This window comes from Calypte anna, chromosome 19 (assembly GCF_003957555.1).
Source record: "Calypte anna isolate BGI_N300 chromosome 19, bCalAnn1_v1.p, whole genome shotgun sequence".
Lineage (NCBI taxonomy): Eukaryota > Metazoa > Chordata > Aves > Apodiformes > Trochilidae > Calypte > Calypte anna.
Window position 1 is genome coordinate 307,282 of NC_044264.1, and position 280,185 is coordinate 587,466.

At 45.6% G+C, this 280,185-nt stretch overlaps 8 protein-coding genes across 21 annotated transcripts in view; 6 read left to right on the forward strand and 2 right to left on the reverse strand.

Moving 5' to 3' along the window:
* Positions 1–594: 594 nt before the first annotated feature.
* Positions 595–40,996, reverse strand: LOC103536544 (protein spinster homolog 3). Of its 4 annotated transcripts, XM_008502714.2 has the most exons (12): positions 25,903–26,034; positions 23,110–23,175; positions 22,465–22,601; positions 21,807–21,958; positions 20,856–20,922; positions 19,793–19,983; positions 17,753–17,905; positions 14,553–14,742; positions 9,682–9,747; positions 4,981–5,079; positions 2,192–2,360; positions 595–1,701 (listed from the first exon to the last, which is right to left on the reverse strand). In XM_008502714.2, exons 1-11 carry the CDS (start codon positions 25,979–25,981, stop codon positions 2,193–2,195), a joined length of 1,368 nt encoding a protein of 455 aa, XP_008500936.2. In that variant the 5' UTR covers positions 25,982–26,034; the 3' UTR covers positions 595–1,701; position 2,192. The 4 variants fall into 4 exon arrangements, with proteins under 4 accessions (XP_008500936.2, XP_030318027.1, XP_030318028.1 ...); XM_030462167.1 differs by lacking the exons at positions 595–1,701; positions 2,192–2,360; positions 25,903–26,034 and adding exons at positions 3,611–4,163; positions 40,918–40,996; XM_030462168.1 differs by lacking the exons at positions 595–1,701; positions 2,192–2,360; positions 25,903–26,034 and adding exons at positions 3,611–4,163; positions 39,007–39,102.
* UBE2G1 (ubiquitin conjugating enzyme E2 G1) lies at positions 39,325–65,220 on the forward strand. 2 transcript variants are annotated; one of them, XM_030462169.1, is made up of 6 exons: positions 39,325–39,582; positions 54,165–54,267; positions 56,877–56,974; positions 58,014–58,192; positions 61,764–61,887; positions 63,999–65,220. In XM_030462169.1, exons 1-5 carry the CDS (start codon positions 39,537–39,539, stop codon positions 61,848–61,850), a joined length of 513 nt encoding a protein of 170 aa, XP_030318029.1. In that variant the 5' UTR covers positions 39,325–39,536; the 3' UTR covers positions 61,851–61,887; positions 63,999–65,220. The 2 variants fall into 2 exon arrangements, with proteins under 2 accessions (XP_030318029.1, XP_030318030.1); XM_030462170.1 differs by lacking the exon at positions 39,325–39,582 and having other exon boundaries at positions 54,167–54,267; positions 56,882–56,974.
* Positions 65,221–69,510: 4,290 nt separating this feature from the next.
* On the forward strand, positions 69,511–102,231 carry ANKFY1 (ankyrin repeat and FYVE domain containing 1). Of its 4 annotated transcripts, none has more exons than XM_030462319.1 (26): positions 69,538–69,562; positions 73,198–73,277; positions 74,078–74,270; positions 75,838–75,956; positions 78,229–78,364; positions 79,844–79,967; positions 81,140–81,289; positions 82,193–82,358; positions 84,458–84,662; positions 85,335–85,403; positions 86,142–86,341; positions 86,771–86,868; positions 87,269–87,491; positions 88,756–88,854; positions 89,383–89,536; positions 90,439–90,607; positions 91,750–91,868; positions 92,265–92,421; positions 93,614–93,814; positions 94,825–95,001; positions 95,334–95,481; positions 95,746–95,836; positions 96,158–96,282; positions 96,486–96,632; positions 97,059–97,149; positions 97,846–102,231. In XM_030462319.1, exons 3-26 carry the CDS (start codon positions 74,107–74,109, stop codon positions 97,976–97,978), a joined length of 3,465 nt encoding a protein of 1,154 aa, XP_030318179.1. In that variant the 5' UTR covers positions 69,538–69,562; positions 73,198–73,277; positions 74,078–74,106; the 3' UTR covers positions 97,979–102,231. The 4 variants fall into 4 exon arrangements, 3 of the variants coding, with proteins under 3 accessions (XP_008500155.1, XP_030318179.1, XP_030318180.1); XR_003988343.1 differs by lacking the exon at positions 73,198–73,277 and having other exon boundaries at positions 69,540–69,562; positions 97,846–98,121; positions 100,177–102,231; XM_008501933.2 differs by lacking the exon at positions 73,198–73,277 and having other exon boundaries at positions 69,511–69,562.
* Positions 102,232–102,327: 96 nt separating this feature from the next.
* On the reverse strand, positions 102,328–107,654 carry LOC103535830 (neuferricin). 4 transcript variants are annotated; one of them, XR_003988344.1, is made up of 5 exons: positions 107,257–107,523; positions 106,813–106,953; positions 105,988–106,174; positions 104,233–104,604; positions 103,706–104,166 (listed from the first exon to the last, which is right to left on the reverse strand). XR_003988344.1 is itself a non-coding variant. In XM_030462321.1 (4 exons), exons 1-4 carry the CDS (start codon positions 107,483–107,485, stop codon positions 104,391–104,393), a joined length of 771 nt encoding a protein of 256 aa, XP_030318181.1. In that variant the 5' UTR covers positions 107,486–107,654; the 3' UTR covers positions 102,328–104,390. The 4 variants fall into 4 exon arrangements, 2 of the variants coding, with proteins under 2 accessions (XP_030318181.1, XP_030318182.1); XR_003988345.1 differs by having other exon boundaries at positions 103,711–103,797; positions 104,289–104,604; XM_030462321.1 differs by having other exon boundaries at positions 102,328–104,604; positions 107,257–107,654.
* Positions 107,626–165,537, forward strand: ZZEF1 (zinc finger ZZ-type and EF-hand domain containing 1). 3 transcript variants are annotated; one of them, XM_030462315.1, is made up of 55 exons: positions 107,626–108,233; positions 112,710–112,854; positions 114,433–114,627; positions 115,541–115,712; positions 116,348–116,547; positions 117,576–117,786; positions 119,249–119,365; positions 119,608–119,786; positions 120,783–120,881; positions 121,954–122,045; positions 123,017–123,165; positions 123,996–124,107; positions 125,153–125,368; positions 126,254–126,354; positions 126,679–126,848; positions 127,595–127,728; positions 128,025–128,095; positions 128,548–128,662; positions 129,275–129,434; positions 130,394–130,515; positions 130,602–130,712; positions 131,310–131,476; positions 132,082–132,163; positions 132,801–133,002; positions 134,468–134,616; positions 134,976–135,216; positions 136,170–136,249; positions 137,017–137,110; positions 137,600–138,116; positions 138,751–138,915; positions 139,897–140,016; positions 140,843–141,004; positions 141,650–141,779; positions 142,072–142,210; positions 142,426–142,591; positions 143,115–143,377; positions 144,156–144,331; positions 144,860–145,007; positions 145,491–145,630; positions 146,065–146,342; positions 147,358–147,532; positions 148,028–148,160; positions 148,998–149,194; positions 149,797–149,916; positions 151,017–151,205; positions 151,608–151,708; positions 152,240–152,375; positions 153,452–153,811; positions 155,524–155,667; positions 156,465–156,633; positions 158,241–158,339; positions 159,073–159,238; positions 160,818–160,968; positions 161,445–161,516; positions 162,357–165,537. In XM_030462315.1, the coding sequence occupies exons 1-55, from the start codon at positions 107,871–107,873 to the stop codon at positions 162,429–162,431; spliced, it is 8,940 nt and encodes a 2,979-aa protein (XP_030318175.1). In that variant the 5' UTR covers positions 107,626–107,870; the 3' UTR covers positions 162,432–165,537. The 3 variants fall into 3 exon arrangements, with proteins under 3 accessions (XP_030318175.1, XP_030318176.1, XP_030318178.1); XM_030462316.1 differs by having other exon boundaries at positions 145,494–145,630; XM_030462318.1 differs by lacking the exons at positions 156,465–156,633; positions 158,241–158,339; positions 159,073–159,238; ... (1 more) ...; positions 161,445–161,516; positions 162,357–165,537 and having other exon boundaries at positions 153,452–153,815; positions 155,524–155,643.
* A 24,415-nt stretch (positions 165,538–189,952) lies between these two features.
* On the forward strand, positions 189,953–243,784 carry ATP2A3 (ATPase sarcoplasmic/endoplasmic reticulum Ca2+ transporting 3). Its single transcript, XM_030462182.1, has 22 exons — positions 189,953–190,085; positions 208,670–208,687; positions 209,083–209,165; positions 212,763–212,867; positions 213,578–213,716; positions 216,535–216,615; positions 217,663–217,748; positions 218,257–218,721; positions 224,137–224,225; positions 226,149–226,251; positions 226,472–226,603; positions 227,327–227,452; positions 228,490–228,708; positions 229,133–229,468; positions 229,563–229,783; positions 230,435–230,637; positions 230,752–230,837; positions 231,427–231,560; positions 231,974–232,091; positions 232,863–232,980; positions 234,840–234,912; positions 238,789–243,784. The coding sequence occupies exons 1-22, from the start codon at positions 189,968–189,970 to the stop codon at positions 238,859–238,861; spliced, it is 3,126 nt and encodes a 1,041-aa protein (XP_030318042.1). The 5' UTR covers positions 189,953–189,967; the 3' UTR covers positions 238,862–243,784.
* Positions 243,785–246,874: 3,090 nt separating this feature from the next.
* On the forward strand, positions 246,875–262,147 carry P2RX1 (purinergic receptor P2X 1). Of its 2 annotated transcripts, XM_030462429.1 has the most exons (14): positions 246,875–246,896; positions 249,102–249,328; positions 252,141–252,288; positions 252,773–252,844; positions 253,250–253,319; positions 253,816–253,912; positions 254,552–254,632; positions 256,059–256,200; positions 257,873–258,003; positions 258,742–258,832; positions 259,425–259,490; positions 260,779–260,871; positions 261,417–261,464; positions 261,728–262,147. In XM_030462429.1, exons 2-13 carry the CDS (start codon positions 249,192–249,194, stop codon positions 261,459–261,461), a joined length of 1,173 nt encoding a protein of 390 aa, XP_030318289.1. In that variant the 5' UTR covers positions 246,875–246,896; positions 249,102–249,191; the 3' UTR covers positions 261,462–261,464; positions 261,728–262,147. The 2 variants fall into 2 exon arrangements, with proteins under 2 accessions (XP_030318289.1, XP_008500158.1); XM_008501936.2 differs by lacking the exon at positions 246,875–246,896 and having other exon boundaries at positions 249,067–249,328.
* Positions 262,148–269,030: 6,883 nt separating this feature from the next.
* CAMKK1 (calcium/calmodulin dependent protein kinase kinase 1) overlaps positions 269,031–280,185 on the forward strand; it is a 75,872-nt gene continuing 64,717 nt past the window's right edge. The window contains exon 1 of the mRNA XM_030462424.1: positions 269,031–269,066. The gene's annotated coding sequence lies outside the window, so the exon portion shown is untranslated. The remainder of the gene's footprint in view (positions 269,067–280,185) is intronic.

Here is a 280,185-nt window from a genome sequence, read left to right on the forward strand (position 1 = left end):
AAAGTTAAGTTAACAAACAAATTAACTTAAAATTCTCTTCCCTTAAATAAAAGAGAAGCATTTGAAAAGCTGGAACTGAACAAGTCAGCCTAACCTTGCTAATTTTTAGGTGCTCCTTTCACAAAGGAGATGAGAGTAGGAGTAGCAATGAGTCTGTCATGGACTTCATGTACCATCTACAGAGCAGCATTTGGCATCTCTTGCTCATATGCCAAGTGTGTGGCTCCTTGGCATTCCTGTTTATTTTTGTTAAGAACGTAATGCTGACTTAACAAAAGTTATGAATAGATCATCTGTTTACAGGGCAAAGCAGGAACACACCAGTAGGGAAGTACTTGCAAGCTGCTTAAATCCTCCCAGAACTGAATAACAAGAAAAATGATTCTCAAGGTCTTGGCCTGTCTGAGTTCCAAGGAATCAGCTGTGGTGTTGGGAACATCTGGATTGCAGCTGGCCATGATTGCAGCAATCAAACGTTCTGTCTCCCTTGATGGATGAGGGTTCTCTGGCACCACATGGATTTCCAACAAGTCACTGGTCCAATGGCTTTGGATAGTTTTTACAACCAGAAAAAGTAGCTCTGTCTTTCAGAACACCAACTTTTATTTTAAAGACAATAATTACACTCTTACCAAGTATCACCAAAACAAAGCTTCTCTATTATTTCCCATAATGGCAAACCTCACTAGCTGGGTTTAAGTCAGGTTTCAGAACAGATTTTTTTTTTTTTTTAAATGAGGGAGAGAGAGAAACAGCTTGCATTTACTGAACTGTGGTATTTATAATGTCAGTAGATATTCACAGCCATTGCAGGAATCTTGTGCTTTTTTGATCCTTACAATTTACTGGGAGAATCAGAGAGGATTCAGAGTACTTCACAATTCACCTGCTAATACCTTCCTCAGGCTTTGGCTTTACAGTGCTGCTGGGAATGACACCACCTCAAACACTGGAAGTTGGCCACACAAATCATGTCCTGCTTGGCACCTGGCATTGTGTTGTGACAATAGATACCACATCCAAAGTCTTATTCACTTCAGAGATAAAAACTCAAATGGATAGTTAGATACCAGTGGTTATACAGCTGCTATTGTTCACTCATCAGAGGAGATACTTACCCAAAGCCTGAGGAAACACTGAAGAACCTCAAAGGATCATGAGGAGGCCATTAACTTATTACATATAAAATAATCACAACTTGAATCACTCTTGACTCTGACACTGCCTTTGATAGTTTCTGATTCTCTTGGTCATTTCAGACAACTTTAAACTCTTGTTGTGCTATCTACATTTTCCAAATTCTACAGGCAGATCTTACCCTGCTGAAAATCCATAGGCTTCCCTTCCTAATCTCCCCCAAAATATTCTGCCTTAAATGCCACTGTTGGGTTTCAGGCAGCCTGTGACAGCTCTGGACACTGCTTTCTGCAGCTCCCCAGCCCCACAGACTGCTCATGCCTCTTCTGCAGATGGGGGGGCTGCCATATGCCAAGGCAGAAGCAGTTTCTGACTCACAGCTAAAATCATCCCCAAAAGTCAGTGTGCAGGATTTTCTGCCATATGGAGGAACTGTTATTCAGCCTTTTCTCTAGCTGTATCTCATTAAGCAAAAAGGAAAGAAAAAAGGGAGGGGATTCTCTTCTTTGGAGATCTTGCCCCAGAGTTCATCTTCATTTGAAAGGCAGCATTCACATCTGGTACCTGGTGAAGCAAGCCAGAGCAGAAGGAAGCTGTAAGAGTCTAGGTGATTAAGTACAGTGTTCTGTCCAATTCAACAGATTTTCTTTAGGTCTTCTACACTTTGAATAGGACTTCTTTGAGGGAAGAGGGAGAAGTATTACCAAAAGTTAAGATTCCAGGGCTCAGAAAGGGCAGAGAAGAAAAAACCTGCACCTTCCATGAAGTCTGTAGTGGCACACTACCTACAGTAAAGCTGTCTGATGACCTCCACAGAATGCAGCAGTTTGGGGGTGTCCTTAGTAGCATCTCCCTGATCTTCATGTGCTCTGCTCAATATGGGAGCTTTGTTTCACCTAAGACTTTGCTGGGATTTCACCTTTTTTTTTCTTTTTTAAATGGAAACTAGCATGGTATTAACATACTGCAAACAGTTGTGGGTTAACTCTAGAGAGCCAATATCCCAGGGAAGCAATCAGGTACAGGTTGAAAAGTTACAAAGAGCTATAAAAACCTCAAAGCTGTTCTGCTTCCTTCCGATCTTCCTCGATGTAGAAAGATGTCAGGAGAAAAAAACCTCCTCCCAGGACACCAACAAAAGCACAGAGAATGAAGCTGTACTGCATGCTCCAGAAACTCCACTGGGCTGAGGGAACCTTGTTGGCCTGGATAGCATTGGAAATCTAGGGAATGAAGAAGGCTGTCATCAAGCTGGGATACCATCATCACCCTCTCTTGGTTTAACCAGACCAGCACGGTCCTTGAGAAGAATAAAACTGGACAGAAAGGGACAAAAAGGGACAAAAACTGTTACCAGAGTTTCTCCAAACCAGTCCCCAGTGCCCCTGCTGCCCTTTGGTCAAGGAAACTCCTTTACAGGTTCAGTGCCTCCAGTCACAAGAGTAGAGAATTCTGTGAGCACTGTTTGTAAGGACTGGTAGCACTGCCTCATGTTACCATTTTCTAACTCACCTCCAGACAGACATTTGGCAGTGACCTCTCTCATTTCTTGATGTTATTTGATAAGTTTGTACCTCCCTGATCAGCATCAAATGGGCAGAAAGAGGGGGTCTGCATCAATACAGGCACAAGCAGCAACACTCAGTAAAAAGGGAAGAGGTAGAAATGAATTTGAGAGGCAAGAGTTGAGTTTGCTTTTGAGACAAAAGGTATTTGAGGAGTCATGTTCTGAGGAACTGGGAAGCAGAAGATACCAGGCAGCTGCTTTTTGCACTGGCTGGAAGATGACATTGTAAAAGCTTTAAGTGATACATGATTTTTATTATTTTTTTTTTATAGACAGAAAAAAACCCAGCTCAAGAAACTCAAAAAGATTCAACACTTAGCCCAGCAATTTAAAATTTCTTCCTAGCATAAACACAAAGATGAATGTTGGATTCAGTGATTTTTATTCCTACCTTTGTTCTTGATGGTTACAATACAATATGTGACTTGAAATACACAACTGTGAGACTCTCCAGCCTTTGCTGGGATGAGTATGATTATGTATGACAGCTCAGGCAGATAAGAGCAAGATCAACTCTAAATGGGTACCTAGGGACTAGAGCCAGCAAAACACTGGAAATACAAACCTAATGCATTTAATTTTAAACTGCTTAGTAAAAAAAAAATCTCTGGGGAGCAGCAGGAAGAAAAACAGACTGTGAAAAAGACTATTCCCTGACTCTCCAGCCACTTTTGAAGCTCAAGGGTGAGCTGAAGCAGGTTAGTAAGTAATAGCAAGACATGAATGCAGAAGATTCAATGTTTAATCAGCAGCAGAGATGAGCAGCAGCAGTACCTTGCTTCACAGCAGCATACCAGAGGACAAAGCTGTGCTCATGGCAGAGGAACCCACTCAGACATACAGCAGTTTCATTCCTGGATTTATTGTCTCTGCTCTTTGCAAAGTTGGAAGGTTACCTGAGGTTAATCTCATCTGGATAAGCTTTTTTTTTGTCTTCACACTTTTCAATTAGCTGCTATTTAAGGCAACTGCAGGCAAGGTACTGCATAGGAAGTATTGTGCACAGGATGCAGCAGCACATCCAGCAGGAAGCCTCAGCTCTGGCTGTGCTCAAAGATGGCAAAGAGCAGTGGGTAAGAGATAGAAACATTTTCATCTTCCAGGCAGAAAGCACAAACTAGGAAAGGAGCAGTCAACGGGAAAAGGCACAAGACAAGTTTCCTCCCATTTTTGCATTTTATTTCATTCATGGCACAAGGATCTCAGTTATTATGTTCCCCCAGCAAATCCCTGCAAGGGCAGTAGTTTCCTCACACACACCCCTGAGCAAAGTGGGCTCTTCTTTTGCCAAGCCAAGAGAGCAGGAGGAATCACCCAGTGGCAGGTGACAGCCAGACAGCTTGGACAGTTGTCTCCAGTTCCCATCCAGCTGAGGACCAGGGGGCTCCCTGTCTGGCTGGTCCAGCAGCAGGGATGGGGGATGGCTCACTGGGGCATTTCTGGCCCTGTCCAACCCTGTCTAAGAAAGAACAGCTATTCCTGAGGTGAACCTCTTAAAATAAACTTCTATTTAAACAAAACTTTAAAGCAACAACAACTCATTCTCCTGTGTCCTGAAAAGCAGAAAAATCCAAGAGGTGATTGGTTATCTACTGTGTGCAGAATTACTGTGTTTTAAATCAAAAACAGCAAAGGAAGGAAACACTGACAGATGCCACCCACTGGAATTAAAGCAAATTAACTGCAAGGAGGAAACTGTACCAGGCTGCTCACTGCAGAAGCACCTAAGGTCAAGTAAATGTAGGAAGGGTCTCAAGCAATATGGGAATGGAAGGTTAAGATCATTTCAGACCAGAGCTTTGAATGCCAAGTCCTACCAAAAGGCAACCATTGCATTCACTCTTGTCCTGATTTTCAAGAGACCACTGACTGATTGCAGTCTTAGGTTTTATGGGATTTGATTGATTTCCATGAAACTTCTCAAAAACTTAGCAGAAATGTCTTAGATCCAAGTCTAACCCATGACACTGTCTTTGCAAAATTGCATGTCTTCAAAAGTGTATGGGTTTGCAAACTTAAAATCAATTTTTTCACACTCCCATGGAACACTCCCAACTGCAGATACAGGATTGTGTACCACACACCTGCAGCATCCAACAGCTGCGTGCAAGTAAAAATGTTTAAAAACATATAATTCTCTATTCTAGGATCAGGGTCACCTCGAGTACCTTCTCATTTTGGACCTGGAACTGGCTACAAAAAAATTCTGTGAGTGTCTGTCACTTTCTAAAGGCTGAATCCTAAGAAAAAGCTCAATAAGCAGAGAATTCACTTACAGTCCCAATGAGATATGGGCTGCCTGCATCTCCCAGCAGATGGCTCACCAAGATCTGCAGGGCAAGAGCTGTAGACTGCCGTCTGGGTGTCACAACATACTGAAACAAAACACAGCCCAGGAGAGAAGGAATATTAACCAAGTCAGGGTCATGAATGGCCAACTACTTATATAACATCCTGGAGAGAGGAATCTATTCCTTTTAAGAAGTTTAATATTCAAGCACTGTTTAAAAGTTTGGAGGCAGACAAAATATTGTGAACAAAAGAGTACACTGGATGTTTTGTTGAGAGGGAGAAAAAAAAAACCCAAACCCAAAACATTCATGAAAGTGACACAGGAGGGGGAATGACAATGAAGTAGGAAAATCATGAGCACTCTGCTTCCAGTTGTGGGTTCACAGCAGCCTGTACAGATCCTCCTGGCCTTACCACCAGCACAAAATTCCAGCCTGTAACCCATGCAGCTGTACTGGTTTCCTCACTAATAAAGGAGATTCAGCACTCACAGCCTCTGAAAGAATCCCCTCTGATACTGGGATACTCTGGACTGCTGGGGGGGAACTGGGGAACCTGAAGTTCTTGCCATATAGATCTCTATAAAGGATCTCTCTGACAAGCCCTGGGAAGACAAGAGGCAGGGAACCCAGTCTGGCAGAGCAGAAGATAGCTGATGGTGCTTTGGTGCACTGGGTAGCACCTGGGCTGTAGCTCCTACAGTGAGAATTCCTCCGAATTCTTAACCCTTTTAGTTTAAATAAAAAGTTGCAGAGGATGTGACACACATCCTGAACACAGCAAAGCATCACATAGATGACAACCACTTTCTCAAAGGAAATATAATAGTTTGGGGGTAATAAGAGCTTTGTGTCTGTGCTGCTGAAGAACTACTGTGCCTGAGGAAGTACAGCAGGATTCTATATCATTTGTGTCTATTTCTCTCAGTAAGACATTTGTGCAAAAAAGTGTTCACAGCCAGAATGAGAGAGGCACTATTTTAGGCCCTTTGTTTTGCAACTACTTGCTTATGTCAGAGACTAAATGCTTAATATTCTCCAACTCCTCTAAACCCAGCTTGGTTTTTGGGGGGAGCTGATTTAAACATGACTGAGGGTGTCTCATACACTAATTAATAGGGCGACTGGTGGTCTACTGAGAGGCAAATTCAAGGTATAAAATTGTTGTGGCTCTACAGCTGCCTTCAAAGAAATAATAATATGCATTAAAAAAATGGTTTAGAAAGAAAAAATATCCCTCTTGCAGTTGCCCATCTGCAGGAGCTCGTATGAAGACTGGAGCACATATAGAATCAAGACACCTAAAAATTATTTTTAAAAGCATTATTTTGATTAAAAACCCATTAATAGAATAATGCATTATTTACATCTTGTAGTTTTAGTATCCTGCCAAGGTTTTGCCATTGCTCTGCTTCTCATGCTGCATTTCTCTCTCTCACAAACCTATTTTTGCCATATTCCCTGATGTTTGGTGAGCTGTGTGTGCTGCAGTGTCTCCCCACAATTGCAGCCCTTCTGGCAGGTGCCAGTTTGGATCATTTTTCTCAGCAATCTCACTTTATTTTCACCAGGCTTGCCTGAACCTGAGTCTTCCTGAGGTGCCAAACTCTTTATCAAGCTTGGTTGAAATCCATGATTTGTAGTTAAGGAGAAAGCAGACAGACTGTAGCCTTGCTTCCTTAGGAAGTCAGGCTGTGAATACATCTAACGCAGCATTTGAGCTCAAGTGAGAAAGAAAACAGATTTCTCCCAAGACAATTAACAATAATTACAGCCAGCCTGTAAAAATAAATGCAAATCAAATATTGTTATGCACTTCATATTCTGTGGGCATAGCAGGCATGAGAAAAGATAAAACCACTTGTGTTCTGTCAGTGTCCTGCACCACTTCCTCACCACGTTTATTTCCTGTCTGTCTCCAAGAGACACAAGCAACAAAGCTGGAAACATGGAAGAGAAGGAAAGGAAGCTTCCTGGAGTTCCAAGGCTCATACAAACTCTTCCTGTGCCATTCCTTAGGTTGTTCTGCACATTGGAAACCACATGCAAGAGCTGAAGGCACTGTAGGATTCCCTAGGAAGAGGAGGCCCCAGGGACTGCCCTGTTCCCACACCAGGCCAGCCAGGCAGGTGACATCCTGCACACTGTCACCTCCCAGACAGACAAGCAGGGTGCCCCAGGCAGATACAGCTGTGCTGTCCTTGGAGGTCTGAGAGATCCTCCTGAGTATTATGTGACAGAGCTCTCATAAAGCAGAGGGACCAGAGAGGTTGGTAAATGCTCCTCTACCTCCCAGGGCACCTCAAAGACAGGGACATGTTGGTGGCCTTCCCAAACCCCACCTTAGCTTCTAGTTCTAACGCATCAGCTGCCAAAAATCCTAAAAGGCAGCCCCATTATCTCACAGGTGGTGAACATATTTCATAAGGGACACTCCATGTACTGCCTCCCAGTAAAGTCAGGCTATCATAGAATCATAGAATGGGCTGGGTTGGAAGGGACCTCAGAGATCATCAAGTCCAACCCTTGATCCACTCCCCCCGTGGTTCCCAGCCCATGGCACTCAGTGCCACATCCAGGCTCTTTGGAAAGATCTCCAGACACGGAGAATCCACTACTTCCCTGGGCAGCCCATTCCAATGCCTGATCACCCTCTCCGTAAAGAAATTCTTTCTAATCTCCAACCTAAACCTCCCCTGGCACAACTTGAGACCCTGCCCTCTTGTCTTGCTGAGAGTTGCCTGGGAAAAGAGCCCAACCCCCCCCTGGCTCCAACCTCCTTTCAGGGAGTTGTAGAGAGTGATGAGGTCTCCCCTGAGCCTCCTCTTCTCCAGCCTGAACACCCCCAGAAGCAAAACAGCCCCAGAAGCAAAGCAACCAGAGCTCTCCTCCCCTTGCATATTAGGCCTGTGGTTGTACAGTAGATAACTTCATGTTTACAGCTGAGTAAGAGGCACAGAGGTTGCTACATGCAATGCATCTTGATGCATGAGCCACAAAGGAAAAAAGTCCTTATCATTCAGTCAGCAGCTTCCTTTCTCTTCAGCTCCACAGGTTGCAGGATAAATGAATTCCTAGCTGCATTGTCTGGCCAGCAGTGCCATATGGGAAGAAAGGAAAGTCATTTTTATGGCAAAATAAGAACATGCATTAGCAAATTCAGCCACATTATCAGAAATCCTACCTGTTCACATGGCAGACAATGCAAAAAGATAAATTACTGTCGTTATCTACAATACCTTTCAGTCAATGTAATAGCAGAGTACACTAAACCCAGGGGTTTTCAGCAGGGTAAAACACAACTCCCAAATAAGATTGGAATAAACTGGAAATAAACTGAAATAAAAGGTAATAAAATTAATTTTGAACTGTGATAGTTTTTTAGCACCTGTTCACTGCTTCAAGGCTACAGTTCTTGTCTCACAGGATAACTGTTTCTGACCATTCTTTGAGAGTCAAAGAAGAAACAAAACCCTCTTGCTGCTGGCTGAGGTTTTAAGCAGGCACCCAATTCACTGCCACTGACTGCAGATTTATTTTAATTAGAATTCCAGAGGGCAGAAAACTGACATGTAGAGATCATTGCCATGAAAGAGTAACTTGAGAACAAGGCACTAGTCAGTATCAGCAGTGCTTTGCTGAATGAAATACAAGTTGTTTCAGCCCTTCATCTCCATCAGAATATAAAGAAAGATTCTTCAGGCTCTGAAGTGGGAGGATAAGCAAGCTCACATCACCAAGGCAAAGTCAAGGCAGTGGAAGGCAAGTTCTCCAGTGGCTCACAGCTGGTCCCTTTTGTCACTAGATGGTGCTGAGCATTTGGCTACATTTTCACATCCTTTTACATGGAAAACTGTAATAAAGATACTTTTATCTCTGCTCAGCCTTTCTACCTCTTGTTTTCAGTTAGCTGTTAGCAAGCAAGCTGTTCATCTGAGCAACTAACACCATAGTGACAGCAACCTCAGTTGTAAATATTCCATTCCTGTGGTACCAATGATGAGAGCCTTGCAGGCAGCTGGGTACCACATGAGCCACAGGCTCCAAGTTTTCTTTCCTCCCCCAGAGATGCTGTCAGATGAAACAAGGCACAAATAATCTTTGCACTTGTGGTGTCAGTTCTGGGATCACCAAGATGCCTTTAACCCTTTGGCAGTGTAGTGTGAATTTGACTTGCAAGTGCTGGGATGGATCTGTGTGTTCTGGAAGAATGGAACTTGCTAATAGTTCCCAGACTGATGAACTGTAAAGGATTAACTAATATTGACTTTGTCTCATTTGGGTCATCTTTTCAAACCTTTGGAGCACAAGCAGAAAATCTTTGGCTTCTTTCTGGTGCAGAACATTTGCTGGCAGAGATCCAACACAACAGAAAATCCAAACTAGTGTGGGTGCCAGCAGCACTAGATAGTTCCACCTGCATGAGTACAAATCAATTCACCTTTTTTCTGGGCTTACTATGAGCTCAGACTGCTGCACCACCACCTACATGGCTGCTGGGGTCTCTGCAGAGCAGTAGATTGTGGCACAGGATCACACCCCTAATTTTAGCAGGGTACCAATAAGGGTGTTCTTAGGAAGAGTTCATTTATCTCCTCCCTTTCTGGCCACCAGGATGCAGGCTTAGGATTATGTGGAGAAAAGCTGAAAAACTCAAAGTAAGGAAGTAGTTTCACAAGCACTTACCAGCAATATGTCTGTCACAACAGCCCAGTTTACAGATAAAAACAGTTCTCCAAATGCAACAAAAATCTGCCAAAAAAAGAAGAAAGGAGTGACTATACACACTGCATTGACCTTCACTGTGAAGGTGAAGGCAGGCTCACTGCATACACTTAATTCTGGAAGAGCTGTACATATTCATCTACTTAAAAATTAAACATCTCTGTCTATGCTTACAAACACAAAATTCATCTTAAAAGGGGAGAAAGGAACCAGAGAAGCTATGTGGGTTGCTTTGTGTCACAAATTCTCAGCAGAAGAGAACATACCACCCCCTAAAATAAAGTGCTGAGCCCAAGGAGAAGAGTAGAGCCTGTAAAGAGAAACATTCAGCACAGGTTTAAGAAGTGCTCCAAGATCTCCCTGTGCTTGGGTTTCCAAATGAAAGCACTAGAACACCTCTGTGCCAGTACAAGTGCTCTTAAATGTTCCTTCAGAGAGATAACACCCAAAATTAAATGGACTCCCAGAGACAAGGAGCCTCAGCACCGTGTGGGAATTCCCTGATCCACCACAGATGGAGACTCAGCCATCAGGAAAAGGGGTAGGGCCTCCAACAGTTCCTACAGCTGGGGTCTCGGCTATGATTAACCCTTTCAGCCAGCCCTGCACTTAATCTGAGCAGGCTGGACAGAGCAGTCAGGGCTTGAGGAAATCATTAAAGCCCTGCTGGAAAGCTGGATCTGTCCTAGAGGCAGAATCTGTTCAGTGACACAGGCCAGAGATAACACCTGGGAAACAACACCCATTGTAACAACAGCATCTTGTCTGGTGAGGTCATGGTCAAATGTTGTATGTGGTTGATGAAAACACAGTCCTAAGAAAGGCACAGGCAAACTATCAGCTGTTTTCAGAGGGGTAGTTTACATTTTCTGAAGAAAACTCCAGACCTCTTGGCCATCCCTCTGATTCCCCTCTGATACCTCCTGGGTGTTTCTTGCCTCTACTGTTCATGTGGTTTCCTCTCCAAACCAGGCTGGGGAAGAAGTTCCTCAAGTACAGAGATATTTAGTACAGAACTGTCTCCAGACATCTTTTCCTTCAAAATACTTTATATTTGCAGCTGATTCTATTCCTCCACACAGAATTACTTTTCTTGAAGTTTTATAACAATTACCACTCATTTCACATACTCTTTGACTATGTCTCAGCTTTTGGATTTATCCATCTCACTATCAAAGTCTTTGCAATGATACAAATTGCCCTTGCAAGAGACAGTGCAATCATTCTTCTCCAGCTCCAGACTGTTGCAGTGACAGCCTGCAGACTACAGAAATAATGACAGTGTTAGCTGGAAAGCAGGTGACACACCTTTTGTTAGAGAACTTTGAGCCAAACACCAACTCAAACATCTTTGTGAACACGTGTGGCCATATCATGCACTCCAGCCTTTTGCCCAGCCACCTGGCAAAAAAAGATTAACAACATCCAATCTTGCAGCCCCCAGAAAAGATTGGCCTTTCATTGTCTTATTTCAAGCTAATATTCCCTGAACTCTCTTGTGGAAGATCCAGACCCATCAGGCATCATGTTTGTTCCCCCTGATTCCACACAAATTCACTTTAAATTGCTTAATTTAGAATTGCAGCCTGTGGTCAAAGCCATGCTCACAGGGGAATTAGAGGCAAAGGCAGAAGAAGTGCAGCTGAATCCTGCTGCATGACCTGAATTCTGTCAGTTGTGCAAGAGAGAGGGCAGGTTACAGTGCAACAAGGAGACAAAGAACAAAGAGTTTATTTAAGTCCTGTTCTGATGCTTTGGATCTAACAAGATGCAAGACAACAGTTCGAGCAGAAAGTTCCAAACTGTTCCTAGATACCATCACTAGAGCAGAAGACTCCCTGCCTTCACACATCAAGTGAGAGGCTGGTCTGTCTTACAGGAACCTGGTGATGTTTAACACTTTTAAAGTATTGTTGCCAGTTTTCCTTTCTCTTCATGCTTTTCCCAAGTTATTTAGTGTCTACAAGCCCCTAAGAACACAAGCATGTCATGCCTAGAGCAAGAAAAGAATGTAAAATTTATTTTTAGGAAATAAAGCATGCTCTCAACCTAGAGTTGGAAGGAATATGGATTAATGAAAAATCTTCCATGATAACAAAATGTGATATTCAGTGGTTAAGGCCTCATACTCTGGAGAGCAATTATTTCATACAGAATTGCATTGACATTAAAGACAACTTTGTTAACTTTTCTTCCCTAGGTTCTTGTGGGGGCTGCAGTTGTAGGGTCACAGAAACACTCAACCCAGACAGTTTAAAATTCATTTCCAATGGATACAATCAGAATAAGGTCCCAAATTTTAGGTGGATACTGCATTGTAGGTGACTGATTACATTCACACCTAAAGCTAATCTGCAGAGACTTTGATTAAACCAATATCAGTGCTAAACACCCACCCTGCTTTTAAACATCCAGATGTCTCAGAGACAAAATAGGGAATCAGTGTGGCTGGGCCACAGGTCTTCAGTAATTTTTGTCTTTTTAAAAAGAACCCCCCCAGCAGGTGTGCCAGAGACAAGAGCAGCAGAGCCTCCTCCAAATGCAAGTTGCAGAGCAAGACTGCCTCCTAACACAGCATTACAAAAGAGAGTACTGTGTGGTTAAATGGAGGTGTTCAGGATGCTGAAATTGTCCAGAGTTCCCAGTCTCAGGGTTCAGTCATGGCCTTCCCCAGTGTAGAGAGCACACAACTTCCATCTTGCTTTGGAGACAGGAACAGATTTAGACAGAGCCTCCTCTGAGGTAACAAAGCCAGGTAATTTTTTCTGTCTTTTCAAAGGTTGTCTTCAAAATCAAGAACTCCAAGATTTTGACATTTTGGAGTGTCAAAATCTGGCACTCCAGAAATCAGGAGTGTCTTTCTGGACACTCTTTCTGGGTGTCCAGAAAGAGGAGAGAAATCTCATGGCATCTCCATCCACCTGGCCCAACAGAAACCCTGGAAGTCCTGTTGTATTTGTGTTAACTTGAGAATTCTTGTGCTTTGAAACATTTCTTCCAGCTCTGGCCATACCTGACTGAACCTGTTTCATTCCCTTTCACTATCCACTCAAGCCAGAGGAAGGCACAATCCAGAACCCACTGTAATTGCACACTGAGGCTTTTTTGCTTCAGTATTTTCCACACTGTGAAGGGATGCAGACAGGTTTGCTAACGACAGGGACAGGGAAGCCACTTTCCTGCTCCTGTCCCGCCCAAATGGAAGACTGGGGACCAGATTTCAGTGGGACCTTCACATGAGCTGCACCAGCTGGGATGCCACTCCAATGCTCACCTCACTGTGACTGGTGTCAGATCTGGTTTAGAAAGCAAGGAGAGGCATGGCTGGTGCCAGAGAAAGGCAGAGTTAAGCAGCTGCAGGGGGAGAAGTGTTACAAGAATCAGCTGCTTAGATTGCATGGGATTTTTTTTACATTCCAGGTTGGAACACCTGAATCAAGCACATCAAACCAAAGGCAAAGTGGCCAGTCTGGAGTTAAAAGACTCTGACAAAAGACTCTTAACTCTGGAGTTAAAAGACCAACCGGTCTGCCCTTGGAAAGAAACTGAAGGAACAGAGTTATCCATATCCCAGTTCAGAATTTCCTCCCAGAAAAAAAAAATTGCAGTTTGGAGAGGAAAAAAAAGCTTTTTATCAGTCCTAATAAAACATGTATTTTGGTACTTCAAAGCCAATGTATTGATTCACTCATCTAACACAGACTGGCAAATGGACCTTGTTGTTCTCCATCTGAGTGACAAAAAAACCTCCAAACTGAAGAACAACCTCAGAGTGGGTCTATGTGGGAATCTAAGAAGTAGAAAAAGGAAATGCTTATTCTTTGGCACTCAGATCTCTGCTCTTGCATCAAAAAATCATCTTCAATTTTACATTTTGCTTTTTTGTAGCAAACATGGAAATCCATTTGATTTTTCCTTTGGTGTAAAGGTGTTTTTCCACAGGAATACATTCTTGGGGAGTCAAAAGGAAAACCTCTTTGAAAAAGTGTTATTCTTAGAAGAAAAAAAGCAGACCTACAAAAGTGCCCTTTTGCAGAGAACTGTTGATTACTGTAATTAACTTAAGTAGGATCCTCTTATTTATGTTAACCATGGTAATTGTGGCTATGGAGTCACAAGGAAAAAGCCAGGAGTTTTTCCCTAGCTGTTACCAGATTATTGTTAAAATAAGCTTTACATTCAGTTCTCTCTCACACAGGGAGTTTTTGTAACTATTCATCAAGCCCAGTAAGTTTCTGCTTTTCCCTTTACTGAGAACAGAATTTAAGTGATTTATACTTTAGTTTGCATTGCCAAAAGCTTGACTTTGAAGATCTGCTGGTGGTTTGGGGCTTTGAAGGTGATGACTAAACTATTCTTAGCAAGAACTGTGTGTATTGTACAGTCACAAGCACACTGATCTTTAAGTATTCAGAGAGCAAAAATAAATAAGAATACTAAGTAAGTCACAGAGCATTAAAAATTAACATCAAATTGAGACTTTCCTTTTATATTTTTTTGATAAGGGACACTCTAGTTTCCTGCAGTTAATGACACAGGCTCACTCCTCTCTTTAGTGTGGGCAGGCTCTGCAGGTCCTGAGCCCCAGTTTATGATGTTCTGCCTGCTTTCCCTTTTTACTGGGAAGTGCTGCAGAGTGGGGCTCTCCCAGGACAGATCACAGCAGCTGGGCTGGCAGGGCACCTTGTCACAACTCACTGAAACCTCTTAATGGTCAGGAATATTGCAGAGAAGTCTGCAAAAGCCACCCCTCTCCTCCTCCCTCTCCTCATTCCCTGTTTCCCCAGGATCCCAGAGGACATTTTGCCAGTGACAGAGAGATTGGCACTTACAAAAGTGGAAATGATGTTTGTCTGGGCCATCACCAGAGCTACGTAGAGACAGAGAGCAGAAATGAACATGCTTGTGGCACAGATCAGAGGATCAGCTTTACTGTTTATCTTCCTTAATCTTCTTGCAGCTTCTGCTCCAGCAGTGACACCCAAGATTCCTGTCCCAATTGTGATGCCTCCAAATATTAGGCTGGTGACAAAGCAAAGGAGTTACTTGTGCATTGTAAGACCGTACTTTGGGGAAAAAAAATGGTGTTAGCTTATACATTTCTTTAATGGGGAACTTTGATTTTATTGCACTTGATCTAACCTTCCCAGTCCTTCCAAATGGATTTAATCCCAAGCCTCAATTGAAGCTCTGCCCCTGCAAGTGAGGCTCTGTCCTGGGGAGCAGGTATTTTCCCATTTATAGAGCAGGTGTTACACACCCAGGCTCAAGGAAGACTCTTCTCAGTATGACCTGGCTTGGATCTCTTAGAGGAGGTACAGTCATCTTGGTTACCCTGTGAACCAATCTATTCAGTCATCCCTAAAACACAGATGGAATAACTCTGTACCACAATCTGCTGTCTTGGAAAAGATCCAGTAACATGGAATTACACACATCTAAATGATAACCCTCTAGTTAGCACAGCTGAGATGAGTCACTGCTCTGACTGTGGCAAACATCTTCCATGTTCCAAAAGTTGAAAAGAATACTGAAGAGTTAACTAGTGGGAGGTCCATGCAATATTTTCTGAACACAGAATTTCAAATGCCACTCAGCTTTCTGTGTCTGCAAATGCAAATGTGTTCTCCAGGAATGACAAGTTCATGTTTTAAAAGTAGGTGTTTGAATAGCTTAGAGGACTCAGCTTCCAAAGGGACTGCTTTTCTCTCTCCCAAATGAGATCCTAATGACAAAGCCAGGCTCTTGCAAGAAGACCAGGGGTGCCACTGATTGTTTAATGCATCATAATCCTCCTGAGACAAAATGGGGACAGGAGCATTATGTTCTGTGCTTCTAAATATTTCAGACTGCTACATGGTGAGTTCTGTACATTTTCCTAAGCTTTCTCTGGCTTCAAAGCAAAGTAACCAGCTAGGGTATGATCTATCCCTTTAAAATACAGTGCATCTACCCTTTAATTTATTTCTGGCTGACTAGAAAAAACTCAGTTCTATATGGCAAGAAGGAAAAAAAAAAAAAAGGTATTTCTATACAAGGTAATAATCTTTCAGGTTATTTGTACTATCCCTATAAGTTTTTCAGGATTCTGATCCATCACTCACTGTAACTTGATAGTGAGAGTGTTAGAGATTTTTCTGGGAGAGGCAAGTTCCAAGGGGACATTGGTTGATTGAAGCATTCATGGAATTGTGTTCAGAAGATCCATGTGTTGTGAAGTGCTGTTGAAACACAGCTGAAAGAACAAGGAACAGCCCAAACTAAACCCAAGCACAGCTCAATTGACAAGGAATAGGAAAGCTCAGAAGCCTAGTCCTGAGGAAAGGCTGCTAGGGGATCTTTTAGGGTCTGAGAGAGAGAATTCTCACTTCTCTGGCTCATGTGTTCCAAAGTGTCTGCACGAGGACCTGAATAAAAATTTCAGGATTGAGACCTGAGTCAGTTGTGCCACCAATTGAATTTGTGTTTCCAGGGAGCCTAAGTGACACAGCCTTGATCCTTAACAAAGCCTGCAACTGCTGAACAGCCAGAGGCAAACGTGTCCTTAAAGTATCCCTGGGCAGGTCTGGGAATGTGTAGCTCAGTTCTTCCAGCACCATCAATTACAGGTCAGACATAACTGTTTATATTGTGCTTCTTTACATCCCTCCTGGAATAAGAGTCTAAAAGGAGCCTTATGCTGCTCCTGGCACTAGAAATGCCAAGGTTGTCTTTAAAGCACCTGGTGAGAAAGTCTACATGAGGCTAAACTGTCAGGTGCTTCATTTTGCTTCTGTGAAGACCATCTCTGCACTACCAACACTGCTGTGGAATAATAATTCAGAAGGTGGATTAGAAAACGAAACACGGGCTAACCCCTTCAGATTAACAGAGGAAGTATTTAAACAGCATCTGTTACCAGATGCAGCTGAACAGTTTAAAATGTTTAAATTTTTCAGCTTCCCTTCCCCTCCCACCCTGAGCCAGAATCCTAAATTCACTTCCTTCCTCAGCATTATTTCTATCCATAGTGTGCCTGTGGTGACATCCATGGCAGGACATCTGTGGGTGACAATTCAATCCACCTGGTTACACAACAACTCAGACACCACTTTTGAGTTGACTTGGTTATTCCAGTGCAGAAAAGCAAAAGAACTCAGTTAGCAGAGGACACACAAGGTATGATTACTGCTTTTCCCTTTAATTGTCTTCACCTGGAAAGACAATGTAGTAAGCAGTTAATTCCTGGGAATCTATCATGAAGGCAGAGACTGAAACCAGTTCTGGGATACCTCCAGAAGAAGGGCAGGGACACTTGGATGGAGGCCACTGGTAGTACATAAAAGACAAGTGTCTCACTGAAGGTAGCCAGGAAGACTCCAGGGGAACACTGAATACATTTTTCTATTCTGGATAACAAGCTGTAGGGAGAAAAGAATCTCTTCCTAGCTGGGGAAGAAGAGATCACAAAAAGCTGTATTATGATTACTTCAAAGTTCTCTCCAGTTGCCAATTCCTCCTGCCCACCCAACATTTGATACTTAGTCATGTATCTTCACTGGTCTGAAAAGCCTCTGCAAGCTGAGCTCTGCTAGCACTCACTCCCAAGACCAAATTATCCTGTTCAGCTGTAATGATATGATAGGAGGTCAAAATTATCAAGCTTGCTTTGTGCTGGGGCTCACAATGACCTGGCCAATGTGGCAGGAGTTTTAAAACCAGACTAAGAAGAAAGTAATGGGAAAGTTGGCAAAGCACAGGATCTAACAATACTTTAATGGGTATTTTAAGTAGCTTAGGGTGTATTGTCAACTCTCAACTTAAGTCCCCTTGCTAAAGCTGCTCCTTTCAGTGCAAATATTCCTTTCCACTTAATAGAACTGGCAGCATCTTTCTAGTTCACCGAGTGATGATAAACTAACAAACTAATAGCAGTGTCCCAGCAATTTGCTCTGATATTTACATCCCATTGCCTTCACAACAAGTGTTCACTGTCACATCTGCCTTTGGGAACAACCTGGGACTTTGTTTCACCCAGCTGTGCACACCTCACCTGTTAGATGAGTTGCATGATTCTTGGAGGCAGGGTGGTTCAGTGCCCTGGGCAACCTCAGCCCTGTAAAGAAACAGAGGTACCCAGGTCCCCAGGGCTCCAGTAACAAAGGCCATGGCAGTCAGACCCAGTGATGACCAGACAAAACTCCAGCTGGAAGTTAAAAGAAATGAGAGACAGAAAGAATAGGCTGTGAGAAAAAAGGGAAAACCTACCTGATTTCAAGCAATAACAAAACAATTCACTCAGACATAATAATAATAATAAAATAATATAGTAATAATAAAAATGCAGTCCCTGAAGAGATTAATTTCGATCAAGCTTTATGTATGAACTTCAACAGTAAAATGGATTCAGTAGAGCACAGAGTATGACCTCCTGATTTCATGTTAAATCCCAGTCCTAGTTTCTTAGAGATTTTGTTGCCAACTTTTGCTAAAACAACTGCTGTGCAATTTTTAATAGCAGATCTACAACAATAGTGGGCAAGAATTTAATGCCTTGGTAGCTAAATGAAAATGTTTTATGTGCAAGTCTAAATGCCTCAGGATGGTTTAAGTTGTTTGCATAACCAGTATAAATGAGAAACATCTGGATCTTCCAAACTGTTCAAATGCAGTGGCTGAAGCACTCCTTAACTCTACCTGATAAGCACAAATAGACTCACAGTCTGCAGTGATTTTCAGAAAAAAGGAGAAAGCATTTTAAAAATTGTCCAGATATTGTCTCTTTCCTGCCCTATACTAGGGGAAAATTAACTTTTTACTGGTCTGTTTGTAGTTAATAGTTGAGAAAAAAATCTTGTGTTCAGTAGCAGGGTATGAAATATTAAGACAAAATAAAAAGTGCTGCAAATGACCAGGTGATCACCAGACTAGAGGATTTATTAATACAGGAATCTAATTCTTCATTCTCTAAAGAGAAAGGGCTCTTGGACTTGATTAATAGTAGAACCACTTGTGGTTTTTTGGCTGTATATCCTTATGCTTTAGAAAGCCACTGCTAAAAGGAGAAGAAAATTAAAATCTAATTTTACAACACTGCTGGAAGTTGCAAGGACTGTCTTTGTAGGAAAGCAACCTTGAAGTCAGTCTAAACATTGAAATGTCAGAAAGGTTCATTGTTTGATTTGGGAAAGTTCATTTTTTTATTCACTTCAGACTGTACTGCCTACAAATTGTGATCCAACAAACTGCATCTCTAATGTATTTGCTGTTCCGGATGCAAACAGGATGCAGATTTAATCGACAATTAGAGAAGACTGGACCTTTTAGACGAGGAACACGCCCGAGACAGAAAAGCTCCCAGGAAGGCAGGGGAAAGCCAGCGCGGGGGAGCGGGGAGCAGCCCGCAGGCAGAGCGCGGTGCACAGCGTCACCTGCTGTTCCCAAACCGCATCCGAAAACCCTTCCCGGACACCAGGGATCGGGTCAGACACCTCCTGCAACCCGTGTGTTACTGCGTCCTGCTGACCAGCTGCTGTTAACGTGAGTATTTGTGTGGTTAAAAGGAAGAGGTCATGAACCAGCCACAGGTTAGCTGGGTAAAACACATGTACAAGGACTTAACCATGCTGGGGTCCCACAGACTCAGACCTCTTGTATCAGAGGCAAATACATAAATATACAAATATCACTCACAAACACCACACTAAGACTACCTGAGACATGCTGACCAACCTTCCTCAGGCACTCAGATAAAGATGCACCTAAAAATAGGCATTTTAGCAGTCTAGGTTACCTGACATGTTTAAAGCAAGGGGAAAGGGGCAACTTGATAGAAAGTAGAGTTGAATAGGAGCACACCAACAGTGTAACACTGCCTCCCTCCCTCCCACCCCTGCTCCTCTCAAAATGGGAGGGCAGCAGAAGCAAAGAAATTCCTGTAGAAGAGTGACAGAAAGGTTTTTGTTGCTGGTGTTCCAATCACCTTGTATGCAGCGTGTGACACAGAGGAGCTGGCAGGGACTTGCTGGCTGTATTTCTAATAGTGGAATGGTTGTTCCTAAATGGAGGGAATTTTGCTGCTAACATCACTTACTTCTTGGCAAGTGATGCAACATCTTGACACCAAGTAGTCTTGGCAGTTCTCTGCACACCTGGTTTCTCAGCTTTGACTCGGATTGTCCCGGAGATGCTCAGGGCTCTGTGTGCTGCTGTCCTCCTCTGGGTCCTGTGAGGGACCAGTAGGATCAGGAGAACCAGTGCCAGACCTCCCATGCAAGGAGTTATCTGTAGACACAAGGCTGGTTAGGTCAAGGGTATCTTTTTTTCCTCGAGTGAAAGCCCCACAGCAATTCAAATTTGGTGTTAAAAGTACATGTTGAAGAACTGCAGAATGTTGAGAAATAGGTGGGATTTGCTGTTCATATTTGTAAAGAAAGTGACTTTGGTGATTTTTGGTGACTTTGAAGGATAATGGATCCTTGCTTCCTATCATACACATACCTGATCACTCCCCTCTGATTTTGGAGAAAAACATGAAGACAAAACTGTACCATAGTACTCTGGTCACAAAGACAAGACTCAGTGATACCTGGGTAACACATCTGTAACTCCAGGAAACATTCTGCCCCACTTGTCCTGTACTTGCTAGTTAATTTTATAGGTAAGTTAGGAGGGTCTGACAAAGTACTTCCAAAGCACTTGGTATTCAGGGTTGAGAAGCATCATGATGACATGACCAGAACAGAAGAGGTCTTGAAACCCTCAATTAATAGAAGTTGTTGCTAACAGCATTTTAGAACACAATTTCTTTGTGTTTTCCTGAAGAATTACACGGGTGCTACCAGTCTAATGATCATTTTGCCTTCAGCTTCCTCTGTTTGAGGAGGTCTTGATGCACTGAAAACCATTCCAAGTGTGTCCTCAGGTAAAAGGAACATCAGCACCTGCCCTGGCTGCTGTACAATTAATTTCACCTATGCCTGCTTTCATTCTGCAAGAAGAGTTCTCTTGAACACTCAGTTCATGACCAGTCAGACAGCAGAAGGTTCTCCTGCTCACCTCTTTTAACACACACAACACAAGTAACCCAAACCCCAGTGCTGATTCTGGTTTGACATTGACTGGCTCAGCCCCCTGAGTGAAAGGGAGGAACTCACCCTGAATGCCCAGTGCCAGTCATCTGTGACATCTGCCATGCCAGCTGCTAGGACATAACCAAGACCACTGGAAGCAACAGAAAGGAATAATCAATAAGTCCCAATGGATTCCTGCTGGCTGAAATGAGATGTCTTGCCAGCTGAGGAGAGGAGTATTCTGAATACAGGTGTACAGGAGTATTGAACTCTGAATACAGAAGTATTCTGTCATAGTTTTCAACAGAAAAAGCCCTCGTGGTCTTCTGGAGTCTCCTTGCAAGCCAGTAGTAAAAAGAGAGCCTGACCTCCTCAGAGCAGGCTTGAGAGGGTGGCAACAATGTCCCGTTCTGCAGAATGAGACTGCAAGCCCAGAGCAGACACCCCATAAGGCAGTTTCATGTTTTTCCTGAATTAGCTACATGAATTAAGACTTGCACGAATCCCTTTAGTTTTAATCTGCCTTCTGGGCTCAGCCTTGTCTTACTGCTCTAATAAAATTACTCCAAACCATTTAAAAAGCCCTCTAAACCTCTTTTTCAGTCCCAATATCAATTTAGGTAAAAGAGGAGAGGGAAGTGCCAGTTATTCCTTGGGAGACATTTAATGGAGGGTTCTTGAAATATTTGTCTAGTAAACAAATTTGGCAACTTCTCTCTTTCAAAACCCGGAAATAAATTACCTACCCCATGCACATACTTCTTTTAGAACAATCCAATATTTTACTCAAAGCCTAATGGTTTTCTGAGTTTATATTATCCCTAAACATGTTGGGGGGAAAAAAAGCAAATTTTTATTCAAAGTAAATACATAAATAAGCCTGACCAGCTGTATTTAAACATGCTAAGCAAGCAACAAATTCATTTTCAAAAGCCAATGCATATAAACATCAAAATATGTCTGACCAAAGGCTCAGGTTTTACTGAATTGCAGACAATTTCAAAAGGCAGGTCAGTCACTAGCAAGAAAACCAACCTTCCCACTGGGATGAAGATATAGAAGATAGATAACATTGTGGTCCTTTTTCCTTCCTCAAACAGGTCTGCAATGATGGTTGGTGCTATTGTGGAATAACTGGCTGTGCCAATGCCAACCAGTCCTCGTGAAAGAAAGAATATCCAGTAATACTGCAGGAAAAAGACATATTATGATCCCAAAAAAAAAGCCCATGCAAGAAAGAAAGCTTACTATTAGAGGTGCATTTTAGTGGGTCAAATGCACCAGAGTAAATAAGAATTCAACTGCCTTAGGTCTGTATTCCCCCCACTCCCACCTGCTCCCCTTGTACCCCACTGCTGTGCTTTCTCCTTTCTGCACAGCAGTGACTCCTTAGAGTGACACCCAGAGGGAACTACAGGAGGGGGTGGCAAAGAAGCTGCTACACTCTAAGGTCATAATCAACAAATACTCAGTCCAAAAATCAGATCCCATCAATTGCAGCAGCAATAGGGGCATTCTCCCCTGCCCAGGGGGAGAATCCCACAGAACACATTCCTGCACAAAGCCCATTTAGTCCAGGCTTGGGGAATGAGTGCTCACTGGCAGCTTTTCCAAATGTGATCACGGGACTCTGTTGACTCCTGCAAGATGTATTCAGATTGTTTTCAGAGTACCCTCGAAAAAAGCAACGTACCCATTCACTGATGAATGAACTGCCTAATGTTACAGCAGACCAGAAGAAAACACCAGCTCCAAGGATGATTTTCCTGTTGTACCGATCCCCGAGGTATCCAAAGATGGGTGCTGCCAGCATGTAACACAAGATGAAGACTGGAAATCCAAGAAGGAGTAAAGATAATATTGGCCAAATAAATTTTATAATACATCCTCATCGCCTCTCAGACAAACTCAGGTTTATTTTTTAGGGCAGAGGTTAGGACAAGGTGAATTAGTAGTACCACTGGGTAGATTGATATTTAGGAAAAGAGAAATGCAGATTCTAAAAAACAAACAAACAAAAAACCAAACAAAAAACCTCAAAACAAATAAAAAAACAAAGACCAAACTATACAAAAATAAATTTCCTGAGAAATGTATTTGCTGAGAAACTCCTTCATCTTTTGTGAGTCATATCTTGTGGGGTTTATGAAAGACTCAGCTCCAGTCTTCCCTGAACCAAAGACTTTCAAGGTTTGCATTTTCAGTCAGCCTGCCCACAAGTGAAGTGAGCAATACCACACACAAGCAGCACCTAGAAGAAATATTTAACTGGAATGTGCTTTAGGAACATATAGATGCAAAGCAAAGCAAACTACCTGAACATAAGAGGTTTTATTACCTGTTTGCAGTAGGCCAGTATCCCCATCACTAAGCTTGAAGTATCCCTGTATGTCTAACAGGATTCCTGCAACAGATTAAAACAGATTAAAACACTGAATGACAGCAGAGTGCCCTGCTCGTTCCTTCTCATCCCATTTATCTGCCAAATCAAAGATTAATTTCAAGAAGAGGGCTTGAAAGAACTGCAGCACATTTTGCTTGTGAGTTTACATGTAAACCGTTACTTTACCATAAGCACAGATATACAGAGAATTAAAAATTCTTATCACTATACATAAAATTCATGATTTTCCACTATATAGGTCTTAGAAGAGTCAGTTTCCCCATTTCAATCACAACTGTTCCTTTCATTTGCACCATTAGTACCTCAGCACACAGTTTACAGTTCAAAGTTTTATGGACACCATGTAGAATAAAAAAGTGGCCGAGTTTTGCAGCCAGGAGATTGCTACCTTCATAGAGCTAATGTTAAAATATTCTTAATGACCTTAAAAAATTAAGATTAGTTGAAATTCCTTCTGTTAAGAAGAACTGTTAGTGTATTCAGGAAATGTACCATTCAAATTAGTGCATGTTGGGTTTTTCAAGGTGCAAATGGCTACAAGTCTTCAGCAGCCCATGGTGGTTCAGTCAGCCCAGAGCCAGGGCAACACCAGTGGGATTCAGATCACAATTCTGAATCTCTAATCCTGTTCATATTTCCATTGCAACTTTGCAGAGATCAGATGAGGCAGAGGTAACTGTGGATGTCTGGCTGCCAGTTACCATCACACAGAAATACTGTTACAGGAACTTCAGTTTTGGACTAACAGAGTCCAAAACAACACAAGAATGTGACTGAAATAACCTGATCAGCCCAATTGCAGGCAAATTACAAAGCATTGATCTGCACAGCTTGCAAACAGGACAGCAGATCAGAGGGGGAGAAATCTGCCTGATCACCATTTTTAACAAACTGAAGGCTCAGTTCCAGCAGACAATTAAATGGAAGAGCTTGTTGTCTGTGTGAAGATTGATGCAAACTCTGTCAAAACCTCTGAGCACAACTGCCCGGAAACCACAACTTTGTAACTGCCACCAGTTTACTTTTAAACCAATCCTGAAGCCTCCCTTTCTTCACTGTCTTGTTAACTTATTTTTAAAATATGTTCATACATTTGCAGAGCCAAACTCAAAAGTACTGATGCAAGAATTCTGCAGTGCAGCTGTACCCTAGGAGGTGAACACTAAATTACTGTGGTGTAAGCAGCAACTCCCAGATCTCCTCCATGGCCCAAGGGGTCACAGAGTTAACTAAAGAAGTGTTTTAGTGATATTTTGTAATTAAAATAGATGTCAGATATTTCAAAGACCTGGACACTACCCTCACCTCTGCTCTTGAAGTCTTACATACCCATGAAGGGACATCACTCTCAAGAATCTGAGCATGTTAACAAAGTAGGAAACCTTTATTTCCTGAAAAATTTAAGCTTTTAGTATGTGCAGGTGCCGAAGAACAGTTCTAAGCCTGGAATGAGCCAAATGACTGCTTACACTTCATACTCCCAAGGGAATAAACCCCTAGCACCTTTGTTCTTGTTCAAAAACCTTTTTCCATCCTCTCCTGTCCTCAGCCCTTCTCCAGGGAAATTTACTTGCCAGTAGAACTCACACACTGAAGTTTTTCACCAGCAGTATCATTCAGCATGCACTCCTGCTTGTTTCCTTCCCTCTTATATGTGTGGTTAAGAAGAATGCAAGAGGAAAAGCTTCAACTCCTACACCCACTTGTCACTCCATTTTTAAAGATACAGTCTGAATGTCTGAAATTTCTGAAAGGTCTACAAAGTAAATATAATGAGTTTGTGTGCTGTCACTAGGTATTAACAACAAATTTAACAATCCATCTTTGGGGTTTATTCAAGGTTTTGAAACACTTATTATTTCCAGGCCACTCAAGTAAAATACAGCAAGCTCACAAGTGTTTCATCCTAATTTATAAATTAGATCACTGGAAGCATGGTTGATGTTTAGGAGTGATGTTAAATAGAATTTACACAGACCACAGTTCACATGAGAGGAAAAAAAACAAATTTCCCAACAGTTTACTAGAAGCAATGCTTTGCTGTTCACAGCTAGGTAAATAAATCCATAAATCACAATTTGGAAGAAGGAAATTATTTACGAGAAAACAAGCTATAAATCTGACAGGTGATGGTTAGAGGAGTGGGTCCCCATTCTCTTTACACAATTGTGTTGCACTCTTTATTGCAGAAATCACACTATTTGCAGATTATGAGGAAGTTAAGCCTCCCCTAAACAATCTTGGAAAAAAGATAACATAATTATTGTACTTTTAATGAGGGAAATGGCATCACTATTTTTCACATAAAGGAATACCATATACCTAATATACTAGCACCAGAGAAGGCTGAGTAAACTGCTGTATACAATACAGGGAAGCTGCTTTGTCAAATCTCTGTGGAATCCAGACAGAAAAACAGACTAAAGAATGCTAAAGTCTGTGTATAAGAGCCTGGGATTTAAAAATACAAGTCTTAAGCATTTAACAGATGTGATTTTTATAAGTATTCTACCGATCATTAATAACAAACACATCATTCATTGGCCTCTCAAGATTTATAATTGGAGGTTCCATGATGAGTATGAGCAACAGCTAAAGCAGATAAGAGAAAGACTAAAAGGACATGGAGCATATCCTCACTTTAGGAAACATTTGTCACTACAGAGTAAGTAGAGCTGTTGAGAACTTAAATTTCCTTTTCCTTAGAAAGAGAAAATAGGCTCTCACCTGGTACAATGAACCAATCCATGAAATTTATTAAGTTCACATAGCACAGCACAGCAGCTGTGGCATAATCTCTCTTCATGGAACCATTCCTTGACACTGACACGAGTGGGCCTTGCCTGACCTGTGCTGCAGTCGCTCCATAATTCGTCTCCTCAAGAGGCAGCTGGGACTGCAACCCTGTGTTTTCACATCCACCAGAGCTTTGCATATTTCCCAGTGCAGAAAGGCACCCCAGACTGTGAAGTGTTTCCTTGCTGCACCAAGCTGAAGTCAGTTCTGTGCTCAGGCAAGGAGGAACTTCCATCACTACACTCACTGACGGAAGCAGCCCAGCCACTAAAAACTGAAATTTCATGTTCCTTGCAAAGGGGCAGAATTTTACACAGAGAGAAGCTGTGCTCACGTGGCTCTGCAAAAGTGCTGAAGTGCTATCCCTTGAAGACAAGGAAAAATAAATGTAAACATAAGCAAAACAATCCATTGGGAAATGTAGGAAATAATAGTGCACATTTTTTCAGTGATCTGAGAGAAATTGCATGTGCCAAAGTAATGTTATTTTTGGTAAGGTCTCAGTGAGTTACCAGAGCTAAAAATTGCCTTTTTAGAGAGGAAAAAAAATAAATATATATATATAAAATATATATATATAAAAAAATATATATATACACACACATATATATAAACCAGTTTGCTAGACCAGGTACCTATCTTTGACTAGAGCCCTCCTTCACCACACATTTATTGTGCAACTCTGGATAAGTTATTTGCTTTCTCTGCAACTCACAAACCTCCCTGGCCTTTAAAAACAAAGCTACTTAGCCTTGTCCCTGCCACTTGACTTGTCACCTCTCCCTGTTGCTGCCCATCTGATCTGCACTGGCCAGCCCTACCCCCAGAACAGAAACCTTTCCAATAATATCCTGAACTTTTAGGTCAGATCGACAATTTAAGCATAAGACTCATAGTCCAGACTACTTGGGTTTTTTTGGTTCTTGTTGTTTAGTGTTTGTTTGGGAATACCAAGCCACAACCAGCCAACCAAAACTCATAACACTACAATAAACACTGAAAGGGAGATGTAAACAAAAACATTTTTTTCTGCACCCCTGCTGGAACTGTGCACATTCCACAGTTCTGATTGTGCAATGGGATTTCTTCCCCTTTCTTCCCCAAAGAGGGGCTTGAAAGGGGAAGAAAAGAGGTTCTTTTAGGGTGTGCAAATACCTTTCTTCCCTATCTACTGGCCACACAGATTTCAAAAAGTACTCTTAAATTTTTCCAGCATCTGTTTTCTTATGATACTTATTTTTTTAGAAACATGCCTACCCACATGTCTTTTGAGCCATTTTGTGGATTATCATCTTCAGAAGATTTAGGGGGGGTTTGCATCCTGTTTAGAAAGTTTCAACTATAAGAGTGATGTTGTATCAAGTACTGATCACAGTTTATGACTCATGCATGAAGATAAAGTCTGTGGTAGTTGTTTTTTTAAACTATATTTCACACTTCAGACTAAACTGAGAAGCAATATAACACCTGTTATTTTGGGCTGTTTTGTAAAATCCAGACTCCTTTACTTCTGTGTGCTCCATACGGTAGTATTTCAGTCTATCTTAATTTTGTGAGGATCTAGTATAGCCATATTTAATTTAATAATGGGAAAGTCTACATTAATTTTATTTCAGGAGAGGTGCTTGGTTTTTTCTAGCATCTTAGCTCTCAACTTTACAAGGGAAAATCCTATAGATTATAGGCATCTTTGCGCACTCCTGCTCAAGGGAGCTCCCCTTAAGCCATATTTCAGACACATTCCATCAGGACACATTTTTCTATTTCATACTATCATTAATACCATTGCTATTATCTTTTTCTCTCTATTAGAGACTAGAGAGCCTTCACTCAGCAAATGTCACATCATCTGTGCATCCCTGTGCTCAGTTAAACCAATGCAGTCAGGACTTGACCATACCCAGCAGCAAGAAACAGTCTGTACAATTTTGTAGGGTGTAAAAACTAAATAAAAAATAATAATTAAAAAAATGCAGAAAATACTAAAGTTACTTTGAAGAATTAAAAGCGGGCAAGGTGAAGGTCAGCTCAGCTTTTTTCAGCCCAAAACCGAGGGTGCTGGGGGGGGTCAGGGGCCGTTCCCCTGCGGTTCTGCAGCACCGGACCGGGCCGCTGGGTGGAGACCGAACACCGGCTGCGGGCAGAGCCCCATCCTCCGCGGGCAGCATCGGAACCACCCTCCGAACAGCCCCTCCTGCAAAACACTCAGGTCCTGGGTTTTTTAAAAGCAAACCCAACAGCCACAGGCAGTAGAGCCCTAACAGGACGTTGGATACTCGTACTCAGGTTCCTCAGCAATAGCAAGTGAAATGGGCCAAGTTGGGCTATTTTTTTTTTTCCATCTTTGTTCTCCTCAGCAGTGGATCTGGGCTTTATATACTTTAGCAGGCATATTTTCATTATTTGATGCCCAGCCACATCCCAGCCCTTGTCAAAAAGGCCCCAGAGGGCAGCTGGCTGGGATTTAACTCTCCCTCTGGAGAGCTTAAATGTCTCTTGATCCAAATGTCCTTTGGCTTTCTGGAGCACATGCTGTGTTGCTCCCAACTCCTAACACCTGCAGCTAAACTCGATTTTTATAGACAGCTAAAAGCAGATTTTTAAACTAATGCTGTTAAGGCAAGAACTCAGCCCTGCTCTCCTAAAATGGAATTTCTAAATTCTACATTTTCCAGTCAGCCTAAGCAGAAAGTGTATCTCACAAGCACCAAACCACCTGCTCTGAACTGTTCTTGAACACTTGATTCCCCTTTTGCTCCTCACTAAAGCTTCCAGACATCACTTCCACTTTGCTTTTTGATGCTAGACTACCTGACACCTGGCTGCCTGCAGCCTCACCGTGTGAGCCAGGTTGTCCTGTGGAACCTCAATGTCGCATTACTGCAACTCTGTCACAGCTCCTGGTACCAACCCCCCCCTCTCTCTTGGATCCCATCCTTCAACCCACTCCATTTATCACCCTTAGGTACAAACCTGCAGTTACCCCAAAAAAGCCCTCTGTGACTTAGCCTCACACTGTTTTCCAGCCACCATTCCTTTCTCTGCCTGCTTGTCCTTTTTTTCCAATTCTGATTTTCACATTCACACAGACACCACCAGGCCAAACAATTCCTGCAAAAAACTTTTGCTGTGTGGGCTCCAGAATGCCAGTCTACAAGGCAGCTTTTGTTAGACAAGATTACAGCTTATTTCTGTAGAGCCAAATATTTTTTTTTCCTCATTTGTTCAGGGCTGTCAGTCAGGTTACGGACTGACAATCTCAGTGTTTGTCTCAGTGCAGTGTTTGCCTACAGAGCTTACCCTAGGGGTACCAGGTGCCAAACAATATAAAAACTAGCTTTTTAACCCTATCACAGTCCCTTCTACCAGCTCTTTCCATTTGGTGTTCATTTAAGCATGAGAACTCATAGCTGTGTCATTCAAGATGTCACCAGTAGCTAAATCCTTCTATAGCAGCAGCAAGTCAGAACCTGTTGATTCCAGGCATTTGGCCCAAGTCCACACACACAGCCACAGATTTTCGTGCACTATTCTGAATCTGGCTGTGGTACCTAAAGTTCTTTGGGTGGCTGAACCTGACCAAGGCAGCAGAGCCTCCCCACCTCTACAACTGCACGTGGTGACAGCCACAACTTGGCTGATAGTCAGCAGGACGAGTCATGGGAGGCTTATGTGCTTAAGAAGCTGGCTTGTTTCTACCACAGCATTCAAATAATTCTTCTTGGATATTACTCACCCAGAGTCCTGCCTGTTGAGGCACCCATCTGGGCAGCAGTGCTGTTGGGTGTTCACTCTGTGCTCCACCTGACTGAGGAACAAACTCTCCCCAGCCCTACCCTGTGCTGCCCTTCTGGGGAGCAAGGAGGAAGGCAGCAGTGCAGGTAATGCTGTGGTGCCTGGTGCCTCAGAGGCAGGGTACCACAAATAAGTCACATCTGTGACAGCCCCTGGTGCATTCCTGTCACTTTAACTAAACCCAGATAGACCTGTTTATATAGACAACTGATGTGAGAGCTTCCAGTTTTCACTGCAAGGATTTTCCAAGAATTTCCTACAAAAAGAGTTTGGGTTTATACAAATAGCCTTTAATGGGAGATGCTGCCACTTGGTGGTTTTGCCAGAGGTTTCCCAAGAAGCTACATCAGAAGGGGCTTTAATAGTGAACCAAGATGCAAACTGAAGAATATTTTACTATCCTGAATAACTTCAACCATTTCTGTACAGGTAACAAAAAAACTTCTTAACTCACTAAATTTCAAACAGCAACTCTCCCCAAGTCTAAGAAAAAACTGAAAATGGACAAAAAGTTAATTGTTGACCAATACTGATTTTAGGAAGGAAGGAGAAGAAGGAGAGGCAGGAGAGGCAGGAGAGGCAGGAGAGGCAGGAGAGGCAGGAGAGGCAGGAGAGGCAGGAGAGGCAGGAGAGGCAGGAGAGGCAGGAGAGGCAGGAGAGGCAGGAAGGAAAAGAAAAGAAAGAAAGGAAAGGAAAGAAAGGGAAGAAAGGGAAGAAAGGGAAGAAAGGGAAGAAAGGGAAGAAAGGGAAGAAAGGGAAGAAAGGGAAGAAAGGGAAGAAAGGGAAGAAAGGGAAGAAAGGGAAGAAAGGAAAGAAAGGAAAGAAAGGAAAGAAAGGAAAGAAAGGAAAGAAAGGAAAGAAAGGAAAGAAAGGAAAGAAAGGAAAGAAGGAAAGAAAGGAAAGAAAGGAAAGAAACTGCATTTGCCAATTACTTTCCTCATGTATCACCCAGGCAGAAAACATAAAGTAGCCAAAAGAGAACACCTGGTTGTGTGTATTTACAAGCAGATGTGGCAATGGTCTATATTTTAGGTGTACATATTTTAAACCTATTGTGATGGAAGCAAATTCATAAATCATGAGATTCTGCAAATAACTGAAATATGGGTTTCTACAAGACTTAGTAATTTTAGTGCCTGACAAGATCAGAAAAATGAAATTCAACATAATTCTGGTAGGCAGACAGCTTAATAAATGCATGCCTGGACTTACCTGAAATATTCCACTCCAAGGAGATTCAAAGTCAACTATAATGGTTACAAAAGAGCTGCAGAGTGACAGAGATTTAGGTAGAAGACATGTTGGGTTTTTTTTAAAGTTTGTCACTATGGTGTCTATTTGAACCAAGGCTGCAAAATAAATCACTTTTGGTTTTGAACCCAGTCTGCAATGATAAAATGTAAAGACAAACTTGGAATTAGACATTAGCATCCAGGTTGCAAGTTTGACTTACAAGTTAAACCAGAGAGTGACCAAGGTGACACAAGAGTGAGATACTCAGTGTAATCCTGTATAAAATTCAACATGATTTTCAGTTTCAGATCTATTATAGAATCAGTGGTCTGAGTCTTATAAATTACCATATTGCAAAGCTCCAGGAATGACTCAGCTACTAACATGTATATTCTTCTTGCATTTCAGTCCTCCAGACTGATGAACATTTGCAAAATTGTTATTCCCTTGAAATATACAGCCTGGAGTAGCCAGAAGGGAGTGTGCCCGAGTGCCCTCCTTCAATGGAAGTTGGAGAAATTCTGCATCTGTTGTTTGTAGACTCTGCTCTCCATCTATCACTTGTGGTCACATTTAGTCATTCACATAGCAACTGCTAAATGAGGTAAAATACTGCTACAAAATACTCAGATATTTTAGAATAAAACTGAGTAGTTGAATAATCAAGACAAGACCACCAACAGTTTTTCTTCAGACCTCTGGAGGCAGAACTAACAGTGCTTTCTTTCACATTGCCTGGGCAGTAGCAGAAAATTCAGTGTGGAACAAGCAGAAGGACACTTCAGCTTTCTGATAGCAGCAAGAAAATTTTACATGCTCTACACTGCAAAATCCACTTTTTTCATTATTACTGACAATGCTGGCACTTCCACACTTTACACACAGCACAATACAGAATCTCAGGCTGCTAATAAGAGAATTTTATTCTCATAGCTTCAGTAGCTATTTTTGCTAAGACAAAATCAGCACCAGCAAAAGAACTATTCTCTCTTTGTTCTTAGGAGCCAGCAGCCAGCAAAGTCTTTACTCCAAAGTAACTTTTCAGATGCTTTTCATTAATAGTTGGTATTTAGTTTTGAATAATGTTCCCTTGTTATGTAACAGTGTTGTCTTAAGCTAAAAATAACACATAGCAGAAAGTAATACTCACATAAATGCTGTGACTCTTATCAGTAAGAGCATTAATATCAACTTCAGGTGCTAGATTTACTTGGAAAAAAGTGTTATAAGAATTTGTAATTGTAAATCCCTAAGCTACATGAAGTTAAGAAAAACCTGTACTTCAACTAGAAAAGCTGCAGGAGTTTAACTAGCTTTATGAAAATCAGGGAAGAACTGCAGACAGTATTTTCCAAATGGTTAAAAAAAAAATAAAATTGTTTTACCTCACAACTAGGATGTTTTCTGCCTTAGTTCATTACAAGGCTTCCTTAAGAAAAATATAAAAGAACAGAATAAGGATGGTGTAAATCAGCAAGGTGATTAATCTGCTAAAAAAGCCAAATATAAATCAAGCCACCTGTGTTTTCACTGCCTCTACTCTCCTCCCCCTTTTCTCCTCCTCTGAGAAGTTCATTGGGCAGTCCCAACAGAAAACCAAACCACTGATACATAGCAAGATACTGAGATCAGAAAAATCCAGCACTGTAGCAAGATACCAGTAAGAAGTTACCAGACTCCACTGGTTAGAGACATTCATCCCTTGTTTTACACCCACCTGCTTCCAGTCCTTGTCTCTTTCAAGGCCCAGTTTTATCTTGGGCTTCTGTTACAATTAAATTCAGTGCCAGATTATCTGTGTATATGGTAAGAACTTAAGTAGGAGAATTTTCCACTAAAGCAAATATTGTATGAAACCACTTCAGTATTTCTCAAAAAGCCAGAAGTTAACTGTTCCAGATAATCTTAGAAAAAGAGTTAGCTTTATTGCAGAGTATATACCTCCTACCCAACAATTACCAGCCACAATTTGAGGTAGGTGGTATCAGCTACAATACATTTTGTAAAATAGGAGCAAAATCAAAGAATTGACCAGCTTAAAAGGAGGAACAATTTTTAAAGTGTCATTATTTTAAACCAAGTCTATCTGTCCTTTTAAAAACAGCCCTATTTAAAATAAAATGCAAAATAAGGGCAGCCTACACTACAGTGAAATCTAGACTCACTAAGTGCAAAATACACAAGCAGTCCAGGCTTCCTGCAGAAATTTCAGAGAAAGCCAAAACACCAAACTGGTGTTACTGAGTAAGTGGCTAGAAATAGCATGTTGAGTGCTGAACCAGCTTTTTAAAGCAATGGCTTCATCTGCAGGTGCAGAAAGAGAATTCCTCATTGCAGTTTATTCAACAAGTTCATTTCGATTGCTGGTTCATTCAGAGATGAGATCTAAACTGAGATTTTAAAAAAAAGGAAGCCAGCTTCGTTTTTCCTTTTCCAAAATGAGCAAAATCAAGATGCAGGATGATTAGCTCTAACTTGTGGGAGGATAAGATCTGTTAGTATTAATATCTTAGAAGCTGAGGGAAAAAAGAAATCTTCATCTCTTATGATTCATTTGTGCATTTTAACTGAACCCCATCTAACTGTAACTTAAAGCATCAAAAACATCACAACACCTAATAAGCAAGAGATCTGAGACATTAACTAACAACTTAAAAAAACAGAATCAAAACTTTGAATAGATGTATGTTGACATATCTTAAATCAATGACTACTCCTGTCAAAACAACAAAAAACAACAACAACAAAAAAACCCTAACAAAAACCTAACCAAAAAACCCCCAAAAACATCCTGCCAAGCATAAGGAATCTGCTTTCCTTTAAGAAATACAAATCATAAATGTAAAATTAGATTAAAATAAATCACATAAATCAATTATTTCCTAGTTGATGTTTTAAATCATGAACCAATTTAAATTTCTGGTTTAAGTCAACAACAGAAAGAGGAAGTAATGAAAACAGTGTTTTAACTTCTGGCATCAAACTTACATACAAATAACCACTTGCAAATATATATCCTTGTTCTCTTCAAGTAAGAATACTGATGTTTATTTTCCTCCAGTAATAAACCAGCATTTCAGAAAAGGCAAATCAATTACTACCTGCCTCATATTTCACATCTTTGTATTTGTTCCAAGGACTGAAAACTGACACAGTGGTGAATCTCCTGACTGCTTTCCATCAGCTATAGTGAACTGGTTGACTCTTAGGTCAGGCTCTGCAGGTAGTGAAGCAAAGATTTCTCACACAGTTCTTTAGAAATATGAGCTAGAAAATTACAGTTTTCATTTTAGTTTAACCCTTCCCATAAGTATTTTGGCATTCAAGCCAGTCTTTCAACATGAATTTAATTTCTGCTGCTGTTTTTGAAGTCAGCTGTTTCTCACTTAACAATGAAGGAAGAAATCCAACTTATGCTGAAGAAATTATGTGCACATTGTGTGAAATGAACACCTCTCAAGGGGGCATCTTACACAAATCCTAACATTAATGACTAGGCTAAGTCTCAGTTTCCTAGCTGAGAATGGTATTTGTTTAAGCAGCAGTTCAAACTTTATTTAAGTTTAGAACAAGGTCTTTCTGGTCTACCCAGATCTTAAAAAGCTTCCTGCCAGAAGTCTGAGCAAACAACACCTTAAGAATCCATGAGGATTTCTTGCCATTGCAGAGAGTGTTTTCTATGACTGTTCAACCTGTTAAGGTTGATTCCTACCAGTGATCTCCCAAAGTCACCCCAAAGCACTTTGTTTAGATGCCACTGTTCAATGAACAACATCTACACACCTTCTCCTTGGCTCAAGCAAGCTTTCTCTTTGCTTTAGGCCACAACTGAAACCTTTATCTGTGGTCAGTGAACAAGGCAGAATACTGCTGGATTTATTAAGGAATGACAGACAGACACATGGGGAGGTTTGAACACAAAAGCCATTGTGGTTTCATGTCTCAGGGAATGGAAGTCAGGACCAGCTCCTATTTCTGGCTCCAGCAGAGGCTTCCTCTGGCATCTTGGGCAAGACATTTAGACATGGACTGCCACACACATCCTAACTATTTAGACTTACGGAAGAATGGGGATTCCTACCTCTCCAGGAGGCCATCACTCATTAGTGTTAACCCAGCAGGACCCTGATCTTAGTTGGAGAATCTAAACATTGCTACAACACAAGCAAATATCAACTTTTCCATCAGACTCCGCAATGCTGTATTTTCTGAAGAGATGAGCTGTAGCAGCTGTGGCAAGTCCCATACCAGGTTTCTCTCTGCCATGCTACTCCATTTTTTCCAGGAAACCCCCCTTCCTCACACACTCTCCCACTGGCAAGTGAAACACGAACCCAACAACATTTGAGTAACAGTTAAACTTTTGAACTTACCTAGGAGTAGCCTTGAACTTTGGCAAAATACTTTTGGCCAGACTGATGTGTTCAGCCCAGATTTAGTCCCCTACTTTATTTATAGGTCATAGCAAGTTAGAAATAAAACAGCATTTGGTCCTTGTTAAGCTCTTATTCAAAACTATCCTCAGCAGGGAGCTGTGAATCAAAGACAAAATACAGTGAAATGCTACCTCCTCTTTCCCAAATCCTCCCTTGAAAAGGAATTTTCAAAGCATTTGCCTTAGTGATACACATCCAAGTTTACCTTTGCATACAGTATATGAAGGAGTAATTTGGATTTTACTACTTGCAAGTAAACTCAGTCAAGGACCATTCTAAGAGAGACTCCTTAAAGCAAACCACTTATGTATCAGCATATGCACAGCAAAAATAAGTGTAAGGGGGTAGGCCAGTACTCCACAGCTCAGCAAAGTGATACTTCTTCCTGGTGACAATTTGGATGAAGAATATAAACCCTTAAAAATACTTAATCTTTACTATTAAGAAAGCAACTTATTTGCTAGATATAAACTGCAAGAAACTCAAGCCTGCAAATGTTATAATGGACATGTAAATGGCCCCATCTGCCTAACAGGGACTTTTTTTTAAGCCTAAAAACTGATACCTCACATTGCTGCCATTTAAAATGTCTCTTCAATGAGTCCAGCATGTAAAATTAGATGAACGTTGCAGAACATGTTACAAGGATTTATACCTATCCTACCATGAGCGTTTTGTTTTTGCCAAGAAGCTGAAGTATGGGAGCAGATGTTGCTGACAGTGTGTATCCAGCTGGAAGACTCTCTACTAAACAGAATCTACCTGCCAGGGTAATTTGTGATTTGTGTGGTGAATGAGGAATGGGGGGAGAAAGTCAAATGAAAGGCATCATGTTCAAGCAAAGTAAAATGTTGAATGTGAAAACTTGATCCTCCTTAAGGTGACAGAAAAACTTAGAGGATTTCCTATTCTAACCACAAGATGAATGATTATAATATACCCTTGCCAAGGGAAAAGATTGATGCACTAAGGACCATTCAGCACATTCAGAAAATGGCTGAAAGATCTGAACAGTCATTATACGAGAACAGGTCTCAGGAAAGAGAAAGTAAGCTAAATTCTTGTTGCCCTCTCATTTAATGCAGAGATGGGAGAGATGACTGCAGAGAGCTGCATGCCAGAGGCAGTAAAACAAAGTTAAGAAAATCATCCCTCCTGTCTTGAGATCTTTCCCTAAAATGCACTGCATGTTCCCTCAGCAAACAGCAGGATAAGGTGTTTGAGCCCAGGGAGTACAGCAAGTAGATAGTAAAGGAACAGAGGATCAACTGGCCAGGGAAAGGCTTTTATCTCTTTTCACATAGGCTGTTGTGTTTGAGGACAGGCAACATGAACTATGAGCCAACAGAGTTCTGACTCTGCTCTGGCACCACAGCTGCATTTTCAGGACAGGATTCTGCAGTCTTTAGTGCTGTAAGGAAACACTAAGCTAGTTTTATGTCTTGGTCAGACACTTGCCCTCAGCAGCAATAGCCATGTTCTATGGCAGCCACACATAGGGTGATTTGACAGGGCCAGGTTGGAGTACTTTACATGGCCATTGTCTCTTTAATGAAACACATTACTTTTATAAACGAGGGTGGAATCTGCTGCCAGAATAAAGGAATCCAGGTCATCTGTGCCAGCTTCAACCATATCCCTTCTCTCCCAACCCACAGCCTACTACGTTCCCTACAAGAAAAATCATGGTCAACCCACAAGAGACTGTAGAAAAAACTTCCCTTCTTAAGATGCCTGCCAGTGAGTGACCTAATGGTGAATAATTCAGGATGATTTTGATTAATAAAATGTAATAGAGTTGTTGCATATAAGCTTTCAGCCTTCAGTGCTGCAGTGAGGTCCTCTATTAATAGAGCTGTCATAAATGTGTACTCATGCCTGAGCTGATATCAGGTAAAGAAAGTTGAGTGAGTGCTGCCTTATCTGACATTGTGAACAAAGCCTACCTTTTATTCCTGAAAGAGAAATACCATCCACAATAGTGTCATTTCCCATCAAGATGCCTGAATTCCAATCTGGGTGACTGTCTCTTAGCATAATTAAGTTTACAAAATGCACTTGCACATGATAGCCTTCTGTGTTTAAATGTTTTTAAAGATTGAACAAACCTGACTGAAGCAATATAAAATACAAGTATAAAATGCATTTAGGAATTAGAGTCAACATACAAAGGAGAAAGACTTTCACAAAGACTTTCTCTGGCTAAGAACACCATTTACGAGATGAATTTCAGTAATAGTAGCATACACTGTGGGATGTCTTGTATCATCCTAGTTTAATCATTGGAAGGGAGACAGATTTAATCAGAACTGCAAGAATATCTGGGAATAATACTCTGATTAATTGTACTATCACTGTAATGAAACTCTCAGACTACACTAGGCCTTTCAAATTGCAGCATGGGAAATGACTCGAGCATTGCCAGCTAAAAACATCACTTTTACAGTCCTTTTTCCTTCATAGCTAGCCAAGTTTGGTGTTCACAAACAAAATAAACCCCTTGTAGCAGATAAACTAAAGAGAACTGTTTTTCTAAAGGATTTAAACACTTTGGCAAATAGATACAGGATAAATCCCTTTGCAGTAACTTCTTTCTGCAAGGGAGCAGAGAGTTTCCTACTTTCTGTCACTGGCAATAATGGTTCACTCAGCCAGAACCTGCATTTCCTTGAGAATGAAAACGTGAACTCAGAGAATACAAAAGGACACTCAACAGTTATGGCAGAGAAGATTTAAACCTTCACACTCGTGCTTGCCACAGGATATTCTTCACATGAATGTACAATTTGTACTTTTTTCCAGTCCAGTTTGTATATTTGTCCAGTCATTCCCTGGACTTTTATTTAGCTATTTTGGATAAAGCTATTAGAGTTTGAATTTTCAATTTCTAGACATTTCTCTCACCAGCACCTGTCCTCAAATTTGCAGTCCTTACCGAAAAGCTCCTTTTCTGAAGACTTTTTTCTGGTAATCTCAAATCAACTCCGTGTTCTTCAGGGATAAATTAATGCAGGAAAGACCCTTTACCTCACAAACAACAAAAGTTTGACTTGGCCTATTATACCTTTTTCTCTTTCCTGAGCACATATTAAGCACAGTGGCACACTTCCCCTCACACAACCCTCCTCATCTCACCCCCAGTCAAAAGTCTACAGTCTACATCAATCCTTCAATCCTCTATGAGCAACTTATATCCAGCAGCTGCTACCTTTTTTTAACCTTTTTTTTCTTTTTTTTTTTTTTTTTTTTTTTAGGTCCTCCTCAAAACCTCCTGTAGCTCTCTGGGTCGGGGAGATGGCTGCAGTTTAGGGCAAGCAGAGCTTTGGGGAAGGGCAAAACACCCTGACAGTTTTGTTACTTACTGCCCTGTGTCTGAGAACAGCCTTGAGGTGAGTGAGGAAGGAAAGCGCGGCTCTCACAGGAAGCAGCGAGAAGATTTCCCTCAGGAGAAGATCCCACCTCAGGAGAAGAACCCCCTCAGTGAGGTGCCAGGCAGAAGCAGCCAGCAGCACAACCCCTGTGCTACGAGGAGGCAGCGTGCTACGCTCCTCCTGAAGAAAACCTTCCTTACCAGCAGCTCTCTCATTCCTCCCTGCGGGTTTTGAAAGAGGAGGAGGGGAAGGGAAGCGAGGGGCGGGCAGGGAAAGGACCTTCTCAAGATGGCGGCCGAAAGCTTGGATCGTCTCGCCTCGTCCCGCCTCCTCCACCCCGCCGCGCAGCCCCTCTCAAGATGGCGGCACGGAAGGGCCGGCGGCCGGCGGGAGTGCGCCTGCGCGGCACTATCCGGAATGCAGTGAAATTCCAAGCGGGCGGGGGTAGGAGGAGGTGGCGGCAGTGAGGAGGAGGAGTAGGAGGTGGTGGTGGTGGAAAAGGAGGAGGAGGAGGTGGAGGAGGGCGGCACGGAGCCACGGCCGCGCGCCCCTGCTAGGGACCCTGCGTGCTGTGGCGGCGGCCGGCGCGGAGCCAGAGCCCCGGGGGCGCGCGGTGGGGTGCGGGCGGGCTGAGGGCCACTCGCCGCCGCCTCGAGCGGTCGCAGCACCAGGAACCGCGCCGTCCCCGCCGCCGCCGCTGGGACTCCCTCCCCGGGCAGAGGGGGAGAGAATGACGGAGCTCCAGTCCGCCTTGCTACTGCGGAGACAACTAGCAGGTACCCCGAGCTCGGGGACGGCGGGAGGAGAAGGGAGACGATCCCGCCGCGGCGGGGAGGAGAGGAAGGGAGGCCGGCCGGCCTCTGAGGGGACGGGGCCTGCGGCGGAGGGGGAAGGGGCGCCGGCTCGGGGGAAGGTGTGGGCGGCCGTCGGGGGGTGTGTTGTGAGGGGGCAGGGGAGATTACAGCCCCCCCTCCCCTTCGCAGCTCTCCTGCCCAGCCGGGAGCTGAGGGAACTAGGCCGAGGGGGGGAGGGGGAGCCTGCCTGGCGATCGTTGCCAGGGGAGCCGGGGGGAGGGGTGCTGAGGGCCGTTATAACGGGGGGGAAGCATTTCCTTCGTTGCCCCCGTCCCGTCGGGGAAGTGGGGGTTGGCAGCGTCCCTCCTCGCCTGTCCCCTCCGCCCCGTGCCTGCCTGCCTGCCTCACCGGTCTCTCTTGAGGCCCTGTTTCCCCGGGGCAGGAGGCGGGGTGAAGGGAGCCGGAGCTTTCCTTCCCCGCAGCGTGGAGGATGCGTGCGGGGAAGTCTCGGTGGTGTGAGGGGATGTTTGTCAGGCACTGAAAAGAAGCGGAGGAGGGAGGGTCGGGTTTCCTTCTCCTGGAAACGCTGCTTCAAGGCCCGGGGTGAATCTTGCACACCTTCCTGTGGGGACCGGAGGTGCCTCCGTCCCTCCTCCCGTCCCCGGCTCCCCCCTCACCTCCCGTGCCCTGCGCCGGGGAGGGCGAAGCGGGAGGGGGAAGCCGTTTGCCCCTTTGTTGTCAGAAGTGCCGGGGGCTCTGCAGGCACTGACGGGGGAGGGGGGGGAAAGAGAGAACCGGGCAGCACCGCGATCCGGCGGGGGTGGGGTGGTAGTGGTGACGGGCCCGGCCCTGCGGAGGGCGAGCGGGACTGCCCGCTGTGAGGAGGGGGCTCGGGAGCGCAGGGAGGAGCGAGGAGGGGGGGGGTCTGCCGGGGGCGAGAGGGCGGGACGGGTGCGGGAAAGGAGGAGTTGTGAGGCTGAGCTCAGGGACAGGAAGGGCCGGAGCGCCGGGCCCGGGAAGGCGGCGGAGGGGAACGGGCTGGCAGCTTGGCTCCAGAGTCGCCACTCCTCGTCGTGTACCCCCGCCCCCTCCCTTTGTCCCCGGGCGGGCGGCCGTGAGCGCTGGCGCTGCCTGGGCCGCCGCCGAAGGGACCTGGCCCGGCCCGGCCGCGCATGCGTGGGGCGCACAATGCAGCTCCTCCATGTGTCGATCGCTGCCAGATTTAAAGAGAAACGAACCGGCAGCCGGGCCGTGAGGAGCCCGGGCCGTGAGCAGCCCGCTCCGCGAGCAGCCCGCTCCGCTCCCTCCCCCACTCACACATGGTCACCCGCGCTCTCCGCCTTTTGGGTTTCTGCGGCCGGGATCGAGGCATCCCCTGGAGGAAACGCGCGGGTCTGCTCTGCATCTTGGGCGAAGCTGATTTGCCTTTTTTTTTTTTTTTTTTTTCCTTACGTAAAAAATTGCTTCATAGCCAGATAAGGAAATGTGCGCTAGGTGTACCTAAACTCAAGCAAATACAGCATTGGCTGGAGTTGGCCGAGTTGGCCCGCAAAGGGATGGGGTCACGGAGAGGCACGGGAATTCCTGGAGGACGATTTTAGGCTGAGACTTCAATGGTGCCTTTGAAAGCGTGAGGGTGGAAATCAAGCATTGTTATAGCAGTAAGTAGGTGAAGTTGCATAACCAGGAATAGGAAGCTCGGTGATGTTTGTTGCATCTCTGACACTGTCACCTAGTTTTAGGTAATATCACCTAGTTTTAGGTGCTAAGTTTGAGAAACTTCAACGTAGCTAACTATTAGCACACAATTTTTTCACCTTTTTAAGGTGGCACTTGGAAAAAAAAATCTCGCACATACTGGGCCTGCACTCATCAACATAAACATGCACCTTTTAATGTCTTAGTAATTACTGAAATTGTCACTGGCACTCAGCGAGGTGTCTGCATGTTTGGATATGCTGATAACACTAGGTATGGACTTACTACAGGAGTTCCAGAGCAGATTTGATGCAGAGCTTCTCTTTCCTATAAATGTTACCTCTAGGGAAGCAACAATGTAGAATAGATGCTCTCTAACTTGATAAAAATTAGAGAATTTGGTAACCTAATATAGTGCTTTGGCTGTTTGGAATGTCTCTGTAATTGACTCATTGTGCTCCATGAAAGTTGTTAACATTTAGCTGAAGCCTTTGATAATAATTATTAGCTGTCAGCTTTTGTTGTGATTTTTTTTTTTTTTTATGAGGCCTTAAGACCTTTAGCATGTAAGCACAGGCTGGTTGGATATGTAAGTAGACCTGTAGGCTTAGATTTGGGTGTTAACTTTCATTTACCTTTCTGCTCACTCTTTTCTGAAGGCTCCGTGTGTAGTGTTAAAAACTGGAAAGCTTTTCCAGTTGCCCTATTGCTGCTACTGATTCAACAGTGCAGTCTGAAGCACTGCAACCATTTCCATGTAACCTGCAAGTCTGTTGTGGAGTTTTTGTGTTTTGCCTAATGTCAGTATCATTTCATAGCCTTTTAACCCATCTTAAAATTGAAACAACACTAAGAGTGGTGAGTGTGCATACTTCAGTGTCTGGTGTGGACTTAAGGAAGAGTCTTGAACTCTTCAAAAGTTCTGTCCTGGAGTAAATGACCTAAATGATCACCTGAGCAAAATCTGACCTCAGTTGAAACTATTCTCTGACGCTGTTTTTTCTGATGGCAGGCAACTTGAAGTCACAATGCAGAGACTGAACTTCATGATGTCAGATCTTCCTTCCCTACTGCTGACTGTCTTCTTCCAAGTCTCAGCTGCTCCAATGTGTCCCTTTGTTTACACCCACACTCCTTGTTCTACCTCAAACCAAAAATCAACATTGTGGTATTCTTTTTTCTGGTAGGGCTGATACTTCAGTCCTGCTATGTGCAGCTTTTTTTTTTTTTTATCAAGTGTGGTGAGTCACTGGGTTGTACTTAGTGGCTGGGTTTTGGAGGACAAGGAACAGGCAGTGGACATGAGTTATATGATCTAACCCAGTGTAAGTTGCTCTAAATTGCTCACTTGTTGAATCAGTATTATTCAAGCACAAGAGATCTGAAGCTGTGTGGACTTAGAGCAAGACATCCAGAAGTGGAGGGAGGTTGGCAAGGGGAATCAGAAACCTGGATAATGGTGGAGCTGTTGAGAAATGTAGAAATTCATTAATGGGTGAGACCCTGGATAGCTCTTTGCAATGCCAATAGTAAAAAAACGATGAGAGGAAGGAAGGAAGGAAAGTTAAACTAGTTCTCTAAAGGGCAATCTCTTTTGTCTCCTGTGTGGTTTGGTTCTTCATAAAGGCATTGTGAGGAAAAGAGATGTCTGTGGCATGTAGTACTTCAGGGAGCTGTTTGGGTTCTTGAAGACTGTTAAACTGAAGGTCAGCTGTTAAGTCGTTTTCAGTGAGTCCTAAAACCAAGGGTCTTACTGAAATACAGAATGAAACTTGACAACATAATCCCAGGTTGCTGCAACCAGTCTATGAAGACAAATGTGTATTTTTCCTGGAGCAAGCTGCCTTATATTGTAATTTGAGCAGGTAACTAGTACCAGAGCACTACATATACAGCATGCTTGTCAACTTAAGTGGCATGTTCTGAGTGCTGATAATGCTGTAATAGAAGGGATATTCAATGACAGCCACAAAATACAGCTTCAGCTGTATTCACAAACGTCTGGCTTGACATTTGTGTCCACACCCACCCACCCAAAATACTAAGCAGCTTCATTGCATCTTTGCTAATAAAATATCAAGCTAGATTACCAGGGGATTAGTACAGTAGTTGGTTTTATATTGACGTGTGCTTGCCCCTGCTTAGGCACAAGAACTTTGAGTAGTTTTAATTTGTTTTCACTTTTTTGCTTGAAGTGTTTAAAGGAACTGCTGAATGGGCATCTCTGACTACCAGAGCCAGTTAGAGTGCCAGTCTAACTAGCCTGAGTTGAAGGGAGGTTCTCCCAGGATCTCTGTGAAGCCAAATGACTTTCTTCATAAATCAAGTTAAGTGTAAGTTCTAGCAGCTTCTGAAAGACTCTTAAAATTCAATAAGCATAATCTTACAGATTTTTTTTTGAAGGAGAAAGTCACTTGGTTATGGATTAGTGGTAATGTGAAATAGAAGACATGACCCCTGTCCATTTCCTTGTATGGGTAAGGTGCAGGAAAAACTAAATAAAGTGTTTCTGAACTTTTTTTTTTTTAAAGTCTACAGCAAGCATGTAGACTTGTAGAGCACTAGATTAGCAGAGTTCACCCCAGAGGAAGGTATGGGGAGGATAAACTGTGTTCTCTATACTTGATGCTCTCCCCAAAACTTGGTGCTCTTTTAATTGAGGCAGGAGCCAACTGAGAGTGTAAAGCTACTCTTCCAGTCTCCTGATCTGTCAAGCCTAAGGGTTTTGCAGACTGAGGCATTTCTCTGAATGCTTCTATTTCATCTTTCTGCCAAATCCATGCTGACAAAGAGACTTATTAGAGTAGGCAGACTTGTCTAGTTCATCCAGCAAAATCATGTAGGGAGGATGCAGTTAAATCAGTACCACACAGTGGAACCAGAAGTGCGAGTCCTCTGTAACATAAATATGGATCACTGCTTGTTGGCTGAAGTTGTATTGTGTTGTAAATAGTTTCCAACTTGGAATACAAAAAACCCACACTAGTATGTTTCTTTAACATGAGAAACATGGCATCATTTCAATCTAAAGCATACACAGCTCCTATTTCAAAGTAAAAATGTCTAATTAAAAATGAACTGCGAAACTGCATTAAATACTTAATATGACAGTTCAACAATTTTTATTTTCTTGTGTGGAAAAATCTTGTAGTGTAATGTTGAGAGTGGAATTTCTGGCAGTTATATAGAGTTTACTTGTAAAATATTTAAGTAGTGAATTCTGAGAAAGTTACAAAATTAAGATCACTGAAGAGATCAAAGCTGAGATGACACATTTCTTGGGTGGCTGGTGGTATAAGAAGCCTTTATTTACAGCTTAGTACTGGCTATTTACTGGCTTACAGAAAGCTTATCTACAAAATAATAATTTGAGTGGCACTGATTAGAAGTATTAAGTGGATGCTAGTAGGCCTGTTGTCTTCCTTAGAGGTTTGTGTGACCAGTAGTATTCTGTTTTATCCTGAATAGTTAAAGCTTTAAGGTCCTGCACATGTCAAACTTAACTTCAGAATCACATAAAATGCTATGACCCCCCCTTGCATATATATATATATATTTTTTTTTTTTTAAGGACTCTTATATTTTTAGAAAACCATCAATCTTTGTTGCTCAGGTGTTTTTTAAGGTGTTTAGATACAGCCTGTGTGTAGCACTAACCTTAACACTCTTGCTGTGGAGCAAATAATACTGTTTCTTGAGAGGATGTGTTGACAGAAGCATCAAAGCTTCTTTGTTCATGATGACTTGATGGACAATATCATTGCTAAAACACCTGCCTTTTTCCAGTGACTAGAGTCTGAGTAGTACCAAGCAGCCTCAATTTCTGCTGCACTGCAAATAAGGTAATGGAAATGCCTTGATGCAATCTTCACATGTTAGTTTTTCAAATGCTTCCTTCACAGAAATAAGCTGAATTCTGCCTCTTCAAAGAAAATAGTATTTATGAAAGCAGTCACAAGAGCAAAAATTCAGGCATGTTAGCAGTTCTGGAAAGTGAGGTTTAGCTAAATTACAGAATGAAGGGGCTTAAAGACTTAACCCCTTGTTTGAAGAGGCTGAAGCAGGAACAACCTTCATAAGCTGACCCCTTGATGGGGCACCTCTAGTCACAGCCAGTTGGCTCTGGCTGGGTCAGCTTACAAATCTTCCAGGGAAAGAACCAAATCACCATAAATGATGATTTCTTTCCCTCTCTGCTCCCCTCAAACAAGGTGTTGTAACTTTTATCAGAGTATGAACCTATCTGGATCTGTCAGCAAAGTGAATTTGTTCTGTTAGAGAAAGGTGGAATGAGAGAAAACTGCTGGAGATCTTGTGAAATAAGGAGCGAATAAATTCTTATAATAAAGCAGGAATTCATCTAATGAAAGTATTTTTTTCATAAGATCTTTATTTGGAGATGTTAAGTCACACAAGTCCCACAAAAATGTTTTGCCTTTGGTGACTGATACTGATTTCAACTTCAGTGCTAAGAGAGCTATCTGCTACAGAAATGTAAAATGTAAGAATTTGTTGCTTTGCTGGTTTGTTTTTTTGTTGTGTAGTTTTTTTTTACTTAAGAGAAACTGCTCTGAGATAAATCAAGTAGAGTGAATAGTCCTCAAATAAAACCACACATCATTATAACTGATTCTGCCTTGACTCTTCTGTGTCTTTGATATTTAATCTTTTTTAATGCATGCATTAAAAAGCACATGCATATTCAACTAAGATGTGATTACTCAGTCCCTTTGGTATTGGAACAAGTTGTTTTTCTGAACAGTTTGAAAATAAGTGAATTTTGTTGGTAAAACTCATCTCAAGTAGGCATTCTGGTTAATTGTCTTCTGATGTATTTAATGCAACCTCTGTTTTGATCTAGATGGCTTTGTTTGCCACCTGCAAGGCTGGGGTTGCTGAAAATCTTTAAGATATAGGGGTGCTCTGCAGAAGTAAGCTTCAAGTATTGGTGTAGAATAGGGTAGAAGCATTAAAAAATAGAATAATAAAATAGAGCATTTTGTGCTCAGCATAAAGATTGGGTTCCAGTGGAAGGTGGCTGCTGTTGAGAAAGTGTAAACTAATGAAATACTAAAATGAGTGCAATGTTAGGTGACTGGAGAAAGAGGAGCAGGTGGCTTGTATGAAGGAGGGGGCATCTGACTCTTGAAACTCAGACTGTTTGCTCCTTGTCCCAACATATGGGAAGAGAATCTGGGTAACACTTTACATGCAGGCCTGTGCTATCACAGTGTTGCACCTGCTCCGTGCTTCAGTTTTCAGTGGTGTGAGGATATCTGTCAGGAGATTGGTCTTGGCAAGATCTTTCACTTACCAAATCAGATAGGTCTGAGTTTTAGGCCACCCTGCAAGTGTAAATGTTGGTGTTTGCTTTTCTTTCCTACTCTCGGGTCTGAGGCATATCAGCTGGAACACAGATCAGATATCCATACCTTGTCAGAACACTAAATATAACAATCTAAAGGAAAAGGGGTTCCATAAAGATAACTGCTCTCCTGGGCATGGATGTTAACAGTGCTTGTACAGGTTTAGTAGAATAGTAAAGGCTTCTTGATAGAAACCCTATGTAAAGGCTGTGATAAATGGTGTTTCAGTTCTTAGTTAAGGGAAACCTATTTTTCCTGCAGTCATCACAGTATCTAGCACGTCAAACTGCACTTGGTGCTGAGCTAAAAGATGATGCTGTCAGGAGTGTCTTAGAGAAATCTATTAAAATTCTGAATAACAATGTAGCTCAAACTGGTATGTACAAACTTGTTACTCACATTATAAGCAGGAGAGAAAACAAACTGGAAAAGTGTCCTTGACTTGCACAATGTCTGCATGTGATGAAGAAAGCTTCTCATGATCTCTTCAGATGTTAAGCATCTCCCTGTGGCATAGCCTTGTGATAAAGACTTTCCAGTGGATTTCGTGGAATAGTGTTCTATTCTTAACTACACATCCCAGAGCTCTTGGCTCTATCCAACAGTGCTGTTTCAAGACTGGTTTGTATGTGACTGCTCGAAAGATACTTGAATGGGATTTTTTTTTTTTTTTAGCTTTAGTCTTCTGTTCATTTGCAGACAGCTTTTAAGAAACTAATTAACTATTCATGCTGTCTGTGCTAAACTCAACTACATTAATATGACTTGCACCTTGGATGACACTTGTTCTGCCAAATCTTGCAGTTGTATGCAGTAGACATCTGAAGGTCTGCAGGCACCTTTGTCAGTGAGAGAAATAAGTACATGTAGAGTGGGATTCATGTGACCTGTTCTTGACATCTACTTCAGGACGAGATAATCATGGAATCTCAGGAACTACTTACCCTGATAAGATCTCTATTGAACTGCTGCTGAGGTTGACAGTCTCAAATACAGATGCATGTACTCACCTAATACTTGGCTGACTCTTGAAGAGTGGAAACATGCATTCAACACTGAGGACAAAATGAAGGTGCTGTTTACACTGAGGACAAAATGAAGGTGCTGTTTCTTTTATACCAAGTGTGACAGATGAATGTGGCTTTGTGCTGCAGCTGACTCTTTATGGGCAAACTACTGAATGTTTCCTGCTTAGACACTTGTTTCAGGTGTGACCTTCAGAATGGAGGTTTTCACACTTGTTTTGCTTATCCCTGTTTTTACCTTTGTGATACTATGTCAAAAAGCACTGTTACAACTCAGACCTTATTAGGAAATTTTTTTAACAGACTTGTTTATCCTCCATTTTAATCTGGGTGATCTAACTGTGCTAGATTCTGACATGATGGATACACAGCATGCTTTAAGCAGGGTAGCCAAAGAGAGCCCTTCAGGAAAGAGTTTCTCAATTTCTACTAAAAATTCACAATGAATATTAATTTGAGCATTTACTGTTGAGAATTTTAATTCTGAAAGCATAAATATTTCAAAACTTTGAATTCTACGTTTAAGGATTTTGTATTTCAAGTGTTCTGTGGAAGCTGATCTGGACAGGAAAGTAACTTGAACACAGTTATCTTCAGAATGAAGACTTATGAGCTTAGTAGGTACACAACACATCAGGGGGAGGGTGAAGAGACCTTCCTTTATATAGTAAATGTGGGAGGTTAGAAAAGGACTGGTCTGAGTGTGTGTGTGTACACAGAAGGCTTCTATGTTATGAAGAGTGTTATAGAAAGAAAATATCTCAAAATACACCATCCCTATTCTTGTCTGTCTTTATGACTCTTGGGTAAAATGATGCACTGGAACAGATTATGGGGCTGAGCAAACTGGGTTGCCAGGTCAGGATGGCAGCTGGATGTTTGCAGTCTAATTGAAACTGTATGAGAGAGCTGATCTGGAGACACTGAAGCTGGGATCAATGTCTAGAGGAGCACTGACAGTGTCCATCAGCAGCCACCTCTGTGGGCTACAGGGAACTTCTTAAGAACCAAAGCAGTACCGAAGACCTGGAAGGTTCTACTGAGTGTGTTAAAAGTCAGTTTGTCTTTTTCCAGGCATGCCACAACTCATGAACGTGCAGCTATGCAACATATACAACAGGAAGTTTATTTTTAGCTTATGTCTAGAATAATGTGACACCTTACTAGTAAATGTAAAATTCCAGTCTCTATCTACACAAGTTTCTCTGGTACTGTAATTCCAAGACCCACTGGGAGTTATAATAGTTTCTGCCTCTCCACTTGGGGCTGGTGCTGCTGTCCTCTTGCTTGCAGAGTGGCCCTGTCTAGGAAGTCAATCAGGAGTAAAAACAAAAGCAAGAAACCCCCAACCTTGTCCTCCATCCTTCCAAACACCTGCCTCACAGTGCAAATCTTTGGGAGGCTCCAGAGGTCTGAGTGAGGAGATGGGAAGTGAAGCATTTGTGTGCAGAACTGTTCAGCACTGAGATGACTTCTCTGAGCAGCTCCCCTGTTAATGCTAACTGCATCACCCTCCCCACATTTTCTGAACTGAAGAGAATTAGATTTGTGGAAGTCTAATGCTGCCCTTAGGAACAGGGGGTGACGATGGACAGAGTCCTGGAAATTCATGAGTTGTCAAGCTGAAGTGAAGAGTCCAACCTAGAGCTGCTACTGCTTGGTTGGTAGAGATCTAAGTCAGCTTTGTCTTTATTGCTTCAGTCACACTCCAAAATATTTAGTGTTCTTCTGAGACCAAAATTGTTCTTTCTCAGTTGCTATCTTACTTGTCACTGCCAAAGTGGCTACCAGGAGTGTGTATCTTGTACCATGTTTGGTCTGAACTTTTTGCATGAAGTTGTGGAGCAAGGCAGAGCATGGTGATAGCAGATAATACAGAGACCTGTGGAAATGGGTCTTGCAAGGTCATGTTACTTCATTATTTCAGCCTTTATCTTCTAGAATTGGAGACTTACAGCTGGATATGCAGGCAAAAACGAAAGTGACACCTGTTAAGCAGTAAAAATGTATGGAAGTCGTGGTTTGGGGTATAGAGAAGATTTTAGAATGATGATTTTCAGTCTGTATGGTTGTTAGAAGCTCCTGGACTAGTGCTGAGACTCTCAAAAATCAACCAAGAAAAAATAAGCCTAATGTATTGTAATCTAAGTCTCTGATACCCCCAGCTACTTCTGGGAACTGTGTAAATCAGCCAGATGACTTCTCCAGAAGCCTTTGCTGGGACTTGGGGCTGTCCTGTCTATGGTTTTGTGCTGGGCTCAGTCCACAGGTGGCACAAAACTAAACCACTGGGTAGCTTACTGAAGAGACTGCTAGTCAAAAATGTAGAAGCTTATCTTTTTGAAAACTTTGCTTTGTAAAGCAGCTGAAAATGCTCTGCCCCGTTCATCTGCAGTGGCTGGGGGGGTGAAACATCAGGCTGAACCCTTGAGATGCCCTACATAGTGGCTACATGTAGCCATGGGGCTGTTTCTGCTTAGTCACTTCTGTTGACACCGTTTTGCTTTTGGATTGGTCAAAGTCTCTTGGCTTCCACAGAGCCAGTTCTAAGGGAGTGTGGGAACAGCTTGGTGTCAGCTACACACTGGAACTGGAAGCACAGCTCATGGTACTGTGTTGGCTTGGGTCTAAGGCAGTGGTAACTCAGTTCTGCTTTAGTGAGAGTTAAACTGCTAAAGGAGCAGTGTTTTGTTGGTAGGTGGTGTGGGAGGGGGGGAATGGGGTGGTAAAGTCTATGCTGGATTTAAACAACTCTGGATTATGGGCCTGTAGTCTTCATCACCTCCCAAATCAGGTTTTGGTTCAAGACTGGGATTAAGGGAACTGAATGTCTAATTTATAAGCAGCCACAGGATTCTGTTCCCAGTGTGCTGCTGCTTGGCAGCTGTCCAGGTGTTTGCTACCCTGGCTCAGCTGCTGTGAAGGACTCTACCTGAAACTGCTTCTAGACTGAATGTGAGAAGATTGTATTTTTTTTTCTCTAGCAAGAAAAATTTCTGTTAACATTAAACTATCGAAAATGCAGAAAGTATTGGCAGAAATATAGAGTGTAATATGTAGAGGTAGCAGATAAATTGCACTTAGTTTGGTATGGACATGATGGAAATTTGCTAATGTACTCATTAAAATATACAGCTACCCAAGAAATCTCAAAGGAAAATGTAAGTGAAAAAAATTGTGGAGGGAGACTTTTTTTTTATTGGTGTCTGACTTCTCTGCTTTTCTAGGACCTGTAGCATAGGTCTTCAGCACTGCTTTGGACTTGCACCAAGAGCTTGTTCCCCCTCTCCCTGCCTGGAGGAGGGGATTGAATCATCTGGTTTTTGGAGCATGTTCATTGTCTGTGGGTTTTGTCTGGAGAAGCTCCTGTTCAGGCTGTAAGTAGTTAACTCCTGTAGCTGGTAGGAAATGACAGATGCAGAGAACAGGTGTCTCATTTTCTTGAGTGCAGTGTCAGTGTCAGCAGAGTCTCTGGTTGGTGGGCAGAAGTTGCTCTGCCTAGCAGCAGATTTCTGTGTCTGGGAGCACAGGGGGTGTGTGATCCTTTCTTGCTATGGTGGCATCACAATTTGGGATTTCAGTTGATTTTACTACAATGAGAGTATCAGCTCAGGAAGAGAGAGGGGGTGCTACTAGTTAACTTCTCTGATATACAGCATTGGCTACAGCCAGGGTAAAAAAAACAAAATCAAACAAACCTCAGGCTTCAGTGGTGACAAGTTTTAAGGAGTAGCAGCTCTGAGCTATCTGTGGTAAAGCAGCCAAGGATGCTGTTTTTCATGTCCCAGTGCAAAACTTTCCTGAGATTTCCCTTTTCTGTCTGCCAACCAGCCATTAGTTGATGTTCAGTTTAGCATAAATAATCTGGAAGGAAAAGCTCATTTTAACATGCCTGTGGGAATTTTACATACCTCTAGTGAAGAAGGTGCCTGAGCTTATATCCAGTGTTTTACCTCAAGTTAAAGCATTTGTGCAAGCAGTAGCTACTTCAGTGTTGCTACTGAAAATGAAGGAAAATGAGAACCTTTTACAGGCAGAGCCTGTTGCCACCTCCTGTGAAAACTACCATTGCAACTTGCTGTACAGACAACATCCATTAAGGAAATTTCCATAACTGCTGTAACTGAGGATTTGTTTTTGTCAATGGCTGTCTCTTTCCTACAGCTTTTCTGCATTACAAGAGTTGGTGTCCAGCAATCTTATTCATTCTCACAAGATCTGCAAATATAGTGCTACAAGGCCTTGGCTCTCAGTGGGAAATAAGTATATGAAAAACGTTGCAAAGGAGGATAAAAAGCTATTTGGAGGCTGAGACTGATGCAAAAAAAGACATTTGAAATAGCATGAATCAAGAAACAGAAGAAAAGGTGTATGCTGTACTCAAATTATGTGACACATTTAAATAGAAGCATGGTGAATTTTCCAGATAATTAGGAAACAATAAGGAAGTTAAACGTGAGGAGCTTGAGTGATAGCAGTTTACACTCAACTCTGCATAAACTGCTTTCTCCCTGGGGGATGCAGAAATGGGGGAACTCGTGTTTCTGAGGCTTAAATTCAGGACTGAAACTCTTAAGGTGAGATCCTCAAATCTAATAGTTGCACTCATTCTGTTGACTTCTTTTTATTATGTTTTATTACATAAAACAATTTATTATATTTATTATATATTTATATTATAATTTATTGTTCTTTTTAATATTTTATTACAATGCTAATAAAATATCTGAAAATATGACTATAGTGTCCTGGACAGAGGTGGCTTTTTTGCACAGGCAGTAGACAGGGTTTTTTTTATTATTATTAAATAAAATCCTGCATGAAAAAGCATGTTATAGTAAACTACTGATGTGGTGAAACTTTTAATGTCTGATGCTGGAGAAATCTGTGTAGCAGGGAGGTAGTGAGGGACTGGGGAAGGTCTCACTTCAGGCGAGACATTGCCGTAGTCTCTCTGCACCTTTCACCTAAAATTAAACAGAACTGTTACTCAAGCTCATGCAGCTGTTTCCACAAAGTTTCACAGACGCCAGAGGGTAACAAACTGCTCTGCTTAGTGGAGGTGTGGCCATGCTTCAGCTTTTGGTTTTGGAGCTTGCATCTTGGTTAAATACCCTGTGATACTACCTTTTGTTTCAGGCAATGTCTTAAGAAAACATGATTTGATTCACTACCTAACTCGTTGTCCTGCAACTTGGAGAGTGAAAGCTGATCTCATCAGTTGACTGAAGCCCTGCTGAGTCTTAAGAAAAAAACTTCCAATATATTTCTTGGGATTCTAGCACTGAGTCATCTCTGGGGATAAATTTGACTCTGAATTACCAATAGCCAAACAAAGTCGGTATTCCTGCTGTCTGCCCCTTCAGGATCTTGGTCCTTTGTGTGAGCTGAGCCTTCTTTTCCCTGTATGGATTTAGACCCTTTTGTTTAGGGCTTGAATTGGTTCTTCTTGCACTGTATTGTAAAATAAAATTTAAAAATCCCTAATCTGGAAATTACTGGGTAGTTGAGGGAACAACTTTTTCTCACTGTCCCACAGTCTAAATACCCAAGATCCACCAGGACTCTGTATGGTTAGAAATTGGCTCAGGAATTCAAATTTGGCATCAATATAGCATTTAAATGAGTTTTTGAGTCAAAGCTATTGGTTAAGAGACATTCTCTCTTTTTTTTTTTCCCTGCCACCCTGTGCCCCAAGTTGAATTTCAGGCAGAACTCATTTTGAGGTGTTTATGTTAAAATCTACTTTTTCCTGGAGCAGTCTGAAAACAAACTTGGTGGAGTCTGTGTTTAGGTCTGACTTCTGCATAGCTGTTTCTAGATAAGCCTTCTGTCTGGTAGTAACTATATCAAGTAGCCTATAAACTTAAAAATCCTCTATAGCTTATCTCTAGGTGGGTAAAACTACGAAGCAAAAAAAAAAAAACCTAAACCGAACAACACCCCCCCTCAAGGCTAAACAGCATAACAGCTTATCTTCTGGGCTATCCTCTAGTAGTTCATGATCTCCAAAACCACTGGGCACAAGTCTCAAACCAAAAATTGAGGGGAAAAAAATAATTGAAGGGAACCAGGATATTGGCTTCAAAGAAAAACAGAACATGACTTTGTTCTTCTGTTCACACTTCCTATAGTTAGAGATAGGCTTTAGTTTAATCTGCCTCCTTAGAGTTCTTAAAAAGCAGTTTGTCTTCTTTAATAGTAGAAAATCATCTTTCTGACTTGAACACACACCTGTTGGTAGCCATGTCCCTCAGTTCTGAGTTATTTTGTCCCTTCTGCTCATGATACACTGAGGTAGTTTTGGAGTCAGTCTCTGGATCCGGGCTGCTCTGTGTACTAGGGAGCTCTGATTCCATCAGTAGGTGCCTAATTGCTGAAATTCATGGGGGTTTTTGGTCACATATAGAGGCATAACCAGCAAATGCATATCATAGCCACCCAAAGTCACTCTAAAATTCTTTTTCCTACACAGAGCTCAACAAAAATCCAGTGGAAGGCTTTTCAGCGGGCTTAATAGATGACAATGATCTTTATCGATGGGAAGTCCTTATTATTGGTCCTCCAGATACACTATAGTAAGTACTGATATTTATACAGAAACTTGGATTTGCTAGTTCTAGTTTGGTCTGAGTAGAAGTTAACCTAAATCTTGATACTAAGTTAGGTAATGCTGTTTTGTTGCTAGTAAAATACTTGCAAATAGCTGAATTTTTTATAGAGATGTTCTGAACTGCTTTGCTCCCCTGGGAAATGCAACACTGATCCCTTTGTGTATAAATGAGGGAGAACAGGCTATATATACAGGCTACTTCTGGTTTCTTACACATTTCAGTAAGGTGGGTATAATCCATGATGTGCTGTTACTGCTGTTTAGCTGATAGCACAATTTTAAGCCTTGAAAACCTTCTCATTGGTAATTGTAGGAAAAAATGTTAAAGATGGGGTGCAGTTGGGGAAACTGCAGCAGACTGTAGAATTAGCCTCAAGTCCTGCTGGTCTGAAATGGGAGGACTTCATAGCATGACTTGGAAAAAGGTTTTCTGCCTGGAAGTTTAAAGTGCAGCTCTTGAAGATGAACTCTGTTCTCCTTCACGAAGTGGTAAATTACTGATACAAGAAAGCCTAGTGACACTTAGTTGAGATCAGTTTTGGTTCTAACATGAAGTTGTATACTTCTAAGTACTTAAGCACAGTAATCTAATTGCTTTGCTGCTTCTTAAGCTGACTACATTGTGATTCTCAAGTCTTGCATGAGATGAACTCTCCATCTTCTGTTGACCTCTTTTGAACAGTCTTGTAGTGGCATTATATTATGGCTATTTTATAAATACTGACAATGCAGAAATACTGCTTCTAATTGAACCTCTTCTGTATTAAATTGCAATAGCATTTTTCTCCCACTGCTGAGCTTGTTTTGAGGCTTTTGAAATAAAAAGCTCTCCTCTGTACTCATCCTTAGTTGATGCTTTTCAAGGTAGCATTAGATGGATCCTCCTCTCCTGGTCCATTTTATGATGGCAATAGAACGCAACAGTTTATTTTATGGTGGTTCAGAATTTTCAGACTTTAGTCTGATTCCTGGTTCCACTTTTAGTTTACCTAAGAAGTCTTCTGCAGTGTATGATTTGTGACAGAGACCATTTTGTCAGGAATGTTGCTGAAAATGGCACCAATGTCCTTTAACTGATGGATGTACTTCATTAACTAGTTTCTAATTTGTATCCAGTTAAATTGTTGTGTTTATATGTGTTGATGAGTAGCAGCCAGGTATGTCAGACAGCTACCAGCCTTAGGATCTGCTTCATTAGAAAGGAAAGAACAACTTTTTCACTTTGAAAGAAAGTAGGTAACTGGTTTGGGGCTATCAACAGATCAGCTATTACCTATTATGATTTCTCTTGAGTAGTGTGGATGTTAAAATAACCAGAAACACTGTTCTTACCCTTCTGAGGATCAAAGATTGTTTGGAAGTTGCCTTCTCTGAAACTTGTGGGGAATAAATGCTGTGGGCTCAAATGCTCTCAGCTGCTTTGCTTCAAGAGCCAAGTCATGTAGATCCAGTGTTGTGTTTTTTTGCTTTTTGTTTTTTTTAAAATACTTTCTAGAATTGCACAGCTTTGGTTAGTGGTGGTAAAACATGTTGTTTTCTCAGTAGCCTGTGGGCTTTGGATACTGGCTCCTACTCCTTTACAAAGAGAAGAAAAAAATTGCACTGAACTTTTCTACTCCAGTTCTTTTGTCTGTGGCTACTGAGCTCATCATGCTGCACATCTCATGCCACCTTGTTTGGAGGTTCTGCTCCAGTTTTTGTACTCTCTGCCTTTGCAATTTCCAACTTTGTTACAAAATGCAATTGCAAGAAATGACAGTAATAGGGCATATGTTCCAGTACTTCCACAAGGACAGAATTCCCTCTGTAGGGGATTCCATTTAATATAGACCTTCACATTTTTTTAGAAAGGCATTATTCCTGGGCATTGAAACCTAGTTATTAAAAGAGCAAAACAAAAAACAAACAGCTAACAACACGTTGTTATCTTAGTTAAGTATTGGCCTGTAACTCCACAAAAAATAGGATGTCTCTTGTTTATTACTGTTTCCCAGTTTAGTGGGCAGCTAATGCAGAACATGTCACTATTATGTCAGAGTCCCTTTATCTTTGTGTGGAGAAGTGGAAGTCTTTTCACAAAGTAATGCTGTAGACTTAAATTTAGAGCTTTCTAACTTTTCACTGCTCAAGGCTCACTGCTGCTGCAGGCTGATACCATGAAGTAAGGACTTGGGTGCCTAAAAGAGAATAAAGAGCTATCTGCTTGGCTGTACTTGAGAAAGGGAGTTACTGGCAATAACTTCTTTGCTGTTAATAAATGTACTGGGAGGAAAACTTCAGTTGTAATTCCAGATCATGAATTCCTTGGCCATTTCTTGTTATGGTGTTAGCTTTTTCTCCTCTGGAACATCATCCTTATTCTAAAAAAGACTGTTGGAACTGGCAGTATCTTGTGAAAGGATCTTCTCAATCTAGAAACTCACTGCATTGCATGTGGAAATGATGGTACTGTTAATTACAAACATGATGTTAAGCTGTGTGAGGGGTAAACTTAGAGCTTTTGATACATCAGTAAGTTCCAATCTTCAGCTTAAGCTTACAAGAAACTCTACTAAGATATTTTTGATTCCCCAGTGAAGGTGGTGTTTTCAAGGCTCATCTTACTTTTCCAAAAGACTACCCACTGAGGCCGCCAAAAATGAAATTCATCACAGAAATCTGGCATCCAAATGGTAAGAAATGTCAAAATTTCAGTTTCCTTTTGCAATTAAGAATTAAAATGAAGTGAAGACAAATGGATACATTTCTGTTCCTGTGAAACTCTGATTTACTTTGCCATCTTCACAGAGAAGTAATAATCATGGCAGAGTTCTTAATGGTGTTGCTCTGAGAGACTGTTCCTGAAGTATTTTCAGCAGCTATTGAAAGTAGCTTCTTGAATTCTTGGTAACTGTTCAGGGCTTTATTTTTTTTTCCTTAAGTGCAGAATTCTAGTCTGAGAAAAAACTTGACTTCTGTAGCTGCCTTTTGTTATACTTTCAAATATTCCATTTTAGTATTATTAATTTGGCAGTTCAATATAGAAGGCCCAAGGTTGTCCTCCTCCAGTGAAGCATGAAAGGAAAAAACCAGCATCTTTTAGTCCCCTAAAAAAGCTTCCTCCTGATGTTTTGTTTAGTTCCAGACTGCTGGACAAAGATAGGAAGATTAAAAAAAAAAATGGACAGGGGTTTTTACTGGGAGAAGGAGGGGATGTTCTTTGGTTTCTGAAGTCATTATATTGAAGTTGCAAATGTTGAAAGCTGAGGGGGGGACTAACAGAGTGTTACCATCTGTAGGGACAGGGAGACTGTTCTGGAAATACAGAATACTTGTCAGGCAGTTGCTAATTCCAGCAGCCTAAATCATATTCCAGTATATTGCAGTAATATCGAGCTGATGCTGTGGAAAAAATGTCACTGTCTGGTTTGCTGAACTTAACAGAAAAAGTTTTGGTGGAAGTCTAAGGAAAAGCTGCAACGTGGTGTTGGAATTAAGTTCTGCCTCCCCGTGTGCTCTCTCTGCCACAGGTCCAGGAGTAGTAACAGATTTCTACCCAGCCCTAATCATTACCCACCAATAGTTAATTACTTCTTTTGTGTGTGTGTGTGAAGCATCCTCACCAAAGATCTTTCCAGACTAGCTAGCAAGAAGCCTCCCAGTCCCATACCCATCCTGAGGGAATGCCAGCATGTTGTTCACGCCTGAAATATGCCTTGTTCTATTTTGTAGTTGACAAGAATGGTGATGTCTGCATTTCAATTCTTCATGAGCCTGGAGAAGACAAATATGGCTATGAAAAACCTGAGGAGCGTTGGCTTCCCATTCACACAGTGGAAACTATAATGATTAGTGTTATTTCTATGCTGGCAGATCCCAATGGTGATTCTCCTGCTAATGTTGATGCAGCGGTAAGATTTTTCTTAATCTACCAATTGTCTTCTCTGTGGAAACCTAAATTCAAGTGGAGTTTGGCTTCTGGTTGCACAAACAGGAAAATAACCTCTGGAAGAACCTTGTATGGTCACCTTTTTATGCAGTCATGGTTTGGAAGTGAATTAGTAGTTAGCCCTGGGAAATGTGTTACAGATTGGGAGGGGAAGGTGCTGTCAGTTTTCATAGACAGTGGTTTGATTTCTCCAATGCAATAATCTGTTTATAGTAAATAACTTAATGGTACATTTCAGCTTTTTCAGTCTTAAAAAAATCTGAGGAAGCCAGCTGTATAATCATGTGTGTTGCAGCTACAACTGCCCTTAACTGCAGGAACTGACATATTCTAGAACCTTTTGTTATTAGTATTGTCTTTGAAATCATGTAAACTGTTAATTGCTTTATTTGAATGGAAGGAGAAAATGTGGTGGGGTCCCTCAGTATAATTATGCTGTGACTTTTTACCTCTGCCTCTCCACAGCAGTTTTCCTGGGTGATGGTTTAGGCTTTACAGTGTAGGTCTGTGCTTTAAGAAAGTACTTGAAAGTTTCACAGAGCCCCCAACTCTGGAGGAAGAGCTGTCTCAGATTGGAATGATTGGCTAAGGGGAGAGGAGGGATGGGCTGGTTTTTAGTGGAAGATGAGGGTGAATCTGCAGTAAGGATTCTGTCATCAATGAAATGCAAGTGTTGCATGCAGCAGAGTGTTTCTGGAGCATGACCTGTTCTGTCTGTGTGTATAAACACAGCTATCAGCTCTCTAGAAGAGCTGCATTTATAGCAGAGTAGCAATTAGGCCAATAACTATTTGTGATGGGGAGGAAAACAATTTCTCTGTTCTGGGGAGGCAGCAGGGGAACAAACTTCAGTCCCCATTCACCTGAGATACACCAACATGCTTTCCTTTCAGTAGCTCCAGAATTGCAGCTCAGTGACTAATGCATGCTGTCTTCACACACACACAAAAAAATTAACTGAAGGAGTGAGGAAAAGGGCGAAGGTAATCAGAAGATGCCAACTTTTCTAGAAGCATTCTGACCTGCTCTGTCAGAGTTCAATTTCCTGAAGCTTTTGGTCTGCTGTGCTGTTAGCATTTCCAGAGGTGGTTGAGTTCTGCTGAAAAATCATCATAGGAAGAGTTTTGTATGGAATGAACTTAATGGGCGGAAGCAGAACAATGAAACCAAAAACAAACCCAAAAAGGTGTAGTGAGGAATTCCCTAATTTAACATTATTTTGAGTGCTGGACCTCCCCTTCTTGTGTCATGTTACTGGTGGAAACAAATACCCAGGACATGTGAATGCTTTCTACTGGCAGAACTGAGAGCACTGGAAGGAGCAAGTTATTAATGAAATGCTGGAAGTGCAGTGAGAATTCCTTGGTTTACAAACTCATGTATGTTGAAGGTAGCTGAAGAAAACTTAAGCTTTCAACTACACTAGTCACCTTCCTAGCATCACACCTTTTTAACCTTTCTTTTTTGTGCCACACTCCCTGCCAGCTATTTCTGGACTGTTTTATTCATCTGTTTATTTTGCCTCAGAGAGAGATGTTAGAAAACTATTTTTTTTTAACCTAAACTTCAGGGTAAATATTGAAAATGAGGAAGCACAGGATTTTCATCCCAGCTTGGAAGGACAAAAACTTAAATCCAAATTTGACTGTGAAGACAGTACTGAGGCATCACTTTGGATGCTAGGAACTACTTTTCTGACTGTGCTATTATGTTTTTCAAGTAACTTTTAATGTGCTGCTTGAGCAGCTGAGCATCTCCTGCTGGATTGCAGATTACATCCAGTTCTGGGCTCCCTGGTGCAAGGAGGAGAGGGAACTACTGAAGAGGATACAGCAAAAGGCTATAAAGATGATGAGGGGAATGGAACATCTCTTATGAGGGAAGGCTGAGGGACTTGGGTCTTCTTAGTCTGGAGAAGACTGAGGGGGGTGTCTAATCAGTGCTTATAAATACTTTAGGGGGGTCAGGAGGATGGGGCCAGTGTTCTTTCCAGTTGTACTCAGTGACAGGACAAGAAGATAACAGGCACAAACTTGACCATAGGAAGTTCCATCTAAACATGAGGAGGAATGTTTTCCTTTGAGGGTGGCAAAGCCCTGGAACAGCCTGACCAGAGAGGTGATGGAGTCTTTGTCTCTGGAGACTGAGATGCCATGGATCCTGCCTGGATGCCATCTTGTGCAACCTGCTCTGGCAGGGGGGTTGGACTAGATGATCTCCAGAGGTCCCTTCCAATCCCTAACATTATGTGATCCTCTTCATATTGACCAGAACATACTCATCAGGGTAACAAAAAGCAGCAGCTCTTGTGCCTTATTGTGAGCTGCTATCAAGATGCCTTCTGTTTGATTTAACATATACAAGTTCACTGCAGCAATGGGATTTGTAAGCTACTGAAAGATTCTTTGTCTGCTTTCATTAATTTCTAGTTTGAAGTGAGTCTAGAGGATAATGTGTTGCAGGCAGGTCACAGCATTATAGGAACAGGGAATATACTGGTTTTCTGGAATAATGACCTGTGTGTGTTGGAGTATTGTCACTTGGAGTGGGAGAAAAATAAGGGACAGGAGCCTGAATAGGTCCTGTGAGAAGCAAAAAGAACAGCTCATGACCTAAAATAATGAGGTTTAGAGAGATTGCTGTCGAATTGGAAACTGCTTGCTGTTCAGTTTTCAACATTTTTTTCATAGAAGGGCAAATAGAAAAGGCAGAAAAAAACCCCAAGAATCTGAAACTTGGAGGGCACAAATTCACTGCTTTCTTGGCCTTAAGCCACCTTGTCTAAGCTCTCCTATGTTCCAGTCAAAGGAACCAAATGCTTTCTGTATTAATTGCTGAAAAAGAACAATTAATTAGTAGCTTTATTTGTGCTGTCACTTGAAAGGTAAGACCTGCTGCACTTCCCAGCACACTGACTTGTCTTTTTGTTCAGCACTCTCAAGCTCATTAGGTTGTATCAGTTACCCTGATTTTCTGTCACTCAAATTTGCTACAACCTTCTCTCCAAGTAAGGGGTGAAAAGGTGTTGCCTGCAAGGTTTCTTCAGGTAAAATAATGTTGGTTTGGTTTAACTTCTTTCCCCCACCCCTGCTGTAGGAATATATTTTTTTTATATCGAAACCCCAAGAGCTGTACACCTTATGTCATTCAGTAAGGAATTCTTCATATTTTCCCCCCTTGCCCATACCCAACATGTAAACCTTGGTCACAGCGTGTGATGTTCCTGTGCTTTCAGCTGAGCTTGTCATGAGGCTGCCACACAAAACTTCAAATTGGCTGTGCTTTTTCCTGTGGCTTTTGGTGATCCTGTGCTGGGGACACCCCTGGGTTCAAATTTCCCACTTGCCTGTCTTCCAGAAAGGCTGGGAAGCAGCTTGCATAGAAACCTCAAGCAAGTCTTCAACAATCCTGAAAGTCACACATTTTCAGTGACTAGGTGCTGACTAGATGGCTGTCTGAAAACATCAAGAGTCTTCCTAGAACTTGTACATTGTTATAGGACTGACACCTGAAAGCTGTCTGTTCAATTACAGAAAGAATGGAGAGAAGACAGAAATGGAGAATTTAAAAGAAAAGTTGCCCGCTGTGTAAGAAAAAGCCAAGAAACTGCTTTTGAGTGACACTTATTCAGCAGCTAGTAGCTTCACTTTTTTCAGGGTAAGTATCCTTCTAAAGACAAGATGGTTACCTGAGTTGAGGGTTTCCTAAGTCTTGCTGAAATAATTTTTTTTGTCTGTCAAAAGAACAAACAAGAAAACAACCAACCTTTCTTTTCAGCTGCATGGTCTCAGTGGCACTCTTTGCTTGTGTGTGATACTGAAGACTAAAAATATTTCCAAGTGCAGTAACAGCTCCTTCTATCAAGATTGTGGAACTTCTCTAGTACTCTTGTATTTATGCTGTTCAGAAGTTCATTCTCGTTATTAATAGAGCTGTGGGGTAACTATTTATTAATAGTGCTGTGGGGTTACTAGAGCTGTAGTAGAGGGGAATAATCATTCTTTCATTACTATGAAGAACTCTTGTTTGAATCTTAAAAGCATCCTGCCTTGCTATCTCAGGTTCATTTATGTATATATGGGTTTTATCTTACAGATGTTGTTGGTTTGTTGCACGTAGGTTTTAAAGAAGACTTCACTGAGGTTGTCAGGAACTGTTTGGGAAGGATTGCTTCTGGTATTTGTGGGAATTTTAATAAAGTCTACTTGCATATCAGAAAGGATCAAGTTGAGATATAACCTGTCAAGAATACCAAGAAAGGTGGTATTCTTTTTGGCAGCCTCCCAATTTTTTTTTTTTTACTAGGGAAGGCTTAGGATTAGCTTTGGAAAAACATCTGTATTCTGCTTGGAAACTGAACTGTAGCATGTCTGAGTCTGGACAAGTTTTGACCTGAGAGTGACTGACATTATATTTACACTTAATGCCACCCTGCTAAGAATGAGCTGCTGAATCAAGATACTTAAGTCTAATTTGAACAATCCCATCCTAGTTTTAATGTGACTTTTGTGGGGGTTTTCTTCCACACAATAAGCTCTTGTAGAAAGCACTGTATTAAAATGTAGCCCTTAAATGCCTGGCCTTTGGTCACTTTAGTCTTGCTATGCCAAGAGAAAAACTTCCTCAACTAGCTAATAATTTCCCACTCCTGCTTTTCAAAGCAAACCACAGCTTCGTGTTGAAGCTGCCCTTTCCTAATGGTTGGTTTGGCAAATAAACTACTCTGACCCATTTAGCTGGAGAAGCCCAAAACCATGTGTACAAGTTAGCTTCAGTGCAGGAAACCTTTGGGGGGGAGAGGGGTTGTAGTGTCTGAACAGCTTACTCACTGCTCCTGCTAGTTTTTTCTTCACTAAGGTTGTATAGGAGATTTCTGATTCTTTTGTAAGAATTGTGGGGGTTGGGGGAAGGCTTACCTGTGACAAACTGGTGCTTCAGTCTCTCTTCTCTGCAGAAATGCTTTGATTGAACAGAACTTTCTTCAGTATAAAGCATGAAAATGCTTAATATTGATCAAAAGACTAAGCAAAGGAACAGAATGTCTAACACAAGTGCCTGTAACTAGAGTGTAAGAATTGTTAATGTAGCTGACAGGTTGTTGGTGTTTTTTTCCTGTCTTGGAGAAAGGGAGTAACTGTGAGTAATGCTCCAGCGTGTCCTTACCTAACCTCAGCTCTGTTGCCATGTTAAACTTGGCCATAGTGAAGCAATGCTCATGACAAATATTTAAGTAATTGGCTGTGTTGCTTTTTTGGAAGGCCAAAGCTTTTCTAAGTCCTGGTGACTCCTCCTAAGTAAGTGATGGGCAATGAATTGGATCAGAAGGGGCCACATAGCTGGTTTCAAACAAGCCCAGGCTGACTTGGTAGCTGTGGTGTTACTGCTTTACGAAGCACTGCTGTGCCATTTTGTACTGCTCTTGGCTGCTGAAGCAGCATCCATCATTCACAGTAAGTGATGCACTGGAGTTTCAAGGATACATCTACAAATGTTTAGCCCTGTGTGTGAAAACCCAAACGTTTACACCTGCAACACCAGTAACAGGAGCCTGAAAGTCTGGTAGTTGAGCTTGGATACAGAGTATGCTGAACTAACTCAAGTCTTTGTCAGGTGGTGATTTTGGATTTGTGCATCTTCTGCTTAGAGGTAGGTAAAGTTCTTGAACAAGTAATGATGATTGTTCATGAGCCTGAAACACTATTTAACATCTTTAAAAATAATGGAGGATGATGAGAGGTTTTATTTTAATAACTGTGATTTCTTTGTAGGTCTTCAATTGAAAAACATGGCACTGTTTTTTTCCTGCACTCTACCCACCTATTGCTGGACTTCTGTTGTTACAAGTTGGCAAACACTGGCTGGAACTGGGCTGCAATAAAACATGCCAGTTATCAATGCTGACAAGAGCCTAACAAGTGCCAACATAAGATGATTACGCATTTTGAAATTTAATAAACTGCTTTAACCTTCAGGAAGAATTGTAAAGATGTGTACATAGCACAACATGATCCGGATAATATATATACTGTTCATGTACATCCACAAATACACATTGTACCAAATAATGCTGTCTGTAGTTAGGAATAGAATTCTGTAAATTCTAAAGATTTTAGCAGGTTTTTCTCTCCCTTTCATTGTTTCCTACCAGTTTAAAAAAAACAAAACAAAAACAGCAACTTGTGAGGCATGTCAAACTAAAACCAATTAGCATCAAGTATTTTTTTCTTCCCCCCATTTTAATTTTCCCTTGACCCACTGAGGCTTAATTAAAATCTTGCTTATTAAAGTTTAGTATCTCTTTTTTTCTTTTTTTTTGGTTTTTGGAAATGTGGTCCCTTTTATTTCCCCCATCAGAACTTAAAATTTTCCTAATTAAACCCTGAAAGGATTTGCTATGAATTACTTATCTCTTCTTTTATGATGACCTTTGTAGTCTCAAAGGTGTGGGTTGTGGTTGTTTTTTTTTCCTTTTTGTTTTTTTTTTCCTTCCCACCCCTTTTTTTAAGCCCAATTGCACATACTTCTTGAATTGGGTATAGCAATAAAACTGGCCATAAGCATCCTTGAGCAGCCTGCTGGATTTTTAACTACAAAGGGACCTGAGTGCTTTCATTTGGAAGTTCAGTTGACTAAGTTAGTCCAAGACAGGAATGAGCTGCTTTTTATGGGTGATTTTTCTCTTTGCCTTTTTCATTACCTGTGGGGTGGGGTGTGTGTGGGGAAGGCTTGTATTTTCTCAAGGTTCAGTTCAAGCATGCACATCTGTAGGCTTTCAAATGACTTAACTTCTGGGTTTGGTATCAAAAATAGTTTCCCTCCTTATCCCTTTTCTCTCTCTCTGTGGCCCTTCATATTCTTTGCCTTCTACTTGAGAGTTTTCCTCACCTAATGTACAAAGAAAATTGCGATGTATATTTTCATGTAATTTGATTTTTGGAATTCTGTCACCTTCTGTAGTGAGTTCTTCCAAAATATAATTTTTTCCAATAATAATGTGTCAAACTGGCTGTCTTGAGTATCAAAAGAGGAAGGGTGACTGCAGTTGGAGCACAACATACCTGAACACCTTCAACAACTTAACATCAGCAAACATTTGTTGCATTTGACATACTCTTATTTAAGTCTGAAATAATTAAAAAGCAAAGCACACACCTTTCCTCCTATTGCAACTATCTCTGGCCAGTAAGCAAATACCAACCTTAGAGTACCTGGGAACAAGAATTTTTTCAAGCCTACCTGAAATACCTTTCTACCAAAGAAACTTTATAAAGGAACTTGGAATTACTTGACTGTTTTCTGCTCTGTTACAGGTTTACCACAGCTTTTAACAGGACAGAGTAAGCCACTAATAAATCAAGAGTTCCAATGTTAGAGTCCTCTTATAAGAAGCCTTCAGTCCTCATTTCCTGGCTTTGTTTCAGGTTGCTGTGCACTAGAAGGCAGAGATGGCTGATTTATTGAGTGGTGGGCTGGGGTAGGAGGAGAGGGCAGTTATTAGGGGTAATACAGCCATATGGAACACAAAAGCCATTTAGTAAGTGTAAGGTGACTTAAAAGTGTTCACTTTTGTTTACTTACTCTGACTCTGCAGACATTCAGAATCCACCTGGATGCCCCCCTGAGCAGCCTCCTCTAGGTGACCCTGCTCTGGCAGGGGGCTTGGGCTGGGTGATCTCCAGGGGTCCCTTCCAAGCCCTAACATTCTGTGATTCTCTGTTTTGCTTCCCCCTACTTTTAGCTAAACATATGTGTTTAGTGTTCCTGCTTACATATTTAGTAATTATTTTGATAAATCATTAGTTAAGGCAGCTTTTAATTAGCCTGCTCATTTAATGTGTGCTGAACTATGAGTATCTGGACACAAGAGCAGATTTTAGTTCCTGTTTGAGTGCTTGTCTAAAATTGCTTCGGAGAGTTTCTTGCCCTTGCTGGCTACCTGGCTACCTTCTTGTACTTGGGCAAGGGTTGAGACTGCAGAATTTCACTATCTTGATGCATTCTTTCCACACACAAAACACTGGGAAGAAACTACTCTTCCTAAACATAGCAGTGGACTTCTTCCTCCATGGGCTGCCCTTCCTTTTCCCCTTCCATAGTGTATCTAAGGAGCTGGCAGCAACTGGAGATAACTGGCACTGGTTGTTTTCAGCAAGTACAACAGTGGTTTCTGTTTTGTCTTGCTCAGCAACACATACAGTTCACAACTGACTCATCTGTAAGCTTCACAAAGTAGCTGAAACATTTTTTTTTCTTTCTCATTTGTTCTCCAGAAGAGCTGCTTGCTTCTTTTTTAAGAGGTGGGCCTGGCAATAATAGCCTTGCATCAATGATGTGGAAAAACTGTCAATTCCACAGCAGTCTTGGTTCCCCTGTTTGTAAATTATTCAAATATAAACTTACTTCTCTTTGGCCCACCCAAATGTTCCGAAGGGAGGAGTGCTACTCTAAGATACTATTAAAATGTAGGAGTTGCAGGTATGGCTAGTGCTCAGTTATTTCAAAAAAGAGGCCACACTAAGGCTCTGGTGCTAAATGTCCAGGCTGTGGAAAGCCTCTGACAGGCACGTTGAATTTTTCTGTGATCCCAGTTGGCTTTTGTGTTTGTTCTTGCCCCACAAGTGAAAGGGATTTAGCTATGAGGGTTACTAATACACCAGAAATTTCTCCTGAGCCTCAAGATAAGGACACCACACCACTGAAGAGATGCAATACCTACAAGTACAAATAGAATGCTATTTGAGCAGCCAAGTGTAGCAGCATTCTTACTCAGTTTCACTTCTACCAGGATCTTGTATCTAGTTTGGTTTGTGTAGGTTGCCAGTGATTATTAATTAACACTTTTTCTTCTAATTCTCTGCAGGCTTGTAATTACAGCTGAGGTTTTGTGCTATTTTTTCCCCAAAAAGGTGGTGGCCTCTTTTCCAGATAACAGGATGTCAGTGGGGGAATAGCCAAAGAAAATAATGGAATTCTAGTAAATAACCAAAGTGGTATGGCCCTCCTGTTCCCATTTTAAGTTAGCTTCTGAGGCACAGACAAAAAGACAATTAGGAAGGGAACATTGTTATTTATTACTGACTTGTACAAAGCTGGGTGCTTGGTATCTTCCCACAAATCAAGTACTGAACAAGATTCACCCTGACATTTATACACAGAACTATTAAATTAGTAAACTTCCTAGTCCATCCTCCTTACAATGAGTGGTGAGCAATCCACATGGAGTTATAATATGGTTCCATCACTATTTCTACTATCAGGGCATGCTCAGGGGAGGGGTCTTCCCCTGGGCAGGTTTGTTTTTTTTTTTAACCCAGGTGTGTGATTTTTAGTATTATAACGAGGTAAGTTCACCCAAAGGACAGTACCACAAGTTCTGTAACTCCGACTGCCCAAGCCTGGTTCAGAAGTCAATCTCCTTGATTTTGGTGCTTTGTATCACCTGCTTTCCTTAGGTTCAGTTACCTGCATAGACCTCAAGTCTCCTCTGCCACGTTGGAGATTTATGAGACACCCTTAAAACCTCATCATGAATTGCCTTCTTCAGGGCCTAGTTAATTCCAGGATGTCTTTGCTCAGCACAAGCTGTGGTACTAATTGTGTGCCTTTCTGACTACAATTTTAACTTGTATATATACAGGATACAACCACATCATCCTAAATTTCTGAGTTATTTTCCAACAGACCCAGTTTCCTTTTTTCTATTTCTCCTTGCTGCCCCATGTGCACCAGAGAGTATCTCTGTAAAATACTGTTCATGCTAAAATTCTTTACTGGTGTGATGCATAGAAAATGCTTATTGAAACTAGATGATCAATAAATGGAGAACATTAATTCTGAAGTGATTAGAAGTGTATTTTGTGGTGGTTTTGGTTTTTTGGGATTTTTTGTAGGCTGATGTGGGTGGTGGAGTTTTTATTGCATCTGTACCTTCTGAAGCACTGTTCTTTGTACAGTGCTATCCCAGTCCACACAGAGGAGCACTGTAAGTAATGTAAGGAAGCATTTATGAGTTATTTCCAACCAGGCCAGAAGGTGCTTGGGTTTTAAAGTGAGGCTGGAAGAAGACAGCTTCCTGCCCAGGCAGATCCTGCAGAGAAGATGAGATTGCTGATTCCCCAGATGCAGAAGTTTGAAATCTGATCTCTGTTCTTGTTCAGAAATTCGACCAAGTCCAAAAGTGATAAGGCAGGAATAGCTCTTTCCTTGCAGTCAGTCAGGCTGAGCAGTAACACCCCTAACACCATGGTAGCTGAGTTGTACGTACACCTTTTGTCACTCAGCTGTGAAAAGGAGTCAAGTCACGTTTCATGATACATCCAGAAACTACAGACTATGGCTTTTCTAGGTCTAGACCCAATCCTGGTTTTGTTGCTTTATCCAACTGGCACAGCAAACTGAAGGTATGAGGCAGAACAACTCTTCAGAGATCACTCCATGGTGAAATTGGGTGGAAATTCCACCTGTAAAACAACACCGTGCCTGACGCCTTCAAACATTTGTTTGAAGTTGGCTCTTTAAAGCAAACAAAAAAAAAAACGAATTGCTGGAGAGTATTTTGGTAGATCTGTTGGGATCTGGGCAGGAAAAGATCAGGAGCATCACACCCAGAGGAGGATCAGCTCTGTTACCCACACAGCTTCAGAAACCCATCTGCTTTACCCTTCCTTGACCATTGCCTGACTGGACTCTCAACCACACTTTAACCACCGGGCACTGATCCAGTTGACTCTGAAACTAAAGCCGTGACGTGTGGGAACCCAAGTAATTAATTAATACAATTAGTAATCATCTGCTAAAGACCTCGTCTGACGGAACCCCCCCTGGCAGTGCCGGAGCTGGGTCAGGGGGGCACAGGGCACGACGAGGTTTTTTCCATCCAACCCCGGCTGCGTTTTCCCCTGAGTGTTTTTGTTTTTCGTTTTTTTTTATTCCAGCCTTTCCCAGCCTTCCAGCCCTGTCCACGTTTTGCTGCCAACACGAGGCACCAGCAGGGATCACCCGGGCAGGACGCCTCATGCTGGGGAGAGAGGAGCGAGGGGGGGGGGGGGGGGGGAGAGGCACAGAAACCCCACAGCGCTTCACCCAGGCGAAAGCCTCAGCTTCGGAACTTCCCCTGAGGGGCCGGCCCCGCCGTCGGTTCCCTGGGGCGGGAGGAGCCCGGGTATAAAGCGGGAGGGATGGGGGGGATGCGGGGATCAGTTCCCGCTGTGCCCGGAGCTGCCCCGCACTGCGGGCGGTGGGGAGGGCGGTAGAGATCTCGCGAGAGCTCCGGGCAGTGGGGCGGGCGGCGGATCTCGCGAGAGTTCCGGCCCCGGCCCCAAGATGGCGGAAGGTAAGGGGGGGAGCCCGGGCGGGGCCCCGCGGTCGCTGAGGGAAGGGTGCGGGTCGGGATGGGTTCTGCTCCCTCCGGGACCGGGGACAACCCGTCCGGGGTGGGGTGCTTACTGCTGCCCGACGTGGGACTGGCTCGGCAGGTGGGGCAGGCGGCCCCTGAGGTGAATGTGAAATGGCGGGGGAGGGGCTCTGCCGGGGCCGCGGGTTCACCCCCCGGGGTTCGGGCGGGCCCGGTCCCGCTTTATCTGCTCCTCCGGAATGAGGAGATTTGGGGTTTGTTGGGGCTCCGGTTTGTTGTGAGGAATGGAGAACCCTCTCCGGGATCTCCCCCCGACCTCCTCCCCGCCCTGGGCCGGTGAGGGGGGAGCTCGGTGTGCGCTGCCGCCGGTCCCGGGGCTGCCGGGCTGGGGAGGGTCCGGGCTGGCGGAGGCTTTGCTTGGGGTGAGGAGGGCAGAGGAGGGGCTGCAGCCTCCTGTTCATTTGCTGCTGGGAGTCCTTGTGTCAAACTGGGGCTCTGAGGAGCTCTGCAGAACTCCGAGCCGGCTTTTGTTTTGCCTGGGGGCGGGCAATTTCACCGTATCAAATTTAATTTAACTGAGGTAATGGGATTTTGGGGGAAAAAAAAACTCAACTAAACAAAACCAAACAAAAACCCAAACTAAAACCTTGGATCTTTCATAGTCCTGCTCCCTTCTGCAAGACAGAAGGTTCCTCTTTTCCTCCCTGGAGGAAACCTGAGTCGGCAAACTGAGCTAAAATACTCCAAGTTACAAAGGAAATGAAGGCTCCAACTTCCAGCCTTAAAAGTGCAGCCTTCAGCTCTTGAAGTGGAACTCTCAGTGGTAGTATTTTAAAAACACTTGTGGAAGATTAACTAGGATGTGGCAGATGCTGATGTCCTGGCATGCATCAGCCAAGAGGATGCTGCAGTCAGGCTGGTTTGATAAATCCATAGAGTCGCTCTTAACTTTGTGTGCTGAATTATTTCATATTCAGCTGAGCAGCCTCTTGGACTTTTGAGCCTTGTTGACCCAGTTCTGGTGGGCATGAGATTTCAAAGATGTCTTCAGGTGGTGAAACCTTCCTCAAGGGTCCTGCTCTGCAGAATGAACCTGCAGATGATGCGAGTCCTGTTTCAGACATCTGTGCTTTTAATTTTTCCTTAATTCAAACAGTTACTTGGTGTTTCGTTTTTGTTAGGATTTGGGGGTTTTTTTTGTTTTGTTTTTTTGGCTAAAGAAAGCACATCCCAGTGATCCTGCACAAAGAGGAGTAAGAAGTTGGAGCTCTCCCTACTCAGTCCCCTACGATGCCTGTTCAGAGGAGTTAATTTTCCCCTTCAGACTTACCAGCAACACTCTTCTGCTTAAGAACTGGTGGTACTGGAGAGTCAGCTGAAAAATAAAGGCATGTTAAGGAAGGGAGGTTGCCAGACTCTGGTTATCAGCTCAGATGCTGAGTGCTTTTTCTTTTGGAAGTATTCTGTGTGCAGAATTCCTAAATTAGATTTGTTACAATTCCTAGTTACATATTGAGTGAGTGATGTTTAAAGACAAGAGCTGACTTTGCTTTTTTAATTTCTGTAGGAGTTCTGTACCACCAGCAGCAGAGTTCTAAGTTAGAGTTCTAAGCAGAGTACCAAGTTACATGCTGTCATGGCAGAAAACTGTTGGACTGATGCTTGAGTGGAGCAGTGGGATGTATGGTGTAGAACTTTGGGGTGGTTTTCAGAGTAGACAGGGTGCAAAAATGAGGAACAAGAGAGCTCTAACTTGCACAGCCTTGGGGAGGTGAAGGTCAGAGTGGGGAGCAGTAGAAGAAAGACCTTACTTGAGGAGGCAAATAATATGTTTTTCTGAATTACTTCACTTGTTCCTAAGTAAACAAAAGTTTTCCATATTGCTTTTGTGACTGCTCTTGGGTGGGATGGGCAGTGTAATGGGTTCCCCTGGAGCCTCCCTCTAGTTTTTGGTACATGCTATCTGCCACCACTGCTTGTTGCCTCCCTACTTATCTCTTTGGATTCAGCTGTTTAGTGGCTCTGAGTACTTTGTGCCTTCTCCTAAACCAAAATGACAGTAAGATTTTTCTGAGGTCCTCTTTAAATCTTTGATATGGAACATAAACGTCTGCTGGTTCATGAGGTACTACTCTAGCTGTCAGAAAGCTGTTAACAAACACTGCTTTTATTTTCTCATCTAGCTGTTAACTCTATACCTGCCCTGTGGCTTCAGAAAAGGAGTTGGGGTTTTTTTGATTGGTTTGGTTTGGGTTTTTTTGCCTCTGCTGAACCCAGGCATTCTCCTCACTGATGCAACTAAATTATTGATATTTAGCCAGAGACTTTTCAGTGTCTTCATGCAAGGATTTTCATGAGATGTGTGCACACATCCACATTATCCTAGGGAGACAGATGAGTGCTCAGGGATAACATGGGCTGGCAATAACGTGTGCTTTGGTGAATGGTTGCCAGCTTGAAGAAACAGTGGTCATTTTACATGGATTTTTAAAAAGTGGGGGCACTTTTTCCCCCTTCCAAAGCTGAGGACTGTAAATAGTAAACCTGGAGTTGTAGTGTTACTTGTTTAAAGAGGGAGTGGGGCAGTGCTTCTGCCTGAGGTTGAGCTGGATCCACTTTTGAAGCAGCTCTTACTTTAAGTGACTCTTAGTAACTTTTCGAATGGACAGAATACAGGGCACTCTGGATTCTTTGCTCTTTTTCTTTCAATGTTGGTTTGCAGGACATTGAGGACTGTCTTGTATGTGCATCTGAAAGGTCAGATTTTGATCTGTAAGATCAAATAGTGTCTGCAGGTGTGCAGGAGAAGACACTACACAACTGGAATGCATGATATATGTAGAATAATGTAGAATAATATATGTAGAATCTTGCAATTGTTGCAGCAAGCAAGTATCCATCCATCCGTCTCAGTGAGGTTACAATCTGTCCATCAGACAACAAGGTTGCTCAAAGCTTTACTCCTTGCACTGCTGGGTGTGAGTGATTGTCTTGGACTGCCCTGGCAGCAGCAGTCCTGGGTTGTCAGCTCTGCATAAAGCTTAAGCAAGTGCTGGTTGAGGCTTTAGGTGGTTCTGCATTGACTTTAGAGTCATTTGGATCCAGTGAGCTGGCTTTATTGGAGTGTCTCAGGTGTTACCTTCTGCTACTGATTCCTAACTCTCCCCTTCCACTCTGACTGCTTGGCTGGCAGATGCAGGATTTCCTTCAGGTAACACACCCCATGGGGTTCAGCAGGCAACTTCCTCTTCCTAGGACTTGAATTTGTATGGCAGTGTCCCTGAGTGGTGATGTTCATGCACTGGTTTTTGACACAGCACTCCACAAGCATCTTCCAGGGATCACTTCTAGCTCCTCTCAGACTTCTCCTCCTGTTGCTCACAGTAGAACTTACTTTGTGCCACTCTTGACCCCTTTCTCATGAATCAAGCTTCAAGACTTGTCCTTCTAGTTGTGAGAACACTGAAATTCCATTGGTCTTTAGATTGAGGCCAGACCAGGATTTCCACCCCTCTTTGAGGCCTGGTGTACTTCTGGAAGCACAATTTTGAAGTCATATTTCAGTAGAATAAGGAAAGGATCCCCAAGAAGATGATCTCTGTTTACTTTTAAAGGATGAAGCTAAATAAATGGCTGTTGGAAGAAGCACACTGCCAAACCTGCTCAATTAATATTAACTGAAGAGTAAAATAGGGTAAATAACCTTCTGTATATCCATTACATCAGTTAAGTTAAAAGACATAGGAGGGAGTATTTGCTGCAGCAGTCCATGGAGGAAAGACTAAATGAAGTGTTGTGTCTGCAGCTGAGCTAGGGGAGGATTCTCTGCCCCGGGGACCTCAGTTGGAGCAAGGCCAAGGTCAGCTCTGCTGTTGAACTCTTCTGCAGAAGCAAGAAACAAACACTGGTCAATAGAGCTCAGCTTCTCCTTGTTTGTAGTGGTGACTTCCACTTAGTAAATATTTGAGGGAAGTTGTTGAACAATTGATTCCTGGCTGCTAGGCAGTAATCTTGGAGGTGCTTTCCTGTTTGAAATCTTTGGTTTAGCTTCCAAATTTCTCCTCCCTCCCCCCTCTTATTTTAGTACTGGTTTTAGATTTGAACCTTATTTGGAAAGCCAACTGAATTGGGGGGGGAATCATCAAGAAAGCACAGTGATTGATAGCTGCCTACAGTTTGTGCAAGGAGTGATGATGTCTCAGCTGTAAAGTCAAGCAGTGTCTGAACTAAACCAAATGAATGGTAACAACTTTAGTTAGGAATTAGTCCTCTATCCCACCAACTCCTGTGGTTTTGGAAAGTTTATAGCATTCCTGGCTGGACAGGATTTCTTTTTAAGTTTCTGTCCCTGTGTTCTCCTGATTTTGATGTGTTTATGATGAGTAATGATACAAAAGAAAAGATATCATGGGGGAGAGGAAGGAAGGGGAGTCCTCAAGAAAGAAAGAGATGTGTAAGTTACACCTTGTAGTAACAGTGTGTGTCTCTCTGCAGAGGAGGTGGCCAAGCTGGAAAAGCACCTGATGCTTCTCCGCCAGGAGTATGTGAAGTTGCAGAAGAAACTGGCAGACACAGAAAGGAGATGCAATCTTCTGGCTGCCCAGGCCAACCAAGATAATGCCAGTGACACCTTCATCAGTCGCCTTCTTGCCATTGTAGCTGAACTCTATCAGCAGGAGCAGTACAGGTAAGAGATCCCCCTGTGGAGAAAGGGGCATTACAGGGACCTGTAGGTGACTTAATGGGATAAATCATAGGATTTGTTTGGGTGGAAGAAACCTTTAAGATTATGAAGTCTGACTCTTACCCTAGCACTGCCAAGAACACCTCTAAACCATGGCCTTGTAGTCATTTGCCTCATCTACATGGCTTGGAAATCCCTTCAGGGATGGGGACTCCACCACTGCCCTGGGCCTGACAACCCTTTCTCTTGGTTGTTCCTAATATCCAAACTAAACCTCCCCCAGACAACTTAGGGCCATTTCTTCTTGTTCTATCACTTGTTTCTTGGGAGAAGAGACCAACTACCCCTTGCTCCAACTTCCTTTCAGGTATAGAGAGTGAGAAGGTCTCCCCTCAGCCTCCTTTGTTCCAGGCTGAACACCCCCAGATCCCTCAGCTGCTCCTGGGTAGACTTGTGCTCCAGACCCTTTCCCAGCTCCATTGCCCTTCTCTGGACACACTCCAGCTCCTTCTTTTGGTGAGGAGCCCACAGCAGACCCCAGGATTCAAGGTGCAGACTCACCAGTCCTGAGTTCTAAAAAGTTTAAGGATTTCTGTAGGCACATTAAGGGTCACCTTCAGTGCTCTAGATCACTTAACTGATTTATTTCTGAGACTACAATGACATTTAACCAATATATTTGCTATTACTGAAAGCAGTGCCCATATAGTGAAGGGGTTCAGTCATATATAAGGGCAAAATACATAGTTCTGATTAAAACTTCCTTCCCCTAACATGTCTTCATGAACGTGCCTGAGAAAAAGCTCTGCCTCACCAGAACTTGTTACAGCACACTGGGTAAAAGATTGATCAGGCAGCATAAATCAGAAGAGCAGGATCACTGGAATTCTGTTTAGCTGTTGAATTTTAAAGGCTAAATAGTGCTCTAGTTAGAAAAGGAGAAAGGAAGCAAATCCTAATCCAAGTTTTGCCCAGCAACTTCTCTGTATTTTGCACTTCAGTTGATTGCAGTGCTTTGATTTAAAGATACTTAGGGGCAGGTACTTTCTAACTACAAAGTATAACCAGGTTAAAGGGGTCAGGATGAAATCTAAGTGTTCCTGGCAGCTGGTCTCCTGGGAACTGGGGATTCTTGGAGTCTGCCATGTGCTCAGACTGCTGTCAAACATTGTTTGTTCTCTTGCTGGTCCTGCCTGAAACCATTGGTGCTTGGCTGACAGTATTAGTTTGGATGCTGCAACCTAAGTATTTAACCTCAAGATTGTCGTATGTTCTTCTTTTCTACAGTGGTTTCCTTGCAGTATCTTCTGGAATGGTCAAAAAAAAAAACCCCAACAAAAATCCCAAGGACTTGAAATACTAATGCCTCACTGTATTTCCCTAGAAAAATAAGAATTGTCATTTGGCAACATATTCTACTTATTTAAATATTTTTTCTCAAACAACTTGAACCTAAATGTGGATACCAAGACATAGATGCTATGATACACAGATGCTGAATCCATATATACCTAAGCACAGGGGAAGCCTGCGTTATATATGTATATGATGTGTTTTTTCTTCTTATCAGTGATCTGAAGATAAAGGTTGGGGACAAGTGCATCAGTGCTCACAAATTTGTCTTGGCAGCACGGAGTGATACTTGGAGTCTTGCCAGCCTTGCTTCAACAGAAGAGCTGGATCTGTCAGGTCAGTCATTGCATCCTAGGATGATGTTTAGGTTTTTAGGATGACTGAGGAAAGGGCCCCTTGGGAAAAGGTTGCTTATGTACCTTTCAGACTACTACTGTCCCCAGAAAGTGGCACTTCACCTGTTAATTATGGAACTCTGAAGCATGGCAGCTTGTGAGCTGGGTGTTAGTTCATTAAATCCACAGCCTGCCTTCTTTCTCTTCCGTGAACAGGGGTTGGGAATGGTGGCCTGTTTGCTGTTGCTGGAGTTAATGTAACATAATGAAAAATCTATATGGAGGAGCTTGACTTCTTCCTTTCTAAGTCCAGGGCTTTTTGAGGCAGTGTGTGTAGTTTCTCTGAAGTGTGTCATGGAAATACCTTGCTGCTTGTTAGCATGGTGTGTGTGAGAAATGAATACAAATATTGATGTGTCATTAAGATGTTATTTGCTTTGGCACTTGGATACCTTTGCAGAATAGGTGAGGACACTTTTGTTCTGCTGTAGCTATTTCTTGCATGTACTGACACTGGGCAGGGTTTCTGCAGACTGAAATACTTGAGAGGCTTTTCTTCTCTACTTAAAAGTACAGAAGAGTCTTAGGAAATTAATGAGTGGGCAATAAAAACAGGCATGAAGCTAAGCAGGTTTGCTAGCTGGCATGCTGAATATTAAACTTGGCTTCACTTTCTGCACTTGCTCTTTTCATGAATCCTAAGTGCAGGCAGACTGGAAAGCAACCAGTCACAGCAAGATAGTTTTATATAGGATTTATAAATCTCTCTGCAGCCACAAAGAAACAGATTCCAAGGAGTTTTCTGAGTGCTATGCTAACAGAATATGATTACCAGAAAGCTCATATGTTACTTGCAGTTTTGTTGCAAGTGGCATTCTACAGGATTTCTAGCTCCACATTGAAGCTAGTCTGAGATTCTCAGATGTAACTGCAGTCCTGCATATTTAACAATGCAAACACTGATGCTTAAGTGCTGCTAAAAGATACTTTCAACTGTAAAATTTAATTTTTTATTATATTTGATGAATGATACAAGGATTAGGCTATGAAATTTGTAGCAGGTGGCAAGCTGTTCCCTAAGAACTGTCACAATTATCTTAAAGACCAAACTAAGATTATCTGTAGCCTAGCTTCAGAATAGAGGCAACATTTTAGAAGAAGTGGTTTTAGGGCTCATGTAATCTGCAGAGTTTTCTCCTCTTTAAGAGGAGTAGAAAGAGATGAGCACAGGATCTCTTGTTTGGAGGGATAAAATGTACTCTAATCTCTGCCATGGCAGAGGTGAAGTTGCAGCTCAGGAAGGTCTTCTGCTTACTTCAAGTTCAGCAGCAGATCCTTGCTTTATTAAAACCTCCTGCAGGAGGCAGCCTGCATTCTGTGCCAAGTACTGTCTGGTACTCTTGGAAATAACCTGGGGCAATTCTCTGAGTAAAAGGAGATGTTATAGGAAGGATATTTCAGTGTCTTAAACATATTTTGTGTTTGCCATGAAACCATACAGCTTAAGGGACTAATGTTATTTTTCTGAACAAATGGTATTTCTTGTAATTGTTCTGATCTTACATCAGTATAAGATATCAGTACTGATATACTGTTATATATCTACATTTTTGTCTGGAGGATTGTCACTGTTTTTCTGAACAGATGAAAGGTCCCAGGACATAGGGCTTGTGTATCTCTTGTCCTTTGGAGTAGGTTTCTAGTTTTCTTGCTGTTTAAAAACATCAGGCTTGTGATTGGTATTGTAAACAACTGAAATCCAACCAGCTTCTTAAACTGACTCTTTTGCACCTTTCCTAGAGATGTTTCCCAGCTCTTTTAGGTACTTTGTAGTCATTACCAAGGTGTAAGTGGCTTTTTTTTTTTGAATGCAGCAGTTCATAGCATATGGCTATAATCTAAAGGAAGGAGGATTCTTCAGTCAAAAAGGGGATTTGTGCTTGTCAGGTGGATTTAGCTGTATGTGAGGAACCAAAACGACTGTGCAATATTTGAGTAGCAGGTGGGAGATGATGTCAGGCTCCCTGCATTCTTCCCAGTGTTCAAAGGGAGAAAAGGTTTTCCTGGGTGGTACCAGCATAGTTTACTGCTTTCAGCTTCTGATCACTTTTGCCTCTGTTTTGGCATTTTTATTGCCCTAAAGCAGCAGAGTTTCAACAAGGCCACCTTTTTTTCTTGGTGGCTGTGACTGCAGCAGTTAGAGGAATAAAAACTACTTGAGTAGGGGATTGTTTTTTGGGTATTTTATTAATCCCTATTGCTCCCTGTACCAGATGCTGACCCAGAGGTAACCATGGCAATGCTGCGGTGGATCTACACAGATGAACTTGAGCTAAGAGAAGATGATATCTTCTTGACAGAGCTAATGAAATTAGCTAATACATTTCAGCTCCAGCTGCTTAGGGAAAGGTGAGGCTTGGTAAATCCAGTGAATCTTCCTGAACTCTTCAACCTTGTTTGACTAGAAATAAGATGAAAGCTGCTGGCAGTTGGGTAAAATGTTGCTGCTTTAAAGTCTCAGTAATGCAGGATGACATCTAGATGATCAGAGGAAGTGAAGCCTTGTTGTACAGTTAGGGCAGCAGTTTTACTCATTGCTTGTTTGTTTACTTTGCAGTTCCTCTCCCAGTCAAACTCCTGTTCCTAATTTGGTACTCAGAGGCAGTAGTGATGAGTATATTAGTAATAAGCTTCTGAGAGTTGCAAGAAGAGGACAGTCAGAGGAGAATGCTAGGAAGAGTCAGTGGCAAGTAGCTTATAGTGTTTAAAATACCACAAGTGTAAATTTTTTCACCTAAGTAGCTGTTCTTTTGTGCATCTTGGTGGCAGCTTTTCTTTAAGAAGGTTAATGGAACAGAGGAGATTAGGATTACATCATTCTGGTAGGGGTTAGGTTGTTATCTTGAATGTGTAATAACCATTTAGAGTTAGTGAGGAGCCTGAACATACAAATGGCAACCTGTTCAAGTTTTGTACAGCTCTGAAGCCTTAAATTTAGCTTAAGATAAAGTAGCCTTTGATATAGTTATCTTTTGGCCTTGGGGTGTCTGGGACTGTATTAGTACCTGCCACTCATAATCTGTGATTTAAGTGTGACTCAACGTGAAGCAAACTAAATTGCTGTCAGTTCTTCTGATTGAAGTTGTTTGGCTTCTATAAGGCCAATGCTAAAACTGCCTCCAAGCTTTTTACCAGCCTAAAGCTGTCTTCATGTTGTATTTCCTCATCATTCCTCAGCTGTTGTCTAGTGACAAATCCCCAGGCAGTATTCTGCTGGTAATTCTTAACTGTCTTGCTGTCTTGGTGGGTATCTGCACCTGGAAATACGCATTTCCACATTTTAGTTTTAATATCTGCTTGGAGATCAGTGGTATGTTGAACTTCATTTTGTGGTACTTGGATTTGCTTCCCATAAACTTGAACTAACAGCTTCACACCTCTAAAGATTAGGAGGACCTGTTGTTAAGGTTATCCTTTCTGTTTTTAAAACAAATAGCTTTATTTTGCCTGCTTTTTTTTTTTTCCCTAATCTTTGGCACAAAAGCTGCTTTTGATCACTAGTACTTGTGAAAACAGATACCTTCCTACTTCACAGAGCTGAAGGAACTGGAGTTTGTTCCCTTGGGAGGATATCTGGCTCCACTTGGAGGCTCCTGCAGTGTGTGCTGTTATCAGGGGACCTTTACCTTAGGCCCAGATAGGAGTCTGCTATTCTGGAAACTGCCTTGCAGGGCTTCCCATTAAAGTATTTTTAAGCTGCTTAGCTTCAGGTAAGGCCAAACCATTTCCTACTGACATCTAGGAAAAGGAGTGTGTGGCAGGCTGTTAGAACATGGGAGTGATTTCAGTAACCTTGCTTCCTGATCCCTGGCTTTCCTATTTTGACAGATGTGAAAAAGGAGTTATGTCCCTAGTTAATGTCAGGAACTGCATTCGTTTCTATCAGACTGCTGAGGAGCTGAATGCCAGCACCCTGCTCAACTACTGTGCTGAGATAATTGCTAGTCACTGGGTAAGTACTGTCAGAAGGAAGAGATGAAAAATGTTTGCAGAGTATAGGAACTTAATCAGTAGAATTTTGCTTTACTGTCAGAAAAAGAGATGAAAATTGTTTGCAGAGCATAGGAACTTGGTAGAATTTTGCTTTACTGTCTATCCCCAGGAATATGTTTTTCTTCATTGAAAATATTTCACTGTAGAAATCACTTTGCTTTCCTAAACACTTTGCCAAACCAAAGGCAGTGTATTCTAGGAACTGTTTATCAGATCTGGACTCTGAAATGCTTAGAAGTTCATCCATAGTTGGTCTCTATCTATACAGATCACAGATCCCAGGACTGCTTTTAAAAATAACCCAGAGGGGAGTTTTATCTTCTGCAGTGGAGGGACTCTCAGGGAGTGTTGCAGCCAACTTGGAAATTTTCTTTGCTGTGATCTATTATTTTGAGGAAAGTTTGAACTGTGTCATGGATTAGCCTTTAAAATGAAACTTGTCAACAGCAGACTAGTACAGGAGGATTTAAGTTACTCTGAAGTGCCTCACTGAGATGTGGAGGCTTCTTTGTTTGGCTAATGCCAAAGCTGAGGGGAGTGCCTTTATCTATGAATATATAAAACCAGGTTCTTGTATCTCAAGCTGCCATTTTCACTTTTTCTTGCTTCTGGCTTCTTGTTTTTGACACTTACTCTGGAAGTGCAGTTGTTTCTGTTTTGTCAAATGAGCACTAACTCAAACATAAGGAGTTTTTCTACTTCTTAATTTCTGTTTACTTTTATTCAGATACTTTTATTTTTCAAGTTCTGTGGAATTGTCACTTCAATAGTTGTAGGCCTTTTTGTCAGAAACCTCTTAGCTGTCATTTGAGTCCAGATAACTAGTTTAGAGATTAGGTGTTGATCTACTGTAATGTCTAATACAATTCCATCTTTCCATGTCTATAAACAAAAGGAAAGAAACTCCACTAACTGATCTCGAAACTAAAATGTAGGATTTAAAAGTTTCTGGGTGTGTTCTAGTCTTAAAAGGAGAAGCTTTGGACTGTTCCTGCTTGTTGTAATGTTATCAGAATGGAGCTTTTAACTGAACTTGTTCTGTGAACTTCCTAATTTCAATGTGCACTGCCTCCTTTATAAATAAAACAGAAGTATTGCTTACCCTTTTTTTTTTTTTTTTATTGCTTCTAGGATGATTTACGTAAAGAAGACTTCAGCAGCATGAGTGCTCAGTTATTGTATAAAATGTTCAAATCCAAGACAGAATATCCTTTGCATAAGGCTATTAAAGTTGAGAGAGAAGATGTAGTCTTTTTGTATCTTATTGAAATGGATTCACAGGTAAAGTGAGGCATCTTCTAGACTTTGCTGTTTCAGATCACTCCTTTCTAACTGCTGCTCTGAACTTTGTAATTGATTTGTGGCACTGATTCTTATTTGCATGTTTATCACTGCCACAGCTACTTCTGGGTATGTAATGAAGGTCTAGCAGTAAAGGCTTCATAAAGTCATAGGTAAAAGTGTTATGAATCACTTCTGGAAACATCTTAAATGCAACACCTTGCATCTAATAAAATCTAATACTTGATATTGCTACCCCTGTTTGAAAATGAATGCTCTAATAGCCAACTTTGCTGCTTCATGGTAGTTCAGTAAGCATCATTTCTTTGAACAAATGCTTTTCCTTTTTTATTGAATGTTTAAAGTAACAGGCATTTCTTCCAAAGTAACAGGTATTTGTCTAAAGAGCATTAAATAACAACTAATAAGCTGTTCCTCCATAAGGGGGAAGGAAGAATTATTTAAGTATTAATTAGGAACAGTTATTTAATTAGGCCTCTAAGATGCTTCAGATCTGAATTGGGAGCTGGAACTATAGCAGTACTTAGCACCCTTAGGTGCTAATCCATTTGGGATTTAAAGTGTCTTAAAGGAATAATTGAATAATTCCTCTTACTACTATGTTGAATATACTCATATAGGCAGCATCTTTTAGGAGCTTGCTGTGAGTAAAACAAGGCCTGCAAATAGAACTCCTGTTTGCTCACTGAGCAGCCCTCTGGGAAGGCTTTTGTGTGGTGATGCTGATCTTCTGGTTGTGTAAGAAACCTCTGTGCAACACAAGCATTTTGTGTTAGAGCTGAAGGTCTAGCATTGTGGTGATTGGAATGGGCTGCTAAAATATTGTGTTGGGCTGGTGAGAATACACCCACCTAATGTCAGTTGTCTGAATTTGTCTTGTAGCTTCCTGGGAAACTGAATGAATTGGATCACAATGGAGATCTTGCTTTGGATCTAGCCCTTGCCCAAAGATTGGAGGGTATTGCAACCACACTGGTCAACTACAAGGCTGATGTAGATAGGGCAGACAAGAGAGGCTGGAGTCTATTGCATAAAGCCATCCAAAGAGGTAAGTAAATAGGATATGAAGCCTTCTTAACTTGCAGTTGTTCTCAGTGTGGAATATATATATATATTTCAGAGTCTATTTCTGTGTCATGTCATAGTTAGCACTTCAGTTAGAAAATTGTAGTCAAGGATGAACTTTGTCCTGATTTTTTTGTTTGTTTACTTTTTTAAAAGAACTTTTAAACTCTTATTTGGGACCCAGAAGCTAGCCTGCTGGCTGGTGAACTGAACTTGTACTACATGGCATCCAGAAGATCTGGTATTGTCTGCAAAATAAAGAAACATAGGGAGATACTGAGAATGTTCTAATTTGGCATCACTGTCTTTCAGACAAGCATGACAGCCTTGTCACAAGGATGAAGCCTTTTTCTAGACCTGGGCTGAATGCAGCATATTTTTCTTTTATACCTGTGAGGGTCCTTGTTACTGGACAGGAGGTTTAGGGGAGAAAAAACTGGTGGGAAGATGATGAGCAGATGAGGTGTTTCTCTGCTGGTCTGAAGATGTTCAGAGCTCTGGTTAACAGTAGCATAGTTACCAAAGTGGAGTCTGAGTGGAAAATACATCTTGTGAGACCTGGAGCATGACAGGACCTGGGTACCTAGGCTGCAGTACTCTGAAGGCTTTGGGACAGCAGCGTTTTGACCTATGGCCAAAATCTGGTAAAAAGCTATAGTGAGTGCCTGCAACTCTGTCATCTTCAGCAGCTCTTGTTTCAGAAAGCCAGGCACTGCAGAAACCTTACCTGTGACTGGACCTCATGGGTATTGCAGTGCTACAAAGTAAAAGCATTAATTTAGTTTTAACAACAAGCTCTTTGGGACTCTTGGAAATAGTTTTGTTTTGTGAGCTCAAAATACAGCTCCCAACTTCTTCCTTTAATCTCCTACATATCTAAACAGGGTAATGCTGGTGTCTGTCTGATCCTGTGAATGAAACTTCAGCAGCAGGAGTAGGAGACCTTCTAGGCATAGGTCAGTGTTGTGATGGCTGCAGCCCTATAAAGCACTAGAAAGATTGCAGCAGGCTGCTTTTCATACTTAATACTGGTGTTTGTCCTCTAGTTCTAATGTCTGCTTTCAGTCTAAGCTAGAGCTCTGAGAATGAATGCTTGCTTTTTAGTAACCAAAGCTTCAGTGAATTAATCACTGTTAACAATCACATGTCCTGGAAATGGAGCTAAAGCAAATTGTCTGAAGTTGCCACATGATTCCTACTTCTTCTGATCATTAGAGTGGGACTGTCAGATCTGGAAATCAGAATTTGGATTTTTTGTTTTTGCTGGCAGAGATAATACAGCAGCCTGTATTACTTAGAAAAGGGAAGAGTCTGCTTTGTTCTCCAGGCTTGCATTCAGGGCAGGCAACTTCTGAATATGTCTGCTCTAAGCAGTCTTTGGAGAAAGGGGAATTAATATTATCCTGAAGTCATTAATATTATCCTGAAGTCATTAATATTATCCTGAAGTCATTGTGAGCATCAAGTCCAAGGTGTTGTGTGCTGAAGTGGGCCCAAGTTCTGACTTCTGAGAAGCTCTGAGGGGGGAGTTCATAGGAATGCCATGCATGGTGGGTCCCATCTGCCAGAGCCCTCACCCCATGTGTAATGAGGCTTAAACTTCAAGAGCAAAGGCTGTGGTGTCCTGTGTTTCTGTAGCAATACTGAACAGATGGTGACTAACTTCAACTACACATTTCTGACTGCTCTGGAATAGCACCTTTTGTTCAAATACTACTTGTATGTTTAGTCTCAATTTGTCCAGCTGTGCATTAAAGCAACAGTGGATTTCTGTTGTCAGAGGAACTAGAACACTCTGAATCACCATAACAAATAAACCAGTGTGTGAAGTTGTCACATGTAACCTCTGGCTAAAATGCTTTTTTTTTTTTCTTTCCAAGGGGTAGTTATACAAGGGGTTGAAATACTTTCATCTTGACTTTGCAGTGAAGTGTTCTTGAATTGCTGAAGCATTTTAAGAGCAGGCACTTGTAGATTGGGATAGTTGAACGTTATAGAGGGGAAATCATGTGTATCCATTTTCTGGACTTTTATATAGGATTCCAGTGTATCCATAAATAACCTTATTTTATTTCACAAAAGGAGATAAATTTGCTGCCAACTTTCTCATTAAAAATGGTGCCCGTGTGAATGCTGCTACACTGGGAGACCAGGAGACTCCTCTGCACCTTGTGGCATCTTACAGCCCCAAGAAACATTCACCAGATGTCATGGCAGAGATGGCTCAAATAGCAGAGTCCCTTTTACAGGCTGGAGCCAATCCAAATATGCAAGACAGCAGAGGAAGGTAAATACTGGGTGAAGTCTGCTACCAGTTTAACAGCTCATACTGTAGTGATGAGATGCAGCCCTCTAAGAGCTTGCTCAAGTTGGTCAGCAAAGTGCAGGGGATAATGGAAGCAGGAAAGGTAAATTGATGAATTTAGTTTGAGACCTGTGGGTAGTACTCAAAGCAGAAAGCTGGGAGCAGTTGGTTGTCTTGGTGCACAGGGCACACAATTAATTTGCCTTTATGGAAGCACTGAACAGTAAAGCAAGCAAACTGAGGTGACAAGTAGTGTTCCTGGAAGGTACTTCTCTTCAAAGCTGTCAGTGAAACTGATTATCTGAAAGAGCCAGTGCAGTGTGTTTGCCTGAAGTGTAGGGCTTGGGAACTGCTTTACAAGTTAGATTGGACTGGCAAACAAATAGATAAAAATATATGGAAGACTTGGAGTGTATCAGCTACTTGGTTCTGATAGCTCAAGCTCTTGTGCTTTTGCCTTGAAGGTTACCTCTCATTAATGTAAAGAATTGCTTACTGCTAAATGAATTGGAATCATGTCTGCTAAAAAGATTGTTCTTTGAGATGTACTTGTGCCCTTCTGAAAGCAGAGACAACAGTTAACCCCAGGAATCTGTAGTGGTCATGTTGGTGAAGCAGCTCACTTATCACTAATGTACTTTGCTCCAATTGCAGAACACCCCTACATGTGTCAATTGTGGTCAGGAATGAGCTTGTATTCAGTCAGCTTCTCCAGTGCAAACAGTAAGTCTCACTTGCATGTAAAATACACTAAGGTTACCTTGTAAAGTGAAGATAAAAACAGTGGCTTAACAACTCATCTGTGCCTTTTGGCCCTATCATAAGGATAGCAATAGGCTTGGGATGCAAATGTCTAAAGGCATTGCATCATTTAAGAAACTAGAACAACACTAGGAGCCAAAGAAGTGTTTTTCATACTGTTAAGAGAAAGCAGACTGCATCTTGGTGGCTTCCAAAGAGTGCTTGGTGAAATGATGTAGCAATAACTTAATTTTTAGTGGAGCTAAAAGGAATAGTAAGCATCCCAAAAATGTCTGAATATGTTGGAGTTCAACTTGGGTTCTGCTTAGAGCTAACACAGGTGACCTCTTAAGGTGATGAAGCAGAATGCTTCATTTAATTCACTTTCTTTGTAGTTGAATTTGCAGTTCTTGTACATGGTTTACTGAAACAGAAGAGGATTTGCCTCTTTGTTACATTTGGGAGTCCATTTCTACCAGGGTCAGTCTTCTCCCTGGAGCAATGAGCTTACAGCTAGTAGTCACTAAGAGGTACTTTGTTTATTTCAAAGTATTTGCAAATTCTCTGAAGTAACTGGAGCTACAGTAGGCTTCTTGGCAAGCAAAAGTTGTCAGTGAGTAGCAGACAAACCAGTACAGCTGTTCAGACACTTGAGACTTAAACTGTATTGAGGACCACTTTTAAAGGTATAAACTGGGGAACATTAACTCTTATTTTTAGACTAGACTTGGAACTGAAGGATCATGAAGGAAGCACAGCTCTGTGGCTTGCAGTTCAGTATATCACTGTATCATCTGATCAGTCTGTAAACCCTTTTGAGGATGCCCCTGTTGTGAATGGAACCTCCTTTGATGAGAACAGTTTTGCAGCAAGGTTGATCCAACGAGGCAGCAACACAGATGCTCCAGACACAGTAACAGGTAAAAGAGAGAGGTTTGTATTTCTGTGTAGGTGAAAGACTTGTAGGTTAATTACTTAATGCTAATTGTGCTCTGAGGAGCTGAGTGAGGCTGCAACAGCATTTGCTGCATAATAGATGGTAGGTGGTAGTAGCTTTAACCCAGAGCTGGGACACTGACTGTTCCCAAGCTGAGCTTGACTGGCAGGAATTGACAGGAAATCTGGACTCCTTGCCAGCTTTTAACATCCTCTTTACAGTTTCAAAATGGGTAGTTGTTAAATGGTAGTGCACATGACAGTCCAGTATTTCAATGGGACAATTAGTAGGATGTTCCCTTCTGGCTTCAAATTTTAATGCTGTAAAATAGTGGGAAAGGTGCTAGCACACTTAACTAGTATCAAAGTGTGGTTGGAAAAGCACTCTAACAGTGTTCATGGTTTTCCTTTAGGAAACTGCTTGCTTCAGAGGGCAGCTGGTGCAGGAAATGAGGCAGCTTCTCTCTTCCTAGCAACTCATGGAGCAAAAGTCAACCACCAAAACAGATGGGTAAAAGCAGAAACATACAGTCCAAGTTTCCTTATTTCTCTTCAGAAATAAGATAGCAGAGATCTCATGTTACTAACCATAGCTCAGAGCATGTTGGAGCAGTTGCTGAGCTTTTTGCATGTTTTCAGGTGCTTACTAGTGATCAGACAACAGTTGCATTCTTGTGGAACTGTTCTTGCAGCATCCCCAGTTGCTGACATGTTTTTAACACTTCCCTCAGAGCCTGGTGTAAAAACTGTTGTCCTTTACATAGGCTGACTCCTGTAGCTTGAGGTCCTGAGGATCTTCAGCTGCTCTTCACACCACCTTTTCACCCCAGTTCTTTTGGGCATAGTAGTTTAAAAGCTACTTCTGGGTTTCATGTCTCAATCTGTTCACCTGATACTCTTGTTTATTACAGGGAGAAACACCACTGCATACAGCCTGTAGGCATGGCCTAGCAAACCTGACAGCAGAACTTCTGCAACAAGGAGCCAATCCAAACATCCAAACTGCAGAAGCAGTGGTTGGTCAGAAGGATACATCTTCTCCAGCAGCAGAGAATGTTTATCTGCAAACTCCCCTTCACCTGGCTATTGCTTACAATCACCCAGATGTGGTTTCTGTCATTCTGGAACAAAAAGGTAAGGTATTTTTTTCTTGTTCAGGCTGTATTGATGCTGTCATGAGTTGGTGTGTATCAATATGGCATCTAAAATGTCTTTTAAAGCACTAAAAGCATGTCTGTCTTTAACCATTGTGAGAGGGCTGGAGCACCTCTCCTGTGGAGACAGACTGAGAGTTCTTCAGTCTGGAGAAGGCTGAAACCTTCCAGTACCTGAAGAAGCTGCAGGAAAGCTCGGGAGGGACTTTTTACAAAGGCATGGAGTGATGAGACAAGGGGGAAAAATCTTAAGTTAAAAGATGGGAGACTTAGGTCAGGAATTAGGAAGAAATTCTTCACTGTGGGGTGCTGAGCCCCTGACCCAGGTTGCCCAGAGAAGCTGTGGCTGCTCCATCCCAAGGACAGGTTGGATGGGGCTTGGAGCAACCTGGCTGGTGGGAGGTGTCCCTGACCATGGAAGATGATCTCTAAGACCGTTTTATGATTTGAAGTAGAACAATTAGTTAGATTGGCTAAACTCAGTCTTTAAATTCAGATCATCTGCTTGCTAAGACTAGAAAATTAATTTGCCCATAAATCTTGCTGAATTCTTCACTGCAGATAATTAACACTTAGCCCCAGGTTGTATTCTAGCAGTACAAGTAAGATCTCTTTTTCTCTTCCTGTTAAAGCATTTAGTTAAAGTAAATACTGGAATTGAATATGGATAAAGGCATTTTTCTGCAGCAATATTTCTACCACCCTCTTCCAGTCAGAAGATTTTTTTAGACTAAACCAGTGTTGCAGTAGTTGAGACTTGAGTACTGAAATACAAGTAGATGCCAAATTATGAAATGCTACCAGTTCAGCTTCTTTCTGGCAGCAGGAGGGGAGTTCAACAGCTGAAGCAAAGCCTATTTTGTCTCCTACTTTAAGTAGGATTTAGAAGGAGTAGGTGAATTGAGAAGATCCTCCACTCAAGGGAGCTGAGGAGGAGGGATGCATTTTGCAGTATAGCCTCCACTCTTCATTCTCAGAGCTTTGTTTAAACCACTCTGTTTAAGAAGGGGACAGGTGAAGCTAGAAATTTGAATATTCTTTTAGTGGAAATATTATGATCAGGCAGTAGTGGCAATACTACCCAAATCCAAAGCAGTATCACTTTTGAGAAACAAAAAGGATCTTTTTCAAGTATTTTAAACTGACTGCTAAAGGACCAACCTACTTCAGAATGTGACACTCCCAGGGCTTTCAGTGTGCACCTAAAAGAGATTGCTCTATCTCCTTATGTTTTTTTTTTCTAGCTAATGCTCTTCATGCCACCAACAACTTACAAATTATTCCTGACTTCAGTCTGAAGGACTCAAGAGACCAAACTGTGCTGGGCTTGGCTCTTTGGACAGGTATGTGCCTTCAAAACAAGGTGACAATTTAGAAAGATATGGTAAAACTTTTCAGGACAAAACAGCAGTTGTGTGTTCATGTCCTGGCTTGTACTGCTAGCAAGAAAGGAGAGCTTTAGATGTTTCTTCAGCTTAAGAAACAATGTTCATATCTGGCTTACTGATTTATTTTTTTTTAATTTATTTTTATTTTTTAGCCCTGCAGCTTCCCTTGTTCACTAGCAGGTAGCCTGCAGCCTCTTGCTCCAGAATTCTACTGTAGAGTTGTTCTGCTGTCAACTCCCTGGTAGTTTTCTTATCAGATCACCATATTCAATCAATATTCAGGAAGTCTGTAAAGGAATATTCAAGCTGGGCAGGGTTAGGAGTTAGCTCATGTGTGGAACTTTTATTAGGGCTCTAGCATTGATTCACTGCATCTCTTTAGCAGTCCATTACTGAGAACTAATAAAGCTTCAAGGATTTAACTGTCAGGGTGTCCTTTTTGTAGAACTGAAGGTAAAACACTGATGAGCTTTAACTCTTTAGGCATGCACACAATTGCAGCTCAGCTGCTGGGCTCTGGGGCATCCATCAATGATACAATGTCAGACGGACAGACTCTGCTCCACATGGCAATCCAGAGGCAAGACAGCAAGAGTGCACTCTTCCTGCTGGAACATCAAGCAGATATAAATGTCAGGTAGGATCTGAACTGATACCTGGGGATGTGTTTAGAAGGGAGCAGTGATGAGTGCCTTTATAGAATGGCTTGAGGTTGGTTCCAGATCATGATCTGGGCATAGTTATGTGTTTGGTGCTTTTTATGGCACAGGCTGAGGGATTACATACATGAACTTGGACCTAAATGTAGATCCTTTGGTCCTATTTATAGCTCCATTGGGCAGTACCTCGTGAGGCTGCAGAGGGAGGTGCCATTTAATTCTAGGGAGAACAGAATCACAGTACTGAACTTCTATAGTCTCATCTCTTTGCCAGCTTGTTGGACCTGCAGGATTTCTACCATTTAAACTAATTAGATGTAGCTCTAGCAACAAGTTTCAAGATGGAACTTCCCTCCCAATATCTCCAAGATAAATTGATCTTAGACTGAACATTTGTCTCCTTACATGACTGACAGGCTGTCTTTGAAATTTGGCAAGTTATACTATAGTCAGTGTCATGGGGACAAACTGCCTGATGCTTCTGTTCTAACTTCAGTTTTTTAATACTTTCTGTTGCTTGAAGTGTTACCACAGTGCAGAGAAAACTGTTTACTTTGGGGTGGGGGGGTGTTTCTAAAGGAACACTGTTCAAATAATGTCTGTGCTTGAGGAAATAGCAATGTATCTGAGCTAAGAACAATGTGTCTGTCAAACTTGAGAACAATCAGTCACTTCATGCTAAAGGAGGGAGAGGGAGAAAGGTGAACTACATAGCTTTGAAAAAATTCTGTGATGTGTTGGCTTGGCTGTAGAAATGTTCTAATCACAGCAAAAATACAAAAATGAGGAGCTAATTTTTGACTTTGCAAAGAAACTACTGTGACATGAGGCACAACTTTATAATGTGACAGTAACACACTTCAAACTGTACCTAATACAGGACACAGGATGGAGAGACTGCCTTACAGCTAGCAATAAAAAACCAGCTCCCTCTTGTGGTTGATGCTATCTGTACTAGGGGAGCAGACATGTCAGTGCCAGATGAGAAAGGAAATCCTCCTTTGTGGCTTGCCTTGGAAAATAACCTGGAAGATATTGCATCAACTCTGGTAAGACTGTCAGTTGACTTCATTTAGTGCATCTTTTGTGCATCTTGCTAGCAACAAAGGGCTCATCAGCAAACCCAAACTCAATACATGGCAAGAATACAGTAGTCCAGTACTACTGCCTAACTTCCAGAGGTTTTTCTTCAACAGAAGTAAGTTTGTCTTGAATTCTGTAGTTTACATAGCCAAGTATCTTGCATCTACTGTAATAAAACTACAGAATATGCTCTCTGGATTCCTTAGTCTGGGAAGAGTAAGGTTTAGGCTGATCTACTAAAATCATTGGTCTGCAGCATACCAGACTTGTGTAATCATCTGTTTAAAACTGAACACCCAAATGTGTGCTTGATTTTTAGTGCCTCTTACAGTTCCATCAAGAAGGCTTTTAAAGCCTTATGTTTCCTTTTAAGACTACTCACTTTCAGGCATAGGTGATTCAGCAGGAGAGTTCTTAGGAGGCACAAATGGATTTCCTTATGTCTCCTTCATAAGGAAGTTATTTTGAAAGCTTTGTCTCCAATATCCAGTTATTGCTTGTTAGAAGCAACTATTTAAAAGCTGCTGGTGACCTGAGTAAGAAATACTGTAACTGCACTAAACCATTTGTGCTGGTATTGGATGAGAATCCTTATGGAGACAGCACTGAAACTACTCATGTGTAAACCTTGTTGATTGTTTTTAAAGTGGAGTGTAACAAGTCTTGTTGGAGTGAGTGGTTCAAGTGAGTAATTCTGTAGTGGAACACAAATTTTAGAAATAGAGTTCCTGAAAAACCTCTTTGTTTTTTTAACTGAATGTATGGGAAAACAAGCAAAGGGGCCAGACCTTCAAAGGCAATGTCTGGCCTTTTTTTTTTTCCCCCCGAACTTGCTTAAGACTTGTCTCTTCAGAATACATGGGTGAATATCTGAATTGCTAGTGAACACTACCTGATTAAGTATTACATAGTAGACACATAAAATATTGGTATGGAAGACATGGAAATAGCTGCCTGACTGTCAAGAGACTAGACAAGGCATCTCAAATTCTACCTCTAAGGGATAATGTTTCAGAAGCATTAGTCAAAGACTACACAAAGTAGCAGGAGCCTGCTGAAGACATTAAAAAAAAAGCCCTTGACTGCCTCATTGTGCTTCTCCTTCCAGGTGAGGCATGGCTGTGATTCAACCTGCTGGGGATCAGGACCAAGTGGCTGCTTGCAGTCTCTGCTTCACAGAGCTATTGATGAAAACAGTGAACAAATTGGATGCTTCCTCATCCGCAGGTCAGAACCCCTTCTAAAATAGAAACTTTTTAATGTGCTTGTATATATTTTCTTGGCATAAGTGACTTGGATGCTGTTTTGAGCCAGTAACAGGTGTGTGCTTCATGAGACTTTTGGTGTGTGGATGGCACTTCTCAAAGTCTGCTGATCTTAGACGCCTTCTGCCAGCCCTATTAGCATTATGTTCTTGATGAGAAACTAAAAAACTAAAACCAGCAACTTGTGCATATTTAGAATGTGTCAACACTTGCTGGATCAGCTCTTGTGAACTTCTGACACTTGTTTGGAACTGTTGAAATCTACATTAAATGTAATAGATTGTATTGTGTTTGATGGTTGGACATGGTGATCTTAAAGGGCTTACCCAACTGTGACAATTCTGTGATTCTGCATTAGTGGCTGTGATGTCAATAGCCCCAGAAAGCCAGGCCCAAATGGAGAAGGGGAAGAGGAAGCTCATGATGGACAGACACCCCTACACTTGGCAGCCTGCTGGGGGCTAGAGGAGGTGATCCAGTGCCTTTTGGAGTTTGGTGCCAATGTCAATGCTCAGGTATGTACAGAAACTGCACAGCTTCTTTAAAGTTGATTCTTTGCCTCTGATGTAGTGAAAACAAACTTCCCTTTCTCCCTCTCAGCTGTGTGTTTTGCTTGATAGGTAAAAGAACATCCTTCTGTTGTGGCTGAGCTGGTGTGATGACAGGCTGCAGGTCTACTTTTTCCTGTCCCTTGTTGCCAGATCTAGTACTTACCTGTCTGTATGATGGGTTAATTCAGGCAGCTGCACTGAAGGAAAAGAATGATACAAAAAGCTTCCTGTAGTGTTTGCTTTCTGATGTGATGATTGCAGTTCAGCTCTGCTGCCCTTGGTGTGATTTAAAGGCAGGAGCAGGGTTGTATTCTGCTGCAGTTAATTGCTAGATCAGTTACAGTGTAAACCTCCAGAATACTTCTGTTAGTATGTTTTGGAAGTGCCTTTTGTTACTGAGTGAACTGAGGTGATGTAACTCAGTTACACATCATTTTTGTAGTCCTTAAACAGAAGCTTGACAAGAACAGCAAAAGAAGGAATGCATAACATTTCTAAGCCCTGGTGCTACTGAAAATTACATCAAAATGAATGCTAAAAGAGATTGACAGCTGCAAACAGATGCCCAATACAAATTATTAAGCACCTTACTTAAATTTTAAAAGTTTTAATATACTGTTTGCCTGACAAACATGCCTGATGCTGTTACACTTTCAATGAGGAAACTTTCAAGTGTTCAGTGTTCAGAAAATTTGGCACTTGTGCCCAAGAGTCAAGCTGAGGAAATATCTGTTGTGCTGAATCCATGGAGATGATACCTCACATTTATATACTCTAGTCTGTACATTTTTATTTTGGATACAAACTGAATTCTACAAGTTAATACTGTGAAGTATAAACATCAAATTAATACTAGTTTGAAAACATTCCTTTGGAATGCTTGGTTCTGGTCTTGAATGCTCATTTCTACCCCCAAGATATTTGACTACATGAGAAATTATTTTGAGCTTCTTCAATGACTGTATAACACAGGGTTGAGGTCAACATCTTTGGAGAAAAAAATACACTTGGCATCACATACAGTGTGGATTTGTGCTCCCACTGCAACTGTTTGGTGTCCCAGCTTAACTTAAAAGCTTCCTCTGGTTTTCAGAGTTGGGGAAGGATTTGTCTATTCCTGAATCTTTGTATAACAAACTTCCTGGTTTCCTTCTAGGATGCAGAAGGAAGAACTCCAATCCATGTTGCCATTAGCAACCAGCATAATGTTATCATTCAGCTGATGATTTCCCATCCAGATATCAAGCTAAATGTACGTGACAGGCAAGGAATGACTCCTTTTGCCTGTGCTATGACTTATAAAAATAACAAAGCAGCTGAGGCAATTCTGAAGAGGGAGCCAGGAGCTGCTGAACAGGTAAGCTGGGAGTATTCAGAGCATGCTGGGGGTTCTACCAGCAAATTCTGCTTTCTCCTTTAGTGGCTTTACATGTAACGAGGTTTGCAAGATGCCAGACTTCAGTTGCAGGGTTTATTTAAGGAGACTGTAGGTTTGTGCCTGCTGTTTGTGAGGAGGAAAATCAAGGGTTTAGTGTCTCATCTAACTTCATCTTGTCAGTACTAAATTGAGGAAGAGGCATAGGTGTATATAAGGAGAAAGGTCTCTTGTCGTCAACAAGTAAAATAAAATGTGTTACTTGGCTTTCCTAAAGCTACCAAAATAGAATGCTGACCTAAACCAGCTGAATAATAGATGTTATGCTACACTGCTGAACTCTAGACCCTTCACCTGTATCTTCAGGCTTCTGGTGTGATACTACATGCAGCTGTTCAGAAGTTTCTTCCTAGCCTACTTTAATGATTAGCAAAATCTTCCACTACTTAGTAAGTTCTTGTAACATGTCTAAAATGTGATTACAAATACACTTAGTTCCAGATATACTTCAGCTTTAAGGCAACAACAACATGCACTTGGTATTGAGTCAAAAAATGAATACACTTTGCATCAGTCTGGCACCATTGCATCATGCTTCCTTCTCCACTGTTAGCTGCCAGAATGATTGGAGTTTGTTTCATTTAACTGAGTTTATCATTAACTGCTGCTCAGTACTCACTACAACAGCTGTTAACCTTTTCTCTGTCAAAATGCTCTCCTGTGTGTGGTCAAGAAATGATAAGGTTCTAAAGGAGAGATAAAGAAGTCTGAAGCACACTAGAGTAAGCAGTTACAGCTGATAATTTCTCCAGTTTATTTGGTAGTAACAGCTATCAAATAAGTTTCTAGTGTCAAACAGTGAAAGGAAAAAGACTCTACAGTTCACCTCAAATAGAGAGACCAAGTATTTCGTGATAAAAATACCTTCTGCATGAAAATTCCCTGCTCTACAGGAATAATGGATTTCATTTCCCATCCCTTTTCTGCCACAGGTTGATAACAAAGGTCGGAATTTCCTACATGTAGCTGTTCAGAACTCAGACATTGAGAGTGTCCTGTTCCTGATAAGTGTCCAGGCTAATGTCAACTCTCGGGTCCAGGATGCCTCCAAACTGACCCCTCTCCACCTGGCTGTGCAGGCTGGCTCCGAGATCATCGTGCGTAATCTGGTAGGTGTTGAAGAGTCATTTTTAAATTTTTTCTACCTAAAAACCCACACTGGGCCTTAAGAGGCATTGTCTGTAGGCTGGAGAAGTCAGCTGAAGGTGAAACCACTTTCCTTTCTTTTTTTTCTTTATTTTTTTTTTCTGAAACAGAACTCCCTTACACTTTCTGCAGTTTAGAACATGACCACAAGTTGCAGCAGCCCACTACCGATAGGTTTTTACACTGGAGAATTAGATGTATCTGTACAGTAGAGTCTTGTGTGCTTCATTGACAGAAATAAACTGTTGACCAAGAAAGAACTGAGAACATCTTTGAACATCTTTTTCCTTGACAGCTGCTTGCAGGTGCCCAAGTGAATGAACTGACCAAGCATCGTCAGACAGCTCTGCACTTAGCAGCCCAGCAAGATTTGCCCACAATTTGTTCAGTCCTTCTGGAGAATGGAGTAGACTTTGCAGCTGTAGATGAAAATGGAAACAATGGTAAACTTCTAAAGATTTCCTAGTAGATGTAAACACTTCAGTGGATTTATTAACAATAATATGTCTTAGTGGTGGAGAGAGCCCTCTGAACGGGCTTATCCTTTAAAGATGAAAAGGAGAAGGAAAGTCCAAGAAATCAAAAGTGGAAGGAGTTTTGGAGAGGGAAAGTGGGGAAGTGGAAGGGGAGTGCTTAATGTTATCAGGCTGTAATTTCTGCTGATATTAACTACTTCAGGTTCTTGAAGCTTCTCTTCTGCTTTTCAGCTCTCCATCTGGCAGTGATGCATGGCCGTCTAAACAATATCCGGGTCCTCCTCACAGAGTGCAATGTAGATGCAGAAGCCTTTAATATTAGGTAATTAGTAGAGTTTTAACAGACTAAAAGAACCACCATATATTTTAAAATATGTACTGGTATGACTAAAAAAATCTCCAAAAGATTTGGCTTGGATTATAGTATTCATACACTAATTTTCCAGTGAAGTGTGCAGAGCATGCAATGTCTGAATTGTGTGGAAATGATGTATACCAAGAAAAGGAAGTTAAAGGAGGTAGTTGTGTATGGTGCACTGAGACTTAAGCAATGCTACACCTGCCTGGAAACCCAGCATGGTTAGGTGAGTTTGCTTGCAGTAGCAAGCAAACTTGAATCAGAATGGTGAACTCTTTTCCCCAGGGGCCAGTCACCAATGCATATTTTGGGACAATATGGGAAAGATAATGCAGCAGCCATCTGTGACCTCTTCTTGGAGTGTATGCCAGAATACCCTCTAGACAAACCTGATGCTGAAGGAAACACAGGTAGGTGACATTCAAGCTTCAGTCACTCAAGTCATGTTTAGCAGTGTGTTGCTTTTAAAGGTGGAATAATTGACAGTTGTGTGTTAAATCCAGGAAGGTGCAAACATTACACAGAAACTTGAGTATTAAGATCCTACTCTGGACTGAGTAGGACAAGACCTATGACTTTTTTAGCAGGGAAATATCTGGCTCTTATTTTTCAGTGCTCCTGTTGGCTTACATGAAGGGAAATGCAAACCTGTGTCGTGCAATAGTGAGAGCTGGGGCTCGCCTGGGAGTTAACAATAACCAAGGAGTCAATATCTTCAACTACCAGGTTGCTACAAAACAGCTTCTCTTTAGACTGTTGGGTAAGTACTAGCTGGTACAGTTGGAAAGTGGGTTTTACCTTATGGTTCTGAGATATCTTGGTGGAGGAAAGAACATCTGCCAGTAATTCCAGAGGGATGAGCTTCTGGATATTCTACTACTTTAAGAAGGGGGAAGAAACAGTCATTTTTGTCATTATCAGCTGAAAAGCTTCCCAGTGCAGATCTGTCAGACTTTAATACTACTTCTTCTCTAAGGACAGACATGAAGAATCATGACTGGTTAGTTATAGCCTAATGTAGCTTAGCTTAGGTATTGTTTGTTTCACTTTTGCCATATAGTTGCTGTGAAAAATGTGACGTCAGTGAAAGCAACTCAAGACCATAGCTATGGCAGAAGAGAAAAACCCCTCCTTAGTGTTCTCAATATCTGAGCCCATTTTGCCTTTACATTTTTGCCTCCAACAGATATGCTGACAAAAGAACCTCCCTGGTGTGATGGCTCCAACTGTTATGAATGCACTGCCAAATTTGGAGTCACGACACGAAAGCATCACTGGTAATGTGACACATCTTGCTGTGCTTCCTGGGAAATGGATCCTTCTTCCAAATGTAGCTAGGCTTGTACCTTCTGGTGGTTTAGGAAACCTCCAAGTTGTTAATGTAGGTGTATTTTCAGTAGCCCTGCTGAAACATTCCACTCTGTCCTAGCTGTTAGATCAGCAATTGGTGGTCTGACTGAAGTTGTATCTTAAGCAGTTTGGGCTGTTAATACTCTGATTTGATAGAAATGAGAAATCATATTAGTATTGAAACAGAGAATTTGGATACCTGCTTGCAGTAGTGGGGCTGACTTGTTCTGAAACTCCCAGCTTGTGTCAGGGGTTTGTTTGTAACATAGAAATGGCTGAAAATGCTGATGTGAGTTGCTGCTGTGTAGACTTGAATTGCCTTTTCTTAACTAGTCTGAACTTGTGTAAAATAAGCTGGGTTAGGTGGGTGTTAAGATTTTTCTCTCAGAACAGATGAGGCTGCTCAGTGTTCCAGAGGAACTGCACATCATGAAGCAGTGCTGGGTGACTGGTACAGAAGCAGTGTGTAATATTGAATTGCTAGATACCAGAAGATAGAAGAATAACAAAGCATTTCAATTGCTACTGTACCTTCTTGGTGATGAAGAATATCAGACAGTATGAACCCTGGTGTTTGCTAGGAATGAAATCACCTTTTCCTCCCACCCCTCTTCTGTCCACAGCCGACACTGTGGACGCCTGCTCTGCCATAAGTGCTCAACAAAGGAGATTCCTATCATCAAGTTTGATCTCAACAAGCCAGTCCGAGTTTGCAACATCTGCTTTGATGTCCTGACTCTGGGAGGAGTCTCCTAGTATGCTCTGGAATTAAAGGGATTCCCAGTCAGTGCTCTGGATAGCAGCTCTGCTTACAAGCCCTCTGGATAGGGAAGAGGAGGCCTATACATGTCTTCTGCAATAGACTGAACTAATTAAGGACCCTGTTATGATATATTCTGGTATAAATGACTTTGTATGACTGTAAATGTATTGGGCTGTGATAGACTTCACTAGGAATTCAAGTGGATTGTTGAAACCAAATGACAAAAGAATTTAGACCCTCTTCTAGTTGCAGTGGGGTATGGAAGCTCAAGTTGTTGGTTGGTGTTTGAAATGACACAGAACAGGTCTGTCCTTGACGTGGTGCTTTGCACTGAGCAACTCTATTAAGTCCTGTGGCTTCCAGGCTGCTTAGTAGAGATGGCATTAAGTTTCAGGGTAACCAGGTATCTTTCTTTGCTTTGTCTTAAAGATAAATGTTCCCTTTCTCTAGAGCAGACTCTTTTTGTGAAGCTAGGCTGAGCTGTTGCAACCACTGTTCATTTTGAGAAACTCTTCAGAAAAGGGGGTAGTTCAAAGCATAGCTCAAGAATTGTGGCCTTACAACAGAAAGCTTTATACCATCTGATGCAAAGCAGTCAGAATTGCAGATCCACATCTTGTTACCTCCTCAGTAAGTGTCTCATTAGCTTTAGCATGTTCAAGAGAAGTGCAAGGTTGTTTTAGCCAGTAAATACTCTTGCTCATACCTGCTAGAGCTCTCAAAATCTGTGTTGCACTTTCATATTTACATTGCTAGTCCTTCCAGGTCATGAAACTCATAGAAATGAACCTGTGTTGAAACGCTCAGTGGAGAAACACTAAAACTGGTGAAGTAGGCAAACTCACAGTACAGCAATAAATGCTGAAGTGCATTATGAATCCCAGGAGGGACAGTAGCACTTCCCTTTGGTTTAAATACCCTGGTGAACTGCTGCAGGGGAGTCAGTAACCCTACCAGTGCAGAATGTGCTGCACCTTGAGACATTAAAATTGGGTCCAGTTTCAGTAGGATTTCTTGTGAGTGGGAGTGTGCTGGGAGGCTTCCCATTAACATTAGGTCTCTGGCCTTGAAAGAAGGATTCTGAACTGGCAGTGCAGGGCCAGGCATTTGGATTAAGGTGTGGTGTTTGGATCTAGACTGGTTGTGCTCTCTTAAACATGCTGAATGTGTAACACCACATTTTCTAGGTCAACAGGAAGAAACTTGGCTGATAGGCAAGGTTATGGTTTGGTGGGCAAAGGCTTCAGTCTGAAAAAATGGGTACTTAAGCAAAACTAGATGCCATGTTAAGGCTGTTTTTCTTCCCAAGAGATGAACCTAGTTTAGACTCAACTCAGCATTCCTCATCTCTGCTCCATGAACTGGTGTGCATTTATTTAATGACTGTTATCTCCAGTGTACAATATAGACAGGATGGTGAGATATTGCCCTGTTGGGGATGGGGACTTGTCAGTTTTAAAGCAAAATTAGATGATAAACCAGACTGCTGCTCTGATGGGAGACTTGCTTGAGGCTTTTCTCCAACTTGTACAAGAGAAGGATGGGAGAGTGTAATTGCTGACATTTGCACAATGAATTTCACATCAAGTCTCACTTGATCTGCACTTTGATCTTCCAATATGCATATATTATAACTGGAATCTCACCCTTGTAACACTAGAGAAGAATAATGGATGGTGATACAAACTTGCCTCACTGTTTAATGTCTGTTGCTGTCGTGTTCCAGCAGAGGGAACACAGCTGGCCTCTAACACAGTTATTGATACAAATGGTACATCTCTGGCATGGTATTTGGTGTGTAAGAGCTGGAAAATAATGGTGTCCAAAGCATACAACTGCAAGATAGCTTGTTTGGTTGTTTTTTGAGTGAAATAGGTGGTGGAAAACATTGTACTTCTAGTCCATTGCTTCCTGATGGGCTGGAGTATCACTGGTTGCAGATCTCTAGCAGTGAAGGAGAACACTGGTGGGGAAAAAGTGCATTTGGGGTGAGAAGTCTTGACTGTTGTGTATCCCATGATAACATGCTGCCTTCCTTCTTGGTTTGGGGCTGTGGATTGGTAAGTGTGTGCTCAGAATACTTAAGGATAGTGATAAGAGTGTTCATGCAATGCTGCAGCCCCTGGGCTTCAACTTTGTTGGCAAACTGCACAGTATGAACTTGCTAAAGCATTTAAATGTTTTTTTTCAGTGACTGGTGGAAGAGGGAACAGGGAGCTCAGTTGTAACAGAATAAACAACCTTTTAAATGATGAAAAAATTCAACTTAGCTGAATGGTAAGTCTAAGGCTGGCTAGTTGCTCTTTTAAAAAGTACAATGTTAATTATAACTATCTGGGAAATAGATCATGCTCCTAGCTTGCTGTTTACATCCAACACTGTACCAGCTTTCTTTCTCAATGAAGTCTGTAAGGAAAGTTAAGGTTATTGATAAACTAATGTACAGCCTGAGGCATTCATTAAATTCAAGGCAACTAAATTCAGCAAATTGGATCATTTTGAAGTGCCTTTGAAATAGTTTCCTTCCATCCAACTCGAAACAGCTTTCTGCCAGAGTTACAGGAGGAAAGCTCTCAACTTGAACCAAAACCCAAGTTAGTTCTCTTGTAGTTTTTCAGCTAAAGAGGTTGACCCAACCAAACAAGGTTTGGTGGGGCTCAGTCCTTGATGCACTCTATCAAGTATTGGTCTGAACTCTGAGACCTGAGATTTTTGGGGGAGTTTTGCAGGGAATGCTTCACTCCAGGGTACAAATGGGAATGGAGGCACTTGGTAATGTACTAGTGGTCAACACATTTCTAACTCCATAAACAACCGCTCTTCCTTTTTGTAGCATACTACAGTTGTGACCAAAAACCCGAACCCCTCCTGACCCTGCTGTTTTTTAGTGGTATCCCTTAACTTTAAGACTCCAGTCTGCCAAGCATTGAATAAAAAGGTGTCTAAAAACAAAGGTCTGTCCCTGGAAGTGATGCTGTCAAACCAGGCTCTTCAGTGGAAGCCTGTGGTGGTTCATACTGTAGCTTTTTGTTCCCAGACTGGATTCCTGTTGATTGCAGTCATCCAGCACTCTTACACAAGCACAAAACGTGGTCTGGCTTGTTTTAATTTCAGTATCTGGAAAAGGTGTAGTCACTGTTTCACACCACTAAGTGGAGTGAGAATGTTAAAGGTACTAACAGCAGTAGCAAGTTGCTGGCTAAAAGCTGACAGATGCCTTAATGACTTCCTGTGCTGGAGAGCAATGGCTTGTGTGACTTCTCCTGTAGTCCTTATAAATTAACATCTAACAATGTAGGAGGCCAAGGCTGGGTTGGTTTTGTAGATCAAATGTTAATAGGCAAGTCCTCTTTTTCCTGTAACCAGCAGAGTTGGTACTGCAGCAAACTCATCTCTAGAAAAATCAGAGCTTGTATGAGTGACAAAAATAACAACCTTCTAATACCCTCTGTGAAATAGAAAAGGAAGTCTTAGAACAATGGCATTTTATCTGCAACGTTTGTCTGGGGTAATTGTAAAAATGTATTTTTCCAATATGCATTACTTTTGTTGTGTAATGGTTCTACTTGTAATAAAATGCATAACCAGATCCTGCCTTGTGGGGTGGAGACCTTCTTAGGAGAATATCTCCTGGAGAGACAGCTGCCCCTCTGCAAGCTGTCCTTCCCCAGGCACAGGAGAACCCTGTGTGGCAACTTGGATTTATTTTTTTTTTTTGTGCTGAGATTATTCCAGGCATTCATTTTAACATCCAGGAACCACTACAGCTCTTCCCTTGGCTGACAAGGTGTGCTGGTCTAGTTTATACCATGTGGTCATCTTGGAGGCCTTGTGCTGTACCTATAATCATCTTTCCTGAGACCATGCTCACTGCCTCTGGGCCAGAGCTGGCTCCAGGAATAAATTGGTTTTTGGCTCAGCTGTGGTTTATTGGGCAAGCTCAGAGTAACAAACTGGTAGTGCATTCAGAGCTGTACTGGGGGGCAGCTTTGCCTCCTGGAAGAGTGTAGCTGCTGCAGCTTTACTTCAGGAAAAGGAAAGCTTCAGTGCAACAGCAAAATTGACCAAAACAGCTTGGGGAGATTGTGATGCATTAAGACTTTTATTAATAAAAAAATCTACTGAAGTACAGATGAATGGTGAGCTTTATTAGAGCACTGTCTAGTGGTGACCCCAGAGTAAATATCACTGTTCTTCCCACCCTGTTCTGCTTTAGAAGAATGCAGCAGAGCTTTTACTTTTGTTGCTCCAAAGATACCCTTGGAGTACTTCAGGTCAGCAAGGGCCTCTCCTTGTTTGCTTTCACAGCTGAAAATCCTTCTGCAAGCCAAACCTCCCCCCCTTTTTTTTTTCCAAATTGTTTCCAAACACTAAACTGAGGAGTAAGCTGTGAATTGATTTTCAACCAACCTTAAACAACACCCTCCTGTCTTCTCTCCCTGCAGCAGTTTATTTGATTTTAGTGTAGCTTTTAAGATGGAAATAATCCTGATAGTGTGTCAGCACTATTTGCATTGAGCTCAAGCATCCAGCAGGATGAAACTTGCTTGGAGTTACAAAGCTGATGCACCTTTACTAGAGCTCCAACTTGTGATGCTGACTTGCCTTTACAAGCTCCTTGTTACAGTATTTAATAACCTGGACTTTGCTGTAACTTTTAAAGCTATTTTAAAGATACTTGACAATCATTCTGGGTAATGGTTTGACCTTGAAATCCAAGTTCTTGTTCAAGATGTGTCCAAAAGCAAATGATGTGCTGACACCTTGAGTGTTCCTGAATGGCTGAGGCAATGAAGCACTGCTCTGCAGGTTTTGCACAGCTTTGTTTTTAGGGATGTGAAGTGAGGACCCCAAAGATGGCACAAGCCTGGGGCTGAGTTTTAGTTGTAAAAAGGTGGTTTGGAGACTTGAACACTTTGTGTTCAACCCCTGAGGGCTGAGCAGAGCTGGGACTGCTGCTTCAAAGCAGCCTGGAGGATCTCTCTTGAAGATTATGATGGAAAAGAAACACAACTAGGTAAAAAAAAGAAAAAACTGAAACATGTTTATTACAATAAGCATGAACATGTCTAATTGCTGTATGGCTTCCATCCAGCTTGAAGCTTCCTCTAAACATCATCTGTGATACACACCCTGCTCTGACTGCAGTGGAGGGATTCCTCTTGCTTTGCAGTGGTGCTTCCAGGCCTCCTCTCATCTCCCTGCTTATTAACTAATTACTCAGATCTGTGACTCTCTCTTCAGAGCTGCTAGCCCAAAACTGAGTTTATAAATGCCTCCCAGCTGTTTATAAAGAGGTGGCAGCTGCCTTAAGGAAAAGAACATATCTTAGCAGGGATGAGTGTGTAGTCCAGGTGTGCTCAAGGCTGCAGCTCTACCCCAAGACAGATTCCACCAGCAGAGATGGAACCAACCCCTGCCACCCTGCAGTCTGAATTTACAGCACCTCAACCCTGGGCAGGTCATCCCTTCTGCTTTCCAGCCCTGCACAGAAATGGTCAGGACTTGTCCTGCTCTTTAGGAGTCACTCAGGTTGCTGGGGTTTGCCAGGTGTGCTAAAATGGTGACAGGCTTGTTGGGAGGAGACATCCACCTGGGGTTACAGGTGGGGGAAGGTCAGGTACCAGCATGGGAACAGGCAGATTACAGCAGGATGGTGATGTTGCCACGTAGCTTTTGTTATCATCTATGTAAAACTACCAAATCCTGAGCTGAGGAGCTTGAAAGCAATGAATCAGAGGAGCAGGAGGGTGAGGTTAATGTGAAACAGTGATCCTCATAGGTGGCTTCCAGTAGCTTCTTTGCACAGTATCTAATGCAAACATTAAATGAAGAAATATAGCTGTGACCTTCACCCTCTGTACTCCAGTCGTTTGATAAAGCTTGTGTATAACTACATTGCATGAGTCCCAGGACTTCTGTGCTCCAAATTCAGGCTTTTCCCTGCTACCCTGAAACTCTCTGGAGTAACTGAGGTGAGTGGGAAGGAATACAAGCATGGGGATGCAGCAGGCAGAGCTGATGTTGCTGCAGGACTGTGTCTAAACTGAGCCCAGTGCTGCTGCCACAATTCTTATACTTATCCCTGCTGCACCCACCCCTGTGCACACCAGAATCTCTTTCCTGACTGCGCAAGACATCACTTTTTTCATTAATTCACTCTGTGCATCTTTGTTGCCAGCTGTAAAAATACCAGAGGAGTAAAACACTGAAAAAGTATCACCTTACTGATTTTTTTTTTAGCCACTAATTTGGCTAAAGTGTTTCCCCCTCTCCATCTCCCCTCTAAAGAGTCACAACTACCAGGGAATTGTTATTGTTTCTGCTTCTTCCTCACAAGCAGAAGGGAATGGAACTGCCCGACGTCCAACGTTTCCCTGCAGGATTCCATCCAGCCCTTGGGAATCACAGGGTTAGGATGCACTGCTCGGCCATGGGGTGGCAGCCATCGTACTCCTGCAGGTGAGGGTTGTCCAGATCCCCTCTGTTGCTGTGCTCAGCAGAAGCTGCCTGGTCCCAGGGGGGTCCCAGAGTCCTCACACACACACAGTGGCTCCCTTTGGAACCAGGCTGGAACAGCTTCCTGGGGACTCCGCTCCAGTCTCGGTTTATTCCCCCACTAAGAATGGAAAATTAAAACAAATTGTAATCCAAACCCTTGAAAAAGCTTCCAGGAAATAAAGAATCATTAGGTTAAAAAAAAAAAAAAAAAAAAAGAGAACTAGCAACACGCTGGCTGAGGAAGCCTTAGCTGCCACCATCCAAACCTCCCCCAGCTTTCTGATACCTCCTGACTGGCTCTGCTGCAGCTGCAGAAACCTGGGGCCTGAACCTGGTTGCTGCTACATCCTCTCACCCTTGGGAGCAACCAGAATCTGCTTCCAGCATTGTCAGTGCTGGAAAAGGCATCACAGCATTGTCAGTGCTGGAAAAGGCATCACAGCCTTGTCTAGCACTGGGTGGCTAATAGCAAAATGCCTTTCTAGTGGTACTAACTGCTCACAGATAACCACAAGCTTGTGTGCAATGACTGAATCCCAAAAACGCACCCCAAAAAGTCTCAATTACTTCCACAGCTACTTTGAAGCATCTCTGGATGGACCAATCCTGCCTCTTCCCTGGGCCTGTAAACTCTTACCCAAGAGACAGCCACACAACACCCAGTCCCCAGGCTGTACCCAAGGTGGCTCAGGCAGAGCAGCAGATCCCCCAAGCTGCACCAAAAGGAAGCCCAAGCTATTTGCAGTGTGGGATGGTTTAATCTTAAAACAAAATAGGCCCTGAAATGAGAGAGGAGCACAACTCAACAGGCCAAGTAGGAAATGACTGTTGTTTTATGTGATTTTCAGTGAAAACTGTTGTGGCAGTAGCCTACAAGACAGCCTGTGAAGCTGTCTGAAAAACAGGAGCTAATATTTGCATTCCTGATAATTAAGAAAACCTGCTCAAACTCAGCAGAGTGGGATCCTAGTGGGATTTCTGTCCTGTTTTTCCTGAGACAGATCACGTGCACACGTGGCAGCTTCTGAAACCTGATTTTGATTCCAGTGGGACACAGGAGCTTTTGCCTCAGACATAAAATCCCTAAAAGTATTGGTGGCTGGAATGAAATTTTATTTACCCCTTGCCACTCACTGGGTCAGCAAGCAAACCTCCCCTCTGCTACTTCATGCTGGAGAACATTTTCAGCAGCCCAACCCACACTTCTGTGCAACTCCAAGCTGGCTGGAGGTTTTCAGTGGTTGCTGGACTGGCAGAGAAAATCTGGGGACAATGATTCACACAGCAGCAGCTAAACCTGGCACAGGGAGAACTGCACTGCTGTTCCTTGCAGGTTGGCTCCATCTCTGCCAGAAAGCACAGCCTGAGGAATGCAGCCAAGGAAAGGGACACCTTCCTACCCTACTCCTACGAGGAGAGGCAATGAAAAAGCTCAAAAAAGGGGCAGAAATGCTCTCTGCTCCAAAGGGTCCAAGAATGATGGCAGGAAGGCCAAGCTTACCTCTGTCTGGAGCACCAGAACCGGGTGCCTGCAGCAGAGCTCCATTCAGAGTTGCAGGGTGGAAAATGCTGCTTCATCTGCTCATTTTCTGCTCGCAGCTTCAGAGCTTCCTCAATTGCAGCCTCAGCCTGCCTTAAGGCTGCTGTTGGTGCCCCATTTTCATCATAGAATCTGCCTACCAGCTTCCCTGGGAGAGAAGAAGATGATAAAATGAAGGCCACAGCCTTTACAGAGAAGGAAAATGAATAGTTCAGGGTTGGTTTAGAAATTTTGAAGATTTTGCAATGGCCTAATTTTAAAACTGAGCTTACATGCCTTCCATTCTTGGCTCACACAGCAATTTACCCATATGATAAACCCAGGCAGGACAAGCTCAGGCACAAAACCTCATCACAAAGTCCATGCCCCTCTCAGCTGCAGGACCCAGGAGGTTTTCTCACCCATGCCCTTCATTCCCCAGCAGAGATTCCCTGCACTGCTGCTTCCACAGTCTCCTGAGTCCTCCTCATTTCACTGCTTGCAGTGCTGGCTCTGTGCCTTTAGTTCAGCAGAGCTGAGATGCAGTGACAGCCCAGGGATGGAGAGCTGTGAAGCTTTGCTCTGGAGGGCTGCAGACCTCACACGGGCTCTGGTTTAGCAGCATCTCCAGGTGCTGCTGAGGGAAATCTCAGGGATTTCACTGGGTTGATCTCCAGCAGCCCCTGGGAGAGGGCAAGGGTGGACATATAGAGGTGAAACTTGGCCCTATCCAGGTCTGCACCCCCCCGATGGGCTGCAGGTCTCCCCTCACCCACCCGTGAGGTCACCCCACCCACTGTCACCTACCCACGGGCTCGTAGTTGTCACGGTAGAAGGACAGCCAGCTCTGGATGGCCAGCAGCTCACCCGCTGACAGCACCGACACGTCGTCCACCAGCCCCGACGGGGTGAAGTCACCGGTGGCAAATGCTCTGCTGGCATCTCTCCCTGGGGGGCAACCGGGCCGTGAGCCCCCAGACACACCGAGCCCCCGACGGAACCCTGCCAGCCCCACCGAGCCTCCGACGGGACCCTCCCGGCCCCACCGGGACCCTGATAGGGCCCTCCCAAACCCACCAAGCCCCCGACGGACGCCCCGCAGCACCCCGGAGGGGCTCTCCCAGCCTCCCCGGAGCCCCCGACAAGACCTCCCCATCCCCACCGAGCCCTGAGAGAGCCCTCCCGCCCCCCCCCGGGGTGCCCTCATCCCAGGCTCCTATCAGATGCTCCCTCCCCGCCCTGTGGCGTTACCGGCGAGGCCGCTATAGGCGCCGCCGGGGCCGTAGTGCTTGCGGCCGCGTTCCACGTCGAAGACACGGCCCAGCACAGCCAGGTAGAGGCCGGGTTCCCCCGTCGCCCCGCGGTACCGGGCCAGTTCTGCCGAGCTGAGCAGGCGGCCGCGGGACTCGAACCCGCGTCCCAGGAGCCAGGCAGCCCCCAGGCACAGCAGCGCCACCGCCGCTCCCCCTTCCCGCCACATGGGGCCCGGGGCGGGTCACGTGCCGGGCCTCTTCACGACGCCGTCCTCACCGTACGGCAGCGTGGCCGCCCCGGTACCGGGAGAGCGGTGGGCAGAGCACGGAACCGCCCCGTCCCGTTCTGTCCCGTTCCGTTCCGTCCCGTTCCGTCCCGTTCCCCGCCCCCGCCCCGCTCGCTTTACGGCCCGGGGCGGGGCTGTGCGGCAGCGGGTGTCGCTTGGCGGCAGTGTGGCGCGGCCGCCCCGCCGGGCGCTGACAGGTGCGGCGGGCCGGGAAGTTGCTGACTAAGCCGGGCCGGGCGGTTCCGGGGCGGCGGCGGCGGCGGAGGAGGAGGGGAAAGGAAAGGAGAAGCGGGTTTACCTCAGCGTCGGTACCTCCGAGGAGCTCATGGGGACGGCGGCGAGTCACAGCAGCGAGGAGGAGGAGGAAGGCGCCGAGGAAGGCATGGAAGGGGCGGCCGCCGCCCCTCAGCCCGGCTCTCCCTTCCCGCCCGGCGGGGCCGCCAGCCCGGCGCCTCCGCTGCCTCCGGCCGAGGTGCTGCTGGAGCAGGCCCGGCTCCGGGAGGCCACGGCGCGGCTGCGGGAGGCGGCGCTGCCCGAGTCGCTGGTGTCGAGACATCACGGGACGTTGGTGCGCTGGCTGGAGGAGCGGCTGAGCCGAGGAGACGAGGCCGTCAGCCTGGAGCAGTTCTGTGAGGTGCTGGAGAGCGTTTCCCGCCTGTCAGCCGGGTCCCGAGGGGAGAGCGAGGAGGTGAGGGAAGGGGAAAAGCGGCGGGAGGAGGGAGCGGGGGCGGAGGAGCGGCGGAAAACGGTGCCGAGGGAGAGACCTGAGGGACCGGGAGGGCTGGGAGAGGGAGAGGGAAACGGGGAGGGCTCTGGGGGACTGCCTGAGGTGGGGCTGCCCCGGCCATGGTGCGGGATGGGTGGGGACAAGGCTGGGGGACAGGCTGAGGTGGGGCTGGTGCGGAGTCCGGGGGACGGAGGGTCACAGGCAGACACACACAACACACACACAGACACACACTCACACACCCTGACACACTCACACACCCTGACACACTCACACAAACCCCAACACACACAGACTCACAACAGACAGACAGCAGACACAACAGTCACACACACACATAACACACACACCAGACACAGGCAGACACACACAACACACAGTCACACACACCGACACACTCACACAAACCCCAACACACACAGACTCACAACAGACACAACAGTCACACACACACACACACACACATAACACACACAACAGACACAGGCAGACACACACAACACCCGCCCCCACCCCCCAACACACACCCCCACCCATCTCAGCCCATCCTGGGGACAGGCAGAACCCAGATGGTTCTGCAGCCAGGTTAAAAAAGTGTTTGCTGCTGCTGCAAGGCTGTCAGCTTCTAGAAACTTTTTTTTTTTGCCTCCCCCCTAAATTTGGGATTGTTTTCAGCAATCGGAGCTCGGCGTCCCCTTGTGAATCAAGTGGTGATTTACAACAATCTTTCTGGTGTAACCACAGCTGGTGGTAGCACAGGCAGGAAATTCTGTGCAAGTCGTTCCTCTGAGATACTTTGTAATGGTGTCAGTAAGCTGCTGTTTACCAGGCTCAGTTTTATCTTTCCTTTTCCCAGTCAGCAGTGAAATGCTCAGAGGTGTTACTGGTGTCCCATTGCTTATTGAAAAGTAAGAGGTTTTAGAAAACTTGTAAGAAAGTTGTGTAACAAAGCTCCCCCTCCACAGGCAGAAGGCAAAAGGTGAGGTTTTAATGGTACAGGAGACTACAGTTTCCTCTCTGCTGTGAGAAGGGATATGGGGAGCTTAACATCTGCAGCACTTAGGCTGTAGCTTTACTCTCAGCTGACATTTAGAGTGCAGTGCAATACCCTGCTGGGAATTCTGCACTCAGTTGGGAAAGTGGTTATGTCTGAATTTCTTACTGTGTGCAGTTCCCCAGTGTCACCAGTGACTTCCTTTTGCCTTTGTGTTGCTCCTGAGTAGCAGCATGACTTGGTAAGCTGTTAAATCACACATGGACTCCTTGAAATCAGTGCTGACATATTAACAAGGCTATTGGAAACTGGGAAGAGATTTGATTTTGTTTTACAGAGGGGCATATTTACACCAGACTGTTCTGAGTAGCTTGCTAAACTACTGCTCCAGCTTCTTTACAGGAGCCAATAAAGAACACTTCTTCATTTTGCTTGACAGTGGGAGTGGCATTAGTACATCAGGGTTCTTCCTATCAATACAAACAACTGAGCTTTACAGGCTGCAGAAATAGTTTGAGGGTTCTCAGTGTTGCACATCTTCCTCTACATGAATAATAGGGCTGGTTTTGTTGTTTGGTTGTTTTTTTTTTTTTCCTGCTAGGAGTGGGGAAAAAACTTGCCAAAGGATTTGTCCTGCAGTGGGTATGTGGTCACATCTAGTATGTCCTGCAAAGCTGAGATGCAGGGAGTTGTCTGGAAAGCCTTGTTTACTTCTTTAAGTGAAATAATAGCCATGGGCTGTAGTGTTACAGATTTCCAGGATGTATTTTACACTGATGAGAAGTTAATTTGTGGGTGCTGGGTCAATAAGTTTCACTTTCTAATGTCTACAGAATCCTGTCTGGCATATACAGAGTTTTGATATGCCCATTAAGTTTCTCTGCTCTCAGTCTGGGGCTTGTGAAGCACACACTTTGAATGCCTCCGGAGCAAACCAAACCTCTGCTTGAATGCAAAATCTGTTTTCTGGATGAACTGAACCCCTGACTCCTTTTTTATTCATTAGTGCTTCAGCAGCTGCCATGTGACATATCCAACTTAACTTGAAACATTAATGCTGCAGCTCTACTGAGAAGCAAGGATGAAATAGAGTTTTAAGTCACACTTCAGGTACTCTGTCATCCTGAGCAGCCTGTGAGATGAGGAGCTGTTCTTCCCATGTCCTGTGTTTCATTGCCATTGCCCTGGCTGTCATTTCCCAGGGAAGATGGGGTTTTTTTGTTGTTGTTTTGTCATGTTCAGGGTTGAATTGGGTAGGAAGTGTTTGGACTCCATGCTTTTCTTCAGGAGCAGAATCCAGCTGGGTTGTAAAGCTGCTGCTGCGTTTGTATCACAACTCAAAAGCTCTAAGAACACTTCTGCATAATGAGTTTGCTAATGAGTTATTTGTTTTTGCTGAAACCCCTGTTGCACAGGGCAGCTTCTTTGAGCAGCAGAAATTGTGTATGTTTTGTGTCAAGAAAGTTTAAGTTTTACTGAGCAGTTTTAGAGTTCTAGGGTTGGTGCAGCTTGCTGAAATCACAGTTTAAAAATAAAATAACAAAATACTGCATGAAGGTGCAAAGAGAAGCATATATTTATGATCTCTCCTTACATTAAAGTATAAGAAATTGGCTTAAAGTAGCCAGCAGCAAATCCAGCTTTGTCACCTGATGTGTATTTTCTTTTCACTGGTAACATCACAAAACTTGCCCACTTGTTCAGTTCATGTGTTAAGTAATTGCACAGTTTCACTTCAGATATGAGGAGAAAAAGTCAAATAGTGGCAAGAAGGTGATGATTTGTTTTGGCAACTAACTTATCTTTGATAAAATTAATTTCCTTTGTCTTGTTGACATGAAGCAAAGCTCTTAGGTTTTTGCTTCTGTATTTACCTGATGCCCAGCACCAGCCACGTGCTCTGGCTCTGGTACCAACTGGATGCCCAGAACTGCTCCTCTTTGGTACTAAGAATGATTCTTTTGGAATTGTGATCATGGTCAGCATGGGCTCAGCTCTGTGTTTTAACAAGAATCCTTAAAACTGCTAAGGAAAAATTCAGCTCTGTGCTGCAGAATTGTGCAGCTAAAATCCTGCATTTTGACTCTGTGGTCTTCTGAAAACTTTGCTCTCATTTAAGTTGTGTAATTATGTCATGGTTAATTGGCAGGTTATTTCCATCTAATCATTTTGGATTATTTTTCTCTAGGACACTGCTTTTAATGGTACATCAAGACTGATAACCAGGTAGCAAACTCAGAGGTGGGAGCTTCTTGCACAGCAGGGGTTTTGTCACTCTGTCAGACACTTGTGAGCTGGTTGGTTCTTAGAGGCCAGATCAGCTTGGCTATGTAGCTGAACTTGAAATACCAAGTTCAGGGCTGAAACACCAAAGGCCTGCTTGTAAAGAAATCTCTTTTGTAAGTGCATTGCAAATTTATAAAAAAAAAAAAAACAAAAAAAAAAAAAAAAAAAATAAAAAGAAAAAAAAGAAGAAAAAAAAGAGGGTGTTCCTGAAATACTGCATTTCTTTTTGGCACACCCTCAGGTTTTTTTAGCAATTAAACAGGTTTGTTTCAAAATTAAGTATGGTTGTAAAAATATAGGTAGTTTTTTTTTTTAATGGTAGTGTGGAATGGAATAATGAGTTCTCAGAAGTGGCTAATTAAAAAAAAATGAGCTTGGTTCTGTTTTATAGGCTTAGCTGAACAAAAATATCTTGTGCTTCTGCTAGTACAAAGATGTGAAGTGCATAGCTGTGTGAGTACTTGTGTGCATGCTTAAGACAGCTTTTTTAATATAAAAATTTCTATTAAGGTCAAAGTTGCTAAAGCTGATGATGTCTTCCTTTAATAAGAAAAAAAGTATATTTTCTAACTCCATTGTTTTCACATGTGCTTTGACAAAGTGTTAAAGTGGTATTTTGTGTGGGAGGACAGAATATAGAAGAAAACACATTTAAAACCAATTCTGCTTCTAAGGACACTTGCTTAACTAAAGAAAATATTAAAAACCTGATAGAATTTGAGTGGCTGCAGTGGTAGCTGGATGCAGCAGCAGCAGGTAGTGGGTGGTTTGGTTTGGTTTGGGTTTTTTGGAACTAACTCACCCTTCTGTGATTCAGTGGCAGTGGTTTTCAGTGTTCTGTTTTGAGCACTTTCTTCATGTCCCAGCTGTCAGTGGATGGATACTGCTGATTCACTGGCAGAGATGATGTGCTGCCTCCACCTAAGCATAACTACACTTGATTTTTATAGGAGGGCAATGCAAAGACCTTAAAACTTGCTACAGGCTGCAAATTTCCAGCCAAGCTGTTTGCTGTTGTCATGAATTCAATATTTTTGATATTCTTTTGATTTTTGTTCCATGGTGACTGCTTCGGTTTCTCTGAAATACTTTGAATTTCTGCTTCAAGTAAATATACTGAATTAAATTCTTTTTTTTTTTTTTTTGCTCCTATTCAGGCCTTTGCACAATTTGATGCTGAGGGAGATGGCACTGTAGATGTGGAGAATATGTTGGAGGCTCTCAAGAACTGCAGTGGAGCTAATCTTCAAGGGGAGCTTAGCCATGTAATCAGGCAACTGCAAGCTTGTTCATTAGTTCCAGGTATGAGAACAGAGTGACAGAAAAAATGGTTTCCCATATCCTGCCCTATATAAAAGGGGTGCTGCTTCAATAAATTGCTTTAATAGTGCTGTTTGTCCCAATCCTCTGAAAACCATTGTCCAAGTAGTTCTCAGTTCCCAAGTATCAATTAAGTCATGTTGCTGTGAATTAAAAATTTTAAACAATTAAATGCATTAACTTAAAGAAATAACCAATATTTTCCTTTCTGTGTAACTGGGAGGCTTCTTATCCTCTTTTGGTTTACTCACAGACAGAAAATGATTCCTTGCAAAATTCTGGGGAGTGCCTAACCAGTGCAGCCTTGTACTTGGTGACCGGAGGAATAAATCCTCCATGGAGTCTGTTTCAAGTGATGAGTCACATACTGTATTATTATATTGCTATTTAGCTGTTGAAACCCTGCTCAGACATAATTCACATTTTGTAACTTGTAGTCTGGAAAGTTGCAGTTTCCAGAATTTGATTTCTGTGAGAAGTGTCAGTGACTGAGTTCCCTTCCAAGCTTTTGATGCTAAATACTAAAGGGGATTTGCCTTAGGGGACAGACAAGAAGTGTCAGAACTGGTGAATAGACAAGCCTGAGGGGAATACTTTTGGGGTACCATTCCATGCATCTAAATGCACTGTGGTTCAGGGATCCACTGCTCAGGAGCCAAAATGCCAAAGAGAGATGTTAGTGTAGCTTCAGGTGAGTGATGTGAGTACATCAGACAAGTAACATCTCTTTCCCCTAAGATATTGGTAATTGTTTTGAACCTCTTGGGGCTTTTCAAGTAAGTGACAAAAATATTTGTCTGCACCTCTTGGAATCCTCCTATAGATGCTGCAAACTTGAGCTACTTCACCTGGTGGAACGTAGGTTCAGTATTGGCTCCTGTGCTTAACTAGGATTTACCTGGTAATAAGGTACAGAGGAGGGAATATGATGACTCTTTCAAGTCATGAAATCATAGAATTTTCAGGGCTGCAAGTGGCCCTTAAGATCATCCAGTTCCAACCCCAACCCACAGCTCAGGTTGCTCAGAACCCTCTCCAGCCTGGCCTTAAAAACTTCCAGGGTTGGGGCTTCCACCACCTCTCTGGGCAACCTGTGCCAGGGTCTCACCACCCTCATGGGGAAGAACTTCTTCCTAACATCCAATCTAAATCCTGAATCCATTCCCCCATGTCCTGTCACTCCCTGACATCCTCAGAAGTCTCTCCCCAGCTTTCTTGTAGCCCCTTCAGACACTGGAAGGCCACACTAAGGTCTGCTCAGAGCCTTCTCCTCTCCAGACTGAACAACCCCAACTCTCTCAGTCTGTCTCCATAGGAGAGGTGCTCCAGCCCTCTGAGCATCCCCATGGCCCTTCCCTGGACACTTCCCAGCACATCCCTGGCTTTCTTGTGACAGGGGCTGCAGGACTGGACGCAGTGCCCCAGGTGGGGCCTCAGGAGAGCAGAGCAGAGGGGGAGAATCCCCTCCCTCAGCCTGCTGACCACGCTTCTCTTGATGCAGCCAAGGATCTGGTTCAAGTCAGATGTTGCAACTAAAGCAGAAATGATGTCTCTTTCTAGGTTTTATTGACATCTTTTCTGAATCAAAGGAGAGGCTGGGTGTCCACGCTTCAATGATTCTGAGGTTCTTGCACCGCAACCGCATCTCCAGCACCGCCATCCCCTACCCCGTGCTGGAGTACTTCAACAACATCTGCACCATGCGCTCCTCTGTGCTGAAGGACTCTCTAGATAGACTCCTCCTGAAAGAGAAAGGTATGGGATAGGTTTTTTTCTTTAAGATGGTGGCATAACAGTAACGTGAAGACAAAATAAAAAGCTTCCTTTTCGGTTTAATCTTGAGCAGACTTCAGTTTTTTGCAGTGTTCTGGGTTTTTTGTTTTGGTTTTTTTTTATTATTATTATTTTTCTGAGGCACATGAGTTGACTTCCTAACTGCCTAGCAATCAGAGTAACAGACTTGGATCTTTTTCATATTCCTCCTGCTTCAGAATGATGATTATTATATTTCCTATTCACTCAAATACCTCTACTAGTTACTGCAAACTTAGTGTCCATGTGGAGGTGAATGTTTTCTGAAGCTAATAACAATTAGCTGTTTAACTAATTAACAGTATTACTGTTTCTGGGCAGAGGCAGATGTTCTTGTGTTTCAGATGGGAATGTCCTGGTTGTCTCCCTAGAGGGAGGACTCCTTTTCTTCACTGCTTGACCTGATATTTTCAGATCTCTGCACCTTTATTGAAACAGATCAAGTTACCTGGGGATACAATCTGCTTTGTCCCTTCCCTAGAATAGCTGGGTTGAGGTTCCCTCCACGATATTTTACTTTTTTACTCTTGTCTGTTTGCACTTTGGCATATTAATAATAAAGCATTGATGAGGCCAGTAATGAAAGGAGGAGATAAAGGCTGTTGAACTCCAGGCAGAGGAGGTGTTTTCACACTGCAAGTGGTAGTTTGAGGTTATTGTGATTTCATCATTTCAGATGAAATGAAATTTAGTTTCAGGAATTTGCTGTCTTCCAGGTTCTGTCAGAAACATTAATTCAGGAGCTGACTTCTGTGCCAACAAGTTAATTTATACCAGATAATTGTTACAAAGGTAGAACAATTTTCAAAATCAAGCAAAAATAGAAAAGGTTACGAGCGATTTCTTTTCTTTGCAGAATACCCCAGTGACTTGAATGGTAATCAGGAGCTGGACAAACTGAAGTCTGTCACCAAGTGCTACACTCACATAGAAACCTCATCCAATTCTGCAGATATTGACAAGATGACCAATGGAGAAACAACTTCCTTCTGGCAGTCGGATGGGAGTGCTCGCTCCCACTGGATACGGTGAGGGACTCAGCCACGTGCAGCTGAGCTCTGGTGTACTGGGTCCTGGGTCCAATGACAGCCAGGGGGGTGTATTTAAAAAAAAATGTGGACTGAATGAGTGACAGGTCACAGAATCAAAGACTGTTAAGTGTTAAACAGAGGCACCAAGTTAAAGTCTTCACCTGTAAAATGTGTGTCTTCCATGCTGACACATAGCCTTCTTTTGCAGCTCAGCTTCCCAAACTCTCTTACAGATGCAGTGGTTAGTACTTGAATAGAAGCACTTCACCACTGTCTAAAAAGTTATTCCTCCCTGAAATGTCTGGTGTTTTTTCAGTAGTAGAAATAAGAATATATACATTAAAAAAAATCCCTCATTTTGGTCATTATTGACAGTACATTTTTGTTCCTGAGGAATGAATTCTCAGTGGAAAAGCTGAACAATTCCACAGTCTCACTGCCATCTTTTAAGTCATTTAGAAGTTTACTAACTTGTCCACCATGGCACAGGGTTGCAAATGCCTGATAAGCATTAGATAATGACAGTGGGTTTGTTTATTCTTTGTAAGAGCAGAAACTGATTGAAGCTTTGTCACAAGTGCTTGAGTTACCACCTCGTTGCAATCTCTCGTTTCATTTTCTTTGCTTTGCAGTTTAAAGATGAAGCCAGATGTTGTTTTGAGACATCTGTCCATTGCAGTGGCAGCCAGTGACCAGAGTTACATGCCACAGCAAGTGACAGTGGCAGTGGGAAGGAATGCCAGCAGTCTTCAGGAGGTCCGAGATGTTCACATTCCAAGCAATATCACTGGCTACGTAACACTGTTGGAAAACGCTAACATTAGTCAGATGTGTGAGTCCATACAGATCCCCTTGGTATCTCCTTTTGTTGCTTTTCTGGAGGTGAAAAGTTGGCTAGGTCAGAGAAGGATGTGTTGAAACATCAGTCAATAGAACAGCAACTTTTGACTTGGTCCTTGGGTCAGAGAAATTGTTTTCAATTAGTTTAATTTCTAGCCTACAAGCTAGAAAAGCTGGTTTTTTTTTTTCCTCCTGGCAATTGTCATACTAAGGGTTGAAGAGTTAGAATGACTAAAGATGCAGTTGTAGCCTCTCAGTTTGAAGGCATTGGGTAATTTTAAAATGTCTCTGCTTGCAGAGTGAAAGCATTTGTTGGATAATAGCATCCAGCAAAAAACCTGCTTCTGAGCAACCTTTTTTTTTCTCTAGTCTCTGCTCTTAAGTTGGTCAGATGATTTCAGGCTTTCTGTGAAGGATTTTTAATTAGTGTTATTTTAAGTCTGGTAAATCTGTTGGTGCTATATTGGAATCAGTTGGAGGAAAACTGCTCCTTCCTAAGATGGTTTCAGCAGCTTCAGAAATCTTGTCCCTTTGGTTCAAAGAATGGTTTTCACCAAACTGGACTTCCACAGGAGCAGGCAGCAAGGATGGGTTTCCTCAGAAGTAACTGGGACAATGGTAGCTAAGAACCTTTGGGAAAAAGTTTTTTATTCCCTATCTTTTCCACTGCCACTCTCAAGATACTCCCTATATATGTAGGTAAAAAGGCACTGGTGAAATAATCTGTAATTTTTTCCTAATCTATTTTTTTTTCCTAATTTGTAGCTGTACAAAATGTAATGGAACACATAGGCCACTGAAAGGCTAAATTTTCCACGTTGTAGGGTGCACAGTGAAGAAACATGTGTGTAGTTGCCTAAATGTGGGAGTGCTGTTCCATATCTGCTGCTATTTTTTAGAAGAAGTTTCACAGCAGTTATTGCTTTGTATATCTGCATTGCTCTAGATCTGATCCAGCAATAGAAATGGGGGGAAACAAACAAGCAAAAAAAAAATAAAATCTATTTTCTCTTTTGACAGATGTACAGATAAACATCAAGCGTTGCCTTAGTGATGGATGTGACACAAGAATCCATGGGCTCAAGGCTGTGGGTTATAAAAGAGTTAAAAAAGTGGGGGTCTCTGTCTGTGATGCCTCTGCTATCTGGTACTGGTCCCTGCTGACCTCTCTGGTGACAGCTTCCATGGAAACAAATCCAGCATTTGTTCACACTATTTTACAAAATACTCAGTAAGTACCAAACTTCCAATGTGGGTGATTTGTCTGCTTATTTATTTTTAAAATACTTCCAGCTTTAGTAAACTCACCCACCTTGTGTAACTGGTTTCCACACCCTCCATTAAGACTCTAGAATGTCTTCTTAGCTATCACACTGCTTAAATATTGGTACTTCACTTCTCTCCATGAGCACATACTGGAACAAATATAATTCTTCTATAATTCCAGTTGTATACGATCTGTTTGTTAAGTTGTGATTTAAAACACACTGAAAAATACTTTTTTTTCACCCAAAACTTATTGCTTGACTTGCAATAATTTAGAGAAGCCTAAAATTAATTAATTTTCTAGTGTTATTTTATTGATTATAAGTATTGGCCACCTTCCACTTGTGACTGGAGTTTCATTTAGCTTCATACCCAGCAAGTTTTTGCTTGTGCAGTGCCTTGTCATGCATTGTGTGCTGATCCAGTGAGGCACATGCAGTGTCTCTGGGCAGATGTTTGTGGTGATTGGCTGTTCTCTGGGTAACATTTCCTTCTTTGGCTGCCAAACACTTCTGCTCCGTGACTTGAAGGATTGGAATCCTAATAAAATCTCTCCACACCCATGTCAGCTTTTATAGGGTGTCATTAGCAGGATCCTACCACATAAGAGCTCTGCTGTCGTGAGGTTAATAAGTGCTGCAGGCTAAAGTCCATTAATCCTACCCTTAATTTGTGTTATCTGGGAAACCTTTAAAGTTTAGATAACTTTATGCACACATATGTCTGAGGAAGGTTCATAGTTCCAAGCTCTTGACTTGAACTGAGAGCCTTCAGCCTTGCTATAACTTAGCTATTTGTTAGAGCATGGATCCTGAGCTAATAAAGGCTAAAAAAAAAGTTATGAAGGAGAAGTCTTGACGAAAATATCCATTCAGGAGTTACAAATTCAGTATTAGGAATTATGAAGTGGAAACCCAATCTTTAGTATGGGGTAGAATGGCTTTGATGGACCTGCTTAAGAATTCCTGTTTTCAGAGATTATTACATTGTCTTAGGAAATCAAACAAAAATTCTCAACAAGTTTCTCTCAGTGTCTGTAATTGTTCTGAAAAAATTTAAAAGCCATTTTCCCTTTATTAATGGGCTCTCATGGAATTCTAGAACTGTTTAAAATGAAGCAGAGCTTGGACTTTACACTGTTTCTGGTGCTGCCATAGATTTAACTCAAAATGCCTTGATTAATTTGTCTCATTAGCTCTGAGATCATGAGGCTGAGATTCAAGGTTACATAGAAGTTGTTGGACTTCCCCCACCTAGAATGCAATACTGTCTTTCCCTGATGAGCAGAATCTGTGTAATTTGATTTTTTGGCATTCAGAGTCTATTTGTAGAGACCTACTCATAAAAAGCATCAAGATTCAAATGTCTAATTAATTTTAGAAGGCTGTTTTCTGTCTGGTTTCTGAGGTATTCTGTCCTTTTCCTAGGAAAGCACTGCAACACATGCCCCCTCTCTCCCTAACACCAGGCTCTACTGATTTCTCAAGCTTCTTATCTCCAAACGTTTTGGAAGAAGTTGATAGCTTTCTTATAAGAATAACAAGGTGAGATTTGATGTATTTGGATGTAGTAAAAAATGGTTTAGAAGTATTTGTCTAGCAGATGCATCTCATTTTTACTCACCAGTTCTTTTTGTAGCATCTTGAACAAGTTAACCACATAAAGAAATGGGCACCATAGATTTATTTTTTTTTTCCACGTGAGCATTATTTGTCTTCTTTAAAAACCAAGTGTTGTGAGTTTTCTTTTCATGCTGTTGTGTTGTTGTTTTTTTTTCCCTCCCCAGTTGTTGTACTACTCCAGAAGTTGAACTTACCCTCTTGGCCTTTGCCTTAGCCAGGGGCAGTGTTGCTAAAGTGCTGAGTTCCCTTTGTACAATCACTGATCATCTGGACACTCCATACAAGGCTTCATCGCTTATTGCTTCCATGGCAACAGTTAGGCAGAACCTGCTCTATAAATATGGTAAATGAATAATTGCTGGATCCTTCACTTGTATGTCCTTAAGACCAATAGGCAGCTTTGAGTTGTTTTATTTGTTCTGATGAGGTTTAAAAATGTAAAAGGCTTCTGGGTTAACAGCTCTTACCAAGAAGATACCATCCGAGAAGCTGAAACTGCCCTGGAGGCTGGTGGTTACATCAGCTTCCTCTGCTCTAAGGATTGAACCAGGTAGCACTGGCTAGAGAAAAAACAGGAATGTTGTAGAAAGTGGCTCCTGTATCAAGATGGTGACAGTGTTTGGTTGTGTAACAGGCAAATGCTGTCAGATACTTTTATTCCTTCAGTAACATGTTTTTTTGTATGTTTAGCTTCACTAAGTGGTCTCTGTTGCAGACAGATGCAAGTACACAAGTTTAAGATGTGTTTTAAATGTAATGTCATTAGCATCAATTTGCAGTCTTTAATTTCACTTTTTATAAATTAATCTGAGCATGTCATAAGTGCTGAGGTGTGCATAAGTACAGTGTTAACTGTACTTGTTTGATAAATCTGCATTTTCTCAAGTGTCTGAGATTGTCTCTCATGAAGAATTTTTGTCTCTTACTCTATTTTGTCAGGACTTGGCTTGTGCCAAAGAGTAAATTAATTAATTTTAAATTATTGTATCAGTATTTACTTTCAAAGGTTTTGAAAACTGCTTCATTTTCCCCAGAGCAGCTGCTGGTTGTTTTGCAAGACAAGCAGTATTTAATATACTGTGAATTCCAAAATGTGCAGACAGTTGAGAGAACATGGGCTGTCTTGGTTTGCCTCGTCCTGCCCATATATCTAGAACTTTGGCTATGTTAAATTACCATATTACTTGTAGTCCAGTTTCTTGCTCTTTTTTGTCTGACAGGGGTAAAAAGCTCATAGTATTGTAATGTTATTCATTTGTTTTGTGTGTGAAGAACTTAAAGCTGGAAAGTAGGCTTTCTATTCTATGAATTTGATGCATCTGTTGATTTTCTTACCTAGGAAAACCACTGAGACTAACTTTGCAGGCGTGTGATGTGAAGGGAAAAGAAGATAAATCAGGGCCTGAAAACCTCCTTGTAGAGCCATGGACTGGGGATGGTAAGAGCCCAGACTTAAAATCCAGAATACTTGACCAGACACAAAGGCTTTTATCAAGGCTATGGTGCTGTTGCATATATATATTTATATATAGTTGGTGTTACTTGCTAGTTTTATGATATGGATGATCTAATGAAAAAAAAAAAAGAAACAACAACAAAAAAACCCCAAGAAGAACCCCAGACCACCCCAAAACAAAATATAAGTTCAGTTTTACAGCAAGGTGGATTTCTCAGAAGCCAGTTTGCTGTCTAAACAAAACAAACAAACAAAAAATAGGATTTGGGGGAGTTATTTATATTCTTTGTGACAACTCATTGCTGACTTAGACTAGAGCACATTTTGTGGGTTGAAGACATGAATCACTCAGCTGTTAAGTTTCCCAAATATTGATGGAGAGATATGGTAGAAATCACTGAAATTATCACTGACTGCTTGTAACTATTCTGTCCCCTTTAAAGGTTGTCTTTGTTAATGCAGTGGTTTTATGTACTGAATACAACCCAAAGAGAGATGTTGGTGTTTCTGGACTTTCTTTTTAAGTGAAGTGCCACCTAATTTTTTTTTTTTTTTTAAATCGTGTATGGTCTTGTGCAGTGCTCCTGCTAAATGAGTGCTATTGTGACAGAATGTGCACATTCTAAATGCTTATTTTCCCCTTTGTTTGCTTGTGGGCAGTGTTTGGTTTTATTCTTTAGTTATTTTATGGGTTGTCCTCTGCTGTTTTATGGTTCACAGTTTGGGGAACAGTGGATTATATTGGCAGAGTTATGTTTGGGGTTAGTAACAACATTTGAGAGGCAAACACTCTTGAAACAGCTGCAGAGGCTGCAGCCCCAAGAGGGACATTGGCTGGGGAGAGCAGTGCCTGCTCTGTGGGAATGAATACTAACATCACAGATTCATGTTGTTTGTCTTTGCTCCTTTGTTTGGAAACATTTCCTCCTGAGCCTTTCACTAGAAAAAACATATTTTTATTTACCCCTTTTTAGTCCACAGTCTTAGCCTTCTCTTTCAAACACCTTGCACCAGCAGTCCTGCCAACCTCATTCTGTTCCTTCTGCTGATTTAGGTTTTCTGACTGAAACTGGGAAAACCAGAGCAAGTATTATTCTTTCTACTGGAACTGAATCTTCATTTCAAGTGACACAAATTCGAATAAAGGTGTGTACTTCCTCTGTTCCAAGGCTTGCTTTTTCCCCTAGTGGCAGAATTGAGTTAGAATATTTTTTCTATGAACTGAAATTCATCATCCCTGGGACTTGCACCAAAGTAAAACCCTAAGGGAACTTAAGGAAAGAGGAGATCTTAAATTATTTCATATATTCCAAGCATCTAGTAAAGACATTTATATTGCTTTTGTCTGTATCTTGCAATATGCTCAAGCCAATGACTTTTAGGTTTATGGATTGTCTCTGAGGAGTAGGGATTTATTTCTAAGATCTTATATTTAAAGCAATGTTTTGACTCTCTGCATGGCAGGTTTCAAGATAAATAGCATCATTTGAGTTCAGATTAAATTTAGGGGCTTTCACATTCTTTTGATATCTTTTGATACACTTTTGCTCAGTGTAATTTGAGCACCTGGAGTGATTTTTATCTGGTTTGAAAGCCAGATTTTGTGATTGAATCTCATGGCTGGGACAAAACTTCAGTGAGATTTGTGCAGCTGAATTTACTTATTTAAGGCAAAGCAGTAGTTTAATTCCTGGAATAAGGATATGTATTTCAGTGTCAGTGAGAACTGAACATGGATGGACTTCTGACAAGTAAATTCTAACGAGCTGGTGAGACAGCTAAGCTGTTCTGTGGTGTAATGGTACAGAGATACAGAATCTTAGTTTCGTTTTTAAAATAAAGCAGCAGTGTACAGTGTAAATGAGAATTATTTTTGTGGAACTTTAGCTAAGGTGAGGGTGCTGGCTGGGTGATAAATGTAGCAAATATTAACTGTGTACATGCTGAAGGTTCAGTGGGTTACAAAGGTTTGTATAACCCTTCTCTCAAAGTGTTGAATTTCTCTTTGGGTAAAAAGTGCCATTCCAGAGATATTTACTTCCCATAACTTTTTCATGTGGAAGCAACACCTTCTACTGTCATATTTTTAATACCTTTCTGTGGTTTTCCTTCTCCAGGTCCGAAGAGGTGCCATTGGGGCCCAGTGTGGGCTGGTGTTTGCCTATAACAGTGCTTCAGCAAAGTTCCATGCAGAAGAACATTTCAAAAGATTTGAGAGCTATGACAGGTGGAAGCTGAGGGAATTCAAACAGTTTTTAAAAAACAGGTACAGGTGGGCTTTCTGTAATGAGTGCTTGGAAGACAAATGGCATATTAGATCTTCTTGCAGCACTACTTGAACTAGTGAGGATTGTTTGGAATGACTTAAAAATAATGCATGATTTAGTGGCTACTTGTTTGATTTTACTGAACCTCAGTTTGATGAGTTTAAAGAAATATGTAAAAAGCTGTTGTCTTCAGCCCCTTGATTTGGGTTGTTTTGGATTGTTTGAGTTGGGATTGTTCAGTATGGAGAAGAGAAGACTCTGAGGAGAGCCTTCCAGTACCTTAAGGGGGTTACAAAAAAGCTGGGGAGGGACTATTTAGGATGTCAGGGGGTGATAGGACATGGGGGAATGGATTCAAACGAGAGGAGGGGAGATTCAGATTGGATGTTAGGAAGAAGTTCTTCCCCATGAGGGTGGTGAGACCCTGGCACACGTTGCCCAGAGAGGTGGTGGAAGCCCCAACTCTGGGAGTTTTTAAGGCCAGGCTGGAGAGGGCTCTGAGCAACCTGAGCTGTGGGAGGTGTCCCTGCCCCTGGCAGGGGGGTTGGGACTGGATGATCCTAAAGGTCCCTTCCAACTCTGAAAATTCTGTGATTTAAAGAGCTGTTTCAAAAGGGATAAAACAAACTTTCTACGTGAAGTGCAGATCACTGATGACAGAAAAAATTCTAAGATTGTATATTAATTAGCCTTTCTTAAATAACTTTCTGTTGTCTCTGTCTCATCTTTACAGCCATAACATGTTAAAATATTGTTGTGAGATATCAACAGCTCTGCTGTGTCTTTCAACTATTTCTTTACAAAGTTTGTTATGTTCTTTTGTATATAGAAGCAGTTGCTCATCTGATGATTTGGGAGATGATGATCCCATTGGCTGGTTTGAAGTGGAAGAAGAATGGGATGAAGTTGATGTCAGAATGCAGAAATGCAGAATTTCCCAAGTAAGATACCATGAAAATCCATTGGCCTTATAGGTAAAAGGATGATCTGGTAGCTGTGCTCTGGGTTTATTTCTTTTTCTCTGTATATGCACATGGGTGGCTGTGGCTAAGTGGTGCTTCAGCATTGAATGTAGTGGAAACTTATGTGATAATGCACAGGCTCTGGTTTTATCATGAGGAAATATTTTTTTAAAGTATGACATGATTGTTGCTTTATTCTAATATCTAGGCAAATTATATTCTACATAGTTACAGCATTTATTCTTTCAGAGCAATGTTCTGCAGCCTTTGTCTTAGGGGGCAATTGCTGGGCAATTCTCTCAGGTTGATTTCCTTGAGGGTTGTGGGGTTTTGCTGTTTCAAGAGTGACAGCATATGAGTTTTGTAGTGCTTAAGCAGGAGACTTTTTCACACCCTGGATTTCTCTCTTTTCTGGAGTCAGCTGTTGCATAGTTCCTCAATCCTTTTTCACACTGTGGTGATCAGCAGAAGTGGGGGCACAGTTCTAAGTCAACTGGGACTTTTTCTAAAACTGTCCCTGCTTGTTTAGACCTTTGCTGGTGTCTGGGTGACCCTTAGTCCCTGAGTGTGCAGAGTTACCAAGTACATTTGCCTGGCAGAGCTTGCTGTTCCCTCAGCTTTGCATTCTGTACCTCACTGTGGACAGAGTGCACAAAAGTTTGTTTTCAGTATTGCTCCTCTGCTTGCTTTTAAACACAGGTAATAATTTTTTAACCTGAAAAATGCTGTAACTCTAGAGCCAAGGAACAGAGGATGCAGAATAAATGGAACTGATGATGAATTCATTAACTTTGCAGATGCTTGTAGAGGTCACAGAACCATCACACTGACTTTTTTGGAAATGAGAGAGTTCAAGCTTAGCCCGAATCTCAGCCTCAGCATTTTAAACTCCTGGGGGTGATTGACAGAGAATATACACCCTCCCCCTCCCAGTCTCCTTGATATGTGCAGTCATATTTTTTAAAAATCCAAATTTATAGTAACTTCTCAAACCAAATCTTGTGCTGTGTTTTTATCCTTTTAGTACTTGATGATCAAGTTCCTGTGTACCAGACAAGAGAGCGCCGAGCGCTTGGGGGTCCAAGGCCTGAGTGTTCTTGGCTACCTGCGACCCATGAGGGATGAGCCCAGCAGCAGCATGAACTGCTTGCAGTGCAGAAAAACTGATGATGAGACAGTCTGTGGCACAACTCTGCTCCTGAAGACACTTCATTTCATCCAGCAGCTGGCACAGGACCTGGTATTTTTACTCCTTAGTGGTTTTTTTTTAAAGCGTTTATTTGCCACTCTAAAAGTAATAAGGCTGTGGAATTGGGGCTGGGTAAAGAAAATCTTGCTGCTAGGTACTACTCATTGTTAGGTACTAATAACTGTCAAAACCATGCTGTGAAGGAAAAGAAAAAGTTTCTGAAAAGTAGCATTCTGTGTATGTTTACTGACACTGACTAGGACTATGCTGACTTTGGGTCCAGAAGAGAGTTAAGCACCATTTTCCAGCACCAAGTTCCTATGCTGAATGAAACAGATTGAGCAGAAGGATGCTCTACTGTCTCTTAGATAATGTAACTATTTCTGAAGCAGGGATGGGGAAAAGCACTTAGAGAGAGGTAGCAAGAAAATTGCATAGATTAAACCATGTCCTCCTTTTATCTGAAATAATTCTGTAAACATCTAGTGTGAGGTGTATGAAGCTGATGTGTGCTGGTGAATGCCAGCATGGTGCTCACTGCTTCTGAGGACAGGTGTCAAAACCATGTTTTGTTCATCCAGCCTTTGCATCTGTGCTTTTTCAGCTTCAGTTCTGAGCCACAGGCAGTACCTGTGGCCATTATTTCAGTCAAATTAGATCAAGAGGTAGAGGTGGTGAGGTCTTTTGGTGGTGGAAGACAAACATCTGAAAAGAGGAGGAAGAGTGCTTGTTAGTGGCTCTGTGAAGGGGAAGTTTTCAGCAGGGTCTGTCACATTTAGGCACTGAAATATCCATGAAAGAATTTCCACTGCCATTCATGGTAGCTGCAAACTGATAGGAGACCTGGCTGCTTTCAGCCCAGTGCTCAGGGATGTACTTTGGAGAAATGTGTCCTGTACAGAGTTAATGTTCCAATCCTGCATTTTCTTTTTTAAGGTTCAGCAGAAGGAGAGTGGATTAAAATACAAGTCATTTTTAGATTTCACAGGCCTTGATTTGCAGCTGTTCTGGAATTTTTATAATAAACTTCACCAAAAGTAAGTCACTTCTTTACTGTGTGGTTCAGCACTAATCTGTGTGTGTGTGTATATATATAAATAAAGTATGCTTGCTTTAGCTGGAGCAGTTTCTTCTCCCTAAACGACATCATTTACATAAATAACATTTTCCTACTGCTGCCATATGGGGCTTTAACTATCATAGCATATAGAAACTTTAGATGTAGATTAATTTAGCTGGTAGCTATGGGGGTTTTTTTGTCTTTCATATGTCTGAGGTAGCAACTTTCATAGCATGCTCTTTTGAACCCAGAAGATTCTATTTTCTAGTTTTTGTTCTGTTTGTTTTATGCTTTTTTACAGCCCAAGGGAAGAATGTATCTTTGCTCAAACATTGCTATTGCAGCTTCTCCAGAGCTGCTTCTCAGTACTTACTGGAGACAATAAAACTGCTAAACCTCAAGAAACTTCTCAGAGCAAAACATCTGGTCACACTGAAGCTGCACAAGAGCTTTATAGACATTTGTGTGAAGGTAATTTACATTTACAATTTACATATATTTTTACATTTTTGTCTGCTTTGGTTTATGAGTGTGTTACAATAGTTAAAAGATGTTTATCCCTAGAGGCCAAGTCAGTTCCTTGGTTTCTTCTTCAGGTCAGAGTGAGCTTTTTAGTCTATCACAGTGAAACTTGAGTTCACCCCATGAAATGGTTTTATATCCTTTCTGTGCTCTGGAAACAGCTGCAATAGAAAGCATTTTAAATGTATCAGTTGCTTGAAGCAGCAGGGAAAGTGATTCTCTCACTGCAGTGTTACTGGAGTGCATTTATTTCTAGTATTTCATATCAATAGAAATAATCTTACAAGGAGCCTACAGGGAAGAGTCTGGAGCCAGTGAAGAGAATGGGAATGACACTGTAGATTTAATTGGAAATAGGATGGTGCCCTTTTTATTCAAGTAGATTTTTTTTAATTGCCTGAAAAGCAAGCTAGAGATAAACCAGTTTGTATAGAATCTGTCATATCTTGAAAACTTCACTAGCTTTGATAGCTGTCAAGTCTGAAGCTCCTAGAATTAATTTTCTTGATAAATAAATATAACATTGGAAATTTTTTTGTACTAAGATTAAAAAAGTTTCCCTTCATTTTCTGTATTATAAGGGCCTGAAGTTGTGCAGAAGAACACGCTTACTGCAGTCATGCCTAGCACATTAGATGGAGTATTAATTTATTAATTTGAACTTTAATTTTGCTTTTTTTTTCTTTTATGAGCAGTAGTGGATATGGGGGACAGTAGCTTCATGCCCATGAAAATGCTAAAAGAGGAAGTTAAGAACACCTTACTCAGTGGAGCAGCAATCTTTTTCCCAGACAGACAAACCAGGAGACACCAGCTCTTCACCATGATGGTAAAGCATTAAATGAGAAATTGATTGCTCAGTACCTGCTTTCTTTATGCAGAAAAGGGGAAAAATCTGAGTTCTTGTTGGCAAATAATGTGTACTATGTCCCATTAAAGTAAAAATCCTTTTTTTCTTTGCTTCTTTCTACCCTTCCCCCTCTCTCTCTCTGCAGCTTATCCAAAGAAAGAGGAGCTAACCCTGCCTTTCTTGCCAAAAATGAATAGTAGAATGCAGAAATTACAATTCTTTCTCACAGAGGAGGGAAACAGAACGTGTAAAAATAAATCTTTTTCCTTTTCTAGAAAAACATCACTGAGCAAGAACATAAGCAATCTGTTCATCTTGCCTTCAGATCCTTGTGTACCCACTTCAGGTAAGGGGTCTTGAAATTGAGAAGAATTGTCTGATACCCACATCTGCTAATAAATTCATATTTAATCCATTTTAGAAATGTAATTCCCATGGAAAAAAATCTATAAAAATAATAAACTGACTTAGCTTTATAAAAGATGTTATTACTATTTAAGAAACTTATTAACTGAATAGCTATATAAGATGATGTCCAAGAATTACAGGTGGTGCTGAGTTCATTGTACACTGCTCATAGGCTTCTCCTGGGCTGTTTTCCAATTTTTTAAGTGATTATTTATCCATGGTGATTATTGGTACTGATTTAATCAGTTTAGAGTCATCAGAACCCAAACTCTTGATTTTCATAGTAATGATGCAGTAGGATCTCTACACATTTGTCTCAAGGATAACTAAATTTGTATTTTGGAACTGTAATGCTTGGTGTTGGTCAGTAAGAAGATGTTTGTTTTGCAGTGATCAGGATCCAGGTGGCCTCTTACTATTACCAGAGAAAGGAGTTTCTGCCAATTTTGGTATAAATGAAGTGCTGTCAGTCATGGAAACCCTTCTGCTGGTGGCAGCAAGAGAGGTAACTGCCTTTGCACTGTTCCTAATCTTTCCCATGATTTTTGTATGCACTCAAACATGAGCTGCATGCCTGAGATGGATGATAATTAATCAGCTTTCCTGTCCTGCTGGATAAAAAAATTATGGTTATTCAGGTCTGTAGGATTAGGCTTTGCAACCAAATGAAATGTTTTAAGCATTAATGTTTCAGAGTGGTTGATAAGTCATGTTTAAGACAAGGAATTTTTCCACATTGAATTTTTCCAGCATTGAAAAGACTTCATGGCACCCTGGCAGCACTAGGAAGCAGAAATAGTCATCCCAGATGGAGAGGTTAGAACAGGTCATGCCTCTGAGGGAGGTGTAAGTGCAGGATGGGCATTTACAAATGTAAAAAAACAAATGTTCTGAGAACCCTGAGAGACTCCTATGTAGCTATTCCTACTTAAATTGTGATTTATCCAACCAAAATGGATTAATTGCTTTATGTTGTTATATTCTGCTTGTCAGTTGGATTTAATCTTTTTCTGTGGGATGAGTGGGATGATAATGTCCATCACAGTTTCCTTAGTACTTCTTATGTCATTCTGCAGCAGAGAAGGATGTCCTTTTGTTTATATTCTTTATTTTTCAGTGTGAAATGATGATGCTGGATGTTGCACAGCAAGAGAGTGGCACAGTCTTGTCTTCCTTATTCTGGTCTGTTCAGGGTAGCCTCCTTTCATGGTGCTACCTGCAGCTTAAGGGTAGTGAAAATTCCACCAAGGATCTTGCAGTGGAAATACTCAAAAACTGTAAGTGTTGGGATTGAATGCAGAATTAAGCATGGTGCATTACAGGGCTTAAAAATGTGATTTGGGAAATTGCAGAATAAAAAGGGTTCACCAGTGGTTGTCTGAGGCACATTCATAACTGTCACAGCATTCGTAGTCTCTAGGAAGGAATTTGTAGACATCCTGAGGAAATTTGAATTTTATCTCTAACAATAATTTTCCACTGGGAGAATCTTCAGAAAACATTTCAGTTAGTTTTGGGGTCAAATACTGAAAAAAAAAATCCGTGGAACCCAAACAACAGTTGCAGAGTTTCATTTGAATAATTTGGCTTCTTTAGATGTCCCTTATTTTGATAAGCTCCTGTGTGGTGATATGGATTTTCCTAGATGTTTGTGATCAACAGAAGAAAAAACTTAAGAAGCTGGGCACTTCTAAGGGGTGTTTTGCTACAGTGTTTTGGTCTTATTTATTTTTTCTTAAATGCAGGAGCTCAGTATTGAGTAATTAATAGGGCCAAATACCTAATGCAGGTGTAACTATGTAAATTTCCTTCATGTTTATGACATTTGTGTATAAATAAGCTTGTTGTGTTCCTGTCCTGTATTTAAAAATGAGGAAAGGCTGTACCTAAAAACTCCTAGCCTTGCTTGCCTGCATTTCTCAGCTGTGTAGGGAGGCTACTGGATATCCTGAGACTGTTGAAACAATCTGGGTGTGTTTGATTACATTACCCATCACTCATCTTTTTTTTTTTTAATATCATTGATAAGCATGATTGTTTCCACAATAGAAATACCACAGAGAACTTCTCTGAAGTATTTTCACTCCTGAATGTCACTTGCTTGGGGCAGCAGGTGCCTTTCCTGCTGTCCCTCTGTGTGCACATCACCATGCACTTTAAGTGATTGTGATAGCAAATCCCTAAGGTGGCTATTAAGAGTTTGTTCTTGGTTTGTTTTTTGTTTTTTTCTCTTTAGATGTGGGCCAGTTCCTGTCAAATATCAGAACGATTTTGCAGTCACTTTTATCTCAGTATAGTGGCAAAACAATAGTGGAAAAAATAAGTAACTCTGTCTTTGCTATGGCAACTCGTCAGCTGGTAAGTGACCATGGGGATTTTGTTCTGTTCCTGGGGGACATGCCCACGGGGATGTGGATTTTCATGACACTTGTGTTTCCTCCTAGGTCATCTTCTTGTTGGATTTTTGCACTTTAGACATTCCATACTGTACTCTGCTACAGGAATTCAGCACTTTGATAGAACCACTGAAAAGCCTTTGTAGTGAACCTCATAAGGTAAATAGATACAGACTCAGTTAGGTACAGTGAGGCAAAAGTAAAATTGCAAGACAGACATTAAAAACTCTGATGATTCATTTGAAATGAGCTGCAGAGCTTCTAAAAGCATGGGATGTGTAATGAACTATTGAGTGAAGAGCTAGAAATACATTTGTAATGATATGGAAGGTGAGCATAGTGATCAGAAAGTACAACTGGAATGAGAAACCTAGAAGGGAGATAGGGAAGAGGGATTCTGAGGGTGAAAGAATAAAATAGTGTGTGCTTAATTAACATTTTTAGCTTCCTTGCTTGTGGTGATGCATATAAAGTCTGGATGCCTGTAGTGTAGATGTTTAAATCTGCATTAATTATCCAGACTTACTCAGTGTTACCACTGGGTTGAGATTGTCTTCCCTGGCAGCCAAGATGAATTTTGCTTTACAAGTTCCTCTTTCCCCATGATTATCAAGGAATGTGTATGGTGAAATACTACCTTGTATATACATCTGGCAGCATGAAAGGATAGTCACAAGAATCTAGTGTTGCAATTTTATATTTCTTTTTTTTAAATGCTTTACTTTTTAATCTCAAGACTGCATTTTTGTTCTACAGATGGAAATGGAAAGCTGGCAGCAAGAGCAGCCAGTAGTGTTGAGAACATGGACAATGGAATCCCCTCATAACTATGAAAATAATTGCCATGAAGTCTCAGTCTTCCTGTGTCATGGGGCAACATACTTTGAGGTGGAATTTGATGAAAAATGTGAAACTGAAAGGAGGTAATTTAATCTTGTGCTGTGCTAGATTCCAGTATCTGTGTACAGAGGGGCAACTCGTCTTGGAATATGCAAGGAGTACCTTTTGCAGTCCAAGCATGCTATTTCAGTTTCTCTCTTGTCCTGCATGTTAAACAAATCATTTTGGATGACTTCTCATGCTGAAAGCCACTTTTGGCAGATGTGCAGAAGTGCTGTACATATGAATTTTGCTTCCTTTGGCCTGGATCTGTTTTGTAATATTGCTGTGGCCAGCACAGTCTCTGCTTGTGGTATTTATTCTGCCCTCTTTAGAGAAAACTATTGGCTTGGTTTCTTTTGGTAACATGTCAGGCTCCTGCCTAAAAAAACTGCCAGATTGTTAAAATTAGCACCCATTACCAATTCTGAAGGGTTGGTAAAGTTCTGCAAGAAAGCAGATCTGTATTGCTTTTATTGTATTGAAATAGGAAATAAATTCCTTAGCAGTCATCTGCAGCAATACAGGTGTGGTTCAAAAAGATGTGACTGGGTACTCCGAGATGGAGTGCTTGTGAAATTCCAAAAGCAAGCATTTCCCCCCAAAACTTAAGAAGTAAATTTGGAAGTAATGATTGCAATTTTCACAGGTATGATTATCTGGAGTTTACTGATGCCAGAGGTGCAAAAACTCGTTACGATACAAAGGTTGGCACTGAGAAGTGGCCTAAGGTGAGCACCTTTCAAATTCTCAACCAAGTGATACAACCAATCTGAGGAAATTCTTATGATTCTTTTGGAAAACTTATTGTCTAAAAGGTTGTGTGCTTCCATGGGTGTGTGTTTATTCCCTCTCAAGGGTGGGTGGGGGGCAGGAGGTGAGGAAGAAAGTCTGAAATGATGCAATAGAAGGAGTGAGTGAGTAAAGAATCCTTCTTTGTTGCTGTTCTCAAAGGAGCAGTCACTCAAAAAGGAAATTAATAATAATGTTTAACTGCCGGTAGCTACAAGAGTGAAAAAGAGTAGAAAAAGGGTGGACACTGCCCTCACAGTTTTTTACATCATGAGACAGGCGTAGTGCTCCCTGCAGCAATACCCTTTATTCAGTGACATCTGCTCATATGGGATGCTTGTTTTATGGCTCCAACTTCTAAAGCTTAATTATCTATACATTTCTCATGAAGCTAATGAGTAGAAATGTTACCTGCTTAGAACTGTGGGCTTCTCATTCAGATGGTGGGGGAACTTAGCTCTGTTATGGACAGAACGTAATACTGAAAAAAACACGAGTTGCTGAAGGAAATTCATGACCCTGAAACGTCTTCCTGTCATCTACATTTGGCAAAATGACTGTTTTGTTGCTCTGTAGAAAGTGACCTTTAAGGCTGGCCCACGGCTGCAGTTTCTCTTTCACTCTGACAGCAGTAATAATGAGTGGGGCTACAAGTTCTCAGTCACTGCTTACGGCCTCCCCGACGTCGCCGTTTCTTGGGGTTTGGATTTGCAGCTCCTCGTATCCCGGTTGATGGGGCGCTTGGCTTCCCGAAGCATGGCCCTGAAATCCCTACGAGGTGAGTGCTCTGAGGGGCTCCAAAAGGTGTGGTACCATCAAAAGAGAAGGTGCAAGGAGCTTATGTTTCCAATTCCCTTGTGAGAATTCTGGGCCCCTCAGCTCAGGAAGGAGATTGAGGTCCTGGAGCAGGTCCAAAGGAGTCAACTGGGCTGGTGAAGGGACTCGAGCACAGATCCTATGAGGAGAGGCTGAGGGAGCTGGGGGTGTTCAGTCTGGAGAAGAGGAGGCTCAGGGGAGACCTCATCACTCTCTCCAACTCCCTGAAAGGAGGATGGAGCCAGGGGGGGGTTGGGCTCTTTTCCCAGGCAACTCTCAGCAAGACAAGAGGGCAGGGTCTCAAGTTGTGCCAGGGGAGGTTTAGGTTGGAGATTCAAAAGAATTTCTTTCTGGAGAGGGTGATCAGGCATTGGAATGGGCTGCCCAGGGAAGTAGTGGATTCTCCGTGTCTGGAGATATTTCCAAAGAGCCTGGATGTGGCACTGAGTGCCATGGGCTGGGAACCACGGGGGGAGTGGATCAAGGGTTGGACTTGATGATCTCTGAGGTCCCTTCCAACCCAGCCCATTCTATGATTCTATGAAGTGCCTTCTGCATTCTGAAGATGGGGCGATCGCTGGGTTGCGGCTCAACTGAGTTTGGTCGTTGAGCTGTGTTGAGTTTTTTGTGCAACCTCTGTGCAACAAGCTTGACCACTGTTCTGTGAGAATACTCTGAAAATGTCCCAGGGATCACTGGGATTTTTCTGGTACTCAGAAGCCAATATTAGGAAGAGAGGAAAATAATCATACTAAGCTGGATTACGTTTATGAAGTAATATCATAGTTTGTCCAGTCAAATAAGTTTGCCTAATTCCTGAAATTAAGCACACTTGGGATTTGGGTCACTGGAATTTATTAAAATACAAAAATGTGAGATAAGAAAAACAAGGAGTAATTAATCCTTTAATTTCAAAGCCAGAATGCTTCTGGCTATCTCCTTAAATCTGAATTCATTCACAGTTTTGGAGAAATTAAACAAAGTTCAAGAGATCTTGCTACCATCAGGTAGTCAGTACTTACCTTGGAAAATCAGGCAGGTACTTACCTGGGAATTTAGGGAACTAATTGTAGTGTTCTTATCATAGAGTATTTTCTTGCTTTGTAAAAATCTTTTAAAGTCTTTTGCAAACTGGAGAATTTCTATGGTTATAAATACAGTGGAAATGTTTAATTTAAAGTCCTTTCACAATGTAATATAAAAATGTCACTGAAAGATAAAGTATTGATGCTGCATATTGGTTTTCTGCACTACTTTAGAGGAACAGAAGGTAGAGAATGCTGCTAAATTACTTTTTCAGTCTATTTGCATTACCTTTACTTTATTTTTCCCCCCTACTGGATATTCAACATTTATCATTTTCATTAATCTGTAAGAATGGATGAAAATATTTAGTAAGTGATGTTTCTCTTCTGGATTTCTTGCAGATTTAGGTAGTGAGGCAGATTTGCCTCCTGTGAAAGCAACATCAGTTCTTAATTCTCCTCTGTGGAAACCTGTCTTCAGGCATCAGATGTGTCCTGAGGCACTCCTGGGAGCCATTCAAAGCAGGAGACTCCACAAGGATAAAACAGAGGTACTTACACCACACCTTTGCTTCCACTGGCATGGCATCTCTGTCACACAGTTTCATGCAGCCTTAATTAGTTGAAACCTCCTTAAGCACATGTTCTTGTGCTGTATAACAATACAGTTTTTCTAACTTGCCCTGTTTAACTCAGATATGGAGAAGAGCAGCTGCTCTTCTTGCCCTTTGGTTCGTGTCCATTTTCATAGTCATGGAATGGTTGGGAGGGACCTTCAGGGACCATTTAGTTCAACCCCTCTGCCATGCACAGGGATGTCTTTCACTGGGTCAGCTTCCAGGCTGACTTAGTTGTAGAAATGAGCTGCAATTATTTTTCAGATCATATTAAAGTAGGTGTTTCTTTCCAGGCTAGGAGCTCTCACCAAGATGACTGCCGTAACTTTCTCATCGACTTTGCAAAATCAGATCCTGCCCAGGATTTCAGTGGGCAAAAATCTGAACTTTTCAAAGGACTTATTCAGGCATGTAAAAAACAGACCCCAAAGACAGATATAGTTGCTGGTTCTACTGTTGATCAAGCTGTGAACTCAACATTTGCTGCTTTGGTGTATCTCACTCCAGATTTATATGAGAAGCTTCAAAAATATGGTAACTCTAATATTAGACTATCTTAATAATGAAGACTTAAAAATTGTAAGAGGTTGTCTTAGAGCTGAGTCTATAAGCTTTGAAAAATCAGTTTATTGTGATGATTTTAAAAAGATATTCTCTAAAAAGAGGTCAGCCTTTAGTTAGACCACCTAAGCCTTATCTGTAGAGTGTACAGCCCACCCAAGTGGGTATTGCCTTTGGTCACTGCCTCTGGCTGCCAGTTGATTTCATTTGCTGAGGAAGACTGAAAGCTGTGGGTACCTCAGGAAAATATTGAAGGGTGGAGCAAAAATCTATCCTACTACTTAGTTAAAAGCTTTGTCTATTGGTGTTGTTGGGCAGGCTTATTTCAGGACCTGTGTTGACCTGGGGAGTGTGTACAAGAGGTGCTGAAAGAGGAAAGGGGGGTTGGAAATAAATGGGAGAGGGAGGACCCTAAATAGGAATGTCTTTTTAGTTGTTAGGCCAGTTTTGATAAAAACTGTTTTGTCAGGTCTTTATTTTTTGTAAATTGACCTTGAAGGTCCATTCTGGAAATTCATAGCACAGAACAAAAAGAGGGGAAAAAAAAAGATAACTAAATACATCTGTAGAGCTTCAAGTTAATACTAAGCATTTCTTGATTATTCTGATACCAGTTTGCATTAGTAATATTTGCATGTGTAGGGAGAGGTTTTTATTTCCATGACTGCAGGCATCACTTTTGGGAAGAGAGAAGAAAGATAAGATACTCATAATTTAGCTTTGCAAATAACTCTGTCAAGGTGCAGTTTATGTATTTAATTTTATGTATTATGATAGTTGATAGTTTTTATTCCCTATTTTTCTTACAAGCATAATTCCAAGTATTGTCTAAGAGATGAAGGGGAGGTTCTAGCATGGTTTTAGTTAAGTGGTGAAGTTTTAATGGAGCTGTGAATAAACAGGACTCTCCTTTCTCTCATTTTCAGTCAACAGTGGAGGCAAGGTGCCTTTGAGTGATGAGTTTGCACAAGTGTATTCCCTGGCTGATTCAATTAGAATATGGATGGTAAGATCACTCAGGAGGGTATCTATGTCATTTACCTCAATAATTTACAATGCAATGTTAAGGACTATGGTAGAACCAGGTTTTCTTTCATTGATTCTAGGTCAACTACTTTCACCTAGGAAGAACACGTATTCACTTTTAAACTTTGAACTCAAACATGTAAATGCTCCCTTACACTCCCTTCCCTTAGGCTCATTTGTGTCATTATGTGTATTTTGGACTGAATTTGGCTCAAAATCAGTTGAATTTGTGTTATTAGGAAGATTTTTACATAGCAGTTAGAGGTCTAGCATAGAAAGAAATCTGTCTTAACCATCATTCTCACAGTAATGCAGGGCTGACAGCTTCAGTTCAGAGATATTTGCATCTCTCAGTGCTTGCTGGTTGATCTCATGATGCTTGTGGAGACTTATCTCATGATGCTTGTGGAGACTTATCTCATGACTAAATGTGTATCTTTTCATGGATGGTGGGGATAAAGGGGAAGCCTTCTTTTTCTTTTAGGGCTGATACATATCCAATCATAAGACAGTGAAGGATCTCAGCTTACAAACCTTGAGCATCTTGGTATGAGGCTTGTTATCTGCTCTGATAGTGTAGGTACTGCTCTTGTAGACTACTGGGTCTTTTATTCTGCAGTAGGGAACAGTCAATACTGTCATCTTTTTGACTTTAAGTTCCTTTATTGTGATGTCATCTCTATACTGCCTTGCTGTGTAGATATGCAGGGGGTCTGTATTTTAACTATTTTAACATCCTCTCTGCAGCTGGAAATGAAACAGAAATCCCTGATGGGCAGGGGAAATGATACAGAGGAGAAGCAGAACACAGAAGCAAGTGAAGTCAACCCAGAAACTCTTGGTAAGTGCTGCCTTTCCAACTGTAAAAACATTCCAGGTAGTTTGGTAAAGCATTGCTTTGTCAGTCTTCCAGTTCTTGCTGTAAAAGTTAACTTAGCAACTGGGGTTACTTTTTAAGACCTAAAAAATAAGCAACTGTGCAATACATGAACTGTCTGGGTTTGTGTTCTGCTGTTTTTGCAGAGAATAGTGCATGAGAAGGTTCTGAGCTTACATGAATCTGTTCTTGTTACCCCAATTAACTGATGTTAGAATTGCTGTTGAGTTTTAAATGTTTTCTTGTTGACTACTGTGTGCATTGACTATTATGGTTCATTGTGATTAATCAAATATGGAAATCTAGAATTAAGTTACTGATAGTGTCATGATTAACATAATAAGATAAACAGCAATCTCCAGCTGTTCTGGCTTAGAAGAAACAAGAAGCAGGGGATAGCAAGTTTTGCATCTTACTGTTATTATCCTCACTCTTCCAATTTTTCTGCTGCAGCAAAACTTTGTATGCAGAAGAGCCTTTTGTTACTGAATTTTTTGCCTGTAAGAGCAAAGACGAAAGACTCTGCTTCAGAGAGTTTGGATTCCCAGGATCCTGAGGACATCCAACACTATGTCAGTGATAAAAGCCAAAGAAAAGGTTCTGTTGTGGACACAGACTTCCAGGCAGCACACTCATTGTCTTCCAGTGAAGCAACTCATCCCATTTCAAAAGAGGGGGGCCAAATGGCACAAGCTGATCTGAAGATGAAACAAGTTCCAGACCTCCTCCAAACAGAAGAAACATCTGCATTTCATAGTAAGGTGGCTGAAAACACAGCTTCCCAGCATGAAGAAGTATCCTCACCTCCTTCCACTCCTACACGGAAATCTCAGTTCAGCAGGGGCAGACTGAGGCTGCTGTCCTTCAGATCAATGGAAGAGCCAAAAGCTGTGCCTACTGTGAAGGAGAAATATCCTTTATTGAAAAACGTATTAGACTTTATAAAGGATCAGTCACTTTCACATGAAAGGTAAGCAAACTGGAAATGCTGCCAGTTATACAATACAAAAACTTGTCTTCAGACTTTTTCAGGTGGAGTAAAACGTTCTAGCAGCAAGAAGGCATTGAACATAATTTTGTACGTTGTTGTCAGATTTATGGATCAAATTTAAGTTACTCCCTACCATGCAGGGGCTCAGAGTATTCTTTCCTTTGGTTCACTTCTGCCATGTAGAACTTCAGAATGGGAAAAAAAAAATTGCTGGGCTCTTTCTTCTCTTGCTCCCTAAGGTCTGTTTGCAGTGGCACTTTGCTTCTCTCCTACAAGCAGTGAGGATGTGGTATACTAGAAATCCTTGATGTCAAAAAGAGAATTCTTGCATCTTTCATTAGTTCTGAAAATGTAAAAGAAAAAAAAGATTTTCAGTTCTCAAGTTGTTGATTTTAGCCTCTAAACCTTGGACTGGTGCAGGAAGTGTGGGATTCTGGTTGAAGCTTTAGCACTCACTCCAACTGCTGAAATAAAATTGAGAAGTGTGATACCAAACTCCTACATAACTAGTTAAGCACTTCTTGAATTGTGACTTATTTGCATTATTTTAAGCACAATGTTTTCAAGTCCTCAGAGATATTTTTTTTTTTTTTTTTTTTTTTGCTTTCTTTAGTGTTTTAAAGGTTCTTGCTTTGAGAAAAGCCCAAGGGCAGAGCATCATGGAAGTGCTCAAGACAATCCGCCGGTGCCTGGACTCCCTTGGGCAGCCACACTGTTTTCATCCACCATGTGTGCTTTTTCTCTTAGAACTTCTAGCCTGCCAGAAAGATTTTACCAAGTAAGTCATTATGTAGACAACTCTCAGCCATGTGTCTAGTCCTTGTGCCTTGTGTTCTCCTAGTGGTGTAAACTGAAAAAGTTAGAAGTCACTGCTTTTTATTCCATATAGATAATAAAACTATGACCTGAGGATTAGCTTTTACACTCCCATGCATATCTTGCAGGCTTCGTTTTAAGAAAAATAAATATTTTCAAGTGGGCTTTAGTTGTACAGCTGTTGATGCCAGCAGGTATGGTGTGGTTGAATCACAGTACAAATACCTAAAAATTTCTTTACAATTCCAACCAGATCACATGGACAGAAAGCTCTTAAGTCTGTGTGATAATTGATTTATGATGGTATTATGCAGCTGCAGAAGAAAATGTGTTCACTGTGCATCAACACCTCTCTGTAGATAGAACTGCCAGGTATAAAAATTCTAAAAATCAGAAATGGGTATACTTTGGTTTCTGGGTTTTGTCTTTTTTTGGGTATATGTATCACATATGTATATGTAGAATCCTCAGTTATTGCCTTTATTTCTGTTCCTTTCTAATTCTGGGTTGGTTTTTTCCTTGTCCAACAAAGCTGTAGTGATCTAACCCACTGAACTTTTAAGTACTTAGGGAGCATCAACTCTTCATAATTTTTGTGAACTTAGTCTGTGCATAAAATTAATACCTATCTGGCAGAAGAACTCACTTCCAAGAATGGTGCATGTTACATCTTGGGAGTCAAGCTTTTACTTGACTTGTCTTGCTTATCTTTGTATGTTCAGGAATTTTCCTAACTTGGGATGTGATACCAAGACAAACCAATGTGTATTGTGGGGTGGCATTTGTCTTCAAATGTGCCAAACTCCATTTCAAACAAAACTAATGTCCTTCCCACCTGTAGGGCAGGTGTAAGAGATTGTCTGCTTGTAAAATTTGCACAGGGCCCACTGCAAAGTGTAGCAGTGGATGCCAGGCTGCTAAACTGAGTCTTTTTAATTTCTAGCTACTTTGGAAACCTGGAGGGCTGTGGTGCTGAGCTGCACAAAGAGATTCGAGAGTCCTACTATCAGCTTGTTTTGTTCCTGGTAAATTCTGTGAAGGGATTTAGTACCATTAATGACAGGTACAGCACATTTCTTACATCATTTACATGATATATATTTTTTCCTGTTCTTCCTCACCTTTTATCATTTATTATTTACTGTTTAATGCCTTAATTAAATTTCTCTTTGCATTACTTACAGATCTAAATAAGGAATCTTGACCTTGTGGTCAAAAATGCCAAATTATCTTTTTATTAATGCTATGAAGGGAGTACAATAAATTTATCACTGTTTTGACTTTGGCTTATGGCATTCTGTAGTTATAACTCTGCAGTATATTTCTGAAGCTTAGTAATAAAATACTAGAAGTAGCAAATTTATTGTGGAATATTTTGGCAAGAGTAATGTCACAGTGAAAACCACAATTTTGCAGTAATGTTTTACATGTAAAGCTTATTTTTTGTAACAATTGAGTTGAATTGTTGGGATTTGTAGCTGAGTGTCCTAGACAAATGAGAATTTTGTGACTATAATGTCTGTCCCCCTGCTAATAATTTCCAAGGCCTTTGTTTGGCTTCAACTGAACGTGGCAAAGGTTTCAAAGACAGCAAATTCCTGCAAATATAAAAAAAAATATGTACTGCAGTTAAGAGACAGACTCTTGCTAATGCTCAGGCTGTAACATAAGCTCTGCCTCAACTAAATCCATAAGGATAGCATTTTTATTTCAAATTACACTGGCTATGCTTCCTGCTAAATTCTTCAAGTTTATGCATTAATAAACTGGAGTTTAATGGAGAGGAAAGCCTGGAAATCTGTGTAAAGTGTCTCCCTCTTGATCCCCAAATATTCAATTTCATCTTCAGGGAAGAGCAATCATGTTTTGTTGTCTTGATTTTTATTTAGATCATTGCTTCCTGCCTTATCCTGTGTGCAGACAGCTGTTCTTCACCTTCTGGATATGAGCTGGGAACCAAGTGATCTTTCCTTCTTTGTGGAGATTCAGTTACCACATCTCCTTATGAGTACATCACAAGAAAACATAAGTATTCATGAAAGTGTCATTTGGTGAGTCAGGAGGAATGCAACTTTCATGTGATATAAACTATTGATTCCATTTTTACCCAGAAAGACTCCTGAACTTTGTGCTGGAACAAGCAATAAAGGTGCTCTTAACAAGTATGGCATAATTTTGGCCAGTACTCAAGGGCTTAGATTGAATTATTTGATTTTTTGCAGCCATTTTTTGCATTTTTTTAGTAGAAAAACTAATAAAATTTAGTTTATTAGTTTTAGCAGTGTATCAGGGGGGAGATAATGATGTTTCTTGCCTAGATAAATACCAAATGTTTTTAACACAGTTTGCAGCTTTATAGTAGTTGTGCTTCTTACACATGAGCCATGTGGAAGCCAAAAAACTTTCTAAAAGTCTCATCTGATCTGTCAGCTCTACCAAAAGCAGTTTTGGAAGTGCAGGTTTTCTGATTTTGCATCACGGGCCCCTGTGTGTATTTAAGCACTTGTCACAGAGGCAAAAAGCAGACTCTACATGGCCATTTATTATTAACCAAGCAAACTGGGGTCCTCAATATTTTGGTTATTTATTAGCATGTTACAGCACTTTGTTCTTCAAAAATCCACAAGTCTCCCAAGTCCCACTGAAGGGAAACCCAGCTGCATTACAACTTGATTTTGGTCTTGCTTTTCTTTTAGTCAGTGGAGTGAAGAAGATGAAATTGCAGACTACAAGCAAAACTGTGAGTGGATGGATGAATGTCAGGATGTAATGTTTGAGACCTGGTATGAAAAGATAGCTCAAGCTGACCCAGAGAAGCAGAGAAAGGTGACTGCATAATTCATTTATTTATCTCTAGAATGGGTAAACAGGAAACTTCTAAAAGCATAAAGGAAAGAAGAGAATCTGTCTTAGTGATTTTTCATGGATTGGCTCCATGTAGCCCTTCAAAAATTAAATTCACTTTATTAAATAAAATTAAAATTCATCAAAACATAAAAGGATGAAAGAAATCCCCACCCTTTTTCGGCAGGGGAATTATTCAGCTTTCTGTGTACCAAGAGTGTTCTCAAATTATAGAAAATAATGCTCAACAAGTTGTGTCCATTTGTTGCTCTAGATGCACATGTTTGTTGCTCGTTACTGTGACCTCTTAAACGTGGACATCTCCTGTGATGGCTGTGATGAAATTGCACCCTGGCACCGCTACCGCTGTCTGCAGTGCAATGACATGGATCTGTGTAAAACTTGTTTTCTTGGTAAGAATCACTAAAACCCCCCTCAGACCTTTATAAAAGCAAAACAGTGGCTTCTAAGTTAAACATTAAGTGAAAGACTTTTCTTCTGGATGAAAAATTAGGCTCTTTCTTTTTTTTTTTTTTTTTTTTTTTTTAATCTTCCCTTAAGCACGGAATTAAGAGAGGTCTTTTATCCAAATGGATTTTCAGGGAAATCTTAATATATTTCTTTACAGGTGGAGTTAAACCTGAAGGACATGAGGATGACCATGAAATGGTCAGCATTGAGTATGCCTGTGACCACTGCCAGGGAGTTATCATAGGTCGGAGAATGAACTGCAACGTCTGTGATGATTTTGACCTTTGCTATGGATGCTATTCTGCAAAGAAGTATTCTGACAGGTATTAAATATGTGACTTTGTTTCACCCATTTCACTGGGCAGAAAAATTGTAATTAGCAAGGAGGCACAGTTATTTTCATGGTGCTTCCTACAAGTTTGCACCTGGTTGGTGACCTTTGAGGGAACATCACAGATGTAGGACCAGTTCAGCAAAAATTCCTGCAGCTTGGAAACCTTCCTCAACCTCTCGAGTAATTTAGTAACAACTGGTCCTAGCTCTTGCTGTGAAAGTTGCAAGAATTATCCACCCTGCGTGATACAAGAAATGAACAGTGCTGCAGTGTAGGTCTCAGAGCTTGACACCAAAGATCTCCAGGAAATTTACTCCTGGATCAGAAGCACTCGGGAGCGTTCAGGTTCTGTGCAATGAGCGCTGCCGACGTGGGGCTCTGACAGCTCTGCAGTTTGAAACTATGGAAGGTGTTGTGCTTTTCCTAGTTTCCTATAAAGGTGGTGTGCTGCTGATTGCATGGGTTATTAAGAAAGCAGCTGCATTTCGAACTTCTGTACCTTCTCCTTTCAGTCACCTGCCCACACACAGCATCACGGTGTATCCCATGGTGACCATTCGCATCAGTGACCGGCAGAGGCTCATCCAGCCATATGTCCACAACTATTCCTGGCTGTTGTTTGCAGCCCTGACTCTCTACAGTGCAGATCTGGCAAATGGGGAGGAAGTAGAAGGAGAGAAGTTAGATTCCCAGGTCCTCAATCATGCCAGAGTTCTGCAACATCAGTGCATACAGCTCATTGGAGACTGCTTGATGAAAGCGCAGCACGGAAAAGGTGAGTCAGCTCCTCTTTCACCCAGACAATGGCTTGTAAGTGGCTGAAAAGTCTGTGATTACTCACTTGGAAGTTTCCAAAGGAAAGGGGAAGCCACTGTGTACTTCACTGGGAATAGCTGTTTATGTAGAAAGCAAATGTACAATAAGTGTTCTTCAGGGTCACTGGAAAATGGAAAAAAAGGTGCTTGAGAAAATTAATTTTATCCTTACATAAATACAGAAGGCAACTTGGCAACTCTTTGGTTGTTTTATTTTCCTTCTTCAGTGTTGTAAAGGGATCAATCAACATAGCTTCGTGGTTTTCTACTAACAAGTTACTGGCAACTGAAGAATTGAAGAAAAGCAAGTAACTTGGTAGAAAATGTTTTTGCATCTACCTTGCATCTCTTGGCAAGAGATGTTTTTAACCTTATTTGTGTTATAAATTTTTGGAGATGATGTCCCTTTGTCTAGAAAAAAGGTTTCCCATGAACTAAAACATTCACCTTTCATAATTTACACTTTTGGGAGGTATCTGCAACATTTTCTTTAATGAAAACTTGTACCTTGATGGTGTCTCTGAGGTAGAAAATGTCACCACCTGCTCTTCAAAATATTATTTACTGGAACTATAGAATTATGTGAACATTTTGGGAAGCATCTTTTTGATGGACTAAATACTCAAAAGAAGTGCTTGAGGGGACGTTTGCAGTTGCCTTTCAAAATGCATTGATTCTGCTTCTTGCCTGTCTTGCTACTCAACAACTAAATAGCTTTTTTAACTTTCTTGTTTTCAGGTCTGAAAAACTTGGCTCTCCTTGGCATGCTACCAGAAGGTGAATCCATCTCAGAAAATGACACTGTTCCAGTCAGTCCTCCCACTGATGGTGCTCCAAAAACTGGTGGTCCTGGTGATAAAACTGTGAAGGGAAGAGATGAGAAGGCAAGCACAGGCTCTTTTAAACACTGTAATGTAAGTACCCATTATTTACAGAACCCCCAGTACCAGCTAGATGTGTCACCTTCAGAAGCTTAAACATCCTCCTCTGGATAAGCAACAGAAATAATCAATAGTAATTATTTTATTTGTTGGTGGGTTCAGTTTTGTAGATCCAGCTGTTCATAGCCTCATGTTCTTGCAGGAAACTGAGTCACAAAAGACTTGGAGGGAAGGGGCAAAGATCCTTTCTGAAAGGGTTGTGGTTTCCCCTAGCTGTTAGCACTTGTTTTTAATTGGAGAGTGGGTTTCCTACAGTTGCCTACAGTGTGTAAACCCTTCCAGTAGAACTGTTTTGTGCTTAAGGATACAAGCAAACCAGAAACATTTATTTTCACTGCATGAAAGTTGAAGATGTGCATCATGAAATTCTTAAGCAGCAAAAGGTTTTCATATCAAGGAAACATGTTTGTCAAATGCAGATGACTGACAGCTTCTTTCCATGTTTTTTTCTGCAGGTATTGAGTGTAGGTTAATATTTTGTTGCCTTTATTTTATCTTTAGGGGAAAGGAGAGACTCGCAGTGAAATCCAGGCTCCTGCAGGAGAGAAAGTGGGAAAACAAGGAAGTGAAAGCAAAGCTGTTGTTGCAAAAAAAGATGTTTTGAGTCAAGAGTCAGATTTGTCTGTGGATGATCATGTTTCTCTAACAGGTAAAAGATTATTTCTTGTTTTCCCTGTCACAGAAATATCCATTCATATGCCAAGCTAACAGCTGTATGTTTTTATTGCTAACCCATTTCTGTGTATTTGCAAATCCTTTCAATGCAAGTGAGCTGTCTGCTTTGTGAAAACCTGCCAAGCTTGGAACAATCTCTACCTTGCAATCAGTTTAAACAGTTCTGGCAATCAGAGTAGAATTCCACCCATACATACCCATGCACAGATTATACTTCCTGTTGGTCTAACACAGTCCTTGTGTATTCTTACATATTTGGAACCAGAAATTAAGTGTCTTATTCTGGTCAAGACTATATTGTTAGAATTGTCATAAAATGGATCTGTCCATAGGGCTGTAATTTATGTTTGCTTTTCAGTTGTCAATAACATTTAAAGACCCCTTATAATCATTATTTTTCTTTAATTTTTAATGCAATTTTTAGAATTTTCTTCTTTTGTTTTAACTTCTTACAAAGCAGATGACCAGCTCTTGGAGGATTCAACTCAGAAGCAAGCAGAGAAGATTTTAATACCTAGCCAGGAACAAGTTTTTGCTGAATGCTCTCAGAAGAGGATTCTAGGATTGCTGGCAGCTATGTTACCACCTTTCAAATCAGTTAGTTCTTTTTACTTTCAATCTGTGTTGGTTTGTAGGTGTCACAAATAACATGAATAAGACTAATAGCTAATTAAATGTGGGAGAGGGGCTCCAGTTGGTTACATATTCTAAAATGTGTATCAGGGTATCTTAAGGTATTTCACATGACTAAGGAATGAGGGCTTGTTCCTGGGTGGGAGGAGAGGGAAGGGGATTTTAATTTATTTGTAGAGCAGTCTATGTTAATTCTTCAACAGCTGTGAAGTTTAAACCATCAATTTTGGTTTAAACTTAGGTCAGGTCAGCTTAATGGGTCAACAACAGAAGAAGGGACCTAGTTTCCCATTTCCTTTTGTCCCTTTTGAAAGAACAGGAGCTTTTCTGTGTGCTATGACTTTGACTAAAAGTTTCATTTTCTTTTCTGCCTCACTGAGATTTTTCTTTCTCCACAGGGCTCCACAATGTCTTTGATTAATCTGGAACAAATCCTTCCACTGATGTTTCAGGTTGTAATCTCAAATGCAGGCCACCTGAACGAAACTTATCATTTAACATTGGGACTTCTTGGCCAGTTAATCCTGAGACTTAAGCCTGCAGAAGTGGATGCTGCAGTGACTAAAGTCCTTTCAGCCAAACATAATTTATTTGCTGCTGGAGATGGCTCTACAGTGCCAGAGGGCTGGAAGACAACTCATCTTCTGTTCAGTCTGGGAGCTGTGTGTTTAGACAGGTGCTTTTAAATTTAAGCCTATTAGTTACTCTTTGATGGCTAATACTGATTTTCTTCTGTGTGTGCCTCCTGCAGAGGGGCTTTTCGATAGAAAGTTGCTTAAACCTCTACCCTTATCTTGGAAAGGGCTTCACATCTGCAGCCCTTGTTGCAGTGAGAATCTCTGCCAGAAGAAGGATTCCTGTTGAACAGTGGCTTAATTTCCTGTGCTTACCTTTGTAGCATGTTATGGTGGAAGAAGTGAGGTTTTGAAACGTTGAGGAAAACCAAAATCCTGTCCTATATTTTTTGTATGGTGTTAATTCTCTCCCACTGAGTTGTGTGTCTCTCCAGGAAAGGAGAGGAATGTGGCATGTGATAACTATTGCCAGTGCTGGGCTCTGGATCTGTCCTTTTTACATTTTATAGAGATTTTATATAGTAAAATTGCACTGGAAACAGCAAGGAGGGGCAGGGCAGATGTTCCAGTTTGAAGATCTTGAGAAAGCTCCCAAGCATTCTAAGATTAATTTTGTTATTGTTTGCTAATGCCAGTATTATTTTTCATTGTAGCAATGTTTTACAGGGAAGATATGTAGAAAAACACAGGAAATTTAAAGGCAGGCTACCCAGAGATTCAGCTGAAGTTAAGGAATTTCTCAAAGACTTTAAAGCAAGGAGACCAGTGTCTCTAGACTGTGTGGTCCAGAAGGAGAGAGCACATTGTCATGTACATGGGCAACAAGCTACTTGCTGTTGTGTAAAGAAAGGTTCTGAGCTCTAAACTAAAATTAGGAAATCAAGGTGACCACATCTGGGCAAACTTTGATTTGGGACTGTAAACCTTTTAAGCAAATAAAATGCTGGAATGATTAAAACAGAATTTATGTCAGCTGACAAAAAAGCTTCAAATATTGAAAAAATAGTGATGTGAAAGCTATAGCTATGGCAGATTAACAGTGATGTGCTGTTTTGAAGGAAAAATGTGTCAAGTAAGTCTGGAGTCACCTTTCTAATTCCTGCTCTTGCTTTCCAGCCGTGTAGGTCTGGACTGGGCAAGCTCCATGGCAGATATCCTGAGATCTTTGAACTCTTCTGCTCAGTGGCACAATGTGATTGCTGCTTTCACTGACCACTGCATCAAGCAACTGCCCATCCAGCTAAAGCACACCAATATCTTCACTTTATTGGTGCTGGTTGGGTTTCCTGAGGTAAGTGGTTAATCAGTACTAACAGAAACAAAATTGGTGAGAGCTTTTAGGTTTCTGTGTCTGAATACTATGGATTTTATAATTTGGAGCATCCCTTATAAAGAAACACAGTGAATGTCAGAGTTCACATCTTCCCACTCCTGCACAACTGTTTATCAAGTCAAGAATAATGCAGCTGCTTTTGTCTTGCATTTCTCTGAGTGCTACTTAAGGAGAAAACCAGCTTAGAATGCTTCAGCTTTTTGTAGATGTGGAGCAATCTAGTCTCTTGATAGTCATAGCTCTGATATATTGCCTGTGTTGGTTGTTGTAGGTGTTTTGTTTTTTATAGAAATAAACTAGCACTTTCCAACAGTCAGCAAAGAGCTGGCAGCAAGCACACTGCTCAGCTAAAGAATACAATCCCAAGTGTAAGCAAATGTCACCGAGGCTAGAGATGATTTTGTGTTTACAAATAACCATTCCAAATCATAACTGAAACTTCTGCAATTTCAGGTGCTGTGCATGGGGACTCGTTCTGTGTACATGGATAATGCTAATGAGCCTCATAATGTGATCATCCTGAAGCATTTCACTGAGAAGAACAGGGCAGTTGTGGTAGACATCAAAACCCGAAAGAGAAAAACAGGTTCTGTGACATTTTTGTTGTATCAAAGAATCACAGAGTATCTTCTTACAGTTTCTTATGGCTATCCACAAGCATAATTCACTAGACCACTTTGTGCAGGTCTGCAGCGTTTGAATTCCACTATTAATGAGTCACCTGATTCCCTGCTCATAGGTTAAGACAAATTGTGAAGCTTCTACAGTAAAGCTTGTGGAGCTTTCTTTTTGAAACTCTGAAGTTTATTTTTATTCAGAAAATTATTTAGGGAACTGTTGACCATTTTCAGAAGTCTTAAAAATGGGCCTTTGCTTAAGCAATTGTTTCTGTTTCAAGGTTTGATTACTGCTTGTGTCTTAGCCTTTGCAGACACATGCTTAATATTTGGAAGACTTGTAAATTTAGAAAAAATGCAGATGCTGCTGCTTTGTAGTTGGGTGCTGGTGTATAAAGGAATGGTGCTCAGAGCCTGAACAGTTTTGGGATAGTCCTTGTTGTTGCTCAAAAAACAGGCTGCAATTTTATGAAGTGACTTTTCACTGTGGGCAAGATGTGCTACCCACTAGCAAATCAAGATGAAGAACAAACACAAACATACCTATTATCAACCTGCACTGAAAAATGAAATATTTTCCTGACCTGGCTCAATGAACCTGAGATAATTTCAGTTCCAGAGCTTAATTTTGCCACAGCAAAGCAGACAGGTGGTTCTTCTGCAGCCTCTTTACTGTGACTGTGGTTATTAGAATGTACTTCAGGTGGGGACTGTCTTCATGTCTCAGCCTCCTCATACCTACTGGTAAGAGATGGTTTCACAACACTTCAGACAAACTTAGTGAGCTGTGTTTTTTCTCTCTGCAGTGAAGGATTATCAGCTGATTCAGAAATGTGGACAAGAAGGCAGTGATTCCCAGACCCAGCTGAGACAATACCTCCAGCACTTTGTCCTGATCTCCACTCACCTGCTGCAAACCAGCATGGACAGTAGCTATGCTGAGGCAGTGGAAGCAACTTGGGTCTTGTCACTGGCTCTAAAAGGGCTTTACAGAACCCTTAAGGTATCTTTTGCCTGACACACAGCATGTAATAGACAAAGAGAAGTTTCTATTCTGCCTTGCACAGCAAAGCAGGACCTTGGGTATTGACTGAGTACACTGGGGAACAAACAGAAGTTTGGTTCTCTCAGACCTGGCTCCTTTTCTCCTCTGTCTGTGGGGGCTGAAAATGTTGCTGTGCCTTAAATGGCATCTGTGAGCCTGAGCTGGAAGGTGGATTGCTTTTCCTTTTTGGGGGCTGACCATTCAGCTGAAGAAACTTACAGGGATAACACTTTTAAGAGTAAAGTTCACTTACCCCTTTTTCTGATGTAGTTGAAGATATTTTCTGTATTTTTAAAATAATTTTGGACTTTCAGAGCAAAACAGACATCCAGTTATTGCTCTGTGTGTGTCATAAATGGTACTGTTGAGGTATTTAAAGTGGTGATCTATATTTTGGGATTTTATTTTTTTATAGAAATGAAAGAAAAAATAATTCCTACAATTGTTTGGGCAGGAATTTTGTGTGAGGCCATGTGATAAAGCCTTGCAAGCATTGTGATCCATTGTTGCCTTTGTATTTATTTCTTTATTTGCATCTGTCTGTCTGCTTGTGTGTGTAGATCCATGGTTTTAAGGAGATCCAATCTGCCTTTCTTCAGTCTGGTTTACTCAAGCTTCTAGTGAAGAAATGTAGTAAAGGAACTGGCTTCAGTAAGACCTGGCTTCTCAGAGACTTGGAGGTAAGAAAATAAATGACATTTTGTAAAGTGTCAGGCTTCACACAGTGGGATGAAAAGGTTATGGCAATGCCCTGCCCTTGTGTGAATAATTACTCTTCATAAAAATGTTCACTTCACTGTTTCCCTCGATCTGCCTTTCTCTGGCCCTCAATTGTGTAGATAGCAGACTTAACTTCTTCAAAGCAGGAGCTGATTTTAATGAGTCTCATTGTATTTGAAAGAAATTTGCAAGATGAGGCATTAATCACCTACTCAGTTTCTTTTATCAGTTCCATTTAGACTGTTCTTGGAAATTCCATTCTTCAATTTAAAAAATAATAATTAGTCTTGAGGAAAAACATGACTTGCATTACTGACTGACAAGTACAGGGTGTTGCCACAGTGCACCATGGGGAGATCAGTGTGCACCTGGGCACATTATTTCTGAATGTTGAAGAATCCCTGGAAGATGCCTGTGGCTCAGCTGTTAATTATGTTTTATCTCAGGCAAGAATTGTGTTAATTCATGCTCACAGCATAAAGCAGCTCAAGCACCAGCCCTGGCTCAGAGATTTCTCCCCCTATGCTCCCCTTGGGGCAGCACCCTCCCAGATGGATGCTCTGCCCCAAGCACTGTAATGTCTCCCTGTAGTTCTGCCCACCTCAGAACTGAGGCTGACACAAATCAGAATAAGAGTGTCACTGCTTTCTTCCTGTGGTGTTGGCTCTGCTGAAGCCAACAGGTCTGGTTTCAGATGAAAAGGTGTATGGGCATTGCTGGCTTTTTGGCCACTGTCACTTCTTCCCTGTCTTTGTCTCAGCATCTTCAAACCTTTGAAGTGATTAAATAATTATTTTCTCAATTTTTTACTCTTTTGGCTAGTCACCTAAGTTGTCTTCATAGCAGCATGGAAGGTGTAACTCATTTGTGAGGTGGGAAATGGCTTGGGTTTGGGTTTGCTGTTTGTTTGGGGGTTTTTTCTTTTTTTTTTAGCTGTAACTTTTTAGAATAACATGTTAGGGACTGTCCAAGTCTTAGAATGTTCTTATAAAACACTGATTGCAGATACACTAATAATATCTGCAGCTGTTACACCAGATGCTTCCTTTTTGCTTTGCAGATTTTGTCAATAATGCTGTATTCCTCAAAGAAAGAAATCAGTTCCCTGGCAAAACGTGAGGATACTGAACTGGAAGAAAGGGAACAAGATCAAGATGTGGAGCAAACTGTTGTTGGTCCTGTTGATTCAGAGCAGAACAAACTTGATCCTCTAGAGGGTTTGGATGAAGCCACCAAAATATGTTTCTTGGTACCCCAGTTAATTTTATCTCCCATCAAGTTACTGTGAATTTGCTCATTGTTTTAAAAATGTGATAGCTGATCTAGGATTTTTTCTTCTAAATTTAGAGAATATTGGCTTATAAATTCAGTGGTTTGTTATCTAAAGGAAATAAAACTTCATACTAGGACTACAGTAGTGAACACTACAAAATTATTATAAATCTTTTGCCAATTTCTTTTAAATTTTTACTTATGCAGATCTTAGCATGCTCATTAATTCTCTACCTGTATGAAAAGTGTGAAAGTAATACTTAGGTTATCCTTAGGAAACCTACCTGTCTTTTTCTCCTGTAATGTCATTTATCTTCTTTTAACTCTCATCAATCTTTTTTTAACTCTCATCTATCTTTTTTTAACTCTCCTTGCTCAGATGACACATGATGCACTTAATGCACCTCTCCATATTCTTCGAGCCATGTATGAGTTGCAAATGAAAAGGACAGATTCTTTTTTCCTGGAAGTTCAAAAGAGGTATGTGAAAGACTGGGTCCAGCAGAAAACCAGGGTTTCTAGGTGTGGGTGGTAAGCTAAAATGCAATAGGTGCCAAACAGGAGTTGTTCTGAGGATACAATTTGGTTTTCATGTGTGAAAAAGTAAGGAAATAAACTCCTGCTGGGCTGTATTTATGGAAACAAGTCACCATTTTCTGAAATACATTGGATGTTCCTCTCAATCTGGTAACTCTCATGTGAAGATCTACTATGTCTCTAAATTATCCTAACTGAGGAAGAATGGAGAGCTCACAAGTGGCTCCTAGTAATCAGAGCATGTCGTGGAGCCACCACATTGTCACAGGGATGAGGAATTTTATTACCTGGGGAAGCTCTGACGTGTGGGAAAGGGAAGCCAGCTAGCATCAGATGATAAAAATAGGCAGAGTTTAAATACTCTTTTTCAAACAGGAGGTTGGAAGATCAATTTGCATTTAATTGCACTAATTCAGTTTGCATTCCTTTCAAAACACATCTGTGGTTTTTTTTTTTCCTTCTACCTCTTCCAAGGTTTGATGGGGATGTGATCACAACAGATGAGAGGATCCGAACTCTGGCTCAGAAGTGGCAGCCCAGCAAACGCCTGAGGCTGGAGGAGCAGAGCTCAAAAGCAGTGGATACAGATATGATCATCTTGCCCTGTTTGGTATGTACAAAAAGGAGCAGCTGTGAAAATAATTAATTGAAGCATTGGATAACTTCAGTTTTGCTTAGTAACTTCAAACCTGAGGTTTTTCTTGGTTTTATTTAACATCGAAAATAAGCTGCTAATGTCTTAGGTCAAAAGGAATGAGCAGGTAGAGCAAGAAGCAAGTGCTCCTTGGAATTTGTTCCTTAAGGAAGCAAGAGAACTTGATTCTCAGATCAGGAGAACAAATTGTTATTGCAGGCTGTAATTTCCTCTCCTTCTACAAGAGAGATTGTATCTAATTACTGCAAGCTTATGACATGTTAGTGTTTCACCATACTATTGTTATCTTACTGTAACTTCAGCAGAACAAGGAAGCAATGGATTTGTCTTGTAAAGCAGATGCTACACATGCAAACTTGAGGTTTTCCATTTAACAGCATGGTCCCACAGCTCTTTGATTTGTTGTGGGTGCTCATTTCTGGCTGTGTGGTATCACCAGCAGAGTTGTCCATCAGTTGTGTAGCAAACTGGTTTAAGTTCAAGGGCTTCCTGTGTAAGTGTCACTTAGAACAACTTACACAGAGACTGTGTGTCCACCCCTGGAAATTCTCCTAAACTATGTAAAGCATTAGTTTTGAAATTAAGTTGGGTTTGAACCAAGTGGTCTCCAAAGATCCAACCCAACTCACTGTCACAAATAACGTGGCACTCTGTTGCTTTACCTCAGCTTAAACTGACCCTTCAGGTTAGAATTCTGACTTCTGTTTCTGCTCAGTCATGAGTGCATCAGTGAAGTCTGTTGACATAAAGAGTCTTTTTGAGGAATTCTGTCCCAGTAGGTGTGTGAGAGATCACAACTTTGTGTTCTTTGATGCATCTGATTTTCAGTATGTAAAAAGACAAACTCATTTTGGAAGGGTTGCACTGGATAACCTTTAAAGCTCCCTTCCAACCCAGACCATCCTGTGACTGTCTGATGTGTACATTCAGCTTGCAATTTGAGGGCCTGCTCAGAGAGCCAGACAGAAGGAATTAAATGGTGAAGTTTTCAAACTTCCATTTCTTTTTTTTTTTTTTTTTTTTCTTTGCAGTCAAAGCCTGCACTCTGTGACAAAGCAACAGAAGAAACCAACCCAGTGGCCCAGAAGCTGATAACCAACACAGAGAGTGATCTCCAGCTCAGCTATGCCAAGCAACGTCGCACCAAGAGCTCAATCCTCTTGCACAAGGAGCTGGACTCCAGAAGTAAAAAGGCTGTCAGGGACTACCTGTATCGTGTCAATGAGGCCACAGCTGTTCTGTATGCCAGGCATGTCCTGACATCCTTGTTAGCTGAGTGGCCAGATGATGTGGCAATAAATGAGGAAATCCTGGATCTTAGTGGTCCAGCCCATATGACATACATACTGGACATGCTCATGCAGCTGGAGGAAAAACAATTATGGGAAAAAGTAAGTGGATTTTACTTCTGCATGTGAGCAAGGCTTGTGCCTACACCCCGGGAGACTCTGACTAGCAAAAATAACTTGCTGTTCCTTTTTTAAATGAAGTTGAAACTCCAAAATTTAGTTCTGAAGAAGCAGTTGGAAGCTGATGGTGTCTTAATGTACTGCTTCTGTTAACAGAAAATGGGAAAACTAGCTCCATGGAGACAGCTCTTTCAGTTGTGGGAAAATGAATCTCAGAGAGAAAGTGGTAAAATAGGCAGTCTGTTGTGAAAGCTGCTTTTGTTGGGTGTCAATGTGTGTATTGTAATACCTGCTCCATTGATGAGCTGGTGCTGTGGTGGAAGTGATCTTGGAATGATAATGGAATGTTGTAATCAAAATGTCAGCTCAGTGCTTCACAGCAAGAGAAGCCAATCAAGGGGTGGGAAGCTTCAGTGGAGAAATTAAAAATAAATCAGAAGGGACTGGTGTGACACTGGACCAGTGATGGACTGCAGAATGTCCCCTGGCTCCCTCATCTCATTTAAAAAAAAAAAATGATGCAGTGCAACAGGAAGAAATCTGGAATGGGAATATGGCCATGAAATAATTTTAGTATGAGGAACCCATAGTTTGCTTTATCTTGGATCTTTGCCTTCTTGGGGCATGTGGGGAGAAGGAGTAATGAGAAAGTCCATGGCTCCTTTTCCATAGTTTTAAAGGAGTAAGAAGTTAAACAGCAAGTAGTATTCTCTGGCCCTCCCAGTAACAAAACAAAGGAGTGTCAGATTAAAGTAGTGAAGTGGCAGGGCCAAAACAAACCAAAAGAACTGGTTCTTGACAGAGCATGTCGTTGAAGTTGTTGCCACAGGGTGTTTATAAAGGTTCAGAAAATGTCAGGATGAGCTGAAGTAATAAAAATCTGCTGAGGCATATCAAATACAAAGACATAGCCTTTGTCTTAGGCTCTTCTGCAAGTGTGTGGAGGCAAGGAATGCATTCAGGGAACAATACTCCAAACTGCCTTTGTTTTTCAGCTCCTTTCCCCCAAGAAATCCATTTCTAGCTGGTGTGGAGATGAGCTGTTTGTTCTGGGTTTTCCAGGAGAGGCAGAGAGTGGCAGATGAAGAGATGTAATAGGTTGCCATAATGACCTGTAAAGGGCTTTTGATTAGCAGGATTGCTCATCAAGAGCATTTGTGCATTTTTGAAAAACAAGAAGTGGAGACTAAGGATGTTTTGAATTGTCATTTAGTGTGTCCTGATTGATTAAATGGCATTTATTTGTATTTTTCAAGACACAGCTCTTCACCTAGTGCTTTCAAACACAGCAGCTACTTAACTGTTCATTTTTATACATGGAGTTGTACATTTTGAAGGCTAAAACACTCTCTTCAAGTCAAAACCTGTAGAGATAGAAGGTAAAGGTGTCTGTTTAGTCTGATGATAACAGCTTTAGTGTACTGTTAATTACTTTGTTATTAATTACTTAGCTTCATTCTAGCATTTGTGGAAAGAGATAGTTCTCACTGATTTTATCAGATAAAGACTGAAAGATCTGAAGCAGAGGACAGAGTAAAATCTTGTAGAATCTTCATGAATTTGCCTAGTTTCTCAATTCTCTCCTCCTAAATGCGTGGCTAGAAATAGCTCTTCCACCAGTCACCAGCCTGTAAGTTTGTAAATGCTGTTTTTCTAGCAAATTGTGTTTACATGATGCTTTTGCTTCTCTCCAGATTCTGCAGAAAGTTCTGCAGAGGTGTGATGAGAGTATGCTGGGGACAATGGCACTGACAGCTTGCCAGTTCATGGAGGAACCTGGGATGGCCGTCCAGATGCGTGAATCCAAGCATCCCTACAACAACAACACAAATTTTGAGGTGAGTTACACATGTACTGCAGGGCAGTGGAATTGCAGCACTTGGAGCTGAAGGGTCACCATGTTCCTGTGGGACTTCTGTGCCTGAAGCACCTGGGAAATGTCTGGTCAGTCTGGATTTTGATGAGAGGCCAAGGGACTGAGGCCTCATGCTGAAAGAAATATGTTCAAGAAGGCACTTTAAAGTGGCCCAAATTCAGTCGTGTGAAAAGTGCAAAACTTTAATGGGTTTGCTACCTGTGTGTTTGAAGCAGATCATAAATGGTTTCAGGGCCTTCATGAGCAAATACTTCTGCCCTTTCATCCAAAGATCTGTTTCACTTGGCCTGTTACTTCCTTGTGCTGTTAGACACGAGGAGAGGAGTCTTCTCATCTTCCTCATTTTAGACTATCTTGGGACACAACCAGCTTCTGGTTTTCTTTACTTGGTATTGTGGGAAAGCATTTTTCTAACGTGTTTTGGTAAGTACTTATTGCAGTCTTGGGATTATTTGTTTTTCCTGCAGCTCTCAGCTCCTCTGATTTTTATTTTTAAAAGTGTATAAACCCTTAGGATATGTTAGTGAGATCAGTATCAACAATTACCTCTGAAAAAAAGCAAAGCAATTAATTTTTACACTCTTAACAGCTAATGGAAGTAGGCCAGCCTTTACATTTGTTAAATTAATTCCTAGTAAAGATACTGAGGAGAGTTTTGTTGGTTTTTTTTTCTATGGAAATACCTTACTATTTGTTATATCTCCTTTGTACCTTATGGGTAGTGTGCTGTGACAGAGTGTACAAACATTCCTTTCTCAGGATAAAGTTCACATTCCTGGTGCTATCTACCTCTCAATCAAGTTTGACTCTCAGTGTAATACAGAAGAAGGCTGTGATGAGTTGCTCATGTCCAGCAGCAGTGATTTCCAGCAGGACCGACACAGCTTCAGTGGCTCTCCACAGAAATGGAATGATTTTGAGCTTCCAGGTGAATATGCACAGTGCAAGCAGAGGGATTGCTGCTCTCCAGGGCTCTTGAGAGAAAAATAACAGTTAAATGTGAATGTTTCTGAGATATGTGGGGAGAAAAGCTCATTTTCCTGCTCCAGAGTGTTTGCTCTGATGTGCTGCTTTTAAATTTGTTCCTTAAAAGCAGGCTTATCTGGTGTTCTGCTACTTAACCTTTTTTTTCCACACCTCAATCAAAGCATGCACTTAGCTACTGGAAACAAGTTTTAATCTTGATTCTGTTCCAACACAGTCCTTGTTCTGCATGATATTCACTTGCATTGTTTCTGCCTTGTTTTACTTTCCACAGGAAGCTTTTTTTCTAAAAAAAAAAAACAAAACCACAAAACAAAACAGAAGCAAACCACCACAACCAGCCAGGCTTATCTCCTGTTTCTGTGCTCTACAAGTGCTCAGAGCAAACACCATGTGCCAGTGCCTTGTCTCTGGTTGTTGCCACAGACCATAGCTGAAAAAAAAACCAGTTATTTGATGGACAACTTCAGTCTGTGTTCTTTAATCACATTTTTGACACCAGGGCTGCAAATTCCAGTGAGCTGCAGCACTGCATCAGCCTGTGCTGCTTCTGTTCAGTTGTTTTAACCCACTGAGCACAGAGGCATTGCAGGAAGATTTAGATTTGGATTTAGATTTGGATTACAAGGTGCTAGTTAGAAACAAATGTATGCTCTATAGAAACATTCTGAGGGTTTTATGAACTTCTTTCTGTCCTCCTTTTCCTCCCAAATAGTTGTAGAGCTTTGCCAAGAAACTGAACTTTGAGGCTCATTGTTTTGGAGCAGCCTTGGCTGTGAAACTTGAGTTTCACCTTGTGAAGTTTCATTTCCAGCCAAGGCTTCCAGATTAAGGCTCCTGATTTCACCCAGCAGGCTTTAGCTGAAACCAGGCATTTAAAGGCTGTTGGGCTTTTCATCTGGTGGCAGGGCTTCCTCAAGACTCCTTGGAGTTGGGAGACAGCCATGACTCCATTTCATGATGAAATGTATTTTAGAATGGTTCTTTTTTTTTTTTTTTTTTTTTTAAATCCTAGCAAATATTTTTGAAGTTATTTTGAAGAACTTCTTGAATGTTCCAGTGCCTTATTGTAAAATTATTAAACATTTTGATAGTTCTTCCACTTCTAAGTGATTAAGTTCAACAGTTCTGTTCATAGCAGCAGAACTCCACAATTTAATTTTCTGAGAGCAGTGCAACTTCAGCTTCACATTTATTTTTTTTTACCTAATGGACTGTGAATGTGGCTGCCTATGGAGAAGTTCTTTTCTCATGAGTTGTGATTGATCCCTGACCATGCACATTAGAGTTCCTTTTACTCTCTCTTATGCTGTGGAGTTGACAAAAATGTTGGAGATGTTATCCTTGCAGCTACCTCATTGGAAACCACAAGTTTATCACACAGTTTGGTGCATTTCCTAATTACCACAGAATAAAAGATCACCTCTCCTGAATGATGATATTTAGGATTACTTTATTGTAGTGGCAAACTTTTAATTTTAGTTGTATTTTTGATAGCACAGCTAACTCAGAAGGGAGTAACACAGGTTATCTTCCTGCCCTTGCACACAGGGGACACACTCTACTACAGATTTACTTCTGACATGAGCAACACTGAGTGGGGTTATAAGTTTACAGTGACAGCAGGACATCTTGGAAGGTTCCAGACAGGTAAGCACTGCCTCTGAAAGGACTTTTGGGGGTTATTTTGCCAAACTTTGACCATGGTTATCCCTTTTTCTGACTTAGAATTTGCTTTCTCCATTGTTTTGGAAATAATGTGATTAGTTTTGTTCAAATTGGTATCTTTTGCTGTGATCTCTTTATGCTAGAAATACCAAATCTACACAGAGGCTTGGGGATAACAACTGTAATAATACTGCTTGCATTTGAAGTCTCATTGTATGGCAGTAATTACAGGATTTAGTAAACACTTCAAGGTGCTGTAACTGGAACCAGGATTGTGTTTTTAAAAAGAAGAAGTTATCCATTAGGATGGGTTGCTTCCAGATCTAGTTTCTAATTATAGCACTGAAACTTTTGCTGGTTTCTTTCAGAGTTTAAATCTTTTTAATGAAATTGAAGCTGATGGATAGCTTGCAATCAGCAAAACTCTCCTGCATGTCACGTAATAGCAAGCATCTTTGTTTTCTATCCCATACTGAGGCCAAACTTTTATTTCAGGCAAGATTCTTTCTAATTTTCTTCTAAGAAAAGGCTTGTGATGTCAGGATGTAGTCTAGAATCATCTCAGAACATTTTTTTTGGTAGTTTTCTCTGCACCAATACTCAGCATATGGAGAAAACCGAGTGCATGAACAGAATCAGGCCCTACAAAAGTAACAGTTAGTTGATTTTTTTAATTATTATTATTATTTTTATTATTATTATTTTTTCCCCCCAGGGTTTGAAATTCTAAAGCAGATGCTGTCTGAGGAAAGGGTGGTTCCTCACCTCCCTCTGGCCAAAATCTGGGAATGGCAGGTGGGGGTGGCGTGTCGCCAGACGGGTCACCAGCGATTGAAGGCCATCCACCTGCTCTTGAAAATAGTGCAGTGCAGCCATCAGAGGTAAGGTGCTGTCCTGCACTGTCCACTGACATGCAAAGGGCATCTTTGAAGTGTTTGGAAGCCAAAAAACCCTGGTTTGGAGTAGGTATTCTTAACTTGCCTTTTGGATGCAATTCGTAGTGCCTTGATAGTGGAAACTTACTGTAAGAGGTTTTTTTTTTAACATTTTCTCTTCTTTCTTGGCTTTTTAAAAAAGGTCCATTGAATTGAGATGATGTTGTAAGAGAAAAAATGTCCCCACACAGAACAAAAAGTTGATTTAAAATAATTTTTGAGAAATGTATTCTCTTTGTTGTAATCCAGAATTAGGTGAGGATGGAAAAATAAACTGGTGAAATGACAGTCTGGTTCTCTATAAATAACTTTACAATTACTGTAACACTAAGCCTGTACTTGAGTTTCAGGGGAATAGGTGTGCTAATACTTAAATATGTATGTCATTGAGTATTTCTTATGAAAATAGACATTTAAAAAAATGTTGAGCTTTTATAGTGTCCTGCAGATGTTTGTGGTTACATTAACTCAGTGGAAATGCTGGAAACAAAGACACCAGTGCTGGAATGGCCACCCTCAGCTTCACTGTGTCCTTTCAGTTCAGAACAAGGCAAATAATGAGAATAACAACATCCTACTGGCTTACTTTGGTAAATCATAGAATGTTAGGTTGGAAGGGACCTCAAGGATCATCTGGTTCAACCCAAAAGAAATCAAAAAGTGTATTTGCACATAATAATAAAAAATGGGCAATTACATAGAAGCATTGCTTGACTCACTGTAAATTTTAGATACACTGATATGCATCCAAGGCTAAAAAAATTATTTGGGTATTGCTTATAATCACTGATTTATAATCATTTGTAGTTCTCCTAGGTTGTGGTTCTTTTTCATCAGGAAATGTTTGCATTGTCATGTGAACAACAAATTCCATTGCTGAAATATCAAGTCTCTGTGCTTATAATATTTAATATTTTTCTACTGTTAATTTGATGATAGATTCTGAAATTTAATTTCCTCTCTTTTCTCCCCCTCTTGAATGATATTTGTCATCCTATCTGTATGATAAATGACATTTAGATCAGCCAGTTTTAACTCAGAAGGTCGGGTTAGAATTGTTTGTAAAAACTATGTATCAGGTTTTTGCCTGAGGTAAACAAGGGCATTGCCTGCCCAGTGCTGTGAGTGGGAGTTCCATGATTTCAAGCAGTGGAGCTACAACATTGAGCAAAGTGATGTATATAGGGGTTTTTGGGCTTTTTTTTTTTAAAGCTGTCATTTCAGGAGGCCACTCAGTTTTAACGAAGTCATTTAGACATGTTCATGGTTATGAGGTTTTCTCTGCTTCACTGGTTTAGAATTAAATTCATTGTGCTGAAACACCTGACTGAATTTAATTTGAAAATGCATCTTGTGTTTCTTCCTGTATTGATACATCAGGCTGTCAAAACTGTCTGGTTTTACTCTCTTAGATTTGTTTGGCTTTGGGAGGTTTGGTGGTTTTTTGTTGTTTTTTTTTTCCCTCCAGAAACAGGCATAAGTTCATGGTTAGTCACTATTGCATACAAATTACCTTTTTTTGCAGGGACTGTGACCTCACCTTGTTGAAGCCACTTTGGCAGCTTTTCACCCACATGGAGAACAACTTGTGTCATGATGTGGCCAAGCCTGGGATTCTCCTTCCTCTTCATCGTGCACTTGCAGAACTCTTCTTTGTTACAGAAAACAGAGTTACTGTAAGCAGCTCTTGTGTTTCTATCCCTCCTCTCCCCAGGGGTGGGAACCAAGTGCAGATTTCCTTTCTCTTGGCAAAGTTCATCAGAGCTTCAGAAACATGAAATTGTTTCAGAAATACCAACAATGTTCTCTTGTGGAGACAGCAGACATCCTGGGAGCTTAAGTAATAATCATGACTCCTCTTGGGTAGTTATGGCAGTGTGATTTAGGGTCTGTAACCACTGCTTATTCTGAGGAGAATGCTGATTTAATAATTAATTTAAAGGTACTGGAATGTGGTTCTCCTTGAGTTGGTTTTGAGCATTTCACATGAGCAGTTTGTAATCTGATTTCTGTGGCCACCACCTGTGTCTGGGAGCATTTTGTGGGTAGTTCTGGTACCTTTGTTCCTTGGGGGCTGCATCTCAATGTTAATTTAGTAGGATGATATCTTTGGTGGAAAGGTTGGTGTTCATTGAATGCTTTTTGGCTGCAGGAGCTTGGATCTCTCCAGGAGTATTTGCTTGCCTTAAATACTGAAGATCATCTTCATCGCTGCACAGCACAGGTAATGAAACTGCACAGCCCCAGAGGGGATGAGTTTGTGATTTTTTAAATTTTTTTTTTCTGGCAGGCAGCCATCATGAATGATTTCTGATCCAGGTGTTGTAAAACAGAGATGAATATTCTTGTTATAAAATAGAGATGAATAATCTTGTTATAAAATAGAGATGAACGTTCTCGTTATAGAGATGAATATTCTCATTACAAAATAAGATATGAATATTCTATATCAAATAGATATGAATATTCAGTACCATGGCCTCCCTCTGAGATGTGTGAATGGAACAACACCCAGATGTTGTTCCCTTTTAACAGGCAGCTGATGTGCCCCACACTGGCTGTTGGGTGTAGTCTGGGGGGTCTGTTTTGGTCTCTCCTCTGCCAAGACATGGAAAGGAGGGAGAGGGCTGGTCTTTCAGCTGCTGGATTTACCTTGCTGAAACTGCCTGGTTCCATGACAATTCCTGCACTACCAGCTAGAAATAGGGTGATTGTTTATTTGTTTCTCTTTAATTTCACACAAGGATTTCTTTACAGTTTTGGACAGGGGAGAGTCTAGAGAACCAGAGGAAATGGCTGTAAGCTGCACCAGGCTGATGTTAGGGAATGTTTTTTCACTGAGAGGGTTGTCAGGCATTGGAGTGGCCCAGGACAGTGGTGGAGTCACCATCCCTGGAGGCATTTAAAAGGCATTTGGAGCTGGTCCTTAAGGACATGGTTTAGTAGTTAGGTTATGGTGTTGGTCAAAGGTTGGACTGGATGAGCTTGGAGGTCTCTTCCAACCTAAACATTCTGTCATTCTGTGAGTCTTTGACGTGACTTTGTTTTTCCTTCTCTCTTCTAGGCCCTGAAAAACATTGCTGCTATCAGCCTTGCCATTAACTACCCAAACAAATCAACAAGTCTCTGGAATGTTTAATACTGGCTCAGACCGGAGTGCATGGGATAGAGTAGTTTGTCCATAGGAACCTTTGGAACAGACATCTTTAACTCCGTTCAGGAAAAGCTCCTTCAGCTTCAGTGTATGAGCACTCTGCAGCCTTCCATCCTTCCTTCCTTCCTTCCTTTCACCTTGATGTAGAATTTGTAAAAGTAAAAAGCTCACTTCAATGAAAAAGCACATCCTGAAGTAACTCACGCGTCGCCTACAGTTATGTATGCACATATTGTAGCATGTTAGAGTAAACAGAACAAGATTTATTTTTTTTTTTCCTTTTTATTCCAAGGAAGTAAATGAAAGAAGGTAGCTGAAGTAGGAGAATGGAAGGCCCCCACCTTGGTATCACCTGCTCCCAAGGAAACTGGATTGATGGAATGGGACAGCTTTGGAAATAGTGCTGAACTTGGAGTGATGCCAGCAGCAGCATCTTTTGTGTATCACTGAAGTGAAATAGGCAACCCAGAATTTGGTGGGCTGATGCAGAAATGGTCCACACTTGAATCTTGTCATGATTGCTTTTGCTTTGAAAGCTGCTACCCAAGGAAAAGAACTTAAATTCTTGCTAAACTACAGGCAGTAAAACAAATTCTGAGTGATTCCCATAGTAGTTAAAGGATTCCAGTTGCAGAGCATCCTCGTGCAAGAGGTTAATGTTTCTCCTGTTCTTTGGTTTGATCAGCTGGATCATCTGTTCTTACCTTAATTTATCTCTGAAATATTCTAAATACTACATTATTCTAGTGCAGAGAGCAAAGGCTGGCCACCATTCACAGAGCAGTGGTGATATGAAGAACTGAGCAACTTAGGTGTGTCTTGAGGATCACATCTTTACAAGAAATTCTTCATGAGGCTTTTTTTCTTTTAATTATTTTGATACTAGTGGCTTAGAAGGTCCTTCTTGGCAATGTTGGGAACCCAGACTCCCAGCACTCAGGGTGGGGGTTAATGATCAATCCAAGTCTTATCTTACAGAGCAATAACTGCATTATTCATAGTGAACATGGAATGAATTGCAGACCTTCTATGCTGAAATAAATTGGCTTTCTTCCTGCTCAACTACACTGGTTGTTCCCTTTCCAAAGAGTTAAAAAGAACAAAGAAGGATTTTGGGGGTGTATTTTGTATTCTATTCTATAGTCTATATAGAGCTGGTCTGGACAAGAATTCTGACAACTTTTTATGCCAATTATTTTCTTCTTCACCTCGGTATCAGAATAGGAAAAAAAAAAGGCAACCAGGAGCTTCAGTAGTAACTGAATGCAAATTGTGTAAAGGCAGTGGCTCTTTCAGAGGAGAACAGGATTATTGACCTTGCTTGTTCAAAGGGTGAGTGGTGCCTCAACAGCAGTGTGCAGGAGCACCACTTTGGGGGATGGCCTCTGAACTGATGGTCTTATCAGCTGGGCCTGGGTTGTTAAGGGTGGTCCAGTCTCCCTCTGAGAGGGAAATTTGCAGTATACAACCCTTTTGTATCTTCTTTTTTTTTTTCGGGTGGCCTCTAGTACTGGAGTTAAAGATGTTTTGGCTTCTTTCTGTTCAGCCGGGGGAGTGTAAAGGGAGTACTTCTTCAGGGAATGAGGCTGAATCAGAATGTGATTATTCTGCCTGAGAGACTTAATTCTTAAGAGCAAGAGGCACTATGGTGGAGCTGTTGTGTTCAGCAATGGACTGGCCCTCTTAGCAAATGAGAATGCCAGAATTCAGGAAAAACATTCTATTCCTCTGAGAGGAGGCAGATACTGCTCTGAAATGCCTCCTCAGGTAGCTGAAGGTTAAAACCCCCCCATCCTCCCAGAATGAGATCCTGATGGGAAGGGCTGTCTCAAAGCTTGGTCTGTCTTTAAGGCATGGATCCTTTTGTTCCCACATGGAGATGTTTGAGTTGGCAGGCTGACTGCAGGGGTGGCTGAGAGCTCCCTGAGGAACCAACTGCTTCACACTTCCCAGTAGCACCACCAGGTTCTGGGAACCAGGAGCTGCTCCACCAAAAGGAGAGAGTCTGAAGGCTGCTTTAGAGAGTCCCATTGCTGGGACAGGTGAGCTTTTTGCAATTAATTGCTCTTCTGGAGCAGCAGGACTTTCCACTCACTGCCTCTGCATCAGGCCCTGGACCAGCACTCCTGGATCTGCACATCCTGAGCTCTGCCTGGGTTAGTCAAAGAAGGCTTTCTATTTCTTTTTTTTTTTTTTCTTTTTTTCTTTTTTTTTTTTCTTTTTTTTCTTTCACATCAGGGATGAAGAATGTAAATAAGCCATTTGTAGATCTGATCCATGGCTCTACCACACTCACGTTGTTTTGCCACCAGACTTTTTTGCTTTCTGTATGAAGACATGAGGCTGCAAGGATGACACAGGAGTGGCCAGTGTGTTCCTTCCTGGGCAGATCAACTCAACTTTTACTCTACCAGCAGTAACTGGCCATGTGTCAGGCACCTTGCCCTGAAGGCACCATCTAGGAGCAGTGTCCACTAAATGTAATTTCTACCCACTAGATGGAACTGAAGGACTGTGACCTGAGCTGACACTGAATCTGTTGCTGCCTTACAACTCAATTGCTCATTATGGATCTTTTAAGAGACAAGAAACACTGATTTTTTTTCTTTTTTTTTTTTTTTTTTTATTCTGATAGTTTTAAAGAAAGAGGAAGAGAATACCAATAATAAATATTCCTAATCAATCACACTTTAGAAATCCTGCAGCATTTCCAAGTGTATGTGGATGATACTATTGAATAGTATAAAACTGTCTGGAAAACAGGTATGCTGAAAAAATGTGCCTAACTACAACAACAACAAAAAGTTGTCCTGCCTGAATCACCTATGATGTGTTTAAAACAAATCATATTGTTCCTAATGATACATTTGACTTGCTTTCATTAAACACTTAAAAAAGAGAGTTTTATAATTTCTTTTCTTACGGGTTTACTACTTTGCAATTTTTATCAGTTGTTTAAAATATATCAGACCTTTAGATTTATTCCCGTTCAGTTCAACATGTAAAAAGAAAGCTACAGATGTGGGTAAAATATGCAAATGAAGAGAAATATATTGTAAAAATTCTATAAAAGCAAAAAAGTACAACACAGTGTCTGTTTTTTGTTTGCTTTTTTTTTCCTCACTGAATGTTAAGTGCTTGGATTTGCAGTGAGATCAGAGATTTTCTTCTAAATCTTCATTTTCAGTGCCTGTAAGCAAACCTGCTTTTTGTCATGCTGTCAGTGGATGTCTGATACTGTACTGAACCATGCAGGATACTTACTGCTGGAGTCATCTCTTGAATTCCAGCCCTGCTGTTTACATTCCAGTGGCCTTATCCTAAAAAATGAAGTTTTCCCCTGGAGACCCATCAGTTCCAGTACCTGTGTTTATTTACCTGCAGCCCTGAAATGCACGTTTGGGATCCCAGATGTTGTCTCATGTAGAGCTGAGCTTTGCCTTGGTACCTCTGGATTTTAGCAGTGGTGTTTAGCAGTGAAGGTGCTTGTACCTCCCTAGTTTAAAAGTTAATTTCCCCTGGTTTTCACTCAAGGAAAGGGTTGTTCAGGGAAGTGTAAGGAGCTCAACATCTTTCTGTACTTACCCAGACCTGCAGGTTGTTCCCACGTGCACAGAGAATGGTCCTGGTGGGTGATTTTATGAAATACAGATAAACACCATGAATTGTGAAGCTGGGGGAGGATGAGGACCATTCCCTGAGACAACCAGGTTTGAGGTTTCTAACAAATACAGTTTAATCTGCTATTAAATTTAGTGTGGTCCTAAACGTGGGAATACAGAAGAGGTCACAACCATAACGTTTGGGTGAAGCTGTTCTTCAGATTAAGTGAATCAAAACCATTTTTTTCTTCCAAAAGATGAAAACTAGGCTGGAGGCTGACTTGCCAGTAGGTGTTTAAAGCAGAGCTGGCCCCAGTGCCTTGAGTTTTTACAGCCTGGCTCAGCCAGAAGGTTTCCAGTAGGTCTTGTGAATTTTCTACAATTGATCTTTGCAAACATCAGGGCAAGACCTTTCACAACCATTTTATGTCTGGACTGAGCCTCTGCAAACCCAGCTTGGTTCCCTGCTATTAAAATCTGGGTATGTTGGAGCAGAACAAGGCCAAATAACCTGATTCTGTATTTTTTTTTCCCTTTCTAGTGATGCTGTTTCTTTCAGCCCTGTTTGCTCAGGAGGGAGCAGTGCTGGGTATCTGCTGGGGGGAAACACCAGCACAAGCCTTGTCCCCTCTTTTCAGGGCAAAAACACCAACCACAAGCTATGAAAAGCAAGACCTGCAGGACCTGAAGCTACTAAAGTGTGGGAACCCAGATGAATTTATATAAAAAGGATGTTGGGAAACACTTTGCCAGTCAGGCTGGAGGAGGCAAGGTAGGATAATAACTGGAACAGGGAAATGCACATTGGTAAAATGTCTTGGAAAAACAGGAACTGTGCTGGGCTTTGCTGGGGGAAAGAGAAGCCTGGCCCACCTCTGAATGTAAAGCAGAGTCAATTCCAATTCAAGTGAATAAGAGAAATCCACTGTGAATAGGGAAGGAATTAAGTAAGAGGTGAAGGAAGTAAGATTAAAGCTCATTCTTTCCATGACGGTCAGGTCTGATTTAATCAGGTCTGGTCTGCAGTAATCTCTCCTGAGTTTTATTTTAAAAAAGCACAAATAACAAAAAGCTGGTCCCCAGCTCAAGCCCAGGCTGCAGCTTTGCTTTGGGGCTCCTAAGTGGGCATGCAATCTAAGGAAGAATAAACATTTTTAAAACCAAAAAAGAGCCCCCTCCTTTCCTCCAATTGGAAACCTCAACAAGCTTTCCTGATAAATAGATGGAAATCTCAGGCAGGTTTTTAGCATTTAGGGATTTGTTCTTTTTCTATTCAAGGACTGAGAAGCATGTTTGGATTTAGAGAGCTCTGGAAAAAATGTGGAGAAAGGATAACTGGAGTGTCTTAGAGACCGGGTCCTTCCACTGAGGTGTTAGGGGAGCTTCCTCTAATGCTTTTCTGCTGACTTCAATGATTTTTTTTTAAAGCTGTTTTCTTGCTTCCATTCCCCACTTTACTGTTTGACTCCATAAATCTTCTTGCATTTAAAAAAAAAATTTGCAGTGCAAATAAGAAATACTTACACCTGCATGGAAAAAGCCAACTTTATGAAAACTGAAGAAATATAAAATGGAAGCATCTGGAAATACTTGTCAGTGCTACCTTCTCTCCCAGGCTTATTTCCAAATAATCTTTGTTAGCATCTCCTAGAGCCTGGATGGTCAAAGGTGCTTGCTTTGAAAGGGTTTAATTGTAGTGAGCTTCACTCCAGGCAGTGACTCTGGAAGTAGATTTTCAGTTGACTCTTATTTTCTGGGACCTGTTCAGGGCATCTCTGTGCCTGGCTGCAAGTTCCCCCAAATCCTGGGTTTGTGGCTCCTTCCCTAGGCAGAGATGAGACATGTGGAGTTTCCTTGAGGGCACAAAGGGAACTGGCACTCAGGTTTCTGAAGGTCTTTCCTGCTCTCAGGTGGGGTCTGCTCTCCTCTAGGTTGTTGAGGTCCATGCTAAACATCCCATCTTTTTGTGCCTAATATGCAAAATCCTCTGCATTAGGAGTCCTCAGCTTTATCTTTAACTCATCTCAAGTGGGCTGGGAGCTCAGCTTTCCCCTGCTGCCTTTCAGGCACCCAAAGTTTTTAGCTTCCTCAATCATCTAAAACTTTTAGGAAGCAGGAAAACACCTGGTTGGCCTCCCCAGGAGCTGCTCTGCTGGGACAGGGTGGAGACACGTGTGAAGTGTGAAATATCCCAGGATGTTTTCATGCTGGGGATAATGCCACGTTGCATTTTTTCTATGTATTATTTCTATGTATTTCTGCATTATTTCTATGTATTCCTTTGGTAATTGTATTATTTCTATGTATTCCTCATGCCAGCTTCCTCAGTTTATGAGATACAAGTTATTTCTGTGCTTTTGGGGTGCTGCTGTGCCAGGAGGGCTCTGGGTTTCAGGGCAGTTGTGGCCCTTAGGTTATGGAAGCTCTGTTTTAAATTTTGAGGGGAAAGATTCCACTTTAATACATAAGGAGTCAAAAGAAATGCTGCTTCTCCTGACTTCATGCTTTCTAACTGATAAAAACACCCTGTAGAGATTTCTCCCTCTCCAACAAGTTGTCTCCTGTGCTACGACTGCCCTGCTAGGAGCATATGGATATGTAGATATTTATATTAGGGCTTGATTTCATCACTGTGCTTAAATTCAATTAAATATGGAATTAAGGTGTAGTCTTAACTGCAGCTGGTTCAGGGTGTAAAGCAAGGCTTGAAATTGGTTTTGTTGCCTTGGAGCCTAAACAGACCCCACAGCTGATAGGAAGTTCCCAAACTGTGCAGCTTTCTCTTGCATCCAGCAAAACCTCCAAAGGCAGAAAAGAAGAAGATGAATTGTTGAGTCAGGAGACCTTTAGTCTCATCAGCTTCCTTGTGAATAAGTCATGTCTCCTTTACATAAGCCACCCACAGAAAGCTCATTAATCAAAAATGTCAATGGTTTCACAGAAATCCCTCCTTCACACCTTGGGTTTTATGTTCCTCAGAGCAGCAGGTTGGGCTTTTTTTCTCCTCACCAATTGGTTTTTTTCTATTTTTTTTAAGCATTTTTGTTCCTTCATACAGTGAGTGTTAATATTTAGAGAGAAAAGAGCTCTTCAGCCTGGATGTGCTGCTGGATCTTAACATCACTTTGACACCACAAATTGTCCTCCTTGCCTTCTGCTGAAAAAAAAAATAAAAATCACCTTTTCCTCTATCCATTCCCCAGCCTCAAAATGCAGCATGATCTTGGTGCATTTTGATCCATGGATCCATGATCTTGGATCTTTTGGCACCTTTTTTTTCTGCAGCTGTCTCAGGCTCTTCAAAGCTGAGGGCATCTCAGAGGGTGAGCCCTTTGCTTCCTGGGTGGAGGGAGGGAAACCTCCCATGGACACAGGACCCAGGGAGCTGGAATCACTTTATTTACTACAAACTCTTCAAGAGTAAAGCAAATCCCTCCTGAGTTTTGCACTAATAATAATGCTCTGCCCTTGATCCTTCTCTTCTGCTGGCACAGCCAAACTCCAGGCTCAGGATGCCCTGGGAGCTGGAGATGCTCAGGATGCTGAGAGCCAGAACCCCCTTTTCATCAGGGGACCCCAGGAGGAGGAGACAAGAGAGGGCCCTGTGGCTGCTGAGGGATGCTCAGCTCCAGTTCCATGGCTCCCTCCACAGCTGGGAGCTTTGGGAGTGGGTGCTGGGAGCTTTGGGGGTTCCTCCAGTCCCACCCAAGCTTTGGAGACCCCTGCAAGCCAGCAAGTGGCAGCACCTACAAATTGTGACACTGGAAGAGCAGTCCCCTGGAAAGCAGAGCTGGGGAGGGGGGGTGATTCCCAGAATAACCCATCCCCTTGGAAGGGATGTGATGCTGGGAGGGATGGAGCAGCCCCTTGTCTCACCACCCCTTCCCCCTGGACCACCAAGAGACCCCAGCCCAGGGGGTGCTGGAGCAGCAGCTTTGTCCCCCCTGCACATTCCCTCCATCCTGTTTATTCAGCCTCTTGCAGCTGTGGTGGCAGCCCCAGCACCTTCCCAGGGAGCCCTGCCAGCTCATAAACTGCTTTTAATCTCCAAAGAAGGTCTTTTGTGCAGCCTTTTGTCAACAGGGCCTGTCCCATTGCTATAGCTACAGCCCTTTAGCTGCCGGACACACCTGTTTGTTTTTCCAGCTCCTTTTCTGTTGCCATCAGATTTCTCTGCCACCTAAATTTAAAAAAAAAAAAAGCTGAGAAAAACCCTGCCCTGGTCCTGTGCCCTTCTTGCCCTTCCCCATCAAGGAAACTCCTCACTCCCCCGGGATGTTTGGGTTTGGGTTTTGTTTTTTTTGTTTTTTTTTTGCAGCCAACAGCTTCAAACCAACCTCAGCACAGCTTTTTTTTTCTGGCTTTTACCCTTAAAATGCTCGTGGGGGGAGGTTTGTGGTGAGGTCCCAGGGCACAGCAGGCACCTGGGGAAGGGCAGGAGACCGTGACGTCCCCAGGGCCCATCAGGAAGAATTCCTTGCTGAATGGTTTTCCTCCCCATTGCAGAAAATTACCCCAAATTAGCTGAGGTTGGCTTTGTGCACCTGCTTGGGCAAGAGCTGCTCCAGCTCTGGGGCTGCAGGCTGGAGCAGAGTTTTCCCCCAGGTGTCTCCAGCACCAGGAGCCTTTCCAGGGGCTTGGGTCATTTTTTAGGGACATTAAAAAAAAAATAAAATTAACTCTGGCTGTAGCATGCCCAGAGACAAACACCTGAGGAGTGGGACTGGTGGTGGGGGAACTTCCCTTTGTGTGCAAACATTGTTCCTTTTGTTTCTCCTGCACCAGGTTCAGGCACCAGGTGATGGATATCTAAAGCATTTCCATGCTCATGGAGACCTTATCTTCAGCTTTATTGGAGCAAGCTGACCATGAACATCTTGCTTTTCTCTTCCTGCATTTCATCTCTTGCCTGGCTCGTTGCTGTTTGAGGTTTGTCCCTGGCACAGGGGCCGTGGGATGGGGGTTTGGGCACAGCTGAGTCCTGGGTGTTTGCTTTCCCTGCTCCTCACACCAAACCTTGGTGGGGCTGAGTCACCCACTGCTGCCTGACTCACCCCCACCTTGCCATGGCAGAGAAAGCTCCAGAACCAGGCAGAGAAAGCTCCAGAACCAGGCAGAGAAACCTCCAGAACCAGGCAGAGAAATCCACCCCTGGGCTGTGAGGTTTAATCCCTCCAGGAGCTCCAGCCCCTTTCCCTTGGAGATGCTGAAGAGGAGAGGGGAGAAGCCTCATGGGCTGTGCTGGTCCTGGGGACAGGGATGAGCTGGAAGCAGGGAGAAGGTTTCCAGATTTTGGATTTATTTTGCCACAAGCTGGCAGTGGAAGAATTAAACAAAACCGTCTTATTTCACCCTGACCTTATAGCTGGTTATTGTCCCTCTACTTTGGTGTCACTTCTATATATTCAGTGTGTGGGAAATGATGTTTTGGATGGATGTGATGTGTTTGGGATGTGGTCTCTGGGTACCATGGCCAGAAAAAAAAATCCACTAATGATCTTCATAACCCCATGGCTGGGCTCAGCCTCATCACTGAGGTCTCACCCCTGGCCTGGGCCCATCCCTGCTGGGATGTGCTGGAGCTCAGCACCAGGTGGGAGCTGCCCAAGCTTGCCTGAAATTCAGCTGTTTTAACCATCTTCACAGAACTGCCACAGCTGGAAAAAAACCTCTAAAATCACAACAACCCTGTCCCCAGTGACAGCTCTGTGGGAGATGCTGCACATCTGGGCAGGGGCACATCTGGGTGGATGTGGCACATCCTGAGCATGGGCACACCTGGACAGCTGCTCCAGGTGGGATGGAGCAGGAAAGGGCTGGAAGGAGGAAGGGCAGGGATACAGCTGGAGAGTTTCAGCCCTGGTCCAGCTCTCCCCCTGCTCCTCACCCCGCAGTCAGAACAAACCAAGCTGCTGCTGGGTGGAAAAGCAGCTTTGCAGGAGATCTGGGTCACCTCGGGAAGATGTTTCTGGAAGCCAAGAGGGCTGCTGGCCTGCCCTGCCCTTGGGTTTGTCACTTAGCAAAAACATCCAGGTTTTGATATTTAAGATTTCCAGCAATGGAAAATTCAGAGGAGCCGCGGGGCCGGGGAGCCAGGGACTGATTGGTGGAACTCAGAGAGGAGGCTTCTCTCCAGCTCTTTTCCATTGGAAAATCCAAAAGCTTTCTCCAGCTGTTGATTTCTCACAAAAACCTAAAGCAAAACACCCTGATGGCGGGTGGGGGGGAGAGCAGAGCCCAGGGAAGATCTTGACAGTGTTGGAGCTGCCCTTTTCACTCCATCAGGACAAATATTTACATTTGTTCATTTTCAAGTTACTCTTGTTTGGAAATCATTTGTTTTATTGCAATCTGTGACCAGGCCTTGAAAAGTCACAAAGAAAAAGTGATTTTGCAGAAACACAACTTCTGGGCTGAAGCAGAATGACTTTTTTTTTTTTTTTCCTTCCCAAATTTTCCCTGGGAACATTGACACTTCAGGGGCCTTTTCCACTCAGAAATACGAGATCTCTCTCTCCTTCCCATTTGCCCAGCCACAGCACAGACTAATAATTTTCAAAGGGTTAATAATAAATCTTTTAATACATTTTTTTTTAACTGATGCTTGGTGTCCATCAGGCACTGCCTGGTTCTCAAGACTTGGAGCCATCTGTGATGCTTCCTTTCACCGTGCTCAAACCCACCCAGAGCATCTGCTGCTCCTGCATTGCTGCAGTTTAGTAAATCCCTTGGAAATCTTTAAGAAATGAGAGCTGCAGGTCTCACCTATGGAAAAAATCTTACAGGAATTGGAAATGGAGAAGAAAAAAAAAACAAAGCAAAAAAACAACCATCTTGTGCTGTTGCAAAGCCAGCTCTCCCTGGGTGAGGCTGTGTGTGGGTGATGTGCTTCCAGGTGTCTGGATCCCTGGGGTGATTTTTCCTGCATTGGAGAGGGTGATTTGGGATTAGTGCTGGGGATACAAGGACAACACTCCCAGGGGGCTGTGCTCCAGGTGCCTCCTGGAGACACAAATGAGAGGGGAAGGTTGGGGAGGCTGCTGGCTTAGGAATCATCCATGGGATTTCACCAAGTCCAGTCCCAGCTTGGGCTTTTCCTCCAGCAGGTGGATCTGAGACCCACTGGACTGACTGTCCCCGTAGCTCTGGTGCAGGTTACATCAAGGTGGATGCTTTGCATCCCCAAATTCCTGGTGCCACACCTGTCCTCAGGGCACTGGCTTCAGCCTTGCAGTCCCTATCATGCCATTCCTGCCCCCAGAAATCTCCCTGTGCACCCAAACTCCTCCTCTTCTGACAGAGAATCATGGAATCATTAAGGCTGGGAAAAGACCCCTGAGATCATCAAGTCCAACCCAAGACCTCCAGCCAACCCAACCATGCCATGAAGTGCCCCATCCATGGGTTTCCTGAACACCTCCAGGGATGGTGACACCACCACAGCTCTGGGCAGTTTATCCCAATGCCTGACCACTCTTTCTGACCACTCTCCACCTCTGGTCTCCCAAACCTTTGGTCCTTTGTGCATCTTTTTGGGATGCCCCTAAAGCCTTCAGACAGGGACCCTGGGGTGGGGGCTGCAGCTATCCCCAGCACCCATCCCCCTGGGACCCTGCACTTGATGCTGAGCTCCTGAGGGTACAAGACATGACCAGGGGCTCCTGCACTGCCCCCCACATCTCTGTGGGACACCCCCATGTCCTGGCCATGCTGGCATCAGCTGGGCACCAGCATGTGGGGCAGGAACCCCAGCATCCCCTTTTTGGGATGCTCCAGGGAAAGGGATGCTCCCAGCAAATCCCAGGGGAGACTTGGGGGGTGGGAAGGTCACTCGAGTGCCTTGGCAGTGTTGAGGGGTCTGGGCTGTCTGTCACTGCCTGTCCCCCTCCTGTCCCCTCCAGCACATCCCCTCCCTCCAGCATTTCCTCTCTCCCAGCCCCTTTTTCCAGGGATGCTCCTCGGCTGCTGTCTCCTGGCCAGCAGCTGGTTTGTAGCACCAAGTGGTTTGACTGCTGGGTTAACTATTTATCCAGCTGAGCAGGGCTGTCCTCCGGTGTCTGACAGGGTTGGGTTGTTGGGGTTTTTTTGGTTTTTTTTTTGTTTTTTCCATATACAAATTCTGCCCCAAAGCAGAGGACAGAACACAACGTTTCCTGCTCTGAGCTGTCCTGAGCACTGGGGCTGCTGCTCAACCTCCCCCAGCCCCTGCCCCCTTTTTACAGTGATTTTGGCGTTTTTCTTCCCCCCCCCCCCCATTCCCATTCTTCCCCTGGCCCTGTCAGCCCTTGCCCTGGCCCAGCTGAAATAGGGAACCTCCAGGCCTTTATTTCCCTAGCACTTAATTTTATTCAGGTGCAAATCCCAAATGATTTCCAAGCCCAGCAACCCCTGGGGGTGTCAATTGCTGGGGTTGTTTGACCCCTGCCTCCTTCAGGTCCCCAGCATCCCTCAGATGAGCTCAGGAAGAGGTTTGGGACACATGGTTCCTCCTGGGGCCTCAGCAATTCCTTGGGGCTTTGGGGTTTGGTCTCCTGTCAGGGCACAAACCTCCTGCAGGCTCCCAAACCTGCTGCTAAATGGAGATTCTGGGTTTCAAAAGAGACAAGTGAAGCTGCACCTCAAATCCTGGGGTCAGTTTTGGACCCCTCAAGACAAAAAGGAGATGTTCAGAGAAGGGCAAAGGAGCTGGGGGAGGGTCTGGAGCACAAATCTGACCAGGAGTGGCTGAGGGACCTGGAGGGGAGGATGCTGAGGGGAAACCTTCTCACCCTGCATCCCCCTGAGAAGAGGTTGGAACCAGGGGAGGGTTGGTCTCATCTCCTGAGTAACAAGTAATAGGACAAGAGGAAATGGTCTCAAGTTGTGTCAGGGGAGGTTTAGGTTGGATATTAGGAGCAATTTCTTGCTGGAAAGGGTTGTCAAGCCCTGGCTCAGGCCGCTCAGGGCAGTGGTGGAGTCTCCATCCCTGGAGGGGTTTCAAGGCTGTGTAGATGTGGTGCTGAGGGACATGGGGCACTGGTGGCCTTGGCAGTGCTGGGTTACCAGTTGGGCTTCATGATCTTAAAGGTCTTTTCCAACCAAAATGATTTAATGGTTCTAAGAACTACAAGGTGATGTGGTGACCTCCCCAACCCTCAGAGTTCCCTATCTCAATTAGAGACAAGAAACGGCTTCACCTGAGCAAATTCCTCAGCAGATTTTCACCCCATGCTTCAGCAGGACTGGAGAATTCTCCCAGCAGCCCAACCTGGGCCTGGTGGCCCCACAGTGCCCTCACACCCCTGGTCTATGGCAGTGCCCAGCTTGGGCTGCTCAGCAGCATTTGCATGGAAAATCCCAACTTTGCCATGCAAAAAGTGCCCAGCTGGGATGGGAGATGTGGCAGCAGGGAGTTTATAGCAAAGCTCTAAATAATCCTGCAGAACTTTGTGCTTTCCTCTCCTCTTATCCTCCACAATATTTAACCTGCTCCTGGCTTGGGGCTGTTTGAGGGCATTCGGTGGCACTGGAGGAGGGGGGGGACGGGACATTTCTCCCCATTTCCCAGCAAAACCAGTTTGGGAAACCACACCAAACCTTCCTCCTTCAGCAAGATATTCTTTTCTTTTCAGCCCCTTTTTGCTTTGCAGGGAGCCTGGAGTTTCCAAGCCTTTTGTCACCCGGTGCGTGGAAGGAAAGTTGGCAGCTGGCCGGGCCATTGTCAAACCTCCCTCATGAAACCCAAGGATTTTTCAGCTTCAGTTTCCTACCCCTCTGTCTTATCGAGGTTTTCCAGGCTCTTGGCATCTCTTCATGCCACCGGGGGTTGGTTGCACAGTGTAAAACACCAGAGGCATCGGGGGCTCGAGGCCTCCAGGGAAGGATACTCCAGGCTGGGGTTCCCTGGGGCTGTGAGACAGGACTGAACCCCCAGGGATTTTTTGGCCCAGATGTTGGAGACACTGCCTCTCCTTCAGAGTGAATTCAGCGTCACAGTTCCGTGTGCTTGAGCAATGTTAAAGGGATTTCCCCAGAGGGTTTTCAGCCCCAGTTGGATTTTAAGGGCTGAGAGAGGTGGGGTTGTTCAGCCTGGGGAAGAAAAGATTCTGGGGACACCTCAGAGCATCTTCCAGTGCCTGAAGGGGCTGCAGGAAAGCTGGGGAGGGACTTTTGACAAGGGCATGGAGTGGCAGGACAAGGGGTGATGGCTTTCAACTGAAAGAGGGGAGATTTAGGTCAGACATTAGGAAGGGATTTTTTCACTATGAGGGTGCTGAGCCCCAGGTTTCCCAGGGAAGCTGTGGCTGCTCCATCCCTGGCAGGGTCTCAGGCCAGGCTGGATGGGGCTTGGAGCAACCTGGGCTGGTGAGAAGTGTCCCTGCCCGTGGCAGGGTGGTGGGGTCTGGATGATCCTTAAGATCCCTTCCAACCCAAACCAGCCTGGGATTCTATGATTTACAGCAGGTGAGTGGCTCCTGTGCCAGGAGAACAAACCTGGCTATTCAGGAAAAGGGATTAATGCATTCAAAACCACCACTTCTCTTTGGTCTGTGCTGCTGGGGAGGTCACTGCCACCCCAGGGTGCTGCTGCCCATACCCTGTGCCACCAGGAGCCACCAGCCCTGATGTCTTTGTGTGAAACAAGAGCACCCTTGGCCAGCAGCCACCAAGCAGCAGCAGGAGGGTGTTGGGAGGGTGTTGGGCTTCCTCGAGCCCGCCTGGCCCGGGAGATAAGGAGCAGAGCAGGAAGCAGCTCAGTCTGGGCTGGAGCAAAATTTTGGCTCCCCAGCACTGGGGGGTTGGGAGCTAAAGGACAGCACCCCTGGATGCTGCTGCTGCTGGTGGGGATGTCCCTGGGATTTGCCTCCTGCTTTCCTGCCAGGTCTCCTTCATCTCATCAGGATGGTGGAACTGGAGGACGAGCAGCAGCACTGGCCAACATCCCCATCCTATGGCCAAGTGGCCACCCTGGCTGTCACCCCATGGGTAGAATGTGGGTGTCAGGGCATCAGCACCCAAAGTCTGTGCTACAGACAGTGAGACAAGTCCCCCGTTCTGTAGGGGGATGTTTGAAGCCAAATCTGGCTCAAAAAAAAGACCAAACCCCAAAACACAAACCAAACAAACCAGCCCCTAAGTTATCTCCCCAAGCCCAGATGCAAATGCAGGAGGAGAAACTCTGCACCCTTTGCAACTCATCTCTGGGGAAAAAAATTGCTCCATCTCCCAGCAAAGCTCCTCCTGACAGCACTTGGCCAGGACATTGTGTCCCAAGGCCCAGCTGCTTCCCCAGGGCCAGCAGGACCATCACAGGCACCCAGGAGTTTGCCCATCACGGCTACTCAGGGGTTTCCTTGTGTCCATCATGGATTTTTGGGCAGGGAAGGGGTGGGATGGAGGGTGGCTGTGGCTGGAGGGTTTGCAAAGCAACAGCTCTTAATTAAAGACCTTTATTTGATGCAGGGTCTCAATTTTTCCTGAAGAGTTTTGCACACAAGCTTTCCTGGAGGGAAATTGCAGCAAAAATTGCAATTAATTGTAGTGATAAAATAAGGGTGCATCAGCTGAGCCCACACAGGGCACACCCTGGGACACAGCTGGGTAACTTCATTTGTATTTAAGGTTGGGAAGGGAGGAGAGAGCAAGGGCTGGGGCTGTGCAGTCACTCCCAGCTCCTTCAGGGGGTTTATTTCTCCATTAGTGATTAATGGCAGTGTTTCGTTTCTCATGGAAGGAAATAGGGAGGAAATGGTTTCTTGCCTTCATTTGTCAAGGGTTTGTTTAAATGGACCCTTGTGTTCCTTGGAAATAGGTCAGGGTTGTGTATTTTCAGGGACAAAGAGGAAGCCCTGTGTCCTGCTGCTGGAGGATGGAGGGAGAGGGTGGCAGGTCCCATATGGAGCAGCCTCTGCTTGCTCTTTCCAGGGGATCAGCCCTTAATTAGGTGGAAATGAATTTTCCTGGCGTGGCCCTGCAATGGGAACTCTGCCACAGGGTGTGTGAGGACTCTGCATGGCCACCAGGTGATATGTCCCCTTGGAGTGGTCTTGGAACTGGTAGTTTTGGGGCACTGAGCTTTTGCAAGAGAAATCCCATTTTGGAGTGGAGTGATGGTGTTGGTCACAACCCCCTGTGCAAAGAGGCTGGGCCAGGCTCTAGGAAATCCCAGACTTTCCATGGATCTGTGCAGGTGCTTGAGATGCTTCAGAATGGGGCATGGTTGGCACTGGGAGCCTGGTGGGAGCCCCAGCATGCCCCAAATGTGTTCTCTGTGTGTGTCTGGATGTGCTCATGTCACACCCTGACACCGAGATGTTCCTGGGAGCTCAGATCTTCACTCTGAGCAAACCCAGGACACCAGCTCACTTGGGGTGGCTCCCACCACCACCACCGTCCCAAACCCCACAGCAGACCCACATTTTGGTGTCCTTGAAGCCCAGGGGTGCCCAAAAGTGTTACTGGTGAGAGACCCGAGCTCTTCGAAACGGGGATCTGCGTGCTGGAAAAGGGCTCAGCCTTTGGAAAAGTTACTCAGCTTCCTCTTCTTCTGAAACAACACCATTCCTCATGGCTCTCCTTCCCCGGCATCACCCCACGCTCTCAGGCTGGCCGGGCAGCTGGGGCCTGAAAATCCTAGCAACAATGACATTGTTAGCTATATTTGCATCACTCAGGGCTGAGCAGAAGCGATGACACACGGCGGAGCTGGCGCTGGTGCCATCTGCGGAGAGCCGCCTCCTCGCTGGGTTAAAATTAAATTGCTTCAACTGGTTTGGGCTTCTCCAGAGCTGACATCCTGGAGGGCTCTTCTGGTGGTAATTGTCTGGGGTGCTTGTGGTGGCACTGCTGGGTCACAGTGAGCCCAGGATGATCCCAGGACCCGGGGATGCTCTTGGTGGCTGGCACGGAGCGCAGCTGCAGGGATGTCACATCTCGTCCTGTTCCTTGGCACACGTTGTTGCACAGGCTCCTTCCCAACAGCACGCCCTTCCCATGAGCTGTTTCCAGCAGCAAATGTTCTTCTGATTTTGTTCTTTTTTTCCCCCTTCTTTCTTTTTATCTTGGGCTGCTTCTGAGGTGGGAGACGAGGGCTTTGCTCCCTCTTCAGAGAGATGCGAGCTGGGTGGCTTGCAAACCCCCGTGGGCGTTTCTGTACCTTTGGGTGCTGATGTTTTAAACATCAATTTGACACTTTGTGTTTTCTTTAAATCGCTCCTGGGGGACACAGAGCTTGTGTGATCAGGTTAATTGAGGGGAGGGAGCTTCTGGCTTCATCGGGAAGAAAATAGACGTGTCAGTGTACAGGGGGAAAAAGCAGAGAGGAAACATGATGAAAAAGCAGAAAAGGAAAGGAAAAGCAGAAAGGAACCAAAACCATCAGTTTTGCTTTTGAGCTGTAGGGGGATGTTGCTGTGCAATGCAGCCTTTAGATGTCTGCAGAGAGCAGGGTGAGCTGGCCAGGGCTGGGTAAAGGTCTCCCTGCTGCTTCAGCCTTACCAGGGAAAACCCAAAACCCACCCCTGGTAGGAAAACCTTCCCCATTCTCATGGGTTTTTTCCCAGCTTGGCTTTGTGCTGGTGCTGTGTAAAGCTGAGAGTGGTCAAGGTGAGGTTCCTGGTGATCCCTTGGAGATGCTGGAGATTCCAGCAGGGTTGAGAGCTCCTGCCCAGACACTGGAGTTCTGTGGGAATTGGGGAAGCCAAATTCCCACCCAGCCACATCCCACCAGGAACAGGAGATGATGCCCTCTCTGGTCCCCTCTCCAGAGCTGTGACCTGAGGCCTTAGAGCAATGAGTTTGGGTTTTTTTTTTAAATGAGTGCTGGATCCTATGAGCATTAATTCTGGGGGCTGCATGTCTGGGAGTTTGGGGGTGAAAACTGATGTAAGAGCCAAGCTTGGTGTGAGGGAGATCAGGAGGAGGGGCAGGCAGGCAGCACACCCCAACCCACACCAAACCCAGGGCTGGTGTGGGGGGCCCAGTGCAGCCCCCAGATGCCACCAGGACTGTCTGAGGGACCAGGGGGATCCCACAGCTCTGGGAGAAGCATGTGGGGAGATGCATGAAGTGGTGAAAATTGGAGAAATGTGGCACCTGAGCTTCCCTCTGCCCTCCTCATGCCCAGCCCAGGGGATGCAAAGCTACAGCTGGGAAGTGCAAATGGGCTTGGAAAGGGATGAAAATGGGTTGGTTCTGTTTGACTGCTGGGTTTGTGCTTGGTGGCCATGGTCACAAGTGTTGGGGGTTGAAAGGGACCTCTGGAGGTCACCTACTCCCAACCCCTGCCAGGGCAGGTTGCACAGGATGGTGTCCAGGCAGGATTTGAATGTCTCCAGAGAGGGAAACTCCTCCAGCTCTCTGGGCAGCCCATTCCAGTGCTCTGCCACCTTCAGAGTCAAGCTCCTCAGGTTTAGGTGGAACTTCCTAAAGCTGCCATCAGCAAAGGGTGAGCTTCCAAACTTCTGACTGCACCTGGGAAGGGCAGCTGGGCCCACCAAGGCCTCATTTCCCTGCCTGCAGGAGGCTGCTTTGCTTAGTAAATGATGAAGATTTACAGATGCTAAAAATAATCAAATCAAAGCAAATCCTCCCATTGCCCCCAGAAGCAGGCAGCCTCACATCCAGCCAACCCCAAAGGAGCCCATTTGCCTTTCACTAGATTTTTCCAAGTTCCTTGGTGCAGAGCTGATGCTTTTCCCCCTGGTGGTTTGTTTTTCCTCTTTGCAGCTTTTCAAGGGAATACAAGAAGTGGCTTTGGGAGATGACATCCCGCGGGTCTCATCTCCTTCCCTGTGGTTTTGGGGTTCATTTTCCTTTCCATACTCAGTCCTGCTGAGCACAGAGCCCTGGGCTGATGGAAGCATTTCCCACTGTAATTGATGCTCATTTCCCACTGTAACTGATTGTTGGGGCTGCTTTCCCCACCCCACCAGCTCCTGCCTCCTGTGCCCACTCCCAGCAGCAAAGTCGCTCAGCATCCTCAGCCCTCCTGGACCAGGGAGGTTTGGGGTTCAGCAACATCCTGGTGTGATGGGAAGAGTGTTCTCAGTGTGGGGTACTTTTTCTGCCCAGGGTGAGCGTGGGAGAGTGCTGGTGGCTCTGTTTTAATTGGCAGCAGTCAATCAGCCAGCCTGGGCTTTATGTTCTCCACTGGTGTTTACGAGCGGGTCCGTTTTCCACTCTGTCGGCGAGGGCTGGAGCCAGGAGAAGCCTTGGAGGCAGTGCCAGGGCTGAGTCACCCCAGTTAGGTGGAAAGGAGCATGTGTGGGCATTTAACAGTCAATCATGCTTTCAGCAAGCCTGAAATCATGGGGGATATTTTTGTTTTCGGATTCCCGGCTTCAGTTTTTGTGGCAGGGTTGTTCCCGACCGCGGTGACGCCGTGGGTGCTGGGAGCGCTGCCTGGCTCCATCCTGGAGTCCCCAGGGAACTTTGGGGACCTTTTTTCCCTTGCCCATGGACTCCTTTCTTTCCTCTGGGTTGCAGACATCCCTGGGAGCAATTCTACCCTGCTAGGGTAGAAACTGGGGGGAAACGAAAAGTGGTTTGGGTCTTTTTTGGGGGGGGGGAAGAAGAGAGTCTGCTGGAGCCTGGGGGAACAGGAGTGTAAAGCAAGCCATGCAGGCAGGGAAAAAAAATTAAAAAAAAATACAAGAAATAGGCAAAGCTGGCCCATAGTTTGAGGAGGATGAGATGTGATGCTTCCCCTTGGCTTTGCAGGAGGTTTGTGGTCTGCAGGGAGGTTGCAGGGTGGTGAACACCAGCCAAAGCCACTGCCAGCAAAACTGGTGCCTGTGGTGGCAGCAGCCCTGGCTGGGTCAGCACAAACACAGCTGAGCCCTGGCTTGTGTTTTGGGAAGCTGGCAAGTGCCCCTGATTCCTCCCAAGGACATCCCTGGGCACTGGGGCAATGCCAGGGCTGTTACTCAGGATGTTGCTCTTCATCTAGAAATATGTTTGCTCTTGGAGCCCAGGTCCCTGGAGCCACGTGAAGAGGAGAATTTCAAGGGGCTGGGAGTTTTGGGGTTGATTTTTTATTTTTCCCCTCCTTGGCCTCTGGATGCAGGGCACAGGCACAGCCTGAACCTGTTTGGTCCAAGCCCAGTGAGAAGGTAAAAACAAGCAGAGCAGCTTGGTCTGCAGGGATGCTCAGGTGTGATGGCTGAGCTTGGGAACCATCACCCATTCCTCAGCTTGGAAAAAAACCAACCAAACTGAGTAACAAACAAAGAAACAGGCAAAGAATGGGGGTAAAAAAGTTTTACACCTCCAACAAAGGCCACCACCTTCAGTGTGAGCATCTATCAGTGCATCCAAACCAGAAGGAACTGATGGGTTCTTCCTCTGGGCAGCCAAAAGCTGCTCCTCTCCAGCTATAGGTTTGGTCTCTGATTAATGTAGGGTATATATATGTATATATATATATATTTTTTTTTTAGGGTAGATAATCAGTGAAACCAACAGCAGCATGTTAAGTATTTGGCAGCCGATTTCTGTTCTGTTGTGTGTAGGTAGGGCTGGATACATCTGTGAGCTATCTATAGCTAAATACATGGATAGCTCCCTCCACAGAATGTTTTCCCTTTTTTTGCAGACTACCTGCAAAACACAGACCCCATCAGAAGCTGGAAACAAAGTCCTCGCACCAGCCAGTTCCCTACAGCTTTTTGCTATAAAATATTCCTGGGTTTTCCAGGGAAAGACAAGGGGCTGGCTCCTGCCCTGCTCATCCTGCAGGGCTGTGGCCTTTGGGCACCAGGGTGTTGGTGTCCCCAGGAGGCTGAGGTGACCTGGGGACAGAGATGTGTGGGGATAATTCATGGCAAATTGTCAGCAGGTGGCTGGGAAAATTTTGTGGTGTGTGAATCAAACTGGGGAGAAGAGGAGGGGGGATGGTTGGGCTCTTCTTTTCCAGACAAAAAATGAAACCTTTTGTTTTTATCCTTTTGAATTCCTTAAATAGAGCTAAATATGTGAATATTTATAAATTAAAAGGGGAAAAAAATCCCTTTATTGTTTAGGAAGTGTTGAAACTAGATCCTGGGACTTTTGAAAAAAATAATGTTTCTGCTTGTATTTTTTATTTTATTTTTCTACAACCTTGACCCCACTCAAACTCATCCCTTCGGCTTTTGGTTGCTTTTTTTTTTTTTTTTTTTGCTGAGAAATCTGCAGTGGAGTCACTGTTGTATTTTCCTCACTCACAGCCTGAGCCATCACCCCTGACGTGTTACAGAAATGTGCAGGGCTACCTTTTTTTTTTTTTTTTTTTTTCGTGGGCTTCCCTGCCTCAAAGTGGAGGTTTGGGGAGGTTTATCGGGTTCTCCTTTGTTCAGCACTTATGAAAGAGAAAGAGGAAGGAAATCGGCCATCACTCAGCTATAAATAGCTGGGCTGGCTGGGCTGGGGTTCCCAGCCTTGCTAAAGGTCACTTCCCCAAGTGCTGCTGCTGAAAATATGCCACCAAATGTCCCATTTTGGCACATTTCTGATGGTTTGGAGGCAGTGAAGAGCCAAGAGGAAGGAGAGTTGCTCACTGCCCTGCAAAGCTCAGCCCTAGCCTGCTCGTGGGTTTTGTTTTCCATCTGGAACCATGTCCAGGGTCCCCATTTGCACATTTTATTTTATTTTATTTTATTTTATTTTATTTTATTTTTAAATTTGTAGGTATTTATATTTAATTACTTATAATTTATCTTTATTTTTCCTTAGGCAAACCCAGGGCTCAGCCCCTCAGAGGTGGGCCAGGGGAGCAGCTCCAGCCCTGCCCTCAGCATCACTCACCATGGGTACCCACATTCCTAGGAAACTGCAGGAAGGACTCAGCTCAGCCATGGAACCCCCTGGTTTCCCCATCTCCCACCCTCCAGACCTGGCAGTAAGCCTTACAAAGAAATGAGATGGTAAAAAAAAAACAAAACCCAAAACCACAGCTTTGGTGAATTATGCCATGCAGAGTGTTGGGTGCTGCTGGCCATGAGGCTAAGGTGTAGGGAAGAGGAGATCCCTCTGCCATGTCTGGTTTGCACCATGGGTTAAATCCCTCCAGCCTGAAGCATTTGGGGCTCTGAAGTCACCAGGATGGGTTTGGGTTTCTGGGGGTTGGAGGGGCTGGGACCCCATGCTGGGGTATGGTGTTGATTCCTGCCTGGCAGGAGGGGGAAAAAACCGTGAAAGAAAAAGACTAACCCCCTTGGTGAACATTGCATCTCCATGGAGAGCTGGAATCATTTGTTCTGCCTGGTTAGAATCAGACATTTTTCCATTTTTGGCTTGCTGGAGGGAAATGTGGAGTGAAATTGTGCCTGCAGCAAGAGGGCTGAGTTACCCAGCCAGCAGCCCCAGGTATCTGCAGGGCTTCCAGCTGACTCCTGGGGCTCTGCTGGTGTGTTCTTTGCTTTCCCTCTTTTCTTAAACTCCAGCAAAAAAAAAAAAAAAAAACCTTGGGAATGGCAGACCAGAAATGCAGGTTTATTTTCCAGGAGGTATTTTGCAGCAAAAAGAAAAAAAAAAACAAACCCAAACCCAAAGATCTGAGCATCAGAGTGAGTGTCACGGTGTTCCCCTTAGATGAATATTAATGGATTTTCCTCCCTTTGAAAAGGATTGGAATATAGCTTTGAAAAAAAAAAAATAATAAAAAAAATTGCCCAGTAAAGGTCTGGCTTCAGAAACAGAGGCTCCTAAGTGTGCTGCTGCAGGGAGGGTGCCAGGGAGCTGGGAAATGCTGTGGGATCCTCTCTCAAACCCAGCTGGCAGAGCTTGGGGGATGGCTCCAGAAATGAGGGACATTGGGTTTAGCAGGGGATTGCAGCTTAATTCCAGATGAAGCCCTAGGAGGAAAGGCAACCTCAGAGGCTGGGAGCTGGCAATATTGCCTGACCCTGGGAATCCAACTCCTTGCAGGCATTTGTGGTGGGAGCAGAGCTGGGAAACAGGGGGAGCAATGTCCTCTGTGTAGGATCACAGACTGGTTTGGGTTGGAAGGCACCTTAAAGACCATTTAATTCCAACTAAAGGTGGGGAGAGACACCTTCCATCAGACCAGGCTCCATCATCTCCCAACAGAAAAGCTTGGTCTGTATGGATATTTCCTCCTTATTTTCCCTCAATGTCACCTCCTGTTTATCTCAAAGCCCTGGGCTGGCCAGATTTTTTTTCTTCTTCTTTTTTTCTTTTTTTTCTGATGCTTCCCTCACCACCTTTCTGCTCCAAGAAGCCCAGATCCTGATGGGAACCAGACTTTAAGGTGCACAGGTGGCCCAGGACACCCAGCTGAGGGTATTTCCAGCAAGGGAAGCTCCAGGTGGTGGGGATTGGTGTTTTAGTGCTCTTTTTGGATCCAGCCCTCAGGGAGCCTCAGATTTGCCCCTCAGCTGCTGAGAGATTAAAAATAAAACCCCCAAGCCTGGCTCGGAAAGGTCGGCTGGCATGTAACATTTAGAAGAGCCTCAAGCTGTTATTTCAAGGAGTATTATTTCTTTCTTTTTCTCCGTAGGAAAAGCAAATATCTAAGCTGCTGTGGAAAAAAAAAAAAAAATCCCCATTCCTGATGACTCTGCCCTGTGGATGGGGATTTGCTGCCTGAGAAGTGGGGGGGATGCAGGAGGAAAAGCCTGGGAGTGGGATGGCAAATGGCAGTGGCACTGCCACCTTTAACTAATGACCCTGTGTGTGACAACCCTGGGGACAAGGGGGGTGCTGAGGTGCTCCTAACCCTGGCTGCTTTCTGAAGCTGAGAGGTGTTGGCAGGAAGGATTTCCACCTCCTGGTGTGGCATCAGCCTCTGTGTTTGGGGTGGTTAACTCTGAGTTGGTTCTTTTTTAGGCTCGAAGGGGGAGCAGCCCATGGAGTGTGCAGCTGCAGGTAGGTGGGAGGGGGTGAATGAAAATCCCAAAACGTTGTGAAATTCCCATGGCAAGGACTGGCTCCTGCCCCTGTCACTGCTGGTCACTCCCTTCTGCACAAACATGACCTGAGCAAGGAGAGAAGCTGTGGATCCCCAGACTGAATAGAAGGGGATGAAATACAGTCAAGAATTTTTTTTTTCTCATCCTTTAAGCTCTGCTTGCTTCTGACAGTCCTTAAACCCGTGGTCAGCTCAGTTTTCCTGCATTACCCAGCACCAGCCCTGCTCCCAAGGGCTGGTTACCAGCACACAGCCTCAGCTTTTTCCAGCAAACATCATTTTTTCCCCCCCCATCTCTGAGAAACAAAGTGGAGGCAAAAGATGAATCTTCCATGGATCATAAACCCCTTGGGATGAGGAGCGTGGCGTGGGTTCAGCACTGCTGGCAGCCTTTCCCACGGGCTCCATCCTGCTCCCCTTGCCCTCAGCCCAGGAGGATGGCAGCAAACAGCCCCAGCTTTGTGGAGAATTAATCCCAATTTCCTTTTGTAGAAAGAATAGGAAAATCAAAAGCAGCTGTCAGCTTCCCAGCCTAGCTGCACCCTGCAGCCGTGCCTAAAAAAACCTCCTGAGAAGCCTGGGAGGTGTTAAACCTTCTCCTTTCTTCTTTTTATGACCCTCTTAAGCTTGTCTACCTCTGAAAATTATTACAGGAGGGGAAGCCAAGACAAATAAGGAGGTTTTGCCTTTGGATTCAGAGCTGATGTGCTGCAGAAGGGAATCCCCAAACTGGGGGGGCTGCCAGGAGCCCCACAGCCCCCAGCCTGGCTCTCTCCAGTGGCCACTGGTCTGTGGCTTGTGATGTTCGGGGTGTTTTTCACTCCAGACCTTTTTCCCTCTTTGGGACTGCCTCATTTACAGCTCCAAGTCCCCAATAGTTCTCATGGATTTCTGGATCTTAGGTGGGGTGGGTGGAGCTGCCAGATGTTCCCTTTGTAACTCAGCTTTGTTAAAACTGAAATGATGGAGCTGGGACAACGTGTTTTTTGAGCTCTCTTCCAGGACAAGGACAGGTGTCATCCATGAAACTGGGAGGAGCAGGAACAACAGGACTGGGTCTTCATGAAGAGCTGATGCCCTGCCTGGGGACACTTTGGGCAGGGAGGTGGCAATGTCCCCAAGGGCTGCCAGGACAAGGGTTTGGAGGAGAAATCATTGGAGGTCAGTGAGTGAACTGCTCAAGGGCTGGCAGGATGCTAAAATGCCACAGGTGCCATGGGACACTGCAGGGGACCTGTGGTCTGAAGAGTTGGGGTTGCAAACCTGGGGAAGGGGTCGGGAGATAGTGGGAAGAGAAATGGGGGTCTCCTGGTTGTACCCACAAGGTCCTGGCCTCAGTCTTGCCTTGGTTCTTCATCTGCATGATGAGCATTAAATGCAACCCTCACCTTTCTCAGGAGCAGATGAGGGTGCTCTGTCAGGCACCCTAAAGCACAGCCAGGAGGACACAAAGAACACTCTTTTTTAACAAAAGCTTGTCCTGAGGGCAGCACATTTGCTCTGGAGCAGGGTAAGAAGGAGCAGGCAGCTGCCTGTGAGGTTCCCACCCAAGCTCTGGGCTGAGCAATGCTGGAGGCAGATCCAACCCTCAGCTGAAGCAGCTGCTCTGAGGGCAGTTCCTGGGTTTGGGAATGATCTATTGCATCAGGTCCTCTCTGCACCTTGTCAGGACCTCAACAATTTTAATAAAATCAGATCTCATTGGTTATGCCCATGAGCTTGAGAACCCAGGGGCAGACCCCAGCCAGCACAGCACTATTGCTCAGGGGGCTTGGCAGCAGAAATACCACTTTCCCCCCCCCCCAAAAAAAAAAGAAATAGAAACCAGTGATGAGAGGCAGATGACTACAACACCCGAGCTTGAAGCAAGGCCAGCTGGCAGGGTTGGGAGCTGTGCTTGCAGGAGATGCTCTGTGGCACCACTGGGCTGGAACATCCCTCCAACTGGCCAGGTTGTTGGCTGTGGTGAAGTGGAAAAACAAAAAGAGGTTTAACAAATGAAAAAAAAAATATCCAAATAGCATTTCCTTCAGGGCCTTCAGTGGAAGCTGCAAAACATTGTCTATAAATGAACTTCCAAAGAAATAAATAAGTTAGAGCTCCTCCCTGAGATGTCTGCTGCCACTTCCTCACCCTTGCTGCCATCTCTAGGGTCTGCTTTGGGTTTGTTTCTGCAGAAGTTGGGTTTTTCACCCCCCTGGCTATCTCACTTCCCCATCCTCAGCTGAAGAGCAGTGCCAGAGGCCACCAGCCACATCCTGGTGGGTGCAGTGGGAAAACTGGAAGTACCTGAAAAGTCAGAGGTTGGTGTTGAACATGGGGAGAGCCCCTGGGAGTGGGTTTAGCTGGGTCACACAGAGCCAAGAGCCTGGGGAGGTGCATGAGGTGGAAAAGTCCTGCAGGCAAGGGGTGATCACCCTGAGCTAGGTTGTACCTGTGGATTTTGGGGGCAAGCAGGTCTGGGTAACTCCTCCTGGTGCTGCTGCATGGGGGATCTGCTGGGAAGAGTGATTTAGCTGCTAGAAGCAGTCATTTAAGTAGCCTGTTGTGAGTAAGAATTGCCAAAGAGTGATGTAAAGCCCTTGTGTTGTGTAACCAGGGCTCCTGAGCCCAGCAGGAAGGGGACAGAAGGCAGCAAGAGGGGCTGAGGCCATCCAGGTTGTGGATGGTGGCCCCAACCCTGTAGAGGAGCCTGATGGCTTGAGCAGGGCCAATGCCTCCTCCTGTGGGAGCAGAGGGATGGCTGGGATGGCCAGGGCACAAACAGCTCAGGTTCTGCCACGTGTGAGCTGCCTGGGTTCCTTCCTGTGTCTGGTGACATTTTCTGTGTCATGTTTCAAAAGGCAGCACGGGTGGCTCCCTGCAGGTCCTGTGCATCAGTGGGACCAGTGCTGGTTCTAACCAAGCATCAGGCAGCAATTCCTGCTTCAGACACTGCTCCAGATCCCCACATGTACCCCCTCTGCTTCCAGGGTTGGGACATACCCAGTGCTGGGCTGGGCTTTGGTTGGAAGTGGGGTGATGTAGGGGACCTCCTCTGCCTGCAGATCACAAGCTGAAACAAATCATTCCCATATCCCACATCCCCCAAACTGAACCAGCAGCCTGGGGAGGTCTGCCCTTTGGTGGGAAGATTTTCCTGGCTGCCATCATCACTTCTGAGAAGTTTGGAGCTGGATCAGTAGAATGGTTTGGGTTGGACCTTAATGCTCATCCAGTTGACCTCCCACTTGACCAGGTGCACCTCCCACTTGACCAGGTTGCTCCAAGCCCCCTCCAACCTGGCCTTGGACACTTTCAGGGATGGGACACCCACAGCTTCTCTGGGCAACCTGGGCCAGGGGCTCAGCACCCTCACAATGAAGAATTTTTTCCTAATATCTGACCTAAATCTCCCCTCTGCCAGCTTGAAGCCATCACCCCTTGTGCTATCACCTGTCCCAAGTCCCTCCCCAGCTTTCCTGCAACCCCTCCAGGCCCTGGAAGATGCTCCAAGCTCTCCCTTCCCTTCTTCTCCAGGCTGAACAACCCCAACTCTCTCAGCCTGATTCCAGCACAGAGCTGCTCCAGCCTCCAGACCATTCCATGGCTTCCTCTGGACTCGCTCCAGCAGCCCCGTGTCCGTGTGTTGAGGACCCCAGAACTGGACCCAGCACTAAATAGGGGTCTCCCCGGAGCGGAACCGAGGGGGAGAACCAATTCCCTGGCCCTGGGGGGGGGGGGGGGGGAATGCAAAGGAGCGATTCGTGAGGTCCAGGCTGCCGGACCTCAACCGAACCGTCCCGGGGCTGCTCCGCGGGGGGCGGCGCTGAGCCCGACGGTCCCGATGTGGGGGGGGCGGTCTCGGTTCGGGGGGTGGGGCAGAGGTGCCGGTATTGGGGGGCGGTCCCGGTATGGAAGGGGGGCGGTCCTGGTTGGGGCGGGGCGGGTCGGGTCGGGCAGCGGGCCGAGAGGTTCGGCACGGTGCGAGCTCGGGGACAGCGGTGCCGTCTGTACTCTCCTCAGCCCTCGGACCGGGCCACCGGCGGGGCATGGAGGCGGCCCACAGCCTCCCGGTGGCCGACGTCCTCCGGCGGTTCGGTGTCAGCGAGAGCTGCGGGCTCAGCCCCGAGCAGGTCCGGCGGAGCCGGGAGAAGTACGGCCCCAATGGTGAGTGAGACGGGACGGGACGGAGCGGGATGCCGGGGGGAACCCAGAGGAGTTGGGGAACCCGGAGGGTTCGGATGGGTCACCGGCATCCAGGCGGGATCGGATGGGACCCTTTGGAGGGACCTTCCCGACCAGGACCTTCCCCGCTGGGATCTGGGGTGCTGCCCTGATCCTTCGCCCCGGAGCATCCCCCCCCAGCCCGGGGGTCGCGGAGGAGCCGTGGGGATTTGCCGTGGGACACTTGTTGATTAAGGGAGTGTTTGCTGGTTTCGCTGAAAAGCTAATTAGCGGGAGGAATGAGTGGGGTGTTAGGTGCTCCAGTGGCGGGGCTGCAAGCTGGGAGGGATATGTCATAGGATCACAGAGCCATAGGCACACGGAATGGTTGGTATGGACCTTAAAGACCACCCAGTTCCAACCTCCCACCAGCCCAGGTTCCTCCACGCCCCATCCAATCTTCAACACTGCCAGGGATGGGGCAGCCACAGCTTCTGGGGGCAACCTGGGTTAGGGTCTCACCCTCACAGTGAAGAATTTCTGGCAAATATCTGAATTCCCCTCTTTCAGCTTAAAACAGTTGCCTTTTGTCTTGTCACTCCATGCCCTTGTAAAAAGCCCCTCCCCAGCTTTCCTGCAGTCCTTTCAGGTAATGGAAGGTGCTTTAAGGTCTCCCCAGAGCCTTTTCTTCTCCCTCTCAGCCTGGCTTCAGAGCAGAGCTGCTCCTCCCCTCCCTCTGATCATCTCTGTGGCATCCTCTGGACTCACTCAACAGCTCCATGTCCTTCTTATGTTGGGGACCTTGGCACTGGACACACCACTGCAGGGGGCGGGGGGATGTCCTTATAAGAGCAGAGTAGAAGAGGAGAATCACATCCCATGAAAGAAAGGGAGAAGTGTCCCTGTGGTGTGAGAGAAGGAAATCCCAAAATCAGGGTGTCATGGTTGGGGGAGACCCTATTCCTGGCTGGTGTAGCCCTGGGTGCTTCTGCAGTAAGGAGGAGATGGGTGAGGGGATGTTTCCTGGTTCCCTTGTTAACCCAGGCATCCCTCTCTGAGCAGCTGGGATCTCCCTGGGGTCAATAAGGGAAGATTGTTAAACTCATGTTTTCCAAGTGCTTGGGGTGCACAGGAGGGACCTACTGGGGTGCCTCAACCTCCCCTGGTAAATAAGAGTGATTCTGTTTGCTCAGGCTGTGATGTTAGCTCTGTGTACAGAAACAGGAGGGTTTGGGGGGGAGTTTGCTCCAGTGCTTTAGTGTAGTAATTCCTTTCTCAAAGTTGAGCAGCGTGGAAACCCTCTCCTGGGTTGGTCCTTGTGTATCTGATTTTTGCATGGTCCTCGGGGTTAAGGAGCAGGTGGTAGCAGGAATGCTGAATGCACCCACCTGGAGGGCTGTGTGAGGTGTGATCAGAGGGCTCTGCCTCCCCCACTCAAGCCCTGTGAGCACCAGTCCTGCCTGGTCCCTGTTCCCATCAGCACTGCCAGGCAGCTTCTGCTCCCTTCCCTTAGTCAGCATGGCCAGGGCTGCACCTGGGAGCTCCTACCATGGAGTGAAAGCCATGGAGCATCCCCTCTGTCCTCAGCTGACCCCAGTTTGGAGGAGGGGACCTGCCTGGTTAGCTGGTAGGGAAGCAGTCCCTCTGCTTTTGGGGGGCCAGACCTCATCCTTACAAAGCAGCGTGTCCCTCTGATTTAAATTTAATCCCAGACTTTCTTTGCCATCCCTCAGCCCTGCAGGGACACAGGGATGCCCTGCGTGTCACCTGCAGGCATTGCCATCCAGAGGCTCCGGGTGGCTTTGTGCTCCTGTTTGCCCAGGTGAATCACCAGCCCTGACTCAGCCTCCTTGCCCAGTGGCTTTCCCTTGGAACTGGTACCTCCCAGGGGTGACGTGGGTGCCAAGCAGAGGGTTAGAAGTGGCAATTAGTTTGTCTTTTTCTTCCTTCCCCACTTGCAAGCAGTGGCTCTGTCCTCACCTTGCTCTGCCCTTTTGTTTCCCACCCAGTCCCTGTTTTCCTTGTTACTCTTTGGTGGTTTTTTTTTTTTCACAAAAGCTTCTTTTTGGCTTGGGGATGTCCCACAGCATTCACCTCCACAGCAGAGCTCTGCATCTCCAGTCCTGCACAGCTCACAGTAATCTGAGCAGTGCAACCAGCAGTGAGAATACAGTCAAAGGTCTTTCAGAAGTCTGATTTTTTTCTTTTTTTGACTTGTGTGGAGCACTGGTATTTTTCTCATGGCACAGATGAGATGCAGGCAGGGTAGCACTGCAGCATGGGACCCTGTGGTTTCTTTTTTGCTTTGGTTGGTTGGTTTAAAGCCTTGGTATTTAGCAAGTAGCTTTTCTCCAGCGTGGTGAGAACTTGCAGGTTGTGTCTTAGCGGCAGGAGCACCCTCCCTGACCATGCTGGGTACCCATGGGTGCCCCACAGGGGAGCAGCGTGGGATGGGCTTGCACCAGGGTGCAGGTCTTGAAGATGTCTATAAACATCTGTAATATACTGAGTGTTAATTTAGGCTTAAATTAAGCTCTGGCAGCAGAAGCACGGGGCAGTTTGGTGACTTGCTTGAGCTCGTGCAGAAGGGGGAAGAAAATTCAAATCTTGGGTGGCTCAAAGCTCAGAGCAGCCCTTCAGCTCCTGAGAGTTTGAAGTCTGCAGCCTCCTGTCTTGCATTCTTTCATTTCCTTCTACACCTGAAATCAAGCTGCCAGTGTGCTCCTGGAGCACAATTTGAATTAAAAAACTTTTTTTAAAAAAAAAAAAAATCTATTGTGCTTAAGCATTTCAAAACCAGGAGCTGCAATGCACTCTGACATGAAGTGAGGAGCAGTGGCCATTGGCATGTTTTGTATTAAAAAAAAAATTATTTTTTTTTTTTTGGAGGGGGTATTCCTTTGGAGCCTAAAATTGCTTTTGCAGTTCCAGTGCTCACAGTTACATTTGCAGGAGGAAACAGAGAGCAATACTGATTATTTAATATCTCCAGTTCGTGGCTTGGCAGTGAGATACAGATTACTGGACTGGAAGAAGTAATTTCTCCTCTTAGGAAGAGCTCTTGTTCTGGTTGCAGATCTGTCATCAGCTCTGTCAGCGAGGCTGTTTCCTTTGCCAAGGAAACTGGAGAAGCCACAGAACGTTTAGGTCTCACCATGGCAATTCTCAAAAGCTTCCTGAACCTCCAAAGTCAGTTTAAAATTCATGAACATTTGGGATGCTCTGTGGGTGCTCCCCATCCAGCAGCAGCGAGCTCCACAGGTGGCTTTTAGACCACAAAAAAAAAATACTAAAATACGAAAGCAACAAAATGTGCATCTCTTACTGTACCCTAGGCTGAGCAGGAGGATCCAGGGGTGCAAACATTTTTCTCTCTAAATGTAAAACAGGGGCACAATTTACCCTTGAACTGATTTGTTTTGCCAAGGGATGACAGATGTGATTGGGAGTTGCCCTGTGGACAGTCAAGTGATTTAATAGTTCTTTTTTTTTTTTTTTTTTTTTTTTTTCCTGTTTTAAATATAGCTGTGATTTCTCTCTTCTAAATGCATTTCCATGTGTAAATGAGGATACATTTCAGGCAGGATATTGCCAGCTTTAATGCATATGCATAATTTTATTTGCTTCAACGCTAACCTAAATGGACTGTGAATGTCAGCAGAGTCAAGTGCCTGGCTGCTGCCAGCATAGGGGCATTTATCTCTTCTTGCATTTCCTCATTTCTCCCTCTGTAGCAGAAGCCCTGCCCCTCCCCAGGGACTTGTCCCTGTCCCCTCCTGTCCCCTGGGGCTGACCCCCACTGCAGCATCCCCCAGTGCAGCTCCTTGAAACCTCCCAGGCCTGGCTGCAAGGTGCCAGGGTGCCAGAGCTGATGTGGTGGTGGCTCTCAGGGTTATTAATCCAGGTAATAACTGGCAAACTGGGCAAACTGGGAGGCATGAGTAAGTTGGCTGTTCTTTTATAAAGCACCTCTCTGCATCTCCATGAGCTTTGTCAGGAAAGGGACTTTTTACATGGGCATGGAATAATAGGATGTGGGGGGATGGTTTCATGCCACAAGAGGGGTGATTTAGATGAGATATTAGGAAGAAATATTAGAGATATTAGGAAGATATTAGAGATATTAGGAAGAAATTCTTTGCAGTGAGGATGGTGAGACCCTGGCCCAGGTTGCCCAGAGAAGCTGTGGCTGCTCCATCCCTGGCAGTGTTGAAGGTTGGATGGGGCTTGGAGCATCCTGGCTGGTGGGAGTTGTCCCTGCCCATGGCAGGGGGTTGGGACTTGATGATTTTTAAGGCCCCTTCCAACCCAAACCAGTCTGGGATTCTCTGATCTCAGAACCCTTGTGTGTATTTTTGCTCGAGGAGGAAACATCCTGGAGCCCAAATCCAGCTGCTCTCCCACAGCCCACCAAGGCTCATTCACAAGGAGCTTCAGCCCAAGCACATCCCAGCCTCTGCTTTGCTAGAAGGGACAGCAAACCCCACTGGATTATTCTTTATTTCCATCCAGTTCCCAGCCTGTCCCCTGGCTGTGTGTCTGTCTGTCCCTCAGCACACCCAGGTACTCTGAGTGACATGTTGGTTAACGTCTGGTTAGCTGCTAGCAGCTGTTAATCAGCCAAGGTTATGCTCTTGACAATGAAAAAAAAAAAAAACCAAGAAAAAGAAAATTTCTATTTCATGCTGAAATGTTTGAGATGCCAGTAAGGAGGGGAAAAGCAGAATTTTCTGACTCATCTCACTCTGCTCTCTGTTCTTCTGCACACCCACCTTTTCCACCCCCGAAACACACGCTTGACAGTCTGATTCATAAACATGCTACGGGCTTTGGTGGGGTTTTGGTTTTTTTTTTTCCCCTCTCCTCCAAATCCTTTCCCTTAGGAGAAATGCTGAGGCATTAAAAGCGTGTGAGCTCCTTCAAATTAAGGGAGAGACTCCACCGAATATTCCTAATTGGATGAGGGGACACTCAAGGCTTTCATCCCTGAGGGTACCTGCTTCCCTACCTGTGTTTTAAAAAGAAAAAACTGAGATTAAAAAGCAATATTCCAAAGTACTGATATCTGCTCTTAAAATGCTGCAGGAGGCAGGGAGGGAAAATCTCGGGGGTGAGGAGAGGCAGGGGCTGAGCTGGTGAGGAAGGGATTTTGTGTGCAGCTCCTGGGGTTGGCATGAGGGTTATTTCATTAAGATTTTTATTTCTTTGCTGGTTTTAAAGCTGGGGGTGGTGGAGCTGGTGCTACAAACCCCTGATGTCAGAGGAGCTGGATGCATTGTGGATGCTGGATTCAGATGTGGTATTTCCAGAGTGTGGCTGGAGCAGGTCCTCCAAAACCCCAATAGCAGGAAGATCCCCCCTTCTCCCAGGCCAGTCCCCCTCCCCAGGATTCTAGGTGCCTTTTTTGGCCACCCCCCAGGGACTGAGTATTTTGGACCCAGCTGATGTGGTCCTTGCCCTCCCTGTGCAGCTGCACAACTCCTCACCCTTTGCCTTTTTAGCAACTTTGTTGAGTTGTATTTCTGTGGTCATCTCTCCCAGAAAAATCCTATTGATATTTATGTTGTGAGTTTGCTTGGGGGTCTTTTGTTGTTTTTCTGTTTGTTGGGGTTTTTTTGGTTTGGGTTTGGTTTTTTTTTCACTTCTTTTTAAAGCTTCCCTTCAAACTCATTTCTCTGGAATGCAAAGCATCACCTGGTGCTTGGTGTTGCTTTTGCTTTCTCCCTCCCAAGGAGAATTTTAATTTTTGAGAAGCATCCAAGCCACTGCCTTTCCACTCAGCATTTAATCCCCTCCTGCAGAAGGGCTGGTGTGAAATCAGGAGGTTTCTGGCACCTCCCAAAGCATCCCAGTCCCACAGGTTGGGTCTGGCCTGGTGATGCTCCTGGCATGGGGTCCCATGAGATCTCCCTCCTGGGTGCTAAAAATTCCAGGTGCTGGCATGAGGCAGGGCTGAGCTTGCCTAACCCTGGGGGACTTAAAGGTGGTGGTGGTTGTTTTCTGGTGGTGATAACAAAAACAAACAAACAAAAAAGTAACAGCTTTCCTTCATCACAAGCTTTGCTGCCCCTGTGCAGCACCCAAAAGCTGCCCTGAAATTGTTGTGATCAGCAGTGGGGATCAGGTTGGGTATTGAAAGGTGTCAGAAACCTCCTGGGGCTGGCAGGGCCACACACAGCCTTGAGATTTCTTTCTCCTGATCCTGAAAAATGAGGTTATTTGACATTTTTTCCTTATTCTCAAACCTCTGGAGGAACCAGCTTTGCTTTTCTCCTACGCGTAGCATTTGCAGTGTTGGGTGGGATGCTGATGTCCCTCCAAAATGTGGGGTTTTTTGTTGGTTTGTTTTTTGGGTTTTTTTAATGGTTATTCTTTGTAAGCCATGAGCCAAACACTGAGTGTTTGCACCCTGTGCTTCCAGCCCCACTCCTGGGGCTGGAGTTTGCATCGTGGTGCTGGACCAGCCACAGAATCCTTCTCATTTTGCCCATCGAGCTGACCTGATGGGTCAGGGGATTCCCTGTCCCCATGGAGGTTTTGGGGACTGTGCAAAGCAGTGTTAAGAATTTAGGACCAACACCTAAGCTTTACTCCATGATCAGGGCAGTAAGAGCAGAGCAGCAAATCTCTCTTGGTAGCCAGGTGGTCTCAGTTTCAGGATGGAAATTATCCTGAAGGATTATTTGCAGGTTGTGATTATCAGGAGAGGGATGGGGGTTTATTCTTGTTATTTAAAATTTATTTTTTTCCCCCCCTCCCCTTGCCCTGCTCCTCACGTAGCATTTATGGATTCCTTGCAGCTCAGGTGGGGTTAGGGCAATGGGTACACCTCATGCAGGAGGAACAGCTGGTGCTGGGGAGACTGGGAGCACTGGGGAAGGTAGGAGGGATGGAGGAGAGGGGTCTCTGGTCACTGGTGCTGTCTGTGGTTCAGTCCCTTACTAATACCCATGAAAACCCAGAAAGCACCAACCCCCCATTCCACCCCCATTTATTATTGTGCATCTGATTTATTATTTCTTTCCCCCCCAGTATTGGGACTCATGATTTTTATTTTATTTTTTTTTTATCTCTCAGTGCTGCCACTATTGAAGGGAGAAAGTATAACAGTAACCTAGATTAAACCAAACCAAAATTATCCAGGCTGCTCAGTGGAGCTGCTTTCTCTACCAAGGACTGGAACAAACAGGTAGCAGAGATCTGGGCTGGTAGTGTAGAAATGCTGAAGAACCAGAGCCAGAAAGCAAGAGAGAAAATTGTGGTTACTTGAGTGTTTCCATGACGTGAGCTGTGCCAGAGCCTCCTCCGGGGGTGGTTTAACCCCTCCCAGGCTGCTGCCTGCTCCTCCACCACCCCCCAGCATTGACCAGGCAGATGGTGAGGGACAGGAGACTCATTGTTCCTGCTGGGATTAATGTGATTAATGCAATTAATGCTCTTCTCCAACTTGCTGGAGTTGAGGCAGGTGTCTCCTGCAAGGAGGGTGGGATTTGGGTCCAAAGGTTTGGTCTTTTGGAGAGAAGCTGCATTAATCCTTGTTAGCAGTTAACCTCATGGCTATAATTAGTATTTGAGTTTGGGGTTTTTGGGGGTTTTTTTTTGGTTGGTTGTGTTTTTTGGTTTGGTTTGGGTTTGTTTTTTTGTTGTTTGGTTGTGGTTTTTTATTGTTTGTTTGTTTGTTTGTTTTTTGGGGGGGGAGTCACCCAGTTTTTGAGGTTTGGCTTTATGTTATCACTCCATAAAAAGGCTTTATGTTCTCACTCCATAAAAACCTTTTTCTCACCTGTCCAAGGTAAAGCTCTGGTTTGGGAGCACCCCCATGTCCCTCCTGGGATGGGGTCCCTGCCCATGGTCCAGTGTGTCCCTGAGCACTCCTTGTCACCTCTTTGTGCCTGTGGTGGCTGCAAGGTGAAATTTTATCCCTCTTTTTGAAGTCCAGCCCTATAGTAGTCCTAAATGCAGGTGTCTCTGCTCTGATCATCAAAATCCACCTGAAATTTCCACGGTCAGCAAGAGGCTGGAATGTGCTGACACAGGGCCTGGCTGTGTCACCTGTGCTCCCACATCAGCTCATTGAAGATGTGTATGTATACATGTCTATAAAATAAAATATATGGTATGCTATATAGCATAATATAGAGCATTATAATCTATAATTACAATATATTGACTATAATAAGGTAAGGTTGGATGGGGCTTTGAGCAACTTGGTCTAGTGGGAAGTATCCCTGCCCTTGTCAGGGGGATTGGAACTTAGGGGATCTTTGAGGTCCCTTCCAACTCAAACCAACCTATGCTGTATCAATCTGTTATTATAATCGATATTTTTCCCCCTCACACCAACATTTGGGAGTCCCCTTTGCACAGCTTGGGCTCAAAGCTCCCTTGCCGAAGGGGAGACAAAATGCAGACAGTCAAAAGCTGTTTGTTTGGGTTTTTTTCTCGAGCAAAACCAAACAGATCTGAGCCCATCTTGGGCTCTTGCAGGGTGAAGGCACTCGGGGAGGAGGAGTGACAGCCCAGCAGGGTCACTGTCCCCGTCAGAGGTGCGATGTTTGGGGGAGGAAATCCGCTCCTTGCTCTGGCGTGTCCCCTGGGTTCCTGGCCGCGGTATTTTTGCTCTGGGTGTTTCCTGCTATTTAAACCACTCCGTGGATTTTAAAGCAGCGGCAGGGAAGGGATGGGAGGGAATCCAGAGCCGACGGGCAGGGTTGGGGTGGGTGGCTGTGTCCGGGAGCCATGTGGGGACACGGGGACAGCCCCGGCTGATGGAGCCGCCACCTCCAGGGCATCCCTGTGGTCCCCAAAGCCACGGCTTGGGGCTGAGCTGCTCCCAGGCTGCCCCTTTGGGGGGGACCAGTCCCCACGGGCAGCCCGTGTCCTGGGGGGAGGGATGGGTGGCCAAAGGGTTTGGGTTGGGTTTTTGCAATTTATGGAAGGAAATCCCTGGAGGAGTCCTCGTAGAGCCTCCCTGCAGCAGAGGCAGGGGCTGTGCTTTGTATGTCATGGATTTGCCTTCATTATATGGTTTGGGGGTTGGTTTTGGGTTTTTGTGGGGGGGTTTTGTTTTTGTTTTTTTTTTGTTGGTTTTTTTGGTAGTTTTTTTGGTTTTTTGTCTTGTTTGGTTTGTTTTTTTGTTTGGGTTTTTAAATTATTTATTTGTTTTTTGTTTTGATTTTTTTAAATTTGTTTTGGCTTTTTTTGGGATCTGCTTTGGAAACAGTTTTTCTTGCGTTTGTTGCTGATAAGAATCAGGGGTTTTCTTTTTTTTTTTTTTTTTTTTTTTTTAATGGGAGGGATGTCTGGGCAGAGGAGGAGGAGGTTCTCCCTTTTTCCTTCACTGCCGGCAGTGAAAGCTCAAGAGACTTGAGCAGGGCCTCCAGCCCTGCTGCCATGGCCGAATCCACAGGGATTTGCCCTGGAAAACCTCGGCTCAGCTGGACTTTTGCCCAGCAGGCAGCATCCATCCCCAGGAGCCAGGCAGCCAGGGTCAGGAGAACCCTCCCTTTACCTGCTTGTTTGTACTTTCCTTTTTCCATTCTTCAACCTCCGAGTCAACACGAAGCCTAAAATAAGGCAAAGGTGGGAAGTTAGTGGAAAAATCAGAAATAACAAAGGCTGGCTGAGCAGGGTGAGGGGGGAGAGGCAATGGAGCTGTGTCCCTGCCCCTCCTGCTCCAGGGGTTTCCCTTTGGAGCATGGCAGCCATTGGGTTTTTCCAGGTTTTCTGGGATTTTGCACACTTTGGAGGTCAGGGACCTTCTGTTGGTGGGGGGTACATGGAAAGCCCATTGGGCTGTTTTGATCTGCTCCCTCCAGAGAGGAGTCCTGGGCTGACCCAGCAGGAGACAGGGGCTTTTATCTATAAAAGCCTAATTCAAGTTATTCTTCCTTTTTTCCCACTTCTTTTTGCCATTAATGTATATAGGTATCCATATATATATGCATATATAAACGATTTTATCCATTTAAATGAATATATATAGGTATCATCTATCTATACATCCATATATAATATTTCATCCTTATGCACTGATGTATATGGGTATTTTTTTATATGTACATGTATTTATAAAATACTTTATCCTGACAGATGCCCACACATATTACACATAACTGGAAGGAGATCAGTGAAAAAGCTGGGATAGGATTCATGTTTCCAGGGATCTCTGTGTAGCTGAAGCAGCTCCTTTCCTGGAGTGTGAAACTTGGAGCTGTGTGATCCCCAGAGAGTGTTCATCCCTGAAAAGTGTTAATTGTCCAACATGTCCCTTTTTTTTTTTTCCCATCCAGATGAACAGATCTTTTCTATCCTACAGAAATTTTTCTCTTCTGATCTCATCTAAAGTAAGGGTAGTGTAGACTTCATTTTCCATGAAAACCTATCCAAGAGGACTGATGAAAATAGACTGTGGTCTGAGAATAGGTACCAGAAAAACCAAATGTGAGTGAGGGGGGCTGGGGTCAGCCTGGGTAAAAGAGTCCTGCAAAAAAACCCCAAAACAACCAAACAAAAAAACCTTAATATAATAATAATAATTTTAATAATAATCTTAATAATAATAATAATAATTGGAGTTAATTGAGTTGAAAAGCAGCTTATTAGCACCCATGGGTGTTGGGGGGTGGAGGATGCACTGCCCGTGTGCTGCATTTTATCAGCCTGATTTTATTTACCAGCAGATGGGAGAGATGGGTTGAGCTGTGATATTCAAACTTTCAGCTTCTCCAAAGGTTTGCCATGGCAGAGCCATTTCCTCCAGAAAACAAACAAATGGAAAAAAACCAACCAAGCCTCAAACCCACCCCCTCCAGACCTCTGTGCTTTCAAAGGGGAGAAAATGCTGCTTAGAAATCTTGTTGCTATTTATTTATTTATTTATTTATTCTCTTTACTTGAGGTCACTGCTGGTTTGGGGCTTTGCTTCTGGGGTATTTTGTCTGGGACACCTCTCTGGGTTGGCTCTTCAAGGTGTCCTGGGAGTTGGTGGTGGACCTGAGATGAGTCCACACCAGTTGCAATTCAATCTGAAACCTTCCATGTGCAATAAATTGAGGGGGGGAAAAAAAAAAAAGAGTGAAAAAGCAAATTATATGCTGGAACGTGTCATGAGTGCTGCAGAGTGAGCTCTGGTTTGGGGAAAAAGGAGGAAGTTTTGTGTTGGTTTGTGCCAGCAGCTCAATGTGGGAGCTGGGATGGGTTTTCAAAGGGCTTCCCATCCTATGGGGGTTTGGTGTTGCACCCCGAGCAAGGGGATAGGGAGCTCTTTCCCTGCCTGCCTTTTACTGGGAAGGTGGGTATTGGGTGTTTTAATGCTGGGAGCCCCTGGCCTGGCTGGTCCTGAGCCCTGTGGGGTGGTGGCAGAGATGTCCCCTGAGCAGGGATGCTGCCAGTGGGATGCATCTGGGCTGCTTGGCTGCTGCTGGATGCAGCAACCAGGAGCCACCCCCAGTTTCCTCAGCAGTTGATAAGTGTAATACCTGAGTTATGCTTATTTTAAATTTATTCTTTATTTTTATATAAATTTCATTGATTTAAAAAAAAATTGTTTTGTTTTGCATGCCGGACTAGAGTGATATCCTCAGCCACTGCTTAGATCCTCATTGAAGGTGCTCAGCTCAAATGGAAAAATGAGATCCTTGGGGTGACATTTCACCTTGGGGTGAAGGAGGGTGGCTGTTTGTCCCTGCCCTTTTGCTGTGCTGGGTGCTGAGCAGCTTCTGCCTCTGGGGAGCAAATGCACCATGCTTTGAAAATGCACCATGCTTTGCAAATCCATCTTGCTTTGCAAATGCATCCTCATCTCATTTTCTTACCTGCATTTTCAGCTCCAGGATCCCTTTTTTCAAGGGAAAAAAAAGAAAAAATCACAGCCCTACCTGACCCTTCTCCACCTCTTGCAGGGTTCAGCTGGAAGGCACAGCCCGGGTTTTGCTGCATTTTTTTATTTTGCATTTGATGCCTCCTGGGGCCAGGGACCTTTGCAGCCAGGCTGACCCAGCACTGGTGGGGCAATCCCAGGACTCCTGGCTCTGCCACCAGCACGGGTTTGGTTTCCTAAACCATTCCTCAGCACTGCCAGGAAAATGTGATTAAATTTTCCGTCGCCGGGTGTTGGACTCGCTGCCCAGTGCCTGGTTTGGGGGGGGTTGTGGTGTTCTGGTGTGCCTGGAGGGGTTGTGGATCCACCATAGCATTTTTCCCTGGTCTGGCTGGTGATTTTCTGTCCCAGTGCTGGGTTTGGTCTCAAGGTGACATCTGGGCATCTCACTTGTGGTGCAGGGAGCATGAGCTGCCTGGCTGAGGATGCAGCTAAGCCCAAAAGGGTGGGAAAACATTTTTGTGCTAAAAATCCCAATTTATTTGACCCTATCATTGGGATATCAGTGAGAAAGGAGCTGGAAAAAATAGTTTTAGGGCAGTAAAGGAGGAAATCAAATTAAATCTGTAGGGTGGAGGAAGGGGATGTACTGAAGTTGCAGGGTGCCCCTTGGCTGGGGCCGTGGCAGTTCAGGCAGAAGGTTCCCAAATGTGGCAGATTCCCTCCCTTGCTCTTCCCTGTGGTTATGGAAAGGGTCTGCTCAAAACACAGATATGGAGAAGCTAAAAAAACCCCAACACAACCCCAAACCTAAAAAACCCCAAACTGCCACAGCTCAAGCTTTATTTTATTCAAACTTCTATAGTAGTGAGGGCTTTTTTTTTTCTCTCCCTTTTTTCCAAAACCCGTTACTATTTAAACACGGATTTTTAGCTTTTCCAGTAGAGCTGGAAATTCTTTCCACTGCGTTGGTGCAGGAGGGAACAAACCACTGCTTTTAGTTTGCTCAAATAATCCATCCCAGGCTGGAGCTGTGGGTTTCCTCTGCTCCCTCCCACTCCCAACATGATCCCAGGGATTTGCTGCGGGTGATGACAGGAACAGGGACAAGGCCATTGCTTCCAGCCCCATTTCCCCAGAGGAAATTTCCCCTAAATCCCACCAAGACTTTATTCTTGCAAATACCACATGGGTACCAGGGCTGCAAACCTGGCTAGCAGCTCATTTTTGGGGGGGCAAAATAGGTGAAATCTTTTCCCTTTAGCATGAAGAATAAGAAGTGGTTGTTGGGGGAACAGTTTGTTTTTTCTTTGACATGGGTAGAGGATGCCCAGGGCTGGCTGAGCTTTTTGGTCCCATTGCTGGGGTCCCCTGCAGCATGGTGCTCCTGCTGCCCAACATTTTGGGGGATGATTTCCACCAATAAAAGGAGAGAAGTTTGGGGTGAGATGGGCAGCTTTTTCCTCCATCCCCATTTACCTCTGCCCAGACAGTGGGACACGGTGGTGGCTTTTCCTTTGGCATGGTATGTGCTGGTTTTCCAGGGGAGAAGTGATACCAGAGCTGGATTTGCATGGTGTTTTACTGCTGCTGAGGAACACATCCAGCATAACTGTGTTTCTTATTCCCTGAGCCACCAAGATAAGCTTTGTTGGCCAGGAAAAAAGGAGCCTTTCAGCTTCTCCCCTCTGCAATGGGGCTGTGGGTGCCCAAGTGCATCTGTTGTCCCTCATCCTTGAGGGACTGATGGCATTGGGTTGGGTTCATCTGCCATGGGAAGTCCTGTAACCTAAATCAGACATTTTTGGGGCTGATCTTATTGCCAGCCAGAAAACCAGTTGGATCATTTAACCCTGGAAACCAGCAAGGACATTTTTGCCTTGTAAACCTCTGCACATCCTCATGGCCAGTGCCCTCATCCCCTGCCCTGGGCCACCACCATCCATCCCCAGGGCTTCCTCTGGCCCCAAATTTGCTGATTTGGGAAGATGGGGATTCCAAACCAGGAGAGGCAATGAGCAGGGGTGAGTGGGGGGGGGGTTATGTGGGCTGGGGTTTGGATCTTTTTCCTTTTAGCTTCTGCCAAATAGTCACAAGTGAGCAGACGGTGTGACCCAGAGAGTTGAGACCCCGCCTGGGGCACTGTGTCCAGTCCTGCAGCCCCTGTCACAAGAAAGCCAGGGATGTGCTGGGAAGTGTCCAGGGAAGGGCCATGGGGATGCTCAGAGGGCTGGAGCACCTCTCCTATGGAGACAGACTGAGAGAGTTGGGGTTGTTCAGTCTGGAGAGGAGAAGGCTCTGAGCAGACCTTAGTGTGGCCTTCCAGTGTCTGAAGGGGCTACAAGAAAGCTGGGGAGAGACTTCTGAGGATGTCAGGGAGTGACAGGACATGGGGGAATGGATTCAGGATTTAGACTGGATGTTAGGAAGAAGTTCTTCCCCATGAGGGTGGTGAGACCCTGGCACAGGTTGCCCAGAGAGGTGGTGGAAGCTCCAACCCTGGAAGTTTTTAAGGCCAGGCTGGAGAGGGCTCTGAGCAACCTGAGCTGTGGGAGGTGTCCCTGCCCCTGGCAGGGGGGTTGGGACTGGATGAGCTTTAAGGTCTTTTCCAACCCCAAACCATTCTGTGATTCACACCAAGCAGGCAAGGGGCTGAGCTGATGTTTAGAAACCCCCCAGCCAAGCCTTTCCCAGCTCTGTGATCCAGCAGTTTTCCGGAGCTGTCAGTGGGGATGAGGCAGAGCAGAACCCTGCAGGACAGCATCCATCCTGTGCAGACAGCTCTGGGGAAGGCAGCCAGTTAAAATAACAATTTATTCTGTCCCATGTCTTGTGGGAGAGGGGAAGGATCCCAGAGCAGCCCTGCCTGGCTTCCTGCTTCATGTCAGGGGATGGGGCTGCTCTCCCAGCTGGGGATATTTTAGGGATTTTTCCTTTTTTCACTGCTTCCTTGAGCCCTTCTCGCTGCCTGCTGGGAATCAGATGTGTCCCGTGGTTTCCCCATCCATTTTCCTTGCATACAGAAAAATAAAAGGGTGGGAGTAGGAATTAAAATGAATTTACAACATAAGAGATGGGGCTTGAAGGAGTTAGGTGGAACAGAGAGGTGGGCCCACGGGTGATGCCCTCATCATCCCCCACGTTGGGCACCAGGCCCTCTCCCTTCCCACATTGCTGGGTTTCCCTTAGGGAAAAATCTCATTTGATTTTAGGGAAGCTCCTAAAACGCTGGAGAAAAGGGTAGTTCAGTGTTTACCTTGCAAGAACTGGGCTGCATGCCAGGTCTGAGGGTGCACCAGGGTTTGCTGGCTGGGAGAAGGTGTCGCCTCGTGCCTCAGTTTCCCTGCAAGCAGAGGGAGATGGGATGCCTCAACTCACAATGGAGAAAGTGCTGTAGAGCTGTGCTTCTCCGGGGATTTTTCATCCTGTGACAACAGGAGAAACTCTCTTAACATTGCCTTGAAGTGACCCTGCTGCCACCCTGGCACATTTATTGCTTTGCTTTGGCCTGGGAAAAGGGGCAGGGGCTTCCTGGGGACACGGGGGCTGTGGCAGAGTCCTTTGGGTCACTCCTGCTGCCTCTCTCATGGGTTTCAGCCGTGTTTATTTCCCTTTTCATCCCCTCTGACCGATCCCCATGCCATGTTGCTGCCTGCCCTGTTTGAGTTGGCAGGAGCTGGAGATTGACCTCCAGCTGAAATAGCCCAACCAGGACTGCCCGGGGTGCCCGGGCTTCCTGTGTGCCCTTCAAGCATCTCCTGTGGGTATCTTGCAGCCCAATTTGGGCCACTTTCAGTGTGTGACCTGGTGGCCCAGGGAGGAAAGGATCATGATGGGAGAAGCTCAGAGCAAGTTGCAAATCCTCAGGAGTCCCTGGAGCTGGGCTGTGGGTTGTACCCTGGGATGCAAAGCTCTCTGGATGGGTGGATCTGAAGTTTTTTGCTGGATAACCTCCTGGGAAGGTTGCTTGCCTGCTGCTGGGAATGGTCTGGGGACCACCAGGCACCCACTGCCCTGGTTTGTTCTCTGTTTTCTTGGCTTTGCTCTCCAAAGCTGGGATGCAGATGAGCAGGAACAGAAAAGTTGTGCTGGGACTGCTGGGCTTGGGGAGCTGCAGGTTTGGGGTGTGAGTGGATGGATGGCCCCGTTTTTATGGGATGCTTTGAGGAAGTGTTATCACTTTTGGGATTACTGGGCAGGGTTGGGAGCTTGGGCACAGCTCCATTCAGGTGTTTTGGGGAGTTTCCATTTCAGCCCCTTTGCTCTCACAGTGTTCTCCCAAAGGAAATGCAGATTTGGGGTTTTTTGCTGGTTCCCTGCTTGTGCCAGGTTTCCTGGCTGGGTGGGATGTGGCATCACTGTAGCTTGGCACTGGGTCTGCTGCCCTTGGTCACATAAGAGTTGGATTTTAGCCAGTAGAAAACCCTCTTATTTCTAGTGAGACTTTGGGAGGCAGATGAAGAGGGCTTCAGCCACAGCATACCTGTTTTCTAGGGGTTTTTGATTGATCCAAGCCCCAAAATGTGAGTTTATTGTGCTTTTCTGACCTTTTTCTCTGGGTCTTTGAGGCCACATAAAGGAATCACTGATGGCAGGGCAGGTGCCTTGTTCTTGACATACTCAAAATTGGATTTTTTTTTTTTTTTGGACATGCCTGCAGCTGCATGGCTGATGTTTGAGGCTTGGGGACAGTGCTGGTTTAGTGTCACTGGCACTGGTGGCATTTCAGCTGTCTGCCCCAGTGCACGTGTTTCCTCTTGAGTTCACAGAGACCCATTTTCACACTTTATCAAGAGCTCATGCAAAATCCCTGCTCTGCAAACACCACTGCCTCATGCAAATGCCTCAGGGGAGAAGCCCTAAGAGGCCCATGGCTTCTGGGACTGAGAATTCCCCCCCCTGGGCACCCCAACAGAGCCTCCCTTGGGGCACCCTGCATGCCCCAACCCTCTCACCTTGCACGTTTGCACCCTTAAAATGGAGCCTGGGTGGAAAGAGAAGCCACAGATCTCTTCTGCTTTTAATTTTGGTGGCTGGGGAGAGGAAGCTGGGGGTGGAGAGGAGCCAGCTGCAAAGGTAGGGGAGCCACTTTCCTTCTGAGATGTTCCACAGAGGGAGCTGAAGCATCGAAGCCACTCCAAGATCATAATTTTTTTGTTGTTGTTGTTGCTGTAAGAATAATTATAGGTGTTAGGTCCTGGTCTGTCTGCTCCTTGTGATGGCAGGGGATGGGGGTAGCTTTATGTAGGAGATGTGTGTTTAAAGCAACTCATAGCAAGCAGGAGCTGATGAAGTTTGAAGTGCAAACATGTTCAGGCTTCTCGTTTCCACTGGTTTGTTCAGTGAGGATGGGTTTGGTTTGCTTTTGGCTTTTTTTTTTTGGTCTTTTTTGGAGGTTTTGTTGGGTTTTGGTGGTTTTTTTTTCATTTTTCTGAATGAAAATAGAGGCTGGAAAACAGCCGAGCTGGTTTCTCTTCCTGCTGGGTTGCTCCGAGGACACCCCCTGCTTGGTCCAGACATGGGACATGGAGCATGTCTGCCTTGGATCAGTTCCTCTTGAACTCCAGCCAGCCCCTAATTCCCTTCCAGAAACACAGGGAGGTGGAAGAGCATCATGTTTGGTTATCACCCTGGCTGTGCAGAAGGTGGTGGCAGGCAGTGGAGGATTTGGGACAGCTCTTTGGGAGTTTTCTGCTCAGGTTTTTTCCCTTTAAGAGGTGTGGGGTTGAGGCACTGGGGTTCTGTCCTGGCCCCTTCTGCCCTGGGGTACCAGAGGATGGGGAGGCAGTGGCCACCTGGCCCTGGTGCCTTGTCACCTCAGTACAAACTGTCCCTTGCAGTGCTGGGCTCTCCTGAGGGCTTCCTGGGCCATCCCTCCAGCTCTGGTTTCTCTGTCTGAGTGAGTCCTGGATTTCCTTTTTCATCAGACCACACCAGTGTTCTTATTTCCTTGGATTTCCTTTTCCATTAGACCATTCCACGTTCTTCTTTCCCCACCTTGGGGCAGTTGGGGAAGGTTTTGGAAAATAGTTCTGACTAAAAGGTTCACCCAGAATGTGGGAACAGTGGGTGCAAATGGAGACCCCCAAAACCCATTGGGGTCCCTGAGTGACCTGGGGTTGCAGGACTTTGTGGTCCTCAGACAAACCTGGCCAGTAGCAGGGCCAGCACCTCCATTACTGCCCATGAGGAAGCAGGAAGGATGCTCTTGGTGGGGTTGGGGTTTGTGCCTTGCCCAGCAGCTGTGGGAGCAAAGTCCCAGGGGGATGAGGGTGGTGAGACTGCAGAACAGAATGCCCAGAGAAGCTGTGGATGCCTCCTCCCTGGCAGTGTTCCAGGCCAGGTTGGATGGAGCCTTGAGCAGCCTGGGCTGGATGAGAAGTGTCCCTGCCTGTGGTGGGGAGGTTGGAGTAGATGATATCTAAGGTTCCTTCCAACCTAAGCCATTCTATGATATGATTCCATGATTCCCATGTAGGAATCTCAGAGAATTTCATGTAGGCTGAGTGCAGGAATAAATGGTGCTGGAGCTGCTTGCAGGGAGATGGTGATTCCCTGGTTTGAGGGACCACTTACTGGGTGTCAGACTGAAGCTGGAGGACAAGCTGGCTTGATGTGGGATTCTGTGCAGAATGAGCTGCATTTTGGGATACTGAATGGCTTATTGGGGTCTAAGGCAAAGGATTATCAGTCACTAATTCATCCTTTTATTTTTCTAATTTTTTTGCTTTGTTACACTTGTTGGGCTGGTGATGGAAACCCACAGAGCTGCCTGCAGAAGAAGGTAAGTTGTGGGCTGGAGGTGAGGGTGGGCACATGCCTTGGGTGATAGGGGCATGAGCAGGGAGTCTTTAGGTTCTTTTAATCTTGGTTTCAATCCTAGGGAAAGCTGAGGCAGCTGAGCTTTCCTCTGGCAGCAAGGCCACCAGCTGGGAATAGAAACACAGAGGATTTGGTTTCTGTAGTTAAAAGCAGACACAGTCAAACCAGACTAGTGCCTGGTGTTGAATGTTGGAGAGAGAAATCCCTGGATGCCCTTCCTGGTGCCCATGGCTGATGGGCCCTGCAGCATCCCTGTGGTGGGGTGGGGATGGGGTCCTGTTGGCCTCAGTGGCCAAAATTCCCTGTCCTGTGGAGCAGTGAGCACTGACTGTGCTTGCCTTCATGTTCTCTCACCAGGAAAATCCCTCTGGGAGTTGGTGCTGGAGCAGTTTGAAGACCTCCTGGTCCGCATCCTTTTGATGGCAGCTTTTCTGTCATTTGTAAGTACCCCAGGCTGGGATGTGGCACCATCCAGGGCATGGAGTGACCCATCTGGCAGCCAGAGAGCAAAGGAGCTGGAGGATGTGTTGGGGACAGAGCATCAGGACAGTGGCTTTTCCAGGGCATGGTGACAATATCACCTGAAGGATGAGACCACAGGATTTTTAAAAAGTAATTCTGATGCATCCAAAAGTGAGATTGAAAAATTACCTGGGCTGCTTTATCTTTCTTTTCTTTTTTTTTTCTTTTTTTTTTTTTTTTCTTTTTTTTCTTTTTCTTTTCTTTTTTAGTCTGCACCAGACTAAGCCAGAAAAGGGCCATGGAAATGTTTGGTCCTGGGCAGGTTTTGGTGGGATGGGTGTTAGCCCTGGGCAGTTTGTAGGGTTAGGGTTTGGAGAGAGCAAGTGCAGAGTGACCCAGTGACCGTGGGGCTACAAAGCAGGGGGAGGGCTGCCCAGAACTTTCACTCCTGGGATGTTTTTTTCCTGTGATCCATTTCTTTCTTGTTGTTTGCAAACCCTACCAGACATAGCAGAGGTGCTTGGGACACGTCTCTATCTCACAGCAAGATTTTTATTAAGGAAGGTTCCTTTGTTTTGGGGTTAGAAGGTACCTTTGTTACTATGTCTTTTAGCTTCCCTCTTAAATCCATTCTGTTTTCCCTTCATTTTTGATGCTGACTTCATTTCCCTCCTTCATTTTTGATTTTGACTCTGGCTCTGCACTGAATTAGGACCCAAACTGCCTACCTGCAAGTCCCTTCTCTGTTTAGTTTTTTACTGGGTACTTTCCACTCCAGTCTTCCATCCATGCCTCAACTTGTGGAGGTGACAAACCAGAAAGGGTAAATTACCCCATTTTTTAGTTTTTCCTTGGGTAGTTTTGAAAGTATTCAGTGTCAGCTTAGCCAGATCCTTGACCAGGATCTGCCAGAATGGAGATCCATGTCTTTGGCACATGGAGATCTGTGTGTCCAGGGTTCAGATGTGTTCCTGGTGCAGCAGCCAAACCCTGTGTCCTCCAGTGTGTGATGTGGGGGGAAGTCCCTGCACCCCCCTGTGTGCCCAGAGAGGCTACCCAGACATCACACAATTTGCTTTTTCCTGAGCAGAGCAGCTGGTGATGGGGGATGAGAGGTGAGGGCAGTGTTTTGGGCACCTGAAGCAGGCTCAGAAGCTCCCCAAACCTTTTTCAGCTCTGTTGGGGTGCAGGCAGCAGGGCAGGCACCTGCCTCTAGCATGAGATCTGCATGGGGAGGCAAAGATGGGGCTGGGAGTATTTCCAAACCCCATGCAGCTGCTGTCCTCAAAGTGAAGTGTCCCTCCTGGAGCCTTCTGCTCATTTTTCAATTAAAAATGAGAATCCAATCTGTTTAATTTTTTTTTTTTTAATTTTCATCCCCCCACCTCCCTCTGGCTGAGCCAGACTGGCAGCGTGGTGGCTGCCTGTGTGGGAGATGTCTCCTGCCTGCTGTTCCCTGCCTTCCCTTCCTGCCCACATCCCTGGGAGCACTCTGAGATCCCAGGCAGGTGATGCTCAGGGCAGGTATGGTGCCTTCAGGCTGGTACTATTCAGTTTCCCCAGATGGAGACTGTTCATCCTTCAAAAATCTCCTCCTACCTCCAGTGGGTACTTCTCCTCCTGCCTTCTCTGGGAAGAGCTTCCATCCTTATGTGCCTTTCCCAGGAGGAGCTCTGCTTCACCCCCAGCACCTCCTGCCAGCACAGAGCAGCTTCTCCTCCATGGGGCTGGTAGGCAAAGGCAGCAGGAGAACCCCACCAGTGCCCACCAGTGCTGCTGACCCCCTCCATGCTCAGCAGTGACAAGAGGTGATGTTGGATCAGCTGCACTCTGTGCCTCCCTGGTTAGCAAAGCTGCCTCTGGGGGTGGCACCAAGAAACTGCATCCTGGACCCTTTCTTTGTGCTCTGTGGTCCCTTCCAAGGTGCCCATCCCCAGCAGCACCTCACTCCCTGGGTGCTGCTCTGAGCCCCCTTTCTGATGCCCTTAGCTCAGCTCTGCCCACTTGGCAGCAGCTCTGGAGGAGGAGACATTTCCCACTGAGCTGCTGGAGATGCCTGGGTTTTGGGTTTGTTTTTTTTGACTCAGAGTGTTTGGCATTGGGATGGCCAAGCTGAGTCTCCTGTCCCCTTCTTTTGGATACAACTCCAGGGCAGGGAAGGAGGGAGCTGGTCCCTTGTGAGGCTGCTGGTGAATTTGCTGAGTTGTTGCAATGTGCTCAGCAGCCCAGTCTCTGTTGCCATGGCTCTGCTGATGGGTGAAGCCCCATGGCTGTGCTAAATGGTGTTGTGTTGACACAGCACAGGTGGACAACCAGTTAAATGGAGCTTATATTTCCAATTCCCTTGTGAGAATTCTGGGCCCCTCAGCTCAGGAAGGAGATTGAGGTCCTGGAGCAGGTCCAAAGGAGGCAACGGGGCTGGTGAAGGGACTGGAGCACAGATCCTATGAGGAGAGGCTGAGGGAGCTGGGGGTGTTGAGGCTGGAGAAGAGGAGGCTCAGGGGAGACCTCATCACTCTCTCCAACTCCCTGAAAGGAGGTTGGAGCCAGGGGGGGGTTGGGCTCTTTTCCCAGGCAACTCTCAGCAAGACAAGAGGGCAGGGTCTCAAGTTGTGCCAGGGGAGGTTTAGGTTGGAGATGAGAAAGAATTTCTTTCTGGAGAGGGTGATCAGGCATTGGAATGGGCTGCCCAGGGAAGTAGTGGATTCTCCGTGTCTGGAGATCTTTCCAAAGAGCCTGGATGTGGCACTGAGTGCCATGGACTGGGAACCACGGGGGGAGTGGATCAAGGGTTGGACTTGATGATCTCTGAGGTCCCTTCCAACCCAGCCAGTTCTATGATTCTATGAAAAACATTGTGTGTGTGTGTGCTTCATTTGGGTGGTGGGATGAGGTCTGTGTGGGATGGACAAGGGGAGCTCGAGGTGGTCAGAGACCATGAGGTCAGTCCCAGTCAGAGCTGCTCTTACTGCATTACTTATTTGTATTGAATTGCTTAATTTCTGCCCAAAAGGGGCTTCTTGGAGGCTGGGCAGGCCACAGATGGTGACTGCAGTGGCTCTTGGTGGCCATATCTGAGAAGCAGGTGATGGTACCTGGTCTCGCCACTCATCTGCTCATGGCCATGGTTTGTCTCCTCACAGGTGCACAAAACAAAAAGATGCTTTCCTGGTGCAAATACTCATCCAGGCTTTGCAGGGTTGTTTGTGGATGCATTGGGATTTTCCTAGCAGAAGAGTGGAGGCACCTGAGTCAGGCACCAGTAGTGGGATATGGCAAGTCCATGCTTTAACCAGGCTCTGTAGGGCTGGCCACTCCTCTGGGTTTTCTTATCTCCAGCAACCACCACATGTTGGTTGGCTCTTTTTTCCATCCTGCTTTTTAAAATGTTGGCACTTGTTTCAACCACATTGTGGTCACTGAAACATGGAATGGTTTGAGTTGGAAAGGACTGTATAGATCATCCCAATCCCAACCCATCTGCGTGGGCAGGGACACCTCCCACGAGATCAGGTTGCTCCAAACCCCACTCAACCAGGTCCCCCTCTCCCTCTCCCTCTCCTCTCCCCTACCAGATCCTGGCCTGGTTTGAAGAAGGAGAGGAGACCACGACAGCATTTGTGGAGCCCATTGTCATTATCATGATCCTGATTGCCAATGCTGTGGTGGGTGTGTGGCAGGTAAGTCACTGTCCCCAACCCTTCTCTGCTTCCCATGGCTGAGATGTTTCATTTGAAGGTCTGGTTGCTTCTTGCTGTTAGAAACTCATTTCTCAAAGGTTCAGTTTCATGTTGTCCATGCTGCCCCGTGCCTCAGTGCAGATGCTGTGTTGTTGGCTGCCTCTTGGCTTGTTCCTCCAATTTTTGGCAGCTTTTGCAGTCTGGAAGTTAGGATCTTCCACTTACTTACCATCCAGGCAAATGTTGCTTGTCTCCTGGCTGTGGACAAATGCATTTTCCAAGGGAAGCTTTTTGCCCTGTCCACTGGAAAGCTGTGGTGGCTGCTGACCCTCCCCTCACTGCATCTCTCCTGGGAAATGAGCAAATGCCTCAGCCAGTGATGTTCCTCTTCTTTACATATTCAAGTCCATTAATTTGCCTGCAGTGTGATCTGAGGTGGGATTGTTGGGTGGGGAAAAGACATCTGGGTGGTGTGTGTCACTTCCCAAACTGAGAATGAAAAAAATCAACCCCAAAAGTCCACCAAGTGGCCAGGACCTGGTGATTTAAAATAGCAGTGACTGTTTCAGAGCAACTGGAGAAGATGTGGCACTTGGCCCATGGATGCCAAAGCCAGGACCGGGGGTTTGGGTGCTCCTGTCTTCCCAGTGAGTGGGGAACGAGCATGAGCAACCCCCCCACCAGCAGCTCTGCTCCTCCTCTGCTTGTAGGAGAGAAATGCTGAGAGTGCCATTGAAGCCTTGAAGGAGTATGAGCCCGAGATGGGGAAGGTGATCCGTGCCGACCGGAGCGGGGTGCAGCGGATCCGTGCCCGGGATATTGTCCCTGGGGACATCGTGGAGGTGGCAGGTAAGGGTACAATCACCGCAGGGTGTGGGGTGGGATGGGGGTGCTGGCTGGGGGGACTTCAGTGATGGTGAGAAGGCTGCCATGGTGTGGAGGTGGCTGGAGGAGATCCTCCAAAGGCACGGCCACAGAGTCACCTCGTTGGTGTAGACTTGAGATCTTAGTTTCTCTTTTCAAATCCAGAGAGTTGAAATGATCTTGGGCCATAATTGGAGCTCACCAGCCTGTGATTCTTTGCCTGGAGCATAGGGTGGTAGAGAACAGTAGAAAAGAGGTGGAAAAAAAAAAAAAAAAGTGTTTATTTCTGGCTAAGGTTTTGGTATCTCGGGAAGGTTTCGTCATTTTCCAGAAGAACTGCAAGTTTTAATGTTCCACAAGGTTCTCCCTCCCTGGAAGCAGCTCTCCCACATGCATCCCCCTGGACAAGGTGCAGGTGAAGGGCTGGTGCTGGGCATCACACTAGTGCTGCCAGGTGAGCACTGCCAGGGGGCTCCAGGGGTGCAGGTGTTCTCCCCAAAATTGCTGGGTGTCCAATATTCTTGCATCTGGTTACAGCTCCTACTTTAGTCAACAGCTAAGCACCAAGCAGGGTCTTGGGCACCCAACTGTGGACACCCTCTGCTCTTGCTGTGGTTTCAGACCAGAGATTGTCATGGCCATCCAGCTGGTAAATCCTTAGCTGTTGGTGTGAGTGCTGCCTGCATGGACAGACTCCCCCAGGACCTGTAGTTTGGGATTTGGGGAAGGTGAGGGGCAGGGGGGATCAGCTGCAGGGTGTTTTTGTCTCTTCCATCAGGTTGTGTCCCCCTCAACCCTTTCATCAGGGTTTTGCTGGCAGGGGAGGCTGCCCAGGAGGCTCCCACCAGAGCCAGAGGCCGCATCTTGATGATCCCGTTTTGTTTGCTCCTTGAACGCTGCTGTAAAACCCCAGGAGCCACAAAACCAATCCCTCCTTCCCTCCTCGTGGCCCTGCTAGTGGAAAGATGCTGCAATCCCTCCCACGCCCAGCCGGCTCCCTGTTATTTATGTCTTCCAGTTGGGCTTCAGCTGGAAGATGAACATAAAAATAATGCCGGGAGGTTCAAGTGAAGTAGCACGGGCCAGAGCCTCAGCTGGGAGAGCTGGCAGTGCTCCCAAGCCAGCTCTGGCAATGTACTCCAGCTGTTGACCTGCTCTTTATTCCAATTATTAATTGATTAATTAAATTCTGCCACCTTTCCCCAAATGAAGTGCTTGCTGCCTGCCCATCAGCTGCCAAGTATTTACGTTTTAATGGCGCTACCACGACTGGAAGGGAAAGAGTGGAGCTCCCCTCCGGAGGGGTTTGCAAATTAATAGCAAATTAATTAGCAAATTATGGCTGTCGGGAGGGGTGAGGCTGCCCTAGGGGAAAGTGGATCAGGAGCAATAGCTTTGAAGGTGCTGAGGTGAAGGTCACACTGAGGTGACATGCTGGGGTGGCAGCGACAGCACAGGCAGGAGGGTCAAACGATTGATTGAGCAGCAGGGGAGCCGAAAGCCTCCTACACCGTGACAAGAAGAGAATGATGCTTGCAAGCTGGCAAAGTCCTGCAAACCCAGCTGGGTTTTGCCCTTTTGTAGCCGGGCAATCGAGGTGAATCCCTTTGCAGGACTGAGCTCCAGCTGCGGCGCCACTCTCTCTGCCTTGCCCAAAAATGACGGAGATTTTGGGCGAGGAAACTTGTGGTGTTTGGGCAAGCAGCACATGTTCCATAGCCAGCTAACAGCAGCTGTTGGGTCCGTCTGTCTGTCTGTCTGTCCTCTGGGGCTGCTCTTGCTCTATCTGCCACCTGGCTCCCCTGCAGCAATGGGCGCTCAGCACCAGGATTTTCATCTCCGGGTTGAGCTCATGTTTGCAAACCCTCCCCGCCTCTCCTAGGGGACAGGGAGGCTCCTTCCTCTCTTTACGGGACTCCAGCATCCTCGAGCAGCTCCAAAGCCTGTGGGAATACTTTTTTTTTTTTGAGGGGGGGATAACTGAGTCCCAAAGCCAGTGTGACAGGGAGGGGGTCAGATGTTGGAGGGCGCATCCCAGAGTGCTGGGACCCGGAGCGATGGAATGGTGCCAGGGAACCCCTTGCTGCTACACCCGGGGGTTGTGGTGGTGGTGGTGGTGTGGGGGGGTTGGTTTATGAGCCCTGGGAGGAAAACCCTCGTTAAATTCTGGGATGGGATCTGTCAGTTCGCGGCCAAGCCGGCGGGAGTTGTGTGAAGGGAGGGACGGAGCTGCCTCCGTGTTTCCCAAGCGCCGACGCGTCCAGCCCATGTGGGAGCAGGAGGAAAAGCTGGGAGGAAGAAACCCAGTGGGAAGTGGAGCTTTAAATGGGGTTTTGAAGGAAACTCATGTGCCTCGGGGGGTGGTACTCAGCAGTGGATGGAGCTGCTCTCACCCACAGCCACTGTGTCATGTCAGGAGACCCACGGACAGCTCTTGGTCTCAGCTACTGAAGGGCTTCCCAGTTTCAGCAGCTTCCAGAGACCCATGGAGCTCTGCAAAGAGGTCAAGAGCAGCATTGGGAGGCTCAGGCTGCTCCAAAATAAGGATGTTTGGGGGCTTTTGCAGGGAAGAGGCAAGAGAAAAGCTTGCAGGGAGCAGGCAGGAGGGCTGTGGGTGCTCAGTGCTCTGGCTAAGGGAGTCATGGAGCAGTCCCTGATGGAGGTAGAGTTAGCAGTGTGGGAGCTGGGGGCTTGCTGGGAGCATCCTCTGCTCACACTGAGGTCCCCGTCTTGGCAAACCTGCTCTGAAGCTCTGTTAGTGCCAGTGTCCCCTGATGGAGCTGCTCTGCTCTTGCCCTTGCAGTTGGTGACAAGGTGCCAGCAGACATCCGGATCATTGAAATCCTCTCCACCACTCTGCGGGTCGACCAGTCCATCCTCACAGGTGTGTTACAGGCATGATGGGGCTGAGGGGGCTGCTGGAGGCAGAGCTTTCCCTCTGCCATCTTCCCAGAGCCAAGTTTTGGGGCTGACGCTGGGCTAAAGGCATTGCTGGGGTGGGAAGTGGGTGGGAGAACGAGACTGAGGGCGTGGGGAGGTCCAAGTGGCAGCTAAAAGTCATGAGATTTGCCCAGAGCTTTTGAGGAGGGACTTTTTACAAGGGCACAGAGTGACAGGATGAGTGACAGGTGGTGGCTTTAAGCTGGAAGAGGGGAGATTTTAGAAATTTTAGGCAACAGAAAGAAATTCTTTCATGTGAGGGTGGTGAGACCCTGGCCCAGGTTTCCCAAAGAAGTTGTTGATGCCCCATCCCTGGAAGTGTCCAAGGCTAGGGAAACTTCAGGGAGAGGTGACAATATGTGCTTTTTTTAAGCACTGAAAAAGCCCTTAAAGCTGGTCATCTAAGAGATTTCAATAGTTCTCTCTCTGCTGCTAGGGTAGGCCAGTGAGAGATAAGTTGACAAAAATTGCTTCCAGTATTTCAGCTCTCATGTGATTTTCTAAATGCATCGAGTTAGGAGATGGCAGCAGGGAAGGAAGAGCAATCATAAAAAAATGTTAAAAACAGGGGAAAAGAAGCCTAGGCTCCTTCAAATGTGGTTTTGCATTAATTAAGTGCCTGAAGGCAAAAGGAGATGCAGCTAAAAGGCAAATCTGCAAAGGAGAAAATACCAACCTTCAGCACAAGGGTTTGGGGCACCTTTCCTCTTTTGCTGCCCTCCTCTGACCATGCAAACCTAGGGATTTGGCTCCATCCTGTTGGGCTGTGTAGGAGCTCGTGGTTGTCAGTGATCTGGTCATCTTTCTGCAGCCCTCATCTTCAGAGCTCCTTGGACCATCTCTGACATCCTCCTGATGGGTGTTTGGATGCTTTGGTGGCAGCATGCTGCTTAAAAAAGCTGCAGGAGTGGTGATGCAGGCCCATAACAGCACTGAGTGGAGGCTGGAGAGGAAAGATAGGTGGTTCATCTCCTCCTTTTTGTCTCAACAGGAGAGTCTGTGTCAGTGATCAAACATGCTGACCCCATCCCTGATCCCCGAGCTGTCAACCAGGACAAGAAGAACATGCTCTTCTCTGTAAGTCCCTTATTACCTGTCCCCATCTCTTTATTTTTGCATCAAGTGAAGAGGCTGATGGACAGAGGAGGTCTCTGAGCCGTGAAAGAGAGTGCATGCATGAGAAAGACCAGAATCTATAAAAAGAGGCCCAAATCCATCAAAATGAGGACTTGCTTCCATGAGGTTTCATTTGGGCCATGGCATGAGGTGTCCTTCAGTGCCTTGGTGGATCTCAGATGTTTTCCTATCAAGAGAGGGAGAAGGTTTGTGGTTGAGCCTGTAGCTATTGAAAGTTTGGTCATGCTCCTCTTGGACACAAGTCAAGTCCTTGAGGGACAAAAGAGCTCTCAGGAAGGGGGTCTCCTGCTTCTTTAGAATGGTCTATATGAAATTCCAGGATGCCTCATTTTCCCCTCAACACAAGATCTCATCGTTCTTTCACAACACATGACCCATAGGGCCTCATCCGTAGGGATGAGATGTTCCATGCCCACATATCCACTCTGTCCCCTTTCTTCCCTACCAGGGCACCAACATTGCTGCTGGGAAGGCCCTGGGGGTCGTCATTGCCACGGGGGTTTACACAGAGATCGGGAAGATCCGAAACCAGATGGTGGAGACAGAGCCTGAGAAGACCCCTTTGCAGCAGAAACTGGATGAGTTCAGCCAGCAGCTCTCCAAAGTCATCTTCCTGGTGTGCATTGCTGTCTGGGTCATCAACGTCAGCCACTTCAGTGACCCTGTCCATGGGGGCTCCTGGTTTCGGGGGGCCATCTATTATTTCAAGATCTCAGTGGCCCTGGCAGTGGCTGCCATCCCCGAGGGTCTCCCGGCTGTCATCACCACCTGCCTGGCACTGGGCACACGCCGTATGGCCAAGAAGAATGCCATAGTCAGGAGCTTGCCCTCTGTGGAGACCTTGGGCTGCACCTCTGTCATCTGCTCTGACAAGACGGGCACCCTCACCACCAACCAGATGTCTGTCTGCCGGGTGAGTTCTTGGGGTTTTGTTTTAGGGGGATGCTTGGGGAGCCCCTGAGCTCCCTGCACTGCTTCATCCCCATCCTGAGGTGGGAGGCTTTGCTGTCCTGGCCAGACTTGTTTCCTAGTGGGAATGTGAAGGTGAGGATGGAGGAAGCCCTGAGCTTCCTCTGCCCAGCCAGGGATGAGGAGGTTCCTGACTTTTCTTGGCATGGTTGGGGTTAGAAAATTCCCTTTTATGATCACAGCAGTTTGGAGGTGCCATGTTGCAGGCTTAATTCAGGGCTCCCTCTCCAGAGAGCATTTGTTCCTGCTGAGATGTGGTGCTGAGACAGAGCTCCTGGAGGTGCCATCAGCCTCCTTTGCTTTCTTGCTGGTTGTATCTTGTTTTTAACCAAACCAGTGAGGAACCTGCACCACGTAAAATGACAAAGCCTGGACCTGCAAGGCCAAAACTTGGAGGCTCAGTGCAACCTGTGTGGATCCAGCTGTCCCTGATGTGCTCCGTGGAACTGGTGCTTCAGTTACAGGATCTGCCACCAGGGTTGGGTTCAGCTGGGCTTGGACCAAAAATTACTTCTGATGATGCAAGCAGCCCTGGCACGGTTTGGTGAAGAGCTTGAAAGTCATGGTCTACCAGAGAGCTCTGCATTCCTAGCTGTATGGAGAGGTGAATGGTTAGGAAAGCCTGGACCATCCTGGGTACTTCTCAGCTTTCCCATTAATCCCCAAGTCTCAGGAAAGCTGCTTTTGTTTTTTCATGGCCTTGGCACATCGATTTTAGAGGCGAACCTTGGAAAATGTGAAAACGTGTTGCTGTGGGGAAAAATGATCCTGGCCAGCATCCCTCCTCTCTGACACGTGGGTAGCATGGTGGGAAGCCATGACTGTGCTGCAAAACTGCAGATGACTGGAAATGTCTGATATTTCTGCCTTGTACATGATTTAAAATGACACAGCTGAAAGAGGCAGTGAGTGATGTCTGACACCAGGAGGTTTCCCCCAGTCTGTTTTCCTCCCCTGTTGATGCAGCTGAAGGGTGACCCTCACGTTTTTTGGGTCACTTCAGCCCTGCAGACTGCAGGAGAGAGGTAGAACTTCCCCAGTTCATACCTACTGGAGGATCTGCTCCTTGATCTTGGGCAGAAGAACCCCCACCTCCTGCAGTGGGGCATGGTCCTCCCAACCCCTTCTGATCTCTCTGTTGTTTATCTGTCTGATTTCTGGCTCCCAGGACATGATGCCAAGAGTGGGGCTGGCCCTGGGACACACAGACACCCTGTTAATGTGTAACAGGCAGGGATTCTCCCCCGTGATGTGGGCAGTGCCAGAGCCACCAGCAGCTCTGGGAGTGATGGCTGGGTCAATATTTGCACTGGGCAGCCAGTGGCATGCCCAGGATGTTCTTCCTGCACTGAGCAGCCAGCTCAGCCATGGGAAGGGAAAGAACTACAAAAGCTCATTGATAACCAAGAAAAAAAAATACTATTATTGTATTATTTGAGTGTGATTTAATTAAATCATGTACTTAGTTTGGGTGAGTGCAGCTGCTTGGCCATGGGCCATGGGACGTGCTGTTGGGCAGTGCTTGCCCTTTCTGTCCCACTGCTGGCAGCAGGTCTCTGGAGCTGGGAAGTGACTCTAGAGAGGCTTTGAGGTGGTTTTGAACCCCTTGGCTGTTTTTTAAGGGCTGCACCAGCAGCTCCAGGTCCTGCTTGGTGCCCTGGAATCATGGCTTGGGTGCCAGCAGGGTGAGTGTGGATGCCATGGGGTCAGCAGGGACAAAGGGATGTTCCCCAGGTGCTGGAGTTCAAGTTATCTCCATTCTTAGGAAAATGATTCCCAGGCTGCTAAAGCAGGGTTAAAGTAGAAGGAATTACTTAACTGTTTAATTTCTTAAGTGCCCCCTGAAGGGTTGGGGTGGGTGTTAAGTGCTCACTGAAGGGTTCTGGTGGGCATTAAATGTACACTGAAGGGTTTTGGTGCAGGGGGCCTTGCCCATCTGGGTTGGCCAAGGTTTTGGTGCTTTTGCTCTGGTCTTGAATCCAGAGGTTACAGCTCTGCAATAAAGCCACAAACCCACTTAGTAAATCAGATGAAAGCTGTGGTTCGTGTCACTTCTCACCTTATGGTCAACTAGGGGGTTCTCCTTGACCATCACCTCACCCAGCCCATGGTGTGGGGCAACCAGGGACCAATAGATAAATATTCTTACCAATAAATAACCCTGGAGCTGGGAATGATGGAAGGGCTGGCAGGGGGAGAAGCAGCAGAGGCTTTGCAGCTTTGCTCTTGCACATTTAAACTTCTCTCCTAAAACTTGCAGCACCTTTTGTGCACCCTACTTTAATTTTCCAGAGCATGAGGGTGGCATTTGGAAGCCAGGCCCTGAGCTGGAGATGTGATTTGTGGTTGCATTGGCTTTGTGGAGTTGGAAGAGGGAGATGCTGGTGCCCTGAGGCTGGGGAGGTTTGGTTGTCTCTGAGATGGCTGATACTTTGGGGAAGAAAAGCAGAAAGGGGTTTATTTCCTATAAACCTTGCAGCAGAGCCTGGACCTGACACCCAGGAGGCGTGTTGGGGCTGTTTGCTTCCCAATCCCCAGGGTGCTGTGCCTTGCTGTGGCCATTTGGAATACCTAAAGCATTCCCTAAGGAATGGGAGATCTTGCTGGGCTGTGCCAGCTGCCTCGGGGATGCTTCCAGAGCAGGAGGAAAATGATGCTGATCTCTGGGTTGCTGGGTAAACGACTGCTGATTACAGCCTCTTGATATTCCAGACTGGGATCCTGTCACAGAGGAGGAGTTTTTTTAAAGCTATTACAGAAAGTCCAGAACTGTGGAGATGTATCCTTCATATCCCTCTTCCCTGCCATCCTGCAGCCAGACATCCATGAGTGCCCTTTCCTTTCTAAAAACACAGATGGGCTGTGGGACAGTGCTGGGGCCAGGCTGGAGCTGTGGGGCAGGAGGTTTGATGGCTGAAACCCTTTTGGAACAGGGTGCACTGGTCATGAGCATGTAGGAATGTTTCCCTTTCTCTGCTGCAGTAAAACCCCAAATCACCAGTGTGGTTCTAGAAGGGTGAAGGGTGGGAGGTGAGCAGAGGGAAGCCCAAGGGATGCTGACTGGGTTTTCCCTGGATGCAGGATGGTGTTCCCTGTGGCCATGCAGGGGAGCAGGCAGCCCCTTGGTGAGCATCTCTCCTCAGCAGCCTCCCCAGACCTCCCAGCTGAGCTCCAGGGCTCAGTTTTGCCACCTCCCTCTACTGTTCCTGTTATTATTTGGATTATTTTTGACATGGAAACCTTACTTATCTTCCTTACAGATTAGAGATGTGGCTATTTCCTCTGCTTGCCAGCCTCTGCCTCCTTTTTCCAGCCTGGCAATCTGCCCAAACATCACACCAAATAACCTGCCAACACCTTTGCAGTGCCCTGGCTTCCCCCTTGCTCTGCCAATCATGCAAGGCAGGAAATCTGATATAACCTCTGGTTGCTGTGGGTTACCCAGCACCTTTTTTAATAGGCATGGAAAAATAAAGGGCCTGGAATGATTTGGGGTGGTTTTTTTTTTGTTTTTTTTTTTTTTTAATAAGAAAGTTGCTAGTGTGAAAGCAGTGATTGTTTTGTAGCTGTAAGCACTGGAAAACAAACAGGCCCAGTGACTGGGGTGGATGTGTTCAGATTTTTGTAATAAATAGGAGTCCATTTGGCATATCTGAGTGCAGGAGTCTGTTTCCAGAAGAGTCCAGGAGATTTTGGCTCTCTGGAAGGCTGAGAGCATTGGACACCTCCAAAAGAGATGAAAGATGCTCACCTTTTGAAGGTCCTTTTTTTGGTGTCACAGAAACCTCCACTTTGGGACATTTCAGCCACACTTCACCTGTGTTCCTTGAGTCTGTCACCTCGGGGCTATTCAGTGACCAAAGGTGACACTCTTTTTGACTCTATTTCTTGAGGTCCATCATGTATTAGTGTTTGCAGGTCTTGCCAGAAGAGCTCAGTGCCTTGACAGGGAGCTGGGATGTCCTGAGTCTCTTTTACAGCCCTTTGGCTCATGTTTTTCTCTGAAACCCTTTGAAAAGGGTTTCAGGAGCCCAGCAAAGGGGATATCTCCAAATAGCTGTGGGGCTGCAATGAGGTTGCTTTGAGTTCAGAAGTATTTACACTGGGAACCTCCTGCTCTGATTTGCCCAAACCTGTAAAACAAGGAGTTGAGAAAACTGACCAAGGTGTTGTGGTGCTAAACCTGCTGTAAAAATACTTACCCAAGCTTGACCTTTTTTCCTTGGCTTGTCCCTAAATCTGCACCTGGAGGTGCTGGGCTGCATGGGGAGGTCTTGCACTCGTGGCTGCACTGTTGTTATTAACAGTAATTAGTAATTTTAGTAAATTAACCTTTTTTAAGTGGAGGGTGGAAGTGCAGAGGGGAGAGATGTGGGTGGTACCCGGAGCTGCTGCATCTCTGGTGCCGAGCAATGTCTCCTGATTTCTCCTGGGGAACATCTCAGAGGAAGAGAGGAAAATAAACAGGGAGAATAAATGATTTGAGCCAGGGTGGAGAGGGATGCTTACCCCTGCACCCACTTTTTGGAGCTGTTGAGCAGGTCTGTAAAGCTGGAGGCATCACTTCCCTGCAGGCATCCTCCTTCCCGGCTGCTCCTCGCAGGCGCCTGTGGCTGGGGAAACTCATTCATCAAACCCACTTTAGTTATTTATTTATTATGCTCCTTTTTGGCCCTCAGTGTGGGTCATAAATAATGATTAAGCAGAAACAAAGTGTCGCCAAGCTGTCGCCCTGGCCAGGGCTTAAGCAAGGGGAGAGATGGAAGGAAGAGCTTGAGGAGAAAGGGGGATGCTTACTGGGTTTTTTTGTTTTTTGGGGGGGTTTGTCTGCTTTCACTCTAGCAGCAAGAGAGAAACTGAAAGGAGTTTGAAAGGCAAAAGTCACTAAAAATAGAGTGTGTGGGATTTTTAAGGCTCCCCAGGGCTTTATTATTGAGCTGCCAGTGCCTGGAGCTGAGCTGCCATCCCAGTGACAGCCAAGGCAAGCTGGGGGCCAAGAGCCAGCTGGGAAAGGGTGTCCAGGGCAGCTGGGCAGATCCTGCCCCATGGAGTTTTTCCAGGGTGGCTGGGGCAGGAGGGGAAACCAGGACCCGTCTCCTCCTCTGCTCCAAGAAAAACTCAGGCAGCTTCTTAGGAACTGCCTTGGCATCTCTCCTCTCCCATGGAAAGAAAGAGCTGGAGGAGGTGAACATGACAAAGAGATGGAGGGATTCAGGGATGGCCAGGAGTGATGGGCTGAGCCTGGTGCCAGTGGGGCCATTGCTGGGATGGTGCCTGCTGGTGGCTCTCCAGGCTGGGCACGTGGGGTGTACCAAAAATTGCTGCCTAATGCTCTGTTTCCATCTCTTCCCTTTTGCAGATGTTCATTATGGAGAAGGTGGAGGGTGCCCAGTGCAGCCTTCATGAGTTCAGCATCACTGGTTCCACCTACACCCCCGAGGGACAGATGTGAGTGTGGGTCCCATCCACTCCCCTGGTGACACTGGGTGGCCCTGGCCAGCAGCACAGTCAGGGGGGAGGGTCAAGCTGGAGGTCCCTGAGCTCACCTCTGCTGGGTTTTCCATGCCAGTTTGTGGAGTTTTCTGCTGTTGTGTTTGTTTATCCCACCCCTGAAGATGCTGAGGGGATGCTCCCCAGCCTGGGGGAGGTCTGGGAAGGAGGAGGATGAGCAGCTCAGCCTCTGCTCCCTGCTGCTTTGCTGTGTGATCCTGGGCATCTTCTTCATTGCTGTCCCTTCAGCTCATCTGGGGAGCAAGTATAATTAATCCCAGCCTTAGACTTAATTTCATGAACATTTATAGAACCAATTTGCTCTCTGCTTGGGAATCTCCATTAAAAAGTGAGCCAGGTCACAAGCTGGTGTCAATCAGTGCATTTCAATAAATTGAGCAGGACTGAGGGGCTGAACCTGTGTCTGCTGCTGACTTCAGAAGCTGCACTGTCCCCTGTTCTCCAGGGGTTGATCTTACAGCAATTCAGTTTGCTTTGGAGTTTTGGTTCATCCTTGTGCTCAGCTCTGCATACTGAGGGGGGTGCCAGGGCTCACTTAGGTGGTCATGGAAAGAAACCCCCCCTCATTCCCCTGGGGCTGGTGAGACCAAAATGCTTATCCTGGCCTTGCTGTGGGCAAAATTACAAGTGTGACCTTGGTTGTCCTCATATCCCCTTGCAGCACCCATCCAGCAGCACCTTCCCTGATCCCTTTCCTGGCGTGTGGGTCTCGGCCAGCAATGGGGCTGTACCCCCCCATTCCTTCCCAGCTCTTTCCAAGGGTTCCTGTGCTGCCAAAGCAATTTCTGATATTTCTGCCTTCCCAAACTTCAGAGCCTGGCCCAGGGTGCCTACATGCTCCCTCCTCCCCCTGGGGCAGCATCCTCCATGCTCTTCCCTCCTCTGCCAGCTCTCAGCCCAGCACAGCTCCTTGTTCCCCAGCAAACAGATTTTTCAGATTTTCTTGGCCGCTCCCTGTTTTCCGCTCCTGAGCTCGCAACAAGGGCTCCAAAATGTTCTTTCCATTGGGAACAAGCAGTGGAATAAACTGATGCTAATAAATGCCTGACAAATTATTTTTCCAGCAAGCAGCTGACCGGCTGAGTTTAGACAGCTCTAACCTGCAGTTACCTCTCCTGGAACTAGGATAATTTTTTATTTCCCCTGAGAACCCCCGCTGCCTTTCCTGCCACTGGGTGAGAAGTAGCATCCAGCTTCCCTGCAGCACTCAGGGCTGCTCCTTTCCAGCAACTTTTGTCCTCTTTTATCATAGCAAAGAGCTGCTATTTAGGAAGCACAGGCCACAGTTTGCTGCTTGCTTGGAAACAGCCAGGGCAGTGCAGTTGTTAAACTTGTCTTTGGCTCTTAAACGCTCTCATGGGTGCCCTCTGGGCTGCTGGAGCATGAAGCAGCATCGTGGGGAGGAGAAGGGACTTGCTGCTGGTCCTACAGCTCCTCTGGGTCCCCAGCAGCTGGAAACACCTGGAGGAGTGGAGATTAACTTGGATTTCTTTGCCCTTTTTTTCATCTGCCTTTCAGCAGCCCCTACTTTCAGGTCCAACACTCTTTTGAGCTCCTCCACAGCCCCCTTCTGGCTACTTCCAGAGTTTATTTGCCTCCTGTAGTATTTTATTATATATAAATGATATTATATATTTATAAAAACATAAAAAAAATATAATATTTATTACTCTTCCTGCTCAATTTGCTACAGCACAAACTGCGAACCTGAGTGTTTATTGCCAAGCCTGAGCCTTTAACTGGGCTCTTTTCCCCTCTTTTCATAAAATTTTACAAGGGATGGATAGGAAAAGCAAAGCATTATTATTTAACAGGGAAGCTGGCAAAGCTTAAGGCTTTGGGGTTGTTTTTTCCCTGCAGCCTGAAGGATGAGAAGCCCGTGGAGTGTGGGCAGTACGACGGGCTGGTGGAGCTGGCCACCATCTGTGCCCTCTGCAATGACTCCTCACTGGACTACAACGAGGTACAGGGGCACCAGGGTGGTGGGGGCTCTGTCCCTGTGCTGCTGGCCCTTTGCAGCACTGGTTTGTCCCTTGGGATCCCCTGCCTTGGCTTCATCCCATGCCAGGGAGATGCTCTGGGAGCCCTGGGATGGTGCAATGGGCACCTTCGGTCAGAGCAGTAGGTAGTGGTTGTTTTTTAAAACTTATATTCCTTGGTTGGGTTTTTTTTCTGCCTTCTAGTCTAAAAAAGTCTATGAAAAGGTGGGGGAAGCCACTGAAACAGCCCTGACATGCTTGGTGGAGAAGATGAATGTCTTCAACACCGACACGAGCAAACTCTCCAAGGTGGAGCGAGCCAACGCCTGCAATTCGGTGAGTGAGGGGAGGACCCTGTGAGCTGCAGTGGGGATGGGGGGCAGAGGAAAGCTTTGGGGTGGCTGTTATTTGAGCAATAACCACTTGAAATAATCCAATGGACTCATCTGCCACAAGGATGCAATTTCCTGGCTTGCAGAAGGATGTGCTGTCTTCGGAGCAGAAAGTGCCATGGCACTGGGGAGGCTGATGCCAGGGTCATGGGGACTCACCTGGGGCCATGTGGAGCTTTGGAGTAGGTGATCCCTGAAGCTCAAACTCAGACAGGCGAGACTTTCTTGGTGTTGGCCAGAAGCTCTGGCTGCAGATAAAGAGGCTTGGTGTTCTGTAGCTGAGCAGCAAATCTTTGGGTGCCAGGCTGGCAGTGAGCAGCTCTTTCTAACAAGTAGGGCTTAGGCTACAGCAGCTGTTTGAGCATCCCAGGTGGGTCAATAGGATAAAAGTCTGGCTCAGCATGATGGGAGCTGGTGTGTGCCATGGGCTTGGGCAGCAGTGCTGTAGTTGGGGGGTTCAAAGTCTTCCGTAAAAACATGTAAGAAGAGCTCCTTTTACTTTTTGCACTGTCCCATCCCTTCTGACACCTGTGTTTGCCTTTCTTCTGCCATCACTGGTCCTCTGCCAGCTCAGCAGGGCTCTTAGCTGAGGTGGGGAGCATGGCTGTATCCCCAGGATGGGGCTGTCCCCAGCATGTGGTGGCTCAGCCCTGGGCTGTCCCTGCAGGTGATCAAGCAGCTGATGAGGAAGGAATGCACCCTGGAATTCTCCCGGGACCGCAAGTCCATGTCTGTTTACTGCACTCCCACCCGTCCCGGCCACAACTCTGCTGGCAGCAAAATGTTTGTCAAGGTAGGAGAGAAGGTCCTCAGCACCCTGCATCCCCTCTGCTTGGTCCTCCAGGATTTGGCCCTTGGTGCAGTGGGCAGGGATGTTTCGCAGTTTGGCTCCTCCTGGAGCCTCCCCAGGAGCCAAGGAGGAGTCAGGGAGGCTTTGCAGGGTTGGTAGGAAGAAAAAAATCAAGCAGGTAAAATGATTTAGAGGGAGGAAAAGCCTGAGTGTGCTGGGGCCAGGGAGGAGCTGCCCTTGTGCAGAACTTGGGCACTTGCCTGGACCCTCCAGACACCCCTAGTGCACAACGGGCCATGTCCAGCCATGGCTGTAGCCAGAAATAGAATAGTTTTTAAAGGACATTTTTTTCCCAAGAGAAGAGATGCAGCAAGAATCTCACCCTGCTGGCTCTGAGGAGATTTGTATATTACTGTTCCTACTGGGACATCTTCTGGGTGGGGGAACTCTGTCCTCTAGGTCGGGTCAAGACCCTCTGGAGCCATCATGTCTGTGGCCCTGGCAGTCTGGGATGAGCTTTGTTAGGAGGAGCAACAGAGAGTTTGCAAGTTTAACATGAAACAGCAATGTCAGAGGTCCTTGGTAAGGTCAGGAGGGACGGGGTGAGATGCTGTGATGCTGAGGGACATGTTCTGATTCATGAAGGCAGCTCAGGCAGCCACTGAGCATCCTGCAGGCAATGTGTTTTTATCACTGGAGTTTACAGCCCTGATGCCCTGCCCATCTCTGAGAGAGGAGCTGTGGTGTTGGTAGTCTCTCAGGCAGATTTTGCAGGAATCAGGATGGATTCCCTCCCCCCATCCCTGAGCAGATCCTCAGGCGGGTTCCTCCTTCCCAACCGAGATCCATCAGTCCGAGGCTGCCATCTAGCGCGCTGTGTGCCGGGATGTGCTGATCCTGCTGGAACTGGGGGGATGTAGCCTTCTCCTTCACCAAAACTCAGTTCCTTCCCCCTCTCCAACACTTCCTTGGCTTGCTGGCAAGAGCCTCTCATCCTCCAGGTTCACTCCATCCCCTAAGCTCACCCTGCTTCTCCTTAGGGCGCCCCGGAAAGCGTGATCGATCGCTGCACCCACGTCCGTGTGGGCACTGCCAAGGTCCTGCTGACCCCTCCGGTGCGGGAGAAGATCCTGAGCAGGATCCGGGACTGGGGCATGGGCATTGACACCCTGCGCTGCCTGGCCCTGGCCACCCACGACTCCCCCGTCCGCAGGGAGACCATGCAGCTGCACGACTCCACCACCTTCATCCACTACGAGGTACAGCTTTCTGCAGGAGCTGGTTTTTTTTTTCCTTAATCCTAAGGTTTTCCCAACCATTTCCAGCTGCTTCAGCAGTAGCTTCTCTCTGGTTTCTCTGCGGCCACCAAGCAGGGCAATGTCTCAGCTCCTCCACTGCAAACTCTGGAGGCCACCTGTCCTACTGGGCATCCATCCCCGTGGGGTGACCACTGGGAGGGGGTCCAGGGACCCCCAAGAGGGGTGGGAAGCAAAGCGGAAAGGCATGAGGAGCAGCAGAGGGGCTGGGACCCTCCCCGCTCCCCTCACACCGGGGCTATAGCGAGCACCCACAGGGGTTTTGGTAGGGAACCTCCTGAATGTCGGTGGGGTGACAGCAGGGAGGGAAGCAGCCGTGTCCCTGGGGATTAACACAGATCTGGGGCTGTCCCCCTCGTCCTCCCAGAACAACCTGACCTTCGTGGGCTGCGTGGGGATGCTGGACCCTCCTCGCAAGGAGGTGACCTCCTCCATCGAGATGTGCCGCAAGGCCGGCATCCGCGTCATCATGATCACCGGTGACAACAAGGGCACGGCGGTGGCCATCTGCCGCCGGATTGGCATCTTCTCAGAGACCGAGGACGTGACTGGCAAAGCCTACACAGGCCGGGAATTCGACGAGCTGCCCCCCGAGGCACAGAGGCAGGCCTGCCGGGACGCCCGCTGCTTCGCCCGCGTGGAGCCGGCACACAAGTCCCGCATCGTCGAGTACCTCCAGTCCTTCCACGAGATCACCGCCATGGTGAGTCCTCTGAGGGAGACCCCCTCATCAACCCGGTCCCTTCCTTTCCACCCAGCCCAACCCTTTGCACCCCGTTAATCCTGGCTTCATGCAGACAGGGGATGGTGTCAATGATGCCCCAGCCCTGAAGAAAGCAGAGATCGGCATCGCCATGGGGTCGGGCACCGCCGTGGCCAAGTCGGCTGCTGAGATGGTGCTTTCTGATGACAACTTCTCCACCATCGTGTCAGCTGTTGAGGAGGGCAGGGCTATTTACAACAACATGAAGCAGTTCATCCGCTATCTCATCTCCTCCAACGTTGGGGAGGTTGTTTGGTGAGTGACCCTACCCCAGGCACCACTCCAGGGGGAGCAGTGGTGGGGATTTGGGCACAACCCCTGCCCTGGGCAGCATGTGATGCCCAAAATAGTAACCCCAGGTACCAAACTGAGCAGCTCGTTGTTCCTCAGGGGTAGGGGAACTGTCTTGTTGTGGTTTTATAAACCCCAGGAGCTGTTGTGCTAATGCATTGTATGTTTCAGCCCATGCTCTATCTTGTTCATGGGGTTGTTGTCTCTGATGCCCTTTGCTTCAGGTCCTGGGCAGCTCTCCATGTCGCTGCCTCCATCCCCTGCCCATCCCTCCCAGTAAATCAGTGCTGCCCTCAGCAACACAAGCACAGCTTTGGGATTGTGTGGATATCCTTTGTCCTTGTGTTTCAGCAGGGGTGTTTGTGCTGGGAACGAGAACACAGGTGGCCATGGGGTTGGGTTTCAGCTACCAAACAAATTTTAACAGCGACCAGAACAAAGCTGCAAAATTCACTCTTGGCTTTCAGGTTCCTGACTTGAGGGGCTGTGGGTTAATCTGCAGGACTTTAGTGACTCCAGTTTGGATATTTGCCAGCTTGCTTTCCCCACACAGACACTTTCTTCGGCCACCTCAGAGCTCATCCAACTCAACATCTCTGGGTTTTTTCCCCGCAGCATCTTCCTGACAGCCATCCTGGGCCTGCCCGAGGCCCTCATCCCTGTGCAGCTGCTGTGGGTGAACTTGGTGACAGATGGGCTGCCAGCCACAGCTCTGGGCTTCAACCCTCCTGACCTGGACATCATGGACAAGCTGCCCCGCAACCCCAAGAAGCCCCTGATCAGTGGCTGGCTCTTCTTCCGCTACCTGGCCATCGGAGGTGAGCACCAGAGGGCAGAGGATGAGGCTGGGCATGGGGTGGCGTGGGGTTTTGGGGGTCCCTTGCTGGATGCTGGTGAGTAAAGGGGGGGTCTGGTCTCTCTCTTGGCTGCAGTGTACGTGGGCCTGGCCACGGTGGGCGCAGCAACCTGGTGGTTCTTGTACGACGCCGAGGGACCACAGGTCTCCTTCCATCAGCTGGTGAGTCAGGAGAGGAAGGGGCTGATTTGGTGAGCTGGTTTGGGTGTGGGCATGGATTCAGGCACTGGGGTCTTCCCTTTCTTCTGTGGTTATCGGGGTGATCCCAAATTACTGGTGGAGAAGACATTTGTTTGATAAGGAAATTCTCTCCTGCAGGCTCATGTTACCAACCTTGCTGCTGCCTGCAATCAGCTTGATCCAAAAAAGATAAAAATAGCTCCTGTACCTGACCCCAGAATAAGGGGACAGTTTTTACATTGCTGTAGGTGTGAACAAGGTGATGGGAAAGCGGGTGCCATTGCACCCCAATGTCACATGTGATGGAAGGTACGGTCTTGATAGAGATGTGTGCTCAAACACTTTAACTCCACGTGAAAATCTCTGAGCCACACTCCAGCCATACCTGGCCCCAAGCTCCCACCACAGCAGAAGCTGTTGTATCAGTTGCTCTGAGCTGTGGGATGTTGAACAGCACCCCTAAAAACCAAGGTTCACCACGTGCCCCCAACCACTTGACCTCTTTCTCCTCTTCCCTGCCCTCTCTGCACTGCTCTGTCCTGTACTGACCAGCAGTTTGCTGTGCCAACAGAGGAACTTCATGAGGTGCACTGAGGACAACCCCCTCTTTGAAGGAATTGACTGTGAGATCTTTGAGTCCCGATACCCCACGACGATGGCTCTGTCTGTGCTGGTGACCATCGAGATGTGCAATGCCCTGAACAGGTAGGGTGGGCACAGGATGGCTCTGTGTGCCCTCTGTGTGACTGGTACAGGGACTCCTTGTGCATCCCTTGCTGTGCTGAGGGCTTGGCTTGGGCTCAGCAGAGCCAGTTGGGTTGTCCCCATAGATGAATGCCATAAACAAGCTTCTCCAAGCCAGTGTGCTGTGCCAGGAGCAGGGGAGGATGGGCTGGATATGGATTCCTCAGCAGTTTGGGGTGTTAAGGAGCAGCCCTAATCCACATGTGGCTGATTGCCTGCAGATGGGTGTCCAGATTCACATCCCAGCAAAGCCTGAAGCTAAACTGGGAGAGAAGGACTATACAACCCACAGCCCTGCATCTTGGAGAGGAGAGGGAAAGCCTGGGCTTGGGCAGGAGGTTGTTGGGACTGACACTGTCCTCTCACTTTTGCAGTCTCTCTGAGAACCAGTCACTGCTGAGGATGCCACCATGGCTCAACATCTGGCTGCTGGGAGCCATCATCATGTCCATGGCTCTGCACTTCCTCATTCTCTACGTCAAGCCCATGCCTGTGAGTACCTTCTGCCACCTCCCCACGCAGCCCAAGGGGGTTCCTCCTGTGGGCAAGTACATCCCCTGGAGCACTCTTTGGGTCTGGAACCTTCTGGGTTGGTTGTCCTGAGTGTCTGCCCTCAGGACCAGCTCCTGTGACTTGAGGCAGTGTAGGGACTGGGAGTCACGCTGCCCCTCTGAGCCTTTAAGTCAGAAGCTCTCCTTACAGTCAACACAAGAGGGCCTGTTGTGTTAGGTATCTCCAGAATATATCTCCAGATATCTCCAGAAGGTGGTTCAGTCCCTTTTGGAGGCATCACGTCCTTTTGCAGTCCAAGGCTTCTGTGATGCTTCTGCTGATGCCACAGGTTGGATGAGGTTATGAGGAAGCTGGTCTGGTAGAAGCTGTCCCTGCCCACGGCAGGGCTGACAGAACTAAATGGTCTTCAAGATTCCTTCCAGCCCAAACTATTCTATGATTTTAGGAAGTGGGTCACTGTGCCCAGGTTACTTGTCCCTTGTCCCCTGCTACATGTCTGTCAGCATGTGAACATACAACCCGAGCTTGGGCCTCACTTTCCCTGTCAGCAGAAGAGGTGAAGGGCATAATTTTTGACTCATCTCAACTGAGAGCCACATTGGGCTCATGATACACCTTGAGGAAATCCTGTTTCTTGTGTCTGGATCCTCCCTCCTTTGAACCTGGGATAACCCTTTCCCAAACAACAACTTGAAAACAAATGAAAGCAAATCCCACCTATTGAGATGTCCAATCCTTTCCACCTTGCAGCTCATCTTCCAGGTCACCCCCCTCAGCTGGCCCCAGTGGGTGGTTGTGATGAAGATCTCCCTGCCTGTCATCCTGCTGGATGAAGGACTCAAGTACATCTCCCGCAACCACCTGGATGGTGAGTCTGGTCTGTACCCCACTGGGGAAAGTTTGCTCCGTGGGGCTTTGGTGGTGGCTTCTTGGACACCTTGCTCACCTCCTTGGCTCACGTGGTGGCTGCACCTCCACGTTCATCTCCCTTGGTTGTGCAAAAGGGACTTTTTCTCCTCCTTCCCGGGTGCCACTCCAGGCAGAGCAGTTGGCACTTCCCTCTGCTTGGAATGCTGCTGTAGGAGCTGGAGATGAATCTTCCATGTGTGTTCATCCAGCTCCTCTCAAACCTCTGGGAACATCATCCCTTCTTGTACAAAGCCAAACAAACCCAATGTGGGTTTCCAAGAATTCTTCCTTTTTCCCTCTCCATCTTCCACCCCTCTATGGCCATCCTTACCTTGTGTTTGCTCCCTGTTTTTAAACTCAAATGAGAACTGAATGTCCTATAGACTCTATTTGCTGGCCTTGCCCTTGGCCAGCACTGCTCAGGATCTGTCCCATGTCACACATGGAAGAAAAGCAGCTCCTGAGACGTGGAGGCAGCAGTGGGCTTTAAATCACCCCAGTTATCCAGGCAGCTCTCCAAGGAGGTGACAGCACCTTTCATTTGTTGCTGTGGGTGATACTTTGGTGCTGAGCTGGGCCTGATGGGTTTTGCCAGCTGCAAAACTGGTGCTGGGCCTGCCATGGGGCTGGGCTCTCTCTAGGAGAACTGGGAGGATTAATTTTTTAGGGATTTTTTGACACTGAGAGCAGGGAAATGAAGGGCAGGAGGGACACTATCCTTACCCAGGGATGATGTGATGGTCCTGGGGGGCAGATGAGCAACTGGACTGGATGTCCTTCCACAGAGTCACCTTGCTCAAACCTTTTTTTGTTCTCCCTTTAGGCAGTCAGCATCCTGGCAAACCCCTCCTTTTACCTTCAGCCTTTAATAATAGCCCAGGAAAACTGTGCAAAACCATGCTTGCCTCTCAGGGCTGCAGACAGATCCCTCCAGCCCCAGCAGGGAGGGATTTGGGCCTTCCATGGTTTCTCATGGAGCAGAATCATGCAAAAAGCTGGATATGTGGGATGGGAAATGACAACAAGCAGGAAACAAACTGGTGGTGCTGGGTCCTGGCATGCTGGGGGTGCTCACATCAGCTTCCCTGTCTGTGCATAACCACAGAGACTGCTCAGCACAGAGAGAAACAGAGAGGTGCAGGGGCTCCCATTTTCACATAGATTGTTTCTAATTTATTTTTAGTGAATTGGTGCATCCCTCAGCAGACTGCAAGGTGCTTTGCATCACCCAGCTCTGCTTGATCATACAATTAGAAGCCTTGGAGCAACAGTTTGACAGCATGGCCCTGGGCTGGGGTGTAGGAGAGCTGGTTTAATTCCTGGTTTTTGCATCCCAGGCATGCCCTCAGGCTTCACTTCACCATCTGTGAGCTGGGAACGAGCCTGTCTTTCTTCCACACTTTGCATTTCCCTATGAAAACTCAGCTCTGTTGGAGGAAGAGCTTTCCTTCAGCTCTGCCAGCACAGCTCTGAACACAGCAGGGTTTCTGGCAATGCTTTTGAATCCCATCAGACCAGCTCAGGGGATTTCCCCCTCCCATGCCATGGTCCTGAGATGCTGGGGCATCTGAGCCACCCACATCCCCACTTGGTGCCTCACCCAGTGAGGGTTTCTCATGCAGCTCTGCAGTTGCTGGGACAAAACCACAGTGAAATCATCACATTTGCAAGAAGTCACTGAAATCCTGCACCTCCCTATTTCCTCTGGGCATTGAGAAGCAAACAAGCAACAAGAAAACCTGAAACAAACCCCATTTTTCAATGTGGTCTTGTGTTTTATTTTATTTCTTTGCTTTTTTTTTTTTTTTTTCCTGCCAGGCATTCTCAGGACTGTAAGCCACACGTGGAGTGAGGACCACCAGCTGAAAACCTGCAGGACTCCAGAAAAAGGGTTGGCTTTCTTACCTTCTCACCCCTGCTTGTTTTATTCCTGTGTTTCTGCCAAAATCTTGGTTGTGTGTGTGGGGGAGGAACCTGCAGGAACCATGTCTGGGTGAACGTGGCTTGGAAAACAAGCAATAATTGAGCCCAGGGACCTCATACCTAGACAGGATCTCCTTTCCCACACTGGCCTCTGTGTTTTGATTCAAAATAAGGTCTAAAAAGCCCATGAAAGAGCTGTTTGCATGGCAGTTTTGGCCAGGGGCCAGGCTGGGAGGCAGTGCTTTGGGGATGGTCTCTGGTGTGGGATGGCCCAGGGTGTTCAGTTGAGGGATGCAAATGCCCTGGTGCAAGTTCTGCTGATTCAGGTTTTGTGTGGAAAGTCTCCTTTGATCAGATTTATATGTCTTGTTTCCATTATGCTGGATTTTTCCTTGTCCTTGAAGCTGCAGAAAGCTGAGACTCTTCAGTTTTCCTTGAGGTCGTGGTGCTTCATATTCCCCTCCCCAGCACCCTGGTCATTCCTAACCTCTCCTCTTGCATCCCTTGTCTGTGGTGCTGCTTTTCTCCAGCTCTGGCCCCTCCAAGGTTTCTGCTGCCTCAGTTTTGGAATGCATAGGCTGAGCTAGGTTGGCTCCCACAGATGTTCTGCTCAGGAATGTGGAGATGTTCTTGAAGACCCTCTCAGATGTCCATCACACAGTCAGGCTCTTAAGGGCTGACCACCCTCTAGGCCAACTACTATTTTTAATACTTGCCACCCTCTATACCTTTAAGCATGTTGCTTTCTGAGCCCTGAGGGTGCAGGAGGAAGGTTTCCAGGCATCTGCAGCAAGACCTTGCAGAAGTTTCCCTTCTGTGTGATTCTTAAAAGGAACAAAATTCAATCAGCAGAAAGAAATAACCCCAGCACTTGGGGCTGTCACCCCAGCACCAGGTGCCATCAGCCTCCTGCCCTGGTTCCCCCTGCTCCCATCCAGCCCATTCCCAGGACTTCTGGTCTGCACCACCTCAAAGCAAACCCATTGTAGGTGGCAGTGTTCCCACTCCAGTGTTTTCACTTGTTTTCAGCCCGTTTAGTCAAGGAGCAGGAGCTCTGCTCCACCACTGCCCCTGCCAGCAGCAACATCACTGAAAATCCCAAGTTTTGATGAATTGTTGTGAAGTGTTTTGTTGGTAAATCAGTGTTTGTGCAGCCATCTGTCCTGACACCCATCGAGGGCAGCAGCCCCTGGGTGGTTTTGCAGGAGCTGCAAGGTGGTGGCCATGCCACCAGGTACCTGTCCCCTGCCCATCAAGGGGCTCTGCAGCCTCCTGTCCACTGCAGCTGATGTGCAGGGGAGGTTGCACACTTGGGGGAACATCCCCACCACCAAAGGGAGCTTTGGCCTCTTTTCTGCAAACTCAGCCTCAACTTTATCCATGAGCATCCTCCCAGAGGAGACCAGCTGGCAGAGGTGACTGGGTGGTGACAAACACATCACATTCCCTGCCAGCACCAGTCAGCACTCTGCAGCCATCTGAGACAGCCCAAAACCTGCAGGGACCAAACTCTCCATGTCTCGTCCCCCTCCCCCCCCAAAAAAAGCCATCAGCACATAGTGAAGAGGAGCTGCTTGCCTTCATTTTCCTGGGGAGGATGGAAGCCCCTGAGCCCCCCCCTGGGAGCTGCCTGCATTCCCAGTGGAGGGGCTGGCACAGGCAGAGCCAGCAGAGTGCTGGGGCTGCCCTTGTAGGGAAATCTCTGCACGGAGCTACCTTGGCTGGGCCAGGGCAGGAATGTGTCCCCACGGGCCAAGTCCCTTTGCTTCAGCTGTGGGATGCTCCCAAGGAGAGTGGCGCCGTGCCTTTTGGTGCTGGGATCCCTTCAGATGGGATTTTACAGCTCTACAGCCTTGATTTTTAATTTATTTTTATTATTCCCTACTTTCTGGATTGGGTTTGGGTTTTTTGGTTTTTTTGTTTGGTTTTTTTGTTTGTTTTTTTTTTGCCTGTGCATGTGCCACGCTTTGGAGGTGGAAGAGCAGAGGGAAGGTCTGGGTGCTGCTGCCCTGGTGGTGCAGAAGGATGGGATGAGGTTTTCCCTCTCTTTTCTCCTGGGTTGTGGTCTCAGCTGAAGCTGGGGATGCCTTGCTTTGGGGGAGGGAAAAAATGTGCAATTTTCAGAGCTGTGAAGTCTGCAGTGTTTCCCTGGGTGCAGGGAGTGGTCCAGGCTGGTGGCTGAAGCCTTCATCCCTCTAGCATCACCTTTTAGGGGAACCTGCTAGGAGGAAAGTCAAAAGCAATAAGGAAAAACCTCTGTGAAAGCCTCGGGTTGTCCTGGGGAGGAGCAGAGCTGGTAGGAGATGAGCTCATGTTGTTTGGTGGCAGGTTTGCAAGATTTGAAGGGCTGGGAGAACCCTGAGAAACGTGGTGGGAGGGAGGATTCAGCTGGATTGTGGCCACCCCATCCTTTCAAACAGGTCCCTCTGTCCCCTCTGCTCCTGTCACTGGACACCGAGGTGTCAAGGCCAGCAGCCTGTGGGTGCCAGACCCTCAGGTGACCACAGATCTCCTGGAAACACCCACTCAGTCTATGCCAGGGGGTTGCTTAGAGACCTGAGAGGAACATTTTGAAGAGCATCCTCTGTGTCCCCATCCTCTCCCTGCTTGCACATCCCTGGGTGCAGCACTTGGGGGAAGCATTGGGAGTGGAATTAACCACCCTTGTGTCCTCCAGCTGAGGCTGCTTCTCTACCAGAGCTGCTGAATAGACTCCTTGGAGGAGAGGAATTTTGATTTGTTGCAGTGAGATTTAATCCCCCATGGTCTCCAGCATCACTGCTTTGCTCCAAAGGCTGCAGTACTGAGATCACACAGAGGGATGCTGCCCTTTCAGCAGCCAGTTTTATCTTGGGACACGAGGGTTGGGTTCTCCAGCCAGTTCTGGAAATAAATTTTGGCAGAAGCTGCAAAAAAAGTGGTGGGTTTTTTTTTTTCTTCCCTCTTCCCTCTCTCCCTGTTATTTATTAATTCCCTGGAAGCTGTCGGCACCAGGGCTGGCAGCCCTTGCTGGTCACCCCAGGCAGGACCCCTGTTTATCAAGAGCATGAGTGCTCTGTGAGATGTGTTTGGTGATGTGTACAGTGATGAAAGATGGAGAAATATGGCTGAAAGCTTCATGCTCAGTGTTTTTTCTAACTCTTCTCAGAGTGCTGCCTAGTGGGTGTTTTTGTTTTGGATTTTTTTTTTTTTTACAAAAAGAAAAAAATAATCCAGAGCTGCCAGCAGGGTCTCTCCTAACCCTGGGGACACTGCTGTTTGAAAACTGGGGACTGAGTTGGTGTGAGCCAAGCCCTGGCAGGGGTTTCAAGCTGCAGACCATGGTTTGCTTCAGGCTGTGTCTTGCTTGTTACCTTCCCTGTCCAGTGCCACCCATGGGAGAAGGGAGGAGGGTGCAGTGACTGCAGTGGGTAGGTTGGTCCTTGCTGTGGTCCTGGAGGTGGGTGTAGAGGTGTAGGTGGATGTAAAGGTGTAAATGGTGTCTCCACAGAGCAGTGGAGATGGAGCTTTGGGATGGGGGTGGGATGCAGTGAGCTTCCTCCTCTCCACAGTGCTGCCTTTCCCAGGATGCCTGATGCTCCTGTTAGGAGCAATGAGGAGGGATCCCTGATTCCTTGCCTTCCCACTGCTCCTGCCTGCAGGGCTTCAATTCATCCCTTTCCCCACCTCCTGCAGCACTCAGTCCTTCCTCACCTGGGCACCAGCATCCTCCTCCTCAGCAGCCACAGTGGGGCCAGCTCTGAGCAGACAGGAACCCAGGGATCAACAAATAACAGGGGAACGGGTAACAAACCCCTCACCAAAACTTTTCTCTTTTTTTTCCCTCCCTCTACCTTTGTTTCAGAAGAGAACAAGACATGAATTACTCGAAGGAAACCCTCCTGACTAAAGGTTCCCTGCCCTGTAACTCGGACTGAAGTCTTGCATGTGTGCCCATCACTCCAAGCCAGCAGGACTTGCATGTGTCCAACCAGCAGAAAAATGCGGGTGAAGCGTCGAAAAGAAAAAAAAAAACCACCCCCAATTTTGTTTTGTTTCGTAGCTTTCTTTTTCCTGTACATAAGAGTGCAATTACTGGACAGCTGGAGGAGGGTTTGGGGACAGAACTCTGTCTGGACCTGGGTCATTCCTTGGGGATTTGTTCCTGCAAAATTTGAGACCTTCTTCCCCAGTTGTGCCCGGTGAGCTCGGGGCAAGGCAACCTTCATGGGAGGAACCAGGATTTTTGGCAGTAAGAGGAGCACAGGCAGGAGGCTGCTTCTCCAGACTGGGGGAGATGGGTGAGGGTGTCTCATGGGAGCAGGAAGGGCTGGGGAAGGAGATGAAGGGGCCTTGGGCTGGGGTCATCCATGACATCCCTGGTGTTGGGAGGGTGCTCACTGCAGCTGCTGCACTGAAAATCCCTTCAGAGAGTGAGCACTGGTTCATGGGTGTCATGGGTGTTGGGTGCATCCAGTGGAAGGTGATGTTCTCCCTGTTTCTCAGGCTGTCCTGTTTGATCCCCACCTTGTGGAAAGCTCTGCCCCTCTCAGGCTCATCTGACACCAAAGTGCAACACACTCTTCTTGTCTTTTCTCCTCCTTCCATGCCTTCTCAGATCCCATCTGCTCTATTTAAGCCATAGCCAGCTCCCTCCTAGGGGCAGCCATTCTGAGCAAAGCATGGGGATGACCCAATGTCTTCCTCATGTCTACAGCTCCCTCCTGGTTATGCTTTCTGTAGTTGGTTGCTTTTTTTATACTATTTCCCACTCAGGGGTAGAGCAGAAGTCCTTAGGAATATGTCCATGAGGTCATGTCCTTTGCCTTGGAAGACACTGGTGCCTTGCACAGGGCATCCTTGTGAGCAGGGATCCACCTCTGAGCTGGGAATGAATGTCTGTTTGTAATAACCTGCTCCTTCCCCAGGAGTGGTGTCTGTGTGGCATCCCTTTCTGTAAGGCACCAGCTCCTCTTTACTCTCTTGGGATTTTTCTGCAGCAGGCGAATGGATCAGGAGTGGGGTTTGGGATTTAGTAAACTGATCTTTCTCCCTTGAGCTGCATCAGCTGAGGAGCTGCTAGCTGGTGATTTCTTCTCCAGCTCTCCAAATCCTCTCATTTTCCTCACATTCCCCTCTGATCCATCCAGATGATACTCACTTAGCCAGCCCCTGCATCTCTCCTTTCTTTTACAACCCAGCAGCAGCCCTGGAGCCAGGGCTTGGGACAGCATTTTGTTCTTCTGCTGTTTTTTTTGTTTTGTTTCACTTTTTGCCTCTTAAAAGTTTCCAGTGCTTTCCTGTTTTCCTGTTTGCTCTTCCTCTTCCTCTGTACAGTAGGTGCCAAATGTCATCCTTCCTTTTATTTCCCCATCACCAGCATTGAAGATGAGCAGAGCCCCCAGACCAATGGGAATGTACAGAATTGTTATACTACTGAGCTGATTTAATTGTACAGAAAACCTTGCATGAAATGTTGTTACTGTATTTAATATATATTGTATTCACAGAATTTTAATATGGAGCTCTTTAAAAAGATCTTTATAGACACTCTGTGGTTAGATTGTTGCTGATTTTTTTTTTTTTTTGGTTTGGTTTGTTTAATGTTATTATACTTTGTCTTGAAGAAGTTTTGTTTTTCAGATGTGTTATGTCAGCTTGATTTAACTGGTGATCCCATGGGGCAAACAATTCTTCTTTAAAGATTTTCACCATGAATGAGCTCACCCTGGTGCAGAGGACCAGGGCATGAAGGCTTCAGTAAAACTCATGCCACAAACCTGGAGTTTGCCCTTTCCTGAAAGCCTGGAGTTGGCCTCATTTCAGTACAGATGACCTCCAGCTCTCTGTACAGGGAAGGAACCAGCAGGAATTCAATGTTGGTGACTTTAGGGGAAACTGCTTCTGTGTTTTCCTGAGGCTGAAAACCAGTTGGGGAAGGGCTGGGCTGGATCCAGAGCATCCCAAGCATCCCAGCCGTGTTTGTAGGCATCTCCCTGGGACACCAGGTGCCCTTGGTCCCTGGTCCTGTTGGGACCTGCTTGGTCCTTCCCCTCTGTATTGCAGCACCCCAGGTAATTTGTTTCCTCCGGGCTTCAGGTCTGGTGTAGGTTTATTAATTTTATCCTTAAGGATTGGTGTAGGGTTATTCATTTTATCTTTGTGTGTGTAGAAGAGTTTCTTGTCTAAAGGCCTCGCTAATGAGTACTGAATAATGGATGGGAGGCTCTAGTGTAAGGAGAAGGAAAAGGGGGAAAAAAACCCCACAAAAAAACCCCACAAATGAGAGCTCAGAGAGGAAATCATGAAATATTAACTGGCTATTGAATCCCTGCTGGTAAATTCTGTTCAGGCTCCCCTGGCAGCAGATAGCTGGAGGTGGTGGTCCCAGGCATCCTTCTGAACCTGCCCACTGAGAAGCTGCTTGGGGTGATGCTGAGTTTATTTATTGCTGGTGGAGATGCTGAGCTGGTTGTTTTGTCACTGGTGAAGGTGCAGCTGGAAGCCCAGACAGTGCTGCTCTGTTCATGCAGCCATTGCAGTGGTGACTTCCCAAAACTCAACCCATCAGGGGAAGAAACCAGAGCTGTGTCCCCACCAAAGGCTTCATTCCAGCACCAGCAAAGTGCATTTGTTTGGTTTTTTTTTTTTTTTTTATTTTAAACCTCTACATCTGCCTAGAAAACAGTGCAGGAAAGCTGTGCTAAGAAGCCTGGAGCAGGCATCCCCCCTTGACACATCTCCCCATTTCCCATCTGAGCAGTTGACCACATCTCTCTCTTTCCCCCCATTCTGTAATTCCTTAAAATTCAGGTTTCATTCCCTGGTTTTTGATTACAGAGGCTTTTCCTTCAAATGTTTCAATGAAATAGAAAAAGATTGTTAGCTCTGATTATTTCTCCTTTATGCTTTGGTGAAGGGTCAGGATAAATCACAGTTGTTACTTATTGGGTGGATGTCACCAGCCTCGTGCTGGGCACTTGGACAGACTGGGGCATCTTCTTGTGCAAACTTGGTGATCCCAGAGCTGAGACCATGGCTTTGGGATTGAGTTTTGGGTCTTACTGAGGCCCCTGAGTGTGTGCAATAGGAGGGAGATGGACACTGAGTGGTTGCTTTGCCCAAAAAAAAAGGCAGCTTGGGGGCAAAGCCTCAGGGATCCTTCCATTTTTTTATAATGGAGGGTAGGAATTATTTCTATTTTAGTTTAATTTTGGTGGTGCCACCTGGCATAAGCAAGAGTTTTGAAATAAAACTTGGGTCTTTCCAGCAAGACCTTTGGCATGTGTGGGATGCTGTGATGGATCCTCCTCACGTAGGGAAGGATGTAGGATTGTCCCCCTTGCACTTTATTCTCCTTTTTTAGGGGCCAGGCACCCTGCTGGGTTGCAGCTAAGGGGTCAGCACCTTGGGGACAGCTTTGGGCAGCAGCTCTTGACAAGTCCTTGGTATTGTTTTGGGATGTTGTGGCTGGATCAGCTCTTTCCCCTGTGGTGTGTGGTCCATGGTGGAAAAACAAGAAGATGGTTTTGAAAGCCAAGGAGTGTCCTGTGGTTTATTTCTGTCCTGTGGCTCCATATGGCTCAGGGGCTGGGGGAGGTTTTGGATTTGTGTGTTAGAGACTGTGAAGATGTTGTGTGGGTGTTTCTGATGCTCTCAGCGAAGGCTGGATGGTACCCCCAGGTGCTGAGGAGGAGGGACAGGCTCTGCTGTAGGGGCTGGGGGGCTTCATTCCTGTAACAGCCTCAAATTTGGGATTGAACCCAAATCTCTGCTCACAGTGGGGGTGGCAGAAGCAGCCAGAGGGGCACTGGGATGACTCGAGAGTCATTTTTCATCTTTTTTTTTTCTCTGTTGGGTTGATGGTGCAGGGTCCTGCCCTGTGAACCCTCATCAAAAAATTGGTGTGCAGGAGCTCAGAGTGATGCTGTCCTTGTTGGGGGGAGATGTTCCTGAGCTCCAGTGACCTTGGTATCGTGTCACTCCTGAAAAATGAAACACACAGGAGTTCCCAAAAACAATTACTGAAAAAACACTGTGACTTTTGGTCCATCCCTGGCATGGCCATCACCTTGTGTCACTGCTGGGGAGATTCAGTCCCCTCTGAATCCCTCTTCAGTCCCAGCTGGGCTTTTTATCCCCACCTCTGCAGTGCCACTTTCTGGTAGGGCTTGTCCTGGCCCATCATGGTTTGGGATGAAGGAGAAGGGCTTCACCCCATGCAGAGCTTGCAGGGCAGAGTTTGGGTTAGGATTTGCAGGGCTGCAGTGAGGAAGGGGACTCACAGGGTGGATTCTGCACCCTGGCCTGGTCCTTTTGGTGCTGCTCAGCTTTTGGGTTGAGGAGGGCATGAAATGAGCCTGTGTCTGTGTGGACCTGGAGTGTGAGGATGGGGGGGATGGGGATGTGTGAGGGTGGGGATGCTGCTGGCTCCATCCAGGTGCTTGGGACCAAGAGGAGGGTGGCTGCTGAGCTGCTGGTAGGTGGCTTCCATCCTGGAACATGCTGACTTTTATTTATTTTTTAATTTTTAATCCGAGATACCTGAACAGCCAAATCTAGAAATCTCTGAGTTTGTGCATCATAGTAAAATGTAACCATATTTTTTTGGGGGGGTGGGTATAGGAGGGTGGGTTTTGAGGGGTAGGATTGAAAGAAACAAGGTTTCCTATTTTAGTATATGAGAGATATTTTTCCACTAAATTCCCACTTCCTAAACCCTGTCCTTTGTCCAGGTGTGCCATGAAGGTTTGGGAAGGCTCCTGGGGGTCCCATCCATCCCACCCACTCTGTTCACACCGTATCGAGCTGATTTGTTTTCTACCTAATGAAATGACAGAAATAAAAGCAATTTTACTGGAGGACTCTGGAGCTTTGACTGCTTGGGTCTGCCTTTTGTTGTTGCTCTTGTATTGATTTATTGGTGTTTGTTTTGTTGATTTGGGGCTGTTTGTGGCTGATTTGGGGGATATTTGGGAGCCCACGGAGCTGCACGGGAGAGCCTCAGGGCATTCTTTAGCCCTAAAAGGAGCTGTGCTCACCAGATCAGGATTTCTTGTGGGTTTTCAGAGCAGCCAAACTAGAAATGGAGCTGAATTTGTCTCTGGCATGGGACAACAAAGGCGAAGCGAAAGGAGTGGCATGATACGACTGTTGGGAATTTTTATTTTTTTTTCTAAAGTACCAGTTAATTTGCTCTTGGGGCATGAGAATCCAAATAACAGTGCTAATTTTGACTGCATCCAGAACAGTCCTCACCTTATCTCCCCCGCAGCTGAGAAAAGGAGGTTTTAAATAAGCCCTGCAATGACCTCCAAAGGAAATAATTATTAAATAAATAATAATTAAGTAACTTGGCCTCCTCCAGGGGATGGCATGGGGCCTCAGGGCTGCACATTTCCATCTCCATGTGGCCCAGAGCTTTGCCCACAGCTGTGTCTTGAGCAGAAAATGCTGCTGCAGCTGTGGGTGATGTTATGGAGCCAGTTTGGGGTTATGGGAAGGCCCAGCCATAGTGTGGTTTTGCTGGGATGTGGCTCATGGTGCCCCTTCTCACCGCTACCATCAGAGAAAGGAGGTGCAGCCACTTCTGGGGGCTCCAACACATGAAGGAGATGTTGGAGCAAGTTCAAGGGAGGCCACAAAGGTGATCAGAGCCTGGAGCAGCTCTGCCCTGGCACCCAGCTGAGAGAGTTGGGGCTGTTCAGGCTGGAGAAGAAGAGAAAGGAAACCTCAGGGCACCTTCCAGTGCCTGAAGGGGCTGCAGGAAAGCTGGGGAGGAACTTCTTAAAAGGGCCTGGAGGGATGGGATGAGGGGGAAGGGTTTTAAGCTGTAAGAGGGGAAATTTATGTTGGACATTAGGAGGAAATGTTTCACTATGAGGGTGCTGAGCCCCTGTGCCAGGTTTCCCAGAGAAGCTGTGGCTGCCCCATCCCTGGCAGTGTCTCAGCCCAGGCTGGATGGGGCTTGGAGCACCCTGGGCTGGTGGGAGGTGTCCCTGCCCATAGCAGGGGGCTGGGACTGGATGGAGCTTTAAGGCCCCTTCCAACCCAAACCAATCTGGGCTTCTATGATTCAGAAAGCAGGTGTTCCCCTCAGCACAAGCCCCAAGGATCCCTGTACCCAGGAGCAGAGGCTGCTGAGGCCCTTTGGTCCCCCCCAGCACCTCAGGTTGATGTGTTCGCTTTGGCATCGGCTGAACCACTGCCAAGCTATTCCCAAAGAGACGTGTTGCCACAGCAACCAGGGATGGAAATGCCACTTCCAGAGGTGAGTGCCACCAACCACACATCTGTCTGGGCCGGGGCGCTGCGGCGTGGGACGGGCAGGGCCGGAGCAGAGCCAGCCCTGCTGGGAAGGAGCGAAGAGAGGTCAAGGACAAGTTAAAATTGGAAAGAAAACTGAACATGCTGTTTCATAGGACCTTGCTTGCTCTCATCTGCCAGTTTTTTTCCACACACTCACACACACACACCCCGTCCCAATGGCCAGCAGGGCAGTGTGAGCATCTCCTCTGGCTGGTGGGGGCTGTGGGCTTTGTGGTGGCCACAGTTTCTGGGAAGAGCCGCTGACCTGCAGGGGCTCTTCTTGGGAATCCCAGCCACTGCAGTGTCCCCTTTGCACCCATCATCATATTTTAGATCTGCTGGCCACCCTGTTGTTCCTCCCTGCCCCCAGATTTGCAGCATGCTGCACATTTTTGCGCTGATTTTCAGAGCTCCCTGCTGGAAGCTGCCAAGTGTTAAGTCTGGGTTGTGTAATGAGCTTCATCTATTATTTTTATTTTATTATTTTTCCCCTCTGGAGAAATTTGTGGGAAATCAATGTCCGAGAGCTTGGAGAGACCTGGGAGCTTTTATGCCCACCCCAGCTTTGCTTTCCTGGGAGTGGGTGGGCTCGAGCCCTGCCCAGAGATTTTCAGACCCTCTTCTCTGTGCCCCAGCAGCTCCTCCATCCTCTGGGGCTGTGTCCCAGATCAATGCAAGGATGAACTCGCTTTCCAAATGTCTAAAACACTGTATTTTTTGCATTTCTCTCTTGACAGTCCCAAGCAGAGGTTGGGTTTCTTTAGCTGGTAGGGGGAAGGAGTTTCTTTTTCAGCTGAGTCCTGTGCTAAGGCAATGGCAGCACTGCTGGGTTTGCCCTCAGAGGGTCTCCAGCCCTTCATGCCCTCTGTGGTTGATCCAGCTGGAGCTGAAGGAGATGCTGGATCACCCCAGATCCAGTGCTGGGACTGGGGCAACACCAGGAGAGCAGCTGAGCAGTTGGGTCCTGGGGCTTTGCAGCCCTGGGCACTAACCCGGGGGTTTTAATGCCTGGTTTGCTGTTGCTCCTTCATTTTCAGCTCCTGTGGGCAGTGGAGTTAGATGGGCTTCTTTTCCTCAGCTCTCCCTGGTTTTGTCCTTTGTCCCTCTTGGATGTTCCACCCCCTGTGGTCCCATGTTCAGATGCTGCTGGATCAGCACTTACTGTGCCAGGGGCAAACCTGGCCAGGATGCCCAGGACCTGCTGTAGCCGAGCTCAAGCTGCTGCCACTCCTCCAGCAGCATCCTCAAGGCTTTTGCACCTCAGCAGCCCTGGGGCCTCCTGTCTGCTCAGCTTGAAAGTGGATGGGAGATGGAAAAGTTGTTCAGAGGAAAAGCCTGTGAGCCTATCAGCAGCATCAGAGAGTCTGTGTCTGCAGGAAACCAAGATAAAAACATCCTCAAGGTTGCAGCTGCTGTGCAGTGGGTGGTAGGAACCCTTCTGGGCTGCACAGGGCACTTATAAAGCCCTCTTTCAACTAATTCTTTGGTTTATTTTTATTCTTCATTTAGGCAATACAGTGATATATTCCCTACCACAGCAGATTCCTGAAAATGGAAAGCAATCCATGAGCATCCAGCAGGACAGCCCAGTGCTGAAGCCAGAGGAGAAAGCATCACAGGCTTGAGAACTCAACATGTGGCAGGTGACCCCCCCTCTCTGAGCAGGTAATTTAACAATTTAATTGCTCAAGCAGAGCATTCCCTCTCGACAGGCAGCTGGCAGGGCTGGGGAGGGGTGTGAGCATCACCAGAACCAAGGGTGTGCAGGATACAACCCCAGGCACACCAGCTGGCATGGCTCACCCACACCAGCCCAAACCTGGGAGTTTCCCTGTTGTAAAGTAATTTAAAGAGTGACAAACCCAGGGATGGGGAGGCAGATGGTGTGAGCCATGGTGGTGTGTGAGCCCAGGAGGGCTCAGGTTCTGGTACTGTTGAGACCCTTGGGTGCCACGGCCAGGAGAGTGCCCATGCAGGGTGATGAGAGCAGCCCCAGGAGAAGACCCAGGCCCTGTGGTGCTCCCATCTTGGGGTGCTCTGCTCCCCACATCCCCCCAGCCTTCCCCACAGGGTCCAACCCCGCTCGCCAGCTGCAACGTGGCTCCAAGAGATACTAAAATGGGAGATGCTTATTATCTCCCCATGGAAAATATTTTAGCTAAAGCCATGCTCTAACCATTTTATTGACTCCAAGTACCAGCGAGAAGGTTAGAAGAGACTCTTTTACAAGTCGTTTTGCTGTTAAATTTAGCTGTCCTATTTTCATTATCCCCATGGCTTTGGCAAGGGTGAGCAGCCTTCCCTAAAAGGCCTCGTTTCATACAGTCAGTTATTTGCTTCTCTCCTGACAGATATCTAAGCTTATAAGGTTTGTCTGCTCTGCTCAATAGCAGTATCAGCCTTCAATCTTATACGATTAGCATCAGTATTTCATGTTTGCTTTTGGCTCCCCAGCTGACAGCTTTCCCTGGTGCTGGGGACTGGGGCAATGGGATGTTGTCACGTCACTGGTAACGTGGGATCATCTGATTTGGGTTCCCAAGCTTCATGGTACACCCAGAGGATTTGGATAAATGATTCATCTGCTTGTACTCCCATTTCCCCCCTTGCTCAGCTAAGATAATGGATTCGTTCCCTTCATGTCGTGGTTGTCAGGTCTGCAAAATACTGAGTGGATGGGTAAATGTCATGCAAAAGCAGTGAGCAATTGAAGATAAAAGGTGATGAAGTCAAAAGAAATGTTCCAGAGAGGAAAGATTTGTTTCAGCACCTTAAACTTTTCCATATTTTCAAAACCATTGCCAGAGAGGGACCTTGTCCCAGCCTCAGGGGTTGCAGAGCCAGCACCTTCTCCCAAGTCATGGGAGGCAGCTGATGCACCAGGGCTGATGAGATGGAGCCTGTCCTTGGTGGGAAGGGCTGACACTGCTGGGTTCTAAGATATTTTGGGGAAACATCCTCTGTTTCCCTCATAAATGACCCTCTGCAAGCCCAGGGCTCACCCTGTGGGGCTGTGCCCTCCAGATTCCTGCTGGGATGCAGTGCGAGTACGGGGTGCCCATCCACAACCTCCTTGCTTTTCCCATAAATTACCCCCCCAAAAACCCCTAAACTTCCCACTAGTGTCGTTAGCCCCCAGATTTCAGCCTGGCAAATACAAACCCAGTGATATTCCCTTGGAGCTGTGCCTGTGCCTACAGCATCCCTTGCTGTGACCCAGCCCCAGCCGTGACGGTCAGGAAATGCTGGAGATGCTGGAGATGCTTCCCCATGTGCCCAGCCCAGCCCCGGACAAGCCCTGGGAAGCAGCCAAGTCCTGGCTGGTGGCCTCACTGCCAGAGGAGCCAAACCAAACCCCCAGGGGCTGGCTCCAAGTTGCTGAGCTGGGGTCTCTGAGCCCCCCACCCTCCCCTGTCCTCACCCCCTTCACTGGGCAGCTTTTGGGGACCAGAGTAGGACACGGGGTGGGGACAAGGACTGCTGAAGGAGCAGCTGGGGTAGGAAAGATAATACCCCAACACCTAAAGTCCTCTTCTGGGACCCCCACAATCTCCTCCCCTCCTTGCCTGGGGGGCAGCGTCTCCATTCCCAGGGAGAGGGTGTCAGGGCAGCTCTGTCCCATCCCCGTGGCACCAGGGCTCAGCAGTGGGGTGGCCCTCCAACCTCCACACCCCTTCCCACCCCCGGACCATGTAGGGCACCAGCTGCTCCCAGCCCAGAGCTTATAGGAAGAGGAAACCCCGTCCCTGCTCTCAGAGGAGGAAACCCAACAGCCCAGATGTGCGCACAGCGACGCCAATAACCTTTTTATTTTCCTTTTTTTTTTTTTTTTTTTTCTTTTCTGTCCTTCCTCCTCCTCCCTGCACCCAGAGGACTTGCTCCAGCCCTGAGCACAGCCTGCCCCAGGGGACAGCCAGCAGTGGGGCCAGAGGGAGGTTGTGGCACAGCCCCAGTGCAACCATGGGGCAAAAATTCACGGAGAAGGTGTCCGCTTTCCTCTTTGAGTATGACACCCCCAGGATGGTGCTGGTGAGGAACAAGAAGGTGGGACTGACCTTCCGGCTGATCCAGCTCATCGTCCTGGCTTACATCATTGGGTAAGCTTCCCTGGCACCCCTTTTCCCCCAGATCAATGCTTTAGAAAGCACCAAAGGAGCTGGTGCATCTCCTCCATCCTGGTGCAGGGGGGTTTCTGGCTGATGGGGCTGCATCCCTCTCACCCAGGCCGTGCAGCCGTGGTGTCACACCAGGGGTCTTCCAGATGGCTACTCAGTCCCCTCATCCTCCCCAAAAGTGGCTGTGGGTGCAGGCTGGAGGCTCAACCCTGCCCAGCTCCTCCCTGAGCCACATCCAAATAGAGCTCGAGCTGCTGGATGGGGGCCTGAGAATCGGTTGTTATTTTTATTTCTCATTTATATTAAAGAAAGAGGCAGCTGGGGCCAGCGTGATGATTTGTGAGACCCAAGTGACTGGAGACAGGGCCATAAATCTCCCCTTAGCCCAGGCACTGGGATGGAGCTGCTCTCCAAATCTCTGGTTTGCTTTGCTTGTGGGAGGGCAGCCCCAGGAGCAGCTGCTTAAAAAAGGCATCGAGTGGAGCAAGGAGGCTGGGAGCTGGATGTGGATGTGTGTCCTTGGGTGCCCCAGGGTGGGGGCTGCTCCTGCCACATCAGTTTGGTCCTCTTGGCATGGAATGCTGTGCCATGCTATGGGATGGGTGACAACAGTGCCAACATCTTAGCTGCATCCTTGTGGCTGCTGGGAGTTCAGCCCTGGAGAGGGAAAAGGGCTCCATGGTGGGAGGTTTGCAGGAAGAGGGGGCAATGAACTGGAGAGAAATGAATGTTTTGGGTATGCAGGAGGCCAAGTGGAGCCCAAAGGAGAGGCAGGAGCTCCCAGAGCTCAGTGCAAGTGAGGACCTGTGGAGAGCAGTGGTGCCCATCCCAGCTTTTAGCCCAGATCCCCTGGAAAAGGGGAACAGCTGCCCAGGGGGACCATGGTGGGACCCTCGGGCAATCCTCACCCTTAACAGGTTCCGAGCCAAGTGCTTCAGGCATGTTCCATTGCCAGTGGTTCTGCACTGGCCCAGACTGGTGTCACTGGGAGCAGAGCTGGCTCCCCAAGGGCTGATCCCTGGAGCCCCCGGGGACAGCAGCTCTGCCATGGGGAACCAGAGGTGGCTGCTCAGAGAGGCACTTCCTAAGGAAACGTGGCTTGAGCAACCCAGCTAAACCAGGAGAGGAGGGAGCAAAAGGAGAAGCAGCGCAGGGGGCACAGCCAGGGGGGAAGGCAGGAGGTGGGTGAGCTGGAATTCCCACGTTTTGGCTGTCTCAGATTCTGTTGGCAAAGGGCTGCCCACAAGTGCAGCTGCCCAGGGCCCCTCTGGCTGCCTCAGCACCATCCCCAGCTCCTGCACTGAGCCACCCTGCTGGGGATCTTCCCTTCTCTCAAAGCAAAGTCAGGCAGGGAAATTATTATTTATTTGCAAGTCCCCCCAGCAGCAGGCATAGGATGCTCGTGTGATGCACGGGGCTGTGTCAGCCCTGGCATTGGCACAGAGGTGTGGGGCTGGCACTGGGGATGCGGGTGGTACCCATGGGGAGCAGCTCTGCCCTCTGCCTGCTCTTCTTCAACCTTCTTCGAAGGTTGGACTGGATGACCTTGGAGGTCTCTTCCGACCCAAACATTCTGTGTCTGTGTGATTCTTGCTGCTGAGCTCAGGGGGTGTCACTGATGATGCTGGGCTCTCCCCACCATTACTTTTTGGTTTGGGTTTCCTGAAAACCCAGCGTGTGAGGAGGCTGAAGGATGGGGCCAGCCAGGGAGGAAGGCTTGGTGACTCCACCACACGGGGAGGTGACACCAAACCTGCCCCTGGGCAGAGCTCCATGTGTCTTTTCTAGCCTGATGGGGTGTGCCCTGTGTCACCTCTGCCAGGCAGGGAGGAGGTGGCAGAGGCTGAGCTGGAGGCAGATTTAGGGAAACACCCCAGCTTGGGGACACCAGCTCACAGCCTTCTGCAGCCTCAAGGGCCCTGGTGATGGTGCCCAGTGTAACCAGTATAACCCAGTGAGTCCCTCTGCCTTACAGGAGGAGCCTGCAGCTGGGGGTCCCATCTGGGGTGCCAGCAGTGCTGAATTTCTTCTCCCATCCCCACGTTCTGGGTGGATGGACCCCACACCACCTCTGAGGTCCTCTCACCCTCTCTCCTGAGATGCCAAGGGCACCACAAGCCAAAACCCACCATCCCCAGGAGGTGCCCCTAGGGCCTGGCAGACCTCTGGGGCTTCCCCCTTTTTCTCCTATCCCCATGGGTCGGGTGCCTGTGGATGGGCTACCACACCAGGATGGCATCACAGGCCATCCCGTGGGCTCTTTGCTGCCTCTGTCACAGCCAGCAGGACCGGTGTCCCTGGGGACACAAACCAGAGCTCTCCTTTTTTAGCCCCAGGAATGCTCCGTGCTGCCCCAGAATGGTTCCTTGCCTGTGTTTACACTCTCCCTGAGCCAGAGGGAATCCAGCAGCAGCAGCTTGTTTATGCTGTAGGTTAAACAGTGTCAGGAGCTGGCCCTGACAGCTTCTGGGAAAGGCAGGGAGGGCCACAGCGGTGTCCCCAACCCCACTCCTGCTGCCTTCCTGCACCCACAGCTCCGTGGTGCCCTTGCTGGTGGGCTGGATGGGAGCTGTGTCCTGGCTTTATCCCTGCAGGCACTGATTTTTGGAAAGTGCCTGGGCAGAGGGTCAGGAGGGAGCAGGTGAGTGGCTGAGCCCAGCAAGCTGCAAACCCACTGCAGGTTTTGAATACCAAGGGGCCTGTGGCCACCCTGCTCTGCTTGTTCCCATCCTGATGGGCTCATCCTGATGGGTGCTGGTGGCCAGGCTCACCCCATTGCCTTTTCCCTCCCCAGGTGGGTGTTCCTCTACGAGAAGGGCTACCAGTCTCAGGACAGTGTGGTCAGCTCGGTCTCAGTGAAGCTGAAAGGGCTGACCCTGACCAACGAGAGCACCGTGGGCCCTCACATCTGGGATGTGGTGGACTATGTTTTCCCACCCCAGGTAAGGAGGCAGGGGGGGTGGGTGGGGGGGTTGGTTATGGGGGGCTTGCTTTGACCCCAGCAGCCCCTTTTCCCCACGTGCCAGGGTGCACAGGTACCTTGGCATAGGGTTTCTATGGGGCTAACCATGACATGGTGGCCTCGTGGCAGGTTGCTTCTGCCACAAACCTCTGCCCATGTGTCACCCCTGGGGAGCTTTCAATACTTGGGACCCATCATGGGGCATGTTTGAGGCTGCTTCCTAAAAGATCAAAGCTCTTCTGGTGCCTCTGGATGAGCAACTCAGGCAGCAAGCAGAGGATCCTCTCCTACCCCTGGGGCTGGTGGCACTGCAGCTCCCCAGGAGTTTCCAGCTGTGGTGGAGGAGGGTGGAGGAATGAAATTAGGGAGAAAGGTGCCATCTGCCTGGACGTGCCCACCCCATGGTTTGGGTGCCATCAGGAAACACTGTTCTGGCTGTGAGCTTCTTGGCTGTGTCTCTGCAGGGGGACAACTCCTTTGTGGTGATGACCAACTTCATTATCACCCCTGGACAGAAACAAGGAACCTGCCCAGAGGTAAATGCACTGACTTCCTTCAGCCTCTGTAATTTAGGGGGGTTGTTGTGCTGGTGCTGGGGAAGGAGTTCTCCTGACATGGAGAGGTTTCTGAAGAGCCAAAGCCTGGCCCCAGATTATCATTCCTGACTTGCAAGTGTTGCAGGAAGGTTTTTATCCTGCTGAAAACCACCTCAGTTGTCTTCTCTTTGAGACCATCAAGCAGAGCATCTGCCCTGAGTTTAAAAAATGAATCTACCCCCTTTCTCCTCCTTATTCTGGACACCTTGGTGGGAACCCATGTGCAGCTGAGCAGTGTTTGCCCCAAGGAAAACGCTGCTTGGTGAGGCAGGAGGGACAGAGAGATGGAAGGAGGAGGGTCTGATGCTGAGAGGTGGTTGTTCTCTGCCTGCTTTCTCCAAACAGCTCCCAGATGCTGGGCCCTGCAAGGATGACAGTGACTGCATCCGAGGGAAATACAGCCGCCAGGGACAAGGTATGGCATGGAGAGCCCTGGCTCCAGCCAGGGAGGGAGGCAAAAGGAGCTTGGTGTGCTCTGGTGGAGGGGAACCTGCTCTGGACCACCACTGGTGGGGTTTAGGGAAAGCCTCTGATGTGCCATGTCCCACCTGGGCTGGTCCTGTTGTCCTCTTCTGAAAGAGCTGGGAAAAGCTTTGCCAAAAAAAAAGGGGTGATCAAAACAAAATTATTTCCCCCAAATTACTACCCCTCTGACAAACTGGCATTTTCTGAGGTGTACTTTAGCAAGAAAACAGTCCAGTTGCTCCCTGATGGAGCAGAAACTACAGCCCTGAGCTGAGCAGCCACACTTTACTTCTCCCTTTATAAAGGAGAACCAGAACCTGGAGTATTTGGTGCCTTGGATTCTGTGGCAGGGCTGGAGCTCCAAGGAGGTCCCACCCATCCCACTGTAAGGATGGGCTCTCCAAGTACCCAGGGCTGTGAGCACTTTCTCTCTCTCTACCCCCCAGGGCTCATGACAGGCAGGTGTGTGAACTTCAACAACTCTGTGAAGACCTGTGAGATCTTTGGCTGGTGCCCTGTGGAAAATGATGACCATGTTCCCAAGTAAGGAACGAGGTTGTTACCCCCTTGGTCCCCCTGGTCCCAACCCCAGCTGTAGCAGCAGCACTTGGTGTGGGGCAGAACAAGCCAGGGCTCTGTTACCGGGACAGCTTGGATGGATGCAGACCCTCTGGCTTTGCATGCTGCCCCTTGTCTTCAGGGAATCTGGGTCTTCCCACCTTGCTGGCTCCATCTCTGCATGGATCAGCACCCCTTGTCTGTCCTCTTTGCCTTCAGAACAAGGTTGTGTGTGCTCTACCCACGAGATGCTCTCCACAGCCCACTGTGAAGCATCTATCTCCTGGTAGATGCAAAGTCCTGTTCCTCCTTGCCTCTACCCCAAGCAGTGGGGCCACAGGGACAGCCCTGGGTCCAACCAAGAAGCCCAGGGAACATGCAGGCATTTGAGCTCTCTTCCAGTCACCTGACTCTGCTTTTGGGGTTTCTTAGCTGAAACCCCAGCACCGAATTCCCTCTCTGACCCCTAACAGATACTTGCATCCTTCCTTCAGGCTTTTCTGGGATCTTTCACTTAGAAAGGGAAGGGATGAGCTCTACAGTGTATCTGTGTCCAGATGAATGGCCACTTCCCTAGAGGCCAAACAGCTGAGTGATGGCCATGCCAACATTTGTGTTTTTCAGACCTGCCCTGTTGTCAGAAGCTGAGAATTTCACCTTGTTCATCAAGAACAGCATCACCTTCCCCAGGTTCAAGGTGTTCAGGTAAGGACAGGTATGGAGGGGGTGGCTCCTGCTCCATTCCCCCAGCTGTGTCCCTCAGGGGATTCCATGGGTGTAGCTGGATCCTTGATATACAGAGGTCACCATCCCTCATCAGCCAGCCCAGGACTACTCCAAGCTGCACTGATCCCCAGATTAGCTGCTAGGAACAGAGAGGTTTCCTTCTCAAGCCTGCCCCACCTCAGCTCTTACAGGAAAGAAGGTTTCTGGAATTAGTGTCCTCTGAGTTACCCTCACATGATGAACACAAAAACACCAATTCATTATCTTCCTTCTCCCTCTTGTCCCCTGAAGATGACAGTAACACACTCCCTGGCATGGTGGGGTGTGAGCAACAACCTTGGTTGCCTGAACATGAGCAGGGGGCTCTTCTGAACACCCCAGTTCCCATCAGATCCTGCAAGGGGTTACAGGGGTTACAGTGCCACCAGCTGAAGGGGTGCACAGCAGAGGATTGGTGGTGACACTGGTGATATCTTTGATTTGGAAGAAATTAGCAGAAGCTGTTTGAGCTGCAGATGGCAAATTCTTCCTTCCCTGTGATGCTGAAGTTGAGTGCTTGGCAAAGCCTCCAGCTGACCTCGTGCTGCACCCAGAGAGGTGGCTGGGAGAAAAGAGGTGGCAGGCTGAGTGAGGGCAGGCAAGAGAGGGAAGGGACATTGTGGGGACAGCAGGTCCAGGGAGGTGCAGGCAGCTGCTATGGAGCAGGGGCTGAGCCAGCCGGGGCCATGGAGAAGCTTCCTGCCTTTGATCACTGCTGCTAATTAACCTCAGAGCATAAATGATAGGATGGGGCTGAGCAAGGCACAAGTCTTACAGAACCAGTTGGGACAGGGAGGTTTCACAGGGGGACTGGTTTTAGGGGAAAGAGCAGAGCAGGGTGGAAAGCAAAACATTGTCCTTTCCTTGTCACCTTTCTGGAGGAGGCAACAAAATCCAGCCAAAAGTGAAAGCTGTGGGATGCCCTACCCATGAGCTGTCCCAGATGAAATGTGTTTTAGGGAGCATTGCTCATGGATGAGGTGACATGAGGATGGGAGAGGCCATGGGAGGGTTTGGAAAGGTGAGGAATGAGCTAAGGAGTAGCTAGAAGTGGTGAGGACAGGGAGATGGATGTGTGCTGGGCTTGGGCAGCAGGCAAGGCAGCAAAGCCAAAGCAGAACATTTACTGGGAAGAAGATGAGGTTTCCCCCTAGGAGGAGGTTCAGGGAAAAGGAGTTGCTGATGGGGTGGGAGAAGCCAAGGCTGGAGGAAAGGGCTCCATGTGTGGGGCCTGATGAGCCTGTGGGGCAGGAGGATGAGGCCCTAAGCTTTGCCATTACCCAGCTTCGAGCAAGGACCTCCAGAAGTCCTTTCCCACTCTATTTCTTGGGTTTTTCAGACTTCCTCCCTCTCTTCTCATCCACAGACGCAACTTGGTGGAGACAGTTACCAAGCAGTACCTGAAGAAATGCACCTACCACAGAGTCACTGATCCCTTGTGCCCCGTGTTTGAGCTGGGATACATAGTGAAGGAATCAGGTCAGAACTTCACCTTCCTGGCTGTCAAGGTACTGCAATTCCAAACAATATTCCTTACTGACATGGGGAGAGGGGGGGACACACCAGCAGAGCGACCATCTCCAAGCTGTTGGGCCACAAGGGATTTGTTTTCTTAGGCACTTGGGAGGCAGTGTCAGAATGAGATCCTAAAGATTATGAATTGCTTTTGGACATGCCCTTACATTTCAGCCTTTCTTGGAAAACTTCCCTGTAAGGCTGACAAGATTTAACCCCCCTGGCAGTAGATCCAGGGTTCACTTTGGGTTGAGCAGTGAATAACAAGAGCTGGGTGGCCAAATCCCATCCAGATATCACTCCTTGCAAACTGCAGCCTCCCCCCCAGGCTCCCAAACCCAGCTTCTCAGGGTGGTATCTGCTCTTTGGGAGCTTGCAGAGCCTTCAGCCTCTCATCCTCATTTACAGCCTCCAGCAGGCAGTCAATGAAATCAGAGGCTTGCAGAGATTAACAGTGCAAAAAGCTCTGGGGAACAGCTTGTTGCAACCTGGAGCAAGCTCAGGAGGGGTTGTTTCACCTCCTAGAAGGTGGCCACTTCAAAGAGGTTTTTTTTTAATTATTTGCATGGGTTCTTTCACTCTCCCCTATGCCCATGTTAAACTTCTTTTGCTTTTCCCTGCCACATTAATGGTTTGATGGTCAAAATCAGGCCAGGGCAGGCTGTGCCATGGAGGGATGTGCAGTCAGCACTGGTTCTGAGGACCATGCCTTGGGGGTGAGGTACTGAGCAGGACCAAGAGGGCATCAGCCTGGTTTGGGCATCCAGAATTTGGGAAGCTCCCACCTCTGCATCGAGTGATGTTGAGGCTGCCCAGGGGCTGGGGGGCAGTGGTGGGGTCCATGTTCCCTGGAGAGCCAGGACTCCTCATGGCATTGAAAAAGGCCATGGATGAGAAGGGAAAGTGTTTCTCCATGTGGGCCAGGCCCAAAGATCATAGAATCACAGAATCATAGAATTGGCTGGGTTGGAAGGGACCTCAGAGATCATCAAGTCCAACCCTTGATCCACTCCCCCCGTGGTTCCCAGCCCATGGCACTCAGTGCCACATCCAGGCTCTTTGGAAAGATCTCCAGACATGGAGAATCCACTACTTCCCTGGGCAGCCCATTCCAATGCCTGATCACCCTCTCCAGAAAGAAATTCTTTCTCATCTCCAACCTAAACCTCCCCTGGCACAACTTGAGACCCTGCCCTCTTGTCTTGCTGAGAGTTGCCTGGGAAAAGAGCCCAACCCCCCCCCCTGGCTCCAACCTCCTTTCAGGGAGTTGCAGAGAGTGATGAGGTCTCCCCTGAGCCTCCTCTTCTCCAGCCTCAACACCCCCAGCTCCCTCAGCCCTTCCTCACAGGAATTCTGCTGGATCCCTTCACAGCCTCCTTGCTCTTCTCTGGACCTGCTCCAGCACCTCAATCTCCTTCCTGAGCTGAGGGGCCCAGAACTGGACACAGGACTCAAGCTGTGGCCTCACCAGGGCTGAGTACAGGGGCAGAATCCCTTCCCTGGACCTGTTGGCCATGCTGTTCCTGAGCCAGCCCAGGATGCCACTGGCCTTCTTGGCCACCTGGGCACACTGCTGGCTCAGGTTCAGCTTCCTGGCAATCCAGACTCCCAGGTCCCTTTCTGTCTGGCTGCTCTCCAGCCACTCTGTGTCTCTCTTGGCCACAGGGTGGAGTGGTTGGCATCACCATAGACTGGAACTGCGACCTGGACTGGCCCATCCGGTACTGCAAACCCATTTACCAGTTCCACGGCCTCTACAATGATGACACCAATGTTTCACCAGGCTTCAACTTTAGGTAAGAAGACCCCCGTTCATTCCCCAGGCAGAATTCAGAGGTGACATCTCTCAGCACTCGAGGGGATGGTGGAAAATGGGGAACCCCTCTTAAGAATAGTCATTGCCATGGGAGTGTGTGACAGCAGTGATCTCTTCAGGATGGCATGAGAAAAGTGATCGTAGAATCAAAGAACAGCTTTAGTTGGAATAGTTTTAGATGACTTAAGATCATCAAATCCAACTGCCCAGCACTGCCAAGTCCACCACTAAACTGTGGCCCTCAGCACCACATAACCCATCCTTGGGCCTCAAAATTATTCCCTTTACTTTTCCCAGTGCATCTCCTCCCCCCTGCAGAGTCTCTTGTTCAGCTGAGCTCTTGAGAAACCCCTTGAAAGACTGGAGACAGTGCAGGGTCATCTCCTGTGTTCCCAGGGAGCAGTGTGACAGGCACAGTGTGACATTTAGCCACGAGCTGCTCCCTGTCCTCTGGGAAGATGCAGCCCCAGCATCTGCCCTGCTGTAGCCCTTGGGGTCACCAGGCAGCACCATAAGCAGGAGCTTTAACCCCAGCTTGCAAGCAGGGAAACTGAGGCACAGAGGGAAAAGGAGGCAGCAGCTCAGATCCTTTGGGAGGGTCATAACATCTCCAAGTCTTTGTCCTGCTCTGCTGCCCACCAAAATCCTGGTTGCTGCTGGGCTGCAGGGGGCTGTAAGACCCCCCCAGAAGGGTCTAAGTCCCCATCCAATCCCCCAGGTATGCCAAATACTACAAAGAAGATGGGATGGAGAAGAGGACACTCTACAAGGTGTTTGGGATCCGGTTTGACATTCTGGTGAACGGCAAGGTAAGGGTGGCTTGGATCCCAGGGGATGGCAGATGGTCTTTAGGTATGAGCTGGGTAACTGGGGGGTTGTGGGGCCAGGAAAATCAGTGCAGGTGTCTTCCTGGGATGCTGGGGAAGCTCATTTTACAGGTCCCATCTTCAGCTGCAGTTTGGTCCCAGGAAACATCCTGCTGGGTTGGGGGGGATCTGTGGAAAGGCAAAACCTTTTGTTGGTATTTCCAAACGCTGAAGATTTGCATCTTTCTCTTTTGTCTGATTCTTCACACTTGGAGAGAAGGCTTTCGTTGTTGTGTTCCCACCAGGAATATTTGAAGGGTCATTTTTGTCTAATTAAAAATAAACTTTCTTTCTAAACCTTTTTTTTCCTGATTGAAAGCACAGGAAGCAAAGTCATTTCAGTTTGTTATGGTCTAAAATACACCAAATTTTTTCTCTTTGACCAATGAGCTCAAAACAAGCTCCCACCCAGCTCCTGTTTCTCTCTGTGCTGTGGTTGGGTTTTGGGTTGCTGCAGAGCACTTGGGCTGAGTCCCCTTTATACTTTCCCTGGGTGGTTTGTAACCTATCACCTATTTCCTCCAATTCTATTCAGGCAGGCAAATTTGACATCATCCCGACCATGACCACGATTGGCTCTGGAATTGGTATTTTTGGAGTGGTGAGTTCAGATCTTTCCAGCCTCTATATGGAGATCCCAAACTATTCTCCTTTGCCTGTGACACCCGTGGGGAAGTGTCCCTGAGCTGCACTGAAATCCTGGGTCCCACTCGGGATGAGCAAAAGGGGGAAGGGAAGGGGAAGGGGAAGGGAAGGGAAGGGAAGGGGAAGGGGAAGGGGAAGGGGAAGGGGAAGGGGAAGGGGAAGGGGAAGGGGAAGGGGAAGGGGAAGGGGAAGGGGAAGGGGAAGGGGAAGGGGGAAGGGAAAGGGGAAAGGGAAGGGGAAGGGGAAGGGGAAGGGGAAGGGGAAGGGAAGGGAAGGGAAGGGAAGGGAAGGGAAGGGAAGGGAAGGGAAGGGAAGGGAAGGGAAGGGAAGGGAAGGGAAGGGAAGGGAAGGGAAGGGAAGGGAAGGGAAGGGAAGGGAAGGGGAAGGGAAGGGAAGGAAGGGAAGGGAAGGGAAGGGAAGGGAAGGGAAGGGAAGGGAAGGGAAGGAAGGGAAGGGAAGGGAAGGGAAGGGAAGGGAAGGGAAGGGAAGGGAAGGGAAGGGAAGGGAAGGGAAGGGAGGAAGGGAAGGAGGAGGTCCTCTCCTGCCTCCCTAATTCTGGGAAATGTTCTTCTGCTGCCCATGGGCTGATGTGGCCCCTGCCAGTGGGAAACCCTGCCCAGGCAGGTGTGACTTTGTGACATACTGGGACAGTTTTGAGTTAGAGCTGGTGTTGAGGAGATTTGGGAGGTGCTGGGCAGCATTTCATGTGTGACAGAAAACCAGCATCATGTGTGGTTGGGGTCATTGAAGACCTGGGCATTACCCAAAGGGTCTTGGGTTCTAACTCCAGATGAAGTAGAAACATTTAATTTCTGTTGTTAAATTATTTGTTGTTATTATATTATTATATATGTATTATTATATATGTATTATATATATCTATAATATATTATTATATGTGTTTTTCTTATATATAATATATAAGAATATTATATATTATATATAAGAATATATAATATATAATAAATATTATATATAATAATATTATATGTAATATATATTCTTATATGTGTATATATATGTATAATATGTATTATTATATTAATTTAATTAACTCTCCCCTTATTAAAACCCACAGTCTCAGTTTGTCCTAAATGGCCATTTGGGGGCTCTAAGCTCCCATGTTTTGGGTTGAAGCAGAACTAACCCTAATTTGTGGGGCAAACTGTTCTGAGCTGGGATGTAGGAGGTGACCCAGGTGGGCTGAGAGGACAGACCCAACCCCAGCTGCACTTGGCTTTCAGGCTTCTGTCCTCTGTGACCTGCTCCTGCTGCATTTCCTCCAAGGTCGGGACTATTACAAGCAGAAGAAATTCAAATATGCAGAACAGGAGCCTGTAAGTACCCCTGAGTCCCCCCCCGTGGGGCTCTGGTGGGTGTGGGAGTGTGGATGTGTGGGGAGTGATGATGCTGCCACCCAAATAACATTTATATTGAGGAGCAACCAGGTGCCTTCCCAAGGGAGTGGGAGCCCTGAGCCCTTGGGACTGGCAGGGACTGGGATCCAGGGATCTCCTCTCCAAAAGGACAGAGATGTCCTGTGACTCCCTGTTACCAGCTTGATTCCCTCCCTTCATCCCCAGGTATTCCAATACCTGGGTAAGATTTGCATTGCTTGAAGGGGAGCAGGGGCAGAGCAGTGTTTTAGCAAGCTGGAAAATGCCACCTTTTCTGCTTTCTGAGGACATCTCTGTGACTGGGGGATGTTTTGTGGCCTTCCACAGGGTGCAAAACCAGCTCCCCTCAGGTTCATCTGAAAATGAATCTGGAACTCCCGTCTGTGTGCTCAGAGTTAGAAGTTGTCCAACCACATTTTTCCCCTGGCATTAGAAAGGGGCAGATCAGTAAAAAGAATCCTTGTTTTCTCTCTTTTAATCCCCAGTCAAAGTCACACAAGAAGGAAAAGGAGCCAGACAGCAAGCCCTGAGAGGTGAGTGGTGTTTCCCCAGCACAGGGCTGGCAGGGGTGATGGCTCCTGGGGCTCTCCCAAAACCTTCCAGAGGTAGCAGGGTTCCAGGAAGGTATGGAGGAGACCTGAGCTGTGGGCTGTAATGTCTGCCCTGGGGTCAGCATCTCGCAGGGCAGGCAGGAGCTGGATGCAGGGTGTGGGATCAGCATCACATCTTCAAGGGCAGTGTTGCCTGGACGGGGGAGTGGGGGTACAAGACTCCAACCACCTCTCTCTCTCGGCAGAATCCACACTGACCAACCAACCTGCACCCTCTTCTTCCTCCTCATCTCCTAAAACATGATTGTCACCCCATCACCAGCCTGTCCCAGCCCCCAGGCCAGCAGGAGCAATGTCCAACACAGGGCAGGGTCCGGCTGGCCCGGTGCTCTGCTGCTGGTGGGTCACGCTGTGATGCTGGGGGTGGGTTCAACTGGGGGATCTTCAGGCCACCCCTAACCCTATCCCAAGGCCTTGGGATCTTTCCACCTTTGGAGGCACTCCTGAAAGGTTCCCCCTGGGCCAGGGCCATCCACACACCCTTGGGAGAGTATTGCTGCATCTCCTTCCCCAGAAGCATCCTGGCACAGCTCCAAATTGAGGAGAGGAGGAAGGAAAAAGCTGGCAAGAGCCATGCCCTGTCCCTCGGCAGAGGAGAAAAGTGGTTATTTTGTAAGGATGTATTTTATAAAAAAATAAAATAACATAAAATAAACCTTTAGTTTTTCTATGACATCCCTTTGTGGGGCCCCTGCTTGCCCCAGGGGTGGGGGCTGGGGTGCTTTTTGGCTCCCTGGTGGGCTCCAAGCAGGCTCTGCCTTCCCCTGCAGGGCCCCTGGCTGTGAGCAGGGGTTGCTATCAGGGTTGGCACTTGGATTTCCTCCTCAGCCAGGCTGGCTGGAGCAAAGTGCTGACATGCTGCTGGGCAGGAGCAGTCCATCAGAACCAGACCTCTTTGGCAGGAGCCTCTCACAAACCAGCTCTTTGCACCCAGGAGCAAAATTCCTTTTTTTCTGCTGGATGATTTTCACTATTCAGAGTGGGCAGTTGGGCATCATGACCAACCACGTTTTTCCTCTGGCATTAGAAAGGGGCAGATCAGTAACCTGCCCAAACCTCAGGCTGCTCTGTGTGACCCCTGCACTCTGCTCCTGGGGCAGATTTCCTCCTGCAGTTCTCCAGGAGGCACCAGCACTGACTTTCCCTGCAGGCTCTCTCTGGCTTTCTTTTCCCAACCTCCAGAGGATATTTTGCCTTGGTCACATCAAAGCTGGATCCCAGCTGCCATGGGGAAGTTTGTAAAGAAGCTGTAGGGATTGCTGGGGCTGCAGGAGCCTGCAGGATGGACACACGGTGATGGGCTCCAGGGACGTGGAGGATGAGGCCACAAAGAGATGCAGGTGATGTTTGGTTGTAACATCAAACATTTTGTACAATGGTTTGGGCTGGAAGGGACCTTTAAAGGGCATCTAGTCCAACCCCCCTGCAGTGAGCAAGGACATCCTCATCTAGATCATGTAGCTCAGAGCCCCATCCAACCTGACCTGGAACACTTCCAAGGATGGGGCATTTACCAGTGCTCTCAGCAACCTGGGCTCACCACCTGCATTGGCAAAAGATTCTTCTTTAACCTAAATCTCCCCTCTTTTGGTTTAAAACCACTGCTCCTTGTCCTGTCTCTAGAGGTCTTACTAAAGTTTGCCCCCTTTAAGTACTGAAGGGCTGGGGGAGATTATTCACTCTCAGGAGGATGCCTCAGCTTCCACAGGCAGGGTATCTTTTATTTTTTTTCAAAGATTATCCATTTGGCTAACTTTTTCACCCTTTCTCATGATACTGTCCCATGCAAGAGAGGTGCCAGGTCAAAGATGCAGAGGAGGGGAGGGCAAGTTGGGGTCTCTGGAGGAATTAGTGTCACTTAGCATGGGGCTGGTGGCATCCCCACACACCCTGTCCTCTCCTGGAGACCAAGAACTACAACGGTGCTGCAGCCAGCAGAGGGGACTGGAAGACCATTTCAGGCAGACAAGCCTGGCAAAATTCATCTGCCAAGGAGCAGAAGCTGGGAAACAAGGGATTCCAGGTCACCTCATGCCCCCCCTTCAAGCAGGTCAGTCCCCAAGCATAAATTAAAATAACCAGGGCAGGGGTGCAGGTAGAGCAGGGGTTTGCTCCTGACTGCTTGATCTGTCAAGCTGCCTGTAATGCAAAGCCCATATTCTATCCTAGGATGTATTAAAAGGAAGAACAGGAAATTAGGAAAAAATGCTACTTGCAAATGATCTCCTGTCCTTACTACTCAGAACCTCTCAGCAAGGACTTCAAAAACTGAGGCAGGGCTTGTTTTCACCTCTTTGCTTCTTTTTTTTTAAAATGTTTTATAATTTGGGATCCTTTGCTTTGCTTTCCATGCACCAACCCTTTCTGCAACCAGCAGAATGAGCTATTGTGATTTTAATCCTCTTAACCTCAAAAAAATCTTCTCCTCTAACTAAGCCAGGACCTCCAGAACCTGCAGCTCTCAGGTGAGTGGGATGCAGAGCAGGACCTGGCTGGAGACATTGAGCAAAAGGTTTTTAACATTCCCTGCTCCCTTCTGTGGGATGGAAAAGCAGGAAAAGCCCCTGGCAATTGCTGCCATTCCTTTTGGCAAAGGGTCTGGAGCTGGGGCTGAGGGCTGGAGGAAAGGCTGGGCAGCCCCAGGAGGGAGCCTTTGTTGGCAGTGATGCTCTCCTTTAGCATTATAGATTTTAATCCCTTTCTCCCAGTGCCTCCCAGTTTGCTTGAATTAATGGAAATTTAACAGATTTCACTCAGTTAAAAGTCTGCCCAGCTAAAGCACTGAAAAATGGAAATGGTGATGGGGTGAAGAGTTACCCTGAGAGAGGCTGCACCCTGCAGTGTCCTGGTGCTGCCACTGAGCTGGTAGCTTGGAGACCTTTTAGTGCAAGTCCCAGGGGAGTTTTGAGTTGTTTAATTGCACTTTTGTGTTTTTTGTTGAGCTAATATAAAAATACTAACAGGGAAGAGATCTTGAACACATCAAACGCTGCTGCCAGTCACCTCAGCCAGGAAACACACAAGAAAATGCACGTTTTCCAGCTAATCCCTAATAATTGGATATGATGCTGCCAGGGAGTATTCTATGGGTCTAACAGGGGTCTCTTGAACCCACTGTAAATGTTGGATGAGGAAAGCAAGCTGGGGATGCAGTGTTACCATTCCCATTTTGCAGAAATGCAAACCAAGGGCAAATAATTTCTGAACCTGCCTGCAAATGTGGTGAAGAGATTCTGCCTCTGACCTCCCTCGTTCTGTCTGTGAAGGTTGGACCTGGTGCAAAAGTGTCTGTTCACCTCCTCAGGGAGGGTTACCCTGAAAGAAATCAAGTGGCACAGATATTCTAGAAGAGCAATTGCAGAAAAACTTAGTTGGTAATAATTTGGCTGGTTAGTGATGCTGCAGAGATGAGGAGTTCTGTTTCAGTCTCTGTGGAGCTGGCAACATTTTTAATCATTCTGTTTGTGCACAATTCCCAGCACAATGAGGCCCTGATTTCCACTCAGTGCTTCCAGACACTGTAACAATGCAAATTAAAAATTAATAACACCAAAGAAAAATATAGCTCCTTCCTTGTGCAGTCTCTCCTATCTCTGAGCCTGCTCATTCCTCCTCTGGCACAGCAGGCTCCCTTTTATTTTACACCCAGTCCTCCACTTAGGACACACTTGAATTTTTCCCTAAAAAAAGCATTTGCCTTTCTGGTGACACTAATTCTTGTTCTCTTTTGATGGGGGAACGTGTTTTTCAGTCAGTTCAATCCTTTGGCTGACACATAGTGAAGGATTGACAGGAACACTGGTGTCCTCCCAGCTCTAAAGGATGCTTTGATTTCCTTCTGTCCCCAAATTGTGCATTCTTGGGCCAGAAGGTGCCTGGTGGCACCTTAGTCCTGCAGTCATAGAGTCATAGAATCCTAGAATGGGCTGGGTTGGAAGGGACCTCAGAGATCACCAAGTCCAACCCTTGATCCACTCCCCCCGTGGTTCCCAGCCCATGGCACTCAGTGCCACATCCAGGCTCTTTGGAAAGATCTCCAGACACGGAGAATCCACTCCTTCCCTGGGCAGCCCATTCCAATGCCTGATCACCCTCTCCAGAAAGAAATTCTTTCTCATCTCCAACCTAAACCTCCCCTGGCACAGCTTGAGACCCTGCCCTCTTGTCTTGCTGAGAGTTGCCTGGGAAAAGAGCCCAACCCCCCCCTGGCTCCAACCTCCTTTCAGGGAGTTGGAGAGAGTGATGAGGTCTCCCCTGAGCCTCCTCTTCTTTAGGCTGAACACCCTCAGTTCTCTCAGCCTCTCCTCATAGGGTCTGTGCTCAAGTCCCTTCACAGCCTCCTTGCTCTTCTCTGGACCTGCTCCAGCACCTCAATCTCCTTCCTGAGGGGCTGAGGGGCCCAGAACTGGACACAGGACTCAAGCTGTGGCCTCACCAGAGCTGAGCACAGGGGCAGAATCCCTTCCCTGGACCTGCTGGCCACGCTGTTCCTGAGCCAGCCCAGGATGCCATTGGCCTTCTTGGCCACCTGGGCACACTGCTGGCTCCTCTTCAGCTTCCTGGCAATCCAGACTCCCAGCTCCCTTTCTGCCACTCTGTGCCCAGCTTGGAGCTCCCCATGGGGTTGTTGTGTTGAACCTCATCCCCTTGGGATCATCCCAACTCTCCAGTCTGTCCAGGTCCCTCTGCAGAGCCCTCCTGCCTTCCAACTGATTGACACTTCCCCCCAGCTTGGTGTCAGCTGTGAATTTGCTGATGATGGACTCAATCCCCTCATCTAAATCATCAATGAAGATACTAAACAGAACCAGGCCCAACACTGATCCCTGGGGGACACCACTAGTGACCGGCCGCCAACTGGATCAGCCCCGTTCAGCACCACTCTCTGGGCCCAGCCCTCCAGCCAGTTCTTAACTCATGCTCCTGGGGACATTACAGCTCATTTTTTTACTGTATTCATTCCACCACACACTTTCCTTTGGCTTTCTTTGGTGCTCTCCCCTCCTGTGATCTCTCTCTAATTCCTCGTCTTGTTTTAGAGAGCGTGAAAGTCTAAAGCATCCAAAGGGCTCCTGAATCCAGCTGTGTGGGCTGGAAGAGATTGGTTCCAGAAAATCTTGGGGGTATGGGATTCAGGACAGGTTTGGGTGTTGAAAATAAACCCCTGCACGTTCTCTTGCCTTTTGGATTTCTGTCAGCAAAGCTTTCTGCATGGGAAGAGAAAGGAAAAAGTCTTCCCAGTGTTTTAGCCAAGGGAAGAGGAACATTCCCAACCCTTCTCCTTCAGGAGCTCTGGGCTCTCAGTGAGGTTTGGTTCAGTTCCTCTGCTCTGGCTGCTGCACCTGAAGTGCAAAACTGGACCCCATCATCCCTAAAGACAGGAAACCACGGACACAGAATTATGAGTAAAATGTCTGGAAGGTTAACTGGCAAATGGGCAACAGTAAAAAGCAGAAAACACATTGGTTGGTCACCAACATAGGGCAGGCTGGGCCACCCTGGTGTCACACTGCTCTTCACCTGGCCCAAGGAGCCTTCTCTGACCTCAGGTTTCCTAGTGATGGATTCATCCCCACTGAATTTTCCCTGTGCTGGAAGAACAATCCTTCCTGGCTCCCTACCAGGGGTGTCACTGGGGGTAACCACTTGAACAGCCAAGTTTACAGTGATACAAGTACTGGGTTTCAACTTGCTGGTGGAAGAAAATACAAAGAGACAAAAACAGACAAAAAAAAAAACCCAAAACAACCCCACTTTGATTTGTTTCCTTCTTTGTGAAATAAATAAGAGGGCAAAAAAATATTAATAGTTGGATCCACTGGTTTATTATTGGTTTATTAGCCAATCTAAAGACTAGAAAATAAGGTCTCGAGGGCTCTGAGTGAAGGTTAAAACATTTTAATTCAAAGTATTCGGGACTGAAAAGTGGCAAATGGAATGGATGAGGATTTTTGGTGGGAGTGAAAGGGAATTCACCCTTGGAGAAACCTGCTCATCCCTGGAGAGCTGCCTCTGCCCCACCAGGGTGACAAAGGGTGACATTTCTGCAGGAATGGGAGGGGGGTGGCCATGGCAAAAAGCAGGGGGTTATGGCTGGGTCTGAGGCATACCCACAGGACCAGTGAGTAAAAAAAGTTCATGGTCTTTGCAAGAGACCTTTGCTGTTCTACTGATTCTGTTTCATGTTTCTCTGAACACCATGACAAGCTGAGCAAGGCTTTTTGGGATGGGCAGTGGGAGTTGGTAGTAAACAAGATGCATCTGTACTTTATTGAGGTGTTTTCAGCTCTGAAACCCATGGCAAAAAATTAATTTGTTGAGGATTATTTGAGACCCACTGGAAGCTCTATCCACTTGTCAGAGTGGGAAGGAGGAGCAGGCAGCATGTGGATTTAATCCAAGTCTGGGGTTTCAGCTAAAGCCAAGATCCCCTGGGGGGGATTCTGAGCAGGGTCACAGCAGAGGTCAGGAAATCACATCCTGAGGGATCCCACAGGAACCACGTTGCACAGATGGGTGCAGGGCTGCAGTGGGAACCCCTCGACCCAGGGACATGGTCGGCTCTGAGCCAAGTAGGGAAAAGAGAGCAGGGAAAGAATAAAAGGCAAAATATGAGCCATGAAACAGAGAAATGTGGAGGATCTCCTGGAATGGGCCCGTGCAGCCCTTTCTCCCCATTGCTGGAGACCTGCAGAAATGTTCCTGCATCTGAGCAGGGGGAGAGTCACTTGGAAACGGAGCCTGGATGAGGGAGAGCCACATGGAGCACCCCAAATGCCAGCAGTGGGAGAACAAGGTCAGCCTGTCCCAGGAGCTGTGCTGTGCTCCTTGGTGCCTCAGGAGAACACTCCCGGTGATCAGCTCCTCAGCACTGGGAAAACCTCCAAACCCACAGCCTGATGGCCCGAGGAGCTGCCTGTCCCTGCCCCAACACAGCCCCCCATCCCATCCCATCCCATCATCCTGTCCCTACACCCTGTCCCCTCCATCCCATCCCCACCCCCCACACTTCACACCCTGTCCCTCCTATCCCATCCCATCCCACCCCATCCCATCCCATCCCATCCCTCACACCCCGTTCCCCCCATCCCTCCTCCTGCAACAAGCCCCGGAGCTCAGCGCCCCCTCCGCTCCCTGCCCTGCCGGCACAGCTCTGCCTGGGTTAGCCGAAGAACCCCAAGGCCCTTCCCCTTTCCCAGGGCTGCTCCTGGTTGGGTTCCAAAGACCCCAAACCGGGGGTTTTTACCTCAAACCCCCCCACCACCGGGCGGTACGGGGACGGGGGTGGGGCCAGTGCGGGAGGCGCGGCCGCCGGCAGCCAATGGGAAAGGAGCGAGCGGAGCGGTCATTGAGGCAGCGGTGGGCGTGGCCGGGCCCCTTGGCGGGCCAATGGGAGGAGGGAAGGGGGAGCTGATGATAGGGCGCGTGCCGGGGGGCGGGGCCCGTCGGTTCATTCATTTATTTATTTATTTTCCCACACCCCTCACTCTCGCTCCCCTCTCGCGCTGGAGCCGCGCGGCGCAGGTGAGCGCGGGGCGATGCGCGAGCGCGGAGGAGGGAGGGGAGGGGAAGGGAAGGGAGGGGGGGGAGGTCGGGTCGCGTGCCCTGGGCGGGCTCCGCTCCTCTCCTCTCCTCACCTCACCTCAGAGCCCGCAGCCCCCGAGCTGGGGAGGGGAAGGGGAAGGGGAGGCCGCGCTCCGTCCCCTCACCTCCTTCACGAGGGTCGCCCCCGTTCAGCACCTCCCCGGCGGTGCTGGGATCCTCCAGAGCCGAGGTGTGGGGGTTATGCGGGTTTTTCTCCCCGTGAGCAGGGTGGGGATGCGGAGGTGAGAGGCGGCTCAGGGCAGGTCCGCTGGTGCCGGGTGGGTTTGCCCGGGGTGTTGTGCTCGGGGGGTTGGGGGTGTGCGGGGTTTTTTACCAAGCCCAAAAACAAATGGAGGTGAGGGGGGAGAGTAAAATTCCTTCTAAAAATGTCAGGTTTTCACAGCAGACAGTGGGAGGTGAGGTCCGGGCTGGGGTCACTGCTGCCCCATCCTCTGCCCCGGGGCAGCTCCCTGAGCTCGGGGGATCCCGGGGGAAATCAGCTGTCCAAGGGCTGTGTGCTGGGAGCCAGGAGAGCTGCGGGTCCTGCGGGGAGATCGCTTTCTGCAGCTGCTCTGATGAAGCCACAATTGCCGCTCTGATGTGCTTGTACCAATTACCGTTCTGTCCCGGGTGTAACAAATTGTAACTTACCGGGGAGCTTTTGTTCAGCAGGAAACTGTTGCTTGTCTATCCCCAAGTTGGGCTTTCGGTGCCGCTTTGTCCCTCGTGTGTTAATTCCCTCCCTGTGAGGCATCTCTGGCAGCTTCAATTTGTCCTGGCGTTTGACATCAGGTGGCTCTGAAGTGTTGCTTTTGAAACTGGATCAGGCAAGCCGAGAGCCCTTATCTCGGCTGCTTGAAGAGAAAAACCAAAGCCTTCGTGTTGAAGCCAACGCATCCCTGGTGCCGTTTGCTGAGCCCCATTCACCCTGTGCTCGGTGAGAATGAGGATTATTCTCCAGGGACAGCAATAACATTGCTTTCTCGGGTTTGCTCCCTTGGGTTTTGCCTGGAGAAGGTCAGATCTTAGCAACCAGGGCAACCAGGCTGGTGAAGGGACTGGAGCACAGATCCTATGAGGAGAGGCTGAGGGAGCTGGGGGTGTTGAGGCTGGAGAAGAGGAGGCTCAGGGGAGACCTCATCACTCTCTACAACTCCCTGAAAGGAGGCTGGAGCCAGGGGGGGGTTGGGCTCTTTTCCCAGGCAACTCTCAGCAAGACAAGAGGGCAGGGTCTCAAGTTGTGCCAGGGGAGGTTTAGGTTGGAGATGAGAAAGAATTTCTTTCTGGAGAGGGTGATCCAGGCATTGGAATGGGCTGCCCAGGAAGGAGTGGATTCTCCGTGTCTGGAGATCTTTCCAAAGAGCCTGGATGTGGCACTGAGTGCCATGGGCTGGGAACCACGGGGGGAGTGGATCAAGGGTTGGACTTCGTGATCTCTGAGGTCCCTTCCAACCCAGCCAATTCTGTGATTCTATGAACCAGGAGGATAAGCACCAGTTTCTTACCATTCCAGCGAGGAGTTCAGGCATGTTACTGTTGAACATGGTTGGGTTTTTAGTCCCAGTAGGTGTTGGGCTTCTGGGTGCTGGTGGTTTGTTCACTGGCATGAAGTGCTTCCAATCTGGAGTGGAACTGTCTCCAGCAATTTCTTCTCCTTGCTTTTTGGGGTATGTCCTGTGGGTTGGAGCTGGTGTGCTTGGAGTGGGATAGGTGTGAGTCCATATGCTCCCAGGACAGCTCCTGCTTCAGAGAGGGTGAGCAGATCTTCTCATCCAGCCTCTTCTGGAGCTGAGCAGCAAGGGAACCTCCACTGTCCCAGCACTGCCCCGGGGAGGGGTGAGGTACCCATCACTCCACACTCTTGCTGCTTTGCTTCTGCTTCTCATGCTCTATGCTCCTAAACTGAGGTGTTCATTAAGCTCTCCATGTCTTTGCCTGATACAATTAACTGTCCCTGCACTAAACAGACTTCCCAGGCCCAGTTTTCTTTTGCTGGGAGGGGCTGTGGGATTTCTCTCCCCTTATGGGCTTTTGAGGGGAATCTCAGCCCCGCAGCAGAGGAGATATCTGGAAGGACAGAGCAGCAGTGTTTCTCTGCCAGGGAAGGAGCACTGTTTAGGCACATTCACCACAGGAGCTTTTGTGGTTTAGATCTTGGCTGGGTTTGAAGAGGTGGCACTATGCTGAGCCTCTCACTCTGTACTTTGAGCCAAGGGTCTGTTTGCCAGGGTGCAGCATCTCTTCCTGCTGTTTATTCCTTGAAGTTACTGAAGGGTGTGTTAACTCCAGGCATTCATGCCAGCCTCCTGAACCCTGGAAAGAAGAATCCTGCCTGAAAGCCAGGTCTGCTGTCCAGTTGGTTGCTGACCTTAGGAGAGCCTTTGCAGGGTCGTTGTTCCACAGGAGCTGGGGGAAAGCAGAAAGTTCTTCTGTAAAGAGGCTTCAGGAAAAAGGCTGCTGGACATACGGCCTGCTGAGGGGCAGGGAGGATACATCTGATGCAAATCTGGGGCATGGCAAAGCAACAGAGGGGAAGGGATGTGTGTTGGTGGGGAGCTCAGGTGAGGATGGTGTGAGTGCTGAGGTGTGAAGGAAATTTAATTTCATGATATCTGCAATCAATGTGTGCAATCTGCCTTGAGAAGATGCCCTGGAGTGAGCAGCCCCATTGCTGCTCGTGGTGCAGGTGGATGGAGGGTGAGTGGGTGGGTTCAGGCAGCTCAGAGCACTGACAAACACTGGGTGTGGGAGATCACACGTGCCCTGAGGCTCTGCAGGGATGCTGAGCACTCCGTGGGAGGCAGCTTGTGGGAGGGCAGCCGACCAGCTTTGGGCAGCCCGACCCAGCTTTGGGCAGCACCAGAACCCAGCTTTGGGGCAGCACCAGAACCCAGCTTTGGGCAGCACAGAACCCAGCTTGGGCAGCACCAGAACCCAGCTTTGGGCAGCACCAGGCTGCAGCAAAAGCTCTCCTGAAACCTGAGTGTGAAGGAAGAGGAGCAAACAAGACATCTGGGTGGGTTTTACCCTCCTTAAACCAGGGCTTGGGGGATACTTCTTCCTGCACGCCTCTTGGCAGATGCTTGTTGCTCCTCAGCCTGCCATGGCTGCTCGAAGTTGGCCAGTTGGAGAGGAACAGAAGCTGAGCCCCATCCCTTGGTGAGGCCAGTGAGGAGGGAGTAAAATGTCATTGTAAAAGCAAGCATCAGGTTGGTATGAGATGAAACATTACTGGCTTGTGCCTGAAAAGGTAGGAAAGCAAACATATCTGGGGAGAACTAAATATATAGTAACAACCCTCACTAAAATTCTTCCTTTTACATCTTTCTCCATGTTTTCTTCTCCTCTGATCATCAATCCTTATCTTTTTTTTTTTTTTGTCACAGGACATCACTGCTTTGAGAAGCAATCATCCAACACACAGGGAGGTGACCCCACCATCAGAAAAACTATGTGGTTGAAGAGCTGAACGTGGCTGCTGGCTGTGAAGGCAGTGGGGATGATTGAAGTGTACAGGAGCAGTTGTTGACAGAACACACTCATCACAGCAGAGCTGAGGGTGAGTTAGTGATGTTTGTGACAGATAAAGCATCAAACCATTGGGTGCAGCAGATCCACGAATAATAAATAATGGTATGGAGTCAAGCATGTTGTTTTAATTAAGACAGTGGTTAAGCTTAGCACGGCTGGAGAAAAATGCCTGAAATCTTCTAAAGAGAAGAAATCCTGGTAATTGTTAAATTGGGGTAGGATACTAATTTTGGAAGATAATGGTGGGAAGAAACTGCAGTGACTTCATGGGTGTGTGGGAGGGTGGCTGCAGGTCTGTGGTGGTGGGTGGGATGTGAGTACATGTGCATGTTTCCAGCTCTTCAGAACTTCTGCCCAGGCTTGTGCAGTGAGCCACAGGTGGTGGCTTTTGAGCCCTTCGTCACAGGAAAGAGAGCCACAAACATGTGCTCAGTTAGGGACATCTGCACCAGGCCAGGGTGCTGCAGAGTCCCTTGGAGGGTGCTGCAGATCTGTCGAGAAATGGAGCTGCTCAGGCCCCTGTCACCAGCACGTGGGCTCTGCCTCAGACCCACAGGTGCCTGTGTGACACTTGGTGTTGGTCTGGGTGAGGAGAGGCACAGGGGACAAGGGATGAAACCAGAGATAGGGACAGAAACAAAGGGAGAAGCACAAGCATTTGTCACAAATGTCAAGTATATGACATTGGAATGATTTTCTTTTTATTGCTTTGATGTGCTGGTGTTCCTGGAAGGGGAAATTACCCTGAAAGGTCAAAACCTTTTGAGGACACAGCTTGTCGGTGGGCTGAGGCTGGGGACTGAGAGGGAAGGCTTTGTCCCATGGCAGCTAGGAGCTTCTCATCCCAGAAACCAAAACCTGCTGGTTTAGGGAGTGAGCCTGGCTGAATGCAAGCCCTTGTATTTTATTTCTTGGTGGCACCCAGCACCTGAGCTGAGTCATGCCTTGTGGATAAAGGTGTGGTAAGTTGAGGAGTTGTTTCTGTTGGGGAGCTGCCCTGGGCTGGCATTATTTTAGGGTGAGTAACTCCAAGTTGTAGCTCTTGTTGTCAGGAACCATCTGGGATTAATTTTGCCTGTTGGTCTCTAAGATGGTTTCAGTGTTTCTGCAGACTGGTGGCTGTGTTCAGGGAAGGCTGTGAGATGTTGTGATTAATTCTGCAGTATTGTTCAAAGAGTTTATGGTGAAGTTGTTAGCTAGTTAACAGTGACTGCTCTAATTATTCTGGTGTGAGTGTAAACAGTGAGGCTGTGATGTTCCACTGCCTGCTGGAGCAGCACTTGAATTTGTGTCCTTCTGAGCTACAGGCATTCTTCCCTCTTTTCCTCTTCCCAGGCTGTGTGCACTGCAGAGCAGCCTTGTGGATGTCTTGGACAAGCAGGGATGCAGTAGAAGCCCATCCTGCCCTGCTGCTGATACCAGTGCTGAGTGGCAAGCTTCTCCCCTGAACACTGCCATCACATTTTTTGTTACCGCTCTGCAGTCCCTTTCTCCCAGTCATTTCCACTCTCTCACACCCATATCAGTGAGGGGAACCTTGTCATATCCTTTTAAGCTGGCAGCAGAACCTGGGTCTGTGTTAAACCATCAGGAGCACAGAGCTGTGTGCCCCTGAAATCAGCAGTTCCTGTGCAGTATTTCATTAATGTTTTTGGGGTGCTGATTGTCTTTTTTCTCAGCCAAGTGGCTCCAGAACTGTGGTGCCTTGTAAGGACAAAGCATTAATGCCACACTTTGGATGGCTGGTAGGTCCATAGACCCATGGGGAAGCTGTGCAGGACAAGAATCCTGAGTGCGAGAGCTGGGCAGAAAGAATTTTTTTTCACACATTAGAACAAAAATCCTGCCTGTGGTGTTCTCCCTTCTTTCCTGCTGTGGCTGTTGATCTCTAAGCATGCGAAGCAGGAACAAGTCCTACAGTCCCACAGGGTGGGAGAAGGATGATGTGCTATACAGGATGCTAAATTAACATGAAGAGGACTCATTCAGTTTTTCCTACAGATTTCCCTGATAACCTGAAGCTCCAGTTCATGGATAGATGCAAACATGGAGTGCTCAGCATGCAGTTAAACTAAAAGCAGGCATGAGGGGCTCAGCTGGGGTGGGAAAGAGAGGAATAAATTGCTGTGGAAGCCTGGGCTGAATAACACCTTGTGAGGAGGTGTTAATATTGGATTTGTGGCTGTGGTGAAGGTGTGAATCAGTCACACCAAGGTGTGTGAGACCATCATACTGAGTGACCTGGACTTTAGTGCCTACATTTGACAGTTGTGGTCTGTACTGCAGTGTTTTGCAGTCAGATGCTGCTGTCCTCCTCCTGCTGGCTTCTGTTTCTCAGCTGTCCCTGTATTGCAGAGATAATTCACAATTCACCTTGTGGTCTTGAGAGAGCAGCAAAGCCTTGAGCAGTCACCCCAGAGCTTGTCTTGGTTTTGCCCTGCTTTGGCACAGTGTACTTGAGAACTCTCAGATTTCTGCTGCCAGAATCTCCCTTGTAATCATGGTAAGGACTTTGTCATGGGTGTCTGTGTCTTCTTCTTCCCTCCCACTCTGGGCACTAGTTCAGATTTCTGGTACAAAAGAACTGGTGAGGACAGTTGTTTTACAAACAAGCAGCATTGGCACAGCCTCATGAAGCCCACAGTTGCAGGGTGTCATCTATAGCAGGACTTGGACAGCAAAAGGAAAAAAAGGCTTCCTCACTGCAACACCTGGACAGGGACTGATGGTAAAATGAAATAGAAATATGAAATATTTCATTCATATGAAATAGGGATGGATTTGTCCCTCAAGGGAGTCAAGTGCTACCTTGGAAAAGTGTATTCTGTTTCTTCAGAGCTTCTCCCACTGATTTTTAAGGTTACAGAATAGTGTGGAAAAACTATGAGGCAAGGAAAGACAACTGGCTTTGGATAAGGGTGACACAGAGGGTGACAGCCCTGTGCAAAAGAAATAAAAATACTTGAAAGGCAGCAGCCCCTGGTGCAGTGTCCTCTGACAAAGCATTACAGTATACAGGCATGAGCCTTCATTTTGGCACTTCCTAAGACCTGCTTCTGATATTGCTGTCTGGGTAGTGCTGTTCTGTCACATTCCTTGTGCTGGAACCAAGGGTTTGTGTCCTCTTGTGTGCCTGCCTCAAGTAGCAGGATGAGGACAGAAGATTCATCTGTCAACCTCTTACTGATGAGATGCTTTGATGCTGAAGTCCAGCTTGACCCTCCTACAGCTGTCAGATAGCTTGGCTGACAAAAGTTAGAATAGCTGGGGCTCCCAGCTCTCTGAGGCAGAGTGTAACAGGCCTGACATGAGGGGGTTTTTCCCTTGCAGTGTCAGCACCTCATCCCCAAGCTGACAGATGGGGCTGGAGAATCAGAGTATGCCTGAGTGCAGCTTGTCAGGCCAAGCCTGGCTGAATGCAGAGGAAGAAAAACGTGTGGCTGTGCCTCAGGGGTTGGGCTGTGGGGTTACTGTGAGGGGTTGGGCTGTGGGGTTACTGTGAGGGGCTGGGCTGTGGGGTTACTGTGAGGGGCTGGGCTGTGGGGTTACTGTGAGGGGCTGGGCTGTGGGGTTACTTGAGGGGAGAGTGTGTGAGATTTATTGGAATGTTCAGAACAAGGTTCTCTGGTTCAACCTACCTAATGTGCACAGCACTTGCAGAGGAAAGGCTGGGGAAAAGCGAGCATTGGAAGAAAGAGGTAAGAAGAAGAAGAGTTCTGTGAGGGCTTGTAGCTTCCTCTACAGTTCTGTCAGGTCAGTCAAGCCCAGTCAAGGGTGTGATGTGGGCTTTGCTCACTGTAGTAGTGGTTGTGAACCTCAGTGCTCTCAGCTGGCAAATCAGGACCTGTTACTCCTGTGCACTTGCCTGTGAGAAAGATCAAGCATCTCTTTCAGCACTTCTCCAGCCTAATAACTCATGATTTTTCCTTTCTCATGCAGTATTGATGTGAGCAGTGCCTGTAATATGCCTTGAAGCAGTAGTAAAAAGGCATGGTTTATTCATAGTGATTGCTGGGAGTCCATTCCTTAATGCTGGATAGCTTGATTTAAGTCAGACTGGCATTTTCTGTTCATTTTCAGAGTCTGCTGCTTTCAAGGAGCCAAAATGTGGCTGTGCTCCACCTGAATATCCCAGTTTGGCATCCAGAATGATCACTGCAGATGCAAAAGGGCAGTGTAAGGTTACATCCCACCTGTGGGAATCAGCTCTGTTAAGCCACCAAACAAATGAATGGGCAGAACCACTACAGCTTCCTCCAGGCTCTTCCAAACATCTCCCTGCTTTGCCTCATTGTTTCTTGTGTTAAAAGCATAAACTTCACAGCAGGGACCAGTGTTTTCTCAGCTTAGCTTCAGACAGAGGTGATAACTGAGTCTGAAATGCCACAGCAATGGGAAAAAAACAAGTTCTGAGTGAAAGACCTGCAGAGGCCATGGGGATGCAGGGCCAAAGGGCTGGTTTTAAGCTAAAGTGAGGTCTCTGGTTTGATTCTAGAGTAGCATCTTGCTGGGCTGCCTTTGGTTCAGTGCCTGCCCACTGCCCTGGGGACCCAAAGAGGTCCCTGGCCACTGCTGCCCTCAGAGCTGAGGCTGCTCACCCTTGCTTGCACCCAGGAGTGCACCTCCTGCTAAGGGCATGGCTGCAATGCCAAGGAATTTTTGAGCTTTTGCTGTGAGCTGGATAAAAACACCTGGATTCATTGAGGGGGTGTTGTGCTTACTGCCAGGTTCTGAGAGTCTCATTTCCTCTGAGATCTTGTAGAGGAAAGGAAACCTTCCAGAGTCTTGGAATATTTTATGTTCTTTAGGTAGGAATAAATATTTCCTTGGCCTGAAACATTCCCCTGCTGTGAAATCCATTCCAGTCTTTTTCAAAGACAATCAGCCTCTCTCTTCCCGTGCTGACAATTCACCAGCAAACTGGTTTCTATCCCTGCAGTGTCTTTGCAAATTGTCAGTGTAGCTGCATGCAGGAGAGGAGAAAGATGGCTCAGAGATGTTCATCTCCTGTAGAATTTGCCCTTCTGAGCTGATAGCTTTCTGCAGAAGTGTCTGGCAGCTCTGTCCATGTGTATCTGTTCCCTGCTAAAGGAAAGGTGTGGAACTGGGGAGTCAGGGAAGAAAGCTATTTCATCATAGTGCTTTAATCTAGTTATTTAGGCAGTGCTCCCTCCAGCAGAGAATCCCTGTCCCACTGTGCAAGTGTAGTGAGCTGAACCTCTCTGAAGCTGTCTGCTCCACTCATGACCTGCGGATCACTCTGTGCCTCTGCAGTTCTTGTTCTACTTTCTTGGCAAGAAGCCTGTGACTCGTGCTAAGCCCCTTCCAGCTCCATTCCCCAGGAGGCTGAGCTGCCTCAGCTCTCTCTCACAAGTGTTTTGACCCCTCTGTGGGATTCCTGCAGTCCCTGCTTTGGTGGCAGCTCTGGTCCCTGAGGTGCAGGAGGCCTGAGTGAAGCCCCAGTGTTTTTCAGGAGCAAGTACAGGTGACTGCACTGTCCAGGCTGGACTGAGCTCCTGCCAGCAGCTGAGGGCATCTTGCTTGTACCTGGACAGTTGATACCTTGAAGCAAAGGTATCCCAGCCACTCCTTATTTGCTGGCATTGAGAAGCACCATTCCCATCAGCAGCTTGGGTGTTCCAAACTCCTTGGCCTCCTCTGAACTCTCCTTCAGCCCTGGTATCTCCCCAGCTGAGCAGTGCTGGCAGCTGGGAACTCATGTTCAGGCTGAGGCAAGTGGTGCATCCACTTTCCTGATGGCTTCCAACATCACAGGGCCTGGATATTCCTGCCCTGCACAGCCCTGTCCCTCTGGTTAGAGTGTCCTGTGGAGATTCCCAAAGGCTTTCTAGGGATCAGCTGGGCAGCTCCTGGAGGTGGGCAGGAAGCCAAGAGCTGGAGCACAAGGTGCTGAGCAGGAGGGGCTGTGGAGAGGTCTGCACCAAAAGGACTCTGAAGGTGCTTGGAGGTCACTGTTAAGTCTGAACAACCACAAATACGCTCAGTTGGGAACCTGACCTGAAAAGCTGGAGCCTTAAAGGACATGACAGGGAAAGGAGTCAAACACCCCCCTCAGGGTGAAGACCTGGGCTGTTTGGCCTTTGGAATCCACATCCTCCTTGCCTTGCTCCAGGCCAAGCTGGGGCTGTTGGGAGCACCCCAAGGTCCATGGACTGAGACTGGTAAGTGAAACACCAGTAAAATCCCAGAAGCAAACCAGTCCTCAAATTGCTGGGTCACTTATTCAGAAAGAGAGCTGGGTGCTTTCCATGCTGCTCTGTGGGACACAGATGTCCCTGTCCAAGTGTAAGGCAGAGACCTGCTGTTCTTTGTCCCTGTCCCCATACAGAAACTGAACCAAGCTGTGATCCTAGCAGGAGGGATCTCCAAAGTGTCTGTGGTTTTTTAATCCCTTCCCTTTTAGGCTCCTCTGAAAACTGGCAACACCTCCCAGAAACCTGGGGGTGATGTTGAAAGGAAGTTCCTCCCATTAGCACCAGCTAGGCTGCAGCTGCTCTGTCAGGTAGGATTCTGCCTACATTTCTCTCAAATCCTGGGGAGCAGCTGCTGCTTCCCCTGGTGCCAGCTGGGTCCTGCGCCCAGCTCTGCAGTGTGTTAAACCAAACTGCTCTGCTGGCTGGGGTGGGCAGAGTCTCTTTCCTGTCAAACTGTTCTGGTTACAATTTTGTCTGCTTGGACACTTGACACTTTGCTTGCCTTTCAAGCCCACCTCCCAGAGAGCATGGGGATTGTAAGTATTTAGACATATAACAAGAATGATGTAATTAAAATCCTTAATTGTATTTTTCTTGTTTGAGGTTTTTAATTCCTTTGACTTAAAGGGTGGTGGTAGCTAATTGGATTCTGGGCCAGGCTTGCAGAGGCAGCCAGGGGGAAGGGACTGCAAATGAGCCTAGCCAGGAAATTGCATATTTAAATATAGTTCTCAATAGGGTGAGCAAAACACTCAGGGGGCAAATTAGGAGTAAAATTTCTCCTGTAATGTGTTCATTTAGCTGCAGCCATCATCTTAAGGTAAACAAAAAGGAAGCTTGTGAGTGACAAGAGTAAATGGCAGGGCAGGTGTCCCTTCTGCACTGCATTTGTGTACTGCTGCAGACCTCGCTGTCCTCTGGGCTGGTTGAGGCATCAGCTTATTGCTGGAAGAAGCCACTGAAGGGACTTTTTTGATTTGGAGGTGATTCTTTGGGGGATGTAAATCCATAGTTGCCATAATGCTGTGGGGTTGCTGTTGCTGTTACCAGCTTTGGTACAAATCACCTGGGCCCCACTGTTCAGCAGGTGGCAGGGAGATGGGACCAACCAGCAGCTTCTGTTTGCATGGGACAACTCTCCTTCCAGGGGTGGGATGGAGCTTCCTGCACCCACTGGCTACTGACCAGTTTCCCTGAACTGGGACACTGGGAAGGGGATTGGACTCAGTGGTTGAAGGTGGATTCAGCCTGAATAAAAGAGTTTGGGAAAGTGAAGCACTGGATTTGTCCCTTTAGATATTCACAGCCTTTTG

What these genes read in the sequence shown, in the direction of transcription:
- LOC103536544 (XM_030462166.1), bottom strand. Translation starts at nt 25,981, where the DNA reads ATGAAGAGAGATTATGCCACAGCTGCTGTGCTGTGCTATGTGAACTTA. An exon ending in TACTGGCCTACTGCAAACAG is followed by an intron (nt 22,602 to 23,109) that starts GTAATAAAACCT and finishes TTGGATTTCCAG; the next exon opens with TCTTCATCTTGTGTTACATG. An exon ending in ATCTTCATCCCAGTGGGAAG is followed by an intron (nt 20,923 to 21,806) that starts GTTGGTTTTCTT and finishes TGTTGCTTCCAG; the next exon opens with TGGTCTTGGTTATGTCCTAG.
- UBE2G1 (XM_030462169.1), top strand. Translation starts at nt 39,537, where the DNA reads ATGACGGAGCTCCAGTCCGCCTTGCTACTGCGGAGACAACTAGCAG. An exon ending in ACTGCGGAGACAACTAGCAG is followed by an intron (nt 39,583 to 54,164) that starts GTACCCCGAGCT and finishes TTTCCTACACAG; the next exon opens with AGCTCAACAAAAATCCAGTG. An exon ending in AGAAATCTGGCATCCAAATG is followed by an intron (nt 56,975 to 58,013) that starts GTAAGAAATGTC and finishes TCTATTTTGTAG; the next exon opens with TTGACAAGAATGGTGATGTC.
- ANKFY1 (XM_008501933.2), top strand. An exon ending in GTGCCAATGTCAATGCTCAG is followed by an intron (nt 92,422 to 93,613) that starts GTATGTACAGAA and finishes GTTTCCTTCTAG; the next exon opens with GATGCAGAAGGAAGAACTCC. An exon ending in GCAGAAGCCTTTAATATTAG is followed by an intron (nt 95,837 to 96,157) that starts GTAATTAGTAGA and finishes TCTTTTCCCCAG; the next exon opens with GGGCCAGTCACCAATGCATA.
- LOC103535830 (XM_030462321.1), bottom strand. Translation starts at nt 107,485, where the DNA reads ATGTGGCGGGAAGGGGGAGCGGCGGTGGCGCTGCTGTGCCTGGGGGCT. An exon ending in CGCCTATAGCGGCCTCGCCG is followed by an intron (nt 106,954 to 107,256) that starts GTAACGCCACAG and finishes GTTGCCCCCCAG; the next exon opens with GGAGAGATGCCAGCAGAGCA. An exon ending in TTCTGGTGCTCCAGACAGAG is followed by an intron (nt 104,605 to 105,987) that starts GTAAGCTTGGCC and finishes TTCCATTCTTAG; the next exon opens with TGGGGGAATAAACCGAGACT.
- ZZEF1 (XM_030462315.1), top strand. Translation starts at nt 107,871, where the DNA reads ATGGGGACGGCGGCGAGTCACAGCAGCGAGGAGGAGGAGGAAGGCGCC. An exon ending in AGAAATGCAGAATTTCCCAA is followed by an intron (nt 124,108 to 125,152) that starts GTAAGATACCAT and finishes TTATCCTTTTAG; the next exon opens with TACTTGATGATCAAGTTCCT. An exon ending in TTATAGACATTTGTGTGAAG is followed by an intron (nt 126,849 to 127,594) that starts GTAATTTACATT and finishes TTTTATGAGCAG; the next exon opens with TAGTGGATATGGGGGACAGT.
- ATP2A3 (XM_030462182.1), top strand. Translation starts at nt 189,968, where the DNA reads ATGGAGGCGGCCCACAGCCTCCCGGTGGCCGACGTCCTCCGGCGGTTC. An exon ending in CGACCAGTCCATCCTCACAG is followed by an intron (nt 216,616 to 217,662) that starts GTGTGTTACAGG and finishes TTGTCTCAACAG; the next exon opens with GAGAGTCTGTGTCAGTGATC. An exon ending in CCTCACTGGACTACAACGAG is followed by an intron (nt 226,252 to 226,471) that starts GTACAGGGGCAC and finishes TCTGCCTTCTAG; the next exon opens with TCTAAAAAAGTCTATGAAAA.
- P2RX1 (XM_030462429.1), top strand. Translation starts at nt 249,192, where the DNA reads ATGGGGCAAAAATTCACGGAGAAGGTGTCCGCTTTCCTCTTTGAGTAT. An exon ending in ACTATGTTTTCCCACCCCAG is followed by an intron (nt 252,289 to 252,772) that starts GTAAGGAGGCAG and finishes GTGTCTCTGCAG; the next exon opens with GGGGACAACTCCTTTGTGGT. An exon ending in ATACAGCCGCCAGGGACAAG is followed by an intron (nt 253,320 to 253,815) that starts GTATGGCATGGA and finishes TCTACCCCCCAG; the next exon opens with GGCTCATGACAGGCAGGTGT.